The 256,060-nt window shown below is 39.3% G+C and overlaps 3 protein-coding genes, 4 long non-coding RNA genes and 277 other non-coding genes across 289 annotated transcripts; 4 read left to right on the top strand and 280 right to left on the bottom strand.

The window, feature by feature from the left end:
* Nucleotides 1-13,345: 13,345 nt before the first annotated feature.
* On the bottom strand, nt 13,346-24,833 carry LOC149616630 (uncharacterized). Of its 2 annotated transcripts, XM_089856659.1 has the most exons (5): nt 24,524-24,833; nt 19,049-20,217; nt 16,209-16,667; nt 14,175-14,716; nt 13,346-14,056 (listed from the first exon to the last, which is right to left on the bottom strand). In XM_089856659.1, the coding sequence occupies exons 2-5, from the start codon at nt 20,130-20,132 to the stop codon at nt 13,412-13,414; spliced, it is 2,730 nt and encodes a 909-aa protein (XP_089712785.1). In that variant the 5' UTR covers nt 20,133-20,217; nt 24,524-24,833; the 3' UTR covers nt 13,346-13,411. The 2 variants fall into 2 exon arrangements, with proteins under 2 accessions (XP_089712785.1, XP_089712784.1); XM_089856658.1 differs by lacking the exon at nt 24,524-24,833 and having other exon boundaries at nt 19,049-20,336.
* Nucleotides 24,834-25,771: 938 nt separating this feature from the next.
* On the bottom strand, nt 25,772-25,855 carry TRNAL-UAA (transfer RNA leucine (anticodon UAA)). Its single transcript has one exon. It is a non-coding gene; the product is annotated as a tRNA-Leu (tRNA).
* Nucleotides 25,856-28,393: 2,538 nt separating this feature from the next.
* Nucleotides 28,394-40,040, bottom strand: LOC149616628 (heterogeneous nuclear ribonucleoprotein A2 homolog 1-like). Of its 4 annotated transcripts, none has more exons than XR_016376011.1 (8): nt 39,858-40,040; nt 39,422-39,685; nt 37,501-37,711; nt 36,792-36,920; nt 36,448-36,696; nt 32,805-32,915; nt 28,590-28,666; nt 28,394-28,531 (listed from the first exon to the last, which is right to left on the bottom strand). XR_016376011.1 is itself a non-coding variant. In XM_089857105.1 (7 exons), the coding sequence occupies exons 1-6, from the start codon at nt 39,879-39,881 to the stop codon at nt 32,827-32,829; spliced, it is 966 nt and encodes a 321-aa protein (XP_089713231.1). In that variant the 5' UTR covers nt 39,882-40,040; the 3' UTR covers nt 30,015-30,737; nt 32,805-32,826. The 4 variants fall into 4 exon arrangements, 2 of the variants coding, with proteins under 2 accessions (XP_089713231.1, XP_089713230.1); XR_016376010.1 differs by having other exon boundaries at nt 28,394-28,528; XM_089857105.1 differs by lacking the exons at nt 28,394-28,531; nt 28,590-28,666 and adding an exon at nt 30,015-30,737.
* A 1,538-nt stretch (nt 40,041-41,578) lies between these two features.
* On the bottom strand, nt 41,579-43,543 carry LOC149616627 (uncharacterized). Its single transcript, XR_016376012.1, has 3 exons — nt 42,648-43,543; nt 42,417-42,570; nt 41,579-41,844 (listed from the first exon to the last, which is right to left on the bottom strand). It is a non-coding gene; the product is annotated as an uncharacterized LOC149616627 (long non-coding RNA).
* Nucleotides 43,544-43,870: 327 nt separating this feature from the next.
* Nucleotides 43,871-43,954, bottom strand: TRNAI-UAU (transfer RNA isoleucine (anticodon UAU)). The gene has a single exon. It is a non-coding gene; the product is annotated as a tRNA-Ile (tRNA).
* Nucleotides 43,955-44,106: 152 nt separating this feature from the next.
* Nucleotides 44,107-44,190, bottom strand: TRNAL-UAA (transfer RNA leucine (anticodon UAA)). Its single transcript has one exon. It is a non-coding gene; the product is annotated as a tRNA-Leu (tRNA).
* Nucleotides 44,191-44,816: 626 nt separating this feature from the next.
* Nucleotides 44,817-44,900, bottom strand: TRNAL-UAA (transfer RNA leucine (anticodon UAA)). Its single transcript has one exon. It is a non-coding gene; the product is annotated as a tRNA-Leu (tRNA).
* A 151-nt stretch (nt 44,901-45,051) lies between these two features.
* Nucleotides 45,052-45,135, bottom strand: TRNAL-UAA (transfer RNA leucine (anticodon UAA)). The gene has a single exon. It is a non-coding gene; the product is annotated as a tRNA-Leu (tRNA).
* A 595-nt stretch (nt 45,136-45,730) lies between these two features.
* Nucleotides 45,731-45,814, bottom strand: TRNAL-UAA (transfer RNA leucine (anticodon UAA)). Its single transcript has one exon. It is a non-coding gene; the product is annotated as a tRNA-Leu (tRNA).
* Nucleotides 45,815-46,202: 388 nt separating this feature from the next.
* On the bottom strand, nt 46,203-46,286 carry TRNAL-UAA (transfer RNA leucine (anticodon UAA)). Its single transcript has one exon. It is a non-coding gene; the product is annotated as a tRNA-Leu (tRNA).
* A 1,805-nt stretch (nt 46,287-48,091) lies between these two features.
* On the bottom strand, nt 48,092-48,175 carry TRNAL-UAA (transfer RNA leucine (anticodon UAA)). Its single transcript has one exon. It is a non-coding gene; the product is annotated as a tRNA-Leu (tRNA).
* Nucleotides 48,176-49,162: 987 nt separating this feature from the next.
* TRNAL-UAA (transfer RNA leucine (anticodon UAA)) lies at nt 49,163-49,246 on the bottom strand. Its single transcript has one exon. It is a non-coding gene; the product is annotated as a tRNA-Leu (tRNA).
* Nucleotides 49,247-49,395: 149 nt separating this feature from the next.
* On the bottom strand, nt 49,396-49,479 carry TRNAL-UAA (transfer RNA leucine (anticodon UAA)). The gene has a single exon. It is a non-coding gene; the product is annotated as a tRNA-Leu (tRNA).
* A 388-nt stretch (nt 49,480-49,867) lies between these two features.
* Nucleotides 49,868-49,951, bottom strand: TRNAL-UAA (transfer RNA leucine (anticodon UAA)). The gene has a single exon. It is a non-coding gene; the product is annotated as a tRNA-Leu (tRNA).
* A 380-nt stretch (nt 49,952-50,331) lies between these two features.
* TRNAL-UAA (transfer RNA leucine (anticodon UAA)) lies at nt 50,332-50,415 on the bottom strand. Its single transcript has one exon. It is a non-coding gene; the product is annotated as a tRNA-Leu (tRNA).
* A 153-nt stretch (nt 50,416-50,568) lies between these two features.
* On the bottom strand, nt 50,569-50,652 carry TRNAL-UAA (transfer RNA leucine (anticodon UAA)). Its single transcript has one exon. It is a non-coding gene; the product is annotated as a tRNA-Leu (tRNA).
* A 153-nt stretch (nt 50,653-50,805) lies between these two features.
* On the bottom strand, nt 50,806-50,889 carry TRNAL-UAA (transfer RNA leucine (anticodon UAA)). The gene has a single exon. It is a non-coding gene; the product is annotated as a tRNA-Leu (tRNA).
* Nucleotides 50,890-52,113: 1,224 nt separating this feature from the next.
* TRNAL-UAA (transfer RNA leucine (anticodon UAA)) lies at nt 52,114-52,197 on the bottom strand. The gene has a single exon. It is a non-coding gene; the product is annotated as a tRNA-Leu (tRNA).
* A 388-nt stretch (nt 52,198-52,585) lies between these two features.
* TRNAL-UAA (transfer RNA leucine (anticodon UAA)) lies at nt 52,586-52,669 on the bottom strand. The gene has a single exon. It is a non-coding gene; the product is annotated as a tRNA-Leu (tRNA).
* Nucleotides 52,670-53,049: 380 nt separating this feature from the next.
* On the bottom strand, nt 53,050-53,133 carry TRNAL-UAA (transfer RNA leucine (anticodon UAA)). Its single transcript has one exon. It is a non-coding gene; the product is annotated as a tRNA-Leu (tRNA).
* A 153-nt stretch (nt 53,134-53,286) lies between these two features.
* Nucleotides 53,287-53,370, bottom strand: TRNAL-UAA (transfer RNA leucine (anticodon UAA)). The gene has a single exon. It is a non-coding gene; the product is annotated as a tRNA-Leu (tRNA).
* Nucleotides 53,371-53,523: 153 nt separating this feature from the next.
* Nucleotides 53,524-53,607, bottom strand: TRNAL-UAA (transfer RNA leucine (anticodon UAA)). The gene has a single exon. It is a non-coding gene; the product is annotated as a tRNA-Leu (tRNA).
* Nucleotides 53,608-54,593: 986 nt separating this feature from the next.
* On the bottom strand, nt 54,594-54,677 carry TRNAL-UAA (transfer RNA leucine (anticodon UAA)). Its single transcript has one exon. It is a non-coding gene; the product is annotated as a tRNA-Leu (tRNA).
* Nucleotides 54,678-54,830: 153 nt separating this feature from the next.
* On the bottom strand, nt 54,831-54,914 carry TRNAL-UAA (transfer RNA leucine (anticodon UAA)). The gene has a single exon. It is a non-coding gene; the product is annotated as a tRNA-Leu (tRNA).
* A 388-nt stretch (nt 54,915-55,302) lies between these two features.
* Nucleotides 55,303-55,386, bottom strand: TRNAL-UAA (transfer RNA leucine (anticodon UAA)). The gene has a single exon. It is a non-coding gene; the product is annotated as a tRNA-Leu (tRNA).
* A 380-nt stretch (nt 55,387-55,766) lies between these two features.
* Nucleotides 55,767-55,850, bottom strand: TRNAL-UAA (transfer RNA leucine (anticodon UAA)). The gene has a single exon. It is a non-coding gene; the product is annotated as a tRNA-Leu (tRNA).
* Nucleotides 55,851-56,003: 153 nt separating this feature from the next.
* Nucleotides 56,004-56,087, bottom strand: TRNAL-UAA (transfer RNA leucine (anticodon UAA)). The gene has a single exon. It is a non-coding gene; the product is annotated as a tRNA-Leu (tRNA).
* A 153-nt stretch (nt 56,088-56,240) lies between these two features.
* TRNAL-UAA (transfer RNA leucine (anticodon UAA)) lies at nt 56,241-56,324 on the bottom strand. Its single transcript has one exon. It is a non-coding gene; the product is annotated as a tRNA-Leu (tRNA).
* Nucleotides 56,325-57,311: 987 nt separating this feature from the next.
* TRNAL-UAA (transfer RNA leucine (anticodon UAA)) lies at nt 57,312-57,395 on the bottom strand. The gene has a single exon. It is a non-coding gene; the product is annotated as a tRNA-Leu (tRNA).
* A 153-nt stretch (nt 57,396-57,548) lies between these two features.
* On the bottom strand, nt 57,549-57,632 carry TRNAL-UAA (transfer RNA leucine (anticodon UAA)). Its single transcript has one exon. It is a non-coding gene; the product is annotated as a tRNA-Leu (tRNA).
* A 1,664-nt stretch (nt 57,633-59,296) lies between these two features.
* Nucleotides 59,297-59,380, bottom strand: TRNAL-UAA (transfer RNA leucine (anticodon UAA)). The gene has a single exon. It is a non-coding gene; the product is annotated as a tRNA-Leu (tRNA).
* Nucleotides 59,381-59,523: 143 nt separating this feature from the next.
* TRNAL-UAA (transfer RNA leucine (anticodon UAA)) lies at nt 59,524-59,607 on the bottom strand. Its single transcript has one exon. It is a non-coding gene; the product is annotated as a tRNA-Leu (tRNA).
* A 150-nt stretch (nt 59,608-59,757) lies between these two features.
* TRNAF-AAA (transfer RNA phenylalanine (anticodon AAA)) lies at nt 59,758-59,841 on the bottom strand. The gene has a single exon. It is a non-coding gene; the product is annotated as a tRNA-Phe (tRNA).
* A 153-nt stretch (nt 59,842-59,994) lies between these two features.
* TRNAL-UAA (transfer RNA leucine (anticodon UAA)) lies at nt 59,995-60,078 on the bottom strand. Its single transcript has one exon. It is a non-coding gene; the product is annotated as a tRNA-Leu (tRNA).
* Nucleotides 60,079-60,230: 152 nt separating this feature from the next.
* TRNAL-UAA (transfer RNA leucine (anticodon UAA)) lies at nt 60,231-60,314 on the bottom strand. Its single transcript has one exon. It is a non-coding gene; the product is annotated as a tRNA-Leu (tRNA).
* An 852-nt stretch (nt 60,315-61,166) lies between these two features.
* On the bottom strand, nt 61,167-61,250 carry TRNAL-UAA (transfer RNA leucine (anticodon UAA)). The gene has a single exon. It is a non-coding gene; the product is annotated as a tRNA-Leu (tRNA).
* Nucleotides 61,251-61,403: 153 nt separating this feature from the next.
* On the bottom strand, nt 61,404-61,487 carry TRNAL-UAA (transfer RNA leucine (anticodon UAA)). Its single transcript has one exon. It is a non-coding gene; the product is annotated as a tRNA-Leu (tRNA).
* A 152-nt stretch (nt 61,488-61,639) lies between these two features.
* TRNAL-UAA (transfer RNA leucine (anticodon UAA)) lies at nt 61,640-61,723 on the bottom strand. The gene has a single exon. It is a non-coding gene; the product is annotated as a tRNA-Leu (tRNA).
* An 843-nt stretch (nt 61,724-62,566) lies between these two features.
* On the bottom strand, nt 62,567-62,650 carry TRNAL-UAA (transfer RNA leucine (anticodon UAA)). Its single transcript has one exon. It is a non-coding gene; the product is annotated as a tRNA-Leu (tRNA).
* Nucleotides 62,651-62,802: 152 nt separating this feature from the next.
* TRNAL-UAA (transfer RNA leucine (anticodon UAA)) lies at nt 62,803-62,886 on the bottom strand. The gene has a single exon. It is a non-coding gene; the product is annotated as a tRNA-Leu (tRNA).
* A 143-nt stretch (nt 62,887-63,029) lies between these two features.
* Nucleotides 63,030-63,113, bottom strand: TRNAL-UAA (transfer RNA leucine (anticodon UAA)). Its single transcript has one exon. It is a non-coding gene; the product is annotated as a tRNA-Leu (tRNA).
* Nucleotides 63,114-63,256: 143 nt separating this feature from the next.
* On the bottom strand, nt 63,257-63,340 carry TRNAL-UAA (transfer RNA leucine (anticodon UAA)). Its single transcript has one exon. It is a non-coding gene; the product is annotated as a tRNA-Leu (tRNA).
* A 153-nt stretch (nt 63,341-63,493) lies between these two features.
* Nucleotides 63,494-63,577, bottom strand: TRNAL-UAA (transfer RNA leucine (anticodon UAA)). The gene has a single exon. It is a non-coding gene; the product is annotated as a tRNA-Leu (tRNA).
* A 623-nt stretch (nt 63,578-64,200) lies between these two features.
* TRNAL-UAA (transfer RNA leucine (anticodon UAA)) lies at nt 64,201-64,284 on the bottom strand. Its single transcript has one exon. It is a non-coding gene; the product is annotated as a tRNA-Leu (tRNA).
* Nucleotides 64,285-64,437: 153 nt separating this feature from the next.
* On the bottom strand, nt 64,438-64,521 carry TRNAL-UAA (transfer RNA leucine (anticodon UAA)). Its single transcript has one exon. It is a non-coding gene; the product is annotated as a tRNA-Leu (tRNA).
* Nucleotides 64,522-64,901: 380 nt separating this feature from the next.
* On the bottom strand, nt 64,902-64,985 carry TRNAL-UAA (transfer RNA leucine (anticodon UAA)). Its single transcript has one exon. It is a non-coding gene; the product is annotated as a tRNA-Leu (tRNA).
* Nucleotides 64,986-65,138: 153 nt separating this feature from the next.
* On the bottom strand, nt 65,139-65,222 carry TRNAL-UAA (transfer RNA leucine (anticodon UAA)). The gene has a single exon. It is a non-coding gene; the product is annotated as a tRNA-Leu (tRNA).
* A 389-nt stretch (nt 65,223-65,611) lies between these two features.
* Nucleotides 65,612-65,695, bottom strand: TRNAL-UAA (transfer RNA leucine (anticodon UAA)). Its single transcript has one exon. It is a non-coding gene; the product is annotated as a tRNA-Leu (tRNA).
* Nucleotides 65,696-66,075: 380 nt separating this feature from the next.
* TRNAL-UAA (transfer RNA leucine (anticodon UAA)) lies at nt 66,076-66,159 on the bottom strand. The gene has a single exon. It is a non-coding gene; the product is annotated as a tRNA-Leu (tRNA).
* Nucleotides 66,160-66,747: 588 nt separating this feature from the next.
* TRNAV-CAC (transfer RNA valine (anticodon CAC)) lies at nt 66,748-66,820 on the top strand. The gene has a single exon. It is a non-coding gene; the product is annotated as a tRNA-Val (tRNA).
* Nucleotides 66,821-68,175: 1,355 nt separating this feature from the next.
* Nucleotides 68,176-68,259, bottom strand: TRNAL-UAA (transfer RNA leucine (anticodon UAA)). Its single transcript has one exon. It is a non-coding gene; the product is annotated as a tRNA-Leu (tRNA).
* Nucleotides 68,260-68,412: 153 nt separating this feature from the next.
* On the bottom strand, nt 68,413-68,496 carry TRNAL-UAA (transfer RNA leucine (anticodon UAA)). Its single transcript has one exon. It is a non-coding gene; the product is annotated as a tRNA-Leu (tRNA).
* A 143-nt stretch (nt 68,497-68,639) lies between these two features.
* On the bottom strand, nt 68,640-68,723 carry TRNAL-UAA (transfer RNA leucine (anticodon UAA)). The gene has a single exon. It is a non-coding gene; the product is annotated as a tRNA-Leu (tRNA).
* A 390-nt stretch (nt 68,724-69,113) lies between these two features.
* On the bottom strand, nt 69,114-69,197 carry TRNAL-UAA (transfer RNA leucine (anticodon UAA)). The gene has a single exon. It is a non-coding gene; the product is annotated as a tRNA-Leu (tRNA).
* A 380-nt stretch (nt 69,198-69,577) lies between these two features.
* TRNAL-UAA (transfer RNA leucine (anticodon UAA)) lies at nt 69,578-69,661 on the bottom strand. The gene has a single exon. It is a non-coding gene; the product is annotated as a tRNA-Leu (tRNA).
* Nucleotides 69,662-69,814: 153 nt separating this feature from the next.
* On the bottom strand, nt 69,815-69,898 carry TRNAL-UAA (transfer RNA leucine (anticodon UAA)). The gene has a single exon. It is a non-coding gene; the product is annotated as a tRNA-Leu (tRNA).
* Nucleotides 69,899-70,041: 143 nt separating this feature from the next.
* TRNAL-UAA (transfer RNA leucine (anticodon UAA)) lies at nt 70,042-70,125 on the bottom strand. Its single transcript has one exon. It is a non-coding gene; the product is annotated as a tRNA-Leu (tRNA).
* Nucleotides 70,126-70,515: 390 nt separating this feature from the next.
* TRNAL-UAA (transfer RNA leucine (anticodon UAA)) lies at nt 70,516-70,599 on the bottom strand. Its single transcript has one exon. It is a non-coding gene; the product is annotated as a tRNA-Leu (tRNA).
* A 380-nt stretch (nt 70,600-70,979) lies between these two features.
* TRNAL-UAA (transfer RNA leucine (anticodon UAA)) lies at nt 70,980-71,063 on the bottom strand. The gene has a single exon. It is a non-coding gene; the product is annotated as a tRNA-Leu (tRNA).
* A 153-nt stretch (nt 71,064-71,216) lies between these two features.
* On the bottom strand, nt 71,217-71,300 carry TRNAL-UAA (transfer RNA leucine (anticodon UAA)). The gene has a single exon. It is a non-coding gene; the product is annotated as a tRNA-Leu (tRNA).
* Nucleotides 71,301-71,443: 143 nt separating this feature from the next.
* On the bottom strand, nt 71,444-71,527 carry TRNAL-UAA (transfer RNA leucine (anticodon UAA)). Its single transcript has one exon. It is a non-coding gene; the product is annotated as a tRNA-Leu (tRNA).
* Nucleotides 71,528-71,917: 390 nt separating this feature from the next.
* TRNAL-UAA (transfer RNA leucine (anticodon UAA)) lies at nt 71,918-72,001 on the bottom strand. Its single transcript has one exon. It is a non-coding gene; the product is annotated as a tRNA-Leu (tRNA).
* Nucleotides 72,002-72,618: 617 nt separating this feature from the next.
* TRNAL-UAA (transfer RNA leucine (anticodon UAA)) lies at nt 72,619-72,702 on the bottom strand. The gene has a single exon. It is a non-coding gene; the product is annotated as a tRNA-Leu (tRNA).
* A 380-nt stretch (nt 72,703-73,082) lies between these two features.
* Nucleotides 73,083-73,166, bottom strand: TRNAL-UAA (transfer RNA leucine (anticodon UAA)). Its single transcript has one exon. It is a non-coding gene; the product is annotated as a tRNA-Leu (tRNA).
* A 153-nt stretch (nt 73,167-73,319) lies between these two features.
* TRNAL-UAA (transfer RNA leucine (anticodon UAA)) lies at nt 73,320-73,403 on the bottom strand. Its single transcript has one exon. It is a non-coding gene; the product is annotated as a tRNA-Leu (tRNA).
* Nucleotides 73,404-73,546: 143 nt separating this feature from the next.
* On the bottom strand, nt 73,547-73,630 carry TRNAL-UAA (transfer RNA leucine (anticodon UAA)). The gene has a single exon. It is a non-coding gene; the product is annotated as a tRNA-Leu (tRNA).
* A 390-nt stretch (nt 73,631-74,020) lies between these two features.
* On the bottom strand, nt 74,021-74,104 carry TRNAL-UAA (transfer RNA leucine (anticodon UAA)). Its single transcript has one exon. It is a non-coding gene; the product is annotated as a tRNA-Leu (tRNA).
* A 380-nt stretch (nt 74,105-74,484) lies between these two features.
* TRNAL-UAA (transfer RNA leucine (anticodon UAA)) lies at nt 74,485-74,568 on the bottom strand. The gene has a single exon. It is a non-coding gene; the product is annotated as a tRNA-Leu (tRNA).
* A 152-nt stretch (nt 74,569-74,720) lies between these two features.
* On the bottom strand, nt 74,721-74,804 carry TRNAL-UAA (transfer RNA leucine (anticodon UAA)). The gene has a single exon. It is a non-coding gene; the product is annotated as a tRNA-Leu (tRNA).
* Nucleotides 74,805-75,184: 380 nt separating this feature from the next.
* On the bottom strand, nt 75,185-75,268 carry TRNAL-UAA (transfer RNA leucine (anticodon UAA)). The gene has a single exon. It is a non-coding gene; the product is annotated as a tRNA-Leu (tRNA).
* A 153-nt stretch (nt 75,269-75,421) lies between these two features.
* TRNAL-UAA (transfer RNA leucine (anticodon UAA)) lies at nt 75,422-75,505 on the bottom strand. Its single transcript has one exon. It is a non-coding gene; the product is annotated as a tRNA-Leu (tRNA).
* A 152-nt stretch (nt 75,506-75,657) lies between these two features.
* On the bottom strand, nt 75,658-75,741 carry TRNAL-UAA (transfer RNA leucine (anticodon UAA)). The gene has a single exon. It is a non-coding gene; the product is annotated as a tRNA-Leu (tRNA).
* An 833-nt stretch (nt 75,742-76,574) lies between these two features.
* TRNAL-UAA (transfer RNA leucine (anticodon UAA)) lies at nt 76,575-76,658 on the bottom strand. The gene has a single exon. It is a non-coding gene; the product is annotated as a tRNA-Leu (tRNA).
* A 153-nt stretch (nt 76,659-76,811) lies between these two features.
* TRNAL-UAA (transfer RNA leucine (anticodon UAA)) lies at nt 76,812-76,895 on the bottom strand. Its single transcript has one exon. It is a non-coding gene; the product is annotated as a tRNA-Leu (tRNA).
* A 152-nt stretch (nt 76,896-77,047) lies between these two features.
* Nucleotides 77,048-77,131, bottom strand: TRNAL-UAA (transfer RNA leucine (anticodon UAA)). Its single transcript has one exon. It is a non-coding gene; the product is annotated as a tRNA-Leu (tRNA).
* A 617-nt stretch (nt 77,132-77,748) lies between these two features.
* TRNAL-UAA (transfer RNA leucine (anticodon UAA)) lies at nt 77,749-77,832 on the bottom strand. Its single transcript has one exon. It is a non-coding gene; the product is annotated as a tRNA-Leu (tRNA).
* A 152-nt stretch (nt 77,833-77,984) lies between these two features.
* On the bottom strand, nt 77,985-78,068 carry TRNAL-UAA (transfer RNA leucine (anticodon UAA)). The gene has a single exon. It is a non-coding gene; the product is annotated as a tRNA-Leu (tRNA).
* Nucleotides 78,069-78,211: 143 nt separating this feature from the next.
* On the bottom strand, nt 78,212-78,295 carry TRNAL-UAA (transfer RNA leucine (anticodon UAA)). Its single transcript has one exon. It is a non-coding gene; the product is annotated as a tRNA-Leu (tRNA).
* A 153-nt stretch (nt 78,296-78,448) lies between these two features.
* On the bottom strand, nt 78,449-78,532 carry TRNAL-UAA (transfer RNA leucine (anticodon UAA)). The gene has a single exon. It is a non-coding gene; the product is annotated as a tRNA-Leu (tRNA).
* Nucleotides 78,533-78,684: 152 nt separating this feature from the next.
* Nucleotides 78,685-78,768, bottom strand: TRNAL-UAA (transfer RNA leucine (anticodon UAA)). Its single transcript has one exon. It is a non-coding gene; the product is annotated as a tRNA-Leu (tRNA).
* Nucleotides 78,769-78,911: 143 nt separating this feature from the next.
* Nucleotides 78,912-78,995, bottom strand: TRNAL-UAA (transfer RNA leucine (anticodon UAA)). Its single transcript has one exon. It is a non-coding gene; the product is annotated as a tRNA-Leu (tRNA).
* Nucleotides 78,996-79,147: 152 nt separating this feature from the next.
* TRNAL-UAA (transfer RNA leucine (anticodon UAA)) lies at nt 79,148-79,231 on the bottom strand. The gene has a single exon. It is a non-coding gene; the product is annotated as a tRNA-Leu (tRNA).
* A 143-nt stretch (nt 79,232-79,374) lies between these two features.
* TRNAL-UAA (transfer RNA leucine (anticodon UAA)) lies at nt 79,375-79,458 on the bottom strand. The gene has a single exon. It is a non-coding gene; the product is annotated as a tRNA-Leu (tRNA).
* Nucleotides 79,459-79,611: 153 nt separating this feature from the next.
* Nucleotides 79,612-79,695, bottom strand: TRNAL-UAA (transfer RNA leucine (anticodon UAA)). The gene has a single exon. It is a non-coding gene; the product is annotated as a tRNA-Leu (tRNA).
* A 152-nt stretch (nt 79,696-79,847) lies between these two features.
* On the bottom strand, nt 79,848-79,931 carry TRNAL-UAA (transfer RNA leucine (anticodon UAA)). Its single transcript has one exon. It is a non-coding gene; the product is annotated as a tRNA-Leu (tRNA).
* Nucleotides 79,932-80,321: 390 nt separating this feature from the next.
* Nucleotides 80,322-80,405, bottom strand: TRNAL-UAA (transfer RNA leucine (anticodon UAA)). Its single transcript has one exon. It is a non-coding gene; the product is annotated as a tRNA-Leu (tRNA).
* A 614-nt stretch (nt 80,406-81,019) lies between these two features.
* Nucleotides 81,020-81,103, bottom strand: TRNAL-UAA (transfer RNA leucine (anticodon UAA)). Its single transcript has one exon. It is a non-coding gene; the product is annotated as a tRNA-Leu (tRNA).
* A 152-nt stretch (nt 81,104-81,255) lies between these two features.
* TRNAL-CAA (transfer RNA leucine (anticodon CAA)) lies at nt 81,256-81,339 on the bottom strand. The gene has a single exon. It is a non-coding gene; the product is annotated as a tRNA-Leu (tRNA).
* Nucleotides 81,340-81,963: 624 nt separating this feature from the next.
* On the bottom strand, nt 81,964-82,047 carry TRNAL-UAA (transfer RNA leucine (anticodon UAA)). The gene has a single exon. It is a non-coding gene; the product is annotated as a tRNA-Leu (tRNA).
* Nucleotides 82,048-82,425: 378 nt separating this feature from the next.
* Nucleotides 82,426-82,509, bottom strand: TRNAL-UAA (transfer RNA leucine (anticodon UAA)). The gene has a single exon. It is a non-coding gene; the product is annotated as a tRNA-Leu (tRNA).
* Nucleotides 82,510-82,652: 143 nt separating this feature from the next.
* TRNAL-UAA (transfer RNA leucine (anticodon UAA)) lies at nt 82,653-82,736 on the bottom strand. The gene has a single exon. It is a non-coding gene; the product is annotated as a tRNA-Leu (tRNA).
* A 389-nt stretch (nt 82,737-83,125) lies between these two features.
* Nucleotides 83,126-83,209, bottom strand: TRNAL-UAA (transfer RNA leucine (anticodon UAA)). The gene has a single exon. It is a non-coding gene; the product is annotated as a tRNA-Leu (tRNA).
* A 152-nt stretch (nt 83,210-83,361) lies between these two features.
* Nucleotides 83,362-83,445, bottom strand: TRNAL-CAA (transfer RNA leucine (anticodon CAA)). The gene has a single exon. It is a non-coding gene; the product is annotated as a tRNA-Leu (tRNA).
* A 2,803-nt stretch (nt 83,446-86,248) lies between these two features.
* Nucleotides 86,249-86,332, bottom strand: TRNAL-UAA (transfer RNA leucine (anticodon UAA)). The gene has a single exon. It is a non-coding gene; the product is annotated as a tRNA-Leu (tRNA).
* A 387-nt stretch (nt 86,333-86,719) lies between these two features.
* Nucleotides 86,720-86,803, bottom strand: TRNAL-UAA (transfer RNA leucine (anticodon UAA)). The gene has a single exon. It is a non-coding gene; the product is annotated as a tRNA-Leu (tRNA).
* Nucleotides 86,804-87,191: 388 nt separating this feature from the next.
* TRNAL-CAA (transfer RNA leucine (anticodon CAA)) lies at nt 87,192-87,275 on the bottom strand. The gene has a single exon. It is a non-coding gene; the product is annotated as a tRNA-Leu (tRNA).
* A 152-nt stretch (nt 87,276-87,427) lies between these two features.
* On the bottom strand, nt 87,428-87,511 carry TRNAL-UAA (transfer RNA leucine (anticodon UAA)). The gene has a single exon. It is a non-coding gene; the product is annotated as a tRNA-Leu (tRNA).
* A 153-nt stretch (nt 87,512-87,664) lies between these two features.
* On the bottom strand, nt 87,665-87,748 carry TRNAL-UAA (transfer RNA leucine (anticodon UAA)). Its single transcript has one exon. It is a non-coding gene; the product is annotated as a tRNA-Leu (tRNA).
* Nucleotides 87,749-88,135: 387 nt separating this feature from the next.
* TRNAL-UAA (transfer RNA leucine (anticodon UAA)) lies at nt 88,136-88,219 on the bottom strand. The gene has a single exon. It is a non-coding gene; the product is annotated as a tRNA-Leu (tRNA).
* Nucleotides 88,220-88,607: 388 nt separating this feature from the next.
* TRNAL-CAA (transfer RNA leucine (anticodon CAA)) lies at nt 88,608-88,691 on the bottom strand. The gene has a single exon. It is a non-coding gene; the product is annotated as a tRNA-Leu (tRNA).
* Nucleotides 88,692-88,844: 153 nt separating this feature from the next.
* On the bottom strand, nt 88,845-88,928 carry TRNAL-UAA (transfer RNA leucine (anticodon UAA)). The gene has a single exon. It is a non-coding gene; the product is annotated as a tRNA-Leu (tRNA).
* Nucleotides 88,929-89,081: 153 nt separating this feature from the next.
* Nucleotides 89,082-89,165, bottom strand: TRNAL-UAA (transfer RNA leucine (anticodon UAA)). The gene has a single exon. It is a non-coding gene; the product is annotated as a tRNA-Leu (tRNA).
* Nucleotides 89,166-89,545: 380 nt separating this feature from the next.
* Nucleotides 89,546-89,629, bottom strand: TRNAL-UAA (transfer RNA leucine (anticodon UAA)). Its single transcript has one exon. It is a non-coding gene; the product is annotated as a tRNA-Leu (tRNA).
* Nucleotides 89,630-90,017: 388 nt separating this feature from the next.
* TRNAL-CAA (transfer RNA leucine (anticodon CAA)) lies at nt 90,018-90,101 on the bottom strand. Its single transcript has one exon. It is a non-coding gene; the product is annotated as a tRNA-Leu (tRNA).
* A 153-nt stretch (nt 90,102-90,254) lies between these two features.
* On the bottom strand, nt 90,255-90,338 carry TRNAL-UAA (transfer RNA leucine (anticodon UAA)). The gene has a single exon. It is a non-coding gene; the product is annotated as a tRNA-Leu (tRNA).
* A 153-nt stretch (nt 90,339-90,491) lies between these two features.
* Nucleotides 90,492-90,575, bottom strand: TRNAL-UAA (transfer RNA leucine (anticodon UAA)). The gene has a single exon. It is a non-coding gene; the product is annotated as a tRNA-Leu (tRNA).
* Nucleotides 90,576-90,954: 379 nt separating this feature from the next.
* TRNAL-UAA (transfer RNA leucine (anticodon UAA)) lies at nt 90,955-91,038 on the bottom strand. Its single transcript has one exon. It is a non-coding gene; the product is annotated as a tRNA-Leu (tRNA).
* A 1,148-nt stretch (nt 91,039-92,186) lies between these two features.
* On the bottom strand, nt 92,187-92,270 carry TRNAL-UAA (transfer RNA leucine (anticodon UAA)). The gene has a single exon. It is a non-coding gene; the product is annotated as a tRNA-Leu (tRNA).
* A 379-nt stretch (nt 92,271-92,649) lies between these two features.
* TRNAL-UAA (transfer RNA leucine (anticodon UAA)) lies at nt 92,650-92,733 on the bottom strand. Its single transcript has one exon. It is a non-coding gene; the product is annotated as a tRNA-Leu (tRNA).
* A 142-nt stretch (nt 92,734-92,875) lies between these two features.
* On the bottom strand, nt 92,876-92,959 carry TRNAL-UAA (transfer RNA leucine (anticodon UAA)). Its single transcript has one exon. It is a non-coding gene; the product is annotated as a tRNA-Leu (tRNA).
* Nucleotides 92,960-93,111: 152 nt separating this feature from the next.
* Nucleotides 93,112-93,195, bottom strand: TRNAL-UAA (transfer RNA leucine (anticodon UAA)). Its single transcript has one exon. It is a non-coding gene; the product is annotated as a tRNA-Leu (tRNA).
* A 143-nt stretch (nt 93,196-93,338) lies between these two features.
* TRNAL-UAA (transfer RNA leucine (anticodon UAA)) lies at nt 93,339-93,422 on the bottom strand. The gene has a single exon. It is a non-coding gene; the product is annotated as a tRNA-Leu (tRNA).
* Nucleotides 93,423-93,575: 153 nt separating this feature from the next.
* Nucleotides 93,576-93,659, bottom strand: TRNAL-UAA (transfer RNA leucine (anticodon UAA)). Its single transcript has one exon. It is a non-coding gene; the product is annotated as a tRNA-Leu (tRNA).
* A 379-nt stretch (nt 93,660-94,038) lies between these two features.
* On the bottom strand, nt 94,039-94,122 carry TRNAL-UAA (transfer RNA leucine (anticodon UAA)). The gene has a single exon. It is a non-coding gene; the product is annotated as a tRNA-Leu (tRNA).
* A 142-nt stretch (nt 94,123-94,264) lies between these two features.
* TRNAL-UAA (transfer RNA leucine (anticodon UAA)) lies at nt 94,265-94,348 on the bottom strand. Its single transcript has one exon. It is a non-coding gene; the product is annotated as a tRNA-Leu (tRNA).
* Nucleotides 94,349-94,727: 379 nt separating this feature from the next.
* Nucleotides 94,728-94,811, bottom strand: TRNAL-UAA (transfer RNA leucine (anticodon UAA)). The gene has a single exon. It is a non-coding gene; the product is annotated as a tRNA-Leu (tRNA).
* A 153-nt stretch (nt 94,812-94,964) lies between these two features.
* Nucleotides 94,965-95,048, bottom strand: TRNAL-UAA (transfer RNA leucine (anticodon UAA)). Its single transcript has one exon. It is a non-coding gene; the product is annotated as a tRNA-Leu (tRNA).
* Nucleotides 95,049-95,889: 841 nt separating this feature from the next.
* TRNAL-UAA (transfer RNA leucine (anticodon UAA)) lies at nt 95,890-95,973 on the bottom strand. Its single transcript has one exon. It is a non-coding gene; the product is annotated as a tRNA-Leu (tRNA).
* A 1,077-nt stretch (nt 95,974-97,050) lies between these two features.
* Nucleotides 97,051-97,134, bottom strand: TRNAL-UAA (transfer RNA leucine (anticodon UAA)). Its single transcript has one exon. It is a non-coding gene; the product is annotated as a tRNA-Leu (tRNA).
* Nucleotides 97,135-97,513: 379 nt separating this feature from the next.
* Nucleotides 97,514-97,597, bottom strand: TRNAL-UAA (transfer RNA leucine (anticodon UAA)). Its single transcript has one exon. It is a non-coding gene; the product is annotated as a tRNA-Leu (tRNA).
* A 614-nt stretch (nt 97,598-98,211) lies between these two features.
* TRNAL-UAA (transfer RNA leucine (anticodon UAA)) lies at nt 98,212-98,295 on the bottom strand. The gene has a single exon. It is a non-coding gene; the product is annotated as a tRNA-Leu (tRNA).
* A 153-nt stretch (nt 98,296-98,448) lies between these two features.
* On the bottom strand, nt 98,449-98,532 carry TRNAL-UAA (transfer RNA leucine (anticodon UAA)). Its single transcript has one exon. It is a non-coding gene; the product is annotated as a tRNA-Leu (tRNA).
* A 1,089-nt stretch (nt 98,533-99,621) lies between these two features.
* TRNAL-UAA (transfer RNA leucine (anticodon UAA)) lies at nt 99,622-99,705 on the bottom strand. Its single transcript has one exon. It is a non-coding gene; the product is annotated as a tRNA-Leu (tRNA).
* A 1,089-nt stretch (nt 99,706-100,794) lies between these two features.
* TRNAL-UAA (transfer RNA leucine (anticodon UAA)) lies at nt 100,795-100,878 on the bottom strand. The gene has a single exon. It is a non-coding gene; the product is annotated as a tRNA-Leu (tRNA).
* A 143-nt stretch (nt 100,879-101,021) lies between these two features.
* TRNAL-CAA (transfer RNA leucine (anticodon CAA)) lies at nt 101,022-101,105 on the bottom strand. Its single transcript has one exon. It is a non-coding gene; the product is annotated as a tRNA-Leu (tRNA).
* A 1,089-nt stretch (nt 101,106-102,194) lies between these two features.
* TRNAL-UAA (transfer RNA leucine (anticodon UAA)) lies at nt 102,195-102,278 on the bottom strand. Its single transcript has one exon. It is a non-coding gene; the product is annotated as a tRNA-Leu (tRNA).
* Nucleotides 102,279-102,657: 379 nt separating this feature from the next.
* TRNAL-UAA (transfer RNA leucine (anticodon UAA)) lies at nt 102,658-102,741 on the bottom strand. The gene has a single exon. It is a non-coding gene; the product is annotated as a tRNA-Leu (tRNA).
* Nucleotides 102,742-103,367: 626 nt separating this feature from the next.
* On the bottom strand, nt 103,368-103,451 carry TRNAL-UAA (transfer RNA leucine (anticodon UAA)). Its single transcript has one exon. It is a non-coding gene; the product is annotated as a tRNA-Leu (tRNA).
* A 379-nt stretch (nt 103,452-103,830) lies between these two features.
* TRNAL-UAA (transfer RNA leucine (anticodon UAA)) lies at nt 103,831-103,914 on the bottom strand. The gene has a single exon. It is a non-coding gene; the product is annotated as a tRNA-Leu (tRNA).
* An 853-nt stretch (nt 103,915-104,767) lies between these two features.
* TRNAL-UAA (transfer RNA leucine (anticodon UAA)) lies at nt 104,768-104,851 on the bottom strand. The gene has a single exon. It is a non-coding gene; the product is annotated as a tRNA-Leu (tRNA).
* Nucleotides 104,852-105,003: 152 nt separating this feature from the next.
* On the bottom strand, nt 105,004-105,087 carry TRNAL-UAA (transfer RNA leucine (anticodon UAA)). Its single transcript has one exon. It is a non-coding gene; the product is annotated as a tRNA-Leu (tRNA).
* A 389-nt stretch (nt 105,088-105,476) lies between these two features.
* Nucleotides 105,477-105,560, bottom strand: TRNAL-CAA (transfer RNA leucine (anticodon CAA)). Its single transcript has one exon. It is a non-coding gene; the product is annotated as a tRNA-Leu (tRNA).
* Nucleotides 105,561-105,712: 152 nt separating this feature from the next.
* Nucleotides 105,713-105,796, bottom strand: TRNAL-UAA (transfer RNA leucine (anticodon UAA)). The gene has a single exon. It is a non-coding gene; the product is annotated as a tRNA-Leu (tRNA).
* A 143-nt stretch (nt 105,797-105,939) lies between these two features.
* Nucleotides 105,940-106,023, bottom strand: TRNAL-UAA (transfer RNA leucine (anticodon UAA)). The gene has a single exon. It is a non-coding gene; the product is annotated as a tRNA-Leu (tRNA).
* Nucleotides 106,024-106,166: 143 nt separating this feature from the next.
* TRNAL-UAA (transfer RNA leucine (anticodon UAA)) lies at nt 106,167-106,250 on the bottom strand. The gene has a single exon. It is a non-coding gene; the product is annotated as a tRNA-Leu (tRNA).
* A 607-nt stretch (nt 106,251-106,857) lies between these two features.
* TRNAL-UAA (transfer RNA leucine (anticodon UAA)) lies at nt 106,858-106,941 on the bottom strand. The gene has a single exon. It is a non-coding gene; the product is annotated as a tRNA-Leu (tRNA).
* Nucleotides 106,942-107,093: 152 nt separating this feature from the next.
* On the bottom strand, nt 107,094-107,177 carry TRNAL-UAA (transfer RNA leucine (anticodon UAA)). The gene has a single exon. It is a non-coding gene; the product is annotated as a tRNA-Leu (tRNA).
* Nucleotides 107,178-107,936: 759 nt separating this feature from the next.
* TRNAL-UAA (transfer RNA leucine (anticodon UAA)) lies at nt 107,937-108,020 on the bottom strand. The gene has a single exon. It is a non-coding gene; the product is annotated as a tRNA-Leu (tRNA).
* Nucleotides 108,021-108,409: 389 nt separating this feature from the next.
* On the bottom strand, nt 108,410-108,493 carry TRNAL-UAA (transfer RNA leucine (anticodon UAA)). Its single transcript has one exon. It is a non-coding gene; the product is annotated as a tRNA-Leu (tRNA).
* Nucleotides 108,494-109,262: 769 nt separating this feature from the next.
* Nucleotides 109,263-109,346, bottom strand: TRNAL-UAA (transfer RNA leucine (anticodon UAA)). The gene has a single exon. It is a non-coding gene; the product is annotated as a tRNA-Leu (tRNA).
* A 389-nt stretch (nt 109,347-109,735) lies between these two features.
* On the bottom strand, nt 109,736-109,819 carry TRNAL-UAA (transfer RNA leucine (anticodon UAA)). The gene has a single exon. It is a non-coding gene; the product is annotated as a tRNA-Leu (tRNA).
* Nucleotides 109,820-110,587: 768 nt separating this feature from the next.
* TRNAL-UAA (transfer RNA leucine (anticodon UAA)) lies at nt 110,588-110,671 on the bottom strand. Its single transcript has one exon. It is a non-coding gene; the product is annotated as a tRNA-Leu (tRNA).
* A 389-nt stretch (nt 110,672-111,060) lies between these two features.
* Nucleotides 111,061-111,144, bottom strand: TRNAL-CAA (transfer RNA leucine (anticodon CAA)). Its single transcript has one exon. It is a non-coding gene; the product is annotated as a tRNA-Leu (tRNA).
* A 152-nt stretch (nt 111,145-111,296) lies between these two features.
* TRNAL-UAA (transfer RNA leucine (anticodon UAA)) lies at nt 111,297-111,380 on the bottom strand. Its single transcript has one exon. It is a non-coding gene; the product is annotated as a tRNA-Leu (tRNA).
* A 389-nt stretch (nt 111,381-111,769) lies between these two features.
* TRNAL-UAA (transfer RNA leucine (anticodon UAA)) lies at nt 111,770-111,853 on the bottom strand. Its single transcript has one exon. It is a non-coding gene; the product is annotated as a tRNA-Leu (tRNA).
* Nucleotides 111,854-112,232: 379 nt separating this feature from the next.
* On the bottom strand, nt 112,233-112,316 carry TRNAL-UAA (transfer RNA leucine (anticodon UAA)). The gene has a single exon. It is a non-coding gene; the product is annotated as a tRNA-Leu (tRNA).
* Nucleotides 112,317-112,601: 285 nt separating this feature from the next.
* Nucleotides 112,602-112,685, bottom strand: TRNAL-UAA (transfer RNA leucine (anticodon UAA)). Its single transcript has one exon. It is a non-coding gene; the product is annotated as a tRNA-Leu (tRNA).
* Nucleotides 112,686-113,546: 861 nt separating this feature from the next.
* Nucleotides 113,547-113,630, bottom strand: TRNAL-UAA (transfer RNA leucine (anticodon UAA)). Its single transcript has one exon. It is a non-coding gene; the product is annotated as a tRNA-Leu (tRNA).
* A 143-nt stretch (nt 113,631-113,773) lies between these two features.
* On the bottom strand, nt 113,774-113,857 carry TRNAL-UAA (transfer RNA leucine (anticodon UAA)). Its single transcript has one exon. It is a non-coding gene; the product is annotated as a tRNA-Leu (tRNA).
* Nucleotides 113,858-114,246: 389 nt separating this feature from the next.
* Nucleotides 114,247-114,330, bottom strand: TRNAL-UAA (transfer RNA leucine (anticodon UAA)). Its single transcript has one exon. It is a non-coding gene; the product is annotated as a tRNA-Leu (tRNA).
* A 379-nt stretch (nt 114,331-114,709) lies between these two features.
* On the bottom strand, nt 114,710-114,793 carry TRNAL-UAA (transfer RNA leucine (anticodon UAA)). The gene has a single exon. It is a non-coding gene; the product is annotated as a tRNA-Leu (tRNA).
* A 143-nt stretch (nt 114,794-114,936) lies between these two features.
* Nucleotides 114,937-115,020, bottom strand: TRNAL-UAA (transfer RNA leucine (anticodon UAA)). Its single transcript has one exon. It is a non-coding gene; the product is annotated as a tRNA-Leu (tRNA).
* Nucleotides 115,021-115,862: 842 nt separating this feature from the next.
* On the bottom strand, nt 115,863-115,946 carry TRNAL-UAA (transfer RNA leucine (anticodon UAA)). The gene has a single exon. It is a non-coding gene; the product is annotated as a tRNA-Leu (tRNA).
* Nucleotides 115,947-116,099: 153 nt separating this feature from the next.
* Nucleotides 116,100-116,183, bottom strand: TRNAL-UAA (transfer RNA leucine (anticodon UAA)). The gene has a single exon. It is a non-coding gene; the product is annotated as a tRNA-Leu (tRNA).
* Nucleotides 116,184-116,336: 153 nt separating this feature from the next.
* TRNAL-UAA (transfer RNA leucine (anticodon UAA)) lies at nt 116,337-116,420 on the bottom strand. Its single transcript has one exon. It is a non-coding gene; the product is annotated as a tRNA-Leu (tRNA).
* A 378-nt stretch (nt 116,421-116,798) lies between these two features.
* Nucleotides 116,799-116,882, bottom strand: TRNAL-UAA (transfer RNA leucine (anticodon UAA)). The gene has a single exon. It is a non-coding gene; the product is annotated as a tRNA-Leu (tRNA).
* A 153-nt stretch (nt 116,883-117,035) lies between these two features.
* TRNAL-UAA (transfer RNA leucine (anticodon UAA)) lies at nt 117,036-117,119 on the bottom strand. Its single transcript has one exon. It is a non-coding gene; the product is annotated as a tRNA-Leu (tRNA).
* Nucleotides 117,120-117,499: 380 nt separating this feature from the next.
* TRNAL-UAA (transfer RNA leucine (anticodon UAA)) lies at nt 117,500-117,583 on the bottom strand. Its single transcript has one exon. It is a non-coding gene; the product is annotated as a tRNA-Leu (tRNA).
* Nucleotides 117,584-117,959: 376 nt separating this feature from the next.
* TRNAL-UAA (transfer RNA leucine (anticodon UAA)) lies at nt 117,960-118,043 on the bottom strand. The gene has a single exon. It is a non-coding gene; the product is annotated as a tRNA-Leu (tRNA).
* Nucleotides 118,044-118,196: 153 nt separating this feature from the next.
* TRNAL-UAA (transfer RNA leucine (anticodon UAA)) lies at nt 118,197-118,280 on the bottom strand. The gene has a single exon. It is a non-coding gene; the product is annotated as a tRNA-Leu (tRNA).
* Nucleotides 118,281-118,433: 153 nt separating this feature from the next.
* On the bottom strand, nt 118,434-118,517 carry TRNAL-UAA (transfer RNA leucine (anticodon UAA)). Its single transcript has one exon. It is a non-coding gene; the product is annotated as a tRNA-Leu (tRNA).
* A 379-nt stretch (nt 118,518-118,896) lies between these two features.
* TRNAL-UAA (transfer RNA leucine (anticodon UAA)) lies at nt 118,897-118,980 on the bottom strand. Its single transcript has one exon. It is a non-coding gene; the product is annotated as a tRNA-Leu (tRNA).
* Nucleotides 118,981-119,358: 378 nt separating this feature from the next.
* TRNAL-UAA (transfer RNA leucine (anticodon UAA)) lies at nt 119,359-119,442 on the bottom strand. The gene has a single exon. It is a non-coding gene; the product is annotated as a tRNA-Leu (tRNA).
* A 380-nt stretch (nt 119,443-119,822) lies between these two features.
* On the bottom strand, nt 119,823-119,906 carry TRNAL-UAA (transfer RNA leucine (anticodon UAA)). The gene has a single exon. It is a non-coding gene; the product is annotated as a tRNA-Leu (tRNA).
* Nucleotides 119,907-120,059: 153 nt separating this feature from the next.
* On the bottom strand, nt 120,060-120,143 carry TRNAL-UAA (transfer RNA leucine (anticodon UAA)). The gene has a single exon. It is a non-coding gene; the product is annotated as a tRNA-Leu (tRNA).
* Nucleotides 120,144-120,286: 143 nt separating this feature from the next.
* On the bottom strand, nt 120,287-120,370 carry TRNAL-UAA (transfer RNA leucine (anticodon UAA)). The gene has a single exon. It is a non-coding gene; the product is annotated as a tRNA-Leu (tRNA).
* A 143-nt stretch (nt 120,371-120,513) lies between these two features.
* Nucleotides 120,514-120,597, bottom strand: TRNAL-UAA (transfer RNA leucine (anticodon UAA)). Its single transcript has one exon. It is a non-coding gene; the product is annotated as a tRNA-Leu (tRNA).
* Nucleotides 120,598-120,750: 153 nt separating this feature from the next.
* Nucleotides 120,751-120,834, bottom strand: TRNAL-UAA (transfer RNA leucine (anticodon UAA)). The gene has a single exon. It is a non-coding gene; the product is annotated as a tRNA-Leu (tRNA).
* Nucleotides 120,835-120,977: 143 nt separating this feature from the next.
* On the bottom strand, nt 120,978-121,061 carry TRNAL-UAA (transfer RNA leucine (anticodon UAA)). The gene has a single exon. It is a non-coding gene; the product is annotated as a tRNA-Leu (tRNA).
* A 141-nt stretch (nt 121,062-121,202) lies between these two features.
* TRNAL-UAA (transfer RNA leucine (anticodon UAA)) lies at nt 121,203-121,286 on the bottom strand. The gene has a single exon. It is a non-coding gene; the product is annotated as a tRNA-Leu (tRNA).
* A 153-nt stretch (nt 121,287-121,439) lies between these two features.
* Nucleotides 121,440-121,523, bottom strand: TRNAL-UAA (transfer RNA leucine (anticodon UAA)). The gene has a single exon. It is a non-coding gene; the product is annotated as a tRNA-Leu (tRNA).
* Nucleotides 121,524-121,666: 143 nt separating this feature from the next.
* On the bottom strand, nt 121,667-121,750 carry TRNAL-UAA (transfer RNA leucine (anticodon UAA)). The gene has a single exon. It is a non-coding gene; the product is annotated as a tRNA-Leu (tRNA).
* A 153-nt stretch (nt 121,751-121,903) lies between these two features.
* Nucleotides 121,904-121,987, bottom strand: TRNAL-UAA (transfer RNA leucine (anticodon UAA)). The gene has a single exon. It is a non-coding gene; the product is annotated as a tRNA-Leu (tRNA).
* A 153-nt stretch (nt 121,988-122,140) lies between these two features.
* On the bottom strand, nt 122,141-122,224 carry TRNAL-UAA (transfer RNA leucine (anticodon UAA)). The gene has a single exon. It is a non-coding gene; the product is annotated as a tRNA-Leu (tRNA).
* Nucleotides 122,225-122,367: 143 nt separating this feature from the next.
* Nucleotides 122,368-122,451, bottom strand: TRNAL-UAA (transfer RNA leucine (anticodon UAA)). The gene has a single exon. It is a non-coding gene; the product is annotated as a tRNA-Leu (tRNA).
* A 141-nt stretch (nt 122,452-122,592) lies between these two features.
* TRNAL-UAA (transfer RNA leucine (anticodon UAA)) lies at nt 122,593-122,676 on the bottom strand. Its single transcript has one exon. It is a non-coding gene; the product is annotated as a tRNA-Leu (tRNA).
* Nucleotides 122,677-122,829: 153 nt separating this feature from the next.
* TRNAL-UAA (transfer RNA leucine (anticodon UAA)) lies at nt 122,830-122,913 on the bottom strand. The gene has a single exon. It is a non-coding gene; the product is annotated as a tRNA-Leu (tRNA).
* Nucleotides 122,914-123,293: 380 nt separating this feature from the next.
* TRNAL-UAA (transfer RNA leucine (anticodon UAA)) lies at nt 123,294-123,377 on the bottom strand. The gene has a single exon. It is a non-coding gene; the product is annotated as a tRNA-Leu (tRNA).
* Nucleotides 123,378-123,528: 151 nt separating this feature from the next.
* On the bottom strand, nt 123,529-123,612 carry TRNAL-UAA (transfer RNA leucine (anticodon UAA)). The gene has a single exon. It is a non-coding gene; the product is annotated as a tRNA-Leu (tRNA).
* A 153-nt stretch (nt 123,613-123,765) lies between these two features.
* On the bottom strand, nt 123,766-123,849 carry TRNAL-UAA (transfer RNA leucine (anticodon UAA)). Its single transcript has one exon. It is a non-coding gene; the product is annotated as a tRNA-Leu (tRNA).
* Nucleotides 123,850-124,239: 390 nt separating this feature from the next.
* Nucleotides 124,240-124,323, bottom strand: TRNAL-UAA (transfer RNA leucine (anticodon UAA)). Its single transcript has one exon. It is a non-coding gene; the product is annotated as a tRNA-Leu (tRNA).
* Nucleotides 124,324-124,466: 143 nt separating this feature from the next.
* TRNAL-UAA (transfer RNA leucine (anticodon UAA)) lies at nt 124,467-124,550 on the bottom strand. Its single transcript has one exon. It is a non-coding gene; the product is annotated as a tRNA-Leu (tRNA).
* A 390-nt stretch (nt 124,551-124,940) lies between these two features.
* TRNAL-UAA (transfer RNA leucine (anticodon UAA)) lies at nt 124,941-125,024 on the bottom strand. Its single transcript has one exon. It is a non-coding gene; the product is annotated as a tRNA-Leu (tRNA).
* A 153-nt stretch (nt 125,025-125,177) lies between these two features.
* Nucleotides 125,178-125,261, bottom strand: TRNAL-UAA (transfer RNA leucine (anticodon UAA)). The gene has a single exon. It is a non-coding gene; the product is annotated as a tRNA-Leu (tRNA).
* Nucleotides 125,262-125,651: 390 nt separating this feature from the next.
* TRNAL-UAA (transfer RNA leucine (anticodon UAA)) lies at nt 125,652-125,735 on the bottom strand. The gene has a single exon. It is a non-coding gene; the product is annotated as a tRNA-Leu (tRNA).
* Nucleotides 125,736-125,888: 153 nt separating this feature from the next.
* TRNAL-UAA (transfer RNA leucine (anticodon UAA)) lies at nt 125,889-125,972 on the bottom strand. The gene has a single exon. It is a non-coding gene; the product is annotated as a tRNA-Leu (tRNA).
* Nucleotides 125,973-126,351: 379 nt separating this feature from the next.
* On the bottom strand, nt 126,352-126,435 carry TRNAL-UAA (transfer RNA leucine (anticodon UAA)). Its single transcript has one exon. It is a non-coding gene; the product is annotated as a tRNA-Leu (tRNA).
* A 143-nt stretch (nt 126,436-126,578) lies between these two features.
* On the bottom strand, nt 126,579-126,662 carry TRNAL-UAA (transfer RNA leucine (anticodon UAA)). The gene has a single exon. It is a non-coding gene; the product is annotated as a tRNA-Leu (tRNA).
* A 151-nt stretch (nt 126,663-126,813) lies between these two features.
* TRNAL-UAA (transfer RNA leucine (anticodon UAA)) lies at nt 126,814-126,897 on the bottom strand. The gene has a single exon. It is a non-coding gene; the product is annotated as a tRNA-Leu (tRNA).
* A 153-nt stretch (nt 126,898-127,050) lies between these two features.
* Nucleotides 127,051-127,134, bottom strand: TRNAL-UAA (transfer RNA leucine (anticodon UAA)). The gene has a single exon. It is a non-coding gene; the product is annotated as a tRNA-Leu (tRNA).
* A 390-nt stretch (nt 127,135-127,524) lies between these two features.
* On the bottom strand, nt 127,525-127,608 carry TRNAL-UAA (transfer RNA leucine (anticodon UAA)). Its single transcript has one exon. It is a non-coding gene; the product is annotated as a tRNA-Leu (tRNA).
* Nucleotides 127,609-127,988: 380 nt separating this feature from the next.
* Nucleotides 127,989-128,072, bottom strand: TRNAL-UAA (transfer RNA leucine (anticodon UAA)). The gene has a single exon. It is a non-coding gene; the product is annotated as a tRNA-Leu (tRNA).
* A 153-nt stretch (nt 128,073-128,225) lies between these two features.
* On the bottom strand, nt 128,226-128,309 carry TRNAL-UAA (transfer RNA leucine (anticodon UAA)). The gene has a single exon. It is a non-coding gene; the product is annotated as a tRNA-Leu (tRNA).
* A 369-nt stretch (nt 128,310-128,678) lies between these two features.
* TRNAL-UAA (transfer RNA leucine (anticodon UAA)) lies at nt 128,679-128,762 on the bottom strand. The gene has a single exon. It is a non-coding gene; the product is annotated as a tRNA-Leu (tRNA).
* A 152-nt stretch (nt 128,763-128,914) lies between these two features.
* On the bottom strand, nt 128,915-128,998 carry TRNAL-UAA (transfer RNA leucine (anticodon UAA)). Its single transcript has one exon. It is a non-coding gene; the product is annotated as a tRNA-Leu (tRNA).
* Nucleotides 128,999-129,151: 153 nt separating this feature from the next.
* Nucleotides 129,152-129,235, bottom strand: TRNAL-UAA (transfer RNA leucine (anticodon UAA)). The gene has a single exon. It is a non-coding gene; the product is annotated as a tRNA-Leu (tRNA).
* A 142-nt stretch (nt 129,236-129,377) lies between these two features.
* On the bottom strand, nt 129,378-129,461 carry TRNAL-UAA (transfer RNA leucine (anticodon UAA)). Its single transcript has one exon. It is a non-coding gene; the product is annotated as a tRNA-Leu (tRNA).
* A 380-nt stretch (nt 129,462-129,841) lies between these two features.
* Nucleotides 129,842-129,925, bottom strand: TRNAL-UAA (transfer RNA leucine (anticodon UAA)). The gene has a single exon. It is a non-coding gene; the product is annotated as a tRNA-Leu (tRNA).
* A 389-nt stretch (nt 129,926-130,314) lies between these two features.
* TRNAL-UAA (transfer RNA leucine (anticodon UAA)) lies at nt 130,315-130,398 on the bottom strand. Its single transcript has one exon. It is a non-coding gene; the product is annotated as a tRNA-Leu (tRNA).
* Nucleotides 130,399-130,540: 142 nt separating this feature from the next.
* On the bottom strand, nt 130,541-130,624 carry TRNAL-UAA (transfer RNA leucine (anticodon UAA)). Its single transcript has one exon. It is a non-coding gene; the product is annotated as a tRNA-Leu (tRNA).
* A 153-nt stretch (nt 130,625-130,777) lies between these two features.
* TRNAL-UAA (transfer RNA leucine (anticodon UAA)) lies at nt 130,778-130,861 on the bottom strand. The gene has a single exon. It is a non-coding gene; the product is annotated as a tRNA-Leu (tRNA).
* Nucleotides 130,862-131,250: 389 nt separating this feature from the next.
* On the bottom strand, nt 131,251-131,334 carry TRNAL-UAA (transfer RNA leucine (anticodon UAA)). The gene has a single exon. It is a non-coding gene; the product is annotated as a tRNA-Leu (tRNA).
* Nucleotides 131,335-132,187: 853 nt separating this feature from the next.
* TRNAL-UAA (transfer RNA leucine (anticodon UAA)) lies at nt 132,188-132,271 on the bottom strand. The gene has a single exon. It is a non-coding gene; the product is annotated as a tRNA-Leu (tRNA).
* A 153-nt stretch (nt 132,272-132,424) lies between these two features.
* TRNAL-UAA (transfer RNA leucine (anticodon UAA)) lies at nt 132,425-132,508 on the bottom strand. Its single transcript has one exon. It is a non-coding gene; the product is annotated as a tRNA-Leu (tRNA).
* Nucleotides 132,509-134,305: 1,797 nt separating this feature from the next.
* Nucleotides 134,306-134,389, bottom strand: TRNAL-UAA (transfer RNA leucine (anticodon UAA)). The gene has a single exon. It is a non-coding gene; the product is annotated as a tRNA-Leu (tRNA).
* Nucleotides 134,390-134,542: 153 nt separating this feature from the next.
* Nucleotides 134,543-134,626, bottom strand: TRNAL-UAA (transfer RNA leucine (anticodon UAA)). The gene has a single exon. It is a non-coding gene; the product is annotated as a tRNA-Leu (tRNA).
* Nucleotides 134,627-135,243: 617 nt separating this feature from the next.
* TRNAL-UAA (transfer RNA leucine (anticodon UAA)) lies at nt 135,244-135,327 on the bottom strand. The gene has a single exon. It is a non-coding gene; the product is annotated as a tRNA-Leu (tRNA).
* A 152-nt stretch (nt 135,328-135,479) lies between these two features.
* Nucleotides 135,480-135,563, bottom strand: TRNAL-UAA (transfer RNA leucine (anticodon UAA)). Its single transcript has one exon. It is a non-coding gene; the product is annotated as a tRNA-Leu (tRNA).
* Nucleotides 135,564-135,716: 153 nt separating this feature from the next.
* On the bottom strand, nt 135,717-135,800 carry TRNAL-UAA (transfer RNA leucine (anticodon UAA)). The gene has a single exon. It is a non-coding gene; the product is annotated as a tRNA-Leu (tRNA).
* A 143-nt stretch (nt 135,801-135,943) lies between these two features.
* TRNAL-UAA (transfer RNA leucine (anticodon UAA)) lies at nt 135,944-136,027 on the bottom strand. Its single transcript has one exon. It is a non-coding gene; the product is annotated as a tRNA-Leu (tRNA).
* A 389-nt stretch (nt 136,028-136,416) lies between these two features.
* TRNAL-UAA (transfer RNA leucine (anticodon UAA)) lies at nt 136,417-136,500 on the bottom strand. The gene has a single exon. It is a non-coding gene; the product is annotated as a tRNA-Leu (tRNA).
* Nucleotides 136,501-136,642: 142 nt separating this feature from the next.
* On the bottom strand, nt 136,643-136,726 carry TRNAL-UAA (transfer RNA leucine (anticodon UAA)). Its single transcript has one exon. It is a non-coding gene; the product is annotated as a tRNA-Leu (tRNA).
* Nucleotides 136,727-141,749: 5,023 nt separating this feature from the next.
* TRNAL-UAA (transfer RNA leucine (anticodon UAA)) lies at nt 141,750-141,833 on the bottom strand. The gene has a single exon. It is a non-coding gene; the product is annotated as a tRNA-Leu (tRNA).
* A 152-nt stretch (nt 141,834-141,985) lies between these two features.
* Nucleotides 141,986-142,069, bottom strand: TRNAL-UAA (transfer RNA leucine (anticodon UAA)). Its single transcript has one exon. It is a non-coding gene; the product is annotated as a tRNA-Leu (tRNA).
* A 1,793-nt stretch (nt 142,070-143,862) lies between these two features.
* On the bottom strand, nt 143,863-143,946 carry TRNAL-UAA (transfer RNA leucine (anticodon UAA)). Its single transcript has one exon. It is a non-coding gene; the product is annotated as a tRNA-Leu (tRNA).
* Nucleotides 143,947-144,325: 379 nt separating this feature from the next.
* TRNAL-UAA (transfer RNA leucine (anticodon UAA)) lies at nt 144,326-144,409 on the bottom strand. Its single transcript has one exon. It is a non-coding gene; the product is annotated as a tRNA-Leu (tRNA).
* Nucleotides 144,410-144,552: 143 nt separating this feature from the next.
* TRNAL-UAA (transfer RNA leucine (anticodon UAA)) lies at nt 144,553-144,636 on the bottom strand. Its single transcript has one exon. It is a non-coding gene; the product is annotated as a tRNA-Leu (tRNA).
* A 153-nt stretch (nt 144,637-144,789) lies between these two features.
* Nucleotides 144,790-144,873, bottom strand: TRNAL-UAA (transfer RNA leucine (anticodon UAA)). The gene has a single exon. It is a non-coding gene; the product is annotated as a tRNA-Leu (tRNA).
* Nucleotides 144,874-145,026: 153 nt separating this feature from the next.
* On the bottom strand, nt 145,027-145,110 carry TRNAL-UAA (transfer RNA leucine (anticodon UAA)). Its single transcript has one exon. It is a non-coding gene; the product is annotated as a tRNA-Leu (tRNA).
* A 143-nt stretch (nt 145,111-145,253) lies between these two features.
* Nucleotides 145,254-145,337, bottom strand: TRNAL-UAA (transfer RNA leucine (anticodon UAA)). Its single transcript has one exon. It is a non-coding gene; the product is annotated as a tRNA-Leu (tRNA).
* A 390-nt stretch (nt 145,338-145,727) lies between these two features.
* TRNAL-UAA (transfer RNA leucine (anticodon UAA)) lies at nt 145,728-145,811 on the bottom strand. Its single transcript has one exon. It is a non-coding gene; the product is annotated as a tRNA-Leu (tRNA).
* Nucleotides 145,812-145,963: 152 nt separating this feature from the next.
* Nucleotides 145,964-146,047, bottom strand: TRNAL-UAA (transfer RNA leucine (anticodon UAA)). Its single transcript has one exon. It is a non-coding gene; the product is annotated as a tRNA-Leu (tRNA).
* Nucleotides 146,048-146,200: 153 nt separating this feature from the next.
* Nucleotides 146,201-146,284, bottom strand: TRNAL-UAA (transfer RNA leucine (anticodon UAA)). Its single transcript has one exon. It is a non-coding gene; the product is annotated as a tRNA-Leu (tRNA).
* Nucleotides 146,285-146,427: 143 nt separating this feature from the next.
* TRNAL-UAA (transfer RNA leucine (anticodon UAA)) lies at nt 146,428-146,511 on the bottom strand. The gene has a single exon. It is a non-coding gene; the product is annotated as a tRNA-Leu (tRNA).
* A 389-nt stretch (nt 146,512-146,900) lies between these two features.
* Nucleotides 146,901-146,984, bottom strand: TRNAL-UAA (transfer RNA leucine (anticodon UAA)). The gene has a single exon. It is a non-coding gene; the product is annotated as a tRNA-Leu (tRNA).
* A 142-nt stretch (nt 146,985-147,126) lies between these two features.
* On the bottom strand, nt 147,127-147,210 carry TRNAL-UAA (transfer RNA leucine (anticodon UAA)). Its single transcript has one exon. It is a non-coding gene; the product is annotated as a tRNA-Leu (tRNA).
* Nucleotides 147,211-147,362: 152 nt separating this feature from the next.
* TRNAL-UAA (transfer RNA leucine (anticodon UAA)) lies at nt 147,363-147,446 on the bottom strand. The gene has a single exon. It is a non-coding gene; the product is annotated as a tRNA-Leu (tRNA).
* A 390-nt stretch (nt 147,447-147,836) lies between these two features.
* On the bottom strand, nt 147,837-147,920 carry TRNAL-UAA (transfer RNA leucine (anticodon UAA)). Its single transcript has one exon. It is a non-coding gene; the product is annotated as a tRNA-Leu (tRNA).
* A 152-nt stretch (nt 147,921-148,072) lies between these two features.
* On the bottom strand, nt 148,073-148,156 carry TRNAL-UAA (transfer RNA leucine (anticodon UAA)). Its single transcript has one exon. It is a non-coding gene; the product is annotated as a tRNA-Leu (tRNA).
* Nucleotides 148,157-148,309: 153 nt separating this feature from the next.
* Nucleotides 148,310-148,393, bottom strand: TRNAL-UAA (transfer RNA leucine (anticodon UAA)). Its single transcript has one exon. It is a non-coding gene; the product is annotated as a tRNA-Leu (tRNA).
* Nucleotides 148,394-148,536: 143 nt separating this feature from the next.
* On the bottom strand, nt 148,537-148,620 carry TRNAL-UAA (transfer RNA leucine (anticodon UAA)). The gene has a single exon. It is a non-coding gene; the product is annotated as a tRNA-Leu (tRNA).
* Nucleotides 148,621-149,009: 389 nt separating this feature from the next.
* On the bottom strand, nt 149,010-149,093 carry TRNAL-UAA (transfer RNA leucine (anticodon UAA)). The gene has a single exon. It is a non-coding gene; the product is annotated as a tRNA-Leu (tRNA).
* Nucleotides 149,094-149,235: 142 nt separating this feature from the next.
* On the bottom strand, nt 149,236-149,319 carry TRNAL-UAA (transfer RNA leucine (anticodon UAA)). Its single transcript has one exon. It is a non-coding gene; the product is annotated as a tRNA-Leu (tRNA).
* A 389-nt stretch (nt 149,320-149,708) lies between these two features.
* On the bottom strand, nt 149,709-149,792 carry TRNAL-UAA (transfer RNA leucine (anticodon UAA)). Its single transcript has one exon. It is a non-coding gene; the product is annotated as a tRNA-Leu (tRNA).
* A 389-nt stretch (nt 149,793-150,181) lies between these two features.
* On the bottom strand, nt 150,182-150,265 carry TRNAL-UAA (transfer RNA leucine (anticodon UAA)). Its single transcript has one exon. It is a non-coding gene; the product is annotated as a tRNA-Leu (tRNA).
* Nucleotides 150,266-151,109: 844 nt separating this feature from the next.
* TRNAL-UAA (transfer RNA leucine (anticodon UAA)) lies at nt 151,110-151,193 on the bottom strand. The gene has a single exon. It is a non-coding gene; the product is annotated as a tRNA-Leu (tRNA).
* Nucleotides 151,194-151,346: 153 nt separating this feature from the next.
* On the bottom strand, nt 151,347-151,430 carry TRNAL-UAA (transfer RNA leucine (anticodon UAA)). The gene has a single exon. It is a non-coding gene; the product is annotated as a tRNA-Leu (tRNA).
* Nucleotides 151,431-151,572: 142 nt separating this feature from the next.
* Nucleotides 151,573-151,656, bottom strand: TRNAL-UAA (transfer RNA leucine (anticodon UAA)). The gene has a single exon. It is a non-coding gene; the product is annotated as a tRNA-Leu (tRNA).
* A 626-nt stretch (nt 151,657-152,282) lies between these two features.
* On the bottom strand, nt 152,283-152,366 carry TRNAL-UAA (transfer RNA leucine (anticodon UAA)). Its single transcript has one exon. It is a non-coding gene; the product is annotated as a tRNA-Leu (tRNA).
* An 844-nt stretch (nt 152,367-153,210) lies between these two features.
* On the bottom strand, nt 153,211-153,294 carry TRNAL-UAA (transfer RNA leucine (anticodon UAA)). The gene has a single exon. It is a non-coding gene; the product is annotated as a tRNA-Leu (tRNA).
* Nucleotides 153,295-153,447: 153 nt separating this feature from the next.
* Nucleotides 153,448-153,531, bottom strand: TRNAL-UAA (transfer RNA leucine (anticodon UAA)). The gene has a single exon. It is a non-coding gene; the product is annotated as a tRNA-Leu (tRNA).
* Nucleotides 153,532-153,673: 142 nt separating this feature from the next.
* Nucleotides 153,674-153,757, bottom strand: TRNAL-UAA (transfer RNA leucine (anticodon UAA)). Its single transcript has one exon. It is a non-coding gene; the product is annotated as a tRNA-Leu (tRNA).
* Nucleotides 153,758-153,910: 153 nt separating this feature from the next.
* On the bottom strand, nt 153,911-153,994 carry TRNAL-UAA (transfer RNA leucine (anticodon UAA)). Its single transcript has one exon. It is a non-coding gene; the product is annotated as a tRNA-Leu (tRNA).
* Nucleotides 153,995-154,383: 389 nt separating this feature from the next.
* Nucleotides 154,384-154,467, bottom strand: TRNAL-UAA (transfer RNA leucine (anticodon UAA)). Its single transcript has one exon. It is a non-coding gene; the product is annotated as a tRNA-Leu (tRNA).
* Nucleotides 154,468-155,311: 844 nt separating this feature from the next.
* Nucleotides 155,312-155,395, bottom strand: TRNAL-UAA (transfer RNA leucine (anticodon UAA)). The gene has a single exon. It is a non-coding gene; the product is annotated as a tRNA-Leu (tRNA).
* Nucleotides 155,396-155,548: 153 nt separating this feature from the next.
* Nucleotides 155,549-155,632, bottom strand: TRNAL-UAA (transfer RNA leucine (anticodon UAA)). Its single transcript has one exon. It is a non-coding gene; the product is annotated as a tRNA-Leu (tRNA).
* Nucleotides 155,633-155,774: 142 nt separating this feature from the next.
* On the bottom strand, nt 155,775-155,858 carry TRNAL-UAA (transfer RNA leucine (anticodon UAA)). Its single transcript has one exon. It is a non-coding gene; the product is annotated as a tRNA-Leu (tRNA).
* Nucleotides 155,859-156,011: 153 nt separating this feature from the next.
* Nucleotides 156,012-156,095, bottom strand: TRNAL-UAA (transfer RNA leucine (anticodon UAA)). Its single transcript has one exon. It is a non-coding gene; the product is annotated as a tRNA-Leu (tRNA).
* A 389-nt stretch (nt 156,096-156,484) lies between these two features.
* On the bottom strand, nt 156,485-156,568 carry TRNAL-UAA (transfer RNA leucine (anticodon UAA)). The gene has a single exon. It is a non-coding gene; the product is annotated as a tRNA-Leu (tRNA).
* Nucleotides 156,569-157,649: 1,081 nt separating this feature from the next.
* On the bottom strand, nt 157,650-157,733 carry TRNAL-UAA (transfer RNA leucine (anticodon UAA)). The gene has a single exon. It is a non-coding gene; the product is annotated as a tRNA-Leu (tRNA).
* Nucleotides 157,734-157,875: 142 nt separating this feature from the next.
* On the bottom strand, nt 157,876-157,959 carry TRNAL-UAA (transfer RNA leucine (anticodon UAA)). Its single transcript has one exon. It is a non-coding gene; the product is annotated as a tRNA-Leu (tRNA).
* Nucleotides 157,960-158,112: 153 nt separating this feature from the next.
* TRNAL-UAA (transfer RNA leucine (anticodon UAA)) lies at nt 158,113-158,196 on the bottom strand. The gene has a single exon. It is a non-coding gene; the product is annotated as a tRNA-Leu (tRNA).
* Nucleotides 158,197-158,585: 389 nt separating this feature from the next.
* On the bottom strand, nt 158,586-158,669 carry TRNAL-UAA (transfer RNA leucine (anticodon UAA)). The gene has a single exon. It is a non-coding gene; the product is annotated as a tRNA-Leu (tRNA).
* Nucleotides 158,670-159,513: 844 nt separating this feature from the next.
* Nucleotides 159,514-159,597, bottom strand: TRNAL-UAA (transfer RNA leucine (anticodon UAA)). The gene has a single exon. It is a non-coding gene; the product is annotated as a tRNA-Leu (tRNA).
* A 153-nt stretch (nt 159,598-159,750) lies between these two features.
* TRNAL-UAA (transfer RNA leucine (anticodon UAA)) lies at nt 159,751-159,834 on the bottom strand. Its single transcript has one exon. It is a non-coding gene; the product is annotated as a tRNA-Leu (tRNA).
* Nucleotides 159,835-159,976: 142 nt separating this feature from the next.
* TRNAL-UAA (transfer RNA leucine (anticodon UAA)) lies at nt 159,977-160,060 on the bottom strand. The gene has a single exon. It is a non-coding gene; the product is annotated as a tRNA-Leu (tRNA).
* Nucleotides 160,061-160,213: 153 nt separating this feature from the next.
* On the bottom strand, nt 160,214-160,297 carry TRNAL-UAA (transfer RNA leucine (anticodon UAA)). Its single transcript has one exon. It is a non-coding gene; the product is annotated as a tRNA-Leu (tRNA).
* A 143-nt stretch (nt 160,298-160,440) lies between these two features.
* TRNAL-UAA (transfer RNA leucine (anticodon UAA)) lies at nt 160,441-160,524 on the bottom strand. Its single transcript has one exon. It is a non-coding gene; the product is annotated as a tRNA-Leu (tRNA).
* A 390-nt stretch (nt 160,525-160,914) lies between these two features.
* Nucleotides 160,915-160,998, bottom strand: TRNAL-UAA (transfer RNA leucine (anticodon UAA)). The gene has a single exon. It is a non-coding gene; the product is annotated as a tRNA-Leu (tRNA).
* Nucleotides 160,999-161,150: 152 nt separating this feature from the next.
* Nucleotides 161,151-161,234, bottom strand: TRNAL-UAA (transfer RNA leucine (anticodon UAA)). The gene has a single exon. It is a non-coding gene; the product is annotated as a tRNA-Leu (tRNA).
* A 153-nt stretch (nt 161,235-161,387) lies between these two features.
* TRNAL-UAA (transfer RNA leucine (anticodon UAA)) lies at nt 161,388-161,471 on the bottom strand. Its single transcript has one exon. It is a non-coding gene; the product is annotated as a tRNA-Leu (tRNA).
* Nucleotides 161,472-161,614: 143 nt separating this feature from the next.
* On the bottom strand, nt 161,615-161,698 carry TRNAL-UAA (transfer RNA leucine (anticodon UAA)). The gene has a single exon. It is a non-coding gene; the product is annotated as a tRNA-Leu (tRNA).
* A 389-nt stretch (nt 161,699-162,087) lies between these two features.
* On the bottom strand, nt 162,088-162,171 carry TRNAL-UAA (transfer RNA leucine (anticodon UAA)). The gene has a single exon. It is a non-coding gene; the product is annotated as a tRNA-Leu (tRNA).
* Nucleotides 162,172-162,313: 142 nt separating this feature from the next.
* Nucleotides 162,314-162,397, bottom strand: TRNAL-UAA (transfer RNA leucine (anticodon UAA)). Its single transcript has one exon. It is a non-coding gene; the product is annotated as a tRNA-Leu (tRNA).
* Nucleotides 162,398-162,549: 152 nt separating this feature from the next.
* Nucleotides 162,550-162,633, bottom strand: TRNAL-UAA (transfer RNA leucine (anticodon UAA)). The gene has a single exon. It is a non-coding gene; the product is annotated as a tRNA-Leu (tRNA).
* A 153-nt stretch (nt 162,634-162,786) lies between these two features.
* TRNAL-UAA (transfer RNA leucine (anticodon UAA)) lies at nt 162,787-162,870 on the bottom strand. The gene has a single exon. It is a non-coding gene; the product is annotated as a tRNA-Leu (tRNA).
* A 389-nt stretch (nt 162,871-163,259) lies between these two features.
* On the bottom strand, nt 163,260-163,343 carry TRNAL-UAA (transfer RNA leucine (anticodon UAA)). The gene has a single exon. It is a non-coding gene; the product is annotated as a tRNA-Leu (tRNA).
* Nucleotides 163,344-164,187: 844 nt separating this feature from the next.
* On the bottom strand, nt 164,188-164,271 carry TRNAL-UAA (transfer RNA leucine (anticodon UAA)). The gene has a single exon. It is a non-coding gene; the product is annotated as a tRNA-Leu (tRNA).
* Nucleotides 164,272-164,424: 153 nt separating this feature from the next.
* On the bottom strand, nt 164,425-164,508 carry TRNAL-UAA (transfer RNA leucine (anticodon UAA)). The gene has a single exon. It is a non-coding gene; the product is annotated as a tRNA-Leu (tRNA).
* A 142-nt stretch (nt 164,509-164,650) lies between these two features.
* TRNAL-UAA (transfer RNA leucine (anticodon UAA)) lies at nt 164,651-164,734 on the bottom strand. The gene has a single exon. It is a non-coding gene; the product is annotated as a tRNA-Leu (tRNA).
* Nucleotides 164,735-164,887: 153 nt separating this feature from the next.
* On the bottom strand, nt 164,888-164,971 carry TRNAL-UAA (transfer RNA leucine (anticodon UAA)). The gene has a single exon. It is a non-coding gene; the product is annotated as a tRNA-Leu (tRNA).
* A 143-nt stretch (nt 164,972-165,114) lies between these two features.
* TRNAL-UAA (transfer RNA leucine (anticodon UAA)) lies at nt 165,115-165,198 on the bottom strand. Its single transcript has one exon. It is a non-coding gene; the product is annotated as a tRNA-Leu (tRNA).
* A 153-nt stretch (nt 165,199-165,351) lies between these two features.
* On the bottom strand, nt 165,352-165,435 carry TRNAL-UAA (transfer RNA leucine (anticodon UAA)). Its single transcript has one exon. It is a non-coding gene; the product is annotated as a tRNA-Leu (tRNA).
* Nucleotides 165,436-165,588: 153 nt separating this feature from the next.
* TRNAL-UAA (transfer RNA leucine (anticodon UAA)) lies at nt 165,589-165,672 on the bottom strand. The gene has a single exon. It is a non-coding gene; the product is annotated as a tRNA-Leu (tRNA).
* Nucleotides 165,673-166,288: 616 nt separating this feature from the next.
* TRNAL-UAA (transfer RNA leucine (anticodon UAA)) lies at nt 166,289-166,372 on the bottom strand. Its single transcript has one exon. It is a non-coding gene; the product is annotated as a tRNA-Leu (tRNA).
* Nucleotides 166,373-166,998: 626 nt separating this feature from the next.
* On the bottom strand, nt 166,999-167,082 carry TRNAL-UAA (transfer RNA leucine (anticodon UAA)). The gene has a single exon. It is a non-coding gene; the product is annotated as a tRNA-Leu (tRNA).
* A 143-nt stretch (nt 167,083-167,225) lies between these two features.
* On the bottom strand, nt 167,226-167,309 carry TRNAL-UAA (transfer RNA leucine (anticodon UAA)). Its single transcript has one exon. It is a non-coding gene; the product is annotated as a tRNA-Leu (tRNA).
* Nucleotides 167,310-168,171: 862 nt separating this feature from the next.
* TRNAL-UAA (transfer RNA leucine (anticodon UAA)) lies at nt 168,172-168,255 on the bottom strand. Its single transcript has one exon. It is a non-coding gene; the product is annotated as a tRNA-Leu (tRNA).
* A 626-nt stretch (nt 168,256-168,881) lies between these two features.
* Nucleotides 168,882-168,965, bottom strand: TRNAL-UAA (transfer RNA leucine (anticodon UAA)). The gene has a single exon. It is a non-coding gene; the product is annotated as a tRNA-Leu (tRNA).
* A 388-nt stretch (nt 168,966-169,353) lies between these two features.
* Nucleotides 169,354-169,437, bottom strand: TRNAL-CAA (transfer RNA leucine (anticodon CAA)). Its single transcript has one exon. It is a non-coding gene; the product is annotated as a tRNA-Leu (tRNA).
* Nucleotides 169,438-181,763: 12,326 nt separating this feature from the next.
* On the bottom strand, nt 181,764-205,132 carry LOC149616350 (uncharacterized). Its single transcript, XM_089856995.1, has 7 exons — nt 205,015-205,132; nt 199,722-200,762; nt 198,106-198,552; nt 195,612-196,114; nt 194,240-194,725; nt 183,386-183,592; nt 181,764-182,852 (listed from the first exon to the last, which is right to left on the bottom strand). Exons 2-6 carry the CDS (start codon nt 200,728-200,730, stop codon nt 183,581-183,583), a joined length of 2,457 nt encoding a protein of 818 aa, XP_089713121.1. The 5' UTR covers nt 200,731-200,762; nt 205,015-205,132; the 3' UTR covers nt 181,764-182,852; nt 183,386-183,580.
* A 12,854-nt stretch (nt 205,133-217,986) lies between these two features.
* On the top strand, nt 217,987-219,638 carry LOC149616349 (uncharacterized). 2 transcript variants are annotated; one of them, XR_016375893.1, is made up of 3 exons: nt 217,987-218,330; nt 218,395-218,815; nt 219,032-219,638. It is a non-coding gene; the product is annotated as an uncharacterized LOC149616349 (long non-coding RNA). The 2 variants fall into 2 exon arrangements; XR_016375894.1 differs by having other exon boundaries at nt 217,991-218,330; nt 218,395-218,634; nt 218,788-219,638.
* A 14,497-nt stretch (nt 219,639-234,135) lies between these two features.
* Nucleotides 234,136-238,574, top strand: LOC149616348 (uncharacterized). The gene is made up of 2 exons (XR_016375825.1): nt 234,136-234,242; nt 234,298-238,574. It is a non-coding gene; the product is annotated as an uncharacterized LOC149616348 (long non-coding RNA).
* Nucleotides 238,085-238,574, top strand: LOC149616347 (uncharacterized). The gene is made up of 2 exons (XR_016375824.1): nt 238,085-238,214; nt 238,306-238,574. It is a non-coding gene; the product is annotated as an uncharacterized LOC149616347 (long non-coding RNA).
* Nucleotides 238,575-256,060: the final 17,486 nt, after the last annotated feature.

Below are 256,060 nucleotides of genomic sequence, written 5' to 3'. Positions count from 1 at the left end.
TGTGTTCAGTGTTTTATTTAAATTAAGCTTAGTCATGTCATCGGGATTATTTTTAATTATATTAGGTTCATCGATGGCTTTAACACTATTTTCTTTTAAGTCAGATTGAGCTCCACTTCGAACAACTTCACCTTCCTTGATTGGCAATAATATCCTCGATTCTATGGCATCATGCAAATTCCAATAATTTTCAGTTGTTATATTGGTAAAGTTTTCAGAATCTTTCGAACAATCCTGGTAAGCCTTGGCACTGGCTTCTTCTACTTTCGACGTATAGTGACACAAAAGGGCTTCTAACGTTTTACTCGCAAGTGCACAGTTTTTTTCCTTGGACTTGTCCAGATACCTTAATCGGTGAAGTATTTTCTCCCCGGCATTTTTTCTTAATTGTAGAATCGAAATTTCCTTCTTGAGTTCTTCTTTTTCTTTGGAGTTCTTGGATTTACCTTTCTTTCGAGCCAGTAATGAATTCAATTTATCTTGAAGATTTTTAAGACGAAGATCAGTCTCGTTAATATTAGTTTCTAAAAATAACTCAATCGGATTATCGGAAGTCTCTTCAGATGTTCGTTCAATATCCATTGCAAAAGGGTTACTCATCGGTAGTTTACGCTTCTCCATGATTGATATCTTCTCTCGCATTTCAGGATTAATAATCTTTAGTGCTTCCAAAATTTTAGCTTGAAATCCTTTCGTGTTTGAAAGTTCTTTGTCGACACTCGAACTCGAAGCACTAATGTCCTGGGCTTCCCTCACCGCGTTGTTTTTGTTGGGGCTCGGCTGTTCTTCGGCCATAACGAATTTGGGTTAAGTTCTATTCCAAATTGAACTGCATAATCCAATGTCGAGTATCTATTAAGGATATAAACTAAAATCATTGATTGCCATTTTCAATAGATTTAATTTCTTTGTAAGTTGCGCAAAATAGAGTAAATAATTAACTAAATACTACGCCTGTTCGGGTAGTGATTTTTGTATTTCGGGTCGGGTACGGGTAGTTGAAAAACTTCCAATCAGGTAATGAGTGGGAAAATTTTAATATTCAAATACTTTCGGATATTAAGAAATTAAGTTTCGGGTTTCAGGTCGGAAACCCGACGCAATACCCGATTGGGTAATTGTCGGGTACCGAGTACTCACACAGGCCTACTAAATATCAGTTACTTGTGTAAAACCTATGTTTGGTCTTCAGAGGACGTGTCTTATAAATATTATCATTAAGCTCCTAAAATTATAATGAATTAACGACAAAATTCAATTTCTTTTTCATGAAATTTGAAGTACGTGGTTCGGACTAGGAGCTTACCAGCTTGTAGCGGTAAAGAGTTAGCGTAGTTCAAGAGAGGTCTTGTTAATTCACACCAAAAGTATGAGCATTGAAAGTCAGTATAGGGTAATGACTAAGCATGGGCGAAAACCAGTTTTTGACTGTCGAGACGAATATCGAATAGTGAAAAATTTTCTTATCGAATACCGAGACGAATAGTTGTTTGGGAACCGAATATCGAATAATTAGGCTTAACTTAAAATTGCCCTTATCGAATAGTTATCGAATAGTCCTAGAAATAGAAGGATTAAAATCAATTTAAATTATATTTAGAATTTAGATGCAATTAGAATTAGTACCGAGAGGACAAGTATTTCTAACTTTCGTTTATTAATGTTATTAATTATTTACTCCAAAAATGTCGAAGTGGCCAATAAAAAGCGTGGGAAAAAAGAAGAAAAGAAAAAACGATCCACAGACAAACTTTCACACGCTATAGAGTAGTAGCACTTCAGGCCTATTTTCCCATAGAAACTTATACATTAAAAAGTGTAACTGCCATTACTTTTATAAAACATTTTTAGGGTTAATATTTTTGTTTTCTCGAATAGTTAATCGAATATTTAACGAATAGTTAATCGAATATTTAACGAATAGTTAATCGAATATTTAACGAATAGTTAATCGAATATTTAACGAATAGTTAATCGAATATTTAACGAATAGTTAATCGAATATTTAACGAATAGTTAATCGAATATTTAACGAATAGTTAATCGAATATTTAACGAATAGTTAATCGAATATTTAACGAATAGTTAATCGAATATTTAACGAATAGTTAATCGAATATTTAACGAATAGTTAATCGAATATTTAACGAATAGTTAATCGAATATTTAACGAATAGTTAGTCGAATATTTGACGAATAGTTAGTCGAATATTTGACGAATAGTAGGCCCGAATAGTAAAATTCACTATTTGATATTCGTTCGAATACCCGAAATGGGGCTTATCGAATATCGAGAGGGTTATTCGTCTCGATATTCGATCGAGTTATTCGTGTTACTCGAGTATTCGCCCATGCTTAGTAATGACACTACATTTTGACACAAACAATAAACTTTAGCCAAAATCTCGTGAAGTTTGATTAGCACAAGTGACAAAACAAAACCATACAATATAAAAACTAGGCACATCTGGCGTGGACTTCAAAAAACTCTTTTTTTACTACTGAACATAGCGACTGACATAACCAAGGATTCTCAGATTTCAAGAGGACTAGTAAAATATTATTTTTCCACCAGTGTAATGTGAGCTTTGTTAAATAACTCTCATTCATTCACCCAAGCGCCTACCTTAAATCCTTGTTTTACCTTTGAAGAAAATATGCAGACTCCATTTATGCGCCCCGCCCGTGGGTTCTGTATCGTTAAAGCTCTAAGTAAATATTTCCATCTTATAATAGCTAGGCAACCAGGTGTTTTAGGGAAGTGGAAGCAAGGAAGGGTTTCCTAATAAGGTAGAGATTAAACGATGTTTAGTCTTAGCGCCCACTCAATTGAAGTATCTTCAAGATGATTTTTTTTAAAAAAAAAAACCTTTTTACGACTTTCGTATACAATGAAACAATAACTAATTACGGGTTAATCGTAAAGCTAAAATGTTACGGACCTAGACAAGGTTAAAAAAACCCGGCCTACCGGAATTTATTGAATTTTTTGGATTTAGATTGAAGTGCATTGTATAAATTGTCACTCAAAAGTCACTGCTTACTAATTTAGTCTTAGAATGATTCATAAAATATTATAAATATTATTTAGTAATACTAGAAGTAAGATAAGGGACAAGAAGTATCGAGGTAACCAAATTCTTCACTTGGCGAAAGTGAATATTTTTGATAACACTCCAACAGTTGGCCCTCTGGTAGCGGATTCTGAATTTTCCCTCCAAAACGTGAGACGCTCGCGGCAATAGACGGCCGAACTAGATTCAAGCACCCACGTCCGTGTATCGCGGCTTTAGGTTGAGGGGAAGGGGGTAGGAAAGGTTTTTGAAACTCAACCAATTTTTTTCTCTCTTGTGTAGGCGCGATGGAAGCGGCATAAAATCCTCGTATTTGTTCACTAGTCCCAGGATCTATTACCAATGCTAGAGCACTTTACTTCTAGTCCCTTATCTTACTTAGTCTGGTAAGTTCCGTAGTTAAAACATTAAATATCCAAAACTATCTTTAAAATGAAATTATTTTAGCATATGAATTAATCAAAATTGAAGATCTTAGATTTAGGTTTTACTAGGTTGGTTTATGGTGGGTTTATTCTGGTGGTCCTTGGTGGATAAAACCCGTGCTTTACCTCGCACAACTCAACCAACCACTTCTACTACCTTCTCCAAGAGTTACTGATATCAATTTTACTAATAAATTGTGACTACGTCTAAAGAACAAACACGAAAGAAAAATCTGAGATAAATATATGATTGGGTTTATATGTATGAAAAGAGAAATACCAAATAAAATTAAATTAATTATTCAGTTGCAGCGTCTGGCGCATTGGAAGTTAACTTTTAAATTTTCCACACTAAGTTTAAAAAACTGTCACCAGAATCGCGTTAAAAAAGAGATAATAGACCTTGGCCAGTTTTTGACAAAATCAAAAATTAAAAAAACTCAGTTACTCGTGGGGGGGGGGAGGGGATAACACGAATTGACTTGTTCACGTAGTTCAGTTAAATCAGAGTGGGTAAATTAATTAATGCCATCCTTGCCAAGCACCCTTATAGGGACCCAATTGCATTGAAAACGTTAATATCCGAGTATTTTTGTCTTGTTAAAATATTTTCATAAATAGTTCGAAAAAGATTGATTTTTATTCCTAATTAAAATAACATGCTATTAAAAAAGAATGAAGGATTTTGATTCTTACATAGACTAGGCTGAAGACGAAAAATATAAATTCAATACACGATTAGAGTTTTCCCCGTCAACTGATCTATTTATAATAGAGGTATGTCCGAGGGCCACTTTCTCAACGTAATTGTTGTATACTCTTTACCTTTCATTGTACTAAAGCGATAGGGCATTATCTTTAAACGACCCACCCCTTACAGGGCCATAATGTTTACACGCAATCATAAACAAATTTTTAGTGCGAAATTGATAACGTCAAATCCATAATTGGCCTACGGGGAACCTCACTAAGTGCAAATATTAAGTGTTTTAACACAATGGAGAGAATACGCTTTTAAGTCTTAAATATGGTTTAAGTGTCTCTCATACGATAATAAAAATTTCTAAACTTTAATTATCATACTCGAGATTACTTCATATTAACAAAACTATACCCAAATAAATTAACTAATCTATAAAAGATTTAATAACAAATTAACTATATCAGTTCTTACCTCAAATGTGCAATATTCAGAGGCGTTAAGATGAAAACAATGAAGACTTATGTTTAAAAATTATGCTTTCAGCCGAATCTGGATCCTGCGAAGAACTAATTGCATCCAACCAAAAAAATTCTAAATTTTATTTTAGGCTAACGAAAGTCAAAACAGTTGAATCCCTGGGCCAGAGTATATATTTACCGAGTCCGGAATTCAGTGGAGATGTGACATCACAACTATACTAGCGGTTTCTGGTGGCAAAAACCTACATTAGACTGAACTATTTTGTTTCCGTTATAAACGGGCTGTCAGTAATCTGCAACAGTGTAGCAATATTTAGAAGACTTATAGACCGTTTCATTAATTACTTAAAGAATCAACGCACAGGGGCGGGGACACCCTCTTAGGTTATTTCTCTCGCGTCAAGAGGTAAAACCTAACACAGCCCGAGTTCATTTAACACTTGAGGCTAGCCGACTCACGCTGCACCTAGCGGTGCTTCTTGGAGCAAGGAATACAACCTAATCCCTCTTACGGCGTTTGCTTCTCTTCAGGAATTAATGGAATGCTCTATACTTGTCATCAGCAAAGGGGTTAGGAATTTCTTTTTTCCGGTTCGGCTGCAAGACTTAATTGGAAATTGTTTTTTTTTACCTTTGGGATTAAAAATGGAGTAATTTTATTGGAGTGAGAAATAAAGCGACCTTAAAAGTGCATTAATTGCAAATAGCTCTACTTTAAATTTTCCCCATGGTGGCAGAATTTTAGCAACAAATGGAAAAATTATAAGTTTTTGACACGGAGGAGTGTGGCACATTCCTGTAAGCCAAAAATCTGTGCGACAAGGTTTGAGAGTAAAAGAGACTTTCTGCGAACCTACCTAAAAGCTTAGGATTCACTACCCCATGCAGGTGGTGACTCACCCCAAATTCACCATCAGGCTGATGAAACTTCATTTATTTCCCTGGGCACTTAATTTAATGCATATCTTTACATTCTCCTGTGAGAAACGCAGTATAAGCCAAAGTATGATGCAATAACGCCTACCTTAAGCGTCGTTTCGCGTTACCAACAATAATACTACTATTAACAATTAAAACACTCAAAGTTAGAATATCTATAGAGCAAGTAGCGTCAATACTCTAAAAATGACGTCAAAGCCCTATATTTTTGGGAAAAGGCATAGAAACGCGTCAGGTCACCGTTTATGTTTCTTCAATGAAGATTTGTGGGTAAACTGAAAATAATAAATTAATTATAAATATAAGGCCAAAAATCTTCATTAGGTATTCTTGACTAGAAAATTAAAAACTGCGTTAAAAATTCACTTTACCATAATATTATAACTATGATTGGATTAGCCAATAATCTTTAAAATAAACACATCAAAATTTCAAATATTTATTTCCTTTATTTTAAATAAAATACTTTTACGTACTGTACATCCATAGCACATTGCTATTTTAAGAGCTAAATCACTTGGAATGGTTTACATATTTATAAACTAAATATTTTACCGCTATTCTTAAAATTATAAGTATTTTTCATTGATTTTAATTAAATTTATTTTTAAATATTTGAAAAGTCTTTGTTTATCTACATATACTGTATGCTAAATTTCAATTTCTTCGAGCTATTCCCTTTAAGATACTTTGAATTTTATCACGATACAATAGTAAATGTACGACTATTTTATCTATCAATTGAGATCTACCTGGACTCTCAATTATGATCTGTGAGCAAAATGGACACGAAGGATCGCTTATCATCGAACGATGAAGACAAGCCATACAGAAAATGTGGCCGCACTGATTAACGACTGGGGTAACGACTATATCCTGACAAATACCGCATGAAATATCTGTTCTTATAGTCAATTCAATGAAGACTTCTAAGTCAATCAAGAGCCCTTTCATTTTTAGGAAATATATCGGATCTATTTCGGCAAGATCACGTGCTTCTTCATATTGTTTAGTTAATTCAGCTGTAGCCGAGTTGTGATGGTCTTGTAATTCCCGGATTCGATTATCGAATGTGGTCTTTTCATTATATAAGCTGAGTTTTTCCGCTTCGATCTTCTCAATATGTTCTTTCGTTAAACGTTGATAGTTCTTGTTATCTGCTTTTACACGATCCAACCCAGCAATGTAGCCACATTGTTTCGCAATTAAGTGTTGCGCCACCGTGTTACACTGATCGGAATAAAGTTGTGCTTGTTTTCTAAAGCTCATTTCATAAAAGTCTCTCTCATCGTCGAGTCGTAGATTCAGTTCGAGACAATTGCTGCAGTTGTTCTGTTCTCTTAAACAGGTTGACTTTAAGTCATCGTCCGTTTGTTCCTCGCACGCAACCATTGATTCTTCCATAGTGCCAGGATCTTTCGATGATAACTCTTCTTTCAAAGACTTTTTTGATTTAATATCTTGCAGCTTAACCATCACGGTCTTCTCATCGGTTTCATTTTGATTATGTTTCTCAATTTCAGCTTCCAAGGCTAGATTTCGGAGTTCTAGGTCTCTGTTGATATGGCATGATTTTTCAAATTTTTCAATCACTACTGAAAGTGTTTCACTTATTTCATTTGCATCTTCTTTCAATTTAAAATACTTGTTCAAGTTTACTTTATTTTCGTTTGATAATTTTTTATAATCATCCGCCAACTTTTTCCTTTCCTTACAATGTAAAACATATTCTTCATTTCTTGCATCTAACTGCTTTTTTAATTGGAAGATTTCACCTTTTAATCGTTTAATTTCTTCTTTTTCGCACGATCCCTCGTGGCTTGACATTGATGTTTGATTGGCAGTGTTCTCTACGAGAGTCTCGCCTGTTTTAATTTTATTCTCCCATTCGGTTTGAAGCTTTCGTGCCATCTGATCTCTTTCTTCTTTCAATTCACGCTTCTCAGCTTCGTAACGATTGCAAATCAGTAGAAGTAATTTTATTTCGTTCCTAATACCGTCGATCACTTGTTTATCCGCGTCATTAAAGTCCTTCAAGTTTGCAAAGCTATTCACCAATTTCTCGTATTTATTACCCAGGTATGAGTACCTTAGAAAAATTTTTTTGTTCAAGGCTTCTAGATCAAATTGCTTGGTATTACCGTCTCGTATATCTACATATCGTATAGTATTTATATTGGAACCCATAGTAAGAGTTTCGAGTAACGCGTACTCCAACTGTTCTGGCTGCAACACGTTCAGCACTTTTAGCGCGTTAGTGAACATTTCGAGGCAAATTTGGTCCATAATGGAGACTATTTTATCTTTCGTTCCGACTACAAGGCGATTCTTGTGATACTTGGCGAGTTCAACAAACGTAGACGATGGATGCAAATTTTCATTCAAAAATACATTTGATCTGGCTCCATCTTGGGTTTTCTCATCAGGACTTTGAGTGACATCAGGCTCAGAATTGGATCCACTTTCAGCCTTAAATGTGTTCAGTGTTTTATTTAAATTAAGCTTAGTCATGTCATCGGGATTATTTTTAATTATGTTATGTTCAGCCATGGCTTGAACACAATTTTCTTTTAAGTCAGATTCAGCCCCACTTCGAACACCTTCACCTTCCTTGACAGGCAATTCTATCGCATCATGCAAATTCCAATGATTTTCAGTCGTTATATTGGGAAATTTTTCAGAATCTTTTGAACAATCCTGGTAAGCCTTGGCGCAGGATTCATCAACTTTGGACGTATAGTGAGACAAAAGCGCTTCTAACACTTCACTCGTACGTATACAGTTTTCTTCCTTGGACTTGTCCAGATACCATAGTCGGTGAAGTAGTTTCTCCCAGGCATTTTTCTCTAATTTTGCGAACGAGATTTCCTCCTTTAGTTCTCTTACTTTAGAGTTCTTGGACTTGCCTTTCTTTCGAGCCTGTACTGAATTCAATTTATCTTGAAGATTTTTAATACGAAGATCAGTCTCGTTAAGTTTAGTTTTTAAATATGGCTCAATCGGATTTTCGCAAGTTTCTTTTGATGTTCGTTCAATTTCTATTACGTATGAGCTATTCGTCGGTAGTTTACAACTCTCCATGATTGGTATCTTCTCTCGCAACACCGGATTAATAAACTTAAGTGCTTCGAAAGTTTTACCTTGAAATGCTTTCGTGTTTGAGAGTACTTTGTCGACACTCGAAGTCGAAGCACTACTGTCTTGGGCGACTCTCACTGCGTTATTATTCTTGGTGCTCGGCTGTTTTTGCGGCGATAACGAATCCAAATTTAATCCAATGTCGAGTATCTATTAAAGAAATAAATCAAAATCATTAACTCAATAATCGCCATTTTCAATAGATTTATTTTTTTTAAATTTGCGCAAATTATAGTAAATAATAATAATAAACAAAATATTGAAAATTTGTTAACAGGAAGGCAGGGTGTTACGCGATTGGTCGGAGGTCCTTATTTGAAATTATCCATAAAATCCGAACCTAATTTGAATTTTAAAATCATTCGTAGATACTTCCTGAATGTTTCACTATGCAGAATCGATTAAAAATTCACTTGAATTTCCTCTTCACCCTCCCTTTAATCGTAATGCTAAAGTGTTACGGATCTACGGATCTAGACAGGGTTCCAAAAAAAAAACGCCCATTGGGGGTTTTTTAAACTTAGCATTGCGTGAATTGTAGGAATTGTTGTTCAAAAGTAACTGTTTTCTAAAAAATGTTTAACAAACAATACTAGAATTATTTAATAATACTGCGAAGCTAAAACCATAAATATCTTAAACTATCTTTTAAATGAAATTGTTTTATCATATAAATTCGTCAAAATTTTAGAAATGGATTTTATTAAGTGTGTTTTAGTTGGGTTTTTTGTGGTAAGTGAAATTCAATAAAACGAGTGCTCTATTTTGGGCTGGGTGTTTTTTAAAACACAGGTTCTACAATAGGACGTTGTTAACAGGCTTATTTGCTAGGGGTTCACAGATCCAACCTTGTGCAACTCAACCAAACCACTTCTACTACCTTCTCCAAGTGTTACTGATATCAATTTTACTAACGAATTGTGGCTACGCCTAAAGAACTAACATGAAAAATAATAATAATGGTAATAAAAATCTGAGATAAATGAAAGATTGGGTTTATTATATGCATGGTTTCGAAACATACTAGTTAAAAAAAAATAAACTACTGAATTGCAGTGTCTGGCGCTTTTGACTTTAAATTTTCAACAATAAGTATAAAAAAACTGTCACCAGAATCTCGTTAAAATGGAGACTAGAGGGCTATGCCAGTTCTTGACAATATCAAATTTTTAAAAAATTTAAAACTCTTCAAGGTGGTATATAACACGAATTGACTTGTCTACTTTGACGAGTTAAATTAATTACCGGTATCCTGGCCGAGGACCCTTAATGGGACCCAATTGCATTGAAAACGTTAATAATAAAGTATTTTTGCCTTGTTAAAATAAAATATGTTCAAAATAGTTCGAATAAGACTGATTTTTATTCCTAAATAAAATATCACGCTATTAAAAAATATTAAAGATAATTTAAATTCTTGAGATCTGTTAAATTATAGACTAACTGACTAAACTGAAGACGAAAAATATGAATACAATCCTTGATTAGTCTTTCCCGGTCAAATGATGTTTTTTTATAATCGAAGTGTAATTAATATAAACTCTGTATCTTTGTACTAAAGCGATAGGGCGATGTATTTAAAAGACCTACCCCTTACAGGGCCATAATGATCACATGCAATCATTAAAAAATTAATAGTGCGAAATTGATAACGTCAAATCCATAATTGGTCTACGGGGAACCTCACTAAGTGCAAATATTAAGTGTTTTTACACAATAGTATATGAAGAGAATCTGCTTTTAAGTCTTAAACATGGTTTTAATGGCTCTCACACCAAGGAATAAGAATTTAAAAAGTTGAATTATCTTACTAAAATTAACAAAAAAAAACTATACCCTAATAAATTAACAAATCCAGAAAAGATTTAATAAAAAAATAAATAATTTTAAGTTCTTACCTCAAATGCTTAATATTCAGAGGCGTTAAGATGAACACAATGAAGACGTAATGTTTAAAAATTATGCTTTCAGCCGCGTCTGGATCCTGCGAAGAACTAATTGCATCCGAACAAAATAATTCTAAATTTTATTGTAGACCAAAGAGAATATACCATGGTATATTCTCTTTGTGTAGACTAACGAAAGCCATAACAGTGAAATCCCTGGGCAAGAGTATATAACGAACGAGTAAGGAATTAAGTGGAGTTGTGACAGCACAACTATACTAGCGGTTTCTGGTGGCAAAAACCTGTATTATAGCGTTTTCCATTGCAGTGATTCAAGCACTCCCGAAGTGCTCCAAAAAAAAATCTTCTTTCACTGGGAAAAAACGAGCGACTCTGAGACGGAGGCGCGTCTTTCATATTACCAGGCACTCCTTGCCTGTTTGCTCCCAGTATGATCCCAACAGCTCCAACTCTAGAGACGGAGCGACCTAAATGGAGCACCTGATGCCGTCACAAAACCGCTCCTGCGATGTTTGCATATCTTCCGGAATTAATGGAATGGTCTAAACTTGTCATCAAGAAAGGGCTAGGAAATGTTTTCCGGTTCCGCTACGTGACTTAATTGGAAATCTCTTTTTTAACGGGATAGACTATAGACTAAAGAATAAGCTTAATAATGTGCTTTTTGATTGGCATTAAGCATGGAGTAATTTTATTGGAGTGAGAGTTAAAGCGACTTAAAAAATGGGTTAATTGCAAGTAGATTTACGGGAAATTTACTCCATGATGGGAGAATTTTAGCATAAAATGGAAAAATCATAAGTTTTTGACAAATCGGAGTGTGGAATACTACTGTAAGCCAAACATTTGTGCAACAAAGTTTGAGAGTAAAATAGAGTTGTCGGCGAATCTACGCAACAGTTCTCTTTGTGCTTACCCCAAATTCACCATCAGGGACCGCCTGATCAAACTTCAGCTATTTCCCTGGGTACTCACAACGATCTAGTCCGTACCAAGCTTCTTAAAGAAAAGAGTCGAGTTCGTACCACCTGATTTAATTTAGTGCATATCTTTACATTCTCCTGTGAGAAACACAGTATAAGCCTAAGAATGATGCGATAACGCCTACCTTAAGCGTCGTTTAGCTTTACCAACAATAACACTCTTATAAATAAGTAAAACACTAAAAGTTAGAGTATGTACTGAAGCTACTTCGTGCAGGGTTACAAAATCATGCCACACTTCAACAGCTGTATAAAATGTTCTTCTGATCATTTCAAGAGGTAATCACAGATGTTCACAACCTTTATTACTGGTTACAATAAAAACCACACTTTGCTTTTTAATCCAGAAAATCGGATTGGGAGTTCTTTCATTAAGATAAACTGATTTTCCTTTCACAACAGTTATGAAAAGTTTCAATGATATTTTGGCAAAGTTTGTAGCCACTCCAAGAACATAAAGACATAAAAAGGACAACCATTTTATAAATAATATTTGTCTAATCATAAAAACGGAACAAAAATAAAACGCAATGGTAATATTCTAATGGTTAAACAGCGAGAACTCGTTTAGCTGGATTTGAAATTTTTATTGGACGATGGTGAATCACTTCTGTTAATTGTCGAAATGAGTTCCACCGTTTTTCATGTACAAAACCACAAAATTTCTTTTGTCATAGGCGTTCTTTTCATAACTTTCGTAGCTTACATCCAGGATCAAAGCGTGGAAATTTAACAACTGATTTCTTCTCCATAAGATGCCGACTTCCTGGATACTCATTACATTTTACCTTTTCCAAGAAAATTTTAAGGAATCGAAATAATTTTAGTCTTATATCTAAAAGAATCACCATTTCGCACATACCACTGTAATTTATCGAATAATTGTCCTTGATTCTCCTAGAATTGTACAGATTTTCTGAAGCTTCCAATCTGTTTGTAAGGTAATTCCGTTCCTATTTCCAAAAAGAAGGAACATTTTTCTATAAAGGGTTTCACTGATAAGTCTTCCATATATTAAGCTGTGTTCTTAGGATCAAACTGAGTGGAAAGTATCAAAAGCATGGCGTTAACAAGATTCACGTACGGAGATATGTGCTACCAAATACTGACCCCATAAGATAAAGAAGTGGTCACACATGTGGAATAAGCCTTCAATAGTCCACAATCTATGAGCGTCATTGAACCTTTATCTAGTACAATTAAATGAGTAGACGCTGGTAAACTAAAGCTAATTACTGTACTACTTTGCATACATGTGTGATTATATCCTTGTTTTAGGGTTGTTGTAGACTATGTTCTTTAACACTTTCAGTTCAGTTAAACCAGTGATAGACTTAATTTTAGAAGTAGGAATGGAAAACAGAGTAATCTGGGAGCGCGTCAAAGTCACGGACCCCCTTCCTCGAGACGGGAGGGGGTATGAAAGAAGAGGCGGGTCATAGCGACAAAGGTAAAAAGGAATTAAGTCTATTTCACCGTACCCGTCAGCAACGTCATCAAAACGAAGTTTAAGGAGGGGCTAAATACTAACCGTTCTCCATTACTACTTCTCAAATTAAATCTATCCCTGGTTAGACCCAAAATGCACAAGCTTTAATTTATGACACACTTATCAAAACACAAAAATCATTCATAAATTCAAACTGAAACTTCTTATAAAATTATTTCTTTAATACTTTTCTTAACCTATTGTTAGGTTTGCGTTACAATTTCAAAGCAATAAATCGTTTAAAAAATTCGAGCAATAAAAGCTGAGCGATAAGTTAAAAGAATTTGGGCGAAAAGGCAAGAGAAGTCGCGGCAGCATTGGATGCAATTTGCGGATTGTGTGTTTCCGTGAAATGATTTAGTTTTGTTTCACACTCAGATAGTTCAAGGGTGATGCTGTCGATTATAGGAGTAGCTTTTGTTGCTAGAAACACCCTTAAGCCGCACTTTTTACATTTTATGAACCTCATCGAGCAGTTCTTGACGCATTCTTCACAAAAATAATCACCACAAGCCGCCCTTACTGCCGTATTAATTTTACAACAGCACACTGCGCATACCAGTTCATCAGTCAATATTTTTGAAATTTTACTTTCAATTTCCGAAAGTAGGTCTTTGGCTTCATTAAAATCTTTATCGTTAGTTTCCCTGATAGGTCGATACAATTGCTGATCGGGGTTTAAGGTGCTACGATTTCTTGATTTAACTTCAATTATCTCGGCTTCTACTTTCTCGAGTTGAGTTTTCAAGTTAAATACTTTACCATCGTATTCGTATTTTAAGTTTGAGTTTTCACGCTTGAGAGTTTCTATTTTATCTTCGTCGGTTTTTAACCGCAGCAGAAGTTCGTCAAAACGCTTAGAATCGTCTTCAATTTTTGTCCTTTCCTGCTGAATTTCAGACTCGCTTAATTCCAGTTTCTGAAAATATTAAATGATTTAAACAAAATATTAGATTAGAAATCGGTAGTGGTAACTGACGTTCTATTAAAAAAATATCAAAGTTAGAATGCACTTTCAAATTAATAAAGCTATTTACCTTTCGGAGCTGTTGATGGTCATCAAGTGATTTCTTCAGGTCATCCTCTTTGGACAATAGACCTTTGTTCTTATCTTCTAACGTGGAAATGTTTTTCAACAAGTCTCTTTTTTCTTCTTCTAAATTTTGAAGAGATTTCTTCAAGTTAATTTTCTCGTTGTCCGGCACAGTTTTCAATTGTTGCTTCTTGTTTTTGTCCAATTCTTTCTTCAATGTTTCAATTTCTTTATCGATATTTTTCTTTTCGTCCAGAGTTGATTTGAGTTCTTTCGTCAAGTTCACCTTTTCCGAGTCCTTGCTGTCCTTTAAATTTTGTATCTTTTTCTTCAATTCTTCAATTTCTCTAGCTTGTGTCTCTTCCGCCATTAACATATCCGCTGATGTATCCGCTAGCGATTTTCTCATTTCCCTGTAATCATTCGACATCTTAGTGAAAGATACATTAAAGACGTTTGGGTTGTCATCAGGGTTTTCATCTTTTTCTTCGGAGTTTTCATCCTTCTTATCGGGCTTTTCATCCTTTTTATCGAAGCCCTCCGCGCCTAATTGACAATAAGCGTAAGGATAGATTAGAATAACGCAACAGTGAATATTTTAAAAGTATTATTTGCAGAACACGTATAGCACCGAACATTAGTTGCTAATCGTGAAATAGTGAAAAAATTCCTTGTAGTAAATCATTCCTTTGTCAGGATGTGTTTGAACTCTTGGTATGAAGTACATAAGAATATGTACTACGCGTATAATTGGCATTTTAATCGAATTAGCGTTTTTAGACTCAAAAACCATACAAGTGGCATACTTTTGGAACAAATACCATAAAGTTAAAATTAATCCCATAAAACCCGTAGCTATAGTTAAATGCAAACACTACTTGAGAGCCACAAATCTTCATTCTCAAGGTGACGCATTTACTAAGTCATCAATCAGTCTAACAGAAAACTTTTCTACTTTATTTTTTTTTAAATTTGTAAAAATAGCAAATAATTATTAATAGGCTCTTTTCAGCCAGATCGTATATATACGAAGAGGCTATTAGTTTGTCCCGCGAGCCTGTGGTGGTGGCGGTGGTGGTGGTAGTGGTGGTCGTGGTAGTAGTTTTTCGCGATTTGGAATGTGGTCAGAGTTACCCAAAGAAATGGTTATGTCAGAGCTAACCGAAGAAATGGTTATTTTATGCCTTTGGCAGTATAAAATTTTTCGTTCGTCATTGAAGGGAGGGAGAGTGAACGTAAGAGAATTGTGGTAAGGTGATATTTTTCGTTCGTGTATTTTAAAAGGATGGGGATAATAATAGTATGTTTAAGCATTGCATTTAATTGTACAGGTAAGGTTAAGCTTTGTGAATTGTGGTTTACGTTTGCTCGATATATTTAAAGCGAGAGAGAGGACTATGGTATTGCCTTAATTTAAATGGACGGTTTAATACTCCCTTTAAAATTCCTGTCACCCGTCAACAATAAGGGTTTCACACTTTTTATCCCGCTCCCCTATTTCAAAATTCAAAGAAATGGAGGGGGATTTTTAAGAAGCAAAAGCAAGTAAATACCGACGTTATATATAGAATGGTGTTTATTATTAGAATTTACGTGTATTTCTCCTCAAATCGAGAAGAATTTTAAAAGAAAGTCCGAGCGGGCGAGAATTCTGGAAGCGCGCTTTGGATGGGTATCGATGGGACTAATAGTTTTACCTGAGTAGTAGTGGTGGTGGTAGTAGTAGTATTAGTAATTTAGTAACGGGCGTTGGCGATATTTGATTCTCTTTGCCAAGCAACCATTGAAAAATTATTCCCTCTGACCGGTATATTAGGGGATATTTCACTAGAAGTATATTTATTGTAGTAGGGGTGGCGAGAGTACGTAAACGATGTGGCTTAATTATGGGCTAGACCATCTTGTTTCACTATCTAGTCATCTCCTTGGACCTTATATGAAACTAACGTTACTTAACCATATAAGAGAAAATAACAACGAGCTTTTAACCTACTATAAAAACGCTTATTGTTCAGATGTGTATGTCATAAATAATTACCTGTCATTTCCTTGTACATCTCTTTTTCTTCAGCTATTTTCGGTGAACACTTTCTACGAAATATATCAAGAATCTCTTGATAACCATCGTCTTCTAAATTCCCGCCTTTCATTACTTTGGATTTGAATCGTATCATCTCCGAAGCGACATCTATGATCACTTTTCCGAGATCATTTTCGAGTTTTTGCCAGTCCTTTAGCATCTTGCCTATGTTTTTCTCATGATCATCAATTTCTCTCCTTCCTTTCGTAGCATTTATCAATTCGTTTAGTTTTTCAATGGAAGCCTTAATAAATTCTATTTGTCTCGAAAGTTGACTCTGTTTCGTTGGACTCTTCACTCTCCTGCTCGCCATTAATTTCACAGAGCTACTATACTTAGACAAATCGGCGTTCAACTTTTCCATTAGTTTATAGGCCCATTTGTTGCATTCCTGAAAGTTGGTGATTTTGGCAAATACTGAAAGAAAAAAAAAACCACTCCATTTGATAAAGGAAACTGGAAAAATAAGAAACATAACTAATTATAACCGTGCAGCTTGTATGTAATTATTACAGAGAACCCAAGGATATTTTATTGGCCAAGTGATTCTGAAGCAAATTAAGTTTATGACAGTGTTTTCTGAGTTTTTTCCCGTTGACTAGTTTTAACTTGTCATAAAGTAAGGCTCATTTTTAAGGTACTATTACGTGTCGGTACGTTAGGATTAATACTATGAAGTTCATTACAGTAGCGTCGCTAGGGTTTGAAATTTGGGGGAGGGGGCCGAGTCTGGGTAAACTATTTGAAAGTTATTATAAGAACTTAATATAGAAAATTGGATAATGGATTCAATTGGAAAATGAGTAGACCTTTAAAACTATCCGTAAATTTGTGTCAACGTGAAATTATTCTAATTTTAAAGATTTACAACCTTTTATTGATTAAGACTACTGAACCGATTATAAAGGATTTTCACTCGTCTTAGGTTTATTTTTAGTTTTGGTTAGCTTTTAGTCCACACTATTGGGACTCCATTCGAAAGAACATGAAACATTTTTCTTGTCTCCATCTGTTTTTAGCCACATCGTAAGATGTGAGCTATTAGTTTCACTGGGGATGGAAGTGGGAGTTGCCGTGCCTGTTGTGGTGGCCGTGGGTGTGTTCGTCCTCCCTCGTAATACATTATAGTTAATAATAAAAAAAAACTTTAATGATTCAAATAAAAAATATTAGATTTGCATTTAATTGAACAACATAAAACTAATTATGTAATAGAAAAATTTAAACATTGTAGTTTTATTTTTAATATTGTAGTTCAACTTGGTTTAAATAGATGTCGCTGTGTAAGTTGCCCTCACACTATCTCCCCGATTTCAAAATTTCAAAGAAATCGAGGGGAATTTTTAAGAAGCAAAAGCAAGTAAATACCGACGTTATATATGGAATGGTGTTTATTATAATATTATTAGAATTTACGTGCATTTTTCCTCAAATCGAGAAGAATTTTAAAAGAAAGTCCGAACGGGCGAGAATTCTACAAGCGCGCTTTGGAAGTTTTTTAGTTTCTTCACAGCTACAAGGTATCGATGGGATGGGACTAATAGTTTTACCTGAGTAGTAGTGGTAGTAGTAGTAGTATTAGTAATTTAGTAACGGGCGTTGGCGATATTTGATTCTCTTTGCCAAGCAGCCATTGAAAAATTATTCCCTCTGACCGGTATATTAATGGATATTTCACTAGAAGTATATTTATTGTAGTAGGGATAGCGAGAGTACGTAAACGATGTGGCTTAATTATGGGCTAGACCATCTTGTTTCTTCAAATTTTACTGTTTGATATTGAAATTTTTGTATATATTTCTACAGAATTTAAGTTGCTATCAGCAATTTTTTGGTAGGGTTTACGGATTATTTTGGAGGGTTAAGTTTGGAAATTGAGGGGGGGATATAGCCCCCCAAAAAAGGGCCTAGCCACTGGTTCATTAAAACAACTAGTGAAATCATCCTCGAAATAGACCTGTTTTTAAGTTACTATTTTTGAAGAAAACTTAAAGTTTCAAAACTAGGAACAATAAGATCATGTCTGACCGAAAAAGAACAGCTCAACTAAATAGATAAAGGGAAGCTCAATTCGAAGTTAAAAAACTTCATGTCTATGACCTAGGCTGTCTCGTTATCAAGTTTTCTTCTCTATGCATGCTGTTAGTTATCCCCAATTTGAAGCCTGTCGTTGCAATATGTCACAAAAGCGTTCCCTATCGCTTGATATGAATAATGATTCACATCCATAAAATAATAAGTGCCGAATTGGTGTTTTTAGTGTATGTTATAAAACTATTTATCGTATTGTACAGACCGTAATAAAAATATTTACCATTTCTAAATGTAGTATTAGAGCGCAGCGTTTACTAACACCTTTGTTCAACATATTTATTATAAATAGTAACTTCTACCATAAGTTTATAAAATATGTTCCAAAAGTATGACACTACCTTCACTTCGTAATGCTAGAGACTTCTGAGAGCTAGTTCGAAAACGACGCGAGAATTGACTACACTCGGTTTTCAGTCCATCTTATTATTTAGTCTGTAATAAGCCTTGGACAGCGCCTCATTAGGTGTCACTTTACGAAAAATCTATGATGTTTCACCTACTTCACTTCATGACAAGCTCCCAGTAACCAGTGACAAACTTATGGAACATATCTTATGAACGCTTCTACTTATTGTGTTATGAGTCAGTCCAAAGAAAGAGTAGTAAGAAGTCAATGCCAATTGCGCAGAATAGAATTATTGATATGTATATTTGGTTAGGCTACTTATGGTCTAATGAATCATGTAGAGCAAAATTTTTATTACCCTTTAATGCGCTCAACTTCTTTTTCATATCTTCGGTTTTGGGTGTTGTCTCTGCAATTTTCGAAAGCACATCTTCACCCACAGTACGAAATAAGATCATATAAGCATCCGCTTCCTCCTTTAGCCGTCTCTTCAGCTCGAGCCATTTATTAGTAATGTAGGCCAGCTGAATATCTTCTTCTCCTCGAATGTCAATTTCCACGACATCATCCTGCTCATTTGATTTGTCCTTAACCTCTGCAGCGTCGTATTTCTTTGGTCGTGCTCCGGTGGATTTAAGCATATCTTGTCGAATATAAATTTCCACGACATCACGTTCATTCGATTTGTCAGTGTCGTATTTCTTCGTGTTTGCTCCGGCTGCTATGAGGATATCATTTCTTATTTTTCCCACTTCGGCAATTTCTTCGCTTAAGCAAAATATAGTTATCGACGCCTTTCGCAGTTTGATAATATTCTCGAATACTCGTACGAATTCTTGGAGATCTTGACACTTTTCCGCGTATTTCTGACAGCCGTTAAATAAAATATCACGATCTAATTTTGCTACGTACATTGTATCTATATTGTTTTTTAAGTCCATCTTTGACGCGCTAAATTTAGCGACAGCATCACTTGAAAACATTTCGAACATATCTTTCAAAAGGATCTCAATTATTGAGAACATGTTAAGGAATTTTAGTCGGTTTTTGCGAGTGTTCTTTATATTTCTTTCCTTCAATAATTCTATGTATTGTTCGATTTTATCCTGTTCAGTTTTTTGTTCTCCCACTAAACTTTCCAAATCCGTTTGGAGCACGTTTAGACGCGCGATTTTTTCATTAAGCGCATCTTTTTCTGAATTAAAAGATTGCAATTGATCCATTAATGAGTTTTTCTCAGCACGATGACTAACTTCCAACTGTTCCATGTCTTTTTCGAGCTTGGATATCATATCTTGATACTTGGTTACATCAAAACCCTGGCACAATTGCTTTATTTTATTGTCTAGAGCTTGTTTTTCAGTTTTGATTATTTTGACTGAATCCTCAAAAACGTTACCGAGATGTTCGATAACAGATTCGAAATTATCACTTTCAGCCATCGTTTTGGTCGGTAAAGAGTAACTAACAAATTTTGCGTTTGAATGTCGTTTTATGGACGTAGGAACGTCGGTTTGGAATTAGAATCTGAAAATAGAAAAGAAACACACAGTTTGTAATTGACCTTGTCTAACTCGAAATACACAGAATTATTTGCCCAACGCGAAAATAACTGCCCATCAAAATCATAGCATAATGATTTTGGAGGAAAAATGTATGTATTATATCCCTACAAATTAAACTTTCCTGACGATTCGACGTTTATTTGCTTGTAAATAATTCGTGTGCAATTATAAAACAAAGGAACATGCTCTACGTGGGTGATTACGAATTTGAATAGCATAAATAAGCAGCATGCTGATAAATGATTGAAGGGGTGGTGACCTACTCAAGTGGAGTTACATCTCTGGTTAGTAGAGAAATTACATTTTTTACCTGCTTTAAATCCAGGACACAAATGAATCAAAATCATTTTTCACCAAACTTGCAAAACGTATGTGTGACCCATTGTATAACTAGCAACATTAAACATCGGTACGTTTTGTAGTAATTACCTTCTGAACATTTTGTGCCTTCTCTTTATTTCATTGCAAAATTTAATTTAATTTCGGCTTGTTTACAGCTTGGCAGGCCCGTAGCCAGAAATGTTACGCAGAGGGGGCAGTATCTTTCTGTGAAGGGGCATGATAAAAGGAATTTTTTATAGAATAACATAAATATAAATATAAATATAAATATAAAAGTTGTCATACAATAAATATTTCCGCATGTATTTCATTATTGACACTCACTTAACATTTGAAAATCAAACGGTTTTTTATATTGAAAAAAAAATGTTAACAAACAATTCTAAATGTTATTTCTAGTCAGATCCTTTTCGTAGGCTAGCGCAAAGTTTCACTTTCCTCCATGTGACATAGCTAGTCGTTAAAGTGAAAATACGCGAGCTGGGCAGGAAAAGCTTGCCTCGCAACTTCGCAAGTCGCGGTTGAGGCTCCAAATGTTAGTTTGCACCCCGACATTATAGTATTTTGGTCCTGGATGACAAATTAACCAGCGATAAATATCAAGGATAAAGACATAAAGCTAAAAATTCCAGTGTATCAGGGATACATATAAAAGTGAAGTTAAAACATACAAATGAATCTTAAGGATATATCAAGTAAAAAAAATCCAAATGTAACAGGGATATAGACAGGTGAAGACAATGAAGTCTAAAATATGGTACCATACATTCTAAATAGTTTAATATTTGTGTACCAAAATGAAAATATTCATTATAGGGGCAAGGTTAATTTGATAAGGGGGCATTGGAAAATTTTGAGGGGGCATTTAGGGGCAAACCGAAATCTTACTGGAGGGGCAGCATATATTTTTTGAGAGGGACTTGACCCCCGGTGTCCCCCGTGGCTACGGGCCTGACTATAATTTTAACAATTAAAGCCCCACATAAAAGCCTAGCAAAACTCTTAAGCGTATAAAATTTACCATCTCTACTATACAAACCATTATGTAGCTTTAATAAAATTAGCCCATTTCATTCGTATTTCCTTTGCCAACTAAATACTGATATTAAGAGGTATAAAGAGAGATCCAAGATTGTCAGTAAACGGTGGTGAATAACTAAAAATCTTAAAATGATTTACACTTTGTGCAATTAAGTTTTACTGCAACTGAACTACGCCTGTTTAAATCAAAGTTTATGCCAATTGTTATAAAACGTACTTTACTTCAGTCTACCCTATGCCGAATTCCTAGCTTTAATTGATTTACTTGTAGTGGAAACTGAAGTTACTTCAATTCATTCAGTTTACTTTATCCATTCCTTCACCTTAGCTTACAACATTCCACTTGACTTTACTTCAATTAATTAACATGTGGTGAAAATCAAATTCTGCACATAGTAGTGATAATAAAACTGTTTTTCCAGTTAGTCACGTTAAAGCAAATGAAAGGACAGTGAATTTACTTTAGGCGAAAACAATCGTTAATTCTTTCAGCTCGTTATCATTTATTCAGTTAAAGGGATACTCCGGGTTAGAATTTTTCCTTTTAAATCGAAAGAGCGTAAAGAATAATAAATATGTCAATATCCACAATATTAAAGGGTATGAAAAGCTTCGTTTGAAAAACCTCGGATTTTTATAACAAAAGATAGAAATTCTCCGATTTCTGGTTATTTGGCAATATGCATTTGAAAATGCTTCATTTGCAATTATATGAAATCCACTTTTTAAGAAAGGCTAAAAAGTTTCCCGTTGGGTGACGTCACATATATATTTTCACGCGAGATGGTGCCACTCTCTCCGCTATCAGACCCAGAGTTTAGACAGGGGAGAAGCATGGACAAAGCTCGAGACGCGTATACCTCGCGCGTATAGGACTCCCGCGCTTTTTTTCTTCACGTCATAGTGATGTCATCAAACAGGCGAACAAGCTCGACAAGACAACAATGTTGATATATCGAAACTGAGTTTTCATGATTTTCCAATGGATTTTAAAAATATAAACTTTGGTTCAATTATATTAAAACTTGATATTTTGAAAGTAGACTTTAAATTGTAATATAATACCACTTTCGTGCTAAAATATGATATGAAATTGTAAATTCGCATACCCCTTAAAGACGATATGAGCAGTTAAGTTTCTGCAATGGCGCGTAATGGACAGTATAGCACGTTAGACAATATCGCGCCACTACATAAAGTTCTGATCAATGCTGTAGAATTAAATTCGCCTATGTTTTTTGTTAGCTTTACCCGTTGTCAACGTTAATCACGTGATTACACAGCACTATTCCCAAAAAAAAATGAACTACATAACAATGTTTCGGAACTGGAGTTCTGCAACCATTCCTTCAGCTAACCTTACTACACATCAACCCATCATATTAAGTTCTTCACTAGTCCCCTTCACAATTATGAAATAATACTAACATCAGAGTCCTGCACGGGCTTTTACATTTGGAAGTTGTATCGGGCCGGCCGGGGTCGGGCTTTTTAAATTTTGGAAACTTTAGAGGCCGGGCCGGGCTTTTGTTCATGTTTCAAAATTCGGGCCGGGCCAAACTTGATTCACATTTAGTCCAAAAAACAATGAAAGATAGTTTAAATGAGTATAAGCTTCTAAGAAGAAATGTGACGAACAATTATAAAAAGAAATGAATAATACACGACGCTTAAGCAAATATGAATTCAATTCATTGGTTTATGTAAAAAAAAAAATAAATAAAAATTACAACTGCACTACGTGTAACGGGCCGGGCCTGTTCAATTCATGCAATGTGTTAGGGGCTATTTATTTTTTATTGAATCTTTTGGTTAAATTGTGTGGATAACAAAATTCTAACATTGTTGTTTTTTTAGTAAAACAAAAGTTCTTGAAGTTCCTAATTTACAGTTTTATTATACCATAAGAGGAATTTTTTACTCCTTCGTAACCTTTAATTTTTTAACCTTAGCTTTTTTATCCTTTACTTCTTTGGCACGATTGTTTAATAGAGGTCTTGGGAAGTTTTCTAAAACATTCTCTTACTATCCGCGATCACGGCTTCACCGCTATACGTCTATACCTTGCCCTAATATTGTAGCAGTCGACGGGGTCACGAGGCTGAACTTATTTTTATTTTACGATACTAAAAGCGCCCCCAAGCAAGATAACACGGCGAACTAAAATAGTTAAAAAAATATTCTGGCGATAGGCACGGGCCTAGATCATCTCGGAGGTTACGTTCTGATAAAATGTAAAGGCCTGTCCAGATTGACACATTTTGCGCGTTCGCATCTTCGCTTCGCTTGTTTGCAACATCGCGCTACTGTCCAAATTGGGTTTTCGCTACTTTGCGTCCTCATATCGCGAAGATGCAAATTTCTTGCGATTAGTCCAGGAATTTCGCGCCTTCGCGAGAAAAGCACCAATAACAGACAAGAGGAAGGGTGGGGTGTGGATGGTGTCGATTAGTTTCGTTTTTATCACTTTTTCACAATGGCTGAAGCAGCGTGCAGCTCAGTCGAGTCACTGTTAATAAATATGGTCAACGTAGACGGCGCAATGATTTCTCAAATTCCATTGGCTCTCAGAATAGGAAAAGCAAAATATTTGCGTGTATCTGAACAGTACTGTTACGAAGATGCGAATAAACGAAGGCGCGAACACGCCAGCACGAGCTCAATGAAGCAAATTACGCAATATTATGCCTGATCTCAGAGTGACGGTTTCTACAATTCTTAGTCTTAAATTCAAGCAGAAAGGCCTAGAAAATGTCCCCGTAATAATGATTAGAAATTAAAAAAATGTATATCTACTTTAAATGCAGAGATTTAAAACTACTAAATGAATTTAAGATCTAAAATTCAACTGTAAATCAAAGAATATGCTCAAATAAAATACTCACCGATATGTTTCGACCACGGTACTATATTTAAGATTCGAGTTTTGACAAGGACAAAGGAATATTGTCAAATTTTAAAACCGATCGAACTGCAACTGGTTTCCTCGATGAAATTATGTTGAATACCATCTCAGATTGAAATAAAGAACTATGCACATAAAAAGTTAGTTTTTTACATAAAAATAATTATAGGCCTTATCATGTTTGCAAGGTTTTTTAAGAATTTATAGTCGCTGATAACGTTTTAGGGGACGCATTTTACAAGAAATGAAATAAAGGAAATCAATTATAAATGATCCAGACATGAACGTAATCTCACTGAAAAAAAACCCCCGTAAAATAAAATACTAAAAAAATAAAAATAAAAGGGCCAATAGTATGAAAAAATGAAAAAACAAGTTGGAAAAACCAAAATTTTGCCTCTCCGAGTCAAGAAGAGGACTACTTACAAACTTATTTAAATAGATATGGAAATATTTCTTTTTTTTTTGAACAAATATTGAAGTTAAAATTTATGAAATATTAAACCAGTATACAAAATATAGCGAATATACTGTAAAGCAGACGACATTTTACAATCAATAAGGATATGTCTGGTACACGTTAAAATCATCCAATGGGAAAGAACCAGGAAATGAAAAGTGAAACATTTTGGAGGGATACTACCTTTATGTGTTTTTAATGGCCCAATTGTCTACACCTCAACTGTATAGCCTCTGGCTGCGTTCAGTAACGCTTAACGGAGGCTCCGTTAAACGCGCATTCGCCACTGAACGATTTTCGGAACATCCGGTTTGACGTCACGATTGTAAGCGAAGAGGCATCGAAGTCATCGGCTGTAAGTTAAATAGCTGACGTAGTGCAATATAGAAATTTCCAAATTTCTGTAAGCCGTGAATTCGGTAAAGAAATTGCAAACACATTTGCTCCGATTTGCAAACTGCGAACACGGTCACGGACATACGGACAGGGTCACGGCCAGACATACACACAGACACACTCATACACGTCCGGTTTAATACCTCTCCGTGACGTCATCGGCACTCGGAGAGGTAAAAACTGCAAAGCTATAACCGGAAGACCACTCGGGCATTCTGACACCCTTTTAAATGTTTTCCTTGAAAATGAAGCTAAATTAGAACCCCGAAATACCGCTCGGAGTCTGTACTCCTTAAAACCACTCCCTAGTTGCCATACTAGAGAATCCTCTCCTGAGCATGAGATATATGTTATTAAAATGATACAATTCGTTGTCAGAAGTGGGCTTCGAACCCACGCCCTCATACGAGGATCAGAGCTTAAATCTGACGCCTTAGACCACTCGGCCATCCTGACACGCTTTTAAAAGTTTTCCTTGAAAATGAAGCTATAGTACAAACCCAAAATACCTCTCGGAATTCTAAGCTCCATAAAGCTACTCACTTGTTGCCATACTAGAGAAGCCTTTCCTGAGAATGGGATACATGTTATTAAAATGAAACAATTCGTTGTCAGAAGTGGGGTTCGATCCCACGCCCTCATACGAGGATCAGAGCTTAAATCTGACGCCTTAGACCACTCGGCCATGCTGACATGCTCTTAAACGTTTTCCTTGAAAATGAAGCTATAGTACAACCCCGAAATACCTCTCGGAATTCCATGCTCCATAAAGCCACTCACTTGTTGCCATACCTGAGTATGAGATATATGTTATTAAAATGAAACAAGTTGGGAAACCAAAATAAACCTCTCCGAGCCGAGACAATTTTACTTTTTAAACACAGTTCCACCACCCAATTAAATACCGGAAATACATAGTACAAATTGACGAGATATTGCCAATGTCACTTGTAAAAGTTAAAGCGCTTAATAATGCACTGTGTATCCTCAGTAAATCTAATGAGGACCTAATATCTATCACTTAAAAGTGTATTTAACTTTCCGCTCACTGTTACGACCTCCTATAAGAAGACACGAAACAAGGGCAATTCTGGTTTAAATCTAGGGTATCTTATTTAATAAACCCAATCGTTTCAACACTTATTTAGAGATGAAGTATTAACATCCATATTATAGTATAAAGATAAAAGTTACGTTTACAGTATATAAAAAAGTAAAACTAAATTAAAAAATAAACAACAAATTTGAAATGTTAATATCAAAAGATGTTCTTGGAATATTGAGATGAAACAGAGCTTTATAGCTACACAACTACTAAAAGAATCGTAATGCCGAAAAATATTTAAAATATTTCCATTTAACAGTCTGCAAAAAGAAAACAATATCGATTTGTAAGTGATCTTTTCACCCTACTCGCTTTATATTAACTTTGATATGCGTGTAGTGTTTCGTTTCAGATGCAATCTTCATTACTCGTTCTATATAAACTCTCTTGTGTCATTACATAGAAAGAAGTTTATCTTAAATAATTAAATAAATATAACTGATATTAATTATTTTAATCGTTAGTATTTTACGTTAATTATAGTTAAGTTGGTTTAAGAAACTTAATTCCTAAAATAATTCTAAAGATAGGTATCTTTAACGTTATACTTCTAGGGAACACCTATATCAGAACTTTTGAAAATTTAAGAGTATATAAGGCGATTGATTCACACTAAGGGATCAGATAATGCGCAATTGCGTGAACCTTTGGTGGAAGCCCTGCCATTGGGAGGTTAGACGTTTCTCGTAACCCTAGCCGCGTACATCTTAAGCCTAACGACGATGATGGAGTAGAAGCCAATGTTACAGATTGGTGTCTATGTGATGTACACGAAAGACTAGTGCACGGTGTTGTTGTTAGAAGCCATTCATTGGCGGTTAGACAGCACATGAAGGTGTAACGGCTAGTTAATGATTGGCGTCAAATAAGATGGATATAGCAATGAAGTAAAATGTTCCGAATTTCTGTGTACCGCGAACGCGGTCCGGAAATTGCGAACACGTTTGCTCCGATTTGCCAACTGCGAAAGCGGTGACAGACACACACACAGACACGTCCAGTGTAAAACCTCTCCGTGACGTCATCGTCACTCGGAGAGGTAAAAAATAAAATAGAGGCGTATAACATTGTAGGCGCATCAATGTTTACACCCTTGAAAAACAAATCTTCGCGTTTCCAACTGGTTCTTGGGTACCAAACTCACCTTACGTGAAAATACTGTTTATTAAAAATATATATACCAACGAAAATTTCTCAAATCAGTCTTATCAAGTTCTTAGTACTCCAGTGCACTAAGATAATCACGACTAACTTCCCAATTAGGCAATCAGTCGGAGTGAGTCTATTACTTAGCCAAGTACCAAATTGGTATATTTATAAAAATAGTTCACGGACTGTTTGATAATCATGTTTACTTCAAAAAATCAAGTACCTAGTCATATGATAACAATAGGTTAAGTGATAAATCTAGAGTAAAAATCTATGGCTTCGTTCCTTTGACATCCTTGATCTCTTAATTAATATTTTTCTAAGTAAAAGCAGAAGTATATAATACTTCTCTTCGAGAGAAGTGTACCACAAGGCGGGGTGAGTGTAACGTCACTCTTCCCAACATCGGAACATTTAGAGCAAGGTTACTAAACCGAATCACATACGCGATAAAATAGTTCCCTCATCATTACTCTATTAGCGTTTAAATATTTGGCAAGACGCGCTTGTGCATCTTGTCGCACGTCAAGACGAGGTTTGTGGGATGATTGCTGGGGATTTAGTGCTAAACAACTATTGAATTCACCTTACGGTGCGATGCCCATTTGTAGTTTGATGCGCGGGTAAGCAAACTATAAGGGGGAGCCTGGGAAGAATGACGTTACATAACTAAAGCATTAAGAGGATACAGAGTGTCATCCTTCCTCTATTATCCCCTTCTGGTAAAAGTAAAAATAAAATTACACATTGTGTTTGTTTATTATTTATTTTTTTTTTTCACATTTCAATTTGTGATAAAACGTAACAGTGACTTAGCACCCAAATTTCAAGTTTCACGCGACTTGGTTCGGTTTGCAATCTCCAACAGCAAACAACTACTGAAAAAAACGCGTAATTATATGTTACGTCATATCAGGAACAAAAATCGCATCTTACACTTGTCTTGAAACTGTTTGGTTAACTCAGACATTAGTTGAATCTTCTCGTGGTTTCACCAGACAAGAATTATTTGTCTAAAATTAAATTGAAACGAAATGTTTTGAGTATGAAATGTTTCTGCAAACGTGTACAGAATGTGGTCATTTAAATGACGGCTTCTCTACCTTGATTCTATGAACCCTTAACAGCAGTTTTTTTAGCTCAGAATTTATTTCCTTAAAATGCAACGCGTACTGTTAACTTAAACTGAGCTTTTCAATATAAATTTAAACTGTAATGGTAGTTAAGAGAACATTTGTAGTGCCTGAAGATTGCCTTGACAATTAAATTTCCAAATATTAACCTAATATACTTAACTAGCTGTTACCCGCGGCGTCGCTCGCGTGTAATAAGAACTTCCATAAAAATGATACAAAGAATGGGTAAATTTTACTGATGACTAATATTTTTGTAGCACCCTAGGAGCGAAGGCACTCGGCGTTGCCCGTCAGCCCGTCGGGACATTTTTTATTATTTTTCACGCGGACATTATTCCATAAAGAAGGGTTTTTTAGTTTTTGGCCGCCATTTAAAAAGATGGCAACAAATCGAACCCACAAGACCGTTCAGTCCGTCTATAGGTTAAAGGAAACCAGTGTACTAAATATCTGTGAAATCGGTTGAAACGAGCGGACTTTGTTGCATAGAGAAGATTTTTTACGTTTCTGGACGCCATTTTTTAAGATGGCGGCGGATTGGAAAAATCCTTCTTAGTACGCGCCTACTACTTATGAGTAACGTCCCTGCAAATTTTCAGCCTTCTAGGGCAAGCGGTTTGGGCTTATAGATATAGATTGCAATGAAAATTTAATCGTCTTTATGATTGAACTATGAATATTTTTCACTGAGTAGAACGGGAACTTACAAACCTTTTGTACCCTGCTTAACCCAATGACGAAATAAGCTCTATTACCACGAATTTTGTAACAACGCTACCCACTTTATTAAAATATTCGTTCGCTATAAAGGCAAACTTAAAATTGGCATGTTTCGGAAAAAAAAAAATCTAGAATATAACTCGAGAGTTGCTTAAGGTTAATTAATGAACTCTTAACGTTACCTAGTCTTAGCAGCCTGTTCCTTTCACTTTTGACTCGCAAACGTATAATTTACCAGAACTAGATGAATGTGGGGAAACATCTTAAAAACCTTAATAGCTATTAATTCCTACAAAACAATGAAAGTAAAACTGTTTTTTTTGTCCCCTAAAATTTAAAAACCTTACCTCTTGCCCGCTTAGATCATATACGCACAATAACTTTTTTTTTAATCTTAGAAAAAAAAGCTCTTAAAATCCTGGCTTTTCGGACGAGAAATCACCTTCAACGCTTATTTTCCACCTTAAACTGAAAACTGAGAGACTTAATAAACTTATTTTGGTTATTTTTTTCTACAGTCTAACAAAAATGGGTCTTTAATTTTTAAAACTTCCAAAACGGGACCTTACAATTCCGTATGGTAATACAAAAAAAAAAAAAACAAAAAAAAAACGGGAAATTACAGTTAACTCAAAATGTAATTAGGATGAGTTTCTCCTTACTCAATATATATAAAAAAAAGAACCATATAGTGAAAAACATTAGAGGGGAATGTACCGGACGATATTGTTTTTTAAAGTTTTTTCTTTTTTTTTTTTTTTTTTTAAAAGTAGTTCACAAAATATTTAATTGTTTAAAAACTTTTTAGTCAATACGCAATTTAACAATACTGCGTTTCCACAATATTACTTAATAATATTTAGTCGTTATACAAAACTTAATAGCGATTAATTTTAATTGTGGGGGAGATGGGCGGTCATTTTTCTCAAGTCCTTGTACCGTAGAAGGAATGGTTAGAGTAGACAAATACAGGAATATATATACATACGTAAACGTCAAAAAGGGGTCGTTATTAAAACACTTACAGAGATTCCCAAAAAAAAAAAAAAATATAGAAAATTTTGATCAAATTAAATGAGAGTTTGTATTTTTTTTCTTTCGTTTCCCGACTATAGCGCGAAATAATAAAAAATTCTTCAAACTTAAGAGCTTCCTGCCTGCTGCTTCCGATCGAGAAAAAGGACCTTCAGATTTAAAACCCAGCGATATTGTGCGTGTTCAAGATTGACTAAAAAAATTACATTCCCTAAATTCACAAAAACACCAATTACTAAATGAGAGACTATTGCAAATTAAGGCAATTTGTTACGTTCCCCAGAAGCATTTTAACTTCCGGTTCCCAGTTTAAAGTCATTTTTGATTAAAGAAATTAAGGTACTTAAAGGGACTGCAAAGAAGGCATCAGAGGGTGGGTAAAAATTATTTGAAATACGTCACAGACATCACGTGATGCCAAGATACAAAGGCTCCTCATGGAGTGGAACTGGACATCTAGTCCTTATTTTTCGCGAGATTGCAGCGCATATTCCATGAAGTGGTAGTTTTCGAAATAAAACAAACTAAGCTTCTTTGGACCACGCCTCTCCTCGGTCACGTGCATCTGACGTATTTCAAATGATTTTTACCCACCCGCCGATGCCTTCTTTACAGTCCCTTTAAAGGGTATGAGAAGCTTCGTTTCAAAAACATTTTTATAACAAAAGATAGAATTCATTTCTGTGAATTCAAAAATATCAAGCTTTTAATTCTCCGATTTCTAATTATTATTTGGCCGCAATATGCATTTGAAAATGCTTCATTTGAAATTATTTGAAATCCACTTTTTATGAAAGGCTAAAACGTTTTCCTGTTTTTGACGTCACACACGCGAAATGGCGCCACTCTCTCCGCTGTCAGACCCAGAGTTTAGACAGGGGAGAAGCATGGACAAAGCTCGAGACGCGTATACCTCGCGCGTATAGGATTCCCGCGCTTTTTTCCCCTCACGTCATAGTGATGTCATAAAACAGACGAACAAGCTCGACAAGACAAAATTATTGATATATCGTAACTGAGTTTTCGTGATTTTCCAATGGATTTTAAAAATAGAAACTTTGGTTCAATACTTCAATTATATTAAAAACTTGATATTTTGAAAGTAGACTTGAAAGTGTAATATAATACCACTTTCATGCTAAAATATGATATGAAATTGTAAATTCCCATACCCTTTAATATAAAAACTTAATAAGGATTAGAGATAGAAAACTTCACTTTATATTTAGGCTAACCTCTTAAGACTAAGCTTTAACGGAAGCCAATATATTTTGATCTATAGAATGAGTAAGAAACCAACAACTTGAAAAGTTACAAAGCCCACAAACGTCGACTAAGTCAAAATATAGGATATTATAGGACCTTTCATGAAATTATAGCGTAATAATATAGGACAGGTTCAAAAAATATAGGATTTCATAGGAATTATTGGACTACTGGGCTCCCTGATACCACTAACTTGGGTCTATTAAAAGGGCACTAGAATGTCACACACATGCCCCTTTTAATAATGTCACAGTACCCTAGCAACTAACTAAACCTTACTACTTACTATTTTTTTCCCAAAAAATCTACCAAGTCCCCTATTAGTTTGTATTTTTAAATTCTTATAGTTAAATAAAATATCAACACCCACTTAACACTATCAGAATCACGACACGTAAGCGTGATAAGATGTTCAGGGTTCATACAGCTTTTGGAAAACGAATTTCCCTGAGATTTCCAGGTTTTTCCCCATATACTCCCCTGAATATTCCAGGTTGGTTTTTCCCCGTATATGGAGTGTCCTATGGAACTAATGTTAACGAAAGAGGGGGGGGGGAAATATGACTATAACATACTCAAAGGACATCCCCGTATCTCTAATATAACCAGAGTTATGAGCCTCCAAAGTTTTGTGTAATGTTAATCCTACGGAGGGAATGTTTATGAACATTTTGCCCCTGTTTGACGCAAATTTCCCTGATTTCCCTGAATTTCACTAAAAATTCGAAATTTCCCTGAGTTTTCCCTGAGGTTTTTGCCAACTATTTATTTCCCTGAGTTTTCCCCTGAGGTTTTTGTCAACTATTTATTTCCCTGAGTTTTCCCCTGAGGTTTTTGTCAACTATTTATTTCCCTGAGTTTTCCCTGAGGTTTTTGCCAATTATTTATTTTCCTGATTATTCCAGGTTTTCCCGGTTTTCCAGGTTTGTATGAACCCTGATATTTACGGAGAAATTAGGGAGGGGGGGGGGGGGAATGGAAAGGTTCAACTTACCCAAAAATTATTCCAGTATACTTTACTGATTCCTGCGGTATCCACCACCGTATCCAGTTCCTCCTGACATACCGCCGCCTCCTGAATTTCCTCCATAGTTTCCACCACCAACTGCAAACAAACAAAAAAAACCATTCAAAAACATTAACTTACATTAGGAACAAAACTTATCTTATCTTGATTCAATAACAAAAACCCAAAATTCATTAACAAAGTGTCTTTATGGGCTTAAAGGGAGGGTGAAGTAGAAACTCAAGTGATTTTTTATCGATTCTTCTACCAATTTTAAAACCGGTCTGCATAGTGAAACATTCAGGAAATACTTCCGAGTGATTTTAAAATTCAAATTGGGTTCAGATTTTAAGGATAATTTTAAACAAGGACTGCCGACCAATCGCGTAACGCCCTGCCTTTTTGTTAACAAAATTCTCGTGGCACGTTCCATGTCTCGCGCCACGATTATCACGTCGCGCGCAAATTTTATCAAACCTCGTGATAAATTTCATTCAACACGGAACGTGCCACGAAAATTTTATTAACAACAAGGCAGGGCGTTACGCGATTGGTCGGCAGTCCTTGTTTAAAATTATCCTTAAAATCTGAACCTAATTTGAATTCTAAAATCACTCGGAAATATTTCCTGAATGTATCACTATGCAGAATGATCTTATAATTAGTAGAAGAATCGATAAAAAATCACTTGATTTTCTACTTCACCCTCCCTTTAAATAGTTCCTGTCTATTCAGGCCTAAATAGTAAGACCTTTGGAGATTATAGTGCTTCTAGTTAGCTATTTTAGGCCAAATTTTGGGCCTATAAAGTCCAATATCTCTAATTACGGCCCAAAAATTGGGCATAAACAGACTTTGACTAATTTAGGTCCAAATTCTGGGCTAAAATAGTACTCATAAGGTAATAGAGAGCTTTCAGTTGGAAGAGGAGCCTAGTCTCATGACATAATCTACGCTGCCATATTGGTGGGTTTAAAGCAGGAATTAAGCTGAGACCACCCAATATGGCTACCAGAACAGCGGTAAGACTTGGGAGGGTGTGACGTACTACTATCCCATCTGAAAGTTCTCTATAGGCTATTTAGACCCAAAATTTAGGCTCAAATAGCTTAGCAAATCAAAAATTTGGGCCTAAATAGTGTCCCTGGCTATTTAAGTCCAAACTATGGGCCTAAATAGTGTCCCTGGCTATTTAAGTCCAAACTTTGGGCCTAAATAGTGTCCCTGGCTATCTAAGTCCAAACTTTGGGCCAAAATAGTGTCCCTGGCTATTTAAGTCCAAACTATGGGCCTAAATAGTGTCCCTGGCTATTTAAGTCCAAACTTTGGGCCTAAATAGTGTCCTTGGCTATTTACGTCCAAACTTTGGGCCTAAATAGTGTCCTTGGCTATTTAAGTCCAAACTTTGGGCCTAAATAGTGTCCCTGGCTATTTAAGTCCAAACTTTGGGCCTAAATAGTGTCCCTGGCTATTTAAGTCCAAACTTTGGGCCTAAATAGTGTCCCTGGCTATTTAAGTCCAAACTTTGGGCCTAAATAGTGTCCCTGGCTATTTAAGTCCAAACTTTGGGCCTAAATAGTGTCCCTGGCTATTTAAGTCCAAACTTTGGGCCTAAATAGTGTCCCTGGCTATCTAAGTCCAAACTTTGGGCCTAAATAGTGTCCCTGGCTATTTAAGTCCAAACTTTGGGCCTAAATAGTGTCCCTGGCTATCTAAGTCCAAACTTTGGGCCTAAATAGTGTCCCTGGCTATTTAAGTCCAAACTTTGGGCCTAAATAGTGTCCCTGGCTATTTAAGTCCAAACTATGGCATAAATAGTGTCCCTGGCTATTTAAGTCCAAACTTTGGGCCTAAATAGTGTCCCTGGCTATTTAAGTCCAAACTTTGGGCCTAAATAGTGTCCCTGGCTATTTAAGTCCAAACTTTGGGCCTAGTGTCCCTGGCTATTTAAGTCCAAACTTTGGGCCTAAATAGTGTCCCTGGCTATTTAAGTCCAAACTATGGCATAAATAGTGTCCCTGGCTATTTAAATCCAAACTTTGGGCCTAAATAGTGTCCCTGGCTATTTAAATCCAAACTTTGGGCCTAAATAGTGTCCCTGGCTATTTAAATCCAAACTTTGGGCCTAAATAGTGTCCCTGGCTATTTAAGTCCAAACTTTGGGCCTAAATAGTGTCCCTGGCTATTTAAGTCCAAACTTTGGGCCTAAATAGTGTCCCTGGCTATTTAAGTCCAAACTTTGGGCCTAAATAGAGTCCCTGGCTATTTAAATCCAAACTTTGGGCCTAAATAGTGTCCCTGGCTATTTAAGTCCAAACTTTGGGCCTAAATAGTGTCCCTGGCTATCTAAGTCCAAACTTTGGGCCTAAATAGTGTCCCTGGCTATTTAAGTCCAAACTTTGGGCCTAAATAGTGTCCCTGGCTATTTAAATCCAAACTTTGGGCCTAAATAGTGTCCCTGGCTATTTAAGTCCAAACTTTGGGCCTAAATAGTGTCCCTGGCTATCTAAGTCCAAACTTTGGGCCTAGTGTCCCTGGCTATTTAAGTCCAAACTTTGGGCCTAAATAGTGTCCCTGGCTATTTAAGTCCAAACTATGGCATAAATAGTGTCCCTGGCTATTTAAATCCAAACTTTGGGCCTAAATAGTGTCCCTGGCTATTTAAATCCAAACTTTGGGCCTAAATAGTGTCCCTGGCTATTTAAGTCCAAACTTTGGGCCTAAATAGTGTCCCTGGCTATTTAAGTCCAAACTTTGGGCCTAAATAGTGTCCCTGGCTATTTAAATCCAAACTTTGGGCCTAAATAGTGTCCCTGGCTATTTAAGTCCAAACTTTGGGCCTAAATAGTGTCCCTGGCTATCTAAGTCCAAACTATGGCATAAATAGTGTCCCTGGCTATTTAAGTCCAAACTATGGCATAAATAGTGTCCCTGGCTATTTAAGTCCAAACTTTGGGCCTAAATAGTGTCCCTGGCTATTTAAGTCCAAACTTTGGGCCTAAATAGTGTCCCTGGCTATTTAAGTCCAAACTTTGGGCCTAAATAGTGTCCCTGGCTATTTAAGTCCAAACTTTGGGCCTAAATAGTGTCCCTGGCTATTTAAGTCCAAACTTTGGGCCTAAATAGTGTCCCTGGCTATTTAAGTCCAAACTATGGCATAAATAGTGTCCCTGGCTATTTAAATCCAAACTTTGGGCCTAAATAGTGTCCCTGGCTATTTAAATCCAAACTTTGGGCCTAAATAGTGTCCCTGGCTATTTAAGTCCAAACTTTGGGCCTAAATAGTGTCCCTGGCTATTTAAGTCCAAACTTTGGGCCTAAATAGTGTCCCTGGCTATTTAAGTCCAAACTATGGCATAAATAGTGTCCCTGGCTATTTAAATCCAAACTTTGGGCCTAAATAGTGTCCCTGGCTATTTAAATCCAAACTTTGGGCCTAAATAGTGTCCCTGGCTATTTAAATCCAAAACTATGGCCTAAATAGTGTCCCTGGCTATTTAAGTCCAAACTATGGCATAAATAGTGTCCCTAGCTATTTAAGCCCAAACTATGGCATAAATAGTGTCCCTAGCTATTTAAGCCCAAACTATGGCCTAAATAGAAACAGGAGTAGATGAAAGAGACAACTTACAACCACCCTGTTGTCCACCGCCTCCATATGGTCCTTGGCCTCTGTTCATGAAGTTATTTCCACCTCTCATTGGTCCACCGCCGGAATTGCCACCATAGTTGGAACCAAATCCTCCATCATTGGACCATACTCCTCCGGAATAGCCACCCATTCCTCCTCCTCCACCATTGGAGTTGTAGTTGTTTCCATATCCACCACCATCTCCTCCATAATTGTTTCCACCTCCTCCTCCTCCGTAATTTCCACCACCTTCAAATTACAAAAGAAAGTAGGTAGTGAAAGTGAGAAAAGATATGACGTCATTAACATACACGATCTTCAATAGATAAAAATGTAATACTAACGGCCCGAGGACATACGATTGTCATAATTGGATTTCATATCCTTCTTCCTTTGTAAGTTGTCCATTTCTTGCTTAGAAAGGGCCTTCTTGACATCGGCTCTCTTTCCTTTGATGGTGTGTTGTTTCCTTACTATAAAAAACAATTGACTTTAGGAACTACACGTTAAACTAGCTTTTAGCCGCGGCGTCGCTCGCGTGTAATAAGAACTTCCACCAAAATGATTTAAAGAATGGGTAGATTCTTCTGATGACTAATATTTTTGAAGCACCTTAGGAGCGAAGGAACTCGGCGTTGCCCGTCAGCCCGTCGGGACATTTTTTATTACTTTTCACGCGGACATTATTCCATAAAGAAGGGTTTTAAGTTTTTGGCCGCCATTTAAAAAGATGGCAACAAATCGAACCCGAAAGACCAATCAGCCCGCCGATAGGTTAAAGGAAACCAGTGTACTAAATATTTGCGAAATCGGTTGAAACGCGCGGACTCTGTTGCATAGAGAAGATTTTTTACATTTCTCGGCGCCATTTATTAAGATGGGGGCGGATTGGAAAAATATCTTTCTTAGTACGCGCCTACTACTTATGAGTAACGTTCCCGCAAATTTTCAGCCTTCTAGGGCAAGCGGTTTGGGCTGGGCGTTGATTATCAGTCAGTCTGTCAGGACTATAGATATAGATTACAAGACGAGGTGATCTGCCACCAGACTTACAGACTATCTTGTCAACTGGATCATGGTCATCATATTCGACAAAAGCAAATCCGCGCTTTTTTCCAGTTTCCTTTTCAGTGACAACATTGACACTGATGATGTTTCCGTATTGTTCAAAGTACTGCCTCAAATCTTCCTCTTCAATGTCATCCTTCAATCCTCCAACGAAAACTTTCTTAACTGTGGCCTGAGACTCTGGTTTTCCAGATTCCTGCAAAAGGAAACGTGTTATCATTCACACAATTCAGGGCCAGACTTAGAAATAAGGATAATTTTTAAACTAGTCCTTGGAACCATTGACCCCCCCTAGTGTCCTAAATAATAAACTGGTCTCCGGAGTGGTCCCAGCCTTTGTTCTCCTATAGATTTCCAATTAATAAACTGGTCCCGAGGACCAGTAACCCCCACTTTTTGAATTAAAAAACTAGTCCAAGCAATTAATAAACTGGTTTTGGACCAGTGGACGTGTGCTATTTCCAAGTCTGATCAGGGCCCCCAGCCGAATTTCGAAAATATTTATAGGAATTATAGGACTTTTTCATGAAAATATAGGATTTTATAGGACGGTTTTCCAGAATTGTAGGATTATATAGGACACAAAAATATCAATTTTTCTTTTTTTAAAGAACCAGTACTGCAAACAGGGCCCGAGTAATTAAGCTAAATGTTGAAAAACATACCACCTTCCACAGGAAAAGCATTAGACCCACCCAACTTTGGAGGCTCATAACTCTGGTTCTACTAGAGATACGGGGATGCCCTTTGAGTATGTTATAGTCCTATTTGTCCCCCATCCAACCATACTAAAAACATACGGCTAGGACAAACAGGGCCGAGTAATTGAGCAAAATGTTCACACCCATACCCCCTCCACAGGAAAAAAATTAGAGACCCAACTTTGGAGGCTCATAACTCTGGTTCTACTAGAGATACGGGGATGTCCTTTGAGTATGTTATAGTCCTATTTGTCCCCCATCCAACCATACTAAAAACATACGGCTAGGACAAACAGGGGCCGAGTAATTGAGCAAAATGTTCACACCCATACCCCCTCCACAGGAAAAGCATTAGACCCAACTTTGGAGGCTCATAACTCTGGTTCTACTAGAGATACGGGAATGCCCTTTGAGTATCTTATAGTCCTATTTGTCCCCATTCAACCATACTAAAAAATTGGGGTCTAGGACAAACGGGGGTTTCCAGAATTATAGGATTATATAGGACAGTAAAATATTAATTTTTCTTTTCATAAAGAACACCATTATTGCCTTTTTTGATCTAGCAAATGACAACCAATAGAATCCCTATTAGCTGCCCACGCGAAAAACTCACCATGGTGGTACACACAGAACGTTCAGTTTTCAGAACCATAATATACCGAGCTATTTTTAACTAGATAAGCTAAAATATTAGGGAAAACATCCCCATTTTATGATATTTTTTAGACCTGACCTGAGTATTGGTTTAATCAATGGGTTGCTTAAAATTCGCCCAAATTTCAAAATTATAGGATTTTTGGCGATTTTAGCCAAAATTAAAGGATTTTATAGGATTTTTGGCGATTTTAGCCAAAATTATAGGATTTTATAAGATTTTTGGCGATTTTAGCCAAAATTATAGGATTTTATAGGATTTTTGGCGATTTTAGCCAAAATTATAGGACTTTATAGGATTTTTTGAGATTTTAGCCAAAATTATAGGATTTTTTGCGATTTTAGCCAAAATTATAGGATTTTTGGCGATTTTAGCCAAAATTACAGGATTTTATAGGATTTTTGGTGATTTTAGCCAAAATTTTAGGATTTTATAGGACAGTTTTAAAAATATAGGATTTTATAGGGAATTATAGGACCTCTGGGGGCCCTGACACATTCCCCCGCCCGATGTCTATTAAAAATTTCTCAGGAAACGGACTAATTACCTCTCTAGGAGACGCTCTCTTTGGTTCAACGACTCTGCCATCAACAGTATGAGGCCTAGCGTGTTGAGCTTCATCCACCATGCTACCAGTTTTGTAAGTGATGAATCCAAAACCTCTGGATCTTTTGGTGTTTGGATCTCTTATGACAACGCAATCCACAATATCTCCCCATTGTTGAAAGTGCTCGCTAAGGGTTTCTTCCGTAGTTTTATAATCAAGGCCTCCAATAAAAAGCTTACGAAATTGTTCCGGTTCAAGCTCATTCTAAATGCCGAAAAAAATTAAATTAAGCTAAATTAACTTCAGTTACGCGTATGATAAATTATTTTAGTTGGGGTGGACGCTTTCAAAAAATTCAAAGACGAGAATTGCGCCTTTTTCTTTAGTAACCAAGGCTTAAAAAATTTAACAAAAAGCTGAATAAATAACAACTTACATCGTAATTATCTTCGTCTCCCATTATTTCTGTTTAAAAATTAAGGAATGCGCAACTAAAAATAGATACCTACAGCTTGTTTAATTGAAAATTAAAATTTAACTTTCCGGCAAGAAATGAAATTGCGAGATAATGGAAAATAACTGACAACTCTCTTTCTTCACCTCTAACGCCAAAGACCGACGGGATGCCAGATTGAAAACCTTCAACCCGCCAAAATGAAATTGGAAACAAGCCCAAAAAACCGCCAATCGGTATTTCAAAAAGAAGCCCAAAAACTGGTTAAGATCTAAACAATCCAGCCCAAAAACAAGCCAAAAATTTATCGTGAAAATTTGAAATTAGTTTTTCTTTTAGAAATTTCAATGCATATTACATACTGACACCGTTTTTAAAACGCACAACAAAATGAAACCACTTTATTAACCATAAATTGACGAATTATAAGCTACAAATGGTTTGACAGTACCATTTGTCAGTTTTTGGGGCATTTTAATGATCTTCGCCAAAGATGAAAGCTAAAGAAAAACCCCGACAAGCCCAATTTCCAGCCAACAGCCAACCCTTTTATTTCCAGCCAATATTTTGGAGAAGAAGCCCAATTGGCGGCTTTCCAGCCCAATATGGCAACCCTGCAGATTTAAAATATTTGGAACGCATGGCAAATCAGAAATCACCAGTCCGGGACTGCCATTTTTTCTGTATATCACACCTAGTTTCACTTTCAACAGTTTTTATTCGTTCCTATGGGGCGTGTGATCGAGTACATTGAGTTGAGAAAATTACCACTAGAGTGGCCTTTCATCCGCAAGGATATAGACCAAATGAACTCTATCACGCGCTTGCAGCGCCATCCCGGTGCAAAAAAGGGAACTAAAAGAGAAGGCGGGAAATTTGACGAATTTCAAGAATACATGTAAATGGCCGAAATTCAAGTTCGTTTTCTAGATGGCGACACCATCGTTTGATAAACTTGGTGGCTGTGCGTCCGTCCCGTTGTTTTAAAAGTGTCCCGCGTTCCCCCAATAGGCAGGTTAACGCAAAGGCCACTCTAGTGGTAATTTTCTCAACTCAATGATCGAGTGGGCCCACCACAGAGTCCGGCCTTTTGTATAAATATTATGAATCCTCCTGTTCTGAAAGGCTTTAAATTAAAATCAAACTTTTGAAAGTTTGAAACTTATTCTTGCTAATACCGGTTTCCATTGACAATTTCCATGGAGAAATTTTCTCGGAATGAAAACGGAAGTTCCTTTAAATTTGCATTGAATTTGCCTATGTCTCCTGTAATATTGCTCCATGGTGGCAGATTAATGGCAGCCAATGGAAAACAGCATAAGCGTTTTTCCTTGTTGCTTAGTGATTGTGATGTCATATTTTTCGTAGCCAATAGGAGCGTCGAAATCTTTGGCGAGTGTTTTAAGTGCAGAGCGAGACTTGAAAGTCTACGTTTTAAGCCTAATTATTCAGAGTTTTAAAAGTGAATATAAAAATGGGTAAAAAATCCTTAATAATCGAAAATTTAAAACTAATTCGAGCTCAGAATAAAATAGTTTTATATGAATAGAAAGAAAAATTGATAGATTTAGTTAGAGAAAGAGACATTGGGGGTAATCCACCTTATTCCCTTTTGGCGGAAGTTAGGCGTAGCTCGGGATTCATGGGGGTGAGTAACGGGAAGAAATGGTCTGTCGTCCGCTACAGTACATATTTTCGGCCTTTGTGGCAGACGACAGACGAATTTCTTCCCGTTACCCACCCCCATGAATCCCAAGCTAAGCCTAACTTCCGGCGAAAGGGAATAAGGTGGATTCTCTAACTTTTTAAGCGAGTTCTCGTAAGTGATACTTATCATCTAAAGGGTTGAAGAAAACTGTGGCACGTCTCCAAACGGAACTCTCGGACTCAACCAAAAGCTGAAGGAAAATGAAGTGGCGTACTTGGTCGATTTCGATAAAATGGCCGCCATCATCTGCGACAAAGAAAGCTAATGGAGAAAATTAAAGATCTTGAGCTGAAACTCGGCGATAAATCCAAAATTTGTCAAGAATTGAAGAACGAGATGGCCGACTTGAAAAAGAATTTTTTTTGCTCCATTTAATTGACGAGCTAGGGCTATGAAGCCTTACAGCTCCAACCTAACGAACATAAATTAACTAAATATATAAACTGATAATAAAGTAAAAATGTTGCTAAAGAGATAGAGATTGGTGGCTGTGTTAGGAGTGATTTAAAATTCCCGGACTGTTTTGATCTGTATAAGCCTAACATGTAGCGACATCTATGTACGATATACGATATTTTGTATTGTTTGTAAAAAGAACATTCCTCAGTGTTCAGAAAATTTCATTGAACAAAAGAGTGAACATTTTCTCACTCGTACTTTAACCCTTGCGTTATGATTTACTAAGTTAATAATAACAGGCTGCCAGTAAGAACCAAGTCTCGACGCAAAGCGGCTACTATGTCAGAACATTTGATTAGGCGCTGCACCTAGCTAGGGGGCCTTATCAGCGCCCCCCCCCTCCCCATTGTCGTCCATCATATTCCCTTATGTACCTGCGGAACCGCCGTCAAGGCACACGGGTTCGGCCAGCGGGCCCGGCAACGCCCCTTGAGCAGGTCACTGAGGCGGGACAACGTCAGCGGCGAAGGAAAACCTCGCTGAAGCCGAGTCGGAACCATCCCTTGCCCTTCAGGCTTCGAGATCACCCTAATTATTGTTGGAACGTGGATATTTTAACATCTAATATCCCTGGTTGGGAGGGGACTATCTACCAACTTATTTACCTGAATGATGAAGGATACTTTACTTTAAATTACTCAAAATTTTAGTCATTCATAGATATGTATTTATAATGTTATAATTTAAGTTTTATTTGTCGTTTTCTGTGTATCTGCCCGGGTAACCACACTTTACAGGCCAGGCCTTGTGGTTGACTGTAACGTCTGTTAATGAATAAAGTATTATCAAATGTGGATGAGCTGGAAAGTAGGACAATGGCCATAGAGCCTGTGTTAAAAAACGCGGACATCAAAGTTTCGCCAATAACTATTTAGTTTAGATGGACTTGCAAACTCGCGACTGGAAGTAGTTCAGACATTTATGCTCCTTGGTTTAACCATAGCCCACTCGATCACGCGCATCACGACGCAAGCTGCTCGCGCTATAGCTAAATTTCCGAGATTTGTTTTAAACGTATACCTAGTTTTATGGGCTCATCTATTGCTTCGATAACCTTACTTAAATCCATATTATACCTTCAAATACCTTTTACAACATTACCAGCTACTCTGTCCTGACTACAAACACAAATCGAGGAAGTTCTAGCAGACGACGGTAACCGCGTAACCGCGAATTAACACAAGACCTATTTTAAGGGAGTGAACAGGCCCAGTATAGCTACGCCACTAAAACGGTCAACTACGGCGAAACTCTGATGACTCGCGACTTTTGGCCATTTTCATACTTTTCCCCTCATCCACTTTTGGTATTATTATTATATCTCTTTATTAATAAGCAACTGCAGTCGCAATGATAAATCAATTAAAAATTAGGAAGATTAATTGAAAATAATAAAGGGGTTAATTTGGATTGAAGATTTCTTTAATGGCAAATTTGGCACTGCATATTATCGTTAAAATTCAACGGATCTTACATAACTACGCATCCACACGGGATATACATTATTATGCTCCATAACGCTACTCACTCGTTGCCATACTAGAGAAGCCTTTCCTGAGTATGAGATATATGTTATTAAAATGAAACAATTCGTGGTCAGAAGTGGAGTTCGAACCCACGCCCTCATACGAGGATCGAAGCTTAAATCTGACGCCTTAGAACGCTCGGCCATCCTGACACGCTTTTATACGTTAAACTCGAAAATGACTAAAGTACAGCTCCGAAACACCTCTCGGAATTCTATGCTCCATAAAGCTACTCACTCGTTGCCATACTCGAGAAGCCTTTCCTGAGTTTGAGATATATGTTTTAAAATGAATCAATTCTTTGTCAGAAGTGGGGTTCGAACCCACGCCCTCATACGAGGATCAGAGCATAAATCTGACGCCTTAGACCGCTCGGCCATCCTGACTCCCCTTATATTGTTTTCTTTGAAAATGAAGCTATAGTACAACCCCGAAATACCCCTTGAATTCTACGCTCCATAAAACCACTCCCTAGTTGCCACACTAGAGAAGCCTTTCCTGAGTATGAGATCTATGTTATTAAAATGAGACAATTAGTTGTCAGAAGTGGGGTTCGAACCCACGCCCTCATACGAGGATCAGAGCTTAAATCTGACGCATTAGACCACTCGGCCATCCTGACACGCTTTTAAACGTTTAACTCGAAAATGAAGCTATAGTACAGCTCCGAAATACCTCTCGGAATTCTATGCTCCATAACGCTACTCACTCGTTGCCATACTAGAGAAGCCTTTCCTGAGTATAAGATATATGTTATTAAAATGAAACAATTCGTGGTCAGAAGTGGGGTTCGAACCCACGCCCTCATACGAGGATCGAAGCTTAAATCTGACGCCTTAGGACGCTCGGCCATCCTGACACGCTTTTAAACGTTAAACTCGAAAATGAAGCTAAAGTACAGCTCCGAAATACCTCTCGGAATTCTATGCTCCATAACGCTACTCACTCGTTGCCATACTAGAGAAGCCTTTCCTGAGTATAAGATATATGTTATTAAAATGAAACAATTCGTGGTCAGAAGTGGGGTTCGAACCCACGCCCACATACGAGGATCGAAGCTTAAATCTGACGCCTTAGAACGCTCGGCCATCCTGACACGCTTTTAAACGTTAAACTCGAAAAAGAAGCTAAAGTACAGCTCCGAAATACCTCTCGGAATTCTATGCTCCATAACGCTACTCACTCGTTGCCATACTCGAGAAGCCTTTCCTGAGTTTGAGATATATGTTTTAAAATGAAACAATTCTTTGTCAGAAGCGGGGTTCGAACCCACGCCCTCATACGAGGATCAGAGCTTAAATCTGACGCCTTAGACCGCTCGGCCATCCTGACACCCCTTATATTGTTTTCATTGAAACGAAGCTATAGTACAACCCCGAAATACCCCTTGAATTCTACGCTCCATAAAACCACTCCCTAGTTGCCACACTAGAGAAGCCTTTCCTGAGTATGAGATCTATGTTATTAAAATGAGACAATTAGTTGTCAGAAGTGGGGTTCGAACCCACGCCCTCATACGAGGATCAGAGCTTAAATCTGACGCATTAGACCACTCGGCCATCCTGACACGCTTTTAAACGTTTAACTCGAAAATGAAGCTATAGTACAGCTCCGAAATACCTCTCGGAATTCTATGCTCCATAACGCTACTCACTCGTTGCCATACTAGAGAAGCCTTTCCTGAGTATAAGATATATGTTATTAAAATGAAACAATTCGTGGTCAGAAGTGGGGTTCGAACCCACGCCCTCATACGAGGATCGAAGCTTAAATCTGACGCCTTAGAACGCTCGGCCATCCTGACACGCTTTTAAACGTTAAACTCGAAAATGAAGCTAAAGTACAGCTCCGAAATACCTCTCGGAATTCTATGCTCCATAACGCTACTCACTCGTTGCCATACTCGAGAAGCCTTTCCTGAGTTTGAGATATATGTTTTAAAATGAAACAATTCTTTGTCAGAAGTGGGGTTCGAACCCACGCCCTCATACGAGGATCAGAGCTTAAATCTGACGCCATATTGTTTTCTTTGAAAATGAAGCTATAGTACAACCCCGAAATACCCCTTGAATTCAACGCTCCATAAAACCACTCCCTAGTTGCCACACTAGAGAAGCCTTTCCTGAGTATGAGATCTATGTTATTAAAATGAGACAATTAGTTGTCAGAAGTGGGATTCGAACCCACGCCCTCATACGAGGATCAGAGCTTAAATCTGACGCATTAGACCACTCCGCTATCCTGACACGCTTTTAAACGTTAAACTCGAAAATGAAGCTAAAGTACAGCTCCGAAATACCTCTCGGAATTCTATGCTCCATAACGCTACTCACTCGTTGCCATACTCGAGAAGCCTTTCCTGACTTTGAGATATATGTTTTAAAATGAAACAATTCTTTGTCAGAAGTGGGTTTCGAACCCACGCCCTCATACGAGGATCAAAGCTTAAATCTGACGCCTTAGACCGCTCGGCCATCCTGACACCCCTTATATTGTTTTCTTTGAAAATGAAGCTATAGTACAACCCCGAAATACCCCTTGAATTCTACGCTCCATAAAACCACTCCCTAGTTGCCACACTAGAGAAGCCTTTCCTGAGTATGAGATCTATGTTATTAAAATGAGACAATTAGTTGTCAGAAGTGGGGTTCGAACCCACGCCCTCATACGAGGATCAGAGCTTAAATCTGACGCATTAGACCACTCGGCCATCCTGACACGCTTTTAAAAGTTAAACTCGAAAATGAAGCTAAAGTACAGCTCCGAAATACCTCTCGGAATTCTATGCTCCATAACGCTACTCACTCGTTGCCATACTCGAGAAGCCTTTCCTGACTTTGAGATATATGTTTTAAAATGAAACAATTCTTTGTCAGAAGTGGGTTTCGAACCCACGCCCTCATACGAGGATCAAAGCTTAAATCTGATGCCTTAGACCGCTCGGCCATCCTGACACCCCTTATATTGTTTTCTTTGAAAATGAAGCTATAGTACAACCCCGAAATACCCCTTGAATTCTACGCTCCATAAAACCACTCCCTAGTTGCCACACTAGAGAAGCCTTTCCTGAGTATGAGATCTATGTTATTAAAAAGAGTCAATTAGTTGTCAGAAGTGGGTTTCGAACCCACGCCCTCATACGAGGATCAGAGCTTAAATCTGACGCATTAGACCACTTGGCCATCCTGACACGCTTTTAAACGTTTAACTCGAAAATGAAGCTATAGTACAGCTCCGAAATACCTCTCGGAATTCTATGCTCCATAACGCTACTCACTCGTTGCCATACTAGAGAAGGTTTCCTGAGTATGAGATATATGTTATTAAAATGAAACAATTCGTGGTCAGAAGTGGGGTTCGAACCCACGCCCTCATACGAGGATCGAAGCTTAAATCTGACGCCTTAGAACGCTCGGCCATCCTGACACGCTTTTAAACGTTAAACTCGAAAATGAAGCTAAAGTACAGCTCCGAAATACCTCTCGGAATTCTATGCTCCATAACGCTACTCACTCGTTGCCATACTCGAGAAGCCTTTCCTGAGTTTCAGATATATGTTTTAAAATGAAACAATTCTTTGTAAGAAGTGGGGTTCGAACCCACGCCCTCATACGAGGATCAGAGCTTAAATCTGACGCCTTAGACCGCTCGGCCATCCTGACACCCCTTATATTGTTTTCTTTGAAAATGAAGCTATAGTACAACCCCGAAATACCCCTTGAATTCTACGCTCCATAAAACCACTCCCTAGTTGCCACACTAGAGAAGCCTTTCCTGTGTATGAGATCTATGTTATTAAAATGAGACAATTAGTTGTCAGAAGTGGGGTTCGAACCCACGCCCTCATACGAGGATCAGAGCTTATTTCTGACGCATTAGACCACTCGGCCATCCTGACACGCTTTTAAACGTTTAACTCGAAAATGAAGCTATAGTACAACCCCGGAATACCTCTCGGAATTCTATGCTCCATAAAGCTACTCACTCGTTGCCATATTAGAGAAGCCTTTCCTGAGCATGAGATACGTGTTATTAAAATGAAAAAAATCGCTGTCAGAAGTGGGGTTCAAACCCACGCCCTCATACGAGTTTCAGACCTTAAATCTGACGCCTTAGACCGCATGGCCATCCTGACACTCTTCATGTAGTTTCTTCGAAAATGAAGGTGTAGTACAACACCGAAATACCTTTCGAATTCTACGCTCCATAAAACCACTCCCTAGTTGCCACAATAGAGAAGCCTTTCCTGAGTATGAGATCTATGTTATTAAAATGAGACAATTAGTTGTCAGAAGTGGGGTTCGAACCCACGCCCTCATACGAGGATCAAAGCTTAAATCTGACGCATTAGACCACTCGGCCATCCTGACACGCTTTTAAACGTTTAACTCGAAAATGAAGCTATAGTACAGCTCCGAAACACTTCTCGGAATTCTAAGCTCCATAACGCTACTCACTCGTTGCCATACTCGAGAAGCCTTTCCTGAGTTTGAGATATATGTTATTAAAATGAAACAATTCGTTGTCAGAAGTGGGGTTCGAACCCACGCCCTCATACGAGGATCAGAGCTTAAATCTGACGCCATAGACCACTCGGCCATCCTGACACGCTTTCCAACGTTTTCCTTGAAAATGAATCTATAGTATAACCAGGAGCAGATGACAAAGGAGTCTCGGACGCTAGCTTCCACAATTTAGAGGGCAATGGGACCCGCGTACGTCACAGCTGTAGCGGCATCGTTTGCCATAGAGGCGCTATCAGACATTATAGCAGACGATGCTTTTGGTTTACTATATCTGGCACCAAAGTCTGCTGGGAATTTTTTTTTGTAATAACGGACTAACGGTGGATACTGAGGTTCTTCTTACCCGATCGCGACATAAATATACACAATATAATTACTTTATTCAAACAGCTGTAATCGTTGGTATTAAGATAAAAGATAAGACTACATTATGTGACCTTAAAGGTAGGAATTAATTGACTGCTACAAGAGGTTGGAAACGAAATCACTGTCTCTTACTTTTTGGGTTTTAAAAGATCGTGAGTGATTTCTTTCCCAACCTCTTGTAGCTACCATTTAATTGAAGAAGAAATTTAGAAAAATTTGGCACTGAAACACATTTTAGTTTATTAATAGTGTACATACGTTACTCGCTGTAATCAATTTTAGTCTAAAAAAATATTAAAAAGCCGTTGAAATCCATTTTTTAACTCTTAATACTCGTTAAGCCTAGGCTAATTATAAGCAGACAATACGTATTTTTAAAGAGAGGCTCCAGAGTCCAGACGCGATTTCCCTGATCTCCTTTCGAGACTTTGCAGCCACGCTATTGGTGGGAAAATAATGCTCAAATTTTCTACGAGAGGTGGCACTGGCGTAATGATTTTGGTTAATAACCGTGACGTTCGCGGATCCCATTGCCCTCTACATTATGGAAGCTAGCGTCCGAGACTACTTTGTCATCTGCTCCTGGTATAACACCAAAATACCTCTCAGAATTCTAAGCTCCATAAAGCCACTCCCTAATTGCCCTACTAGAGAAGCCTTTCCTGAGTATGTGATATATGTTTTTAAAATGAAACAATTCGTTGTCAGAAGTGGGGTTCGAACCCACGCCCTCATACGAGGATCAGAGATTAAATCTGACACCTTAGACCACTCGGCCATCCTGACACGCTTTCCAACGTTTTCCTTGAAAAGCTATAGTATAACCCCAAAATACCTCTCAGAATTCTAAGCTCCATAAAGCCACTCCCTAGTTGCCATACTAAAGAAGCCTTTCCTGAGTATGTGATATATGTTTTTAAAATGAAACAATTCGTTGTCAGAAGTGGGGTTCGAACCCACGCCCTCATACGAGGATCAGAGCTTAAATCAGACGCCTTAGACCACTCGGCCATCCTGACACGCTGTTAGCCGTTTTCCTTGAAATGAAGCGATAGTACAGCTCCGAAATACCTCTCCGAATTCTATGCTCCCTAAAGCTACTCACTCGTTGCCATACTAGAGAAGCCTTTCCTGAGTATGAGATATATGTTTTTAAAATGAAACAATTCGTTGTCAGAAGTGGGGTTCGAAACCACGCCCTCATACGAGGATCAGAGCTTAAATCTGACGCCTTAGACCACTCGGCCATCCTGACACGCTGTTAGCCGTTTTCCTTGAAATGAAGCGATAGTACAGCTCCGAAATACCTCTCCGAATTCTATGCTACATAAAGCTACTCACTCGTTGCCATACTAGAGAAGCCTTTCCTGAGTATGAGATATATGTTATTAAAATGAAAAAATTCGTTGTCAGAAGTGGGGTTCGAACCCACGCCCTCATACGAGGATCAGAGCTTAAATCTGACGCCTTAGACCTCTCGGCCATCCTGACACGCGTTCCAACGTTTTCCTTGAAAATGAATCTATAGTATAACCTCAAAATACCTCTCAGAATTCTAAGCTCCATAAAGCCACTCCCTAGTTGCCATACTAGAGAAGCCTTTCCTGAGTATGTGATATATGTTTTTAAAATGAAACAATTCGTTGTCAGAAGTGGGGTTCGAACCCACGCCCTCATACACGGATCAGAGCTTAAATCTGAATCCTTAGACCCCTCGGCCATCCTGACACGCTTTCCTTGAAAATGAATCTATACTATAACCCCAAAATACCTCTCGGAATTCTAAGCTCCATAAAGCTACTCACTCGTTGCCATACTAGAGAAGCCTTTCCTGAGTATGAGATATATGTTATTTAAATGAAAAATTTCGTTGTCAGAAGTGGGATTCGAACCCACGCCCTCATACGAGGATCAGAGCTTAAATCTGACGCCTTAGACCGCTCGGCCATCCTGACACGCTTTCCAACGTTTTCCTTGAAAATGAATCTATAGTATAACCTCAAAATACCTCTCAGAATTCTAAGCTCCATAAAGCCAATCCCTAGTTGCCATACTAGAGAAGCCTTTCCTGAGTATGTGATATATGTTTTTAAAATGAAACAATTCGTTGTCAGAAGTGGGGTTCGAACCCACGCCCTCATACGAGGATCAGAGCTTAAATCTGACGCCTTAGACAACTCGGCCATCCTGACACGCTCTTAAACGTTTTCCTTGAAAATGAAGCTATAGTACAGCTCCGAAATACCTCTCGGAATTCTATGCTCCATAACGCTACTCACTCTTTGCCATACTAGAGAAGCCTTTCCTGAGTATGAGATATATGTTGTTAAAATGAAAAAATTTGATGTCAGAAGTGGGATTCGAACCCACGCTCTCATACGAGGATCAGAGCTTAAATCTGACGCCTTATACCACTCGGCCATCCTGACACGCTTTCCAACGTTTTCCTTGAAAATGAATCTATAGTATAACCAGGAGCAGATGACAAAGGAGTCTCGGACGCTAGCTTCCACAATTTAGAGGGCAATGGGACCCGCGTACGTCACAGCTGTAGCGGCATCGTTTGCCATAGAGGCGCTATCAGACATTATAGCAGACGATGCTTTTGGTTTACTATATCTGGCACCAAAGTCTGCTGGGAATTTTTTTTTGTAATAACGGACTAACGGTGGATACTGAGGTTCTTCTTACCCGATCGCGACATAAATATACACAATATAATTACTTTATTCAAACAGCTGTAATCGTTGGTATTAAGATAAAAGATAAGACTACATTATGTGACCTTAAAGGTAGGAATTAATTGACTGCTACAAGAGGTTGGAAACGAAATCACTGTCTCTTACTTTTTGGGTTTTAAAAGATCGTGAGTGATTTCTTTCCCAACCTCTTGTAGCTACCATTTAATTGAAGAAGAAATTTAGAAAAATTTGGCACTGAAACACATTTTAGTTTATTAATAGTGTACATACGTTACTCGCTGTAATCAATTTTAGTCTAAAAAAATATTAAAAAGCCGTTGAAATCCATTTTTTAACTCTTAATACTCGTTAAGCCTAGGCTAATTATAAGCAGACAATACGTATTTTTAAAGAGAGGCTCCAGAGTCCAGACGCGATTTCCCTGATCTCCTTTCGAGACTTTGCAGCCACGCTATTGGTGGGAAAATAATGCTCAAATTTTCTACGAGAGGTGGCACTGGCGTAATGATTTTGGTTAATAACCGTGACGTTCGCGGATCCCATTGCCCTCTACATTATGGAAGCTAGCGTCCGAGACTACTTTGTCATCTGCTCCTGGTATAACACCAAAATACCTCTCAGAATTCTAAGCTCCATAAAGCCACTCCCTAATTGCCCTACTAGAGAAGCCTTTCCTGAGTATGTAATATATGTTTTTAAAATGAAACAATTCGTTGTCAGAAGTGGGGTTCGAACCCACGCCCTCATACGAGGATCAGAGATTAAATTTGACACCTTAGACCACTCGGCCATCCTGACACGCTTTCCAACGTTTTCCTTGAAAATGAATCTATAGTATAACCCCAAAATACCTCTCAGAATTCTAAGCTCCATAAAGCCACTCCCTAGTTGCCATACTAAAGAAGCCTTTCCTGAGTATGTGATATATGTTTTTAAAATGAAACAATTCGTTGTCAGAAGTGGGGTTCGAACCCACGCCCTCATACGAGGATCAGAGCTTAAATCAGACGCCTTAGACCACTCGGCCATCCTGACACGCTGTTAGCCGTTTTCCTTGAAATGAAGCGATAGTACAGCTCCGAAATACCTCTCCGAATTCTATGCTCCCTAAAGCTACTCACTCGTTGCCATACTAGAGAAGCCTTTCCTGAGTATGAGATATATGTTTTTAAAATGAAACAATTCGTTGTCAGAAGTGGGGTTCGAAACCACGCCCTCATACGAGGATCAGAGCTTAAATCTGACGCCTTAGACCACTCGGCCATCCTGACACGCTGTTAGCCGTTTTCCTTGAAATGAAGCGATAGTACAGCTCCGAAATACCTCTCCGAATTCTATGCTACATAAAGCTACTCACTCGTTGCCATACTAGAGAAGCCTTTCCTGAGTATGAGATATATGTTATTAAAATGAAAAAATTCGTTGTCAGAAGTGGGGTTCGAACCCACGCCCTCATACGAGGATCAGAGCTTAAATCTGACGCCTTAGACCTCTCGGCCATCCTGACACGCGTTCCAACGTTTTCCTTGAAAATGAATCTATAGTATAACCTCAAAATACCTCTCAGAATTCTAAGCTCCATAAAGCCACTCCCTAGTTGCCATACTAGAGAAGCCTTTCCTGAGTATGTGATATATGTTTTTAAAATGAAACAATTCGTTGTCAGAAGTGGGGTTCGAACCCACGCCCTCATACACGGATCAGAGCTTAAATCTGAATCCTTAGACCCCTCGGCCATCCTGACACGCTTTCCTTGAAAATGAATCTATACTATAACCCCAAAATACCTCTCGGAATTCTAAGCTCCATAAAGCTACTCACTCGTTGCCATACTAGAGAAGCCTTTCCTGAGTATGAGATATATGTTATTTAAATGAAAAATTTCGTTGTCAGAAGTGGGATTCGAACCCACGCCCTCATACGAGGATCAGAGCTTAAATCTGACGCCTTAGACCGCTCGGCCATCCTGACACGCTTTCCAACGTTTTCCTTGAAAATGAATCTATAGTATAACCTCAAAATACCTCTCAGAATTCTAAGCTCCATAAAGCCACTCCCTAGTTGCCATACTAGAGAAGCCTTTCCTGAGTATGTGATATATGTTTTTAAAATGAAACAATTCGTTGTCAGAAGTGGGGTTCGAACCCACGCCCTCATACGAGGATCAGAGCTTAAATCTGACGCCTTAGACAACTCGGCCATCCTGACACGCTCTTAAACGTTTTCCTTGAAAATGAAGCTATAGTACAGCTCCGAAATACCTCTCGGAATTCTATGCTCCATAACGCTACTCACTCTTTGCCATACTAGAGAAGCCTTTCCTGAGTATGAGATATATGTTGTTAAAATGAAAAAAATTGATGTCAGAAGTGGGATTCGAACCCACGCTCTCATACGAGGATCAGAGCTTAAATCTGACGCCTTATACCACTCGGCCATCCTGACACGCTTTCCAACGTTTTCCTTGAAAATGAATCTATAGTATAACCAGGAGCAGATGACAAAGGAGTCTCGGACGCTAGCTTCCACAATTTAGAGGGCAATGGGACCCGCGTACGTCACAGCTGTAGCGGCATCGTTTGCCATAGAGGCGCTATCAGACATTATAGCAGACGATGCTTTTGGTTTACTATATCTGGCACCAAAGTCTGCTGGGAATTTTTTTTTGTAATAACGGACTAACGGTGGATACTGAGGTTCTTCTTACCCGATCGCGACATAAATATACACAATATAATTACTTTATTCAAACAGCTGTAATCGTTGGTATTAAGATAAAAGATAAGACTACATTATGTGACCTTAAAGGTAGGAATTAATTGACTGCTACAAGAGGTTGGAAACGAAATCACTGTCTCTTACTTTTTGGGTTTTAAAAGATCGTGAGTGATTTCTTTCCCAACCTCTTGTAGCTACCATTTAATTGAAGAAGAAATTTAGAAAAATTTGGCACTGAAACACATTTAGTTTATTAATAGTGTACATACGTTACTCGCTGTAATCAATTTTAGTCTAAAAAAATATTAAAAAGCCGTTGAAATCCATTTTTTAACTCTTAATACTCGTTAAGCCTAGGCTAATTATAAGCAGACAATAGGTATTTTTAAAGAGAGGCTCCAGAGTCCAGACGCGATTTCCCTGATCTCCTTTCGAGACTTTGCAGCCACGCTATTGGTGGGAAAATAATGCTCAAATTTTCTACGAGAGGTGGCACTGGCGTAATGATTTTGGTTAATAACCGTGACGTTCGCGGATCCCATTGCCCTCTACATTATGGAAGCTAGCGTCCGAGACTACTTTGTCATCTGCTCCTGGTATAACACCAAAATACCTCTCAGAATTCTAAGCTCCATAAAGCCACTGCCTAATTGCCCTACTAGAGAAGCCTTTCCTGAGTATGTAATATATGTTTTTAAAATGAAACAATTCGTTGTCAGAAGTGGGGTTCGAACCCACGCCCTCATACGAGGATCAGAGATTAAATCTGACACCTTAGACCACTCGGCCATCCTGACACGCTTTCCAACGTTTTCCTTGAAAATGAATCTATAGTATAACCCCAAAATACCTCTCAGAATTCTAAGCTCCATAAAGCCACTCCCTAGTTGCCATACTAAAGAAGCCTTTCCTGAGTATGTGATATATGTTTTTAAAATGAAACAATTCGTTGTCAGAAGTGGGGTTCGAACCCACGCCCTCATACGAGGATCAGAGCTTAAATCAGACGCCTTAGACCACTCGGCCATCCTGACACGCTGTTAGCCGTTTTCCTTGAAATGAAGCGATAGTACAGCTCCGAAATACCTCTCCGAATTCTATGCTCCCTAAAGCTACTCACTCGTTGCCATACTAGAGAAGCCTTTCCTGAGTATGAGATATATGTTTTTAAAATGAAACAATTCGTTGTCAGAAGTGGGGTTCGAAACCACGCCCTCATACGAGGATCAGAGCTTAAATCTGACGCCTTAGACCACTCGGCCATCCTGACACGCTGTTAGCCGTTTTCCTTGAAATGAAGCGATAGTACAGCTCCGAAATACCTCTCCGAATTCTATGCTACATAAAGCTACTCACTCGTTGCCATACTAGAGAAGCCTTTCCTGAGTATGAGATATATGTTATTAAAATGAAAAAATTCGTTGTCAGAAGTGGGGTTCGAACCCACGCCCTCATACGAGGATCAGAGCTTAAATCTGACGCCTTAGACCTCTCGGCCATCCTGACACGCGTTCCAACGTTTTCCTTGAAAATGAATCTATAGTATAACCTCAAAATACCTCTCAGAATTCTAAGCTCCATAAAGCCACTCCCTAGTTGCCATACTAGAGAAGCCTTTCCTGAGTATGTGATATATGTTTTTAAAATGAAACAATTCGTTGTCAGAAGTGGGGTTCGAACCCACGCCCTCATACACGGATCAGAGCTTAAATCTGAATCCTTAGACCCCTCGGCCATCCTGACACGCTTTCCTTGAAAATGAATCTATACTATAACCCCAAAATACCTCTCGGAATTCTAAGCTCCATAAAGCTACTCACTCGTTGCCATACTAGAGAAGCCTTTCCTGAGTATGAGATATATGTTATTTAAATGAAAAATTTCGTTGTCAGAAGTGGGATTCGAACCCACGCCCTCATACGAGGATCAGAGCTTAAATCTGACGCCTTAGACCGCTCGGCCATCCTGACACGCTTTCCAACGTTTTCCTTGAAAATGAATCTATAGTATAACCTCAAAATACCTCTCAGAATTCTAAGCTCCATAAAGCCACTCCCTAGTTGCCATACTAGAGAAGCCTTTCCTGATTATGTGATATATGTTTTTAAAATGAAACAATTCGTTGTCAGAAGTGGGGTTCGAACCCACGCCCTCATACGAGGATCAGAGCTTAAATCTGACGCCTTAGACAACTCGGCCATCCTGACACGCTCTTAAACGTTTTCCTTGAAAATGAAGCTATAGTACAGCTCCGAAATACCTCTCGGAATTCTATGCTCCATAACGCTACTCACTCTTTGCCATACTAGAGAAGCCTTTCCTGAGTATGAGATATATGTTGTTAAAATGAAAAAAATTGATGTCAGAAGTGGGATTCGAACCCACGCTCTCATACGAGGATCAGAGCTTAAATCTGACGCCTTATACCACTCGGCCATCCTGACACGCTTTCCAACGTTTTCCTTGAAAATGAATCTATAGTATAACCAGGAGCAGATGACAAAGGAGTCTCGGACGCTAGCTTCCACAATTTAGAGGGCAATGGGACCCGCGTACGTCACAGCTGTAGCGGCATCGTTTGCCATAGAGGCGCTATCAGACATTATAGCAGACGATGCTTTTGGTTTACTATATCTGGCACCAAAGTCTGCTGGGAATTTTTTTTTGTAATAACGGACTAACGGTGGATACTGAGGTTCTTCTTACCCGATCGCGACATAAATATACACAATATAATTACTTTATTCAAACAGCTGTAATCGTTGGTATTAAGATAAAAGATAAGACTACATTATGTGACCTTAAAGGTAGGAATTAATTGACTGCTACAAGAGGTTGGAAACGAAATCACTGTCTCTTACTTTTTGGGTTTTAAAAGATCGTGAGTGATTTCTTTCCCAACCTCTTGTAGCTACCATTTAATTGAAGAAGAAATTTAGAAAAATTTGGCACTGAAACACATTTTAGTTTATTAATAGTGTACATACGTTACTCGCTGTAATCAATTTTAGTCTAAAAAAATATTAAAAAGCCGTTGAAATCCATTTTTTAACTCTTAATACTCGTTAAGCCTAGGCTAATTATAAGCAGACAATACGTATTTTTAAAGAGAGGCTCCAGAGTCCAGACGCGATTTCCCTGATCTCCTTTCGAGACTTTGCAGCCACGCTATTGGTGGGAAAATAATGCTCAAATTTTCTACGAGAGGTGGCACTGGCGTAATGATTTTGGTTAATAACCGTGACGTTCGCGGATCCCATTGCCCTCTACATTATGGAAGCTAGCGTCCGAGACTACTTTGTCATCTGCTCCTGGTATAACACCAAAATACCTCTCAGAATTCTAAGCTCCATAAAGCCACTCCCTAATTGCCCTACTAGAGAAGCCTTTCCTGAGTATGTGATATATGTTTTTAAAATGAAACAATTCGTTGTCAGAAGTGGGGTTCGAACCCACGCCCTCATACGAGGATCAGAGATTAAATCTGACACCTTAGACCACTCGGCCATCCTGACACGCTTTCCAACGTTTTCCTTGAAAATGAATCTATAGTATAACCCCAAAATACCTCTCAGAATTCTAAGCTCCATAAAGCCACTCCCTAGTTGCCATACTAAAGAAGCCTTTCCTGAGTATGTGATATATGTTTTTAAAATAAAACAATTCGTTGTCAGAAGTGGGGTTCGAACCCACGCCCTCATACGAGGATCAGAGCTTAAATCAGACGCCTTAGACCACTCGGCCATCCTGACACGCTGTTAGCCGTTTTCCTTGAAATGAAGCGATAGTACAGCTCCGAAGTACCTCTCCGAATTCTATGCTCCCTAAAGCTACTCACTCGTTGCCATACTAGAGAAGCCTTTCCTGAGTATGAGATATATGTTTTTAAAATGAAACAATTCGTTGTCAGAAGTGGGGTTCGAAACCACGCCCTCATACGAGGATCAGAGCTTAAATCTGACGCCTTAGACCACTCGGCCATCCTGACACGCTGTTAGCCGTTTTCCTTGAAATGAAGCGATAGTACAGCTCCGAAATACCTCTCCGAATTAGGACTGTTCACGAGCCGAGCTGAGCGAGCTTTTTAAAAGCTCGGCTCGGCTCGAGTCAAAAAAACGGCGGCTCGGCTCGAGTCGAGCCGAGCTGGGTCTTGGCTCGGCTCGAGCTCGGCTCGGCTCGAAAATGATCGAGCCGAGCCGAGCTGGCTCGATTAACATATACATGTTTTAAAAAAATTGCTACTACCAACGTCAAACTTGAGAATGACTATAAATGCCATCCCATGTTTAGGAATGTAGTGGTTCAGTAAAACCCGCTCTTTAAAATATGCTCAAGGTTAGAGACGAGAGATTTTTCCCACGCTTTATTTCCTGTAAAAATACAACGGAACGCTAATGGTGGAGAGAATAAAGACTAAAAGGAAAGCACTATATCAGTGACTAAGCTCGCGAGCCGGCTCGCGAGTCGGCTCGGCTCGATGCCTATTGGCTCGGCTCGGCTCGACCATAAAAAAGCTCGCTCGTTAATTAATCGAGCCGCAAAAGTGGCGGCTCGGCTCGGCTCGAACTCGGCTCGCTCGTCACGAGCCCGAGCTGGCTCGAGCTCGTGAACAGTCCTACTCCGAATTCTATGCTACATAAAGCTACTCACTCGTTGCCATACTAGAGAAGCCTTTCCTGAGTATGAGATATATGTTATTAAAATGAAAAAATTCGTTGTCAGAAGTGGGGTTCGAACCCACGCCCTCATACGAGGATCAGAGCTTAAATCTGACGCCTAAGACCTCTCGGCCATCCTGACACGCGTTCCAACGTTTTCCTTGAAAATGAATCTATAGTATAACCTCAAAATACCTCTCAGAATTCTAAGCTCCATAAAGCCACTCCCTAGTTGCCATACTAAAGAAGCCTTTCCTGAGTATGTGATATATGTTTTTAAAATGAAACAATTCGTTGTCAGAAGTGGGGTTCGAACCCACGCCCTCATACACGGATCAGAGCTTAAAACTGAATCCTTAGACCCCTCGGCCATCCTGACACGCTTTCCTTGAAAATGAATCTATACTATAACCCCAAAATACCTCTCGGAATTCTAAGCTCCATAAAGCTACTCACTCGTTGCCATACTAGAGAAGCCTTTCCTGAGTATGAGATATATGTTTTTAAAATGAAACAATTCGTTGTCAGAAGTGGGGTTCGAACCCACGTTCCATACGAGGATCAGAGCTTAAATCTGACGCCTTAGACCTCTCGGCCATCCTGACACGCGTTCCAACGTTTTCCTTGAAAATGAATCTATAGTATAACCTCAAAATACCTCTCAGAATTCTAAGCTCCATAAAGCCACTCCCTAGTTGCCATACTAAAGAAGCCTTTCCTGAGTATGTGATATATGTTTTTAAAATGAAAAAATTCGTTGTCAGAAGTGGGGTTCGAACCCACGCCCTCACACGAGGATCAGAGCTTAAATCTGACGCCTTAGACCACTCGGCCATCCTGACACGCTTTCCTTGAAAATGAATCTATACTATAACCCCAAAATACCTCTCGGAATTCTAAGCTCCATAAAGCTAATCACTCGTTGCCATACTAAAGAAGCCTTTCCTGAGTATGTGATATATGTTTTTAAAATGAAACAATTCGTTGACAGAAGTGGGGTTCGAACCCACGCCCTCATACGAGGATCAGAGCTTAAATCTGACGCCTTAGACCACTCGGCCATCCTGACACGCTGTTGGCCGTTTTCCTTGAAATGAAGCGATAGTACAGCTCCGAAATACCTCTCGGAATTCTAAGCTCCATAAAGCCACTCCCTAGTTGCCATACTAGAGAAGCCTTTCCTGAGTATGATATATGTTATTAAAATGAAAAAATTCGTTGTCAGAAGCGGGGTTCGAACCCACGCCCTCATATGCGGATCAGAGCTTTCATCTGACGCCTTAGAACACTCGGCCATCCTGACACGCTCTTAAACGTTTTCCTTGAAAATGAAGCTATAGTACAGCTCCGAAATACCACTCGGAATTCTATGCTCCATAACGCTAGTCACTCTTTGCCATACTAGAGAAGCCTTTCCTGAGTATGAGATATATGTTTTTAAAATGAAACAATTCGTTGTCAGAAGTGGGGTTCGAACCCACGCCCTCGTACGAAGATCAGAGCTTAAATCTGACGCCTTAGACCACTCGGCCATCCTGACACGCTGTTAGCCGTTTTCCTTGAAATGAAGCGATAGTACAGCTCCGAAATACCTCTCCGAATTCTATGCTCCATAAAGCTACTCACTCGTTGCCATACTAGAGAAGCCTTTCCTGAGTATGAGATATATGTTATTAAAATGAAAAAATTCGTTGTCAGAAGTGGGGTTCGAACCCACGCCCTCATACGAGGATCAGAAGTTAAATCTGACGCCTTAGACCACTCGGCCATCCTGACACGCTTTCCAACGTTTTCCTTGAAAATGAATCTATAGTATAACCTCAAAATACCTCTCAGAATTCTAAGCTCCATAAAGCCACTCCCTAGTTGCCATACTAGAGAAGCCTTTCCTGAGTATGTGATATATGTTTTTAAAATGAAACAATTCGTTGTCAGAAGTGGGGTTCGAACCCACGCCCTCATACGCGGATCAGAGCTTAAATCTGAATCCTTAGACCACTCGGCCATCCTGACACGCTTTACTTGAAAATGAATCTATACTATAACCCCAAAATACCTCTCGGAATTCTAAGCTCCATAAAGCTACTCACTCGTTGCCATACTAGAGAAGCCTTTCCTGAGTATGAGATATATGTTATATAAATGAAAAATTTCGTTGTCAGAAGTGGGATTCGAACCCACGCCCTCATACGAGGATCAGAGCTTAAATGTGACGCCTTAGACCACTCGGCCATCCTGACACGCTTTCCAACGTTTTCCTTGAAAATGAATCTATAGTATAACCCCAAAATACCTCTCAGAATTCTAAGCTCCATAAAGCCACTCCCTAGTTTCCATACTAGAGAAGCCTTTCCTCAGTATGTGATATATGTTTTTAAAATGAAACAATTCGTTGTCAGAAGTGGGGTTCGAACCCACGCCCTCATTCGAGGATCAGAGCTTAAATCTACGCCTTAGACAACTCGGCCATCCTGACACGCTCTTAAACGTTTTCCTTGAAAATGAAGCTATAGTACAGCTCCGAAATACCTCTCGGAATTCTATGCTCCATAACGCTACTCACTCTTTGCCATACTAGAGAAGCCTTTCCTGAGTATGAGATATATGTTGTTAAAATGAAAAAATCGATGTCAGAAGTGGGATTCGAACCCACGCTCTCATACGAGAATCAGAGCTTAAATCTGACGCCTTATACCACTCGGCCATCCTGACACGCTTTCCAACGTTTTCCTTGAAAATGAATCTATAGTATAACCTCAAAATACCTCTCAGAATTCTAAGCTCCATAAAGCCACTCCCTAGTTGCCATACTAGAGAAGCCTTTCCTGAGTATGTGATATATGTTTTTAAAATGAAACAATTCGTTGTCAGAAGTGGGGTTCGAACCCACGCCCTCATACGAGGATCAGAGCTTAAATCTGACGCCTTAGACCACTCGGCCATCCTGACACGCTTTTAGCCGTTTTCCTTGAAATGAAGCGATAGTACAGCTCCGAAATACCTCTCCGAATTCTATGCTCCATAAAGCTACTCACTCGTTGCCATACTAGAGAAGCCTTTCCTGAGTATGAGATATATGTTATTAAAATGAAAAAATTCGTTGTCAGAAGTGGGGTTCGAACCCACGCCCTCATACGAGGATCAGAGCTTAAATCTGACGCCTTAGACCAATCGGCCATCCTGACACGCTTTCCTTGAAAATGAATCTATACTATAACCCCAAAATACCTCTCGGAATTCTAAGCTCCATAAAGCTACTCACTCGTTGCCATACTAGAGAAGCCTTTCCTGAGTATGAGATATATGTTATATAAATGAAAAATTTCGTTGTCAGAAGTGGGATTCGAACCCACGCCCTCATACGAGGATCAGAGCTTAAATGTGACGCCTTAGACCACTCGGCCATCCTGACACGCTTTCCAACGTTTTCCTTGAAAATGAATCTATAGTATAACCCCAAAATACCTCTCAGAATTCTAAGCTCCATAAAGCCACTCCCTAGTTTCCATACTAGAGAAGCCTTTCCTGAGTATGTGATATATGTTTTTAAAATGAAACAATTCGTTGTCAGAAGTGGGATTCAAACCCACGCCCTCATACGAGGATCAGAGCTTAAATCTACGCCTTAGACAACTCGGCCATCCTGACACGCTCTTAAACGTTTTCCTTGAAAATGAAGCTATAGTACAGCTCCGAAATACCTCTCGGAATTCTATGCTCCATAACGCTACTCACTCTTTGCCATACTAGAGAAGCCTTTCCTGAGTATGAGATATATGTTGTTAAAATGAAAAAATCGATGTCAGAAGTGGGATTCGAACCCACGCTCTCATACGAGAATCAGAGCTTAAATCTGACGCCTTATACCACTCGGCCATCCTGCCACGCTTTCCTTGAAAATGAATCTATACTATAACCCCAAAATACCTCTCGGAATTCTAAGCTCCATAAAGCTACTCACTCGTTGCCATACTAGAGAAGCCTTTCCTGAGTTTTGAGATATATGTTTTTAAAATGAAACAATTCGTTGTCAGAAGTGGGGTTCGAACCCACGCCCTCATACGAGGATCAGAGCTTAAATCTGACGCCTTAGACCACTCGGCCATCCTGACAGGCTTTTAGCCGTTTTCCTTGAAATGAAGCGATAGTACAGCTCCGAAATACCTCTCCGAATTCTATGCTCCATAAAGCTACTCACTCGTTGCCATACTAGAGAAGCCTTTCCTGAGTATGAGATATATGTTATTAAAATGAAAAAATTCGTTGTCAGAAGTGGGGTTCGAACCCACGCCCTCATACGAGGATCAGAGCTTAAATCTGACGCCTTAGACCAATCGGCCATCCTGACACGCTTTCCTTTAAAATGAATCTATACTATAACCCCAAAATACCTCTCGGAATTCTAAGCTCCATAAAGCTAATCACTCGTTGCCATACTAGAGAAGCCTTTCCTGAGTATGAGATATATGTTATTAAAATGAAAAAATTCGTTGTCAGAAGTGGGGTTCGAACCCACGCCCTCATACGAGGATCAGAGCTTAAATCTGACGCCTTAGACCAATCGGCCATCCTGACACGCTTTCCTTGAAAATGAATCTATACTATAACCCCAAAATACCTCTCGGAATTCTAAGCTCCATAAAGCTAATCACTCGTTGCCATACTAGAGAAGCCTTTCCTGAGTATGAGATATATGTTATTAAAATGAAAAAATTCGTTGTCAGAAGTGGGGTTCGAACCCACGCCCTCATACGAGGATCAGAGCTTAAATCTGACGCCTTAGACCACTCGGCCATCCTGACACGCTTTCCAACGCTTTCCTTGAAAATGCATCTATAGTATAACCCCAAAATACCTCTCAGAATTCTAAGCTCCATAAAGCCACTCCCTAGTTGCCATACTAGAGAAGCCTTTCCTGAGTATGTGATATATGTTTTTAAAATGAAACAATTCGTTGTCAGAAGTGGGGTTCGAACCCACGCCCTCATACGAGGATCAGAGCTTAAATCTGACGCCTTAGACCACTCGGCCATCCTGACACGCTGTTAGCCGTTTTCCTTGAAATAAAGCGATAGTACAGCTCCGAAATACCTCTCGGAATTCTATGCTCCATAAAGCTACTCACTCGTTGCCATACTAGAGAAGCCTTTCCTGAGTATGATATATGTTATTAAAATGAAAAAATTCGTTGTCAGAAGTGGGGTTCGAACCCACGCCCTCATACGCGGATCAGAGCTTAAATCTGACGCCTTAGAACACTCGGCCATCCTGACACGCTCTTAAACGTTTTCCTTGAAAATGAAGCTATAGTACAGCTCCGAAATACCTCTCGGAATTCTATGCTCCATAACGCTAGTCACTCTTTGCCATACTAGAGAAGCCTTTCCTGAGTATGAGATATATGTTTTTAAAATGAAACAATTGGTTGTCAGAAGTGGGGTTCGAAACCACGCCCTCATACGAGGATCAGAGCTTAAATCTGACGCCTTAGACCACTCGGCCATCCTGACACGCTGTTAGCCGTTTTCCTTGAAATGAAGCGATAGTACAGCTCCGAAATACCTCTCCGAATTCTATGCTCCATAAAGCTACTCACTCGTTGCCATACTAGAGAAGCCTTTCCTGAGTATGAGATATATGTTATTAAAATGAAAAAATTCGTTGTCAGAAGTGGGGTTCGAACCCACGCCCTCATACGAGGATCAGAGCTTAAATCTGACGCCTTAGACCACTCGGCCATCCTGACACGCTTTCCAACGTTTTCCTTGAAAATGAATCTATAGTATAACCTCAAAATACCTCTCAGAATTCTAAGCTCCATAAAGCCACTCCCTAGTTGCCATACTAGAGAAGCCTTTCCTGAGTATGTGATATATGTTTTTAAAATGAAACAATTCGTTGTCAGAAGTGGGGTTCGAACCCACGCCCTCATACGAGGATCAGAGCTTAAATCTGACGCCTTAGACAACTCGGCCATCCTGACACGCTCTTAAACGTTTTCCTTGAAAATGAAGCTATAGTACAGCTCCGAAATACCTCTCGGAATTCTATGCTCCATAACGCTACTCACTCTTTGCCATACTAGAGAAGCCTTTCCTGAGTATGAGATATATGTTGTTAAAATGAAAAAATTCGATGTCAGAAGTGGGATTCGAACCCACGCTCTCATACGAGGATCAGGGCTTAAATCTGACGCCTTATACCACTCGGCCATCCTGACACGCTTTCCTTGAAAATGAATCTATACTATAACCCCAAAATACCTCTCGGAATTCTAAGCTCCATAAAGCTACTCACTCGTTGCCATATTAGAGAAGCCTTTCCTGAGTATGAGATATATGTTATTAAAATGAAAAATTTCGTTGTCAGAAGTGGGGTTCGAACCCACGCCCTCATACGAGGATCAGAGCTTAAATCTGACGCCTTAGACCACTCGGCCATCCTGACACGCTTTCCAACGTTTTCCTTGAAAATGCATCTATAGTATAACCTCAAAATACCTCTCAGAATTCTAAGCTCCATAAAGCCACTCCCTATTTGCCATACTAGAGTAGCCTTTCCTGAGTATGTGATATATGTTTTTAAAATGAAACAATTCGTTGTCAGAAGTGGGGTTCGAACCCACGCCCTCATACGAGGATCAGAGCTTAAATCTGACGCCTTAGACCACTCGGCGATCCTGACACGCTGTTAGCCGTTTTCCTTGAAAATGAAGCTATAGTACAGCTCCGAAATACCTCTCGGAATTCTATGCTCCATAACGCTAGTCACTCTTTGCCATACTAGAGAAGCCTTTCCTGAGTATGAGATATATGTTTTTAAAATGAAACAATTGGTTGTCAGAAGTGGGGTTCGAAACCACGCCCTCATACGAGGATCAGAGATTAAATCTGACGCCTTAGACCACTCGGCCATCCTGACACGCTGTTAGCCGTTTTCCTTGAAATGAAGCGATAGTACAGCTCCGAAATACCTCTCCGAATTCTATGCTCCATAAAGCTACTCACTCGTTGCCATACTAGAGAAGCCTTTCCTGAGTATGAGATATATGTTATTAAAATGAAAAATTTCGTTGTCAGAAGTGGGGTTCGAACCCACGCCCTCATACGAGGATCAGAGCTTAAATCTGACGCCTTAGACCACTCGGCCATCCTGACACGCTTTCCAACGTTTTCCTTGAAAATGAATCTATAGTATAACCTCAAAATACCTCTCAGAATTCTAAGCTCCATAAAGCCACTCCCTAGTTGCCATTCTAGAGAAGCCTTTCCTGAGTATGTGATATATGTTTTTAAAATGAAACAATTCGTTGTCAGAAGTGTGGTTCGAACCCACGCCCTCAAACGCGGATCAGAGCTTAAATCTGAATCCTTAGACCACTCGGCCATCCTGACACGCTTTCCTTGAAAATGAATCTATACTATAACCCCAAAATACCTCTCGGAATTCTAAGCTCCATAAAGCTACTCACTCGTTGCCATACTAGAGAAGCCTTTCCTGAGTATGAGATATATGTTATTTAAGTGAAAAATTTCGTTGTCAGAAGTGGGATTCGAACCCACGCCCTCATACGAGGATCAGAGCTTAAATCTGACGCCTTAGACCACTCGGCCATCCTGACACGCTTTCCAACGTTTTCCTTGAAAATGAATCTATAGTATAACCTCAAAATACCTCTCAGAATTCTAAGCTCCATAAAGCCACTCCCTAGTTGCCATACTAGAGAAGCCTTTCCTGAGTATTCTACAGGGCCGGTAGGCCCTTGTAGATATGACTTGATACCGTTTTGTAACGTTAAAGTAATATTCACCCGCTTTTGCTAATTTCCTATGGAGATTAACATGGGTTTTTCGTGATTTTTCCCCACCGATAACTTAAAAACCACAGCGAAGATACTTTTCGGAATTATCTTAAATTAACAATTAAGTATTCAGGGTGTGCTATCGGCCAGCTTGATCAAAACAATTAAGTCTAAGTATTTTAATTTTACTTAATTACAGAAGTACGGCTTTGACCATTGTGATTGGACATAATAATTAGCTAGATCTCTTGGAAAACTCAGTGTTATTACGTATATGTAGTGTGGTGGTTATCACGTCCGCTTCACACGCGGAAGGTCCCAGGTTCGAGCCCTGGAAGAAACATGTATTGACCATCGTGATTGGACATAAGAATTAGCTAGATCTCTTGGAAAACTCAGTGCTACCACGTGTCTATGGTGCAGTGGTTATCACGTCCGCTTCACACGCGGAAGGTCCCAGGTTCAAGCCCTGGTAGATACATGTTTTGACCATCTTGATTGGGTGCTTGAATTAGCTAGATCTCTTGGAAAACTCAGTATTACCACGTATTTATGGTGTAGTGGTTATCACGTCCGCTTCACACACGGAAAGTCCCAGGTTCGAGCCCATGTAGATACATGTTTTAACCATCGTGATTGGACATAATAATTAGTTAGATCTCTTGGAAAACTTAGACTTACCACGTGTCTGTGGTGTAGTGGTTATAATAAATATTTAACAATTATTTCACTTCACTTGGTTTAATAATGTGACATAGGTAGCATACTTTTTCCCTACTTTTAAAACCATTAAACTAAGTAATATTAGAAGTTCAACAGATTGTCAAAAAAAAGATGCTAAAAGCCACTGTAAATGGTGCTTAAATGCCTAATATTTCCTTAATACTTCCAAATAATATTAGTAAATGGCGTGAACTGATCATAGAAATTTGGTTAATGTACACCCTAAATGATGTCTTTTTTGGCACTGGAAAAAACAGCATATATGGTGTTTGAATGCACCATTATATTTTAGAGTGCAAATGTATGACGGTAAAGCAAACATAATTATTCAAAATTTAATTACATTAAGACTGAAGTGACAGATATTATATAAAAACGTCTTGGTTTGGACCAAGGCCGAAAAAACAAACGATATGTGTGAGGTTTATCAATTGACTGAAGTTCAGATATTGAAATTTTTTTCTAGTTATTTTTATCCACTCAATCCTTAATCAAAATTTAATTCAATCATCTGATTTTACTGTTAATCGATCTAGTCCCTCTAAATTAATTGAAAAAATTACATATCTACGCTTTTTCAAGAACAATTAATTTCATGATAAAATGTTTTCGGAAAATGTAATTGTTCTTGAAAAAGCGTAGATATGTAATTTTTCAATTAATTTAGAGGGACTAGATCGATTAACAGTAAAATCAGTTGATTGAATTAAATATTGATTAAGAATTGAGTGGATAAAAATAACTAGAAAAAAATTTCAATATCTGAACTTCAGTCAATTGATAAACCTCACACATATCGTTTGTTTTTTCGGCCTTGGTCCAAACCAAGACGTCTTTATATAATGTGATATATGTTTTTAAAATGAAACAATTCGTTGTCAGAAGTGGGGTTCGAACCCACGCCCTCATACGAGAATCAGAGCTTAAATCGGACGCCTTAGACCACTCGGCCATCCTGACACGCTTTCCAACGTTTTCCTTGAAAATGAATCTATAGTATAACCCCAAAATACCTCTCAGAATTCTAAGCTCCATAAAGCCACTCCCTAGTTGCCATACTAGAGAAGCCTTTCCTGAGTATGTGATATATGTTTTTAAAATGAAACAATTCGTTGTCAGAAGTGGGATTCGAACCCACGCCCTCATACGAGGATCAGAGCTTAAATCTGACGCCTTAGACAACTCGGCCATCCTGACACGCTCTTAAACGTTTTCCTTGAAAATGAAGCTATAGTACAGCTCCGAAATACCTCTCGGAATTCTATGCTCCATAACGCTACTCACTCTTTGCCATCCTAGAGAAGCCTTTCCTGAGTATGAGATATATGTTGTTAAAATGAAAAAATTCGATGTCAGAAGTGGGATTCGAACCCACGCTCTCATACGAGGATCAGAGCTTAAATCTGACGCCTTATACCACTCGGCCATCCTGACACGCTTTCCCTGAAAATGAATCTATACTATAACCCCAAAATACCTCTCGGAATTCTAAGCTCCATAAAGCTACTCACTCGTTGCCATATTAGAGAAGCCTTTCCTGAGTATGAGATATATGTTATTAAAATGAAAAATTTCGTTGTCAGAAGTGGGGTTCGAACCCACGCCCTCATACGAGGATCAGAGCTTAAATCTGACGCCTTAGACCGCTCGGCCATCCTGACACGCTTTCCAACGTTTTCCTTGAAAATGAATCTATAGTATAACCTCAAAATACCTCTCAGAATTCTAAGCTCCATAAAGCCACTCCCTAGTTGCCATACTAGAGAAGCCTTTCCTGATTATGTGATATATGTTTTTAAAATGAAACAATTCGTTGTCAGAAGTGGGGTTCGAACCCACGCCCTCATACGAGAATCAGAGCTTAAATCGGACGCCTTAGACCACTCGGCCATCCTGACACGCTTTCCAACGTTTTCCTTGAAAATGAATCTATAGTATAACCCCAAAATACCTCTCAGAATTCTAAGCTCCATAAAGCCACTCCCTAGTTGCCATACTAGAGAAGCCTTTCCTGAGTATGTGATATATGTTTTTAAAATGAAACAATTCGTTGTCAGAAGTGGGGTTCGAACCCACGCCCTCATACGAGGATCAGAGCTTAAATCTGACGCCTTAGACAACTCGGCCATCCTGACACGCTCTTAAACGTTTTCCTTGAAAATGAAGCTATAGTACAGCTCCGAAATACCTCTCGGAATTCTATGCTCCATAACGCTACTCACTCTTTGCCATACTAGAGAAGCCTTTCCTGAGTATGAGATATATGTTGTTAAAATGAAAAAAATCGATGTCAGAAGTGGGATTCGAACCAACGCTCTCATACGAGGAACAGAGCTTAAATCTGACGACTCATACCACTCGGCCATCCTGACACGCTTTCATTGAAAATGAATCTATACTATAACCCCAAAATACCTCTCAGAATTCTAAGCTCCATAAAGCCACTCCCTAGTTGCCATACTAGAGAAGCCTTTCCTGAGTATGTGATATATGTTTTTAAAATGAAACAATTCGTTGTCAGAAGTGGGATTCGAACCCACGCCCTCATACGAGGATCAGAGCTTAAATCTGACGCCTTAGACAACTCGGCCATCCTGACACGCTCTTAAACGTTTTCCTTGAAAATGAAGCTATAGTACAGCTCCGAAATACCTCTCGGAATTCTATGCTCCATAACGCTACTCACTCTTTGCCATCCTAGAGAAGCCTTTCCTGAGTATGAGATATATGTTGTTAAAATGAAAAAATTCGATGTCAGAAGTGGGATTCGAACCCACGCTCTCATACGAGGATCAGAGCTTAAATCTGACGCCTTATACCACTCGGCCATCCTGACACGCTTTCCCTGAAAATGAATCTATACTATAACCCCAAAATACCTCTCGGAATTCTAAGCTCCATAAAGCTACTCACTCGTTGCCATATTAGAGAAGCCTTTCCTGAGTATGAGATATATGTTATTAAAATGAAAAATTTCGTTGTCAGAAGTGGGGTTCGAACCCACGCCCTCATACGAGGATCAGAGCTTAAATCTGACGCCTTAGACCGCTCGGCCATCCTGACACGCTTTCCAACGTTTTCCTTGAAAATGAATCTATAGTATAACCTCAAAATACCTCTCAGAATTCTAAGCTCCATAAAGCCACTCCCTAGTTGCCATACTAGAGAAGCCTTTCCTGATTATGTGATATATGTTTTTAAAATGAAACAATTCGTTGTCAGAAGTGGGGTTCGAACCCACGCCCTCATACGAGAATCAGAGCTTAAATCGGACGCCTTAGACCACTCGGCCATCCTGACACGCTTTCCAACGTTTTCCTTGAAAATGAATCTATAGTATAACCCCAAAATACCTCTCAGAATTCTAAGCTCCATAAAGCCACTCCCTAGTTGCCATACTAGAGAAGCCTTTCCTGAGTATGTGATATATGTTTTTAAAATGAAACAATTCGTTGTCAGAAGTGGGGTTCGAACCCACGCCCTCATACGAGGATCAGAGCTTAAATCTGACGCCTTAGACAACTCGGCCATCCTGACACGCTCTTAAACGTTTTCCTTGAAAATGAAGCTATAGTACAGCTCCGAAATACCTCTCGGAATTCTATGCTCCATAACGCTACTCACTCTTTGCCATACTAGAGAAGCCTTTCCTGAGTATGAGATATATGTTGTTAAAATGAAAAAAATCGATGTCAGAAGTGGGATTCGAACCAACGCTCTCATACGAGGAACAGAGCTTAAATCTGACGACTCATACCACTCGGCCATCCTGACACGCTTTCATTGAAAATGAATCTATACTATAACCCCAAAATACCTCTCAGAATTCTAAGCTCCATAAAGCCACTCCCTAGTTGCCATACTAGAGAAGCCTTTCCTGAGTATGTGATATATGTTTTTAAAATGAAACAATTCGTTGTCAGAAGTGGGATTCGAACCCACGCCCTCATACGAGGATCAGAGCTTAAATCTGACGCCTTAGACAACTCGGCCATCCTGACACGCTCTTAAACGTTTTCCTTGAAAATGAAGCTATAGTACAGCTCCGAAATACCTCTCGGAATTCTATGCTCCATAACGCTACTCACTCTTTGCCATCCTAGAGAAGCCTTTCCTGAGTATGAGATATATGTTGTTAAAATGAAAAAATTCGATGTCAGAAGTGGGATTCGAACCCACGCTCTCATACGAGGATCAGAGCTTAAATCTGACGCCTTATACCACTCGGCCATCCTGACACGCTTTCCCTGAAAATGAATCTATACTATAACCCCAAAATACCTCTCGGAATTCTAAGCTCCATAAAGCTACTCACTCGTTGCCATATTAGAGAAGCCTTTCCTGAGTATGAGATATATTTTATTAAAATGAAAAATTTCGTTGTCAGAAGTGGGGTTCGAACCCACGCCCTCATACGAGGATCAGAGCTTAAATCTGACGCCTTAGACCGCTCGGCCATCCTGACACGCTTTCCAACGTTTTCCTTGAAAATGAATCTATAGTATAACCTCAAAATACCTCTCAGAATTCTAAGCTCCATAAAGCCACTCCCTAGTTGCCATACTAGAGAAGCCTTTCCTGATTATGTGATATATGTTTTTAAAATGAAACAATTCGTTGTCAGAAGTGGGGTTCGAACCCACGCCCTCATACGAGAATCAGAGCTTAAATCGGACGCCTTAGACCACTCGGCCATCCTGACACGCTTTCCAACGTTTTCCTTGAAAATGAATCTATAGTATAACCCCAAAATACCTCTCAGAATTCTAAGCTCCATAAAGCCACTCCCTAGTTGCCATACTAGAGAAGCCTTTCCTGAGTATGTGATATATGTTTTTAAAATGAAACAATTCGTTGTCAGAAGTGGGGTTCGAACCCACGCCCTCATACGAGGATCAGAGCTTAAATCTGACGCCTTAGACAACTCGGCCATCCTGACACGCTCTTAAACGTTTTCCTTGAAAATGAAGCTATAGTACAGCTCCGAAATACCTCTCGGAATTCTATGCTCCATAACGCTACTCACTCTTTGCCATACTAGAGAAGCCTTTCCTGAGTATGAGATATATGTTGTTAAAATGAAAAAAATCGATGTCAGAAGTGGGATTCGAACCAACGCTCTCATACGAGGAACAGAGCTTAAATCTGACGACTCATACCACTCGGCCATCCTGACACGCTTTCATTGAAAATGAATCTATACTATAACCCCAAAATACCTCTCAGAATTCTAAGCTCCATAAAGCCACTCCCTAGTTGCCATACTAGAGAAGCCTTTCCTGATTATGTGATATATGTTTTTAAAATGAAACAATTCGTTGTCAGAAGTGGGGTTCGAACCCACGCCCTCATACGAGAATCAGAGCTTAAATCGGACGCCTTAGACCACTCGGCCATCCTGACACGCTTTCCAACGTTTTCCTTGAAAATGAATCTATAGTATAACCCCAAAATACCTCTCAGAATTGTAAGCTCCATAAAGCCACTCCCTAGTTGCCATACTAGAGAAGCCTTTCCTGAGTATGTGATATATGTTTTTAAAATGAAACAATTCGTTGTCAGAAGTGGGGTTCGAACCCACGCCCTCATACGAGGATCAGAGCTTAAATCTGACGCCTTAGACAACTCGGCCATCCTGACACGCTCTTAAACGTTTTCCTTGAAAATGAAGCTATAGTACAGCTCCGAAATACCTCTCGGAATTCTATGCTCCATAACGCTACTCACTCTTTGCCATACTAGAGAAGCCTTTCCTGAGTATGAGATATATGTTGTTAAAATGAAAAAAATCGATGTCAGAAGTGGGATTCGAACCAACGCTCTCATACGAGGAACAGAGCTTAAATCTGACGACTCATACCACTCGGCCATCCTGACACGCTTTCATTGAAAATGAATCTATACTATAACCCCAAAATACCTCTCAGAATTCTAAGCTCCATAAAGCCACTCCCTAGTTGCCATACTAGAGAAGCCTTTCCTGAGTATGTGATATATGTTTTTAAAATGAAACAATTCGTTGTCAGAAGTGGGATTCGAACCCACGCCCTCATACGAGGATCAGAGCTTAAATCTGACGCCTTAGACAACTCGGCCATCCTGACACGCTCTTAAACGTTTTCCTTGAAAATGAAGCTATAGTACAGCTCCGAAATACCTCTCGGAATTCTATGCTCCATAACGCTACTCACTCTTTGCCATCCTAGAGAAGCCTTTCCTGAGTATGAGATATATGTTGTTAAAATGAAAAAATTCGATGTCAGAAGTGGGATTCGAACCCACGCTCTCATACGAGGATCAGAGCTTAAATCTGACGCCTTATACCACTCGGCCATCCTGACACGCTTTCCCTGAAAATGAATCTATACTATAACCCCAAAATACCTCTCGGAATTCTAAGCTCCATAAAGCTACTCACTCGTTGCCATATTAGAGAAGCCTTTCCTGAGTATGAGATATATGTTATTAAAATGAAAAATTTCGTTGTCAGAAGTGGGGTTCGAACCCACGCCCTCATACGAGGATCAGAGCTTAAATCTGACGCCTTAGACCGCTCGGCCATCCTGACACGCTTTCCAACGTTTTCCTTGAAAATGAATCTATAGTATAACCTCAAAATACCTCTCAGAATTCTAAGCTCCATAAAGCCACTCCCTAGTTGCCATACTAGAGAAGCCTTTCCTGATTATGTGATATATGTTTTTAAAATGAAACAATTCGTTGTCAGAAGTGGGGTTCGAACCCACGCCCTCATACGAGAATCAGAGCTTAAATCGGACGCCTTAGACCACTCGGCCATCCTGACACGCTTTCCAACGTTTTCCTTGAAAATGAATCTATAGTATAACCCCAAAATACCTCTCAGAATTCTAAGCTCCATAAAGCCACTCCCTAGTTGCCATACTAGAGAAGCCTTTCCTGAGTATGTGATATATGTTTTTAAAATGAAACAATTCGTTGTCAGAAGTGGGGTTCGAACCCACGCCCTCATACGAGGATCAGAGCTTAAATCTGACGCCTTAGACAACTCGGCCATCCTGACACGCTCTTAAACGTTTTCCTTGAAAATGAAGCTATAGTACAGCTCCGAAATACCTCTCGGAATTCTATGCTCCATAACGCTACTCACTCTTTGCCATACTAGAGAAGCCTTTCCTGAGTATGAGATATATGTTGTTAAAATGAAAAAAATCGATGTCAGAAGTGGGATTCGAACCAACGCTCTCATACGAGGAACAGAGCTTAAATCTGACGCCTCATACCACTCGGCCATCCTGACACGCTTTCATTGAAAATGAATCTATACTATAACCCCAAAATACCTCTCAGAATTCTAAGCTCCACAAAGCCACTCCCTAGTTGCCATACTAGAGAAGCCTTTCCTGAGTATGTGATATATGTTTTTAAAATGAAACAATTCGTTGTCAGAAGTGGGGTTCGAACCCACGCCCTCATACGAGGATCAGAGCTTAAATCTGACGCCTTAGACCACTCGGCCATCCTGACACGCTGTTAGCCGTTTTCCTTGAAATGAAGCGAGAGTACAGCTCCGAAATACCTCTCCGAATTCTATGCTCCATAAAGCTACTCACTCGTTGCCATACTAGAGAAGCCTTTCCTGAGTATGAGATATATGTTATTAAAATGAAAAAATTCGTTGTCAGAAGTGGGGTTCGAACCCACGCCCTCATACGAGGATCAGAGCTTAAATCTGACGCCTTAGACCACTCGGCCATCCTGACACGCTTTCCAACGTTTTCCTTGAAAATGCATCTATAGTACAGCTCCGAAATACCTCTCGGAATTCTATGCTCCATAAAGCTACTCACTCGTTGCCATACTAGAGAAGCCTTTCCTGAGTATGAGATATATGTTATTAAAATGAAAAAATTCGTTGTCAGTAGTGGGGATCGAACCCACGCCCTCATACGAGAATCAGAGCTTAAATCTGACGCCTTAGACCACTCGGCCATCCTGACACGCTTTCCTTGAAAATGAATCTATACTATAACCCCAAAATACCTCTCGGAATTCTATGCTCCATAAAGCTAATCACTCGTTGCCATACTAGAGAAGCCTTTCCTGAGTATGAGATATATGTTATTAAAATGAAAAAATTCGTTGTCAGAAGTGGGGTTCGAACCCACGCCCTCATACGAGGATCAGAGCTTAAATCTGACGCCTTAGACCACTCGGCCATACTGACACGCTTTCCAACGTTTTCCTTGAAAATGCATCTATAGTATAACCCCAAAATACCTCTCAGAATTCTAAGCTCCATAAAGCCACTCCCTAGTTGCCATACTAGAGAAGCCTTTCCTGAGTATGTGATATATGTTTTTAAAATGAAACAATTCGTTGTCAGAAGTGGGGTTCGAACCCACGCCCTCATACGAGGATCAGAGCTTAAATCTGACGCCTTACACCACTCGGCCATCCTGACACGCTGTTAGCCGTTTTCCTTGAAATGAAGCGATAGTACAGCTCCGAAATACCTCTCCGAATTCTATGCTCCATAAAGCTACTCACTCGTTGCCATACTAGAGAAGCCTTTCCTGAGTATGAGATATATGTTATTAAAATGAAAAAATTCGTTGTCAGAAGTGGGGTTCGAACCCACGCCCTCATACGAGGATCAGAGCTTAAATCTGACGCCTTAGACCACTCGGCCATCCTAACACGCTGTCCTTGAAAATGAATCTATACTATAACCCCAAAATACCTCTCGGAATTCTAAGCTCCATAAAGCCACTCCCTAGTTGCCATACTAGAGAAGCCTTTCCTGAGTATGTGATATATGTTTTTAAAATGAAAAAATTCGTTGACAGAAGTGGGGTTCGAACCCACGCCCTCATACGAGGATAAGAGCTTAAATCTGACGCCTTAGACCACTCGGCCATCCTGACACGCTGTTAGCCGTTTTCCTTGAAATGAAGCGATAGTACAGCTCCGAAATACCTCTCGGAATTCTATGCTCCAAAAAGCTACTCACTCGTTGCCATACTAGAGAAGCCTTTCCTGAGTATGAGATATATGTTATTAAAATGAAAAAATTCGTTGTCAGTAGTGGGGATCGAACCCACGCCCTCATACGAGAATCAGAGCTTAAATCTGACGCCTTAGACCACTCGGCCATCCTGACACGCTTTCCTTGAAAATGAATCTATACTATAACCCCAAAATACCTCTCGGAATTCTATGCTCCATAAAGCTAATCACTCGTTGCCATACTAGAGAAGCCTTTCCTGAGTATGAGATATATGTTATTAAAATGAAAAAATTCGTTGTCAGTAGTGGGGATCGAACCCACGCCCTCATACGAGAATCAGAGCTTAAATCTGACGCCTTAGACCACTCGGCCATCCTGACACGCTTTCCTTGAAAATGAATCTATACTATAACCCCAAAATACCTCTCGGAATTCTATGCTCCATAAAGCTAATCACTCGTTGCCATACTAGAGAAGCCTTTCCTGAGTATGAGATATATGTTATTAAAATGAAAAAATTCGTTGTCAGAAGTGGGGTTCGAACCCACGCCCTCATACGAGGATCAGAGCTTAAATCTGACGCCTTAGACCACTCGGCCATCCTGACACGCTTTCCAACGTTTTCCTTGAAAATGCATCTATAGTATAACCCCAAAATACCTCTCAGAATTCTAAGCTCCATAAAGCCACTCCCTAGTTGCCATACTAGAGAAGCCTTTCCTGAGTATGTGATATATGTTTTTAAAATGAAACAATTCGTTGTCAGGAGTGGGGTTCGAACCCACGCCCTCATACGAGGATCAGAGCTTAAATCTGACGCCTTAGACCACTCGGCCATCCTGACACGCTGTTAGCCGTTTTCCTTGAAATGAAGCGATAGTACAGCTCCGAAATACCTCTCCGAATTCTATGCTCCATAAAGCTACTCACTCGTTGCCATACTAGAGAAGCCTTTCCTGAGTATGAGATATATGTTATTAAAATGAAAAAATTCGTTGTCAGAAGTGGGGTTCGAACCCACGCCCTCATACGAGGATCAGAGCTTAAATCTGACGCCTTAGACCACTCGGCCATCCTAACACGCTGTCCTTGAAAATGAATCTATACTATAACCCCAAAATACCTCTCGGAATTCTAAGCTCCATAAAGCCACTCCCTAGTTGCCATACTAGAGAAGCCTTTCCTGAGTATGTGATATATGTTTTTAAAATGAAAAAATTCGTTGACAGAAGTGGGGTTCGAACCCACGCCCTCATACGAGGATAAGAGCTTAAATCTGACGCCTTAGACCACTCGGCCATCCTGACACGCTTTCCAACGTTTTCCTTGAAAATGCATCTATAGTATAACCCCAAAATACCTCTCAGAATTCTAAGCTCCATAAAGCCACTCCCTAGTTGCCATACTAGAGAAGCCTTTCCTGAGTATGTGATATATGTTTTTAAAATGAAAAAATTCGTTGACAGAAGTGGGGTTCGAACCCACGCCCTCATACGAGGATAAGAGCTTAAATCTGACGCCTTAGACCACTCGGCCATCCTGACACGCTTTCCAACGTTTTCCTTGAAAATGCATCTATAGTATAACCCCAAAATACCTCTCAGAATTCTAAGCTCCATAAAGCCACTCCCTAGTTGCCATACTAGAGAAGCCTTTCCTGAGTATGTGATATATGTTTTTAAAATGAAAAAATTCGTTGTCAGAAGTGGGGTTCGAACCCACGCCCTCATACGAGGATCTGAGCTTAAATCTGACGCCTTAGACCACTCGGCCATCCTGACACGCTGTTAGCTGTTTTCCTTGAAATGAAGCGATAGTACAGCTCCGAAATACCTCTCCGAATTCTATGCTCCATAAAGCTACTCACTCGTTGCCATACTAGAGAAGCCTTTCCTGAGTATGAGATATATGTTATTAAAATTAAACAATTCGTTGTCAGAAGTGGGGTTCGAACCCACGCCCTCATACGAGGATCAGAGCTTAAATCTGACGCCTTAGACCACTCGGCCATCCTGACACGCTGTCCTTGAAAATGAATCTATACTATAACCCCAAAATACCTCTCGGAATTCTAAGCTCCATAAAGCTAATCACTCGTTGCCATACTAGAGAAGCCTTTCCTGAGTATGAGATATATGTTATTAAAATGAAAAAATTCGTTGTCAGAAGTGGGGTTCGAACCCACGCCCTCATACGAGGATCAGAGCTTAAATCTGACGTCTTAGACCACTCGGCCATCCTGACACGCTTTCCAACGTTTTCCTTGAAAATGAATCTATACTATAACCCCAAAATACCTGTCAGAATTCTAAGCTCCATAAAGCTAATCACTCGTTGCCATACTAGAGAAGCCTTTCCTGAGTATGTGATATATGTTTTTAAAATGAAAAAATTCGTTGACAGAAGTGGGGTTCGAACCCACGCCCTCATACGAGGATCAGAGCTTAAATCTGACGCCTTAGACCACTCGGCCATCCTGACACGCTGTTAGCCGTTTTCCTTGAAATGAAGCGATAGTACAGCTCCGAAATACCTCTCCGAATTCTATGCTCCATAAAGCTACTCACTCGTTGCCATACTAGAGAAGCCTTTCCTGAGTATGAGATATATGTTATTAAAATGAAAAAATTCGTTGTCAGAAGTGGGGTTCGAACCCACGCCCTCATACGAGGATCAGAGCTTAAATCTGACGCCTTAGACCACTCGGCCATCCTAACACGCTGTCCTTGAAAATGAATCTATACTATAACCCCAAAATACCTCTCGGAATTCTAAGCTCCATAAAGCCACTCCCTAGTTGCCATACTAGAGAAGCCTTTCCTGAGTATGTGATATATGTTTTTAAAATGAAAAAATTCGTTGTCAGAAGTGGGGTTCGAACCCACGCCCTCATACGAGGATCTGAGCTTAAATCTGACGCCTTAGACCACTCGGCCATCCTGACACGCTGTTAGCTGTTTTCCTTGAAATGAAGCGATAGTACAGCTCCGAAATACCTCTCCGAATTCTATGCTCCATAAAGCTACTCACTCGTTGCCATACTAGAGAAGCCTTTCCTGAGTATGAGATATATGTTATTAAAATTAAACAATTCGTTGTCAGAAGTGGGGTTCGAACCCACGCCCTCATACGAGGATCAGAGCTTAAATCTGACGCCTTAGACCACTCGGCCATCCTGACACGCTGTCCTTGAAAATGAATCTATACTATAACCCCAAAATACCTCTCGGAATTCTAAGCTCCATAAAGCTAATCACTCGTTGCCATACTAGAGAAGCCTTTCCTGAGTATGAGATATATGTTATTAAAATGAAAAAATTCGTTGTCAGAAGTGGGGTTCGAACCCACGCCCTCATACGAGGATCAGAGCTTAAATCTGACGTCTTAGACCACTCGGCCATCCTGACACGCTTTCCAACGTTTTCCTTGAAAATGAATCTATACTATAACCCCAAAATACCTGTCAGAATTCTAAGCTCCATAAAGCTAATCACTCGTTGCCATACTAGAGAAGCCTTTCCTGAGTATGTGATATATGTTTTTAAAATGAAAAAATTCGTTGACAGAAGTGGGGTTCGAACCCACGCCCTCATACGAGGATCAGAGCTTAAATCTGACGCCTTAGACCACTCGGCCATCCTGACACGCTGTTAGCCGTTTTCCTTGAAATGAAGCGATAGTACAGCTCCGAAATACCTCTCGGAATTCTATGCTCCATAAAGCTACTCACTCGTTGCCATACTAGAGAAGCCTTTCCTGAGTATGAGATATATGTTATTAAAATGAAAAAATTCGTTGTCAGAAGTGGGATTCGAACCCACGCCCTCATACGAGGATCAGAGCTTAAATCTGACGCCTTAGACCACTCGGCCATCCTGACACGCTTTCCAACGTTTTCCTTGAAAATGCATCTATAGTATAACCCCAAAATACCTGTCAGAATTCTAAGCTCCATAAAGCCACTCCCTAGATGCCATACTAGAGAAGCCTTTCCTGAGTATGAGATATATGTTTTTAAAATGAAACAAATCGTTGTCAGAAGTGGTGTTCGAACCCACGCCCTCATACGAGGATCAGAGCTTAAATCTGACGCCTTAGACCACTCGGCCATCCTGACACGCTCGAAAACGTTTCCCTTGAAAGTCAAGCTATAGTACAGCTCCGAAATACCTCTCGGAATTCTATGCTCCATGAAGCTACTCATTCGTTGCCATACTAGAGAAGCCTTTCCTGAGTTTGAGATATGTGTCATTAAAATGAATCAATTCGTTGCCAGAAGTGGGGTTCGAACCCACGCCCTCATACGAGGATCAGAGCTTAAATCTGACGCCTTAGACCACTCGGCCATCCTGACACGCTTTCCTTGAAAATGAATCTATACTATAACCCCAAAATACCTGTCAGAATTCTAAGCTCCATAAATCCACTCCCTAGTTGCCATACTAGAGAAGCCTTTCCTGAGTATGTGATATATGTTTTTAAAATGAAAAAATTCGTTGACAGAAGTGGGGTTCGAACCCACGCCCTCATTCGAGGATAAGAGCTTAAATCTGACGCCTTAGACCACTCGGCCATCCTGACACGCTGATAGCCGTTTTCCTTGAAATGAAGCGATAGTACAGCTCCGAAATACCTCTCGGAATTCTATGCTCCATAAAGCTACTCACTTGTTGCCATACTAGAGAAGCCTTTCCTGAGTATGATATATGTTATTAAAATGAAAAAATTCGTTGTCAGAAGTGGGGTTCGAACCCACGCCCTCATACGCGGATCAGAGCTTAAATCTGACGCCTTAGAACACTCGGCCATCCTGACACGCTCTTAAACGTTTTCCTTGAAAAAGAAGCTATAGTACAGCTCCGAAATACCTCTCGGAATTCTAAGCTCCAAAAAGCTACTCACTCGTTGCCATACTAGAGAAGCCTTTCCTGAGTATGAGATATATGTTATTAAAATTAAACAATTCGTTGTCAGAAGTGGGGTTCGAACCCACGCCCTCATACGAGGATCAGAGCTTAAATCTGACGCCTTAGACCGCTCGGCCATCCTGACACTCTTAAATCGTTTTCCTTGAAAATGAAGCTATAGTACAGCTCCGAAATACCTCTCGGAATTCTATGCTCCATAAAGCTTCTCATTCGTTCCCATACTAGAGAAGCCTTTCCTGAGTTTGAGATATGTGTCATTAAAATGAAACAATTCGTTGTCAGAAGTGGAGTTCGAACCCACGCCCTCATACGAGGATCAGAGCTTGAATCTGACGCCTTAGACCACTCGGCGATCCTGACACGCTTTCCAACGTTTTCCTTGAAAATGATGCTATAGTATAACCCCAAAATACCTCTCGGAATTCTAAGCTCCATAAACCCACTCCCTAGTTGCCATACTAGAGAAGCCTTTCCTGAGTATGAGATATATGTTTTTAAAATGAAACAATTCGTTGTCAGAAGTGGTGTTCGAACCCACGCCCTCATACGAGGATCAGAGCTTAAATCTGAAGTTTTAGACCTCTCGGCCACCCTGACACGCTTTTAAACGTTGTACTTGAAAATGAAGCTATAGTACAGCTCCGAAATACCTCTCGAAATTCTATGCTCCATAAAGCTACTCACTCGTTGCCGCACTAGAGAAGCCTTTCCTGAGTATGAGATATATGTTTTTAAAATGAAACAATTCGTTGTCAGAAGTGGGGTTCGAACTCACGCCCTCATACGAGGATCAGAGCTTAAATCTGACGCCTTAGACCACTCGGCAGTCCTGACACGCTGTTAGCCGTTTTCCTTGAAATGAAGCGATAGTACAGCTCCGAAATACCTCTCGGAATTCTATGCTCCATAAAGCTACTCACTCGTTGCCATACTAGAGAAGCCTTTCCTGAGTATGATATATGTTATTAAAATGAAAAAATTCGTTGTCAGAAGTGGGATTCGAACCCACGCCCTCATACGAGGATCAGAGCTTAAATCTGACGCCTTAGACCACTCGGCCATCCTGACACGCTTTCCAACGTTTTCCTTGAAAATGCATCTATAGTATAACCCCAAAATACCTGTCAGAATTCTAAGCTCCATAAAGCCACTCCCTAGATGCCATACTAGAGAAGCCTTTCCTGAGTATGAGATATATGTTTTTAAAATGAAACAAATCGTTGTTCGAACCCACGCCCTCATACGAGGATCAGAGCTTAAATCTGACGCCTTAGACCACTCGGCCATCCTGACACGCTCGAAAACGTTTCCCTTGAAAGTCAAGCTATAGTACAGCTCCGAAATACCTCTCGGAATTCTATGCTCCATGAAGCTACTCATTCGTTGCCATACTAGAGAAGCCTTTCCTGAGTTTGAGATATGTGTCATTAAAATGAATCAATTCGTTGCCAGAAGTGGGGTTCGAACCCACGCCCTCATACGAGGATCAGAGCTTAAATCTGACGCCTTAGACCACTCGGCCATCCTGACACGCTTTCCTTGAAAATGAATCTATACTATAACCCCAAAATACCTGTCAGAATTCTAAGCTCCATAAATCCACTCCCTAGTTGCCATACTAGAGAAGCCTTTCCTGAGTATGTGATATATGTTTTTAAAATGAAAAAATTCGTTGACAGAAGTGGGGTTCGAACCCACGCCCTCATACGAGGATCAGAGCTTAAATCTGACGCCTTAGACCACTCGGCCATCCTGTCACGCTGTTAGCCGTTTTCCTTGAAATGAAGCGATAGTACAGCTCCGAAATACCTCTCGGAATTCTATGCTCCATAAAGCTACTCACTCGTTGCCATACTAGAGAAGCCTTTCCTGAGTATGAGATATATGTTATTAAAATGAAAAAATTCGTTGTCAGAAGTGGGGTTCGAACCCACGCCCTCATACGCGGATCAGAGCTTAAATCTGACGACTTAGAACACTCGGCCATCCTGACACGCTCTTAAACGTTTTCCTTGAAAAAGAAGCTATAGTACAGCTCCGAAATACCTCTCGGAATTCTAAGCTCCAAAAAGCTACTCACTCGTTGCCATACTAGAGAAGCCTTTCCTGAGTATGAGATATATGTTATTAAAATCAAACAATTCGTTGTCAGAAGTGGGGTTCGAACCCACGCCCTCATACGAGGATCAGATCTTAAATCTGACGCCTTAGACCGCTCGGCCATCCTGACACTCTTAAATCGTTTTCCTTGAAAATGAAGCTATAGTACAGCTCCGAAATACCTCTCGGAATTCTATGCTCCATAAAGCTTCTCATTCGTTCCCATACTAGAGAAGCCTTTCCTGAGTTTGAGATATGTGTCATTAAAATGAAACAATTCGTTGTCAGAAGTGGAGTTCGAACCCACGCCCTCATACGAGGATCAGAGCTTGAATCTGACGCCTTAGACCACTCGGCGATCCTGACACGCTTTCCAACGTTTTCCTTGAAAATGATGCTATAGTATAACCCCAAAATACCTCTCGGAATTCTAAGCTCCATAAACCCACTCCCTAGTTGCCATACTAGAGAAGCCTTTCCTGAGTATGAGATATATGTTTTTAAAATGAAACAATTCGTTGTCAGAAGTGGTGTTCAAACCCACGCCCTCATACGAGGATCAGAGCTTAAATCTGAAGTTTTAGACCTCTCGGCCACCCTGACACGCTTTTAAACGTTGTACTTGAAAATGAAGCTATAGTACAGCTCCGAAATACCTCTCGAAATTCTATGCTCCATAAAGCTACTCACTCGTTGCCGCACTAGAGAAGCCTTTCCTGAGTATGAGATATATGTTTTTAAAATGAAACAATTCGTTGTCAGAAGTGGGGTTCGAACTCACGCCCTCATACGAGGATCAGAGCTTAAATCTGACGCCTTAGACCACTCGGCAGTCCTGACACGCTGTTAGCCGTTTTCCTTGAAATGAAGCGATAGTACAGCTCCGAAATACCTCTCGGAATTCTATGCTCCATAAAGCCACTCCCTAGTTGCCATACTAGAGAAGCCTTTCCTGAGTATGTGATACATGTTTTTAAAATGAAACAAGTTGGGAAACCAAAATAAACCTCTCCGAGTCGAGACGAATTTACTTTCCAAACACAGGTCCACCATGGACGAACTAATACTTGAAGGACGGATGGCAGATGGAGAAAGTTGAAAAATACTTGTTGATTCGCCTTCTAGCGGCAGATAGTAGCAAACCGGATAGTGGGGGAATCAACGTTCTAACGACGGAAGCAGCTAACGTCTTATTTTGTCTAGATGGCGCTAGCGTTTTCCGGGATTTGACTCCGCATTTTCTTAACACCCTCCATTTTGGAGCTGTAAGCTTTACATTGGTTGTTTTGTCGCTTAGTAATGGGGGCAGTAATGGGCTGCCATTGGTTCTTCAGTATTACTTCGTCCACGGGTCCACCAGCCAATGAGAAAACCGGAAATACGTAGCTCAAATTGGCGGGATATCGCGAAGGCTATTTGTAAAGGTTTAATCGTTTAACATTTCCCTGTGTATTCTCATAAGTCTAATGAGGACCTAATATCTATCACTTAAGTGTGTATTTCACTTTCGGCTCACTCTGAACCGTTAACACCTCTTGTAAGAGGAAACGAAACAAGGTCAATTCTAGTTTAAATCTAGGGTATCTTGTTTCATCGACTCAATCGCTTCAACAGTTACAGAGAGACGAAGTATTGAAATCCATATTGTGTAGTGAAATTAAAAGTTGCATTTACACTATAAATAAATGTAGTAAAGCTGAATTAAAAAGTAAACACCAAATTTGAAATGTTAATATCAGAAGATGTTCTTGGAATATTGAGATGAAACAGAGCTTTATAGCTACAGAACTACTAAAAGAATCGTAATGCCGAAAATTATTTAAAATATTTCCATTTAATATTCTGCAAAAAGGAAATGTTATCGTTTTGTTAGAGATCTTATCATCCTACTCGCTTTATATTAACTTTGATATGCGTGTAGTGTTTCGATTCAGATGCAATCTTCATAACTCGTTCTATATAAACTCTCACTTGTGTTACTTCAAAGAAATAATTAATTAAATATAAATGATATTAATTATTTTAATCGCCAGTAAATAACTTTAAAAATAGTTAAATCGTTTAAAATAAAGTTGTTCCTATTATCTTTCGAAACTTTGCTAATATTGACGTTTAAAGTGAAGGGTACCCCTCTTGCCCGCTTTATTCAAATTTTGGGGTATATATACGATTCGTTTCCATTATAATAATAGATAAAAACGCATTCGCGTGAACCGATGGTGGAAGCCTTGCCATTGGGAGGCTAGACGTTTCTCGTAACCCTAGCCGCTCGCCGCGTATATCTTGAAACCAAACGATGACGGTGGAATAGAAGCCAGAATGTACTGACCGGCGTCCATGTGGAATGGACAAAAGATCTGAAGATGGTGGTGCATAGAAGCTGGTGTCAATGTGGAATTGACGAAGAACAGAAGATGGTGGTGCATAGAAGCTGGTGTCAATGTGAAATTGACGAAGAACAGAAGATGGTGGTGCTAGGAAGCCAGCAAGTACAGACTAGTGTCCATGTGGGATGGACAAAGAACAGAAGATGGTGGTGCATAGAAGCTGGAGTCAAGGTGAAATTGACGAAGAACAGAAGATGGTGGTGCATAGAAGCTGGAGTCAAGGTGAAATTGACGAAGAACAGAAGTTGGTGGTGCTTGGAAGCAAGCACGTACAGACTAGTGTCCATGTGCGATGGACAAAGACTAGCAGATTGTGGTCCTTAGAAGCCAGTTAGTAAAGACTGGTGTTGGTAGATCAATGACCAAATTTCCGTGAACCGCGAACGCGTTCCGGAAATCGGGTATTTGTTTGCTCCGATTTGTAAACTGCGAACGCGGTCACGTGGGGTCTGACAGACAGACACACAGACAGACACACACACAGACAGACACGGCCGGTGTAATACCTCTCCGTGACATACGTCACTCGGAGAGGTAACAATTCGTTATCAGAAGTGGGGTTCGAACCCACGCCCTCATACGAGGATCAGAGCTTAAATCGGACGCGTTAGACCACTCAGCCATCCTGACACGCTTTCCAACGTTTTCTTGAAAATGAATCTATAGTATAACCCCAAAATACCTCTCAGAATTCTAAGCTCCATAGAGCCACTCCCTAGTTGCCATACTAGAGAAACCTTTCCTGAGTATGTGATATATGTTTTTAAAATGAAACAATTCGTTGTCAGAAGTGGGGTTCGAACCCACGCCCTCATACGAGGATCAGAGCTTAAATCTGACGCCTTAGACCACTCGGCCATCCTGACACGCTGTTAGCCGTTTTCCTTGAAATGAAGCGATAGTACAGCTCTGAAATACCTCTCGGAATTCTATGCTCCATAAAGCTATTCACTCGTTGCCATACTAGAGAAGCCTTTCCTGAGTATGATATATGTTATTAAAATGAAAAAATTCGTTGTCAGAAGTGGGGTTCGAACCCACGCCCTCATACGCGGATCAGAGCTTAAATCTGACGCCTTAGAACACTCGGCCATCCTGACACGCTCTTAAACGTTTTCCTTGAAAATGAAGCTATAGTACAGCTCCGAAATACCTCTCGGAATTCTATGCTCCATAACGCTAGTCACTCTTTGCCATACTAGAGAAGCCTTTCCTGAGTATGAGATATATGTTTTTAAAATGAAACAATTCGTTGTCAGAAGTGGGGTTCGAACCCACGCCCTCATACGAGGATCAGAGCTTAAATCTGACGCCTTAGACCACTCGGCCATCCTGACACGGTGTTAGCCGTTTTCCTTGAAATGAAGCGATAGTACAGCTCCGAAATACCTCTCGGAATTCTAAGCTCCATAAAGCTACTCACTCGTTGCCATACTAGAGAAGCCTTTCCTGAGTATGAGATATATGTTATTAAAATGAAAAATTCGTTGTCAGAAGTGGGGTTCTAACCCACGCCCTCATACGAGGATCAGAGCTTAAATCTGACGCCTTAGACCACTCGGCCATCTTGACACGCCCTTAAACGTTTTCCTTGAAAATGAAGCTATAGTACAGCTCCGAAATACCTCTCGGAATTCTATGCTCCATAACGCTACTCACTCTTTGCCATACTAGAGAAGCCTTTCCTGAGTTTGAGATATGTGTCATTAAAATGAAACAATTCGTTGTCAGAAGTGGAGTTCGAACCCACGCCCTCATACGAGGATCAGAGCTTGAATCTGACGCCTTAGACCACTCAGCCATCCTGACACGCTTTCCAACGTTTTCTTGAAAATGAATCTATAGTATAACCCCAAAATACCTCTCAGAATTCTAAGCTCCATAGAGCCACTCCCTAGTTGCCATACTAGAGAAACCTTTCCTGAGTATGTGATATATGTTTTTAAAATGAAACAATTCGTTGTCAGAAGTGGGGTTCGAACCCACGCCCTAATACGAGGATCAGAGCTTAAATCTGACGCCTTAGACCACTCGGCCATCCTGACACGCTTTCCAACGTTTTCCTTGAAAATGCATCTATAGTATAACCCCAAAATACCTCTCAGAATTCTAAGCTCCATAAAGCCACTCCCTAGTTGCCATACTAGAGAAGCCTTTCCTGAGTATGTGATATATGTTTTTAAAATGAAAAAATTCGTTGACAGAAGTGGGGTTCGAACCCACGCCCTCATACGAGGATCAGAGCTTAAATCTGACGCCTTAGACCACTCGGCCATCCTGACACGCTGTTAGCCGTTTTCCTTGAAATGAAGCGATAGTACAGCTCTGAAATACCTCTCGGAATTCTATGCTCCATAAAGCTATTCACTCGTTGCCATACTAGAGAAGCCTTTCCTGAGTATGATATATGTTATTAAAATGAAAAAATTCGTTGTCAGAAGTGGGGTTCGAACCCACGCCCTCATACGCGGATCAGAGCTTAAATCTGACGCCTTAGAACACTCGGCCATCCTGACACGCTCTTAAACGTTTTCCTTGAAAATGAAGCTATAGTACAGCTCCGAAATACCTCTCGGAATTCTATGCTCCATAACGCTAGTCACTCTTTGCCATACTAGAGAAGCCTTTCCTGAGTATGAGATATATGTTTTTAAAATGAAACAATTCGTTGTCAGAAGTGGGGTTCGAACCCACGCCCTCATACGAGGATCAGAGCTTAAATCTGACGCCTTAGACCACTCGGCCATCCTGACACGGTGTTAGCCGTTTTCCTTGAAATGAAGCGATAGTACAGCTCCGAAATACCTCTCGGAATTCTAAGCTCCATAAAGCTACTCACTCGTTGCCATACTAGAGAAGCCTTTCCTGAGTATGAGATATATGTTATTAAAATGAAAAATTCGTTGTCAGAAGTGGGGTTCTAACCCACGCCCTCATACGAGGATCAGAGCTTAAATCTGACGCCTTAGACCACTCGGCCATCTTGACACGCCCTTAAACGTTTTCCTTGAAAATGAAGCTATAGTACAGCTCCGAAATACCTCTCGGAATTCTATGCTCCATAACGCTACTCACTCTTTGCCATACTAGAGAAGCCTTTCCTGAGTTTGAGATATGTGTCATTAAAATGAAACAATTCGTTGTCAGAAGTGGAGTTCGAACCCACGCCCTCATACGAGGATCAGAGCTTGAATCTGACGCCTTAGACCACTCGGCCATCCTGACACGCTTTCCAACGTTTTCCTTGAAAATGATGCTATAGTATAACCCCAAAATACCTCTCGGAATTCTAAGCTCCATAAACCCACTCCCTAGTTGCCATACTAGAGAAGCCTTTCCTGAGTATGAGATATATGTTATTAAAATGAAATATTTCGTTGTCAGAAGTGGGGTTCGAACCCACGCCCTCATACGAGGATCAGAGCTTAAATCGGACGCCTTAGACCACTCGGCCATCCTGACACAATTTCCAACGTTTTCCTTGAAAATGAATCTATAGTATAACCCCAAAATACCTCTCAGAATTCTAAGCTCCATAAAGCCACTCCCTAGTTGCCATACTAGAGAAGCCTTTCCTGAGTATGTGATATATGTTTTTAAAATGAAACAATTCGTTGTCAGAAGTGGGGCTCGAACCCACGCCCTCATACGAGGATCAGAGCTTAAATCTGATGCCTTAGACCACTCGGCCATCCTGACACACTCTTAAACGTTTTCCTTGAAAATGAAGCTATAGTACAGCTCCGAAATACCTCTCGGAATTCTATGCTCCATAACGCTACTCACTCTTTGCCATACTATAGAAGCCTTTCCTGAGTATGAGATATATGTTGTTAAAATGAAAAAATTCGATGTCAGAAGTAGGGTTCGAACCCACGCTCTCATACGAGGATCTGAGCTTAAATCTGACGCCTTATACCACTCGGCCATCCTGACACGCTTTCCTTGAAAATGAATCTATACTATAACCCCAAAATACCTCTCGGAATTCTAAGCTCCATAAAGCTACTCACTCGTTGCCATACTAGAGAAGCCTTTCCTGAGTATGAGATATATGTTATTAAAATGAAATATTTCGTTGTCAGAAGTGGGGTTCGAACCCACGCCCTCATACGAGGATCAGAGCTTAAATCTGACGCCTTAGACCACTCGGCCATCCTGACACGGTGTTAGCCGTTTTCCTTGAAATGAAGCGATAGTACAGCTCCGAAATACCTCTCGGAATTCTAAGCTCCATAAAGCTACTCACTCGTTGCCATACTAGAGAAGCCTTTCCTGAGTATGAGATATATGTTATTAAAATGAAAAATTCGTTGTCAGAAGTGGGGTTCTAACCCACGCCCTCATACGAGGATCAGAGCTTAAATCTGACGCCTTAGACCACTCGGCCATCTTGACACGCCCTTAAACGTTTTCCTTGAAAATGAAGCTATAGTACAGCTCCGAAATACCTCTCGGAATTCTATGCTCCATAACGCTACTCACTCTTTGCCATACTAGAGAAGCCTTTCCTGAGTTTGAGATATGTGTCATTAAAATGAAACAATTCGTTGTCAGAAGTGGAGTTCGAACCCACGCCCTCATACGAGGATCAGAGCTTGAATCTGACGCCTTAGACCACTCGGCCATCCTGACACGCTTTCCAACGTTTTCCTTGAAAATGATGCTATAGTATAACCCCAAAATACCTCTCGGAATTCTAAGCTCCATAAACCCACTCCCTAGTTGCCATACTAGAGAAGCCTTTCCTGAGTATGAGATATATGTTATTAAAATGAAATATTTCGTTGTCAGAAGTGGGGTTCGAACCCACGCCCTCATACGAGGATCAGAGCTTAAATCGGACGCCTTAGACCACTCGGCCATCCTGACACAATTTCCAACGTTTTCCTTGAAAATGAATCTATAGTATAACCCCAAAATACCTCTCAGAATTCTAAGCTCCATAAAGCCACTCCCTAGTTGCCATACTAGAGAAGCCTTTCCTGAGTATGTGATATATGTTTTTAAAATGAAACAATTCGTTGTCAGAAGTGGGGCTCGAACCCACGCCCTCATACGAGGATCAGAGCTTAAATCTGATGCCTTAGACCACTCGGCCATCCTGACACACTCTTAAACGTTTTCCTTGAAAATGAAGCTATAGTACAGCTCCGAAATACCTCTCGGAATTCTATGCTCCATAACGCTACTCACTCTTTGCCATACTATAGAAGCCTTTCCTGAGTATGAGATATATGTTGTTAAAATGAAAAATTCGATGTCAGAAGTAGGGTTCGAACCCACGCTCTCATACGAGGATCTGAGCTTAAATCTGACGCCTTATACCACTCGGCCATCCTGACACGCTTTCCTTGAAAATGAATCTATACTATAACCCCAAAATACCTCTCGGAATTCTAAGCTCCATAAAGCTACTCACTCGTTGCCATACTAGAGAAGCCTTTCCTGAGTATGAGATATATGTTATTAAAATGAAATATTTCGTTGTCAGAAGTGGGGTTCGAACCCACGCCCTCATACGAGGATCAGAGCTTAAACCTGACGCCTTAGACCACTCGGCCATCCTGACATGCTTTCCAACGTTTTCCTTGAAAATGAATCTATAGTATAACCTCAAAATATCTCTCAGAATTCTAAGCTCCATAAAGCCACTCCCTAGTTGCCATAATCAGGGAGTAAGGAACGTTAGAGGGAGTGTTGATCTAATGCTAAAAAAACCGTCATACAGTGGCAAATGGGAAAGAAAGTGGGGGTAGGAATTTTTATCTCCGTTCCACAATTGTACCTAACGCGCAGGCGCGAGTGACGTCGTTTACTACCGCCAGCAGAGAGAATTTAAAAATTCTCTCTCTACCGCCAGCTTCCGCTTCCATCGACTGCTGCCCCACTCACTCTGTTCAACCAACAATCAACGTCTGTTGGGAGGAAACCGAGGCTTAATAAAAATGCCAAATTGTTTTTGTAACGGTTGTAGGAATGATTCAAGGTATTCGCTTAAAAATATATGAAAGGAATATCCTTCCACGCGTTTCCAAAGCCAAAAACCCAGATAGAAAAATGTAAAAGATGGATATTAGCTTGTGGAAGACCGATTTCCACTAGCTTCTATTCACTTTCAATAAATTTCAAGCTTTGTTTTTGGTTTGGGAAATGGTTTGAAAACGATATCTACCATGTCGGGTCTTGTTAAATACTTAGGGTTACTTGAACAATTAAAAAACAACACTTCTTATAGTTAACCATGGCAGATATTCAAACACGACTTTCCCCTGCTAGTTCAAAGCCGGTTTTTAAATTTGGCGCATGCGCGCGGACACCGCGATGAGGCCCCGAGTCAGCGCCAGAGAGAGACGATTTTAGCCACGAAGCGAGCGAACGTGCCTATTCACTTTAACGCTCCCTCTCAAGTCTCTCCTCCCTGCCATAATAGAGAAGCCTTTCCTGAGTATGTGATATATGTTTTTAAAATGAAACAATTCGTTGTCAGTAGTGGGGTTCGAACCCACGCCCTCATACGAGGATCAGACGTAAATCGGATGCCTTAGACCACTCGGCCATCCTGACACGCTTTCCAACGTTTTCCTTGAAAATGAATCTATAGTATAACCCCAAAATACCTCTCAGAATTCTAAGCTCCATAAAGCCACTCCCTAGTTGCCATACTAGAGAAGCCTTTCCTGAGTATGTGATATATGTTTTTAAAATGAAACAATTCGTTGTCAGAAGTGGGGTTCGAACCCACGCCCTCATACGAGGATCAGAGCTTAAATCTGACGCCTTAGACCGCTCGGCCATCCTGACACGCTTTCTTTGAAAATGAATCTATACTATAACCCCAAAATACCTCTCGGAATTCTAAGCTCCATAAAGCTACTCACTCGTTGCCATACTAGAGAAGCCTTTCCTGAGTATGAGATATATGTTTTTAAAATGAAACAATTCGTTGTCAGAAGTGGGGTTCGAACCCACGCCCTCATACGAGGATCAGACGTAAATCGGATGCCTTAGACCACTCGGCCATCCTGACACGCTTTCCAACGTTTTCCTTGAAAATGAATCTATAGTATAACCCCAAAATACCTCTCAGAATTCTAAGCTCCATAAAGCCACTCCCTAGTTGCCATACTAGAGAAGCCTTTCCTGAGTATGTGATATATGTTTTTAAATTGAAACAATTCGTTGTCAGAAGTGGGGTTCGAACCCACGCCCTCATACGAGGATCAGAGCTTAAATCTGACGCCTTAGACCGCTCGGCCATCCTGACACGCTTTCTTTGAAAATGAATCTATACTATAACCCCAAAATACCTCTCGGAATTCTAAGCTCCATAAAGCTACTCACTCGTTGCCATACTAGAGAAGCCTTTCCTGAGTATGAGATATATGTTATTAAAATGAAAAATTCGTTGTCAGAAGTGGGGTTCGAACCCACGCCCTCATACGAGGATCAGAGCTTAAATCTGACGCCTTAGACCACTCGGCCATCTTGACACGCTCTTAAACGTTTTCCTTGAAAATGAAGCTATAGTACAGCTCCGAAATACCTCTCGGAATTCTATGCTCCATAACGCTACTCACTCGTTGCCATACTCTAAAAGCCTTTCCTGAGTTTGAGATATATGTTTTAAAATGAAACAATTCTTTGTCAGAAGTGGGGTTCGAACCCACGCCCTCATACGAGGATCAGAGCTTAAATCTGACGCCTTAGACCACTCGGCCATCCTGACACGCTTTCCTTGAAAATGAATCTATACTATAACCCCAAAATACCTCTCGGAATTCTAAGCTCCATAAAGCTACTCACTCGTCGCCATACTAGAGAAGACTTTCCTGAGTATGAGATATATGTTATTAAAATGAAAAAAATCGTTGTCAGAAGTGGGGTTCGAACCCACGCCCTCATACTAGGATCAGAGCTTAAATCTGACGCCTTAGACCACTCGGCCATCCTGACACGCTTTCCAATGTTTTCCTTGAAAATGAATCTATAGTATAACCTCAAAATACCTCTCAGAATTCTAAGCTCCATAAAGCCACTCCCTAGTTGCCATACTAGAGAAGCCTTTCCTGAGTATGTGATATATGTTTTTAAAATGAAACAATTCGTTGTCATAAGTGGGGTTCGAACCCACGCCCTCACACGAGGATCAGAGCTTAAATCTGATGCCTTAGACCACTCGGCCATCCTGACACACTCTTAAACGTTTTCCTTGAAATGAAGCTATAGTACAGCTCCGAAATACCTCTCAGAATTCTATGCTCCATAACGCTACTCACTCTTTGCCATACTATAGAAGCCTTTCCTGAGTATGAGATATATGTTGTTAAAATGAAAAAATTCGATGTCAGAAGTGGGGTTCGAACCCACGCTCTCATACGATGATCAGAGCTTAAATCTGACGCCTTATACCACTCGGCCATCCTGACACGCTTTCCTTGAAAATGAATCTATACTATAACCCCAAAATACCTCTCGGAATTCTAAGCTCCATAAAGCTACTCCCTAGTTGCCATAATAGAGAAGCCTTTCCTGAGTATGTGATATATGTTTTTAAAATGAAACAATTCGTTGTCAGAAGTGGGGTTCGAACCCACGCCCTCATACGAGGATCAGAGCTTAAATCTGACGCCTTAGACCGCTCGGCCATCCTGACACGCTTTCCTTGAAAATGAATCTATACTATAACCCCAAAATACCTCTCGGAATTCTAAGCTCCATAAAGCTACTCACTCGTTGCCATACTAGAGAAGCCTTTCCTGAGTATGAGATATATGTTATTAAAATGAAAAATTCGTTGTCAGAAGTGGGGTTCGAACCCACGCCCTCATACGAGGATCAGAGCTTAAATCTGACGCCTTAGACCACTCGGCCATCTTGACACGCTCTTAAACGTTTTCCTTGAAAATGAAGCTATAGTACAGCTCCGAAATACCTCTCGGAATTCTATGCTCCATAACGCTACTCACTCGTTGCCATACTCGAAAAGCCTTTCCTGAGTTTGAGATATATGTTTTAAAATGAAACAATTCTTTGTCAGAATTGGGGTTCGAATCCACGCCCTCATACGAGGATCAGAGCTTAAATCTGACGCCTTAGACCACTCAGCCATCCTGACACGCTTTCCTTGAAAATGAATCTATACTATAACCCCAAAATACCTCTCGGAATTCTAAGCTCCATAAAGCTACTCACTCGTCGCCATACTAGAGAAGACTTTCCTGAGTATGAGGTATATGTTATTAAAATGAAAAAAATCGTTGTCAGAAGTGGGGTTCGAACCCACGCCCTCATACTAGGATCAGAGCTTAAATCTGACGCCTTAGACCACTCGGCCATCCTGACACGCTTTCCAAGGTTTTCCTTGAAAATGAATCTATAGTATAACCTCAAAATACCTCGCAGAATTCTAAGCTCCATAAAGCCACTCCCTAGTTGCCATACTAGAGAAGCCTTTCCTGAGTATGTGATATATGTTTTTAAAATGAAACAATTCGTTGTCAGAAGTGGGGTTCGAACCCACGCCCTCATACGAGGATCAGAGCTTAAATCTGATGCCTTAGACCACTCGGCCATCCTGACACACTCTTAAACGTTTTCCTTGAAATGAAGCTATAGTACAGCTCCGAAATACCTCTCGGAATTCTATGCTCCATAACGCTACTCACTCTTTGCCATACTATAGAAGCCTTTCCTGAGTATGAGATATATGTTGTTAAAATGAAAAAATTCGATGTCAGAAGTGGGGTTCGAACCCACGCTCTCATACGAGGATCAGAGCTTAAATCTGGCGCCTTAGACCGCTCGGCCATCCTGACACACTTTCTTTGAAAATGAATCTATACTATAACCCCAAAATACCTCTCGGAATTCTAAGCTCCATAAAGCTACTCACTCGTTGCCATACTAGAGAAGCCTTTCCTGAGTATGAGATATATGTTATTAAAATGAAAAATTCGTTGTCAGAAGTGGGGTTCGAACCCACGCCCTCATACGAGGATCAGAGCTTAAATCTGACCCCTTAGACCGCTCGGCCATCCTGACACGCTTTCTTTGAAAATGAATCTATACTATAACCCCAAAATACCTCTCGGAATTCTAAGCTCCATAAAGCTACTCACTCGTTGCCATACTAGAGAAGCCTTTCCTGAGTATGAGATATATGTTATTAAAATGAAAAATTCGTTGTCAGAAGTGGGGTTCGAACCCACGCCCTCATACGAGAATCAGAGCTGAAATCTGACCCCTTAGACCACTCGGCCATCCTGACATGCTTTCCAACGTTTTCCTTGAAAATGAATCTATAGTATAACCTCAAAATACCTCTCAGAATTCTAAGCTCCATAAAGCCACTCCCTAGTTGCCATACTAGAGAAGCCTTTCCTGAGTATGTGATATATGTTTTTAAAATGAAACAATTCGTTGTCAGAAGTGGGGTTCGAACCCACGCCCTCATACGAGGATCAGAGCTTAAATCTGATGCCTTAGACCACTCGGCCATCCTGACACACTCTTAAACGTTTTCCTTGAAATGAAGCTATAGTACAGCTCCGAAATACCTCTCGGAATTCTATGCTCCATAACGCTACTCACTCTTTGCCATACTATAGAAGCCTTTCCTGAGTATGAGATATATGTTGTTAAAATGAAAAAATTCGATGTCAGAAGTGGGGTTCGAACCCACGCTCTCATACGAGGATCAGAGCTTAAATCTGGCGCCTTAGACCGCTCGGCCATCCTGACACGCTTTCTTTGAAAATGAATCTATACTATAACCCCAAAATACCTCTCGGAATTCTAAGCTCCATAAAGCTACTCACTCGTTGCCATACTAGAGAAGCCTTTCCTGAGTATGAGATATATGTTATTAAAATGAAAAATTCGTTGTCAGAAGTGGGGTTCGAACCCACGCCCTCATACGAGGGTCAGAGCTTAAATCTGACCCCTTAGACCGCTCGGCCATCCTGACACGCTTTCTTTGAAAATGAATCTATACTATAACCCCAAAATACCTCTCGGAATTCTAAGCTCCATAAAGCTACTCACTCGTTGCCATACTAGAGAAGCCTTTCCTGAGTATGAGATATATGTTATTAAAATGAAAAATTCGTTGTCAGAAGTGGGGTCCGAACCCACGCCCTCATACGAGGATCAGAGCTTAAATCTGACCCCTTAGACCACTCGGCCATCCTGACATGCTTTCCAACGTTTTCCTTGAAAATGAATCTATAGTATAACCTCAAAATACCTCTCAGAATTCTAAGCTCCATAAAGCCACTCCCTAGTTGCCATAATAGAGAAGCCTTTCCTGAGTATGTGATATATGTTTTTAAAATGAAACAATTCGTTGTCAGAAGTGGGGTTCGAACCCACGCCCTCATACGAGGATCAGACGTAAATCGGATGCCTTAGACCACTCGGCCATCCTGACACGCTTTCCAACGTTTTCCTTGAAAATAAATCTATAGTATAACCCCAAAATACCTCTCAGAATTCTAAGCTCCATAAAGCCACTCCCTAGTTGCCATACTAGAGAAGCCTTTCCTGAGTATGTGATATATGTTTTTAAAATGAAACAATTCGTTGTCAGAAGTGGGGTTCGAACCCACGCCCTCATACGAGGATCAGAGCTTAAATCTGACGCCTTAGACCGCTCGGCCATCCTGACACGCTTTCTTTGAAAATGAATCTATACTATAACCCCAAAATACCTCTCGGAATTCTAAGCTCCATAAAGCTACTCACTCGTTGCCATACTAGAGAAGCCTTTCCTGAGTATGAGATATATGTTATTAAAATGAAAAATTCGTTGTCAGAAGTGGGGTTCGAACCCACGCCCTCATACGAGGATCAGAGCTTAAATCTGACCCCTTAGACCACTCGGCCATCTTGACACGCTCTTAAACGTTTTCCTTGAAAATGAAGCTATAGTACAGCTCCGAAATACCTCTCGGAATTCTATGCTCCATAACGCTACTCACTCTTTGCCATACTAGAGAAGCCTTTCCTGAGTATCAGATATATGTTGTTAAAATGAAAAAATTCGATGTCAGAAGTGGGGTTCGAACCCACGCCCTCATACGAGGATCAGAGCTTAAATCTGACGCCTTAGACCGCTCGGCCATCCTGACACGCTTTCTTTGAAAATGAATCTATACTATAACCCCAAAATACCTCTCGGAATTCTAAGCTCCATAAAGCTACTCACTCGTTGCCATACTAGAGAAGCCTTTCCTGAGTATGAGATATATGTTATTAAAATGAAAAATTCGTTGTCAGAAGTGGGGTTCGAACCCACGCCCTCATACGAGGATCAGAGCTTAAATCTGACCCCTTAGACCACTCGGCCATCCTGACATGCTTTCCAACGTTTTCCTTGAAAATGAATCTATAGTATAACCTCAAAATACCTCTCAGAATTCTAAGCTCCATAAAGCCACTCCCTAGTTGCCATAATAGAGAAGCCTTTCCTGAGTATGTGATATATGTTTTTAAAATGAAACAATTCGTTGTCAGAAGTGGGGTTCGAACCCACGCCGTCATACGAGGATCAGACGTAAATCGGATGAATTAGACCACTCGGCCATCCTGACACGCTTTCCAACGTTTTCCTTGAAAATAAATCTATAGTATAACCCCAAAATACCTCTCAGAATTCTAAGCTCCATAAAGCCACTCCCTAGTTGCCATAATAGAGAAGCCTTTCCTGAGTATGAGATATATGTTATTTAAATGAAAAAATCGTTGTCAGAAGTGGGGTTCGAACCCACGCCTTCAAACTAGGATCAGAGCTTAAATCTGACGCCTTAGACCACTCGGCCATCCTGACACGCTTTCCAACGTTTTCCTTGAAAATGAATCTATAGTATAACCTCAAAATACCTCTCAGAATTCTAAGCTCCATAAAGCCACTCCCTAGTTGCCATACTAGAGAAGCCTTTCCTGAGTATGTGATATATGTTTTTAAAATGAAACAATTCGTTGTCAGAAGTGGGGTTCGAACCCACGCCCTCATACGAGGATCAGAGCTTAAATCTGATGCCTTAGACCACTCGGCCATCCTGACACACTCTTAAACGTTTTCCTTGAAATGAAGCTATAGTACAGCTCCGAAATACCTCTCGGAATTCTATGCTCCATAACGCTACTCACTCATTGCCATACTATAGAAGCCTTTCCTGAGTATGAGATATATGTTGTTAAAATGAAAAAATTCGATGTCAGAAGTGGGGTTCGAACCCACGCTCTCATACGAGGATCCGAGCTTAAATTTGACGCCTTAGACAGCTCGGCCATCCTGACACGCTTTCTTTGAAAATGAATCTATACTATAACCCCAAAATACCTCTCGGAATTCTAAGCTCCATAAAGCTACTCACTCGTTGCCATACTAGAGAAGCCTTTCCTGAGTATGAGATTTATGTTATTAAAATGAAAAATTCGTTGTCAGAAGTGGGGTTCGAACCCACGCCCTCATACGAGGATCAGAGCTTAAATCTGACCCCTTAGACCACTCGGCCATCCTGCCATGCTTTCCAACGTTTTCCTTGAAAATGAAGCTATAGTACAGCTCCGAAATACCTCTCGGAATTCTATGCTCCATAAAGCTTCTCATTCGTTCCCATACTAGAGAAGCCTTTCCTGAGTTTGAGATATGTGTCATTAAAATGAAACAATTCGTTGTCAGAAGTGGAGTTCAAACCTACGCCCTCATACGAGGATCAGTGCTAGAATCTGACGCCTTAGACCACTCGGCCATCCTGACACGCTTTCCAACGTTTTCCTTGAAAATGATGCTATAGTATAACCCCAAAATACCTCTCGGAATTCTAAGCTCCATAAACCCACTCCCTAGTTGCCATACTAGAGAAGCCTTTCCTGAGTATGAGATATATGTTTTTAAAATGAAACAATTCGTTGTCAGAAGTGGTGTTCGAACCCACGCCCTCATACGAGGATCAGAGCTTAAATCTGAAGTTTTAGACCTCTCGGCCACCCTGACACGCTTTTAAACGTTGTACTTGAAAATGAAGCTATAGTACAGCTCCGAAATACCTCTCGAAATTCTATGCTCCATAAAGCTACTCACTCGTTGCCGCACTAGAGAAGCCTTTCCTGAGTATGAGATATATGTTTTTAAAATGAAACAATTCGTTGTCAGAAGTGGGGTTCGAACCCACGCCCTCATACGAGGATCAGAGCTTAAATCTGACGCCTTAGACCACTCGGCCATCCTGACAAGCTTCCAACGGTTTCCTTGAAAATGAATCTATAGTATAACCCCAAAATACCTCTCAGAATTCTAAGCTCCATAAAGCCACTCCCTAGTTGCCATACTAGAGAAGCCTTTCCTGAGTATGTGATATATGTTTTTAAAATGAAACAATTCGTTGTCAGAAGTGGGGTTCGAACCCACGCCCTCATACGAGGATCAGAGCTTAAACCTGACGCCTTAGACCGCTCGGCCATCCTGCCACGCTTTCCTTCAAAATGAATCTATACTATAACCCCAAAATACCTCTCGGAATTCTAAGCTCCATAAAGCTACTCACTCGTTGCCATACTAGAGAAGCCTTTCCTGAGTATGAGATATATGTTATTAAAATTAAACAATTCGTTGTCAGAAGTGGGGTTCGAACCTACGCCCTCATACGAGGATCAGAGCTTAAATCTAACGCCTTAGACCGCTCGGCCATCCTGACACTCTTAAATCGTTTTCCTTGAAAATGAAGCTATAGTACAGCTCCGAAATACCTCTCGGAATTCTATGCTCCATAAAGCTTCTCATTCGTTCCCATACTAGAGAAGCCTTTCCTGAGTTTGAGATATGTGTCATTAAAATGAAACAATTCGTTGTCAGAAGCGGAGTTCAAACCTACGCCCTCATACGAGGATCAGTGCTAGAATCTGACGCCTTAGACCACTCGGCCATCCTGACACGCTTTCCAACGTTTTCCTTGAAAATGATGCTATAGTATAACCCCAAAATACCTCTCGGAATTCTAAGCTCCATAAACCCACTCCCTAGTTGCCATACTAGAGAAGCCTTTCCTGAGTATGAGATATATGTTTTTAAAATGAAACAATTCGTTGTCAGAAGTGGTGTTCGAACCCACGCCCTCATACGAGGATCAGAGCTTAAATCTGAAGTTTTAGACTTCTCGGCCACCCTGACACGCTTTTAAACGTTGTACTTGAAAATGAAGCTATAGTACAGCTCCGAAATACCTCTCGAAATTCTATGCTCCATAAAGCTACTCACTCGTTGCCGCACTAGAGAAGCCTTTCCTGAGTATGAGATATATGTTTTTAAAATGAAACAATTCGTTGTCAGAAGTGGGGTTCGAACCCACGCCCTCATACGAGGATCAGAGCTTAAATCTGACGCCTTAGACCGCTAGGCCATCCTGACACGGTTTCCTTGAAAATGAATCTATACTATAACCCCAAAATACCTCTCCGAATTCAATGCTCCATAAAGCTACTCACTCGTTGCCATACTAGAGAAGCCTTTCCTGAGTATGAGATATATGTTATTAAAATGAAAAAATTCGTTGTCAGAAGTGGGGTTCGAACCCACGCCCTCATACGAGGATCAGAGCTTGAATCTGACGCCTTAGACCACTCGGCCATCCTGACAAGCTTCCAACGGTTTCCTTGAAAATGAATCTATAGTATAACCCCAAAATACCTCTCAGAATTCTAAGCTCCATAAAGCCACTCCCTAGTTGCCATACTAGAGAAGCCTTTCCTGAGTATGTGATATATGTTTTTAAAATGAAACATTTCGTTGTCAGAAGTGGTGTTCGAACCCACGCCCTCATACGAGGATCAGAGCTTAAATCTGACGCCTTAGACCGCTCGGCCATCCTGCCACGCTTTCCTTCAAAATGAATCTATACTATAACCCCAAAATACCTCTCGGAATTCTAAGCTCCATAAAGCTACTCACTCGTTGCCATACTAGAGAAGCCTTTCCTGAGTATGAGATATATGTTATTAAAATGAAAAATTCGTTGTCAGAAGTGGGGTTCGAACCCACGCCCTCATACGAGGATCAGAGCTTAAATCTGACCCCTTAGACCACTCGGCCATCCTGACATGCTTTCCAACGTTTTCCTTGAAAATGAAGCTATAGTACAGCTCCGAATTACCTCTCGGAATTCTATGCTCCATAAAGCTTCTCATTCGTTCCCATACTAGAGAAGCCTTTCCTGAGTTTGAGATATGTGTCATTAAAATGAAACAATTCGTTGTCAGAAGTGGAGTTCAAACCTACGCCCTCATACGAGGATCAGTGCTAGAATCTGACGCCTTAGACCACTCGGCCATCCTGACACGCTTTCCAACGTTTTCCTTGAAAATGATGCTATAGTATAACCCCAAAATACCTCTCGGAATTCTAAGCTCCATAAACCCACTCCCTAGTTGCCATACTAGAGAAGCCTTTCCTGAGTATGAGATATATGTTTTTAAAATGAAACAATTCGTTGTCAGAAGTGGTGTTCGAACCCACGCCCTCATACGAGGATCAGAGCTTAAATCTGAAGTTTTAGACCTCTCGGCCACCCTGACACGCTTTTAAACGTTGTACTTGAAAATGAAGCTATAGTACAGCTCCGAAATACCTCTCGAAATTCTATGCTCCATAAAGCTACTCACTCGTTGCCGCACTAGAGAAGCCTTTCCTGAGTATGAGATATATGTTTTTAAAATGAAACAATTCGTTGTCAGAAGTGGGGTTCGAACCCACGCCCTCATACGAGGATCAGAGCTTAAATCTGACGCCTTAGGCCACTCGGCCATCCTGACAAGCTTCCAACGGTTTCCTTGAAAATGAATCTATAGTATAACCCCAAAATACCTCTCAGAATTCTAAGCTCCATAAAGCCACTCCCTAGTTGCCATACTAGAGAAGCCTTTCCTGAGTATGTGATATATGTTTTTAAAATGAAACATTTCGTTGTCAGAAGTGGTGTTCGAACCCACGCCCTCATACGAGGATCAGAGCTTAAATCTGACGCCTTAGACCGCTCGGCCATCCTGCCACGCTTTCCTTCAAAATGAATCTATACTATAACCCCAAAATACCTCTCGGAATTCTAAGCTCCATAAAGCTACTCACTCGTTGCCATACTAGAGAAGCCTTTCCTGAGTATGAGATATATGTTATTAAAATTAAACAATTCGTTGTCAGAAGTGGGGTTCGAACCCACGCCCTCATACGAGGATCAGAGCTTAAATCTGACGCCTTAGACCGCTCGGCCATCCTGACACTCTTAAATCGTTTTCCTTGAAAATGAAGCTATAGTACAGCTCCGAAATACCTCTCGGAATTCTATGCTCCATAAAGCTTCTCATTCGTTCCCATACTAGAGAAGCCTTTCCTGAGTTTGAGATATGTGTCATTAAAATGAAACAATTCGTTGTCAGAAGTGGAGTTCAAACCTACGCCCTCATACGAGGATCAGTGCTAGAATCTGACGCCTTAGACCACTCGGCCATCCTGACACGCTTTCCAACGTTTTCCTTGAAAATGATGCTATAGTATAACCCCAAAATACCTCTCGGAATTCTAAGCTCCATAAACCCACTCCCTAGTTGCCATACTAGAGAAGCCTTTCCTGAGTATGAGATATATGTTTTTAAAATGAAACAATTCGTTGTCAGAAGTGGTGTTCGAACCCACGCCCTCATACGAGGATCAGAGCTTAAATCTGAAGTTTTAGACCTATCGGCCACCCTGACACGCTTTTAAACGTTGTACTTGAAAATGAAGCTATAGTACAGCTCCGAAATACCTCTCGAAATTCTATGCTCCATAAAGCTACTCACTCGTTGCCGCACTAGAGAAGCCTTTCCTGAGTATGAGATATATGTTTTTAAAATGAAACAATTCGTTGTCAGAAGTGGGGTTCGAACCCACGCCCTCATACGAGGATCAGAGCTTAAATCTGACGCCTTAGACCACTCGGCCATCCTGACAAGCTTCCAACGGTTTCCTTGAAAATGAATCTATAGTATAACCCCAAAATACCTCTCAGAATTCTAAGCTCCATAAAGCCACTCCCTAGTTGCCATACTAGAGAAGCCTTTCCTGAGTATGTGATATATGTTTTTAAAATAAAACATTTCGTTGTCAGAAGTGGTGTTCGAACCCACGCCCTCATACGAGGATCAGAGCTTAAATCCGACGCCTTAGACCGCTCGGCCATCCTGCCACGCTTTCCTTCAAAATGAATCTATACTATAACCCCAAAATACCTCTCGGAATTCTAAGCTCCATAAAGCTACTCACTCGTTGCCATACTAGAGAAGCCTTTCCTGAGTATGAGATATATGTTATTAAAATTAAACAATTCGTTGTCAGAAGTGGGGTTCGAACCCACGCCCTCATACGAGGATCAGAGCTTAAATCTGACGCCTTAGACCGCTCGGCCATCCTGACACTCTTAAATCGTTTTCCTTGAAAATGAAGCTATAGTACAGCTCCGAAATACCTCTCGGAATTCTATGCTCCATAAAGCTTCTCATTCGTTCCCATACTAGAGAAGCCTTTCCTGAGTTTGAGATATGTGTCATTAAAATGAAACAATTCGTTGTCAGAAGTGGAGTTCAAACCTACGCCCTCATACGAGGATCAGTGCTAGAATCTGACGCCTTAGACCACTCGGCCATCCTGACACGCTTTCCAACGTTTTCCTTGAAAATGATGCTATAGTATAACCCCAAAATACCTCTCGGAATTCTAAGCTCCATAAACCCACTCCCTAGTTGCCATACTAGAGAAGCCTTTCCTAAGTATGAGATATATGTTTTTAAAATGAAACAATTCGTTGTCAGAAGTGGTGTTCGAACCCACGCCCTCATACGAGGATCAGAGCTTAAATCTGAAGTTTAAGACCTCTCGGCCACCCTGACACGCTTTTAAAAGTTGTACTTGAAAATGAAGCTATAGTACAGCTCCGAAATACCTCTCGAAATTCTATGCTCCATAAAGCTACTCACTCGTTGCCGCACTAGAGAAGCCTTTCCTGAGTATGAGATATATGTTTTTAAAATGAAACAAATCGTTGTCAGAAGAAGGGTTCGAACCCACGCCGTCATACGAGGATCAGAGCTTAAATCTGACGCCTTAGACCGCTCGGCCATCCTGACACGTTTTCCTTGAAAATGAATCTATACTATAACCCCAAAATACCTCTCGGAATTCTAAGCTCCATAAAGCTACTCCCTAGTTGCCATACTAGAGAAGCCTTTCCTGAGTATGTGATATATGTTTTTAAAATGAAACAATTCGTTGTCAGAAGTGGGGTTCGAACCCACGCCCTCATACGAGGATCAGAGCTTAAATCTGACGCCTTAGACCACTCGGCCATCCTGACACGCTGTTAGCCGTTTTCCTTGAAATGAAGCGATAGTACAGCTCCGAAATACCTCTCCGAATTCAATGCTCCATAAAGCTACTCACTCGTTACCATACTAGAGAAGCCTTTCCTGAGTATGAGATATATGTTATTAAAATGAAAAAATTCGTTGTCAGAAGTGGGGTTCGAACCCACGCCCTCATACGAGGATCAGAGCTTAAATCTGACGCCTTAGACCACTCGGCCATCCTGACACGCTGTTAGCCGTTTTCCTTGAAATGAAGCGATAGTACAGCTCCGAAATACCTCTCCGAATTCAATGCTCCATAAAGCTACTCACTCGTTACCATACTAGAGAAGCCTTTCCTGAGTATGAGATATATGTTATTAAAATGAAAAAATTCGTTGTCAGAAGTGGGGTTCGAACCCACGCCCTCATACGAGGATCAGAGCTTAAATCTGACGCCTTAGAACACTCGGCCATCCTAACACGCTCTTAAACGTTTTTCTTGAAAATGAAGCTATAGTACAGCTCCGAAATACCTCTCGGAATTCTGTGCTCCATAAAGCCACTCACTAGTTGCCATACTAGAGAAGCCGTTCCTGAGTATGTGATATATGTTTTTAAAATGAAACAATTCGTTGTCAGAAGTGGGGTTCGAACCCACGCCCTCATACGAGGATCAGAGCTTGAATCTGACGCCTTAGACCACTCGGCCATCCTGACAAGCTTCCAACGGTTTCCTTGAAAATGAATCTATAGTATAACCCCAAAATACCTCTCAGAATTCTAAGCTCCATAAAGCCACTCCCTAGTTGCCATACTAGAGAAGCCTTTCCTGAGTATGTGATATATGTTTTTAAAATGAAACATTTCGTTGTCAGAAGTGGGGTTCGAACCCACGCCCTCATACGAGGATCAGAGCTTAAGTCTGACGCCTTAGACCGCTCGGCCATCCTGCCACGCTTTCCTTGAAAATGAATCTATACTATAACCCCAAAATACCTCTCGGAATTCTAAGCTCCATAAAGCTACTCACTCGTTGCCATACTAGAGAAGCCTTTCCTGAGTATGAGATATATGTTATTAAAATGAAAAAATTCGTTGTCAGAAGTGGGGTTCGAACCCACGCCCTCATACGAGGATCAGAGCTTAAATCTGACGCCTTAGACCGCTCGGCCATCCTGACACGCTTTCCTTGAAAATGAATCTATACTATAACCCCAAAATACCTCTCGGAATTCTAAGCTCCATAAAGCCACTCCCTAGTTGCCATACTAGAGAAGCCTTTCCTGAGTATGTGATATATGTTTTTAAAATGAAACATTTCGTTGTCAGAAGTGGGGTTCGAACCCACGCCCTCATACGAGGATCAGAGCTTAAATCTGACGCCTTAGACCGCTCGGCCATCCTGACACGCTTTCCTTGAAAATGAATCTATACTATAACCCCAAAATACCTCTCGGAATTCTAAGCTCCATAAAGCTACGCACTCGTTGCCATACTAGAGAAGGCTTTCCTGAGTATGAGATATATGTTATTAAAATGAAAAAATTCGTTGTCAGAAGTGGGGTTCGAACCCACGCCCTCATACGAGGATCAGAGCTTAAATATGACGCCTTAGACCACTCGGCCATCCTGACACACTCGTAAACGTTTTCCTTGAAAATGAAGCTATAGTACAGGTCCGAAATACCTCTCGGAATTCTATGCTGCATAACGCTACTCACTCTTTGCCATACTAGAGAAGCCTTTCCTGAGTATGAGATATATGTTGTTAAAATGAAAAAATTCGAGGTCAGAAGTGGGGCTCGAACCCACGCCCACATACGAGGATCAGAGCTTAAATCTGACGCCTTAGACCACTCGGCCATCCTGACACGATTTTCTTGAAAATGAATCTATACTATAACCCCAAAATACCTCTCGGAATTCTAAGCTCCATAAAGCTACTCACTCGTTGCCATACTAGTGAAGCCTTTCCTGAGTATGAGATATATTTTATTAAAATTAAACAATTCGTTGTCAGAAGTGGGGTTCGAACCCACGCCCTCATACGAGGATAAGAGCTTAAATCTGACGCCTTAGACCGCTCGGCCATCCTGACACTCTTAAATCGTTTTCCTTGAAAATGAAGCTATAGTACAGCTCCGAAATACCTCTCGGAATTCTAAGCTCCATAAAGCTAGTCACTCTTTGCCATACTAGAGAAGCCTTTCCTGAGTATGAGATATATGTTGTTAAAATGAAAAAATTCGATGTCAGAAGTGGGGTTCGAACCCACGCCCTCATACGAGGATCAGAGCTTAAATCTGACACCTTAGACCACTCGGCCATCCTGACACGCTTTCCAACGTTTTCCTTGAAAATGAATCTATAGTATAACCCCAAAATACCTCTCAGAATTCTAAGCTCCATGAAGCCACTCCCTAGTTGTCATACTAGAGAAGCCTTTCCTGAGTATGTGATATATGTTTTTAAAATGAAACAATTCGTTGAGAGAAGTGGGGTTCGAACCCACGCCCTCATACGAGGATCAGAGCTTAAATCTGACGCCTTAGACCACTCGGCCATCCTAACACGCTCTCCTTGAAAATGAATCTATACTATAACCCCAAAATACCTCTCGGAATTCTAAGCTCCATAAAGCTACTCACTCGTTGCCATACTAGAGAAGCCTTTCCTCAGTATGAGATATGTGTCATTAAAATGAAACAATTCGTTGTCAGAAGTGGAGTTCGAACCTACGCCCTCATACGAGGATCAGAGCTTGAATCTGACGCCTTAGACCACTCGACCATCCTGACACGCTTTCCAACGTTTTCCTTGAAAATGATGCTATAGTATAACCCCAAAATACCTCTCGGAATTCTAAGCTCCATAAAGCCACTCCCTAGTTGCCATACTAGAGAAGCCTTTCCTGAGTATGAGATATATGTTTTTAAAATGAAACAATTCGTTGTCAGAAGTGGTGTTGAATCTATACTATAACCCCAAAATACCTCTCGGAATTCTAAGCTCCTTAAAGCTACTCACTCGTTGCCATACTAGAGAAGCCTTTCCTGAGTATGAGATATATGTTATTAAAATTATACAATTCGTTGTCAGAAGTGGGGTTCGAACCCACGCCCTCATACGAGGATCAGAGCTTAAATCTGACGCCTTAGACCACTCGGCCATCCTGACACGCTGTTAGCCGTTTTCCTTGAAATGAAGCGATAGTACAGCTCCGAAATAGCTCTCCGAATTCTATGCTCCATAAAGCTACTCACTCGTTGCCATACTAGAGAAGCCTTTCCTGAGTATGAGATATATGTTATTAAAATGAAAAAATTCGTTGTCAGAAGTGGGGTTCGAACCCACGCCCTCATCCGAGGATCAGAGCTTAAATCTTACGCTTTAGAACACTCGGCCATCCTGACACGCTCTTAAACTTTTTCCTTGAAAATGAAGCTATAGTACAGCTCCGAAATCCCTCTCGGAATTCTATGCTCCATAACGCTAGTCACTCTTTGCCATACTAGAGAAGCCTTTCCAGAGTATGAGATATATGTTGTTAAAATGAAAAAATTCCATGTCAGAAGTGGGGTTCGAACCCACGCCCTCATACGAGGATCAGAGCTTAAATCTGACGCCTTAGACCACTCGGCCATCCTGACACGCTTTACAACGTTTTCCTTGAAAATGAATCTATAGTATAACCCCAAAATACCTCTCAGAATTCTAAGCTCCATGAAGCCACTCCCTAGTTGCCATACTAGAGAAGCCTTTCCTGAGTATGTGATATATGTTATTAAAATGAAAAAATTCGTTGTCAGAAGTGGCATTCGAACCCACGCCCTCATACGAAGATCAGAGCTTAAATCTGACGCCTTAGACCACTCGGCCATCCTGACACGCTGTTAGCCGTTTTCCTTGAAAATGAATCTATACTATAACCCCAAAATACCTCTCGGAATTCTAAGCTCCATAAAGCTACTCACTCGTTGCCATACTAGAGAAGCCTTTCCTCAGTATGAGATATGTGTCATTAAAATGAAACAATTCGTTGTCAGAAGTGGAGTTCGAACCTACGCCCTCATACGAGGATCAGAGCTTGAATCTGACGCCTTAGACCACTCGGCCATCCTGACACGCTTTCCAAAGTTTTCCTTGAAAATGATGCTATAGTATAACCCCAAAATACCTCTCGGAATTCTAAGCTCCATAAAGCCACGCCCTAGTTGCCATACTAGAGAAGCCTTTCCTGAGTATGAGATATATGTTTTTAAAATGAAACAATTCGTTGTCAGAAGTGGTGTTGAATCTATACTATAACCCCAAAATACCTCTCGGAATTCTAAGCTCCTTAAAGCTACTCACTCGTTGCCATACTAGAGAAGCCTTTCCTGAGTATGAGATATATGTTATTAAAATTAAACAATTCGTTGTCAGAAGTGGGGTTCGAACCCACGCCCTCATACGAGGATCAGAGCTTAAATCTGACGCCTTAGACCACTCGGCCATCCTGACACGCTGTTAGCCGTTTTCCTTGAAATGAAGCGATAGTACAGCTCCGAAATAGCTCTCCGAATTCTATGCTCCATAAAGCTACTCACTCGTTGCCATACTAGAGAAGCCTTTCCTGAGTATGAGATATATGTTATTAAAATGAAAAAATTCGTTGTCAGAAGTGGGGTTCGAACCCACGCCCTCATCCGAGGATCAGAGCTTAAATCTTACGCTTTAGAACACTCGGCCATCCTGACACGCTCTTAAACTTTTTCCTTGAAAATGAAGCTATAGTACAGCTCCGAAATCCCTCTCGGAATTCTATGCTCCATAACGCTAGTCACTCTTTGCCATACTAGAGAAGCCTTTCCTGAGTATGAGATATATGTTGTTAAAATGAAAAAATTCCATGTCAGAAGTGGGGTTCGAACCCACGCCCTCATACGAGGATCAGAGCTTAAATCTGACGCCTTAGACCACTCGGCCATCCTGACACGCTTTACAACGTTTTCCTTGAAAATGAATCTATAGTATAACCCCAAAATACCTCTCAGAATTCTAAGCTCCATGAAGCCACTCCCTAGTTGCCATACTAGAGAAGCCTTTCCTGAGTATGTGATATATGTTATTAAAATGAAAAAATTCGTTGTCAGAAGTGGCATTCGAACCCACGCCCTCATACGAAGATCAGAGCTTAAATCTGACGCCTTAGACCACTCGGCCATCCTGACACGCTGTTAGCCGTTTTCCTTGAAAATGAATCTATACTATAACCCCAAAATACCTCTCGGAATTCTAAGCTCCATAAAGCTACTCACTCGTTGCCATACTAGAGAAGCCTTTCCTCAGTATGAGATATGTGTCATTAAATGAAACAATTCGTTGTCAGAAGTGGAGTTCGAACCTACGCCCTCATACGAGGATCAGAGCTTGAATCTGACGCCTTAGACCACTCGGCCATCCTGACACGCTTTCCAAAGTTTTCCTTGAAAATGATGCTATAGTATAACCCCAAAATACCTCTCGGAATTCTAAGCTCCATAAAGCCACTCCCTAGTTGCCATACTAGAGAAGCCTTTCCTGAGTATGAGATATATGTTTTTAAAATGAAACAATTCGTTGTCAGAAGTGGTGTTGAATCTATACTATAACCCCAAAATACCTCTCGGAATTCTAAGCTCCTTAAAGCTACTCACTCGTTGCCATACTAGAGAAGCCTTTCCTGAGTATGAGATATATGTTATTAAAATTAAACAATTCGTTGTCAGAAGTGGGGTTCGAACCCACGCCCTCATACGAGGATCAGAGCTTAAATCTGACGCCTTAGACCACTCGGCCATCCTGACACGCTGTTAGCCGTTTTCCTTGAAAATGAATCTATACTATAACCCCAAAATACCTCTCGGAATTCTAAGCTCCATAAAGCTACTCACTCGTTGCCATACTAGAGAAGCCTTTCCTCAGTATGAGATATATGTTGTTAAAATGAAAAAATTCGATGTCAGAAGTGGGGTTCGAACCCACGCCCTCATACGAGGATCAGAGCTTAAATCTGACGCCTTAGACCACTCGGCCTTCCTGACACGCTTTCCAACGTTTTCCTTGAAAATGAATCTATAGTATAACCCCAAAATACCTCTCAGAATTCTAAGCTCCATAAAGCCACTCCCTAGTTGCCATACTAGAGAAGCCTTTCCTGAGTATGTGATATATGTTTTTAAAATAAACAATTCGTTGTCAGAAGTGGGGTTCGAACCCACGCCCTAATACGAGGATCAGAGCTTGAATCTGACGCCTTAGACCACTCGGCCATCCTGACAGGCTTCCAACGTTTTCCTTGAAAATGAATCTATAGTATAACCCCAAAATACCTCTCAGAATTCTAAGCTCCATAAAGCCACTCCCTAGTTGCCATACTAGAGAAGCCTTTCCTGAGTATGTGATATATGTTTTTAAAATGAAGCAATTCGTTGTCAGAAGTGGGGTTCGAACCCACGCCCTCATACGAGGATCAGAGCTTAAATCTGACGCCTTAGACCACTCGGCCATCCTGACACGCTGTTAGCCGTTTTCCTTGAAAATGAATCTATACTATAACCCCAAAATACCTCTCGGAATTCTAAGCTCCATAAAGCTACTCACTCGTTGCCATACTAGAGAAGCCTTTCCTAAGTATGAGATATATGTTATTAAAATGAAAAATTCGTTGTCAGAAGTGGGGTTCGAACCCTCGCCCTCATACGAGGATCAGAGCTTAAATCTGACGCCTTAGACCACTCGGCCATCCTGACACGCTTTCCAACGTTTTCCTTGAAAGTGAAGCTATAGTACAGCTCCGAAATACCTCTCGGAATTCTATGCTCCATGAAGCTACTCATTCGTTGCCATACTAGAGAAGCCTTTCCTGAGTTTGAGATATGTGTCATTAAAATGAAACAATTCGTTGCCAGAAGTGGGGTTCGAACCCACGCCCTCATACGAGGACCAGAGCTTAAATCTGACGCCTTAGACCACTCGGCCATCCTGACACGCTTTCCTTGAAAATGAATCTATACTATAACCCCAAAATACCTCTCGGAATTCTAAGCTCCATAAAGCTACTCACTCGTTGCCATACTAGAGAAGCCTTTCCTGAGTATGAGATATATGTTATTAAAATGAAATATTTCGTTGCCAGAAGTGGGGTTCGAACCCACGCCCTCATACGAGGATCAGAGCTTAAATCTGACGCCTTATGACACTCGGCCATCCTGACACGCTTTCCAACCTTTTCCTTGAAAATGAATCTATAGTATAACCTCAAAATACCTCTCAGAATTCTAAGCTCCATAAAGCTACTCACTCGTTGCCATACTAGAGAAGCCTTTCCTAAGTATGAAATATATGTTATTAAAATGAAAAATTCGATGTCAGAAGTGGGGTTCGAACCCACGCTCTCATACGAGGATCAGAGCTTAAATCTGACGCCATATACCACTCGGCCATCCTGACACGCATTCCTTGAAAATGAATCTATACTATAACCCCAAAATACCTCTCAGAATTCTAAGCTCCATAAAGCCACTCCCTAGTTGCCATACTAGAGAAGCCTTTCCTGAGTATGAGATATATGTTTTTAAAATGAAACAATTCGTTGTCAGAAGTGGTGTTGAATCTATACTATAACCCCAAAATACCTCTCGGAATTCTAAGCTCCTTAAAGCTACTCACTCGTTGCCATACTAGAGAAGTCTTTCCTGAGTATAAGATATATGTTATTAAAATTAAACAATTCGTTGTCAGAAGTGGGGTTCGAACCCACGCCCTCATACGAGCATCAGAGCTTAAATCTGACGCCTTAGACCGCTCGGCCATCCTGACAAGCTCTTAAACGTTTTCCTTGCAAATGAAGCTATAGTACAGCTCCAAAATACCTCTCGGAATTCTATGCTCCATAACGCTACTCACTCTTTGCCATACTAGAGAAGCCTTTCCTGAGTATGAGATATATGTTATTAAAATGAAACAATTCGTTGTCGGAAGTGGGGTTCGAACCCACGCCCTCACACGAGGATCAGAGCTTAAATCTGACGCTTTAGACCACTCGGACATCCTGACACTCTTAAATCGTGTTCCTTGAAAATGAACTTATAGTACAGCTCCGAAATACCTCTTGGAATTCTATGCTCCATAAAGCTTCTCATTCGTTGCCATACTAGAGGATCCTTTCCTGAGTTTGAGATATGTGTCATTAAAATGAAACAATTCGTTGTCAGAAGTGGAGTTCGAACCCACGCCCTCATACGAGGATCAGAGCTGAATCTGACGCCTTAGACCACTCGGCCATCCTGACACGCTTTCCAACGTTTTCCTTGAAAATGATGCTATAGTATAACCCCAAAATACCTCTCGGAATTCAAAGCTCCATAAAGCCACTCCCTAGTTGCCATACTAGAGAAGCCTTTCCTGAGTATGAGATATATGTTTTTAAAATGAAACAAATCGTTGTCAGAAGTGGTGTTCGAACCCACGCCCTCATACGAGGATCAGAGCTTAAATCTGACGCCTTAGACCACTCGGCCATCCTGACACGCTCGAAAACGTTTTCCTTGAAAGTGAAGCTATAGTACAGCTCCGAAATACCTCTCGGAATTCTATGCTCCATGAAGCTACTCATTCGTTGCCATACTAGAGAAGCCTTTCCTGAGTTTGAGATATGTGTCATTAAATTAAACAATTCGTTGCCAGAAGTGGGGTTCGAACCCACGACCTCATACGAGGATCAGAGCTTAAATCTGACGCCTTAGACCACTCGGCCATCCTGACACGCTTTCCTTGAAAATGAATCTATACTATAACCCCAAAATACCTCTCGGAATTCTAAGCTCCATAAAGCTACTCACACGTTGCCATACTAGAGAAGCCTTTCCTGAGTATGAGATATATGTTATTAAAATGAAATATTTCGTTGCCAGAAGTGGGGTTCGAACCCACGCCCTCATACGAGGATCAGAGCTTAAATCTGACGCCTTACACCACTCGGCCATCCTGACACGCTTTCCAACGTTTTCCTTGAAAATGAATCTATAGTATAACCTCAAAATACCTCTCAGAATTCTAAGCTCCATAAAGCTACTCACTCGTTGCCATACTAGAGAAGCCTTTCCTAAGTATGAGATATATGTTATTAAAATGAAAAATTCGTTGTCAGAAGTGGGGTTCGAACCCTCGCCCTCATACGAGGATCAGAGCTTAAATCTGACGCCTTAGACCACTCGGCCATCCTGACACGCTTTCCAACGTTTTCCTTGAAAGTGAAGCTATAGTACAGCTCCGAAATACCTCTCGGAATTCTATGCTCCATGAAGCTACTCATTCGTTGCCATACTAGAGAAGCCTTTCCTGAGTTTGAGATATGTGTCATTAAAATGAAACAATTCGTTGCCAGAAGTGGGGTTCGAACCCACGCCCTCATACGAGGACCAGAGCTTAAATCTGACGCCTTAGACCACTCGGCCATCCTGACACGCTTTCCTTGAAAATGAATCTATACTATAACCCCAAAATACCTCTCGGAATTCTAAGCTCCATAAAGCTACTCACTCGTTGCCATACTAGAGAAGCCTTTCCTGAGTATGAGATATATGTTATTAAAATGAAATATTTCGTTGCCAGAAGTGGGGTTCGAACCCACGCCCTCATACGAGGATCAGAGCTTAAATCTGACGCCTTAGGACACTCGGCCATCCTGACACGCTTTCCAACCTTTTCCTTGAAAATGAATCTATAGTATAACCTCAAAATACCTCTCAGAATTCTAAGCTCCATAAAGCTACTCACTCGTTGCCATACTAGAGAAGCCTTTCCTAAGTATGAAATATATGTTATTAAAATGAAAAATTCGATGTCAGAAGTGGGGTTCGAACCCACGCTCTCATACGAGGATCAGAGCTTAAATCTGACGCCATATACCACTCGGCCATCCTGACACGCATTCCTTGAAAATGAATCTATACTATAACCCCAAAATACCTCTCAGAATTCTAAGCTCCATAAAGCCACTCCCTAGTTGCCATACTAGAGAAGCCTTTCCTGAGTATGAGATATATGTTTTTAAAATGAAACAATTCGTTGTCAGAAGTGGGGTTCGAACCCACGCCCTCATACGAGGATCAGAGCTTAAATCTGACGCCTTAGACCACTCGGCCATCCTGACACGCTTTCTTTGAAAATGAATCTATACTATAACCCCAAAATACCTCTCGGAATTCTAAGCTCCATAAAGCTACTCACTCGTTGCCATACTAGAGAAGCCTTTCCTGAGTATGAGATATATGTTATTAAATGAAAAATTCGTTGTCAGAAGTGGGGTTCGAACCTACGCCCTCATACGAGGATCAGAGCTTAAATCTGACGCCTTAGACCACTCGGCCATCTTGACACGCTCTTAAACGTTTTCCTTGAAAATGAAGCTATAGTACAGCTCCGAAATACCTCTCGGAATTCTATGCTCCATAACGCTACTCACTCTTTGCCATACCAGAGAAGCCTTTCCTGAGTATCAGATATATGTTGTTAAAATGAAAAAATTCGATGTGAGAAGTGGGGCTCGAACCCACGCCCACATACGAGGATCAGAGCTTAAATCTGACGCCTTAGACCACTCGGCCATCCTGACACGCTTTCCTTGAAAATGAATCTATACTATAACCCCAAAATACCTCTCGGAATTCTAAGCTCCATAAAGCTACTCACTCGTTGCCATACTAGAGAAGCTTTTCCTGAGTATGAGATATATGTTTTTAAAATGAAACAATTCGTTGTCAGAAGGGGGGTTCGAACCCACGCCCTCATACGAGGATCAGAGCTTAAATCGGACGCCTTAGACCACTCGGCCATCCTGACACGCTTTCCAACGCTTTCCTTGAAAACGAATCTATAGTATAACCCCAAAATACCTCTCAGAATTCTAAGCTCCATAAAGCCACTCCCTAGTTGCCATACTAGAGAAGCCTTTCCTTAGTATGTGATATATGTTTTTAAATTGAAACAATTCGTTGTCAGAAGTGGGGTTCGAACCCACGCCCTCATACGAGGATCAGAGCTTAAATCGGACGCCTTAGACCACTCGGCCATCCTGACACGCTTTCCAACGTTTTCCTTGAAAATGAATCTATAGTATAACCCCAAAATACCTCTCAGAATTCTAAGCTCCATAAAGCCACTCCCTAGTTGCCATACTAGAGAAGCCTTTCCTGAGTATGTGATATATGTTTTTAAAATGAAACAATTCGTTGTCAGAAGTGGGGTTCGAACCCACGCTCTCATACGAGGATCAGAGGTTAAATCTGACGCCTTAGACCACTCGGCCATCCTGACACGCTTTCCAACGTTTTCCTTGAAAGTGAAGCTATAGTACAGCTCCGAAATACCTCTCGGAATTCTATGCTCCATGAAGCTACTCATTCGTTGCCATACTAGAGAAGCCTTTCCTGAGTTTGAGATATGTGTCATTAAAATGAAACAATTCGTTGCCAGAAGTGGGGTTCGAACCCACGCCCTCATACGAGGACCAGAGCTTAAATCTGACGCCTTAGACCACTCGGCCATCCTGACACGCTTTCCTTGAAAATGAATCTATACTATAACCCCAAAATACCTCTCGGAATTCTAAGCTCCATAAAGCTACTCACTCGTTGCCATACTAGAGAAGCCTTTCCTGAGTATGAGATATATGTTATTAAAATGAAAAATTCGTTGCCAGAAGCGGGGTTCGAACCCACGCCCTCATACGAGGATCAGAGCTTAAATCTGACGCCTTATGACACTCGGCCATCCTGACACGCTTTCCAACTTTTTCCTTGAAAATGAATCTATAGTATAACCTCAAAATACCTCTCAGAATTCTAAGCTCCATAAAGCTACTCACTCGTTGCCATACTAGAGAAGCCTTTCCTAAGTATGAAATATATGTTATTAAAATGAAAAATTCGTTGTCAGAAGTGGGGTTCGAACCCACGCCCTCATACGAGGATCAGAGCTTAAATCTGACGCCTTAGACCACTCGGCCATCTTGACACGCTCTTAAACGTTTTCCTTGAAAATTAAGCTATAGTACAGCTCCGAAATACCTCTCGGAATTCTATGCTCCATAACGCTACTCACTCTTTGCCATACTAGAGAAGCCTTTCCTGAGTATGAGATATATGTTGTTAAAATGAAAAAATTCGATGTCAGAAGTGGGGTTCGAACCCACGCTCTCATACGAGGATCAGAGCTTAAATCTGACGCCATATACCACTCGGCCATCCTGACACGCATTCCTTGAAAATGAATCTATACTATAACCCCAAAATACCTCTCGGAATTCTAAGCTCCATAAAGCTACTCACTCGTTGCCATACTAGAGAAGCCTTTCCTGAGTATGTGATATATGTTTTTAAAATGAAACAATTCGTTGTCAGAAGTGGGGTTCGAACCACCGCCCTCATACGAGGATCAGAGCTTAAATCGGACGCCTTAGACCACTCGGCCATCCTGACACGCTTTCCAATGTTTTCCTTGAAAATGAATCTATAGTATAACCCCAAAATACCTCTCAGAAATCTAAGCTCCATAAAGCCACTCCCTAGTTGCCATACTAGAGAAGCCTTTCCTGAGTTTGAGATATGGGTCATTAAAATGAAACAATTCGTTGTCAGAAGTGGGGTTCGAACCCACGCCCTCATACGAGGATCAGAGCTTAAATCTGACGCCTTAGACCGCTCGGCCATCCTGACACGCTTTCTTTGAAAATGAATCTATACTATAACCCCAAAATACCTCTCGGAATTCTAAGCTCCATAATGCTACTCACTCGTTGCCATACTAGAGAAGCCTTTCCTGAGTATGAGATATATGTTATTAAAATGAAAAATTCGTTGTCAGAAGTGGGGTTCGAACCCACGCCCTCATACGAGGATCAGAGTTTAAATCTGACGCCTCAGACCACTCGGCCATCTTGACACGCTCTTAAACGTTTTCCTTGAAAATGAAGCTATAGTACAGCTCCGAAATACTCGGAATTCTATGCTCCATAACGCTACTCACTCTTTGCCATACTAGAGAAGCCTTTCCTGAGTATGAGATATATGTTGTTAAAATGAAAAAATTCGATGTCAGAAGTGGGGTTCGAACCCACGCTCTCAAACGAGGATCAGAGCTTAAATCTGACGCCTTAGACCACTCGGCCATCCAGACACGCTTTCCAACGTTTTCCTTGAAAATGATGCTATAGTATAACCCCAAAATACCTCTCGGAATTCAAAGCTCCATAAAGCCACTCCCTAGTTGCCATACTAGAGAAGCCTTTCCTGAGTATGAGATATATGTTTTTAAAATGAAACAATTCGTTGTCAGAAGTGGGGTTCGAACCCACGCCCTCATACGAGGATCAGAGCTTAAATCTGACGCCTTAGACCGCTCGGCCATCCTGACACGCTTTCCAATGTTTTCCTTGAAAATGAATCTATAGTAAAACCCCAAAATACCTCTCAGAATTCTAAGCTCCATAAAGCCACTCCCTAGTTGCCATACTAGAGAAGCCTTTCCTGAGGATGTGATATATGTTTTTAAAATGAAACAATTCGTTGTCAGAAGTGGGGTTCGAACCCACGCCCTCATACGAGGATCAGAGCTTAAATCTGACGCCTTAGACCGCTCGGCCATCCTGACACGCTTTTTTGAAAATGAATCTATACTATAACCCCAAAATACCTCTCGGAATTCTAAGCTTCATAAAGCTACTCACTCGTTGCCATACTAGAGAAGCCTTTCCTGAGTATGTGATATATGTTTTTAAAATGAAACAATTCGTTGTCAGAAGTGGGGTTCGAACCCACGCCCTCGTACGAGGATCAGAGCTTAAATCGGACGCCTTAGACCACTCGGCCATCCTCACACGCTTTCCAATGTTTTCCTTGAAAATGAATCTATAGTAAAACCCCAAAATACCTCTCAGAATTCTAAGCTCCATAAAGCCACTCCCTAGTTGCCATACTAGAGAAGCCTTTCCTGAGGATGTGATATATGTTTTTAAAATGAAACAATTCGTTGTCAGAAGTGGGGTTCGAACCCACGCCCTCATACGAGGATCAGAGCTTAAATCTGACGCCTTAGACCGCTCGGCCATCCTGACACGCTTTTTTGAAAATGAATCTATACTATAACCCCAAAATACCTCTCGGAATTCTAAGCTCCATAAAGCTACTCACTCGTTGCCATACTAGAGAAGCCTTTCCTGAGTATGAGATATATGTTATTAAAATGAAAAATTCGTTGTCAGAAGTGGGGTTCGAACCCACGCCCTCATACGAGGATCAGAGCTTAAATCTCACGCCTTAGACCACTCGGCCATCTTGACACGCTCTTAAACGTTTTCCTTGAAAATGAAGCTATAGTACAGCTCCGAAATACCTCTCGGAATTCTATGCTCCATAACGCTACTCACTCTTTGCCATACTAGAGAAGCCTTTCCTGAGTATCAGATATATGTTGTTAAAATGAAAAAATTCGATGTCAGAAGTGGGGCTCGAACCCACGCCCTCATACGAGGATCAGAGCTTAAATCTGACGCCTTAGACCACTCGGCCATCCTGACACGCTTTCCTTGAAAATGAATCTATACTATAACCCCAAAATACCTCTCGGAATTCTAAACTCCATAAAGCTACTCACTCGTTGCCATACTAGAGAAGCCTTTCCTGAGTATGAGATATATGTTATTAAAATGAAACAATTCGTTGTCAGAAGTGGGGTTCGAACCCACGCCCGCATACGAGGATCAGAGCTTAAATCGGACGCCTTAGACCACTCGGCCATCCTGACACGCTTTCCAATGTTTTCCTTGAAAATGAATCTATAGTATAACCCCAAAATACCTCTCAGAATTCTAAGCTCCATAAAGCCACTCCCTAGTTGCCATACTAGAGAAGCCTTTCCTGAGTATGTGATATATGTTTTTAAAATGAAACAATTCGTTGTCAGAAGTGGGGTTCGAACCCACGCCCTCATACGAGGATCAGAGCTTAAATCTGATGCCTTAGACCACTCGGCCATCCTGACACACTCTTAAACGTTTTCCTTGAAAGTGAAGCTATAGTACAGCTCCGAAATACCTCTGGGAATTCTATGCTCCATGAAGCTACTCATTCGTTGCCATACTAGAGAAGCCTTTCCTGAGTTTGAGATATGGGTCATTAAAATGAAACAATTCGTTGCCAGAAGTGGGGTTCGAACCCACGCCCTCATACGAGGATCAGAGCTTAAATCTGACGCCTTAGACCACTCGGCCATCCTGACACGCTTTCCTTGAAAATGAATCTATACTATTACCCCAAAATACCTCTCAGAATTCTAAGCTCCATAAAGCCACTCCCTAGTTGTCATACTAGAGAAGCCTTTCCTGAGTATGTGATATATGTTTTTAAAATGAAACAATTCGTTGTCAGAAGTGGGGCTCGAACCCACGCCCTCATACGAGGATCAGAGCTTAAATCTGACGCCTTAGACCACTCGGCCATCCTGACACGCTTTCCTTGAAAATGAATCTATACTATAACCCCAAAATACCTCTCGGAATTCTAAACTCCATAAAGCTACTCACTCGTTGCCATACTAGAGAAGCCTTTCCTGAGTATGAGATATATGTTATTAAAATGAAACAATTCGTTGTCAGAAGTGGGGTTCGAACCCACGCCCTCATACGAGGATCAGAGCTTAAATCGGACGCCTTAGACCACTCGGCCATCCTGACACACTCTTAAACGTTTTCCTTGAAAGTGAAGCTATAGTACAGCTCCGAAATACCTCTGGGAATTCTATGCTCCATGAAGCTACTCATTCGTTGCCATACTAGAGAAGCCTTTCCTGAGTTTGAGATATGGGTCATTAAAATGAAACAATTCGTTGCCAGAAGTGGGGTTCGAACCCACGCCCTCATACGAGGATCAGAGCTTAAATCTGACGCCTTAGGCCACTCGGCCATCCTGACACGCTTTCCTTGAAAATGAATCTATACTATTACCCCAAAATACCTCTCAGAATTCTAAGCTCCATAAAGCCACTCCCTAGTTGCCATACTAGAGAAGCCTTTCCTGAGTATGTGATATATGTTTTTAAAATGAAACAATTCGTTGTCAGAAGTGGGGTTCGAACCCACGCCCTCATACGAGGATCAAAGCTTAAATCTGACGCCTTAGACCGCTCGGCCATCCTGACACGCTTTTTTGAAAATGAATCTATACTATAACCCCAAAATACCTCTCGGAATTCTAAGCTCCATAAAGCTACTCACTCGTTGCCATACTAGAGAAGCCTTTCCTGAGTATGAGATATATGTTATTAAAATGAAAAATTCGTTGTCAGAAGTGGGGTTCGAACCCACGCCCTCATACGAGGATCAGAGCTTAAATCTGACGCCTTAGACCACTCGGCCATCTTGACACGCTCTTAAACGTTTTCCTTGAAAATGAAGCTATAGTACAGCTCCGAAATACCTCTCGGAATTCTATGCTCCATAACGCTACTCACTCTTTGCCATACTAGAGAAGCCTTTCCTGAGTATCAGATATATGTTGTTAAAATGAAAAAATTCGATGTCAGAAGTGGGGCTCGAACCCACGCCCTCATACGAGGATCAGAGCTTAAATCTGACGCCTTAGACCACTCGGCCATCCTGACACGCTTTCCTTGAAAATGAATCTATACTATAACCCCAAAATACCTCTCGGAATTCTAAACTCCATAAAGCTACTCACTCGTTGCCATACTAGAGAAGCCTTTCCTGAGTATGAGATATATGTTATTAAAATGAAACAATTCGTTGTCAGAAGTGGGGTTCGAACCCACGCCCTCATACGAGGATCAGAGCTTAAATCGGACGCCTTAGACCACTCGGCCATCCTGACACGCTTTCCAATGTTTTCCTTGAAAATGAATCTATAGTATAACCCCAAAATACCTCTCAGAATTCTAAGCTCCATAAAGCCACTCCCTAGTTGCCATACTAGAGAAGCCTTTCCTGAGTATGTGATATATGTTTTTAAAATGAAACAATTCGTTGTCAGAAGTGGGGTTCGAACCCACGCCCTCATACGAGGATCAGAGCTTAAATCTGATGCCTTAGACCACTCGGCCATCCTGACACACTCTTAAACGTTTTCCTTGAAAGTGAAGCTATAGTACAGCTCCGAAATACCTCTGGGAATTCTATGCTCCATGAAGCTACTCATTCGTTGCCATACTAGAGAAGCCTTTCCTGAGTTTGAGATATGGGTCATTAAAATGAAACAATTCGTTGCCAGAAGTGGGGTTCGAACCCACGCCCTCATACGAGGATCAGAGCTTAAATCTGACGCCTTAGACCACTCGGCCATCCTGACACGCTTTCCTTGAAAATGAATCTATACTATTACCCCAAAATACCTCTCAGAATTCTAAGCTCCATAAAGCCACTCCCTAGTTGCCATACTAGAGAAGCCTTTCCTGAGTATGTGATATATGTTTTTAAAATGAAACAATTCGTTGTCAGAAGTGGGGTTCGAACCCACGCCCTCATACGAGGATCAAAGCTTAAATCTGACGCCTTAGACCGCTCGGCCATCCTGACACGCTTTTTTGAAAATGAATCTATACTATAACCCCAAAATACCTCTCGGAATTCTAAGCTCCATAAAGCTACTCACTCGTTGCCATACTAGAGAAGCCTTTCCTGAGTATGAGATATATGTTATTAAAATGAAAAATTCGTTGTCAGAAGTGGGGTTCGAACCCACGCCCTCATACGAGGATCAGAGCTTAAATCTGACGCCTTAGACCACTCGGCCATCTTGACACGCTCTTAAACGTTTTCCTTGAAAATGAAGCTATAGTACAGCTCCGAAATACCTCTCGGAATTCTATGCTCCATAACGCTACTCACTCTTTGCCATACTAGAGAAGCCTTTCCTGAGTATCAGATATATGTTGTTAAAATGAAAAAATTCGATGTCAGAAGTGGGGCTCGAACCCACGCCCTCATACGAGGATCAGAGCTTAAATCTGACGCCTTAGACCACTCGGCCATCCTGACACGCTTTCCTTGAAAATGAATCTATACTATAACCCCAAAATACCTCTCGGAATTCTAAACTCCATAAAGCTACTCACTCGTTGCCATACTAGAGAAGCCTTTCCTGAGTATGAGATATATGTTATTAAAATGAAACAATTCGTTGTCAGGAGTGGGGTTCGAACCCACGCCCTCATACGAGGATCAGAGCTTAAATCGGACGCCTTAGACCACCCGGCCATCCTGACACGCTTTCCAACGTTTTCCTTGAAAATGAATCTATACTATAACCCCAAAATACCTCTCGGAATTCTAAACTCCATAAAGCTACTCACTCGTTGCCATACTAGAGAAGCCTTTCCTGAGTATGAGATATATGTTTTTAAAATGAAACAATTCTTTGTCAGAAGTGGGGTTCGAACCCACGCCCTCATACGAGGATCAGAGCTTAAATCGGACGCCTTAGACCACTCGGCCATCCTGACACGCTTTCCAACGTTTTCCTTGAAAATGAATCTATAGTATAACCCCAAAATACCTCTCAGAATTCTAAGCTCCGTAAAGCCACTCCCTAGTTGCCATACTAGAGAAGCCTTTCCTGAGTATGTTATATTTTTTTAAAATGAAACAATTCGTTGTCAGAAGTGGGGTTCGAACCCACGCCCTCATACGAGGATCAGAGCTTAAATCTGATGCCTTAGACCACTCGGCCATCCTGACACACTCTTAAAGGTTTTCCTTGAAAATGAAGCTATAGTACAGCTCCGAAATACCTCTCGGAATTCTATGCTCCATAACGCTACTCACTCTTTGCCATATTATAGAAGCCTTTCCTGAGTATGAGATATATGTTGTTAAATTGAAAAAATTCGATGTCAGAAGTGGGGTTCGAACCCACGCTCTCATACGAGGATCAGAGCTTAAATCTGACGCCTTAGACCACTCGGCCATCCTGACACGCTTTCCAACGTTTGCCTTGAAAATGATGCTATAGTATAACCCCAAAATACCTCTCGGAATTCAAAGCTCCATAAAGCCACTCCCTAGTTGCCATACTAGAGAAGCCTTTCCTGAGTATGAGATATATGTTTTTAAAATGAAACAAATCGTTGTCAGAAGTGGTGTTCGAACACACGCCCTCATACGAGGATCAGAGCTTAAATCTGACGCCTTAGACCACTCGGCCATCCTGACACGCTCGAAAACGTTTTCCTTGAAAGTGAAGCTATAGTACAGCTCCGAAATACCTCTCGGAATTCTATGCTCCATGAAGCTACTCATTCGTTGCCATACTAGAGAAGCCTTTCCTGAGTATGAGATATATGTTGTTAAAATGAAAAAATTCGATGTCAGAAGTGGGGTTCGAACCCACGCTCTCATACGAGGATCAGAGCTTAAATCTGACGCCTTATACCACTCGGCCATCCTGACACGCATTCCTTGAAAATGAATCTATACTATAACCCCAAAATACCTCTCGGAATTCTAAGCTCCATAAAGCTACTCACTCGTTGCCATACTAGAGAAGCCTTTCCTGAGTATGTGATATATGTTTTTAAAATGAAACAATTCGTTGTCAGAAGTGGGGTTCGAACCCACGCCCTCATACGAGGATCAGAGCTTAAATCGGACGCCTTAGACCACTCGGCCATCCTGACACGCTTTCCAATGTTTTCCTTGAAAATGAATCTATGGTATAACCCCAAAATACCTCTCAGAATTCTAAGCTCCATAAAGCCACTCCCTAGTTGCCATACTAGAGAAGCCTTTCCTGAGTATGTGATATATGTTTTTAAAATGAAACAATTCGTTGTCAGAAGTGGGGTTCGAACCCACGCCATCATACGAGGATCAGAGCTTAAATCTGATGCCTCAGACCACTCGGCCATCCTGACACACTCTTAAACGTTCTCCTTGAAAATGAAGCTATAGTACAGCTCCGAAATACCTCTCGGAATTCTATGCTCCATAACGCTACTCACTCTTTGCCATACTATAGAAGCCTTTCCTGAGTATGAGATATATGTTGTTAAAATGAAAAAATTCGATGTCAGAAGTGGGGTTCGAACCCACGCTCTCATACGAGGATCAGAGCTTAAATCAGACGCCTTAGACCACTCGGCCATCCTGACACGCTTTCCAACGTTTTCCTTGAAAATGATGCTATAGTATAACCCCAAAATACCTCTCGGAATTCAAAGCTCCATAAAGCCACTCCCTAGTTGCCATACTAGAGAAGCCTTTCCTGAGTATGAGATATATGTTTTTAAAATGAAACAATTCGTTGTCAGAAGTGGGGTTCGAACCCACGCCCTCATACGAGGATCAGAGCTTAAATCGGACGCCTTAGACCACTCGGCCATCCTGACACGCTTTCCAATGTTTTCCTTGAAAATGAATCTATGGTATAACCCCAAAATACCTCTCAGAATTCTAAGCTCCATAAAGCCACTCCCTAGTTGCCATACTAGAGAAGCCTTTCCTGAGTATGTGATATATGTTTTTAAAATGAAACAATTCGTTGTCAGAAGTGGGGTTCGAACCCACGCCATCATACGAGGATCAGAGCTTAAATCTGATGCCTCAGACCACTCGGCCATCCTGACACACTCTTAAACGTTCTCCTTGAAAATGAAGCTATAGTACAGCTCCGAAATACCTCTCGGAATTCTATGCTCCATAACGCTACTCACTCTTTGCCATACTATAGAAGCCTTTCCTGAGTATGAGATATATGTTGTTAAAATGAAAAAATTCGATGTCAGAAGTGGGGTTCGAACCCACGCTCTCATACGAGGATCAGAGCTTAAATCAGACGCCTTAGACCACTCGGCCATCCTGACACGCTTTCCAACGTTTTCCTTGAAAATGATGCTATAGTATAACCCCAAAATACCTCTCGGAATTCAAAGCTCCATAAAGCCACTCCCTAGTTGCCATACTAGAGAAGCCTTTCCTGAGTATGAGATATATGTTTTTAAAATGAAACAATTCGTTGTCAGAAGTGGGGTTCGAACCCACGCCCTCATACGAGGATCAGAGCTTAAATCTGACGCCTTAGACCGCTCGGCCATCCTGACACGCTTTCTTTGAAAATGAATCTATACTATAACCCCAAAATACCTCTCGGAATTCTAAGCTCCATAAAGCTACTCACTCGTTGCCATACTAGAGAAGCCTTTCCTGAGTATGAGATATATGTTATTAAAATGAAAAATTCGTTGTCAGAAGTGGGGTTCGAACCCACGCCCTCATACGAGGATCAGAGCTTAAATCTGACGCCTTAGACCACTCGGCCTTCTTGACACGCTCTTAAACGTTTTCCTTGAAAATGAAGCTATAGTACAGCTCCGAAATACCTCTCGGAATTCTATGCTCCATAACGCTACTCACTCTTTGCCATACTAGAGAAGCCTTTCCTGAGTATCAGATATATGTTGTTAAAATGAAAAAATTCGATGTCAGAAGTGGGGCTCGAACCCACGCCCTCATACGAGGATCAGAGCTTAAATCTGACGCCTTAGACCACTCGGCCATCCTGACACGCTTTCCTTGAAAATGAATCTATACTATAACCCCAAAATACCTCTCGGAATTCTAAACTCCATAAAGCTACTCACTCGTTGCCATACTAGAGAAGCCTTTCCTGAGTATGAGATATATGTTTTTAAAATGAAACAATTCTTTGTCAGAAGTGGGGTTCGAACCCACGCCCTCATACGAGGATCAGAGCTTAAATCGGACGCCTTAGACCACTCGGCCATCCTGACACGCTTTCCAACGTTTTCCTTGAAAATGAATCTATAGTATAACCCCAAAATACCTCTCAGAATTCTAAGCTCCATAAAGCCACTCCCTAGTTGCCATACTAGAGAAGCCTTTCCTGAGTATGTTATATTTTTTTAAAATGAAACAATTCGTTGTCAGAAGTGGGGTTCGAACCCACGCCCTCATACGAGGATCAGAGCTTAAATCTGATGCCTTAGACCACTCGGCCATCCTGACACACTCTTAAAGGTTTTCCTTGAAAATGAAGCTATAGTACAGCTCCGAAATACCTCTCGGAATTCTATGCTCCATAACGCTACTCACTCTTTGCCATATTATAGAAGCCTTTCCTGAGTATGAGATATATGTTGTTAAATTGAAAAAATTCGATGTCAGAAGTGGGGTTCGAACCCACGCTCTCATACGAGGATCAGAGCTTAAATCTGACGCCTTAGACCACTCGGCCATCCTGACACGCTTTCCAACGTTTTCCTTGAAAATGATGCTATAGTATAACCCCAAAATACCTCTCGGAATTCAAAGCTCCATAAAGCCACTCCCTAGTTGCCATACTAGAGAAGCCTTTCCTGAGTATGAGATATATGTTTTTAAAATGAAACAAATCGTTGTCAGAAGTGGTGTTCGAACCCACGCCCTCATACGAGGATCAGAGCTTAAATCTGACGCCTTAGACCACTCGGCCATCCTGACACGCTCGAAAACGTTTTCCTTGAAAGTGAAGCTATAGTACAGCTCCGAAATACCTCTCGGAATTCTATGCTCCATGAAGCTACTCATTCGTTGCCATACTAGAGAAGCCTTTCCTGAGTTTGAGATATGTGTCATTAAAATGAAACAATACGTTGCCAGAAGTGGGGTTCGAACCCACGCCCACATACGAGGATCAGAGCTTAAATCTGACGCCTTAGACCACTCGGCCATCCTGACACGCTTTCCTTGAAAATGAATCTATACTATAACCCTAAAATACCTCTCGGAATTCTAAGCTCCATAAAGCTACTCACTCGTTGCCATACTAGAGAAGCCTTTCCTGAGTATGAGATATATGTTATTAAAATGAAATATTTCGTTGCCAGAAGTGGGGTTCGAACCCACGCCCTCATACGAGAATCAGAGCTTAAATCGGACGCCTTAGACCACTCGGCCATCCTGACACGCTTTCCAACGTTTTCCTTGAAAATGAATCTATAGTATAACCCCAAAATACCTCTCAGAATTCTAAGCTCCATAAAGCCACTCCCTAGTTGCCATACTAGAGAAGCCTTTCCTGAATATGTGATATATGTTTTTAAAATGAAACAATTCGTTGTCAGAAGTGGGGTTCGAACCCACGCCCTCAAACGAGGATCAGAGCTTAAATCTGATGCCTTAGACCACTCGGCCATCCTGACACACTCTTAAACGTTTTCCTTGAAAATGAAGCTATAGTACAGCTCCAAAATACCTCTCGGAATTCTATGCTCCATAACGCTACTCACTCTTTGCCATACTATAGAAGCCTTTCCTGAGTATGAGATATATGTTGTTAAAATGAAAAAATTCGATGTCAGAAGTGGGGTTCGAACCCACGCTCTCATACGAGGATCAGAGCTTAAATCTGACGCCTTATACCACTCGGCCATCCTGACACGATTTCCTTGAAAATGAATCTATACTATAACCCCAAAATACCTCTCGGAATTCTAAGCTCCATAAAGCTACTCACTCGTTGCCATACTAGAGAAGCCTTTCCTGAGTATGCAATATATGTTATTAAAATGAAATATTTCGTTGTCAGAAGTGGGGTTCGAACCCACGCCCTCATACGAGGATCAGAGCTTAAATCTGACGAATTAGACCACTCGGCCATCCTGACACGCTTTCTTTGAAAATGAATCTATACTATAACCCCAAAATACCTCTCGGAATTCTAAGCTCCATAAAGCTACTCACTCGTTGCCATACTAGAGAAGCCTTTCCTGAGTATGAGATATATGTTATTAAAATGAAAAATTCGTTGTCAGAAGTGGGGTTCGAACCCACGCCCTCATACGAGGATCAGAGCTTAAATCGGACGCCTTAGACCACTCGGCCATCCTGACACGCTTTCCAACGTTTTCCTTGAAACGAATCTATAGTATAACCCCAAAATACCTCTCAGAATTCTAAGCTCCATAAAGCCACTCCCTAGTTGCCATAATAGAGAAGCCTTTCCTGAGTATGAGATATATGATATAAAAATGAAATATTTCGTTGCCAGAAGTGGGGTTCGAACCCACGCCCTCATACGAGGATCAGAGCTTAAATCTGACGCCTTAGACCACTCGGCCATCCTGACACGCTTTCCAACGTTTTCCTTGAAAATGAATCTATAGTATAACCTCAAAATACCTCTCAGAATTCTAAGCTCCATAAAGCTACTCACTCGTTGCCATACTAGAGAAGCCTTTCCTGAGTATGCAATATATGTTATTAAAATGAAATATTTCGTTGTCAGAAGTGGGGTTCGAACCCACGCCCTCATACGAGGATCAGAGCTTAAATCTGACGCCTTAGACCGCTCGACCATCCTGACACGCTTTCTTTGAAAATGAATCTATACTATAACCCCAAAATACCTCTCGGAATTCTAAGCTCCATAAAGCTACTCACTCGTTGCCATACTAGAGAAGCCTTTCCTGAGTATGAGATATATGTTATTAAAATGAAAAATTCGTTGTCAGAAGTGGGGTTCGAACCCACGCCCTCATACGAGGATCAGAGCTTAAATCTGACGCCTTAGACCACTCGGCCATCTTGACACGCTCTTAAACGTTTTCCTTGAAAATGAAGCTATAGTACAGCTCCGAAATACCTCTCGGAATTCTATGCTCCATAACGCTACTCACTCTTTGCCATACTAGAGAAGCCTTTCCTGAGTATGAGATATATGTTGTTAAAATGAAAAAATTCGATGTCAGAAGTGGGGTTCGAACCCACGCTCTCATACGAGGATCAGAGCTTAAATCTGACGCCTTATACAACTCGGCCATCCTGACACGCTTTCCTTGAAAATGAATCTATACTATAACCCCAAAATACCTCTCGGAATTCTAAGCTCCATAAAGCTACTCACTCGTTGCCATACTAGAGAAGCCTTTCCTGAGTATGCAATATATGTTATTAAAATGAAATATTTCGTTGTCAGAAGTGGGGTTCGAACCCACGCCCTCATACGAGGATCAGAGCTTAAATCTGACGCCTTAGACCACTCGGCCATCCTGACATGCTTTCCAACGTTTTCCTTGAAAATGAATCTATAGTATAACCTCAAAATACCTCTCAGAATTCTAAGCTCCATAAAGCCACTCCCTAGTTGCCATAATAGAGAAGCCTTTCCTGAGTATGTGATATATGTTTTTAAAATGAAACAATTCGTTGTCAGAAGTGGGGTTCGAACCCACGCCCTCATACGAGGATCAGACGTAAATCGGATGCCTTAGACCACTCGGCCATCCTGACACGCTTTCCAACGTTTTCCTTGAAAATGAATCTATAGTATAACCCCAAAATACCTCTCAGAATTCTAAGCTCCATAAAGCCACTCCCTAGTTGCCATACTAGAGAAGCCTTTCCTGAGTATGTGATATATGTTTTTAAAATGAAATAATTCGTTGTCAGAAGTGGGGTTCGAACCCACGGCCTCATACGAGGATCAGAGCTTAAATCTGACGCCTTAAACCGCTCGACCATCCTGACACGCTTTCTTTGAAAATGAATCTATACTATAACCCCAAAATACCTCTCGGAATTCTAAGCTCCATAAAGCTACTCACTCGTTGCCATACTAGAGAAGCCTTTCCTGAGTATGAGATATATGTTATTAAAATGAAAAATTCGTTGTCAGAAGTGGGGTTCGAACCCACGCCCTCATACGAGGATCAGAGCTTAAATCGGACGCCTTAGACCACTCGGCCATCCTGACACGCTTTCCAACGTTTTCCTTGAAAATGAATCTATAGTATAACCCCAAAATACCTCTCAGAATTCTAAGCTCCATAAAGCCACTCCCTAGTTGCCATACTAGAGAAGCCTTTCCTGAGTATGAGATATATGTTATTAAAATGAAATATTTCGTTGCCAGAAGTGGGGTTCGAACCCACGCCCTCATACGAGGATCAGAGCTTAAATCTGACGCCTTAGACCACTCGGCCATCCTGACACGCTTTCCAACGTTTTCCTTGAAAATGAATCTATAGTATAACCTCAAAATACCTCTCAGAATTCTAAGCTCCATAAAGCTACTCACTCGTTGCCATACTAGAGAAGCCCTTCCTAAGTATGAGATATATGTTATTAAAATGAAAAATTCGTTGTCAGAAGTGGGGTTCGAACTCACGCCCTCATACGAGGATCAGAGCTTAAATCTGACGCCTTAGACCACTCGGCCATCTTGACACGCTCTTAAACGTTTTCCTTGAAAATGAAGCTATAGTACAGCTCCGAAATACCTCTCGGAATTCTATGCTCCATAACGCTACTCACTCTTTGCCATGCTAGAGAAGCCTTTCCTGAGTATGAGATATATGTTGTTAAAATGAAAAAATTCGTTGTCAGAAGTGGGGTTCGAACCCACGCTCTCATACGAGGATCAGAGCTTAAATCTGACGCCTTATACCACTCGGCCATCCTGACACGCATTTCTTGAAAATGAATCTATACTATAACCCCAAAATACCTCTCGGAATTCTAAGCTCCATAAAGCTACTCACTCGTTGCCATACTAGAGAAGCCTTTCCTGAGTATGAGATATATGTTGTTAAAATGAAAAAATTCGATGTCAGAAGTGGGGTTCGAACCCACGCTCTCATACGAGGATCAGAGCTTAAATCTGACGCCTTAGACCTCGCGGCCATCCTGGCACGCTTTCCAAATTTTTCCATGAAAATGATGCTATAGTATAACCCTAAAATACCTCTCGGAATTCAAAGCTCCATAAAGCCACTCCCTATTTGCCATACTAGAGAAGCCTTTCCTGAGTATGAGATATATGTTTTTAAAATGAAGCAAATCGTTGTCAGAACTGGTGTTCGAACCCACGCCCTCATACGAGGATCAGAGCTTAAATCTGACGCCTTAGACCACTCGGCCATCCTGACACGCTCGAAAACGTTTTCCTTGAAAGTGAAGCTATAGTACAGCTCCGAAATACCTCTCGGAATTCTATGCTCCATGAAGCTACTCATTCGTTGCCATACTAGAGAAGCCTTTCCTGAGTTTGAGATATGTGTCATTAAAATGAATCAATTCGTTGCCAGAAGTGTGGTTCGAACCCACGCCCTCATACGAGGATCAGAGCTTAAATCTGACGCCTTAGACCACTCGGCCATCCTGACACGCTTTCCAACGTTTTCCTTGAAAATGAATCTATAGTATAACCTCAAAATACCTCTCAGAATTCTAAGCTCCATAAAGCTACTCACTCGTTGCCATACTAGAGAAGCCTTTCCTAAGTATGAGATATATGTTATTAAAATGAAAAATTCGTTGTCAGAAGTGGGGTTCGAACCCACGCCCTCATACGAGGATCAGAGCTTAAATCTGACGCCTTAGACCACTCGGCCATCTTGACACGCTCTTAAACGTTTTCCTTGAAAATGAAGCTATAGTACAGCTCCGAAATACCTCTCGGAATTCTTTGCTCCATAACGCTACTCACTCTTTGCCATACTAGAGAAGCCTTTCCTGAGTATGAGATATATGTTGTTAAAATGAAAAAATTCGATGTCAGAAGTGGGGTTCGAACCCACGCTCTCATACGAGGATCAGAGCTTAAATCTGACGCCTTATACCACTCGGCCATCCTGACACGCTTTCCTTGAAAATGAATCTATACTATAACCCCAAAATACCTCTCGGAATTCTAAGCTCCATAAAGCTACTCACTCGTTGCCATACTAGAGAAGCCTTTCCTAAGTATGAGATATATCAGAAGAAAATAGGGGAAGTGGGTAGCTTGGGCAACTTCGCGAGGCGTCCCGTTTACGGATTTTTCGCGCCATTTCCCTCCCCGTGGGGGTGAAGAGAGATAGGATTTTTACGCGCATTAACACACGAGTGACGTGATTCTGTGGACAGTACGGTCCTACGCCTTCCAACTGACTAGAGGCGTCTGCTAGAGGCAGTGAGGCACTCAGGCAGAATGGCAGAGGCTGGAATCGAGTGGTAAGTACTAAATTCATAACCAGGAGCAGATGACAAAGGAGTCTCGGACGCTAGCTTCCACAATATAGAGGGCAATGGGACCCGCATACGTCACAGCTGTAGCGGTATCGTTTGCCATAGAGGTGCTATCAGACATTATAGCAGACGATGCTTTTGGTGGATTATATCTGGCATCAAAGTCTGCTGGGAATTTTTTTTGTAATAACGGACTAACGGTGGCTACTGAGGTTCGTCTTACCCGATCGCGACATAAATATACACAATATAATTACTTTTTTCAAACAGCTGTAATCGTTGGTATTAAGATAAAAGATAAGACTACATTTTGTGACCTTAAAGGTAGGAATTAATTGTCTGCTACAAGAGGTTGGAAACGAAATCACTGTCTCTTACTTTTTGGGTTTTAAAAGATCGTGAGTGATTTCTTTTCCCAACCTCTTGTAGCTATCATTTAATTCAAGAAGAAATTTAGAAAAAATTTGCACTTAAACACATTTTAGTTTTTTAATAGTGTACATACGTTACTCGCTGGGCTTTTCATTATCAATTTTAGTCTAAAAAAAAGATTAAAAAGTCGTTGAAATCCATTTTTTAACTCTAATACTCGTTAAGCCTAGGCTAATTATAAGCAGACGATACATATTTTTAAAGAGAGGCTCCAGACGCGATTTCCCAGATCTCCTTTCGAGACTTTGCAGCCACGCTATTGGTTGGAAAATAAAGCTCAAATTTCCTACGAGAGGTGGCACTGGCGTAATGATTTTGGTTAATAACCGTGACGTTCGCGGATCCCATTGCCCTCGACATTATGGAAGCTAGCGTCCGAGACTCCTTTGTCATCTGCTCCTGTCATAACTTATTTTAAAATATGTCTTTATTTTTAAATACAATGTTATTTCTAAGTTCCAGGGAAAAAATTAACTTGTCCGAAGTTTTAAACTGTGATAGGGAAGAGTTCAAAGTAATAAAGTTGTATCCAAGTTGTTGTAGTTTGATTTTTAACATTGGGATTGTTTTGGGTAGATCTTACTTTTCCTTTCAACACAGCCTGAGTTTTCTTATCGGTAGTTTCCTTTACGTTAAATCACACTGCGTACTCTTAACGACATTCATTTTATTAAATAACCGACTTTTCGTCCTTAATTAAACCAATATCCGCATTAACCCGTTGCCTGACGTAACCCTAACTCAAACTGAAGCACAGCAGAAATATAAGCAGACTACACAAGTTAGTTCCACAGTTCGCTACATGGTGGCGTTCGCAATGAAATCTGGTACTATTTTATGCTTCGCGCCGATTGGCCAGATTCAAATTTTAAGGGTGGTAGGGGAATCGACCATTGTAAGTGAGAATCACTGGACGACTTGTATGGCTCAAGGCTACGGCTACCCACTTCCCCTATTTTCTTCTGGATATATGTTATTAAAATGAAAAATTCGTTGTCAGAAGTGGGGTTCGAACCCACGCCCTCATACGAGGATCAGAGCTTAAATCTGACGCCTTAGACCACTCGGCCATCTTGACACGCTCTTAAACGTTTTCCTTGAAAATGAAGCTATAGTACAGCTCCGAAATACCTCTCGGAATTCTATGCTCCATAACGCTACTCACTCTTTGCCATGCTAGAGAAGCCTTTCCTGAGTATGAGATATATGTTGTTAAAATGAAAAAATTCGATGTCAGAAGTGGGGTTCGAACCCACGCTCTCATACGAGGATCAGAGCTTAAATCTGACGCCTTATACCACTCGGCCATCCTGACACGCATTTCTTGAAAATGAATCTATACTATAAACCCAAAATACCTCTCGGAATTCTAAGCTCCATAAAGCTACTCACTCGTTGCCATACTAGAGAAGCCTTTCCTGAGTATGAGATATATGTTGTTAAAATGAAAAAATTCGATGTCAGAAGTGGGGTTCGAACCCACGCTCTCATACGAGGATCAGAGCTTAAATCTGACGCCTTAGACCTCTCGGCCATCCTGGCACGCTTTCCAAATTTTTCCATGAAAATGATGCTATAGTATAACCCTAAAATACCTCTCGGAATTCAAAGCTCCATAAAGCCACTCCCTATTTCCCATACTAGAGAAGCCTTTCCTGAGTATGAGATATATGTTTTTAAAATGAAACAAATCGTTGTCAGAAGTGGTGCTCGAACCCACGCCCTCATTCGAGGATCAGAGCTTAAATCTGACGCCTTAGACCACTCGGCCATCCTGACACGCTCGAAAACGTTTTCCTTGAAAGTGAAGCTATAGTACAGCTCCGAAATACCTCTCGGAATTCTATGCTCCATGAAGCTACTCATTCGTTGCCATACTAGAGAAGCCTTTCCTGAGTTTGAGATATGTGTCATTAAAATGAATCAATTCGTTGCCAGAAGTGGGGTTCGAACCCACGCCCTCATACGAGGATCAGAGCTTAAATCTGACGCCTTAGACCACTCGGCCATCCTGACACGCTTTCCAACGTTTTCCTTGAAAATGAATCTATAGTATAACCTCAAAATACCTCTCAGAATTCTAAGCTCCATAAAGCTACTCACTCGTTGCCATACTAGAGAAGCCTTTCCTAAGTATGAGATATATGTTATTAAAATGAAAAATTCGTTGTCAGAAGTGGGGTTCGAACCCACGCCCTCATACGAGGATCAGAGCTTAAATCTGACGCCTTAGACCACTCGGCCATTTTGACACGCTCTTAAACGTTTTCCTTGAAAATGAAGCTATAGTACAGCTCCGAAATACCTCTCGGAATTCTTTGCTCCATAACGCTACTCACTCTTTGCCATACTAGAGAAGCCTTTCCTGAGTATGAGATATATGTTGTTAAAATGAAAAAATTCGATGTCAGAAGTGGGGTTCGAACCCACGCTCTCATACGAGGATCAGAGCTTAAATCTGACGCCTTATACCACTCGGCCATCCTGACACGCTTTCCTTGAAAATGAATCTATACTATAACCCCAAAATACCTCTCGGAATTCTAAGCTCCATAAAGCTACTCACTCGTTGCCATACTAGAGAAGCCTTTCCTGAGTATGCAATATATGTTATTAAAATGAAATATTTCGTTGTCAGAAGTGGGGTTCGAACCCACGCCCTCATACGAGGATCAGAGCTTAAATCTGACGCCTTAGACCACTCGGCCATCCTGACATGCTTTCCAACGTTTTCTTTGAAAATGAATCTATAGTATAACCTCAAAATACCTCTCAGAATTGTAAGCTCCATAAAGCCACTCCCTAGTTGCCATAATAGAGAAGCCTTTCCTGAGTATGTGATATATGTTTTTAAAATGAAACAATTCGTTGTCAGAAGTGGGGTTCGAACCCACGCCCTCATACGAGGATCAGACGTAAATCGGATGCCTTAGACCACTCGGCCATCCTGACACGCTTTCCAACGTTTTCTTTGAAAATAAATCTATAGTATAACCCCAAAATACCTCACAGAATTCTAAGCTCCATAAAGCCACTCCCTAGTTGCCATACTAGAGAAGCCTTTCCTGAGTATGTGATATATGTTTTTAAAATGAAATAATTCGTTGTCAGAAGTGGGGTTCGAACCCACGCCCTCATACGAGGATCAGAGCTTAAATCTGACGCCTTAGACCGCTCGACCATCCTGACACGCTTTCTTTGAAAATGAATCTATACTATAACCCCAAAATACCTCTCGGAATTCTAAGCTCCATAAAGCTACTCACTCGTTGCCATACTAGAGAAGCCTTTCCTGAGTATGAGATATATGTTATTAAAATGAAAAATTCGTTGTCAGAAGTGGGGTTCGAACCCACGCCCTCATACGAGGATCAGAGCTTAAATCTGACGCCTTAGACCACTCGGCCATCTTGACACGCTCTTAAATGTTTTCCTTGAAAATGAAGCTATAGTACAGCTCCGAAATACCTCTCGGAATTAATAATAATAATAATAATAATAATAAGGCTTTATTACGGATATTCCTATCAGTTGACACTGATTTACATAGGAGTCCTCTTAACTTAATCATAATTTAAATTATATAGGTTTAATTTTAAGACTAGCTTTCCGTCATTGCATTGGTATTTGTCATAAGTGTTCAAGGTTCATAGAAATGTAACCACAGACATTTTACTTTAGGTTATTGAGGTGGTTGTGTTAAAATAAATTTCTTTAGTTCTAGTTTAAAATTTTCCAACGTTTCTTGGTTTTTAAGCGCTCTGTCGATTGAGTTCCATAGCTTGGCACCGTTCACTCTGATGCTTTTCCCGCTGAAGGAATTGATTCTCACTTGGGTATTTAAGTTGATGTGTCGATTACGCGTACTGTGCTCGTGAACCGGGGTCAATGAATCCCGGAAAATATCCGAAATATAACTCGGACAGTCGTTATGATGTATTTTAAACATTAAAATTAGAGTGTGGAACATAGCGCGTTGGGCCAGGCTCAGCCAACCCAGTTCGTTCCTCGCTGCCGTTGCCGAAAAACGCCTTGGCTTGCTCAAGATTGATCTTGCACAATTATTTTGAAGAATTTGTAATTTGTTTAATGCGGATTTACTGGAGTTGTGGAAGAATATATCGGCATAGTCGAAAGTTGGCTGAACAAGTGCATTATATAGGATTATAAGTGCCTTCTGTTTCAGATTGGTTAACAGAGGCCTGATGAGCCAAATTTTTTGCTTTGCTTTATTAGTTGTTTGTTCTATGTGATGTGCCCATTTTAGTTGATCGTCGATGTGCAGTCCTAAATATTTGAAGTTTTCAACCCTTACGATTTTTGTTAAGGGTAATTCTGTAACCCTTGCAGCCTTTAGTCTTTTGGATTTGGTTGGGGCGAAAATCATGAAAGCTGATTTTTTTTCATTAAGGATTAGCCCTTTTAATAGCAAGGTCTCCTTTAATGATAATAAGTCCGATTCCAGCTCGTTTATAGTAACGTCTAGATCTACGTTGGCGCTGATGATTGCATCATCATCGGCGTATTCTATTAATTTTGTAGTCTTGAGGCACTTGTGGTTGTCACTTGTATAAAGGTTGAAGAGGAGTGGTCCTAAGACGCTTCCCTGAGGGACGCCGGCTCTTAGAGGTGCTGGGGTGGCCGTAGCACCGTTGACTGATACCATTTGGTATCTGTTAACCAGATAAGATTGGAACCAGCTCACAGTCTTAGTGTCCAGGCCTTTTTGGCCTAAAATTTCTAGAAGAGTGCCGTACTCTACACTATCAAAGGCCTTGGTCATATCGAGAAAACCCACTGCTACAAATTTGTTCGCTTCTAGGTTACTAATGATTGATTCATGTAAGTGTAATATGCAGGTTACCGTGGAATGCCCCGGCAGAAAACCGGCTTGCATTTTGTAAAAGGCTTCGGTAGAGAGACAGTAACTTAGGAGTTGCTCATGAACGCATTTTTCCGGGACTTTTGATAAGGACGGTAGGATAGAGATTCCCCTATAATTGGATGGATCAGTTGGGCTGCCGGACTTGTGTAATGGTATTATCTTTGCTTCCTTCCACCTACTTGGGAACGTGGCCGATTGGAAGGATGTGTTGATTATGTCGGTAAGAGGTTTGGCTATCAGTATCGCTAGACCCTTTATCAGTGAAACGGTTAAGCCATCGCTCCCGGCGGCTCTACTATTCGGTAAGGCTTTTAGATGCTTAAATACCGTCATTTCGTCAACGTTTTGGAAGGTACAGTGCGTCAGGTGGTTAGAGTCCTGCATCGTTAACTGTTTTGTGGATCTCACGGCTCTGTTGGCAGTGGTATTGGCGAAATGGTGGTTTAGAATTCCTGCAATGTCCGCTGGATCCTGGTAAATCTTGTCAGCTACTCGCATGGAGGTTATTGGTTGTTTCTTGGGTTTTAAGTGAGGTTTCAGGACCTTCCATATAGCGTTAATAGATCCAGGTTTACCCAAAAATTTATTGAAATAGTTGGACTTGGCTTCGGTGACCGCCTTGTTAACATCATTACGAAGCCTCCGGTATAATTGTAACAATTCCGGGTTTTTGTTACACCTTTTCTTTGTTATATCTCGGGTGTGCATAAGATGTTTCACGCTGTTGGTTAACCACGGCGGACGAGAGACGGCCATCCGTTTTCGAATGAATGGGGCGAATTTGTCTAAGTGCGTGGTTATTGCTAGTTCAAGATCTCTTACCCCTTGATCTACGTCATGGATTTTGAGGTTGTTTAGTGCCCGAGCTAGTTCTTCTATAAATTGCTCGAGATTCATGTTCCGATAGTCCCTGACATTAGTGATTGTTTTCACTGTCCTAGGGCATTTCTTTTTCCTTGTGCAGAAGATTAGATCATGGTCTGGGTTCCCGTATGGTATTACACCACTGTCAATGATCCGGTGCGGGCACGTGGTGTATATATGGTCGAGTAATGTGGAGCTAGTTGTTGTCGTTCTCGTTGGTTGTGTTATTAGTTGCTTAAAGTAGGATAGTGAATTTAGAATTGCTTTGGTCTTGGGTTCGAGGGGTTTCTTCATCAGGTCACAGTTGAAGTCGCCTGTTAGGATGATTTCCGAGTTATGCCTAGGGTCGATATGTGAAAGGAGATTCTTGAAGACACGCGCCAGTGTCTCAGAGTTCTGTAGATCAGGTGGGTAGTAGCAGACGACGATTTCCAACGGCTTTGACTTCGGTTCGTTCAGTGTACACCATATGTACTCTGATGGCAGGTCATTTTGGGGGTCCGGAATGACATTTCCACAAAGTGGTAAATTGGATTTATAGTAAACGCATACACCTCCGCCTCGTTGGTTTACTCTGTCCTTTCGGAGGAGACTGTAATTAGCGATGTTGATCACTGCGTCAGGGATATTTTGGTTGAGCCAGGTTTCTGTGACCCCAATGATGTCAAAGTTATGGGTAATGATGATGTTAATCAAGTCCGGAAGGTGTGGGATTAGGCTTTGTATATTGATATGTCCCACGCGAAGACCCTTGTGTCCCGTAGAGCCATGGTTTGGTGACTGTCAGTTCTTAAATTGGTTTTGCTTATCGGAACGTTGATCCTGTGTTTTTTTAACATGGTGATCTCTGTAGCGGCTTATTGTAATAGGATTTGGCCAGTTTTCTAGGTTCAGAATTACTGATTCGTGCTCTTCAGTACATTCCACTATGAACGCTTTATGCCATGTGTGTTTTTGGGAGATTTCTTTCACTACCACTTCATCTATGCCTAGATCGGAAAGGTGTCCCATGATGTCTGACTCACATATGTCCTTGTCGCAGTTCGATAATCGATAGGTACGCTTTGGGATGTATGCAAGCGTACAGTCCTGCGCATCTTCATTTGTCCCGAAAATCCTTTTCGTTTCCCGAGCGTTTGATTCGGACAAGCATATGCAGAAAATGCCCTTAGGCCACTTCTCGGGTAGTAAGAAATCGTCCTTATCAGAGCCCGATCGAACTACGAAACATCTGTATCGGCTCCTGGAGCTTAGGGATTTTACTGTTAGTCGTATATCAGATATTGATAGATTATTACTTTCGATGTAAGCTTGAATATCGCTTTCTGAAGCTTCGTTAGAGCAATGGCCGATAAAGTAGTCATTGAACTTCCCAGTTGTTTTGATTTTACACGCGGCGGCTCGCTCGTACGACATGGAGCCCTTCGATAATTTCACTTTCTGGTGCGTGCTTAATTTACTCGTGTACTCTGGTTTCTTACCCACAAGTTGCCCATTGCGAACCAGCAATGGTGGCTGATTCGTGGAGTATGGTCGCAAAGGTACATTGTTTATTGTTCGATTCTGTTGGCTCATGTCGACGTAGGATTTAGCAAGTGAGCCTTCTGGGCCAATTGGCGTGACGGTGGCTTCTACGACTCTCGGGACTTCTTTTCCCTCTGTATATGACTTAAGTATAGTTTCGAGTGCTTGAATGCTTTCACTGTGTACTGTCTGCATTATCTGTAGCCTTGCTGACGTCTCATCATTGATCTCAGTCCTGGTTTTATTGATTTCAGCTTGTAGTTCTTTAAAATGTTTAGTTAGAGTTAATTTTAAGCTGGCGAGTTGTTTCTTCATCTCGACTAATTCAGTTTTATCTGCTTTATGTGTAGCAGTGTTCCCACATACGCACGGCCTCGTAAGTCGGTCTCTACAGTTCTTGCAGCAATAGAATCTTTTAGCTTCCGTTGATTTTATGTTTATACATGATAGATGGTAAAATACTTGGCAAATATCGCAGGCTACCGTTAAGGCTTTACTATCCTTACGGTTATACTTGCAACCCTGATCAAGGCAGTGTCTAGGTTCACATGCGATTTCCACGTCGGTTTCTTTATCTTCGTCTGACATTTTTTAATGATAAGCAGACTATGTTAATACTATTTTTTTTTTAAATATTAGCAGTTCAAAACTTTGTTAAAATTAAAAAATCTTTAAAATTTTTAAGTATTAAAGTATTAAAATACTAAAATACTAAAATACTAATCGATCAAGGCTATTCTCGTTCCTAAGCCTTGGCAGTTACGGAGCTCGAGTATCGGTTTAGTATCATTCCATGTGATATGAGTCAAGTCGTTAACCATGGGTCGGCGGATTTTTTTTCTATGCTCCATAACGCTACTCACTCGTTGCCATACTCGAAAAGCCTTTCCTGAGTTTGAGATATATGTTTTAAAATGAAACAATTCTTTGTCAGAAGTGGGGTTCGAACCCACGCCCTCATACGAGGATCAGAGCTTAGATCGGACGCCTTAGACCACTCGGCCATCCTGACACGCTTTCCAACGTTTTCCTTGAAAATGAATCTATAATATAACCCCAAAATACCTCTCAGAATTCTAAGCTCCATAAAGCCACTCCCTAGTTGCCATACTAGAGAAGCCTTTCCTGAGTATGAGATATATGTTATTAAAATGAAATATTTCGTTGCCAGAAGTGGGGTTCGAACCCACGCCCTCATACGAGGATCAGAGCTTAAATCTGACGCCTTAGACCACTCGGCCATCCTGACACGCTTTCCAACGTTTTCCTTGAAAATGAATCTATAGTATAACCTCAAAATACCTCTCAGAATTCTAAGCTCCATAAAGCTACTCACTCGTTGCCATACTAGAGAAGCCCTTCCTAAGTATGAGATATATGTTATTAAAATGAAAAATTCGTTGTCAGAAGTGGGGTTCGAACCCACGCCCTCATACGAGGATCAGAGCTTAAATCTGACGCCTTAGACCACTCGGCCATCTTGACACGCTCTTAAAAGGTTTCCTTGAAAATGAAGCTATAGTAAACTCCGAAATACCTCTCGGAATTCTATGCTCCATAACGCTACTCACTCTTTGCCATGCTAGAGAAGCCTTTCCTGAGTATGAGATATATGTTGTTAAAATGAAAAAATTCGATGTCAGAAGTGGGGTTCGAACCCACGCTCTCATACGAGGATCAGAGCTTAAATCTGACGCCTTAGACCTCTCGGCCATCCTGGCACGCTTTCCAAATTTTTCCATGAAAATGATGCTATAGTATAACCCTAAAATACCTCTCGGAATTCAAAGCTCCATAAAGCCACTCCCTAGTTGCCATACTAGAGAAGCCTTTCCTGAGTATGAGATATATGTTTTTAAAATGAAACAAATCGTTGTCAGAAGTGGTGTTCGAACCCACGCCCTCATACGAGGATCAGAGCTTAAATCTGACGCCTTAGACCACTCGGCCATCCTGACACGCTCGAAAACGTTTTCCTTGAAAGTGAAGCTATAGTACAGCTCCGAAATACCTCTCGGAATTCTATGCTCCATGAAGCTACTCATTCGTTGCCATTCTAGAGAAGCCTTTCCTGAGTTTGAGATATGTGTCATTAAAATGAATCAATTCGTTGCCAGAACTGGGGTTCGAACCCACGCCCTCATACGAGGATCAGAGCTTAAATCTGACGCCTTAGACCACTCGGCCATCCTGACACGCTTTCCTTGAAAATGAATCTATACTATAACCCCAAAATACCTCTCGGAATTCTAAGCTCCATAAAGCTACTCACTCGTTGCCATACTAGAGAAGCCTTTCCTGAGTATGTGATATATGTTTTTAAAATGAAACAATTCGTTGTCAGAAGTGGGGTTCGAACCCACGCTCTCATACGAGGATCAGAGCTTAAATCTGACGCCTTAGACCTCTCGGCCATCCTGGCACGCTTTCCAAATTTTTCCATGAAAATGATGCTATAGTATAACCCTAAAATACCTCTCGGAATTCAAAGCTCCATAAAGCCACTCCCTAGTTGCCATACTAGAGAAGCCTTTCCTGAGTATGAGATATATGTTTTTAAAATGAAACAAATCGTTGTCAGAAGTGGTGTTCGAACCCACGCCCTCATACGAGGATCAGAGCTTAAATCTGACGCCTTAGACCACTCGGCCATCCTGACACGCTCGAAAACGTTTTCCTTGAAAGTGAAGCTATAGTACAGCTCCGAAATACCTCTCGGAATTCTATGCTCCATGAAGCTACTCATTCGTTGCCATACTAGAGAAGCCTTTCCTGAGTTTGAGATATGTGTCATTAAAATGAATCAATTCGTTGCCAGAACTGGGGTTCGAACCCACGCCCTCATACGAGGATCAGAGCTTAAATCTGACGCCTTAGACCACTCGGCCATCCTGACACGCTTTCCTTGAAAATGAATCTATACTATAACCCCAAAATACCTCTCGGAATTCTAAGCTCCATAAAGCTACTCACTCGTTGCCATACTAGAGAAGCCTTTCCTGATTATATGTGATATATGTTTTTAAAATGAAACAATTCGTTGTCAGAAGTGGGGTTCGAACCCACGCCCTCATACGAGGATCAGAGCTTAAATCGGACTCCTTAGACCACTCGGCCATCCTGACACGCTTTCCAAGGTTTTCCTTGAAAATGAATCTATAGTATAACCCCAAAATACCTCTCAGAATTCTAAGCTCCATAAAGCCACTCCCTAGTTGCCATACTAGAGAAGCCTTTCCTGAGTATGTGATATATGTTTTTAAAATGAAACAATTCGTTGTCAGAAGTGGGGTTCGAACCCACGCCCTCATACGAGGATCAGAGCTTAAATCTGACGCCTTAGACCGCTCGGCCATCCTGACACGCTTTCTTTGAAAATGAATCTATACTATAACCCCAAAATACCTCTCGGAATTCTAAGCTCCATAAAGCTACTCACTCGTTGCCATACTAGAGAAGCCTTTCCTGAGTATGAGATATATGTTATTAAAATGAAAAATTCGTTGTCAGGAGTGGGGTTCGAACCCACGCCCTCATACGAGGATCAGAGCTTAAATCTGACGACTTAGACCACTCGGCCATCTTGACACGCTCTTAAACGTTTTCCTTGAAAATGAAGCTATAGTACAGCTCCGAAATACCTCTCGGAATTCTATGCTCCATAACGCTACTCACTCTTTGCCATACTAGAGAAGCCTTTCCTGAGTATCAGATATATGTTGTTAAAATGAAAAAATTCGATGTCAGAAGTGGGGCTCGAACCCACGCCCTCATACGAGGATCAGAACTTAAATCTGACGCCTTAGACCACTCGGCCATCCTGACACGCTTTTCTTGAAAATGAATCTATACTATAACCCCAAAATACCTCTCGGAATTCTAAGCTCCATAAAGCTACTCACTCGTTGCCATACTAGAGAAGCCTTTCCTGAGTATGAGATATATGTTTTTAAAATGAAAAAATTCGTTGTCAGAAGTGGGGTTCGAACCCACGCCCTCATACGAGGATCAGAGCTTAAATCGGACGCCTTAGACCACTCGGCCATCCTGACACGCTTTCCAACGTTTTTCTTGAAAATGAATCTATAGTATAACCCCAAAATACCTCTCAGAATTCTAAGCTCCATAAAGCCACTCCCTAGTTGCCATACTAGAGAAGCCTTTCCTGAGTATGTGATATATGTTTTTAAAATGAAACAATTCGTTGTCAGAAGTGGGGTTCGAACCCACGCCCTCATATGAGGATTAGAGCTTAAATCTGATGCCTTAGACCACTCGGCCATCCTGACACACTCTTAAACGTTTTCCTTGAAAATGAAGCTATAGTACAGCTCCGAAATACCTCTCGGAATTCTATGCTCCATAACGCTACTCACTCTTTGCCATACTATAGAAGCCTTTCCTGAGTATGAGATATATGTTGTTAAAATGAAAAAATTCGATGTCAGAAGTGGGGTTCGAACCCACGCTCTCATACGAGGATCAGAGCTTAAATCTGACGCCTTATACCACTCGGCCATCCTGACACGCTTTCTTTGAAAATGAATCTATACTATAACCCCAAAATACCTCTCGGAATTCTAAGCTCCATAAAGCTACTCACTCGTTGCCATACTAGAGAAGCCTTTCCTGAGTATGCAATATATGTTATTAAAATGAAATATTTCGTTGTCAGAAGTGGGGTTCGAACCCACGCCCTCATACGAGGATCAGAGCTTAAATCTGACGCCTTAGACCACTCGGCCATCCTGACATGCTTTCCAACGTTTTCCTTGAAAATGAATCTATAGTATAACCTCAAAATACCTCTCAGAATTCTAAGCTCCATAAAGCCACTCCCTAGTTGCCATACTAGAGAAGCCTTTCCTGAGTATGAGATATATTTTTTTAAAATGAAACAAATCGTTGTCAGAAGTGGTGTTCGAACCCACGCCCTCATTCGAGGATCAGAGCTTAAATCTGACGCCTTAGACCACTCGGCCATCCTGACACGCTCGAAAACGTTTTCCTTGAAAGTGAAGCTATAGTACAGCTCCGAAATACCTCTCGGAATTCTATGCTCCATGAAGCTACTCATTCGTTGCCATACTAGAGAAGCCTTTCCTGAGTTTGAGATATGTGTCATTAAAATGAATCAATTCGTTGCCAGAAGTGGGGTTCGAACCCACGCCCTCATACGAGGATCAGAGCTTAAATCTGACGCCTTAGACCACTCGGCCATCCTGACACGCTTTCCAACGTTTTCCTTGAAAATGAATCTATAGTATAACCTCAAAATACCTCTCAGAATTCTAAGCTCCATAAAGCTACTCACTCGTTGCCATACTAGAGAAGCCTTTCCTAAGTATGAGATATATGTTATTAAAATGAAAAATTCGTTGTCAGAAGTGGGGTTCGAACCCACGCCCTCATACGAGGATCAGAGCTTAAATCTGACGCCTTAGACCACTCGGCCATCTTGACACGCTCTTAAACGTTTTCCTTGAAAATGAAGCTATAGTACAGCTCCGAAATACCTCTCGGAATTCTTTGCTCCATAACGCTACTCACTCTTTGCCATACTAGAGAAGCCTTTCCTGAGTATGAGATATATGTTGTTAAAATGAAAAAATTCGATGTCAGAAGTGGGGTTCGAACCCACGCTCTCATACGAGGATCAGAGCTTAAATCTGACGCCTTATACCACTCGGCCATCCTGACACGCTTTCCTTGAAAATGAATCTATACTATAACCCCAAAATACCTCTCGGAATTCTAAGCTCCATAAAGCTACTCACTCGTTGCCAAACTAGAGAAGCCTTTCCTGAGTATGCAATATATGTTATTAAAATGAAATATTTCGTTGTCAGAAGTGGGGTTCGAACCCACGCCCTCATACGAGGATCAGAGCTTAAATCTGACGCCTTAGACCACTCGGCCATCCTGACATGCTTTCCAACGTTTTCCTTGAAAATGAATCTATAGTATAACCTCAAAATACCTCTCAGAATTCTAAGCTCCATAAAGCCACTCCCTAGTTGCCATAATAGAGAAGCCTTTCCTGAGTATGTGATATATGTTTTTAAAATGAAACAATTCGTTGTCAGAAGTGGGGTTCGAACCCACGCCCTCATACGAGGATCAGACGTAAATCGGATGCCTTAGACCACTCGGCCATCCTGACACGCTTTCCAACGTTTTCCTTGAAAATGAATCTATAGTATAACCCCAAAATACCTCTTAGAATTCTAAGCTCCATAAAGCCACTCCCTAGTTGCCATACTAGAGAAGCCTTTCCTGAGTATGTGATATATGTTTTTAAAATGAAATAATTCGTTGTCAGAAGTGGGGTTCGAACCCACGCCCTCATACGAGGATCAGAGCTTAAATCTGACGCCTTAGACCGCTCGACCATCCTGACACGCTTTCTTTGAAAATGAATCTATACTATAACCCCAAAATACCTCTCGGAATTCTAAGCTCCATAAAGCTACTCACTCGTTGCCATACTAGAGAAGCCTTTCCTGAGTATGAGATATATGTTATTAAAATGAAAAATTCGTTGTCAGAAGTGGGGTTCGAACCCACGCCCTCATACGAGGATCAGAGCTTAAATCTGACGCCTTAGACCACTCGGCCATCTTGACACGCTCTTAAATGTTTTCCTTGAAAATGAAGCTATAGTACAGCTCCGAAATACCTCTCGGAATTCTATGCTCCATAACGCTACTCACTCGTTGCCATACTCGAAAAGCCTTTCCTGAGTTTGAGATATATGTTTTAAAATGAAACATTTCTTTGTCAGAAGTGGGGTTCGAACCCACGCCCTCATACGAGGATCAGAGCTTAAATCGGACGCCTTAGACCACTCGGCCATCCTGACACGCTTTCCAACGTTTTCCTTGAAAATGAATCTATAGTATAACCTCAAAATACCTCTCAGAATTCTAAGCTCCATAAAGCCACTCCCTAGTTGCCATACTAGAGAAGCCTTTCCTGAGTATGAGATATATTTTTTTAAAATGAAACAAATCGTTGTCAGAAGTGGTGTTCGAACCCACGCCCTCATTCGAGGATCAGAGCTTAAATCTGACGCCTTAGACCACTCGGCCATCCTGACACGCTCGAAAACGTTTTCCTTGAAAGTGAAGCTATAGTACAGCTCCGAAATACCTCTCGGAATTCTATGCTCCATGAAGCTACTCATTCGTTGCCATACTAGAGAAGCCTTTCCTGAGTTTGAGATATGTGTCATTAAAATGAATCAATTCGTTGCCAGAAGTGGGGTTCGAACCCACGCCCTCATACGAGGATCAGAGCTTAAATCTGACGCCTTAGACCACTCGGCCATCCTGACACGCTTTCCAACGTTTTCCTTGAAAATGAATCTATAGTATAACCTCAAAATACCTCTCAGAATTCTAAGCTCCATAAAGCTACTCACTCGTTGCCATACTAGAGAAGCCTTTCCTAAGTATGAGATATATGTTATTAAAATGAAAAATTCGTTGTCAGAAGTGGGGTTCGAACCCACGCCCTCATACGAGGATCAGAGCTTAAATCTGACGCCTTAGACCACTCGGCCATCTTGACACGCTCTTAAACGTTTTCCTTGAAAATGAAGCTATAGTACAGCTCCGAAATACCTCTCGGAATTCTTTGCTCCATAACGCTACTCACTCTTTGCCATACTAGAGAAGCCTTTCCTGAGTATGAGATATATGTTGTTAAAATGAAAAAATTCGATGTCAGAAGTGGGGTTCGAACCCACGCTCTCATACGAGGATCAGAGCTTAAATCTGACGCCTTATACCACTCGGCCATCCTGACACGCTTTCCTTGAAAATGAATCTATACTATAACCCCAAAATACCTCTCGGAATTCTAAGCTCCATAAAGCTACTCACTCGTTGCCAAACTAGAGAAGCCTTTCCTGAGTATGCAATATATGTTATTAAAATGAAATATTTCGTTGTCAGAAGTGGGGTTCGAACCCACGCCCTCATACGAGGATCAGAGCTTAAATCTGACGCCTTAGACCACTCGGCCATCCTGACATGCTTTCCAACGTTTTCCTTGAAAATGAATCTATAGTATAACCTCAAAATACCTCTCAGAATTCTAAGCTCCATAAAGCCACTCCCTAGTTGCCATAATAGAGAAGCCTTTCCTGAGTATGTGATATATGTTTTTAAAATGAAACAATTCGTTGTCAGAAGTGGGGTTCGAACCCACGCCCTCATACGAGGATCAGACGTAAATCGGATGCCTTAGACCACTCGGCCATCCTGACACGCTTTCCAACGTTTTCCTTGAAAATGAATCTATAGTATAACCCCAAAATACCTCTTAGAATTCTAAGCTCCATAAAGCCACTCCCTAGTTGCCATACTAGAGAAGCCTTTCCTGAGTATGTGATATATGTTTTTAAAATGAAATAATTCGTTGTCAGAAGTGGGGTTCGAACCCACGCCCTCATACGAGGATCAGAGCTTAAATCTGACGCCTTAGACCGCTCGACCATCCTGACACGCTTTCTTTGAAAATGAATCTATACTATAACCCCAAAATACCTCTCGGAATTCTAAGCTCCATAAAGCTACTCACTCGTTGCCATACTAGAGAAGCCTTTCCTGAGTATGAGATATATGTTATTAAAATGAAAAATTCGTTGTCAGAAGTGGGGTTCGAACCCACGCCCTCATACGAGGATCAGAGCTTAAATCTGACGCCTTAGACCACTCGGCCATCTTGACACGCTCTTAAATGTTTTCCTTGAAAATGAAGCTATAGTACAGCTCCGAAATACCTCTCGGAATTCTATGCTCCATAACGCTACTCACTCGTTGCCATACTCGAAAAGCCTTTCCTGAGTTTGAGATATATGTTTTAAAATGAAACATTTCTTTGTCAGAAGTGGGGTTCGAACCCACGCCCTCATACGAGGATCAGAGCTTAAATCGGACGCCTTAGACCACTCGGCCATCCTTACACGCTTTCCAACGTTTTCCTTGAAAATGAATCTATAATATAACCCCAAAATACCTCTCAGAATTCTAAGCTCCATAAAGCCACTCCCTAGTTGCCATACTAGAGAAGCCTTTCCTGAGTATGAGATATATGTTATTAAAATGAAATATTTCGTTGCCAGAAGTGGGGTTCGAACCCACGCCCTCATACGAGGATCAGAGCTTAAATCTGACGCCTTAGACCACTCGGCCATCCTGACACGCTTTCCAACGTTTTCCTTGAAAATGAATCTATAGTATAACCTCAAAATACCTCTCAGAATTCTAAGCTCCATAAAGCTACTCACTCGTTGCCATACTAGAGAAGCCCTTCCTAAGTATGAGATATATGTTATTAAAATGAAAAATTCGTTGTCAGAAGTGGGGTTCGAACCCACGCCCTCATACGATGATCAGAGCTTAAATCTGACGCCTTAGACCACTCGGCCATCTTGACACGCTCTTAAAAGGTTTCCTTGAAAATGAAGCTATAGTACAGCTCCGAAATACCTCTCGGAATTCTATGCTCCATAACGCTACTCACTCTTTGCCATGCTAGAGAAGCCTTTCCTGAGTATGAGATATATGTTGTTAAAATGAAAAAATTCGATGTCAGAAGTGGGGTTCGAACCCACGCTCTCATACGAGGATCAGAGCTTAAATCTGACGCCTTATACCACTCGGCCATCCTGACACGCATTTCTCGAAAATGAATCTATACTATAACCCCAAAATACCTCTCGGAATTCTAAGCTCCATAAAGCTACTCACTCGTTGCCATACTAGAGAAGCCTTTCCTGAGTATGAGATATATGTTGTTAAAATGAAAAAATTCGATGTCAGAAGTGGGGTTCGAACCCACGCTCTCATACGAGGATCAGAGCTTAAATCTGACGCCTTAGACCTCTCGGCCATCCTGGCGCGCTTTCCAAATTTTTCCATGAAAATGATGCTATAGTATAACCCTAAAATACCTCTCGGAATTCAAAGCTCCATAAAGCCACTCCCTAGTTGCCATACTAGAGAAGCCTTTCCTGAGTATGAGATATATGTTTTTAAAATGAAACAAATCGTTGTCAGAAGTGGTGTTCGAACCCACGCCCTCATACGAGGATCAGAGCTTAAATCTGACGCCTTAGACCACTCGGCCATCCTGACACGCTCGAAAACGTTTTCCTTGAAAGTGAAGCTATAGTACAGCTCCGAAATACCTCTCGGAATTCTATGCTCCATGAAGCTACTCATTCGTTGCCATACTAGAGAAGCCTTTCCTGAGTTTGAGATATGTGTCATTAAAATGAATCAATTCGTTGCCAGAACTGGGGTTCGAACCCACGCCCTCATACGAGGATCAGAGCTTAAATCTGACGCCTTAGACCACTCGGCCATCCTGACACGCTTTCCTTGAAAATGAATCTATACTATAACCCCAAAATACCTCTCGGAATTCTAAGCTCCATAAAGCTACTCACTCGTTGCCATACTAGAGAAGCCTTTCCTGAGTATGTGATATATGTTTTTAAAATGAAACAATTCGTTGTCAGAAGTGGGGTTCGAACCCACGCCCTCATACGAGGATCAGAGCTTAAATCGGACGCCTTAGACCACTCGGCCATCCTGACACGCTTTCCAAGGTTTTCCTTGAAAATGAATCTATAGTATAACCCCAAAATACCTCTCAGAATTCTAAGCTCCATAAAGCCACTCCCTAGTTGCCATACTAGAGAAGCCTTTCCTGAGTATGTGATATATGTTTTTAAAATGAAACAATTCGTTGTCAGAAGTGGGGTTCGAACCCACGCCCTCATACGAGGATCAGAGCTTAAATCTGACGCCTTAGACCGCTCAGCCATCCTGACACGCTTTCTTTGAAAATGAATCTATACTATTACCCCAAAATACCTCTCGGAATTCTAAGCTCCATAAAGCTACTCACTCGTTGCCATACTAGAGAAGCCTTTCCTGAGTATGAGATATATGTTATTAAAATGAAAAATTCGTTGTCAGGAGTGGGGTTCGAACCCACGCCCTCATACGAGGATCAGAGCTTAAATCTGACGCCTTAGACCACTCGGCCATCTTGACACGCTCTTAAACGTTTTCCTTGAAAATGAAGCTATAGTACAGCTCCGAAATACCTCTCGGAATTCTTTGCTCCATAACGCTACTCACTCTTTGCCATACTATAGAAGCCTTTCCTGAGTATGAGATATATGTTGTTAAAATGAAAAAATTCGATGTCAGAGGTGGGGTTCGAACCCACGCTCTCATACGAGGATCAGAGCTTAAATCTGACGCCTTAGACCACTCGGCCATCCTGACACGCTTTCCAACGTTTTCCTTGAAAATGAATCTATAGTATAACCTCAAAATACCTCTCAGAATTCTAAGCTCCATAAAGCTACTCACTCGTTGCCATACTAGAGAAGCCCTTCCTAAGTATGAGATATATGTTATTAAAATGAAAAATTCGTTGTCAGAAGTGGGGTTCGAACCCACGCCCTCATACGATGATCAGAGCTTAAATCTGACGCCTTAGACCACTCGGCCATCTTGACACGCTCTTAAAAGGTTTCCTTGAAAATGAAGCTATAGTACAGCTCCGAAATACCTCTCGGAATTCTATGCTCCATAACGCTACTCACTCTTTGCCATGCTAGAGAAGCCTTTCCTGAGTATGAGATATATGTTGTTAAAATGAAAAAATTCGATGTCAGAAGTGGGGTTCGAACCCACGCTCTCATACGAGGATCAGAGCTTAAATCTGACGCCTTATACCACTCGGCCATCCTGACACGCATTTCTCGAAAATGAATCTATACTATAACCCCAAAATACCTCTCGGAATTCTAAGCTCCATAAAGCTACTCACTCGTTGCCATACTAGAGAAGCCTTTCCTGAGTATGAGATATATGTTGTTAAAATGAAAAAATTCGATGTCAGAAGTGGGGTTCGAACCCACGCTCTCATACGAGGATCAGAGCTTAAATCTGACGCCTTAGACCTCTCGGCCATCCTGGCGCGCTTTCCAAATTTTTCCATGAAAATGATGCTATAGTATAACCCTAAAATACCTCTCGGAATTCAAAGCTCCATAAAGCCACTCCCTAGTTGCCATACTAGAGAAGCCTTTCCTGAGTATGAGATATATGTTTTTAAAATGAAACAAATCGTTGTCAGAAGTGGTGTTCGAACCCACGTCCTCATACGAGGATCAGAGCTTAAATCTGACGCCTTAGACCACTCGGCCATCCTGACACGCTCGAAAACGTTTTCCTTGAAAGTGAAGCTATAGTACAGCTCCGAAATACCTCTCGGAATTCTATGCTCCATGAAGCTACTCATTCGTTGCCATACTAGAGAAGCCTTTCCTGAGTTTGAGATATGTGTCATTAAAATGAATCAATTCGTTGCCAGAACTGGGGTTCGAACCCACGCCCTCATACGAGGATCAGAGCTTAAATCTGACGCCTTAGACCACTCGGCCATCCTGACACGCTTTCCTTGAAAATGAATCTATACTATAACCCCAAAATACCTCTCGGAATTCTAAGCTCCATAAAGCTACTCACTCGTTGCCATACTAGAGAAGCCTTTCCTGAGTATGTGATATATGTTTTTAAAATGAAACAATTCGTTGTCAGAAGTGGGGTTCGAACCCACGCCCTCATACGAGGATCAGAGCTTAAATCGGACGCCTTAGACCACTCGGCCATCCTGACACGCTTTCCAAGGTTTTCCTTGAAAATGAATCTATAGTATAACCCCAAAATACCTCTCAGAATTCTAAGCTCCATAAAGCCACTCCCTAGTTGCCATACTAGAGAAGCCTTTCCTGAGTATGTGATATATGTTTTTAAAATGAAACAATTCGTTGTCAGAAGTGGGGTTCGAACCCACGCCCTCATACGAGGATCAGAGCTTAAATCTGACGCCTTAGACCGCTCAGCCATCCTGACACGCTTTCTTTGAAAATGAATCTATACTATTACCCCAAAATACCTCTCGGAATTCTAAGCTCCATAAAGCTACTCACTCGTTGCCATACTAGAGAAGCCTTTCCTGAGTATGAGATATATGTTATTAAAATGAAAAATTCGTTGTCAGGAGTGGGGTTCGAACCCACGCCCTCATACGAGGATCAGAGCTTAAATCTGACGCCTTAGACCACTCGGCCATCTTGACACGCTCTTAAACGTTTTCCTTGAAAATGAAGCTATAGTACAGCTCCGAAATACCTCTCGGAATTCTTTGCTCCATAACGCTACTCACTCTTTGCCATACTATAGAAGCCTTTCCTGAGTATGAGATATATGTTGTTAAAATGAAAAAATTCGATGTCAGAAGTGGGGTTCGAACCCACGCTCTCATACGAGGATCAGAGCTTAAATCTGACGCCTTAGACCACTCGGCCATCCTGACACGCTTTCCAACGTTTTCCTTGAAAATGAATCTATAGTATAACCTCAAAATACCTCTCAGAATTCTAAGCTCCATAAAGCTACTCACTCGTTGCCATACTAGAGAAGCCCTTCCTAAGTATGAGATATATGTTATTAAAATGAAAAATTCGTTGTCAGAAGTGGGGTTCGAACCCACGCCCTCATACGATGATCAGAGCTTAAATCTGACGCCTTAGACCACTCGGCCATCTTGACACGCTCTTAAAAGGTTTCCTTGAAAATGAAGCTATAGTACAGCTCCGAAATACCTCTCGGAATTCTATGCTCCATAACGCTACTCACTCTTTGCCATGCTAGAGAAGCCTTTCCTGAGTATGAGATATATGTTGTTAAAATGAAAAAATTCGATGTCAGAAGTGGGGTTCGAACCCACGCTCTCATACGAGGATCAGAGCTTAAATCTGACGCCTTATACCACTCGGCCATCCTGACACGCATTTCTCGAAAATGAATCTATACTATAACCCCAAAATACCTCTCGGAATTCTAAGCTCCATAAAGCTACTCACTCGTTGCCATACTAGAGAAGCCTTTCCTGAGTATGAGATATATGTTGTTAAAATGAAAAAATTCGATGTCAGAAGTGGGGTTCGAACCCACGCTCTCATACGAGGATCAGAGCTTAAATCTGACGCCTTAGACCTCTCGGCCATCCTGGCGCGCTTTCCAAATTTTTCCATGAAAATGATGCTATAGTATAACCCTAAAATACCTCTCGGAATTCAAAGCTCCATAAAGCCACTCCCTAGTTGCCATACTAGAGAAGCCTTTCCTGAGTATGAGATATATGTTTTTAAAATGAAACAAATCGTTGTCAGAAGTGGTGTTCGAACCCACGCCCTCATACGAGGATCAGAGCTTAAATCTGACGCCTTAGACCACTCGGCCATCCTGACACGCTCGAAAACGTTTTCCTTGAAAGTGAAGCTATAGTACAGCTCCGAAATACCTCTCGGAATTCTATGCTCCATGAAGCTACTCATTCGTTGCCATACTACAGAAGCCTTTCCTGAGTTTGAGATATGTGTCATTAAAATGAATCAATTCGTTGCCAGAACTGGGGTTCGAACCCACGCCCTCATACGAGGATCAGAGCTTAAATCTGACGCCTTAGACCACTCGGCCATCCTGACACGCTTTCCTTGAAAATGAATCTATACTATAACCCCAAAATACCTCTCGGAATTCTAAGCTCCATAAAGCTACTCACTCGTTGCCATACTAGAGAAGCCTTTCCTGAGTATGTGATATATGTTTTTAAAATGAAACAATTCGTTGTCAGAAGTGGGGTTCGAACCCACGCCCTCATACGAGGATCAGAGCTTAAATCGGACGCCTTAGACCACTCGGCCATCCTGACACGCTTTCCAAGGTTTTCCTTGAAAATGAATCTATAGTATAACCCCAAAATACCTCTCAGAATTCTAAGCTCCATAAAGCCACTCCCTAGTTGCCATACTAGAGAAGCCTTTCCTGAGTATGTGATATATGTTTTTAAAATGAAACAATTCGTTGTCAGAAGTGGGGTTCGAACCCACGCCCTCATACGAGGATCAGAGCTTAAATCTGACGCCTTAGACCGCTCAGCCATCCTGACACGCTTTCTTTGAAAATGAATCTATACTATTACCCCAAAATACCTCTCGGAATTCTAAGCTCCATAAAGCTACTCACTCGTTGCCATACTAGAGAAGCCTTTCCTGAGTATGAGATATATGTTATTAAAATGAAAAATTCGTTGTCAGGAGTGGGGTTCGAACCCACGCCCTCATACGAGGATCAGAGCTTAAATCTGACGCCTTAGACCACTCGGCCATCTTGACACGCTCTTAAACGTTTTCCTTGAAAATGAAGCTATAGTACAGCTCCGAAATACCTCTCGGAATTCTTTGCTCCATAACGCTACTCACTCTTTGCCATACTATAGAAGCCTTTCCTGAGTATGAGATATATGTTGTTAAAATGAAAAAATTCGATGTCAGAAGTGGGGTTCGAACCCACGCTCTCATACGAGGATCAGAGCTTAAATCTGACGCCTTAGACCACTCGGCCATCCTGACACGCTTTCCAACGTTTTCCTTGAAAATGAATCTATAGTATAACCTCAAAATACCTCTCAGAATTCTAAGCTCCATAAAGCTACTCACTCGTTGCCATACTAGAGAAGCCCTTCCTAAGTATGAGATATATGTTATTAAAATGAAAAATTCGTTGTCAGAAGTGGGGTTCGAACCCACGCCCTCATACGATGATCAGAGCTTAAATCTGACGCCTTAGACCACTCGGCCATCTTGACACGCTCTTAAAAGGTTTCCTTGAAAATGAAGCTATAGTACAGCTCCGAAATACCTCTCGGAATTCTATGCTCCATAACGCTACTCACTCTTTGCCATGCTAGAGAAGCCTTTCCTGAGTATGAGATATATGTTGTTAAAATGAAAAAATTCGATGTCAGAAGTGGGGTTCGAACCCACGCTCTCATACGAGGATCAGAGCTTAAATCTGACGCCTTATACCACTCGGCCATCCTGACACGCATTTCTCGAAAATGAATCTATACTATAACCCCAAAATACCTCTCGGAATTCTAAGCTCCATAAAGCTACTCACTCGTTGCCATACTAGAGAAGCCTTTCCTGAGTATGAGATATATGTTGTTAAAATGAAAAAATTCGATGTCAGAAGTGGGGTTCGAACCCACGCTCTCATACGAGGATCAGAGCTTAAATCTGACGCCTTAGACCTCTCGGCCATCCTGGCGCGCTTTCCAAATTTTTCCATGAAAATGATGCTATAGTATAACCCTAAAATACCTCTCGGAATTCAAAGCTCCATAAAGCCACTCCCTAGTTGCCATACTAGAGAAGCCTTTCCTGAGTATGAGATATATGTTTTTAAAATGAAACAAATCGTTGTCAGAAGTGGTGTTCGAACCCACGCCCTCATACGAGGATCAGAGCTTAAATCTGACGCCTTAGACCACTCGGCCATCCTGACACGCTCGAAAACGTTTTCCTTGAAAGTGAAGCTATAGTACAGCTCCGAAATACCTCTCGGAATTCTATGCTCCATGAAGCTACTCATTCGTTGCCATACTACAGAAGCCTTTCCTGAGTTTGAGATATGTGTCATTAAAATGAATCAATTCGTTGCCAGAACTGGGGTTCGAACCCACGCCCTCATACGAGGATCAGAGCTTAAATCTGACGCCTTAGACCACTCGGCCATCCTGACACGCTTTCCTTGAAAATGAATCTATACTATAACCCCAAAATACCTCTCGGAATTCTAAGCTCCATAAAGCTACTCACTCGTTGCCATACTAGAGAAGCCTTTCCTGAGTATGTGATATATGTTTTTAAAATGAAACAATTCGTTGTCAGAAGTGGAGTTCGAACCCACGCCCTCATACGAGGATCAGAGCTTAAATCGGACGCCTTAGACCACTCGGCCATCCTGACACGCTTTCCAAGGTTTTCCTTGAAAATGAATCTATAGTATAACCCCAAAATACCTCTCAGAATTCTAAGCTCCATAAAGCCACTCCCTAGTTGCCATACTAGAGAAGCCTTTCCTGAGTATGTGATATATGTTTTTAAAATGAAACAATTCGTTGTCAGAAGTGGGGTTCGAACCCACGCCCTCATACGAGGATCAGAGCTTAAATCTGACGCCTTAGACCGCTCAGCCATCCTGACACGCTTTCTTTGAAAATGAATCTATACTATTACCCCAAAATACCTCTCGGAATTCTAAGCTCCATAAAGCTACTCACTCGTTGCCATACTAGAGAAGCCTTTCCTGAGTATGAGATATATGTTATTAAAATGAAAAATTCGTTGTCAGGAGTGGGGTTCGAACCCACGCCCTCATACGAGGATCAGAGCTTAAATCTGACGCCTTAGACCACTCGGCCATCTTGACACGCTCTTAAACGTTTTCCTTGAAAATGAAGCTATAGTACAGCTCCGAAATACCTCTCGGAATTCTTTGCTCCATAACGCTACTCACTCTTTGCCATACTATAGAAGCCTTTCCTGAGTATGAGATATATGTTGTTAAAATGAAAAAATTCGATGTCAGAAGTGGGGTTCGAACCCACGCTCTCATACGAGGATCAGAGCTTAAATCTGACGCCTTAGACCACTCGGCCATCCTGACACGCTTTCCAACGTTTTCCTTGAAAATGAATCTATAGTATAACCTCAAAATACCTCTCAGAATTCTAAGCTCCATAAAGCTACTCACTCGTTGCCATACTAGAGAAGCCCTTCCTAAGTATGAGATATATGTTATTAAAATGAAAAATTCGTTGTCAGAAGTGGGGTTCGAACCCACGCCCTCATACGATGATCAGAGCTTAAATCTGACGCCTTAGACCACTCGGCCATCTTGACACGCTCTTAAAAGGTTTCCTTGAAAATGAAGCTATAGTACAGCTCCGAAATACCTCTCGGAATTCTATGCTCCATAACGCTACTCACTCTTTGCCATGCTAGAGAAGCCTTTCCTGAGTATGAGATATATGTTGTTAAAATGAAAAAATTCGATGTCAGAAGTGGGGTTCGAACCCACGCTCTCATACGAGGATCAGAGCTTAAATCTGACGCCTTATACCACTCGGCCATCCTGACACGCATTTCTCGAAAATGAATCTATACTATAACCCCAAAATACCTCTCGGAATTCTAAGCTCCATAAAGCTACTCACTCGTTGCCATACTAGAGAAGCCTTTCCTGAGTATGAGATATATGTTGTTAAAATGAAAAAATTCGATGTCAGAAGTGGGGTTCGAACCCACGCTCTCATACGAGGATCAGAGCTTAAATCTGACGCCTTAGACCTCTCGGCCATCCTGGCGCGCTTTCCAAATTTTTCCATGAAAATGATGCTATAGTATAACCCTAAAATACCTCTCGGAATTCAAAGCTCCATAAAGCCACTCCCTAGTTGCCATACTAGAGAAGCCTTTCCTGAGTATGAGATATATGTTTTTAAAATGAAACAAATCGTTGTCAGAAGTGGTGTTCGAACCCACGCCCTCATACGAGGATCAGAGCTTAAATCTGACGCCTTAGACCACTCGGCCATCCTGACACGCTCGAAAACGTTTTCCTTGAAAGTGAAGCTATAGTACAGCTCCGAAATACCTCTCGGAATTCTATGCTCCATGAAGCTACTCATTCGTTGCCATACTACAGAAGCCTTTCCTGAGTTTGAGATATGTGTCATTAAAATGAATCAATTCGTTGCCAGAACTGGGGTTCGAACCCACGCCCTCATACGAGGATCAGAGCTTAAATCTGACGCCTTATACCACTCGGCCATCCTGACACGCATTTCTCGAAAATGAATCTATACTATAACCCCAAAATACCTCTCGGAATTCTAAGCTCCATAAAGCTACTCACTCGTTGCCATACTAGAGAAGCCTTTCCTGAGTATGTGATATATGTTTTTAAAATGAAACAATTCGTTGTCAGAAGTGGGGTTCGAACCCACGCCCTCATACGAGGATCAGAGCTTAAATCGGACGCCTTAGACCACTCGGCCATCCTGACACGCTTTCCAAGGTTTTCCTTGAAAATGAATCTATAGTATAACCCCAAAATACCTCTCAGAATTCTAAGCTCCATAAAGCCACTCCCTAGTTGCCATACTAGAGAAGCCTTTCCTGAGTATGTGATATATGTTTTTAAAATGAAACAATTCGTTGTCAGAAGTGGGGTTCGAACCCACGCCCTCATACGAGGATCAGAGCTTAAATCTGACGCCTTAGACCGCTCAGCCATCCTGACACGCTTTCTTTGAAAATGAATCTATACTATTACCCCAAAATACCTCTCGGAATTCTAAGCTCCATAAAGCTACTCACTCGTTGCCATACTAGAGAAGCCTTTCCTGAGTATGAGATATATGTTATTAAAATGAAAAATTCGTTGTCAGGAGTGGGGTTCGAACCCACGCCCTCATACGAGGATCAGAGCTTAAATCTGACGCCTTAGACCACTCGGCCATCTTGACACGCTCTTAAACGTTTTCCTTGAAAATGAAGCTATAGTACAGCTCCGAAATACCTCTCGGAATTCTTTGCTCCATAACGCTACTCACTCTTTGCCATACTATAGAAGCCTTTCCTGAGTATGAGATATATGTTGTTAAAATGAAAAAATTCGATGTCAGAAGTGGGGTTCGAACCCACGCTCTCATACGAGGATCAGAGCTTAAATCTGACGCCTTATACCACTCGGCCATCCTGACACGCTTTCCTTGAAAATGAATCTATACTATAACCCCAAAATACCTCTCGGAATTCTAAGCTCCATAAAGCTACTCACTCGTTGCCATACTAGAGAAGCCTTTCCTGAGTATGCAATATATGTTATTAAAATGAAATATTTCGTTGTCAGAAGTGGGGTTCGAACCCACGCCCTCATACGAGGATCAGAGCTTAAATCTGACGCATTAGACCACTCGGCCATCCTGACATGCTTTCCAACGTTTTCCTTGAAAATGAATCTATAGTATAACCTCAAAATACCTCTCAGAATTCTAAGCTCCATAAAGCCACTCCCTAGTTGCCATACTAGAGAAGCCTTTCCTGAGTATGAGATATATGTTTTTAAAATGAAACAAATCGTTGTCAGAAGTGGTGTTCGAACCCACGCCCTCATTCGAGGATCAGAGCTTAAATCTGACGCCTTAGACCACTCGGCCATCCTGACACGCTCGAAAACGTTTTCCTTGAAAGTGAAGCTATAGTACAGCTCCGAAATACCTCTCGGAATTCTATGCTCCATGAAGCTACTCATTCGTTGCCATACTAGAGAAGCCTTTCCTGAGTTTGAGATATGTGTCATTAAAATGAATCAATTCGTTGCCAGAAGTGGGGTTCGAACCCACGCCCTCATACGAGGATCAGAGCTTAAATCTGACGCCTTAGACCACTCGGCCATCCTGACACGCTTTCCAACGTTTTCCTTGAAAATGAATCTATAGTATAACCTCAAAATACCTCTCAGAATTCTAAGCTCCATAAAGCTACTCACTCGTTGCCATACTAGAGAAGCCTTTCCTAAGTATGAGATATATGTTATTAAAATGAAAAATTCGTTGTCAGAAGTGGGGTTCGAACCCACGCCCTCATACGAGGATCAGAGCTTAAATCTGACGCCTTAGACCACTCGGCCATCTTGACACGCTCTTAAACGTTTTCCTTGAAAATGAAGCTATAGTACAGCTCCGAAATACCTCTCGGAATTCTTTGCTCCATAACGCTACTCACTCTTTGCCATACTAGAGAAGCCTTTCCTGAGTATGAGATATATGTTGTTAAAATGAAAAAATTCGATGTCAGAAGTGGGGTTCGAACCCACGCTCTCATACGAGGATCAGAGCTTAAATCTGACGCCTTATACCACTCGGCCATCCTGACACGCTTTCCTTGAAAATGAATCTATACTATAACCCCAAAATACCTCTCGGAATTCTAAGCTCCATAAAGCTACTCACTCGTTGCCAAACTAGAGAAGCCTTTCCTGAGTATGCAATATATGTTATTAAAATGAAATATTTCGTTGTCAGAAGTGGGGTTCGAACCCACGCCCTCATACGAGGATCAGAGCTTAAATCTGACGCCTTAGACCACTCGGCCATCCTGACATGCTTTCCAACGTTTTCCTTGAAAATGAATCTATAGTATAACCTCAAAATACCTCTCAGAATTCTAAGCTCCATAAAGCCACTCCCTAGTTGCCATAATAGAGAAGCCTTTCCTGAGTATGTGATATATGTTTTTAAAATGAAACAATTCGTTGTCAGAAGTGGGGTTCGAACCCACGCCCTCATACGAGGATCAGACGTAAATCGGATGCCTTAGACCACTCGGCCATCCTGACACGCTTTCCAATGTTTTCCTTGAAAATGAATCTATAGTATAACCCCAAAATACCTCTCAGAATTCTAAGCTCCATAAAGCCACTCCCTAGTTGCCATACTAGAGAAGCCTTTCCTGAGTATGTGATATATGTTTTTAAAATGAAATAATTCGTTGTCAGAAGTGGGGTTCGAACCCACGCCCTCATACGAGGATCAGAGCTTAAATCTGACGCCTTAGACCGCTCGACCATCCTGACACGCTTTCTTTGAAAATGAATCTATACTATAACCCCAAAATACCTCTCGGAATTCTAAGCTCCATAAAGCTACTCACTCGTTGCCATACTAGAGAAGCCTTTCCTGAGTATGAGATATATGTTATTAAAATGAAAAATTCGTTGTCAGAAGTGGGGTTCGAACCCACGCCCTCATACGAGGATCAGAGCTTAAATCTGACGCCTTAGACCACTCGGCCATCTTGACACGCTCTTAATTGTTTTCCTTGAAAATGAAGCTATAGTACAGCTCCGAAATACCTCTCGGAATTCTATGCTCCATAACGCTACTCACTCGTTGCCATACTCGAAAAGCCTTTCCTGAGTTTGAGATATATGTTTTAAAATGAAACAATTCTTTGTCAGAAGTGGGGTTCGAACCCACGCCCTCATACGAGGATCAGAGCTTAAATCGGACGCCTTAGACCACTCGGCCATCCTGACACGCTTTCCAACGTTTTCCTTGAAAATGAATCTATAATATAACCCCAAAATACCTCTCAGAATTCTAAGCTCCATAAAGCCACTCCCTAGTTGCCATACTAGAGAAGCCTTTCCTGAGTATGAGATATATGTTATTAAAATGAAATATTTCGTTGCCAGAAGTGGGGTTCGAACCCACGCCCTCATACGAGGATCAGAGCTTAAATCTGACGCCTTAGACCACTCGGCCATCCTGACACGCTTTCCAACGTTTTCCTTGAAAATGAATCTATAGTATAACCTCAAAATACCTCTCAGAATTCTAAGCTCCATAAAGCTACTCACTCGTTGCCATACTAGAGAAGCCCTTCCTAAGTATGAGATATATGTTATTAAAATGAAAAATTCGTTGTCAGAAGTGGGGTTCGAACCCACGCCCTCATACGATGATCAGAGCTTAAATCTGACGCCTTAGACCACTCGGCCATCTTGACACGCTCTTAACAGGTTTCCTTGAAAATGAAGCTATAGTACAGCTCCGAAATACCTCTCGGAATTCTATGCTCCATAACGCTACTCACTCTTTGCCATGCTAGAGAAGCCTTTCCTGAGTATGAGATATATGTTGTTAAAATGAAAAAATTCGATGTCAGAAGTGGGGTTCGAACCCACGCTCTCATACGAGGATCAGAGCTTAAATCTGACGCCTTATACCACTCGGCCATCCTGACACGCATTTCTTGAAAATGAATCTATACTATAACCCCAAAATACCTCTCGGAATTCTAAGCTCCATAAAGCTACTCACTCGTTGCCATACTAGAGAAGCCTTTCCTGAGTATGAGATATATGTTGTTAAAATGAAAAAATTCGATGTCAGAAGTGGGGTTCGAACCCACGCTCTCATACGAGGATCAGAGCTTAAATCTGACGCCTTAGACCTCTCGGCCATCCTGGCACGCTTTCCAAATTTTTCCATGAAAATGATGCTATAGTATAACCCTAAAATACCTCTCGGAATTCAAAGCTCCATAAAGCCACTCCCTAGTTGCCATACTAGAGAAGCCTTTCCTGAGTATGAGATATATGTTTTTAAAATGAAACAAATCGTTGTCAGAAGTGGTGTTCGAACCCACGCCCTCATACGAGGATCAGAGCTTAAATCTGACGCCTTAGACCACTCGGCCATCCTGACACGCTCGAAAACGTTTTCCTTGAAAGTGAAGCTATAGTACAGCTCCGAAATACCTCTCGGAATTCTATGCTCCATGAAGCTACTCATTCGTTGCCATACTAGAGAAGCCTTTCCTGAGTTTGAGATATGTGTCATTAAAATGAATCAATTCGTTGCCAGAACTGGGGTTCGAACCCACGCCCTCATACGAGGATCAGAGCTTAAATCTGACGCCTTAGACCACTCGGCCATCCTGACACGCTTTCCTTGAAAATGAATCTATACTATAACCCCAAAATACCTCTCGGAATTCTAAGCTCCATAAAGCTACTCACTCGTTGCCATACTAGAGAAGCCTTTCCTGAGTATGTGATATATGTTTTTAAAATGAAACAATTCGTTGTCAGAAGTGGGGTTCGAACCCACGCCCTCATACGAGGATCAGAGCTTAAATCTGACGCCTTAGACCACTCGGCCATCCTGACACGCTTTCCAAGGTTTTCCTTGAAAATGAATCTATAGTATAACCCCAAAATACCTCTCAGAATTCTAAGCTCCATAAAGCCACTCCCTAGTTGCCATACTAGAGAAGCCTTTCCTGAGTATGTGATATATGTTTTTAAAATGAAACAATTCGTTGTCAGAAGTGGGGTTCGAACCCACGCCCTCATACGAGGATCAGAGCTTAAATCTGACGCCTTAGACCGCTCGGCCATCCTGACACGCTTTCTTTGAAAATGAATCTATACTATAACCCCAAAATACCTCTCGGAATTCTAAGCTCCATAAAGCTACTCACTCGTTGCCATACTAGAGAAGCCTTTCCTGAGTATGAGATATATGTTATTAAAATGAAAAATTCGTTGTCAGGAGTGGGGTTCGAACCCACGCCCTCATACGAGGATCAGAGCTTAAATCTGACGCCTTAGACCACTCGGCCATCTTGACACGCTCTTAAACGTTTTCCTTGAAAATGAAGCTATAGTACAGCTCCGAAATACCTCTCGGAATTCTATGCTCCATAACGCTACTCACTCTTTGCCATACTAGAGAAGCCTTTCCTGAGTATCAGATATATGTTGTTAAAATGAAAAAATTCGATGTCAGAAGTGGGGCTCGAACCCACGCCCTCATACGAGGATCAGAACTTAAATCTGACGCCTTAGACCACTCGGCCATCCTGACACGCTTTTCTTGAAAATGAATCTATACTTTAACCCCAAAATACCTCTCGGAATTCTAAGCTCCATAAAGCTACTCACTCGTTGCCATACTAGAGAAGCCTTTCCTGAGTATGAGATATATGTTTTTAAAATGAAAAAATTCGTTGTCAGAAGTGGGGTTCGAACCCACGCCCTCATACGAGGATCAGAGCTTAAATCGGACGCCTTAGACCACTCGGCCATCCTGACACGCTTTCCAACGTTTTTCTTGAAAATGAATCTATAGTATAACCCCAAAATACCTCTCAGAATTCTAAGCTCCATAAAGCCACTCCCTAGTTGCCATACTAGAGAAGCCTTTCCTGAGTATGTGATATATGTTTTTAAAATGAAACAATTCGTTGTCAGAAGTGGGGTTCGAACCCACGCCCTCATACGAGGATCAGAGCTTAAATCGGACGCCTTAGACCACTCGGCCATCCTGACACGCTTTCCAAGGTTTTCCTTGAAAATGAATCTATAGTATAACCCCAAAATACCTCTCAGAATTCTAAGCTCCATAAAGCCACTCCCTAGTTGCCATACTAGAGAAGCCTTTCCTGAGTATGTGATATATGTTTTTAAAATGAAAAAATTCGATGTCAGAAGTGGGGTTCGAACCCACGCTCTCATACGAGGATCAGAGCTTAAATCTGACGCCTTATACCACTCGGCCATCCTGACACGCTTTCCTTGAAAATGAATCTATACTATAACCCCAAAATACCTCTCGGAATTCTAAGCTCCATAAAGCTACTCACTCGTTGCCATACTAGAGAAGCCTTTCCTGAGTATGCAATATATGTTATTAAAATGAAATATTTCGTTGTCAGAAGTGGGGTTCGAACCCACGCCCTCAAACAAGAATCAGAGCTTAAATCGGACGCCTTAGACCACTCGGCCATCCTGACACGCTTTCCAACGTTTTCCTTGAAAATTAATCTATAGTATAACCCCAAAATACCTCTCAGAATTCTAAGCTCCATAAAGCCACTCCCTAGTTGCCATACTAGAGAAGCCTTTCTTGAGTATGTGATATATGTTTTTAAAATGAAATAATTCGTTGTCAGAAGTGGGGTTCGAACCCACGCCCTCATACGAGGATCAGAGCTTAAACCTGACGCTTTAGACCACTCGGACATCCTGACACTCTTAAATCGTTTTCCTTGAAAATGAAGCTATAGTACAGCTCCGAAATACCTCTCGGAATTCTATGCTCCATAGCGCTTCTCATTCGTGTCCATACTAGAGGAGCCTTTCCTGAGTTTGAGATATGTGTCATTAAAATGAAACAATTCGTTGTCAGAAGTGGAGTTCGAACCCACGCCCTCATACGAGGATCAGAGCTTAAATCTGACGCCTTAGACCACTCGGCCATCCTGACACGCTCGAAAACGTTTTCCTTGAAAGTGAAGCTATAGTACAGCTCCGAAATACCTCTCGGAATTCTATGCTCCATAAAGCTACTCATTCGTTGCCATACTAGAGAAGCCTTTCCTGAGTTTGAGATATGTGTCATTAAAATGAAACAATTCGTTATCAGAAGTGGGGTTCGAACCCACGCCCTCATACGAGGATCAGAGCTTAAATCTGACGTCTTAGACCACTCGGCCATCCGGACACGGTTTCCATTGTTTTCCTTGAAAATGAAGCTATAGTATAACCCCAAAATACCTCTCGGAATTCTAAGCTCCATAAAGCCACTCCCTAGTTGCCATACTAGAGAAGCCTTTCCTGAGTATGAGATATATGTTTTTAAAATGAAAAAATTCGTTGTCAGAAGTGGGATTCGAACCCACGCCCTCATACGAAGATCAGAGCTTAATTCTGACGCCATAGACCGCTCGGCTATCCTGACACTCTTAAATCGTTTTCCTTGAAAATGAAGCTATTGTACAGCTCCGAAATACCTCTCGGAGTTCTATGCTCCATAAAGCTACTCATTCGTTGCCATACTCTAGAAGCCTTTCCTGAGTTTTAGATATGTGTCATTAAAATGAAATAATTCGTTGTCAGAAGTGGGGTTCGAACCCACGCCCTCATACGAGGATCAGAGCTTAAATCTGACGCCTTATACCACTCGGCCATCCTGACACGCTTTCCTTGAAAATGAATCTATACTATAACCCCAAAATACCTCTCGGAATTCTAAGCTCCATAAAGCTACTCACTCGTTGCCATACTAGAGAAGCCTTTCCTGAGTATGCAATATATGTTATTAAAATGAAATATTTCGTTGTCAGAAGTGGGGTTCGAACCCACGCCCTCATACGAGGATCAGAGCTTAAATCTGACGCCTTAGACCACTCGGCCATCCTGACATGCTTTCCAACGTTTTCCTTGAAAATGAATCTATAGTATAACCTCAAAATACCTCTCAGAATTCTAAGCTCCATAAAGCCACTCCCTAGTTGCCATAATAGAGAAGCCTTTCCTGAGTATGTGATATATGTTTTTAAAATGAAACAATTCGTTGTCAGAAGTGGGGTTCGAACCCACGCCCTCATACGAGGATCAGACGTAAATCGGATGCCTTAGACCACTCGGCCATCCTGACACGCTTTCCAACGTTTTCCTTGAAAATGAATCTATAGTATAACCCCAAAATACCTCTCAGAATTCTAAGCTCCATAAAGCCACTCCCTAGTTGCCATACTAGAGAAGCCTTTCCTGAGTATGTGATATATGTTTTTAAAATGAAATAATTCGTTGTCAGAAGTGGGGTTCGAACCCACGCCCTCAAACAAGAATCAGAGCTTAAATCGGACGCCTTAGACCACTCGGCCATCCTCACACGCTTTCCAACGTTTTCCTTGAAAATTAATCTATAGTATAACCCCAAAATACCTCTCAGAATTCTAAGCTCCATAAAGCCACTCCCTAGTTGCCATACTAGAGAAGCCTTTCTTGAGTATGTGATATATGTTTTTAAAATGAAATAATTCGTTGTCAGAAGTGGGGTTCGAACCCACGCCCTCATACGAGGATCAGAGCTTAAACCTGACGCTTTAGACCACTCGGACATCCTGACACTCTTAAATCGTTTTCCTTGAAAATGAAGCTATAGTACAGCTCCGAAATACCTCTCGGAATTCTATGCTCCATAGCGCTTCTCATTCGTGTCCATACTAGAGGAGCCTTTCCTGAGTTTGAGATATGTGTCATTAAAATGAAACAATTCGTTGTCAGAAGTGGAGTTCGAACCCACGCCCTCATACGAGGATCAGAGCTTAAATCTGACGCCTTAGACCACTCGGCCATCCTGACACGCTCGAAAACGTTTTCCTTGAAAGTGAAGCTATAGTACAGCTCCGAAATACCTCTCGGAATTCTATGCTCCATAAAGCTACTCATTCGTTGCCATACTAGAGAAGCCTTTCCTGAGTTTGAGATATGTGTCATTAAAATGAAACAATTCGTTATCAGAAGTGGGGTTCGAACCCACGCCCTCATACGAGGATCAGAGCTTAAATCTGACGTCTTAGACCACTCGGCCATCCGGACACGCTTTCCAATGTTTTCCTTGAAAATGAAGCTATAGTATAACCCCAAAATACCTCTCGGAATTCTAAGCTCCATAAAGCCACTTCCTAGTTGCCATACTAGTGAAGCCTTTCCTGAGTATGAGATATATGTTTTTAAAATGAAAAAATTCGTTGTCAGAAGTGGGATTCGAACCCACGCCCTCATACGAAGATCAGAGCTTAATTCTGACGCCATAGACCGCTCGGCTATCCTGACACTCTTAAATCGTTTTCCTTGAAAATGAAGCTATTGTACAGCTCCGAAATACCTCTCGGAGTTCTATGCTCCATAAAGCTACTCATTCGTTGCCATACTCTAGAAGCCTTTCCTGAGTTTTAGATATGTGTCATTAAAATGAAATAATTCGTTGTCAGAAGTGGGGTTCGAACCCACGCCCTCATACGAGGATCAGACCTTAAATCTGACGCCTTAGACCACTCGGCCATCCTGACACGCTCTTAAACGTTTTCTTTGAAAATGAAGCTATAGTATAACCCCAAATACCTCTCGGAATTCTAAGCTCCATAAAGCCACTCCCTAGTTGCCATACTAGAGAAGCCTTTCCTGAGTATGAGATATAAGTTATTAAAATGAAACAATTCGTTGTCAGAAGTTGGGTTAGATCCCACGCCCTCATACGAGGATCAGAGCTTAAATCTGACGCTTTAGACCACTCGGACATCCTGACACTCTTAAATCGTTTTCCTTGAAAATGAAGCTATAGTACAGCTCCGAAATACCTCTCGGAATTCTATGCTCCATAGCGCTTCTCATTCGTGTCCATAGTAGAGGAGCCTTTCCTGAGTTTGAGATATGTGTCATTAAAATGAAACAATTCGTTGTCAGAAGTGGAGATCGAACCCACGCCCTCATACGAGGATCAGAGCTTGAATCTGACGCCTTAGACCACTCGGCCATCCTGACACGCTTCCCAACGTTTTCCTTGAAAATGATGCTATAGTATAACCCCAAAATACCTATCGGAATTCAAAGCTCCATAAAGCCACTCCCTAGTTGCCATACTAGAGAAGCCTTTCCTGAGTATAAGATATATGTTTTTAAAATGAAACAAATCGTTGTCAGAAGTGGTGTTCGAACCCACGCCCTCATACGAGGATCAGAGCTTAAATCTGACGCCTTAGACCACTCGGCCATCCTGACACGCTCGAAAACGTTTTCCTTGAAAGTGAAGCTATAATACAGCTCCGAAATACCTCTCGGAATTCTATGCTCCATAAAGCTACTCATTCGTTGCCATACTAGAGAAGCCTTTCCTGAGTTTGAGATATGTGTCATTAAAATGAAACAATTCGTTATCAGAAGTGGGGTTCGAACCCACGCCCTCATACGAGGATCAGAGCTTAACTCTGACGCCTTAGACCACTCGGCCATACTGACACGCTTTTAAACGTTTTCTTTGAAAATGAAGCTATAGTATAACCCCAAAATACCTCTCGGAATTCTAAGCTCTATTAAGCCACTCCCTAGTTGCCATACTAGAGAAGCCTTTCCTGAGTATGAGATATATGTTATTAAAATGAAACAAATTGGGAAAACCAAAATATTACCTCTCCGAGTCAAGAGGTCTATTACTACAAAGTTATTTACCTAGATATGGAATTATTTCTCTTTTTTGAAGTAAAAATTTACGAAATATTGAAGCAGTATTCCAAGCATAGCGAATATACAGTAAAGCAGACGACATTTTACATCCAATAAGGATAAATCTTGGTCACATGGAAATCAGTTAATGGCAAAAAGAACAGGAAATGAAGTCTATGCTTCAGCTGTTTACCCTATATTCTGATAGCTACATTCACAACTGGTTAGCAGTGTAAACACTATCGTCTCGTCTCACCTCAACAATATTCTTACTTTGCCAACATGAGTTTTAACGTTAAATAATACCAAAGCTAAATTGTAGCTAGACGCACTGATAGCCAATGCGCACCATAAAGAGAATAAAAACTCTGTAGCTTAGCGCTACTAATCTAACTGCCACCATGATCTTTTCTTCTATTATAAAATCTTAACCTGATTATTTAAGAGTGTATTTAACTTTCGGCTCACTCTGAACCGTTGATGTCTCTTCATTTCAGACACGAAAATCAAAACCCAAAGTTTACTTCACCTCAGGTCTCAATTATTTACTCTATATTTCACTAATATTATTGCAAGTAATACTAGATATACCCGCCGGAGTCTACATCTTAGCTTTCTTCATGAAATTACTAAACCAAGGATTATTCTATATACAGATGTAGTATAGCTTAAGTAATATATAAACAGACATTTCAAATAATAATATTAAAAAAAATCTTTGGAATATCAAAATGAAACAGAGCTTTAAAGCTACAAAAGCACTAAATGCATCATAATTACGAAAAATATTTCATCATATTCACTTTATATTAAGGATAAAGGGAATATTATGGTTCTGTAGGATTTCTTTACACATCAAAACAAAACGAACTTCTAACGCAGAGCACTGCGGCACTATAATAACATGGACTGCTTTTTATCTCTTTCCGTATTAATTTTGAATTGAGAAACAAGATTATCTTAAATATTAAAATAAATATAATAAATATTTAATATTTTCTTCGTTAGTTATTCGCCTTATTGAACGTTACATCGTTTTAAAAAAGAACAATTAAACATTCTTGAGAGACTTGACTAATATTGGCGTTTGAAATGAAGCATACGCCGGTTGCTTCGCCTTACTAAAATAGGTAGTATATAAGGGTTTCGAATCGCAGCTATGGGTAAGAACAGCGCAATTGCGTGAACCTTTGGTGGAAGCCCCACCTTAGGGAGGCCGGACGTTTCTCTTAACCCTGGCCGATCGCCGCGTATGTCTTAACCTTAAGGATGATGATGGAGTAGAAGCCAGGTGTGCAGACTGGTGTCCATGTGGGATGGACAAAAACAATGACCAGAAGATGGTGGTGTGTAGAAACCAGTGTGTACAGACTGGTGTCCATGTGGGATGGTCAAAGACTTGAAGATGTTGGGGATTTGAAGCCAGTGTTTACAGACTGGTGTTCCATGTGGGATGGACAAAGACCAGAAGATGGTGGTGTGTAGAAGCTTGTGTGTACAAACTGGTGTCCAAGTGGGATGGATAAAGACCAGAAAATGGTGGTGTGTAGAAGCCAGTGTGTACAGACTGGTGTCCATGTGGGATGGACAAAGAGCAGATGAAGGTGGATTATAGAAGTCAGTATGATGGACAAATGGCCTGAGGATAGTGGTGTTAGATAGGCAATGGATAATAGCCATTGTAAGTGGAATTCAATTTTCCAAATTTGCGGGAACTGTAAATGCGGTCCGGAATTTGGGAAAACGTTTGCTCCGATTTGAAAACTGCGAACGCGGTCCCCTGGGGTGTAAGTCAATAACAACAGACTGACACACACAAGACAGACAGACAGACAGACACGTCGAAATTAGAACCTCTCCGTGACATACGTCACTCGGAGAGGTAAAAATTCGTTGTCACAAATGGGGTTCGAACCCACGCTCTCATACGAGGATCAGAGCTTAAATCTGACGCCTTAGACCACTCAGCCATCCCGACATTTTCGGATTCCTTGGGGTCGATTCATATTTGAAAAGTGTTCACCAAATTCAATTCCGATGAATAGGTCACGAGTAATCAGCCTTTATTCAAAATCTGGCAAACTTGGTTAGAGTGGCGATAATTCATCATAGAGTATCGAATCTTTGTCGTAATAATGCTTGTTAGATGTTATGGCACCTAATGCGTATATATATGATTGGTCTTGTGGCGCAATACTTTGAAACAAATCAGACGTTCATTAAAGGGATGGTGAAGTGGAAAATAAAGTAATTTTTTATTGATTCTTCTATAAGACCGATCTGCATAGTGAAGCCTCTAGGAAATAACACCGATCGATTTTTAAACTACGATTAGTTTGAAATTTCATGAATAATTTTAAATAAGGACCTCCGACCAATCGCGTAGCGCCCTGCCTTTTTATCAACAATTTTCTCTTGGCACGCTCCGTGTTGAATAAATTTATCGCGAGACTTGAAAAAATTTGCGCGATGTGACAATTGTGGCGCGAGACATGGAGCGTGCCACGAAAATTTTGTTAACAAAAAGGCACGGCGTTACGGGATTGGTCGGAGTTCCTTTTTTGAAATTATTCTTAAAATCTTAACCTAATTTGAATATTTAAATCAATGGGAGGTATTTCCTGAATTTTTCATTATGCATACTGGTCTCATGAGTAGTAGAAGAATCAATAAAAAAATCACTTTATTTTACTCTTCCCACTCCCTTTAAGAGAAAACTCGCGTCTTTTGAAGAGGAGAAGCGGTTTGAAAATATTGTTATTTGGACCATGATATCATAATATTTAGAACTAACATTAATTACGTTTGTGTCTTCAGCCCAGTCAAAATCTCATTCATGATGGCATATGCACTGCACGAGATCCCTTCAAACAGAAAAATTCGACTATTCCATACATGAAACAACTTCAGAGAAGAGGGCTTCTATGCTAGGAATGTTCGCTACGCGATTGAGCTTCTTTAAACGGAGCCTGAGGCTGGCTATAGCCTCCCGTGTTTATCGCAAATGTGAGGCCAGGGATAGATTTAATTTTAGAAGTGGGAATAGAGAATAGAGTAATCTAGGAGCGCGTCAAATTCCCGGACCCTCTTTCACGGAAAGGAGGGGTATGAAAAAAGAGGCGTGTCATAGCGACAAAGGTAAAAAGGAATAACGTCATAAAAAACTAGTTTAAGTGAGCCAATCTGAAATTTTAAACTTTTTATTACCTGTTGGAGGGAGGGGCTCTATACTGGGCTCTGAGTCGGACTGAATTAAACGCTAACCGTTCTCTATTCCTACCTCTAAAATTAAATCTATCTCTGTTGAGGCTTAATAATAAAGCCGACCGCAACCAAAAATGGGCAAAGGCGTATTTCACAACTGACGTTCAAAGCTACCGATGGCAAAACCTAAAAATTAAATGAAAAAAAAAAAATGAATGCCGGTAACAATGATCACAACTGAAAATAACAGCTAACAGCTAAAATGAACCCGAACGGTAAACACTTGAAGTTGGTCTCTCTGCGCTGCTGGTCTGCTACTCCTTTCGTTTATTTTCTATGGCAAAAATACTAACTTTGGGAGGCATTTGGATGTTAGGCCATTTTGTGTTTTAGACTTTTATTGTGTAGGAAAGAAAACGACCCTGTTTAACGAAACTTTGGATAATTTTTAATATTTAGTTAAAAGTTGAAATTTATTTTTAATATTTGGACGAAAATTGTTAAATAACAAGACTTCCTTTGAGTTTCAAATTTAAGTATGTTCGTGTGCTTTATTGAACTATTTTTTACAAAAAAGACAGTCACTTTCAGTTTCAATTGTTGCTTGATACTTTATTGGACATCCCCTAGCCGTTAAAGGAAGGATGAAGAGGACAATAAAGTGATTTTTTTATCGATTCTTCTTCTAATTATAAGACCATTTTGCATAGTGAAACGTCCAGGAAATACCGTCTTCGTTCTTGAACTATTTATTACAAACAAGACTGTCAGTGTCAGTTTCAATTGTAGCTTAATATTTTACTTAACCTCCCTTAGCCCTTAAACACATTTTTAATCTTTTATTAAATGACAGACTTAAACGCTAAATCGGGTTCAAGTCGGGCCAATCCAAAGCGTCAATTCCTTCGTTCTCCAGAAATCTTGCAACGAGTCTGGACGTATGGGCTGGGCAATTGTCCTGCTGAGCCTGAAACCATACACTAAAACAATGTTTTAATTTAGTTATTAATATTAATACCGGTCACGACGTGGGCTGGTTACTCATACGGAGAAAAAAATACCAGCGAACAGGGCGGATCTCTATTTTTAATATTACAATGCTTTACCTCCTAATTTCATTCGAGTTTATGTCTGTCTTTTAGAATACGATTAAGAATGTGTTTAATGGGAGGGTGAAATGAAAAATCAAATAATTTTTTATCGATTCTTCTACTAATTATAAGACCGTTCTGCACAGTGAAACATCCAGGAAATATATCCGAATGATTCAAATTATGTTCAGATTTTACGGAAAATTTGAAATAATGACCTCCGACCCATCGCGTAACGCCCTGCCTTCCTATTGAAAAAATTCTCGTGGCACGCTCCACGCCGAATGAAATTTATCGCGAGATTTAATAAAAGTTGCTTGCGATGTGACTATCGTGGCGCGAGAGCGTGCAACGGAAATTTAAAAATTTTGTTAACAAGAAGGCAGGGCGTTAAGCTATTAGTCAGTGGTGCTTATTTCAAATTATCTTTAAAATCTGAACCTAATTTGAATTTTAAAATCATTCGGAGACTGTATTTCCTGGATGTTTCACTGTGCATATAATGGTCTTATTATAAGAAAAATCGATCAAAAAATCACTCTATTTTCCTCTGCATCCTTCCTTCAACGGCTAGGGGATGTCCAATAAAAGCAACAATTGAAACTGAAAGTGACTGTCTATTTTGTAAAAAATTGTTCAATAAAGCACACGAACATTCTTCGATTTGAAACTCAAAGGAAGTCTTGTTATTTAAAAATTTTCGTCCAAATTTTATAAATAAATTTCAACTTTTAACTAAATATTAAAAATTATCCAAAGTTTCTTTAAACAGGGTCGTTTTCTTTCCTACACAAAAGTCTTAAAACACAAAATGGCCTAATATCCCCAATACCTCCCAAAGTTAGTATTTTTGCCATAGAAAATAAACGAAAGGAGTAGCAGACCAGCAGCACAGAGAGACCAACTTCAAGTTCGGGTTCGTTTTAGCTGTTACCTGTTATTTTCGGTTGTGATCATTCTTACCGGCATTAATTTTTTGTTTCATTTAATTTTTAGACTTTTCTATTTGAACGTCAGTTGTGAAATACGCCCATGCTTTGGTTGCGGTCGGCTTTATTATTAAGCCTCAACAGAGATAGCTTTAATTTTAGAGGTAGGAATAGAGAACGGTTAGCGTTTAATTCAGTCCGACTCATAGCCCAGTATAGAGCACCTCCCTCCAACAGGTAATAAAAAGTTTAAAATTTCAGATTGGCTCACTTAAACTAGTTTTTTATGACGTTATTCCTTTTTACCTTTGTCGCTATGACACGCCTCTTTTTTCATACCCCTCCTTTCCGTGAAAGAGGGTCCGGGAATTTGACGCGCTCCTAGATTACTCTATTCTCTATTCCCACTTCTAAAATTAAATCTATCCCTGGCCTCACATTTGCGATAAACACGGGAGGCTATAGCCAGCCTCAGGCTCCGTTTAAAGAAGCTCAATCGCGTAGCGAACATTCCTAGCATAGAAGCCCTCTTCTCTGAAGTTGTTTCATGTATGGAATAGTCGAATTTTTCTGTTTGAAGGGATCTCGTGCAGTGCATATGCCATCATGAATGAGATTTTGACTGGGCTGAAGACACAAACGTAATTAATGTTAGTTCTAAATATTATGATATCATGGTCCAAATAACAATATTTTCAAACCGCTTCTCCTCTTCAAAAGACGCGAGTTTTCTCTTAAAGGGAGTGGGAAGAGTAAAATAAAGTGATTTTTTTATTGATTCTTCTACTAATCATGAGACCAGTATGCATAATGAAAAATTCAGGAAATACCTCCCATTGATTTAAATATTCAAATTAGGTTAAGATTTTAAGAATAATTTCAAAAAAGGAACTCCGACCAATCCCGTAACGCCGTGCCTTTTTGTTAACAAAATTTTCGTGGCACGCTCCATGTCTCGCGCCACAATTGTCACATCGCGCAAATTTTTTCAAGTCTCGCGATAAATTTATTCAACACGGAGCGTGCCAAGAGAAAATTGTTGATAAAAAGGCAGGGCGCTACGCGATTGGTCGGAGGTCCTTATTTAAAATTATTCATGAAATTTCAAACTAATCGTAGTTTAAAAATCGATCGGTGTTATTTCCTGGAGGCTTCACTATGCAGATCGGTCTTATAGAAGAATCAATAAAAAATTACTTTATTTTCCACTTCACCATCCCTTTAATGAACGTCTGATTTGTTTCAAAGTATTGCGCCACAGGACCAATCATATATATACGCATAAGGTGCCATAACATCTAACAAGCATTATTACGACAAAGATTCGATACTCGATGATGAATTATCGCCACTCTAACCAAGTTTGCCAGATTTTGAATAAAGGCTGATTACTCGTGACCTATTCATCGGAATTCAATTTGGTGAACACTTTTCAAATGTGAATAGACCCCAAGGAATCCGAAAATCGCATTTATATCCTCGAGAAATCAATATTTTCAAAGTTGATAATTTTGACATTTCCGGTTTCCGGTATAAGTATGCAAAGGACAACTTTGGAACGGGTAAAATATGAAAGAGAAATGCAAAACTTTTATAACGCACTTTATTCCAGAGCGCTAGCTTGAATGGTTTTTGAAATATAGTAAAATATGTGCGAAAAACGCAACGCGCAAAGACTTTTTTAACAGTCTGTACATATCATGTGGAATATAATCAATATACTCAATACAATTTTACCGTTATTTCAATATTGAGCATTCAACAATATGATGGAATTTGATTTGCACAATTAGTGAAGTCTTTGGGATAATTTTAAAGGTTATGAATTTTATGGAAGTCCCCCACTGGATATGTGCAAAACAAGGAGCACATAACGTTGAAAGATATGAAGTAGCGAATTTAAAAACAATATCGATCACAAACTTAAACAAGTGACTCATCTCTACAAGTAGGTTGCTTGATATTAAAGAGTAAGTAAAGACATTTTGACTACTCCTTAAATTTCTATAGAAATCATACATTTCTATAGATTTCAACGTCCTCATTCAGAATAAAACAAATTTTCACCAAAAATCCACCTCTAAATATTTAAAAATTAACTTCAAATATTGATAAAAAAGGAGGTGCTAAAATTGCCGCCAAATAGAATTGAATTTGTCTCTGCTGTCTGACGTCATAGCTTAGGGATTTAGACCGCTCTGATAGTAGTAAAATTGGTACTTTTCTTTCCATATTTTCCCACCAGTTAGTTTCTCGACTCCTACTGGCTCCAGTGCAGCCAGTCTCCTTTTAAAAATACACGGTTGGCGTATAAAGTATAAAGTATAAATTGAATTTCCAAGGTGAAATTTTATCGAATTCAATTGATAGACGTAAAATTGGGGTAGTTTATAATATTCTACAGACCAAATTGGGCGCCAAGGCTTACGAGCGTGTTATACGCGGGGACGGCGGGGTAACGCGGGCTTTCGGCCCGGCATCGATGAAGCGATGATCCCAATCCCATACGGTCGCCTTTAGTAGGAAACCGAAGCGGTCTGGGAGTTTTTCACTAGCCGCGGTAGTATTTGGTAGTATCCAGTCAGAGATATTATCTTAGAGGGACTGAATTAGACACGCCTTCCCATAACAAACTAATGCATTATACCAGCCAATAACGGAGCCACCTCTCTTGACGTCAGATCTATATTGCACGTGTTCAATGTTTACAAAAGTTGCCTTTTCTAAATCTCGTTTTGTTTTCATTATAATTCAATAACCGCTCGTCAGATTTTTATAAAACTTTAGAAATGAACATTTTTCACTTCATATTTACTAAAAATGAAGGAATTAACCTTTCCAGGAAAATGTCTTTACTTACTCTTTAAAATCATAATTATGATCATAAAACCAAAAGCGGATTATGCTTCACACATAAAGTACGTAAGTCCCATTTTTCCAAAGCTTTGGCCATGGATTTCATGATATTCCCGAAGTAAAAACTAAGCAGACGAACAAAAAAGCTTTTAACCAATCATGAGCCCCCTAATCATAGATAACCTCTTTAATGCCAGACCAATCGGCGACGGCTATTACTATTTTCTTGAATGGGAACTCGACTCGAGTCCAGGCTGGGAAATAAGCATAATTTTTAAACTAGTCCTTGGGACCAGTGACCCCCTAGTTTCCGAAATAATAAACTGGTCTCCAGACTGGTCCCCACCCTTGTTCTCCTATAGATTTGCAATTAATAAACTAGTCATTGGGACCAGTGACCCTCACGTTTTGAATAAAAAAAGTGGTCCAAGCTATTAATAAACTGGTTTTTGACCTGTAAACCTGTCTTATTTCCTAGCCTGGACTCGACCTCGCCGTCGACATAACCGGGAAGCCCGGAAGGCGAATTTCGGTAGTCGTTATAAAATATTTAACGTTTTAAAGCTAAAGTTTCGAAATTTTTCGAGACATTTAATAAGTCTTCAACTAAATATTATAAGATTTTCATTAAATTTCAACAGAAAAATAGATCTGCGAATAAAATTAGACACGAAAACTACACTAAGCCTTGGCTAGATATCAGCGGCTGAGGCCGAGCGGCGCATCTCGAGCCGCCGGCGGCCGGGCTTGCCGTAACGGCGAGAACAGAAAAATACCTCGTTAAAAAACAGATACACGGCGTCTTAAATAGTCCAAGCAAAAGCTACCCAGATTTATAAGATTTTCTTTAAATTTCAACCGAAAAATAGCTCTGCAAATAAAATTAAGCACGAAAACTACACTAAGCCTTGGCTAGATATCAGCGGCTGAGGCCGAGCGGCGCATCTCGAGCCGCCGGCGGCCGGACTTGCCGTAACGGCGAGAACAGAAAAATACCTCGTTAAAAAACAGATACACGGCGTCTTAAATATTCCAAGCAAAAGCTACCCAGATTAAAAGATTTTCGTGCTTTAGTCCCAAATAATCTTTCGTATTGGGAATAGTTTTAACTAAAGAATATTTCAGACACTCTACTCAATATTTATACTAGTTCCCTAATTTCAACAGAAAAATAGCTATGCGAATAATAATAGACTCTAAAACTACACTAGGCCTTGTCTAGGTAACAGCGGTATGGTGCCGGTATCCCGATTCCCGAGCCGCCGGCGGCTGAGCTCGCCGTAACCGCGAGAACAGAAAACATTCATCGTAAAAAACAGATGCATGGCGTCTTAAATAGTCCAAGCAAAAGCTACCCAGATTGATAACATTTTAACGCCTTACTCCGAAATAATCTTTGGTATTGTGAATAGTTTTATCTAAAGAATATTTTAGACACCCTACTCAGTCGTTTTAGTAGTTCCCCAATTTATGTACCTGGTAAATCGGTTCTTAAGGCGGAAGGATCGGATGGATCCGAAAGAGCCGCGTTACTGAACTATTTCCCTCCGCGTAAGGGGAGGTTCTTTCCTAGGAGCTTAGAGAATATCGTGTAGCTCCCCCAGGCACATGTTACGTACTTCATGTGTAAAGCCTAATCGGCTTCTGATAAAACTAGATAAAATATCCAGTACCCATAAGATTCATATTTTTAAAGAATATTTTGGAAAGTTTGTTATTTCATCACTAAGTAAACAACTTATTTCCTTGCCTTGAAGGCCTTCTTCCATCGAAAAGAGTTCTAACGATCTGAAAACCGAGCATCGACACTAAGAATGGAGCGACCGTTCCCATTTTCGAATCCCCGCTGGGGCAAAAGTTGGGGAAGGGATCTAACTAACTGAAAACCGTGCAATGTGGTTCTAGCGAACTGAAGATACACAATAGAGAATTTCCTTCAGGGGAAAGCAAATTTTCGAGAGGAAATAAATTTAAAAGGATTTCTATTGTGTATCTTCAGTTCGCTAGAAACACATTGCACGGCTTTCAGTTAGCTAGAACACTTCCAACTTCTGACTAGTGATGCCACGAATATTCGGTTACTATTCGGTATTCGGCCTATTCGGCCATTTTTTTCGTATTCGGTATTCGGCCGAATATTTCGTAATATTCGGCCGAATACCGAATCTCCAATCATGAAGGAAAAAAACGGAAAAATTACTCAAAAATTATTTATTTCAATAACAATTTTTACTTTAATATTTATAATCTACCAGTGGTAAGTTGTGATGAATAAAAAAAGCATATAGTGACACGATCTACTCGCAAATGAACCAAAAACCTAAAGACGCTATAGACGGATCCTATAGTGTTAAAGAGAGCGCATTGAAAAATCGTAACTTCCCCCTTTTCATTCCCTCCTTCCCGAGTTTATCACCAACGTTGAAAGCTTCCGCGCAGGCGCGCTGTAGCAGAGGCGGTAGAGAGCGGATCTAAACAGTGTATCCCTCTCTCTGCTTGCGCGCCAATATTGCGCAGAGCAGTAATCGCGTTACAGCTAGTGCCGAGAGGAGAGGAGAGTTTTCCCACGTGACCCTACATCAGGGAGCACATTATCCAAAGGAGAGTCAGAGATAGAAGGGGGAAGGTACTTGGTTCACGGGTAGTTGAGCGGTTTTCAAAAGAGCGTTTTGGAATAAAGCGGTTCCTAAAACAGCGGTTTGTAAAAGCGCGTGGAAGCAAAACCGCGGTTGCTGTTTCCGCCCAAACTGTGATTGATAGGAAGGGAAATATCTATTATATTAAGTAAATAGGACAAAGAACAATATTATGCAAAAAGGAATAATGTTATATCGGAAGTAAATATAAAATTTAATTTTTTGGAAAAGGCATATTATTTTGGGAAGTTAATGAAGATAAACAACAATATTTCGGAAAAGGCGTACTTTCGTACGCTCAAGATATAAACGCTGTAATCAAAATGCGCTAAAACGAGAAATGGCTATAATGGCAAACGCGTTTATGAAAATGCCGTTTTGGACAATGCTGTTTTGATAACACGCCCAATCGATAACATACCAGGTACTTTATAACGGCCGGGCACCATGGCTCTAAATCAAGTAGTCCACTTAGCCTTGCGAAACCGTATCGTTACCGTTTTAAGTTCGTAAATCATCCGAAAGCGTCGTTTAAGAAACGTTATCAGATGGCGTTCTGTTCGTATTTGGATACGTGACGTTACGTTAACGATACGGTTTCACAAGGCTTAGTGGACTACTTGCGTTATACGCGCATCTACCTCGGCGCACCGCCGAGGAGTAAGACGTCACGTGGTCCTTTGAGAGGGAAATTCAAAAAGGGTAAACCCGAAAATGCGGTTAGAGAGAGGCAAGGAGAGAGGCTAACATTACACACTAGAGATCAGCATTCAGCGTGGTTACTGTAGCTTTGTCTACGGTTAATTTACAATTTTTAATAATTTGTAAGCCTAATAATGGTTTCCTATAAGAAATGTTGTTACAAAAACTGTAGCCCCGATATTAAATTCATTTCATTCCGGCATTCCCCAAACATGATTTGACCTATGTAAAGATGGATTATTTACTTTATTATAACCATATTTATTATTTTTCTTTGAATATTGAGAGGTTAAAAAATAAAACACTGGAAAGGGTCAGTAAATTATAAACAAGAAACAAATTTGATAATTACCGTCGCCGAAGCACTGTAGGCACGCACGCGGCACGCACGATTCGCGAAGCGGCTCGAGTATCGGAGTATCACCGAGACACCGACACCGTAAAACTCAAGCCTCGGCCGTAATAATGTAAACAAACTTCTCTGACTTTTTTCTCTCTCGGTTGCGCCGATTGCGCATGTGCACCACGCTCCTAGAGAGCCACTGGCACTGGTAACGTTTTTGAAAGGGGGGCTGACGGAGAATTTGGCCACTCCGACTCTCCTCAATTTTTGTGCTCACTGCCTACATTTCGCGTAGCCGTCTGCATATTCACCTCACCATTCCATACCCTTCTTCTTCCGTGATGAGACCTGTCCCATTGCGGTCCGTGCGGGGGATGTACGTATTTCGCGGAACGGGTTACAGCTCATAACCGGTTTCGCGCGAGTTCCACATATCTCACGCCCGAATATTCGGTGCTTCGGCCGAGAGGGCCGAATATTCGGTATTCGGCAAAATCAATATTCGCGGCATCACTACAAGTTCTGACCCAGCGGGGCTTCGAAAATCGGCACGGTCGCTTTATTCTTAGTCTCGATGCTCGGTTTTCAGTTTGTTAGAACCCTTTTCGCTGGAAGTCGGCCTTTAAGAGAAGGCTTAACTAAATACTCGATTACTAGTACAATTATTGGTTAAATATATTTTTATTGATATAGTCTTAATTATATAAATTCAATTTCTAAAATCGTACATTGCGTTGCAGTTAAAAAAACACATGCATTTCATTACAATAAAATTCAATCATCGTTTTCGGACCGTTTTCCGTCATATTTGAGAACGGCCTTGGTACCAGCAGCCACAGCGAAGCTAGAAATTTCTCCAGTGAAAATTAATTTGCAGGCCGATTGGATATCAGCACTTGACAGGGTCCTGCCATTTCGTACTTTGGTCAAGTTGACCGCCTCGACAACCAATCTTTGCATAATATCAAACAAGAACCTGCAAATTTCAATAAGAATTTAGATAAGGAATGGTTCAAAATACAGAACAATATATATGACACGTCATGAATTAAGTATGTGCTTCCTAGAACAAGGTAATTTCGCGATAAGTTCAATTAATTTTTATCCGCCTCCTACGAAATTGAAATACACCATCATACGTTTATAAGATATGTTCCATTAGTACGACACTACCTTTACTCTGTAATGCTAGAGACTTACTGAGAGCTAGAACTAGAACCACGCGAGAACTACCCAAACTATGTTTTCCATCCCATCTGCCACTGTAATCTGTACTGTGCCTTTGGTAGCGCCTTACCAGGAGTCGTGTTGCGAGAATTTACGACAACTCACCAACGTCCCTTCATGAAAAGCTGTCATTAACCAGTGACAAACTTATGGAACATATCTTATGAACTTATGCCTACATTTGTTAAGAAAATTGTCATTCCTTCAAGTATCATACTTAAGGTAACCGTTACTACCACTAATGATCAATTTAAGGCAATATAAGAGAATAAAGATACTTACTCGTCCATAATTCGCACGGTCTTGTTTGAAAGACTTAAATCCGGGTGCAATATAATCAGCATCTTCAACAAGTATCGACCGTACGAGAACGGCACTGACTTCTTGGACTGTGCTCTTGATTTCTTCTTTTTCGAGACATTCACCACGGATTGCCCTCCAAATGAGAGGCGGGTTCGAGGAGTATAAATCTCAACTTTAACTGGCATTCTAACACGGATTAAAATCAAATGGGTGTTTAATGTCAATCAATTAAAAGTGCTCTTTGAACTGAAAACCGCATGTTAATTGTATTCCCTTTTATACGATTAGAAATATTACTTTTTAATTTTTTAATTATTTATTTTATAATTATTTTTTATGGATTTCAAAAAGTGTCGTTTTAAATTGGAATTTTACAAAGAATAATACATTGCAGTGAGAATGAGTGAAATGTGCATTATATTGCAGCTACGTCTCCTTTAATACTGCTCCTTGCTTGCAGATTGAGCATACTTCCGTTGGCTGCTAGCTGTAGTTATATTTAAAGAGACTATGCTGTCAGTCAATGCATTAATAATGCAATTTTCATTCTCACTCCGATAAAATTACTCCATGGAAACGCCAATACTGAAATACTTTTTAATCGGGATTCATAGAACGTTGAAAATTAAGAACAAGTTGGAAAACCAAAATAAACCTCTCCGAGTCGAGACGAGAGCTATCTACCCACTTAAGAGGTTTTTCTTAAATGATTAAATATATATAATTGATAAAAATTATTTTAATGGTCAGTAATTTACCTTAATTCTATTAAAGTCGTTTTAAGAAACGTTATTCCTAAAATAATTTCAAACATAACTATTGTTGACGTTTGAATTCTAGCGTATGCCTCTTTAACAATTTAGTAACCCCAGCCGATCCCCGCGTACATCTTAACCCTAACCATAATTAATCAAAAATGTCTTGATTAGAATCAAGACCTAAAAAGTATCGATAAGACTGAGGTTATCACTTGTCTGAAGGATCAGATATTAATTTTTCTTTTTAATTGAAACTTAAATGCATGCTTAAGAAAAAACAACGTTCCATTACCGTTTTCCGTTGAAATAAATTATTATTGTGGGTGCTTGTGGGTTCTTGTGGGTGCTTATGGGTGCTTGTAGGTGCTTGTAGGTGCTTGTGGGTGCTTGAAGGTACTTGTGGGTGTTTGTAGGTGCTTGTGGGTGCTTGTGTGTGCTTGTGGGTGCTTGTAGGTACTTGCCCCGGGTGCTTGTAGGTACTTGCTCCGGGTGCTTGTAGGTACTTGCTCTGGGTGCTTGTAGGTACTTTTGCTACATAAAAGTTTGAAATTGACAATCTCGGGTCGTCTTTGTGAAGTTTTAAGGATATCCGAATTTCATATTGGCCTTATGACAATTTTGAGCTAAATTTTAAACGGACATAAATCAGCATTTTTAAAAATTTTGTAAAATTTTCCAATTGGTCCTATTTCTGGGGTAAAAAAATGTATTATGTTAATTACAATAAGAATACTAACTTTTATTGATTTACGTTTTTTTTAAGTATCATTAAAATAAATGTCTGATTGAGCTAAATTTATGGTCCCCTTTATATATGTTTCTGCTTAGTGCAGATTTTGAAAATGTAAAACAGTTTCTTAACATTCTTAATTAAAATGAAGACTGAAGGAACAGATATTAATCAAAAATGTCTTGATTAGAATCAAGACCTAAAAAGTATCGATAAGACTGAGGTTATCACTTGTCTGAAGGATCAGATATTAATTTTTCTTTTTAATTGAAACTTAAATGCATGCTTAAGAAAAAACAACGTTCCATTACCGTTTTCCGTTGAAATAAATTATTTTACTGCTAATCAATTTCAAAAATTTACTTATCTCGGCTTTTCGACCACAATTCCATTCCCCGAAAACATTTTATCATTACATTAATTACTTTTGGGAGAGTACGTGTATGGTTTTGCATTTTAAAAGGTTCCTAAAGACGTTACATCCCCATTTGTGACCGGGACGCTTCGCAGTGGAACATTTTAATTATTCTAAAACAAATGGCGCCAAATTCAATAGGGACAGTAAGATTTTTACTCGCGGTTTTGCAAAATGATGTAATGTCAAGTGTACTTTAGTCAACCGTCGTATTGTTCTTTTTCATAGTTCAGGGCATGATCAGTGTTACTGCCCAATTTCTCTCTCTAGTTTCTAGCAATGGTTAGAGACTATTTGATATGGCACGGACAACGTTATATACATTTGTAAATTCTAAGTAGCACAAAAGGAAAAAAATCCAATTTTTTTATATTTTGGTTTGAATTAAATAAACTCATGATTGTAGTTATAACGCACAGAAAGTCAAGGGAATGGCACCAGTAATGAGCAGCAAAAAGAGAGGAAAGTTTGCTTCAAGTTAGCAGAGGGACATGGTAGTGAAAATGGTAATCTAGAATTTTGTTCGTTCAAACCTTAATATATCATGAAAAATTCAAGTGAGGAGGCGGCACTACCAAGAAAGATTGGTTTTGGCAGATAACAGCGAAAAAATTATGTTCTACACACACTGGGACTATGGGAGAGTTTCAAGGCCGAGGTCGCACATGATGAAATTTCAACTCCAGTTTACATCAATTCTCCCTGGTCGTACTAGTAGCAGGTTAAGCTATAGTTTGCTCAGGTCCTGTTAGTCTCGAAAGGGTTATATAGTGCTTGAAACTTTTAAAAGGTTCTTGTCATGGCTAAACAGACCGCTATTACAGTTTTTTATTGTTTTATAGGTTATTTTGACACGTTATCTCCCAAAAGTAATTAATGTAATGATAAAATGTTTTCGGGGAATGGAATTGTGGTCGAAAAGCCGAGATAAGTAAATTTTTGAAATTGATTAGCAGTAAAATAATTTATTTCAACGGAAAACGGTAATGGAACGTTGTTTTTTCTTAAGCATGCATTTAAGTTTCAATTAAAAAGAAAAATTAATATCTGATCCTTCAGACAAGTGATAACCTCAGTCTTATCGATACTTTTTAGGTCTTGATTCTAATCAAGACATTTTTGATTAATATCTGTTCCTTCAGTCTTCATTTTAATTAAGAATGTTAAGAAACTGTTTTACATTTTCAAAATCTGCACTAAGCAGAAACATATATAAAGGGGACCATAAATTTAGCTCAATCAGACATTTATTTTAATGATACTTAAAAAAAACGTAAATCAATAAAAGTTAGTATTCTTATTGTAATTAACATAATACATTTTTTTACCCCAGAAATAGGACCAATTGGAAAATTTTACAAAATTTTTAAAAATGCTGATTTATGTCCGTTTAAAATTTAGCTCAAAATTGTCATAAGGCCAATATGAAATTCGGATATCCTTAAAACTTTAAAAAGACGACCCGAGATTGTCAATTTCAAACTTTTATGTAGCAAAAGTACCTACAAGCACCCAGAGCAAGTACCTACAAGCACCCGGAGCAAGTACCTACAAGCACCCGGGGCAAGTACCTACAAGCACCCGGGGCAAGTACCTACAAGCACCCACAAGCACACACAAGCACCCACAAGCACCTACAAACACCCACAAGTACCTTCAAGCACCCACAAGCACCTACAAGCACCCATAAGCACCCACAAGTACCTACAAGCACCCACAAGTACCTACAAGCACCCACAAGTACCTACAAGCACCCACAAGTACCTACAAGCACCCACAAGTACCTCTAATAATAATAATAATAATCTAGCACGCACAATTACCTACAAGCAGGCACAATTACCTACAAGCAGGCACAAGTACCTACAAGCACGCACAAGTACCTACAAGCACCCACAAGTACCTACAAGCACGCACAAGTATCTACAAGCACCCACAAGTACCTACAAGCACCCACAAGTACCTACAAGCACCCACAAGTACCTACAAGCACCCACAAGTACCTACAAGCACCCACAAGTACCTACAAGCACCCACAAGTACCTACAAGCACCCACAAGTACCTACAAGCACCCACAAGTACCTACAAGCACCCACAAGTACCTACAAGCACCCACAAGTACCTCTAATAATAATAATAATAATCTAGGCTTTGTCTAAGAAGGGATGTCCACACTAAGCCTATGGCTTGTTTACAGGTGGGTCCCTTTACATTGCATTGCATAGAGGGGTGGTGGCTAGCCCCTATGCCACAGCTAACCTACAGCGCCCTATACTAACTATTACCGTTAACCTCAGCAAGTTTTGATGGAAAGGAGAAACCGGGTTAGACCGCGGAGGAAAACTCCTTTTAACAAGCGGGGAGAGAACTTGCAAACTCGACGCAGAAGGATTTGTTCCCAGATTTTCACCCGGTGCCACAGTCCGGGATCGAACCCGGGATCCTCTTGCTGCGAGGCGAAAGCGCTAACCGCTACGCCACCCCACTGTACAAGCACCCACAAGCACCCTTAAGTACCTACAAGCACCCACAAGTACCTACAACACCCACAAGTACCTACAAGCACCCACAAGTACCTACAAGCACCCACAAGTACCTACAAGCACGCACAAGTACCTACAAGCACCCACAAGTACCTACAAGCACCCACAAGTACCTACAAGCACCCACAAGTACCTACAAGCACCCACAAGTACCTACAAGCACCCACAAGTACCTACAAGCACCCACAAGTACCTACAAGCACCCACAAGTACCTACAAGCACCCACAAGTACCTTCAAGCACCCACAAGTACCTACAAGCACCCACAAGTACCTACAAGCACCCACAAGCACCCTTAAGTACCTACAAGCACCCACAAGTACCTACAAGCACCCACAAGTACCCACAAGCACCCACAAGTGCCCACAAGCACCCACAAGGGCTCACAAGCACCCACAAGTACCCACAAGCACCCACAAGTACCCACAAGCACCCACAAGTACCTACAAGCACCCACAAGTACCCACAAGCACCCACAAGTACCCACAAGCACCCACAAGTACCTACAAGCACCCACTAGTACCTACAAGCACCCACTAGTACCTACAAGCACCCACTAGTACCTACAAGCACCCACTAGTACCTACAAGCACCTACAAGCACCCACAAGTACCTACTAGCACCCACAAGTACCTACAAGCACCCACAAGTACCTACAAGCACCCACAAGTACCTACAAGCACCCACAAGTACCTACAAGCACCCACAAGTACCTACAAGCACCCACAAGTACCTACAAGCACCCACAAGTACCTACAAGCACCCACAAGTACCTACAAGCACCCACAAGTACCTACAAGCACCCACAAGTACCTTCAAGCACCCACAAGCACCCACAAGCACCCACAAGCACCCACAAGTACCTACAAGCACCCACAAGTACCTACAAGCACCCACAAGCACCCACAAGTACCTACAAGCACCCACAAGAACCTACAAGCACCCACAAGTACCTACAAGCACCCACAAGTACCTACAAGCACCCACAAGTACCTATAAGCACCCACAAGTACCTATAAGCACCCACAAGTACCTACAAGTACCCACAAGTACCAAAGGCAGTTGGTTACATAATTTATTAGTGTGGGGGACCTTTTCCAACTTAACTTGTTAGCTCACACAAAGCTAGGTCCCCTTGTTTTTCAACCACCACGAAATATCAACCAAATAGCTTTAAAAGTGCTAACATCATAAACTGACTCTTTACACTGCTTAAATATCGCAAATTGGAATGGTTTTGAAAATTTAAATTTAAACATACTTAGACTTAATTATAGTCAATGAAAATTGCTTAGCGGAATGTTAGGTGTTGTACCTTCCATTTAAAACCGTTTTCAAGTCTAACAAACGTATAGTTTTTCTAAAATCGAATTAACCGGAATGTTTTTTTTTCTTAAAATTTCCCATGTTATTTCTATGGGAAAAATTCCTGTTTTTCATCGAAAGGTGTGATTAATTTTATGGAAATGAAAACCACCCTTAGCAACTTTATTTTTTATAAAATTAACTAGCCTAATTAATGGATCTCTTTGAAATTTTAACCACATATTGTGGGCCAGTACCTACAAGTACCTACAAGCACCCACTAGTACCTACAAGCACCCACTAGTACCTACAAGCACCCACTAGTACCTACAAGCACCCACAAGTACCAAAGGCAGTTGGTTACATAATTTATTAGTGTGGGGGACCTTTTCCAACTTAACTTGTTAGCTCACACAAAGCTAGGTCCCCTTGTTTTTCAACCACCACGAAATATCAACCAAATAGCTTTAAAAGTGCTAACATCATAAACTGACTCTTTACACTGCTTAAATATCGCAAATTGGAATGGTTTTGAAAATTTAAATTTAAACATACTTAGACTTAATTATAGTCAATGAAAATTGCTTAGCGGAATGTTAGGTGTTGTACCTTCCATTTAAAACCGTTTTCAAGTCTAACAAACGTATAGTTTTTCTAAAATCGAATTAACCGGAATGTTTTTTTTTTCTTAAAATTTCCCATGTTATTTCTATGGGAAAAATTCCTGTTTTTCATCGAAAGGTGTGATTAATTTTATGGAAATGAAAACCACCCTTAGCAACTTTATTTTTTATAAAATTAACTAGCCTAATTAATGGATCTCTTTGAAATTTTAACCACATATTGTGGGCCAGAATTGTAGTTCTGTGGAATTTTTTCAAAACAGTTAATGCAATACAAAAAAATCTACATCCAAACAAAAAACCCTCCTTATACATTAAGAGCAGTATGAAGTCATATCTAAGAGAGCTACCGCTCTCTCAGAATAATGGAATAGAAGACGGCTTTCTGTGAACGGGGCCCCGATATTGCGAACACATTTGCTCCGATTTGCAACTGCACACGCGGTCCCCTGGGGTGTTAGAACAGACGCACAGACGAACGTGTCCAGGACGTAACCTCTCAGGGATATTCGTCACTCGGAGAAGTGATGAAATGTCAATGCTAAAACCAAGTTTTAAATTGTGAAGTGTGCTCAAGCTATTACTATTAGTAAAATGACAACAATTAGTATGGCACACAAAGATATAAGTTAACTTATTTGCTTTTACCAGTGTTATTTCTGCCAAGCAACGTCTAACTTGTCATTAATTCTTTGACCGTGGCTGTACCAGATAGGAAAGAGCCAATGAAATAGAATGATTTTTATAGTTTAGAAGAACTTGCCCACTCAATTTCACGCAAATTACCCATCTATAACATGGGATCAAATATTCCTAAATAAATGTAAAGTTACTGCTATGGGTTGTGTCATACATATTGTTATTATTTTATTTCTGACAAACGCAGTTGTTTTCGTTCATTTATAATAGTATGATGGGTTTTATGGATCAATAATTTCTTTATTTTTACCCTCAGGCAGGGCTTTTCGATTTTTATTAAAAGAAAGTATGTCTTTTTTGAAAGGTTAACATCTGACCTACGCCTTTTTCATATTTTAACTTAACCCAACAACAAAACGATGGTTTTAAACAATGAATAGGAAGATTGTTTAAACTTAAAATCTGTTAGAATTCGTTCTTTTCCTTCTCCCTTAACTACCGTGTGGGACGCTATTTATGGTCAATTGTTTATAACCTAATTTTTAAACCAATTCTTCACGCTCAATAATTTGCGCAAAAAACGTGGAACAAAGTATAACTAAACGCTATCCAGACTAACATTTGTGTAAAGTTCAAATATAATTCCGCAATATTTCTTAGGGAAATGCAACGTCATTTGCGGTAAATTCGTCATCGGAGAGGTAAGGACCGACTCTTTTAAAAAAAGAAACAACACAATTTAGAGTAGAAAATAGTTTTTATAGCGCGGCGCACGATTAATGTTAGTCGTGATTTGTTTATTCATCCACAACACTTTAAATGCAAGCACAAGTTATATAATCAGGGAGTGTGTACTGAGAAATTTAAGCTCTACCCTTATTACGAAATATAAAATGTTATCGCTTATGTTTTGCATCTCAACAATAAATTTTAAGTGTGTCGCACTGTAGCTTTGGTGGTTTTATGAAAACATTCTACTCTACCCTAATTGAGTCAAACGACAAACTTCATTCGCCACTTTTCCTAAATCGACTCTTTTTTAGGCACAGCGTAGTATAAGATAGGCTATTAATTTGACCTGAGCCGTAGTAGTTGTAGTAGTAGCAGTAGTAGCAGTAGTAACAGTAGTAGTAGTTGTGGCCGGGGTTGTCGCTTTCGTTATCATTAGATTTACCTTAAAAGGAACTCGATAGTACGTCAACCCACCCACAGGGGTAACTGAGCTCGGTTAGAGATTTTATTTTAATTAAAATACTCCTTGATCGCAGCCGGGTTTCGAACCCGGGTCGCTCGCGCAGCAGCAAGACACTCTACCACTGCACCATCAAAACTTGAGATAGTGAGTTTTCTTCCTTTAATTTGAAGGGTCGGGAATGAGGGAGGGCCCTATCTATTATCAGTAGAGATGGCCGATACCAGGCTTAACCCGATACCGATCGATACCGGTACAAACATGAACTGATACCGATCGATACCGATATTTACTCACTATGATCCAAAACCCGATAATTCAACCGATACCGATATGGTATCGGTTCATCCCTAGAGTAGTGGGCGCGTACTAAGAAAGATTTTCGCTTATTAGTTGTTAGATAAACTGAATTCAGGTACTTTTTATATAAATGAGAACTCGTCACGATTGAAATTCATAGAAATGAGACATTATCACCATCATTACGTTACTAAAAGACCTAAAAATGTCATGTAGCGCCATATAACGCATTTCAAACGAGTATCGGTTTAGTATCGGTATCGAACCAACCGATATGGTATCGGTACCGGTACCGGTTCATCCCTAAAGAAATTTCTCTATTTTTGGGGTCGGATACTTCTGAATTTGTGTCTTTGGTCATTATATTTCTTTTCTTTTTATGTATGTGCTAATTAAATAGATAACGATGTGGCTACTAACTAAGGCCCAGCTTTTGGGCCATCTTGTTCCTATGTCGTTCCCTCTTTAGATTAAATCAGGGAGAAGAGACTTGAGAGGGAGTGTTAAAGTGAATAGGCGCGTTCCTTCGCTTCGTGGCTAAACTCGTCTCTCTCTGGCGCTGACTCGGGGACTCATCGCGGTGTCCGCGAGCATGCGTCAAATTTAAAAACCGCCTTTGAACTAGAAGGGGAAGGTCGTGTTTGAATTTCTGCCACGGTTAACTATATGAAGTGTTGTTTTTTAATTGTTCAAGTAACCCTAAGTATTTAACAAGATACCCGACATGGTAAATTTCGTTTTCAAACCATTTCCCAAACCAAAAACAAAGCTTGAAATTAATTGAAAGTGAATAGAAGCTAGTGGAAATCGGTCTTCCACAAGCTAATATCCATCTTTTACATTTTTCTATCTGGGTTTTTGGCTTTGGAAACGCGTGGAAGATTATTCCTTTCATATATTTTTAAGCGAATTCCTTGAATCATTCCTACAACCGTTACAAAAACAATTTGGCATTTTTATTAAGCATCGGTTTCCTCCCAACGGACGTTGATTGTTGGTTGAACAGAGTGAGTGGGGCAGCAGTCGATGGAAGCGGAAGCTGGCGGCAGAGAGAATTTTTAAATTCTATACTCTCTCCGTATCATTTATCACATCAACTTCAATACAAAATTGTACCGCCTAGCCTAGCGTTTCTTTTATCGCTTTTAGAATGTTTTAGGACTGAAACCGCCTCTATCTCACGAGAGAGAGGGATTTTGGGGTTGCTTATGTAAAATTCGTACCCCCCCCCCCCTCCCAATGCCTGCCTATATGAAACGTAAAAATCTCCTTTATTCCATTGGATGATTTTTTTTCATGAGACCAATTTAGTAATCGTCTCGACCGCTTGGTGGCTGCACCGCGACAAAAATTTCAAAATTTTCTCTCTTCGGATCTTATAGTCTGTCAAACGAAAGAAGAGCCCTGAGAAATTTGTCCAAATTGGTGTCGCCACCATCGACCCCATAGTACTTTATCAACTTGTTTTGTTTTGTCAATAGTCGTCTGTAATGTAGTCTGCTATATACAGATACGTTAACATATGTCATTAAAATATATTGCAATGCTAGTTCAACAAAGATAAAACTGGTGTCTTGTCGTTAATTTTGTTTTATATTCTTTAATACTCGATGATCGTAAAAAACCATGAAACATAAACGTATTAAATATATATTGCAAAAGGTATTGGTTCTATTGCGATTAAGCCTATCTGTATATAGCAGACTATATTACAGACGACTATTGACAAAACAAAACAAGTTGATAAAGTACTATGGGGTCGATGGTGGTGACACCAATTTGGACAAATTTCTCAGGGCTCTTCTTTCGTTTGACAGACTATAGTGCTATACGAGTTCTGACGTCACAGTAGCCTGCAGAAGATGCCCAGTTGTAACCCATATTAGTGTACTTAGAGGCATGATAAACTTGTAATATAATATAAAACTTGTAATATAATATAAAGACTCCATTTTTTAGTTATATATTTTATTTCATCATTTTTATGGTTATATATTTTATTTCATCATTTTTATAGTTATATAGTTTATTTCATCTAAAAGTATTTTTATATTCAAATTCGAATATAAGCTTTAATTTTAATTGGCAAAAAAATAGTTTAAAATACTTTTTTACCTAAAGCTAGGTTCGCTTGACAAAGCAAATAATTTACTTTAAAATTTAGGCATTAAAAGCTGCGCGATAAATTAAATGCCAATGATGAGGTGAAAACTGGTTAAAATTTATAGATTATATTTGCCTGTGAAAGATCTTAGTTTCGTTGCACAGTCATTTAAAATAAGCAAGGTATTGTCAATTATAGGAGCACTTTTTCTTACGTTACTTACCCTCACGTCGCACTTATGGCATTTGATGGCTCTAATGAACCAGAAGTTAACGCATTTTTCACAAAAAATATGACCACACTCTCCTGTTACTGCCGAATTAACTTTTAAACGGCATATTGCGCAAACTAGATCATTTCTCAAAATAATCTCAATTTTTCTTTGAATCCACAAAATTAGTTGTTTGGCCTCGTTAAATGGTTTTTCATTATTTTCACTCGTATCACGATAGAATTGCTCGTAGATATTGAAGTAGCTAGGAGCTCTAAGTTTAAGTGCCGTTAACTCGCCTTGTCGATCCCGTAGTTGAGTTTCCATGGAACACAGTTGTTCCCCGAATTCTTTCTTCATTTTCAGCTTTTCTTGAGTCAGATTAATAATCTTATCTTCGCCTTGTTTTAACTGTAGCATCTTTTCTTCGAGACGTTTCGAGATGTCTTGAATCTTTTCCTTTTCTTGTTGAAGTTGAGCCTCACTTAATTCCACTTTCTGAAAATATGAAATACGTTTCGTTTAATCATAGTAATACAGTGAAGCAACCATATTCGAGAGGCAATGAAATTCCGATCCATATAGGTTAAGGCAGAAGTAAGATGAGACTAGAAGTACTGAGCTAACCAAATTCTTTACTTGGCGATAGTGAATATTCTTGATAACGCACCAACGGTTGGCCCTCTGGTAGCGGTTTCTGAATTTTCCCTCCAAAACGTGAGACGCTCGCGGCGGTAGACGGCCGAACTAGATTCAAGCACCCGCGTCAGTGTTCCGCGGCTCTAGGTTGAGGGGAAGGGGGTAGGAAAGTTTTTTGGAACTCGACCAATTTTTTTCTCTTTAGTGCAGGCGCGATGGAAGTGGAATAAAATCCTCAAATTTGTTCACTAGTGCCAGGATCTATTTCCAATGCTAGAGCTCTTTACTTCTAGTCTCATCTTACTTCTGGTTAAGGGTAGCTACGTCGATATAAAGTGTCGAAAAAATATAGCTACAATGATACAGCGTTTAATGCACGTATCGTAACATTGTCATAAGAAAGAAAACTCCCTGTTACAATCTCACCAAAGAAAACCAAAATTTTCCTTTTTCCTGACAAACTATCGTCAAACCCTAACTTAAGTTACATAAAATGCCTATGGTCACACTACACTATTAGATATACATGAACAACAATAGTTGTAAACTACACTTTTTATTATGATAAATCGAAGTCAAATTAGACCCTTTTCTATAGTCGGGGATAAAAATAGAGTCTGGTAGTTAAGTACCTTTTTCTCTTAAGACTGAGTTTTCGGTATGGGGATCAAAAGAAGGACTTCGCTTGAGCCCCCCCCCTTTTGGAAAACGGGATATACACCTATAGACTAATTAAATTTATTACCTTAAGGAGCAGATTATTTTCATCAAGTGACATCTTCAGGTCATCTTCTTTGGACAAGAGTGTTTCATTCCTCTCCTTCAACGTAGAAATATTTTCCAGCAAGATGCTTTTCTCTTCTTCTAAGCGTTGAATGGAATTTTTCAAGTTTATTTTATCATTATTGTCTGATATAATTTTCAATTGCTGTTTCTTGAAATTTTCGATTTCTTCTTTCAATGTTTCAACTTCTTTAACGCCATCTTCCTTCTCGCTCCGCGTTGATTCTAGCGTTTTCGTTAGGTTCATCTTTTCAGAGTCTTTGCTGTCCTTTAACCTTTGTAACCTTTTCTTCAGCGCATCAACTTCTTTCAGATGAGTCTCCTTCAACATTAACGTTTCAGCTGATTTTTCTTTCAACGTCCGCTTGATATCCTCTTGTTCGTTCGATATCTTAGCGCAAGCTTCCTCCAAGATGGTCCGCTGGCTATAAACTTTAACAATTCTTTGATCGATGCTCTCAGCGCCTAAGTGACAGTAAAATAACATTTCAGTCTTAAAACGAAACGATTGAAATGCTTGTATCTAGTGCACATGTCTGCAAAAACCCTTAGAAAAACGTCATAAATTCTGGTTCATCAGAGTCTGGCTCCTTTTAAGCGGTCGTATGGAGTAAATTAGTAACTAACTACAAATATATGAAGTACCGTACGTATTTGATACATGCTTTACGGTTATAACTAATACTATAAAATATACAGATGTATAAATCTGTCGTTTAATTTTCGAAGGACAGTTTTTCTACCTTGCAGAATATAAGTAGTGTTTCACACACGCATGATTGTGTTTTGAGAAATGTATATCTTATATTCGTCGCGAACTAAAAATCTTTACCATTAAAATTTCAGAATCGCAATGTTAGTCGCGAACTAAAAATCTTTACCATTAAAATTTCAATATCGCAATGTTAGTCGCGAACTAACAATCTTTACCATTAAAATTTCAATATCGCAATGTTAGTCGCGAACTAACAATCTTTACCATTAAAATTTCAATATCGCAATGTTAGTCGCGAACTAACAATCTTTACCATTAAAATTTCAATATCGCAATGTTAGTCGCGAACTAACAATCTTTACCATTAAAATTTCAATATCGCAATGTTAGTCGCGAACTAACAATCTTTACCATTAAAATTTCAATATCGCAATGTTAGTCGCGAACTAACAATCTTTACCATTAAAATTTCAATATCGCAATGTTAGTCGCGAACTAACAATCTTTACCATTAAAATTTCAATATCGCAATGTTAGTCGCGAACTAACAATCTTTACCATTAAAATTTCAATATCGCAATGTTAGTCGCGAACTAACAATCTTTACCATTAAAATTTCAATATCGCAATGTTAGTCGCGAACTAACAATCTTTACCATTAAAATTTCAATATCGCAATGTTAGTCGCGAACTAACAATCTTTACCATTAAAATTTCAATATCGCAATGTTAGTCGCGAACTAACAATCTTTACCATTAAAATTTCAATATCGCAATGTTAGTCGCGAACTAACAATCTTTACCATTAAAATTTCAATATCGCAATGTTAGTCGCGAACTAACAATCTTTACCATTAAAATTTCAATATCGCAATGTTAGTCGCGAACTAACAATCTTTACCATTAAAATTTCAATATCGCAATGTTAGTCGCGAACTAACAATCTTTACCATTAAAATTTCAATATCGCAATGTTAGTCGCGAACTAACAATCTTTACCATTAAAATTTCAATATCGCAATGTTAGTCGCGAACTAACAATCTTTACCATTAAAATTTCAATATCGCAATGTTAGTCGCGAACTAACAATCTTTACCATTAAAATTTCAATATCGCAATGTTAGTCGCGAACTAACAATCTTTACCATTAAAATTTCAATATCGCAATGTTAGTCGCAAACTAACAATCTTTGCCATTAAAATTTCAAAATCTCAATGTTAGTCGCGAACTAAAAACTTTTACCATTAAAATTTCAAAATCTCAATGTTAGTCGCGAACTAAAAACTTTTACCATTAAAATTTCAAAATCTCAATGTTAGTTGTGAACTAAAAATTTTTACCGTTAAAATTTCAAAATATCAATCTAAATCGTGAACTAAAAATCAAATTCATTAAAATTTCAAAATCTCAATGTTAGTCGCGAACTCAAAATGTTTACCATAAAATTTCAAAATATCAATCTAAATCATGAACTAAAAATCAAATCCAATAAAATTTCATAATTTCAGGCCTTCTAAAAACGGAACATCCGGTTTGTGAATCCATAAGTGTTCGATATGGCTTCAATTAAACGGACTTCCGTTGACTGCTAACTTTGAAGCCCTATCAAAAGTCCTTGGATCGACATTCCGAATATGTTCCTACAAAAGACACTGTGGGTCCCCTTTTGAAAAGGATCTGAAGTTGTTCCTTCTTTTCGCATAAAGAAATGGTTTCTAGATGTTGTCATTAATAAATACCTCTTGACTTAGAAGTCTCTCTTCCCTCAGCATCAGTCGGAGAACATTGATCACTAAATGCTTCACAAATCTCTCCGTAACTCGGCCCTTTCATATTTCCGCCTTTCAGTACACTGCATTTGTATCTCATCATATCGGCCGCAACATTTGTAATGACCAATCTGAAATCTTTTTCGAGTTGTCTCCAGTATTTAATCAACTCTACAGTGTCTCTGTCAGGGTCATCAATTTCCGCCGTTTCCCTCAATGTACTTAGAAATTGAGTGACTTTTTGACTAGAAGCCATAATGAAATCTATTAGTTCCGAATGCTGACTGTCTTTCACTGGACTCTTCGTCTTGTTACTCTCTCTTTGTTTACTAAACCAAAACAAATCAACGTTTAATTTCTCCATTAGTGTGGTGGCCCATTTCATATGATCTTGAAACATGATGAATTTGGCAAATCCTGAAAAACAGGAAAACGTTATTGATAAGATTGGAGAAATAACTGATGACCGCGCAACTTCATGACACTTTAATGTAATTGGTTTCGCTATGATTACAAAATTATATATACGGAAATTCATTTCACAAAAAAGGTTTCTTACTTCAGATATCATTTTCCATTCAAGAACAAACAGATTTTTTTGGCCATATCAAAAAGCAAGACCTCCAGCAAAAATTATTAAGTTCCTCTTCATAACTCACGTGTTATCTTTACTGTATAACCGAAGTTCACTAGATATGTTGCATAAGTTTGTAACTGGTTACTGAGAGCTTATCATGAAGTGACGTAGGTGAAACGCCATAGATTTTCGTAAAGCGACGCCTGGTAAGGCGCAGGCAATGGCTTAGTACAGACTAAAGAGAGAGGACTGCAAAACTGGGTGTAGTCAATCCTCGCGTAGTTCTCTATCTAGCTCTCAGTCTCTAGGATTACGAAGTATACGTAGTGTCATACTTATAGAACATATCTAAGAATTGTATGGTACTATACATACACATTCTATTTTTATTACGCTATTCATGGTCATTTTGTCGTAAGAGACATCGTTTACAAATGATGACGTTATTAATTACAGTTAACTCCTTAATTTAAATAGCCTCTATTTCAACTTCTGAATTTAATTCTAACCATAAATTGTAAACAGTGTCTATTAGGACAAAAGGTCAGAGAACATTTTCGACAAAGAAACACCCACTAAATTTCGCTTCTATATGGAACACCCTGGGTAAAATCAGAAGTCCATTAAATTAGCCTAGGAAGTAAACCAATTACAATAGCTGGTAAGAACTCCTAACTCCAGGGATAGGGGGTTAAATTTTTCCCCTTTCCTAACACTGTTAGAAATCACGAGCTCCTCTCTACGAAGTCTTTCTTGACGTGAGCGGGGCGTGACTTCTTCAGCCCATGAACGCTGGATCTCTAAAGGGTAGGTTGTTTGCCACGGTCGTAATAGTTTTTAAATAGTTAATAGCCGCGCCTAAACCGGAGATCTGAGAAAATTATCGCGAATGAGTCGTCCTTCTTCAGTATTGCTACACAAGAGAGGGGAGTCCCAAACCCCGCTTTTGGTTACTTCCTATGCTAATTTAATGGACTTCTGGTAATTTGTTATTGAAAACAAACATTACCCTTTACGTCGGCTAATTTCTTTTTCAACATTTCAATCTTAAACGTGGTTGCCCCGTCCATATTCAGAACATCATCAACCATAGTGTAAACCAAAGACCTATAAATGTCGGTTTCCTTCTGAATCTCTTCCCTAAGAGCCTGACATTTCATTATCACATGGGCCAGCTGAACGCCGCCTTGTTGTTCTTCTTGTTGAGTGTCAATTTCCACATCATTATGCTTGGCATCTGATTTGCCCTTAGTTGTTTCCGAGTCGTATTTCTTCGCTTTTGCTTTGGCTTCTTCGAGCATATTTTTCTTTAGTTTTTCCAACTCGTTAATTTCGTCGCTAATGCAAAATATATATATAGAAGTGTTTCGAAGTTTAATAATACTGTCGAAGACATGCAAGAATTCTATAAAGTCATGACCCTTTTCTTCCGCGTGGCGGTTATAAGCATCGCATAAAATTTCCCGGTCTAAGTTTGCCACGTACGATGTATCTATGTCTTTCTCCGAGTCAACATATAATCCAACTCCGATCGAGTCACCGTCAATTTCAAACATTTCGTGCAAATCTTCCAAATTGTTCTCAATAAGTGTGAATATATTCATGAGGTAATCGCGTCTACTAATTTCAACGTTCGATGCATCATTCCGCTTCAATAACTCGATGCGTTCTTCTAATTTTTTCTTCTCCTTTTTATGTTTCGCCAGTAACTCTCGCAAGTCTATTTCCATCTTGGTTAGACGCGTAACAGAGTCAGTAAGTGCACTTTTTTCCGAACTAAAGTGTTGGATTTTATCCATTAACGCAGTTTTCTGGGCGTGGTGATTTGCTTTCATTTGTTCCAGGCCTTTTTCAAGTTTGGAAATTATATCATGATACTTGGAAAACTCTTCATCTTTAGGCCAATTCTTTATTTTATCATCTAAAGCTTCTTTTTCACTTTTGATTTTTTTCATGGATTCCATAAACACTTCTTCGAGATTTTCTACAGCCGCTTGAAAATTGTTCTTTTCAGCCATTTTTTTGATCTGGTAAGGTACAATGTGGCTTACTGAAAACAAAAAAAAAAGAAAAAGAAAAAGAGCTTCAGAACTTCAAATATCCATTTCAAAGTTTGCCTATAAAGAGAATTCAGCCATTATTTAATAACTATATCATTTTGAACGTTTTAGCTTTGTGATTAACACCGAAATTATCAATTTTTTTAATTTTAAAAGCTGTTAAATTTCATTTTGTTAAAAAAAAACATTTTCTACGGGTGGTACAAAGACTCTTTAGTGTTAGTAGCTACATGGACAGGCAATTCCTGGTTTTCACCCCCTTAGCTTGGCTTCTACTATGTAAACATTCTAATTTATCGTAAAGGCAAAATAATTACTGCATATTCCTAGCAACGTGAAATTGACCGAAAAGTAAGTAGGCCTAGTAGGATCATGTGAATAGTTAAGAAGACTAGGTTGGAACTGCATAATCTTAATTCTGTATTTTCAGGCAAGGCGAGTCGTAACAGTTAGAACTGGGCGTGTTAAATATTCTGAGAATTGGTTTTTATCAGTTCAATTGTCAAGTTAATAATGAAAAATATCTATGAATATTTTAATCATTTCATGGTTTCAAATAAATGCACTGCCAATATGTTATATAACCATTTTAGATTTAGAGCAAAAACCGTTCATTAAATTAAGAGAAATAACTGGTCATTAACCATTTTTAATTTAGAGAAAAAATTTATTTTATAACGGAATATCTTGGTACGTTAGGAACTAGTTACGTGAATTGGAATCACCTTTAAACGGACATTATTGGCAGAAATTAAGTATTTTTATTCTGATTCCTTATGTTAAAATATGTTGCCAGAAGATGTTGCTTTGCATTTTATCAGATTTTTTGAAGAGCTATTTATAGTAATAAACAATAATTGAAGTTTTGTATCCAAAACATGCGTTTGAATTTTGGTAAAGCGACCTACCGGCCAATCAGCGCCCGCGATTTATAAGAGGCAAATCCCCAAAGATTTTCTCAGTAGAGTCATTTTCGTCGTCTGCATTAGGTTCGGAAATATTTGTTCTACTTCTTAGAACTCAAAAGAAAGGCCCGGGTTTGATCATTTAACGAACAGCGGATATGAAACATTAATAATTAGCAGGTTTATGCTTTTACGTTTTACTTACACTCAAATTTTTCTCTTAAACTTACTATATTAAAATGCGTCGTGTCGTAATTTTGTTGTATATCTGATAATCTGAGTGTCTAGTTATTAGTCTTAGGAATGGGAAGATCCGTGTTCTTTGTGACGTTCGGGATTGAAAAAAATAAAAACCCGATCTTTTAAAACTCAGCAGTCAAACAGAAACACAATTACTATCGGCCTCAAACTTTAGCAGACGACGGGCCCCGGGGAGGCCACTCTAAAAAAATACTTATTTCCCGCCCTTGGAAACTCAGCTTTTCCTATTTGGAGCAGACAGCAATCACCATACGACTAAATATTCTCTAAACTTCACGGGATTGGTTGATTTGTCTCTATCCCTAAAGAGGTTTTTATTGGAAAGTGTGCTAAAATCGAAACCCATTGCTAAGCCTAACAAATTTTAAAAAAATTAATTTTTATTGAAAAAAATGTTTGAAAAATCAGAAAAAAATTTAGAGACTTCATATTTAATTAAAACAAACGAGGAAAAAATAAAACACGGCACTAAAATTTTCAGCTGATAGTATCCCTTTAATATAACCGTTTTTAGATTGTAACGTTCGAAGGTTTAGCCGAAATAGCATTTGAATAAGTGTTCTCAGACTATACAAAAAAATTATTTCATTTTTAATTAAAATGTTATAATGAACATTTTTCAAATCAAGAAACTCATAGGGTCTGTTTATCTTACTGCAAAGAGGGTAGAAAGAGGTTGAGTTGAAGGCTTGGCTGGAGCGTCCTCGCTTTGAAAGTTTACCTCTAAGCTTTCTGTGTGCGTGCGCACCTTTCTCTGCCTGTTATTGGTTAAAATACGGTGAACCGGATATTAGGAGGAAAATATAACAAACTAATAAATTAGAAAAGCGAGAACTAAAAAATGCCTTGCTAGCTTCAACTCCCCCTCTTTATACCCTCTTTGCTTACTGTGACTATTATCTACTTAAAGCACAGTTTCTAAGATTGAGCACCTAAAGCAAATTAAAATTTTTTAACCGTTTTATGTTCAAAAAAATTTGACGTAAAAATATTATGTGCGACTAGCACCTTACAGTAAAAACCGTGCTTCTAACCCTTCAATTTCGCTACTCTAGGTTTCTGGATGGGTGTGGTTCTAGTCGGACAATTGTCATAATGCTCTATCGTCACCTAACGTGATCAGGTTTTTATCATCGCGAACTCGTCAACTGTCAACATCTCACGCTATAACATTACGATTCATTGTCATCGTGTATCTTGAAAGCCACGCCGTACCGTGTTCGGAACTTAGGACTGATGGAACCCCTTGAATCCGAAGCGTGGCCCAGGCTATGAAACACTTGCCCTCTCTCTATCTCTACCATGCACTCTCGACACCTTAACTAATGGACCGCTGCCGATGAACCGCAGCCACTCTTCCACGATGCAGCATTGTGCACGTACGGTATAAGAAGAAGAAGAATCAAAGGGGATGTCAAAGGGGATGGTAACTATAACGGAACATATGCTCATATATGGTCATGTTATCGCTCGCAATGGTAAAAATCCGTGCACGTTCTAAGATGACGAAGGAAGGCTATGCCCATTGTTCGACTCAGAGAGAATTTATAATAGGGAGTTGAAACTGAGGAATATTATGTAGCTCAAAAATCACGTGATTAACAAAACTGGCCAGGTCTATTTCCGGTACTATTTTTTGTGGCCCCTCCCTCTAGGGTGGGTCTAGAATGTTGTGGGAGGGTCTTGGGGAGATGGACACTTCCTTTTTAAGGAAAGGGAAACATCAGACTTAAAATAAATCCTCATGGCGCCAGTCGCACTCGAAATCCCGAACCCTTATTCTGCAATTGTACAACCAACACTGATTGAGGGCAAACTTTAGAATTAAAGTAGAATCATGTGACCGGAAATTTACCTGGCCAGTTTTAGCGTCGCAGCCTACTTGTTTGAGCTACATTGTGTTTAGCACTGTCAAGAGCAAGAGCTTCTACTCCCTATTATAAATTCTCTCTGGACCCATCCAAAAACCATGCTTGGGTAAATTAAAGGGCTAGTAGCACAATATTTTTACTTTATAGGGCTGCTTGCACAAATATTTTTTATATCGAAGTGGTAGTAACATAAATCTGATAGTATTGGCCTTTTCTTACGGCTCTTCCATAGAGGACTATTGCAAAAATTAAACAATTAAGGGATGAAAGGAAAACCAGATTCCGAAACAGGGGTGTCAAATATTATATTTCCTATATGGAGGCTCAAGTGGAAAAACCTTTCATTTTTTTTTTTTATTTTACATTTTTAAAACGGGAATCAATTTGGTTAAAAGAAGCAGAAATGGTTAACAACTGCCTACATTAACTAACGCTTCCACGGTGAAAGGGGAATAAAAAAAATTGGTCTTATTTTAACCACAAAAACTAAATGCTAACGCGCTTTTCACCGTCACCATCTGCTAAAGTCATTTAACAGAGTAAATAACATATTTAAACAAGAACACGCAGAAATCATTTAGTTTTAGCTAGTAGTGGGAAAGGCATACTGGTTTCATACGTGCTAGCCTAGTACAAAACCCATTTTTTGTAACTAATATAGATAATACAAGAAATGGTCCAAAGGTTTTAGTACATTAAGTTCTTATACGTAGCGCAATTGAGGGACGACCTAAAAATCAAAAACCGAATTTATCTTTTCCTAAAGCGAGGAAGCTAATTGTGGAGCTTTACATTAGCCAGTTTTTAGTCATATTTTACCATTGTTTATGTCGAGCACACATACAAATATAAAACTTACCAACAGAACAAAAGCGCAATGCGCTAGGTTACAACTAGCTAAATATTTAATTCGCGATAAAAGGAAGAACTTTTAATTGGATTATGAGTCGGTCTGAAGTAAGGACAATAATTTCATCTTCATTGAAGTAAATAATTCCCTGGTTAAACATAGACTGCTAAAATTACTTACTAAATTACATAGACTTAAAGCCGCGTTGTAATAAAAAAAAGTCAATCAGAATTACGATATCCCCAATTAAGATAAAACATACAAGAAGTTATACGTAAATTTAATGCATTACAATAATTCACACCCTGAAATTACAATTCTAAGCAAAACGAATAAACTGGAAATAGAAACTCACCGACAGTTACGACGCTCTGAATTCACAGTACTAGAGGGAATATTCTTCTATCATTAAGGCAGTCGATCGAAGTTCAGCCAGATACCTTGAGGTAAGGTTGTAAACTGTCTAACTAAATTAAAAATATTGAATAAAATAATATTAACGAAATTGACATAGAAGTAGTTTTTTACAATAAATATATTTATATGCCTTATCATTCGGTTTTTTTTTTCAATGTTTTACAGTCGTTGAAAAATCTATCATGGCAGACCCGAGTAGATTTATCGCAATGACGTAATGAGCACAATAAAAAAATTTAATTTACAGCACATTTTTAAAAAAATGTGAAGATCGAGTATTAAAATTAGAACATCATTGACGGCAACTATTTAAAAAAATTGAGAAAATATGAAAAAAAGTAAGAACTCTATTGGACTAGTAAAATTTCTACGGGGTTCTGACCATTGAGTTGAGAAAATTACCACTAGAGTGGCCTTTGCGTTAAGCTGCCTATTGGGGAAACGGGGGACAACTTTTAAAGCAATGGGACGGACGGACAGGCACCAAGTTTATCAAACGATGGTGTCGCCATCTCGAAACTTTAAATTTCCGCCTTTTACATGTATTCTTGAAATTAGTCAAATTTCCTGCCTTTTCTGTTAGTTGCCTTTTTTGCACCGGGATAGCCCCACAAGCGCGTGATAGAGTTCATTTTGGTCTACATCCTTGCGGATGAAAGGCCACTCTAGTGGTAATTTTCTCAACTCAATGGTTCTGACCATAGTTTCCCTATCAGGGGGCCTGAAAAAGTGAAGCAAGAAGACTCAACATATACTGCGTTTGTTTGTAATATGGTGATGCCAATTGCCAGAGCCCACTTGATCACTCAATTTGCTTCACTCGACTTCCTGTTTTCCATCTTCGCAAAAAAGCGGCGATGACGCATGCTGATTCGCTGAACTGTGGTTGGCTCCAATACCATTGTTTGGTTTAAAATCTGTCGGGAGTCAGCTAGGCTTCGAAATAAGGATTTTATCCAAACTGGTCCGGACTAGAGACCCCCTGGTATCTTGAATGGTTAAACTAGTTCCAAGGCCCAGTGCTCCTTACCGTATCTATTTCAATTTTATTTATTAAAATAGTCCAAAGGACCAGTGAGGTTAGGGGTTTGAATTAAAAAAGTGGTCCAACGAATTAATAAAGGCTTTTTTTTAACTTCAAGCCTGGAGCCAGAACTGGCAAGCAAGACTTCTGAACACGCGTCATCGCCGCTTTTTTGCGAAGATGGAAAACAGGAAGTCGAGTGAAGCAAATTGAGTGATCAAGTGGGCTCTGGCAATTGGCATCACCATATTACAAACAAACGCAGTATATGTTGAGTCTTCTTGCTTCACTTTTTCAGGCCCCCTGATAGGGAAACTATGGTCAGAACCATTGAGTTGAGAAAATTACCACCACGCCTCTTGGCACAAGAACGATATCGTCCCGTTGTGGGGTTCTTTCAAGAGGGTAGGAAAATTTCGTTTGTGGGAAAGAGATTTTTTGTCCACCTTTCAAAGAACGTTTTAATAACAGGGAGACTTAGATGAAGGCTGGGATGCTGTTATTTTTATAGTTGTCGTTGAAAACGTCTCCTGACCGGGAGTGTGGCGCACTCCTGTAAGCCAAGCTTCTGGGCGGCTAAGTTTGAGGGAATAAGACACATGTCGGCGATCCTACCCTATAGGTGCCGACTGCCCCGTGTCCGCCGGAGGTGACGTGACCCTACACCCCTTCCGTCATCTCCCAAGTAAACCTCATTTCCTTCCCTGCTTAGACACATACTGCAATCTGATTAATCGCATCCTTGCCGCGGTCCTCTGACCCAATTTGCATTGAAACCTCAAAAAAAACCTCTCCTGACCCGTCAATGTGTATATGTATAGTTAGCTACGAGCTCGATGATGTTCTGTGAGTGTGTATGTTTGTGGATTCTATGTGGATGTTGGATAGACGAAAAGACCTTTTTACCTAGGCGTGGTAAGAACTTAATGTACCCCAACTGTTGGGCCGTCTTGAATATTACATAAGCGAGTTAGAAAACATGAATACTGTAGTACATTAGCACATACGAAACTATATAACACGCCCTCCCCACCCCAACCTCACCTAGCTAATACGTAAATTTTATTTACATGACTTGTTAGTTTATGTTTTCACCCCTAGAGGCTTAATTCAAGCTCTCTAAAATACTCGAAAATTTGTTTTCAGTGTAAGCTTAAACCATTGGCAAAGCCTGCCCTAAGTGAAGTTTCCGCAAATATTTACAATATTTTGTATGTCACAGTTACTACGAATTAATTGGCTTAACGTTTTTTTATTAAAACCAATCTGTTAATTACGATTAAAATGAATTAATAAATTTTCTTTACGTTGACTTAAACCGCGTCTTCGTTTTAATGGACGACGATGATTCTCTTTACTCACGTGGCGTTTGTTTCGACTTTTAAGGCAATTTAACAATTCAGTTCCTTTCTCAAAACCGACGAATACCGGCGCTGTAATTCCGAGACCAACTTCTAAGACGTATATGCTAACGATCAGCAAGCTCGTACTCGAAGGTTAGACCGTGTCATCTTCTGGATTTAATTTTGACACTATAATAAATACGGTGTCATGAATTCATTTTGCCGAAATGTCAAAATACTGAGTAGAAATATATTTAAAGGAATACATACAGCGGCTAGGAATAATTGTGCCCCATATCTTCAGTATTAATTTATATGGGGGTTGTTTGTATTACCAGCCACGCCTCTTTATTCTGACGTCTTTCTAACTTTTACTTCATTTGTTGGGCGTCTGCTTATTTTCCTGGCGCATGGGCAGTAAAGTCACGATCCCACATGACTGACCCATAGCAGACTATTATGTTGATGGGTGGATGACATCACAATTTGCGGGGGGGGGGGGTTTCATACAAAAAAGGGATTTGTACCCCCTTTTGGCTTCCAATTTTGTTTAAATTTAGGTACGAGGTGTTGAATTGTTTAGAACTTTGAAATTGAGGCTAGAGCAAGGAGGTTTGAACGCATACTCGAGAACGTACGCTCTTGCCATGAGGGGCAGAGGTAATCATGGTAACCAGAGACGGCACAGTACCGTTTAATGAACGAGGGAATACGTGCATATTATCTGGCTCCGAATGTCTCCTCTTATACACCTCCTTGGTTTTCATAGCATACATTTCATCGACCCATAATTCTGGAGAGTTTGTTAGGCTTATGATAATATATATGTAAATTTAAAAAACCATTGATTGATAATACATATTTATTAACTTAAACTTCCATTAAGCGGAGAATGTAGCCATTACTTAATAACGTACAGAAAGGTTCCAAATTTATCTATTTTACATAATCTAGTCCTTTGAGCTAAAACAGGTTCTTAATTTACATTTTCAAACGTACTCAACCTTTAATAGGTCGCAAATCCACGCCAATTTTAGGTACATGATATTTATCGCAGACAAACTTTAACTTTGTACAGACGTAAAAAGAAAGCTAATGCTTGAAAGGTACGTGAAACATTTCATCCAGGTCTTCCCCTACACCATTTCAGCCGCCTTGACTGCCATATCTTTCTTTGCCCGAATGGGAACACTACGTGAAGGGTTGATAGGCAAGTACAAGTAAACAACACAATAAGACCCAGTCTCCGAGCAATCTTCCAGAGTTTAACTTGGAATTTTCAGTTACTTGAACTCCACTCTCCCTTACCCTCAAAACCGAAATTTTGCTTAAAACGTTGAAGTTTTGTAGAGTGTATGTATGCCTTATGGAAATTATCATAATTATGTATACGTTAGGATAATGCTATGTCAATCCAAAGATAACAACGAAAATGAACAACAAAAAGGTGGTTTCGTAATAATGCAGGCAGCTGCGGATTCCCTTAGATTTGAATAATTTAAAGCACGGTCTTTTCAAGCCTATAATTGACTCACGATGAATATAAACTAACTGAAATAATAGACCTATATCAAATTGTACTTTCCCTAAATGAAAACGATCAGAAGTGAGATGAGACTAGAAGTACTGAGCTAACCAAATTCTTCACTCGGCATTAGTGAATATTCTTGATAACACACCAACGGTTGGCCCTCTAGTGGCGGTTTCAGAATTTCCCCTCCAAAACGTGAGACGCTCGCGGTGGTAGACGGCCGAACTAGAATCAAGTAGCCGCGTCCGTGTTCCCCCGCTTTAGGTTGAGGGGAAGGGGGTAAGAAATGTTTTTGGAACTCGACCAATTTTTTTCTCTCTATTGTAGGCGCGATGGAAGCGGCATAATATCCTCAAATTTGTTCACTAGTGCCAGGATCTATTACCAATGCTAGAGCCCTTCACTTCTAGTCTCATCTCACTTCTGAAACGATTAAAAAGTAGTAAGCATGGGCGAATACCAGTTTTTGACTGTCGAGACGAATATCGAATAGTGAAAAATTTTCTTATCGAATACCGAGACGAATAGTTGTTTGGGAACCGAATATCGAATAATTAGGCTCAACTTAAAATTGCCCTTATCGAATAGTTATCGAATAGTCAGAAATAGAAGGATTATTTAAAATCAATTTAAATTATATTTAGAATTTAGATGCGCTATAGAGTAGTAGCACTTCAGGCCTATTTTCCATAGAAACTTATACATTAAAAAGTGTAACTGCCATTACTTTTTAAAGCATTTTTAGGGTTAATATTTTTGTTTTCTCGAATAGTTAATCGAATATTTAACGAATAGTTAATCGAATATTTAACGAATAGTTAGTCGAATATTTAACGAATAGTAGGCCCGAATAATAAAATTCACTATTCGATATTCGTTCGAATACCCGAAAAGGGGCTTATCGAATATCGAGACGGTTATTCGTCTCGATATTCGATCGAGTTATTCGTGTTACTCGAGTATTCGCCCATGCTTAAAAAGTAGTAACAGATGAATGTATGAAAAACTATTCTTTCGTGATATTTTAAAACTGCATTAAACTTTCCAAATCAGTTTTGCTTTTGATATGGTCTTTGTAGGTTCTTGACAATAAAACACATGCGATTTCTAAAACTTAATTCTCTCTTTGATTCCAAATTTAACAGTTAAGAAAATTAAAACCATTTGGAATTAACTAAATAATAGCAGAAGTCCATTAAATTAGCCTAGGAAGTAACCAAAAGCGGGGTTTGGGACTCCCCTCTCTTGTGCAGCAATACTGAAGAAGGGCGACACATTCGCCACCTCGCGATAATTTTTCTCAGATCTCCGGTTTAGGTGCGACTCTTACGCCAAAATTTGCCCTATCGAGAGAGAAAAAACTATTGGCTGAAAATGAACGCTGGATCTCTAAAGGCTTCGAAAAACGCCCCCTTCCACTGTAAAACCGAGCCCTCTTTAGCAGAGAATCAGGAGAAGGGATGGGGATGTGAATTTTTAGAACAGTCAGGGTCATTCAGTTTTTTATGATTCTTCATAAACCTAATGAAAAAAATATTTAAAGGAATAGCGACCTCATTTAAAAATTGTCTCAAATCTAAACAAAACCTTACTTTTTGAAAGTTTAAACTCTTCTGATTCCAAAAACATGCTTGATAAATATATAAATATGAGGGAAAACACAGAAAAACACTTCGAAAACTTGAAATTTGGGGGCAAAAGCAATTTGTGGAAAAGATTTTTGGCGGGTTTTTCTCCTTGCTGCGTCACTCACGTGGCCGTTTTTTTATAAAGCAAACAGTCTACCCTTTAGAGATATAGCATTCATGGGCTGAAGAAGTCACGCCCCCTCACGTCAAGAAAGACTTCCTAGAGGGGAGCTCGAGATTTCTAACAGTGTTAGGAAAGGGGAAAAAATTTAACCCCCCATCCATGGAGCTAGAAGGAGTTCTTACCCCAGCAGAGACGTACGCTATACCAGCTATTGTAATTGTTTACTTCCTCGGCTAATTTAATGGACTTCTGATAATAGAGAAAACACAGCAACCTAATCACAATAGTAATTAATTTAAACTACAAATAAATAAATTTAAACGTATCTGAAAAAAGTAAAAAAAAAATCCAATTTTGTTCTCTTTTCGCATTCGAGATAAACAAGACTAAAAATGTTGCCGCAATTTGTTACTGACAATTCAGTTTTGTTTTTTGTATTTCGTTCAATGATGTTATTGGGTCTTATTGGAAATAAAGTGAAACAAAAGATTAACATACGATTATGTTTCACAGCATTTATTGTAAACGGATACTTTTCTGGGCTAAATTGAAGAATAGCATGGTGTTCGTTACATAAAATATATGGGCTAAATATAAATATAGCTTCAAACATCGGTAGTTTCACCGGTGATCAAAGAATCGCATTTTTAAAAGTACAAACCGCACTTAACCAAACCAAACCTAACCTAACCTAAAATAACGTGTAAATTATGCAAAAATAAAATAATTTACACGGAATGAATTTTGTCAAAATTACCTTAAATCATACATTTTGGTATATGATTTATTAAGTTTGGAAGAGTAGGTGCTATTCTTCAAAATTGCCATTTTCTGCTTTATGCTGCAAGTAACTTTCTGCTAACCGGGCTCAGCCTTTCATGTCAAATAGTTTTCCCAATTCAAGTGGCGATTTTTGCTTATTTATCTAACGGATAACTTGTTTGAAACCTGTTTGTCTTCTATAAAGCTTTTAAAGCTTAAACTCAACACTAACGAGTTAAACTACATGGAAATAGTGGTATTGATACAAAAAGGAATATATAGATACTACTTGGAATCTTTAAGAGGCCATAGACCCCATACAAATATCTGATTGACTGTGAGGAGAGCGCCAAAAACTATTAAACCGTAGGCTCCTCCTTCCTCGCGTCTCATTGGTTATGCGAATGTGTAGGACAGAGTCGAGATCATGACCTTTTGAGCTGTCGTCTGCATCAGTTTCGACTAGAAAATGGGCGGGAAGTGCGAGAACTTGGAACAGTTTGACGTTATTCACGTTAACGACGTTTTTGCCATTTTAGAAGCGGAAATTTATCGAACTGTTAAACAAGTCGACGATTTAGGAGTTAGTGTAGCTCGCAATTCAGTATTGAAAACGAATGGTATAACAATTTCGAGAAAAGATGACGTTTACTTCCCGGCTCTTAAACCCTAAGTCTTTGCATAGGGATACGCACGAGCAATATTGCTCATGTGGCTAGTGGGAATTTTTGTGTATTACACTATTAACATATTCTGATGTTTTGTTTTTGTATAGCTCAGGTTTAGAGCGGAAGGAATTAAATTGTTACTCCACCCTGTAAGAATGGTAATATCGAGTTCTAAACTTAAAGCAAGTCTCTAAGTATTTTCGCCTCTTTTTTTTGGAACTTAACCCTAGGTCTACTCGTTCAGACAACGCATCTTGTTTACATTCGAGTTCAGCGCGCATAGGTCGCGGGAGTCGCAGCGCAGGTCGCAAAATACGTCGATGTCACGTGGTTTTTAAGATAAAATAAATTATGCATGACGTCAACGGTGACGGTTTCTACACTTACTCCCCTTTCAGTCAAGCGCACAGGCAATTAAAATGGATCTTAATGATTAAAAGTAGTAAATCTATGTATTCCTGTTACAAAATGGAGCGCAGTTAATATTTGGAATAGGTTCTGTCAGAAGTTAATGACTTCTTATCCTGGGAAGTATTGGACACTAAGGCTTTACATAGTATCCATCCCTGCTAGTCAAAATTGCCTATGGCAATCGTAAAAGAGGGTCGAAAGTTTCCTCCCCACAAGAAAAACGATCTAGTCTACTGAAAAAATATCCCACACCGAGAGGCTGTGGCTCTCAAACTGTGGGGCGTGTTCAAAACTTCTTCACTGCCAATCGTTGAAAAGCCGCCTGTCTAGAACTCTCTGAAAATCCATTATAATCGATTATAATCCCTTGGGCCTAGGACCCCACGCTAGTTTGAACGGAATTTCTAGCAAACAGCTGTTCTTATCACCGTTTCTGATTCGTTACCTCAAACCACAGGACACACCTTAAATTTTGTTACTTGCCCGCTGCTGGCGCGCATATCAGCCTGCCAGCTCAAAATGAGAGAAGCGCCGTAGGCGGCGCGGTGATCGGACCTAATAAGAAGTTGACTAACAGAGATGGTTCCGGATATGGTTAGAGTCCAATACTTCCCAGGATAAGAAAGTCATAAACTTTTGGTTCTGTATTTTTAGTGAGCAAGAACGATTTCAATTGCATTTCCCAAAATATGGGATTACACGTTTTAGCTGGCCAACCACATCTAGTCTTATCATACTTTAAATTAGATGTTGTATTTTATACTTTAGTGTTGAGCCCAAAGTATATGTATCAATTTATTATATCATTTGCAGCAGCTTGTGTTCAAAGTCACGCCAAAAATTTGGGCTCTGCCCCATTGGACCGAATCGCATTCGGCCGAAAACAGTCCCAATCAACCGAAAACCCCGCACTTTTGGCGGATACGGTCCAATGGGACAGTCCCATTGGAGCGAAAACCCGCACTTCTCCGGGTTTCGGATTCGGTCCATTGGGACAAGAATGCATGCGCATATGCACCCGATGGAACTAAAATGAATTTAATTCCCGGGAGCGCAAAGATTGCATCTTTGCAAGCAAACAATTTCTTTGACTTATAATAAAATAATGGTCAAAGAAATTGAGCACCATACGCGAACATTCTGTAAAATATTAACCACCTATTTTAGTTTAGAAGAACCAAATACTTTCAGATCCCCGAAAATTTACTTTTTAAAGGGAATTGTAGTTTTTTTTTATTATTTTAAGTCATTTATCACGTTATCAGCTAATTAATAGGAGAATATTTTGGAAAAGGTGGCAGCTAACTATTAGGAGAATATTTTGGAAAAGGTGGCAACTAATTAGTAGGAGAATATTTTGGAAAAGGTGGCAGCTAACTAGTAGGAGAATATTTTGGTAAAGATGGCAGCTAATTAATAGGAGAATATTTTGGAAAAGGTGGCAGCTAACTATTAGAGAATATTTTGGAAAAGGTGGCAACTAATTAGTAGGAGAATATTTTGGAAAAGGTGGCAGCTAACTAGTAGGAGAATATTTTGGTAAAGATGGCAGCTAATTAATAGGAGAATATTTTGGAAAAGGTGGCAGCTAATTAGTAGGAGAATATTTTGGAAAAGGTGGCAGCTAATTAGTAGGAGAATATTTTGGAGAAGGTGGCAGCTAATTAATAGCAGAATATTTTGGAAAAGGTGGCAGCTAATTAATAGGAAAATATTTAGGAAAAGGTGGCAACTAATTAATAGGAGAATATTTTGGAAAAGGTGGCAACGAATTATTGGAACCATTGTTTTGGAAAAGGTGGCAGCTAACTATTAGGAGAATATTTTGGAAAACGTGGTAGCTAATTAGTAGGAGAATGTTTTGGAAAAGGTGGTAGCTAATTAATAGGAAAATATCCTAACCGAACCGAACCTAACCTACCCGAAACCAAAATATTAAAATTTTAATTTAAAACTTAAAAATTGATGGAACTACCATTAAGATTATACTTCATTTTAAGCACAATTTGTCTATTAATTCTAAATATCTCTTGCCTTGAAAGGAATGAAAGTGAGCGTTTTAATTAGTATCACGAAACATTTAATTTATATATTTTAAAACTACACCACCGAATCGCTGACGGCTACAGTGTTTCAAGCAATATTGATGTATTTTTAGGGCATATTTGGACGATTGGGATTTCGGTCCATCGGGAATATAGCCATTGGGCTAGATTTTGAAATTCTAGCCAAACATTTTCTGTCGAATGCGATTCTGTCCATTGAGATTCGGTTGAATGGGAACCCCCCAAAATTTGAGCTACGTTTTAAAATATCCTGATAGCGATTTAGACAAGTTTAAAGGGAACACACCAACTTCATTGCAATAGTAATTTATTTAAACTCTAAATTTAAATGGCTAATTATCATCTGGTTGGTTCAAAGTATTGCTCACTTTTGCATTAATTTCAAAATACTCATTGATGTACATGAATCTTTCAATTTTAGTTTTAGCGCATTTCACTGGACGTATATGTGTGTGTGTCTGTCGAGCTAAAAAATTAGGCTGACAATAATGAGTCTTTAAAACTATCCATTTAGATAAGACTTCATACTGGCTTTAATGGTTTAATGATTGGAAGTCAATTTTTTTATTGTGTTTACTGTTTTAAAAATAAAGACACAGAACCAAATTCCGGGCTCTTAATGCGTGGTTAAAATTTCAAAAAGATCCTTCAAATAGTGTTTCTTATAAAAATGAAAGTTCTTAAGGTTGGAATTTATTTGCAAAAAAATAATCATAGATTTTGTCGAAAAACAAGATATTTTCCTGTAGAAATAACATGGGATAGTTTGCTGTGATAACGAAACTTTCTTGTCGATTTTTATGAAGACTTTACGTTGGCAAGGTCTGAAAACCATTTTAAATGAAAGGTCCAATATTAGACTAGTGCCTTTTGAAGGTTTCATTAAAACAGTTTTAATTACTACTTTTTGCATCTTTTTGTGCACAGGTCTGTGACATCTGTTTATGCGCAGGTCTATGCAATTTGTCTGTGCACAGTAATATAAAAATACTTGATTTGAACGGTTATGATACCACACACATAAGAGTTAATATTTCAAGTTTCATAACAAGGCTAGAGCTTCCACTCCTCAATTGATACTCCCTGATTATTCCATTGTTTGGGAAAATCTTAGATAATTACATATGCATACTCCTTGCTCCCGTTTCTAGAGATAATTCAGCTGTAGTATGAACATAAATAATTCTGGAACAGTGGAAGTATTGATAACTTTATTTATAAAGTGTGATTAGTTTATGTATGTATTTTTAGCGGCAGAAGCTTGTCATTAAATACCAAAAAGGTGCATATTCTATGAAAATAAATGTGGAGATACTATTCAACGTGACTCGGAGAGGTAATAATTTGGTTTTCCAAACTTGTTATAATACAGCATAACCTCACTGATACAGTAGATTACCTCTCGAAATTGCGCGCCCCGAGCGACAGATCTGCTATATTGGGAAAATTTGGGTTTCGACTGGGGTATTCATATTCAAAGAAATTGCATTAGATATATAACCATGATTTAACTATCTTTTCACACGCCAATATAAGTAAACAAATGTCCTTAAAATGTTGCTTTGTAACGCTGGATTTTTCCAGAGGAGTTAATTGAAAGCTAGGAGGATATAGGGGTGAAGGAGTCTTCGACTGCCCGATTTCCCATTGAAACGCGCTTACAGATTATCGGCCTTGGTTTCCCCCCCGTTCACTCTCGTTCTGGGAGATTCATAGCCGCGCAACTAGTTCCGCGCACATCGTCATCGGGCGTCGTCTTTTCTTCTGATTTCATTTTTGGTAAAGGCTCCATTTTTTAGTGCTTTAACGGAGCATTTATCATTATTTCATTTTTTATTAATTGTAAACTATTTGTTCTTTGATAAAACTGCTGTAGAGGGTACGCTTTTTTACTCTATCCCTAAACCAAAAATTTAAGTAAAAAAGTGTTTAAGATGGATTAAAGCCTGTGGGAGAGTAGAGTTAACACCCGATTACATTAAAAAATGTCATTCTTTCCCCAAATCTCTTACTTTTTTCAACGCCGCCTACATATAGGCGGTGTCGCTTCTAAGGCCTAAGCTAGCATGAAAAACCCGCTCTTGTTTGAATTGGGACTTGCGTGGTCACGCGATGCGCGTAACCAAGGTCACTAGGTGCGCGTGAACGAATCTCCCATGGGAGAGGCCGAAACCTGAACTCTAAGAACGGGCAGTCGAAGACTCCTTCACCCCTATATCCTCCTAGTTGAAAGTATGCAAAATTTCTGCTAGTTGGAATGGTTCCGGCTCATGAAGTGAATATTCGATATTAGTATACACAGAAGTCCATTAAATTAGCCTAGGAAGTAACCAAAAGCGGGGTTTGGGACTCCCCTCTCTTGTGCAGCAATACTGAAGAAGGGCGACACATTCGCCACCTCGCGATAATTTTTCTCAGATCTCCGGTTTAGGTGCGACTCTTACGCCAAAATTTGCCCTATCGAGAGAGAAAAAACTATTGGCTGAAAATGAACGCTGGATCTCTAAAGGCTTCGAAAAACGCCCCCTTCCACTGTAAAAACCGAGCCCTCTTTAGCATAGAATCAGGAGAAGGGATGGGGATGTGAATTTTTGGAACAGTCAAGGTCATTCAGTTTTTTATGATTCTTCATAAACCTAATGAAAAAACTATTTAAAGGAATAGCGACCTCATTTAAAAATTGTCTCAAATCTAAAGAAAACCTCACTTTTTGAAAGTTTAAACTCTTCTGATTCCAAAAACATGCTTGATAAATATTTAAATATGAGGGAAAACACAGAAAAACACTTCGAAAACTTGAAATTTGGGGGCAAAAGCAAATTTGTGGAAAATATTTTTGGCGGGTTTTTCTCCTTGCTGCGTCACTCACCTGGCCGTTTTTACTTTTCGCGCTCTTTAGAGCTGAAAAGTATTGTTCCGACCTCTGCTGGTCGGCTGGCTGGAAATGTTGTGACCTGATGAATTTTGTCATAAATGAACATTTCGAATTTCAAATTTCCCGCGAATTTTCGATTCGAAATTTACCCGTAGTTCATGTTTCACCTCATAGGTGGCGTAACGTATTTAATTTCAATTGAAATTATTTTTCTGTCGGTGCTGGGCCTCGAACCCGCAATGTCCCAATCCATACGAGACGTCAGTGAAGACGCCCGGCCGCGCGCTCTACCACGAAGCCACGCTTGCTTGTAACATAGAGCGAGATAAATTATAGTCAAGAGAAGAGCAAGGTAGAACGATATGGACCCCCCCCCCCCGACCTCCCCGACGCCCGCCACGAGACGAGAGAGAGAGAGAGCTGTCTACCCCCCCCCCCCACCCCCCCGACTCGCGCCACTGGATGCTGTCGAATATATATTGTATCGCGCTAGAGGAGGAGAGACAGTTGCTTGCAATTTTTTTTGCAATTTATAATTATTATATATCTTTTTAATCCTAGGCAAGATTAGATTTCTACTTGGGAACTTAAACATTACAATTAATATTATTATATTAATCAAAAATGAAATTAAAGTTCTCCCCGACAGAAGGCGCGCTAAGCAGAGAGAGTTTTCTAATTTTTTTGAAGACTCGTCTGCTTAAAAGTTAGGGAGGTTGATTTACTAATAAAATTAAATGTATTAACAAAATGAAACTCGAGTCAGCGTTTTAAAACTATAACTAGTTTGGGACGGAGGTACCATTGCTCACTATTTGTTTGGCAAGTTTAAAATTAAATGATCACTTAACGGAACTGACATAAAATAATAGGTAGATTTTTGCAGAATTAAATTGCAGATTCTTTGCAAAATTAACTAATCATTTTGGCAGTTTCCGCTCTCGCTGGGTTCATCTACTAATAATAGTTACGTAAGTGATAATTATAAAAATAAAATCAACAACTCAAAGATATAAAATGAAATTTATGATCAAATTGAAACTAATTTCAATCAACGACAAACGGAATCAACTAATCATTTTGGCAGTTTCCACTCTCGCTGGGTTCATCTACTAATAACAGTTACGTAAGTGATAATTATAGAAATAAAATCAACAACTCAAAATATAAAATGATATTTATGATCAAAATGAATCTAATTTCAATCAACGACAAACGGAATCAACGTGTTCATCTCTCCATCCACGGAAATATGAAATTTCTACATGAAACATGAAAGTGCTATCAACCTAACAATTTTTAGAAATGTAATTTTAATCAATGAAACATACTCATTTAAAGTTGACTAATTATAAGTCGCTAATTTGATTATTATATTTAAAAAATTATATTATTTAAGTAATAAATTTAACGATGGTGTTGATAGTACCAATAGAGTATTCAAGGATTGATTACGTTAATATCAACGTATCAAACAAAAAGTATTTAATTATAATCTGGAATTTCAATTTAAATTTATACAGTTTTTTAAATGCCCATTGAGATTCAGAGTCTGTCACTGAATGTTGAAGATCTCCAGTCTCTGCCAAGTGATTTAAATTTTCAGACCCTCTCTTTGGGAAAGGGGGAATTAAATTAACGAGACTTACAAACTGACATCATCCTTAAATTAAATAAGGATTATAAATGATAAGTTAATCAAGGTATTGAAGGTTTAATTAACGTTACTTTGAAAGTATCAAATTAAAAATTTACAATTTAAGCTCATTAATAAAAAGAACATTAAGATAATTATTAATAGGCCTTTCCTATTATGGGGGTAGTAAAACTGTACCAGTCCAGAAAGAACATATAATTTTGTTTAAGAATGGAGTCTAGCAATAATTTCCTATTTTGTCTTCCTTAAACTTTGTATTTTGGCAGCTCTGTTGCCAAGAGTTTTTTGTTAGTTTGGCAACCTAGGCCATCGTCACCAAAGCAATGTTTTTTCCTAACCTCAGGCTCATACTCCGAAGTGTGTACCTTATTCTAATGTTAGGAAAGGATTTTAAAATATCCATGCGGTGGCATATCTAGTTAAATATCAGCAACAGTTGAAAAACCTTGGCCTAACTTTTAGGGTGGTCTGCTACTCGGTTACATAATAATAAAAATATAAATTTAAATAAGATTTGCAAACGCTTCAGAAACTCCCGTTTCTCGGACCCCGAGTACCGCCGTCAATCTAGCAGAATGGTATGCCAGCAGAATGAAAAAACCGAGTCAAAAATTCTCCCAGACTCGCGACGGAAAAATTGCTTCAGACCTATGAAATAACTGTTTCTGGCAGAATACCAATTCGCCCTAACCCCCCCCCCCCGACACCTAACTCTTGTAAATTCTACTCTTTTGCTCTTCGTACTCTTAATTGATACTGTAAAATGTTTCATTCGCACTCTAATTAATTAAATAATTAACTTTAAGTAAAAAGGGGGAATAACTCGGCCCCCCAACGGTGAATTTCCTTGAAACTTTCATCAATTAATCTACTCAAGCTTACAAATCGAATGAGCCATGCCTCATTACTGTAAAATGTTTCATTCGTGCGCTAATTAATTAATTAACTTTAAGTAAAAAGGGGGAATAACTCGGCCCCCCAACGGTGAATTTCCTTGAAACTTTCACCAATTAATCTACTCAAGCTTACAAATCGAATGAGCCATGCCTCATTACTGTAAAATGTTTCATTCGTGCGCTAATTAATTAATTAACTTTAAGTAAAAAGGGGGAATAACTCGGCCCCCCAACGGTGAATTTCCTTGAAACTTTCACCAATTAATCTACTCAAGCTTACAAATCGAATGAGCTATGCTTCATTACTGTAAAATGATTCATTCGTGCGCTAATTAATTAATTAACTTTAAGTAAAAAGGGGGAATAACTCGGCCCCCCAACGGTGAATTTCCTTGAAACTTTCACCAATTAATCTACTCAAGCTTACAAATCGAATGAGCCATGCCTCATTACTGTAAAATGTTTCATTCGTGCGCTAATTAATTAATTAAATTTAAACAAAGGGGGGAAATAACTCGGCCCCCTAACGGTGAATTTCCTTGAAACTTTCACCAATTAATCTACTCAAGCTTACAAATCGAATGAGCTATGCTTCATTACTGTAAAATGATTCATTCGTGCGCTAATTAATTAATTAAATTTAAACAAAGGGGGGAAATAACTCGGCCCCCTAACGGTGAATTTCCTTGAAACTTTCATCAATTAATCTACTCAAGCTTACAAATCGAATGAACCATGCCTCATTACTGTAAAATGTTTCATTCGTGCGCTAATTAATTAATTAAATTTAAACAAAGGGGGGAAATAACTCGGCCCCCTAACGGTGAATTTCCTTGAAACTTTCACCAATTAATCTACTCAAGCTTACAAATCGAATGAGCCATGCCTCATTACTGTAAAATGTTTCATTCGTGCGCTAATTAATTAATTAACTTTAAGTAAAAAGGGGGAATAACTCGGCCCCCCAACGGTGAATTTCCTTGAAACTTTCACCAATTAATCTACTCAAGCTTACAAATCGAATGAGCCATGCCTCATTACTGTAAAATGTTTCATTCGTGCGCTAATTAATTAATTAAATTTAAACAAAGGGGGGAAATAACTCGGCCCCCTAACGGTGAATTTCCTTGAAACTTTCACCAATTAATCTACTCAAGCTTACAAATCGAATGAGCCATGCCTCATTACTGTAAAATGTTTCATTCGTGCGCTAATTAATTAATTAAATTTAAACAAAGGGGGGAAATAACTCGGCCCCCTAACGGTGAATTTCCTTGAAACTTTCACCAATTAATCTACTCAAGCTTAAAAATCGAATGAGCCATGCCTCATTACTGTAAAATGTTTCATTCGTGCGCTAATTAATTAATTAACTTTAAGTAAAAAGGGGGAATAACTCGGCCCCCCAACGGTGAATTTCCTTGAAACTTTCACCAATTAATCTACTCAAGCTTACAAATCGAATGAGCCATGCCTCATTACTGTAAAATGTTTCATTCGTGCGCTAATTAATTAATTAACTTTAAGTAAAAAGGGGGAATAACTCGGCCCCCCAACGGTGAATTTCCTTGAAACTTTCACCAATTAATCTACTCAAGCTTACAAATCGAATGAGCTATGCTTCATTACTGTAAAATGATTCATTCGTGCGCTAATTAATTAATTAACTTTAAGTAAAAAGGGGGAATAACTCGGCCCCCCAACGGTGAATTTCCTTGAAACTTTCACCAATTAATCTACTCAAGCTTACAAATCGAATGAGCCATGCCTCATTACTGTAAAATGTTTCATTCGTGCGCTAATTAATTAATTAAATTTAAACAAAGGGGGGAAATAACTCGGCCCCCTAACGGTGAATTTCCTTGAAACTTTCACCAATTAATCTACTCAAGCTTACAAATCGAATGAGCCATGCCTCATTACTGTAAAATGTTTCATTCGTGCGCTAATTAATTAATTAACTTTAAGTAAAAAGGGGGAATAACTCGGCCCCCCAACGGTGAATTTCCTTGAAACTTTCACCAATTAATCTACTCAAGCTTACAAATCGAATGAGCCATGCCTCATTACTGTAAAATGTTTCATTCGTGCGCTAATTAATTAATTAAATTTAAACAAAGGGGGGAAATAACTCGGCCCCCTAACGGTGAATTTCCTTGAAACTTTCACCAATTAATCTACTCAAGCTTACAAATCGAATGAGCCATGCCTCATTACTGTAAAATGTTTCATTCGTGCGCTAATTAATTAATTAAATTTAAACAAAGGGGGGAAATAACTCGGCCCCCTAACGGTGAATTTCCTTGAAACTTTCACCAATTAATCTACTCAAGCTTACAAATCGAATGAGCCATGCCTCATTACTGTAAAATGTTTCATTCGTGCGCTAATTAATTAATTAACTTTAAGTAAAAAGGGGGAATAACTCGGCCCCCCAACGGTGAATTTCCTTGAAACTTTCACCAATTAATCTACTCAAGCTTACAAATCGAATGAGCCATGCCTCATTACTGTAAAATGTTTCATTCGTGCGCTAATTAATTAATTAACTTTAAGTAAAAAGGGGGAATAACTCGGCCCCCCAACGGTGAATTTCCTTGAAACTTTCACCAATTAATCTACTCAAGCTTACAAATCGAATGAGCTATGCTTCATTACTGTAAAATGATTCATTCGTGCGCTAATTAATTAATTAACTTTAAGTAAAAAGGGGGAATAACTCGGCCCCCCAACGGTGAATTTCCTTGAAACTTTCACCAATTAATCTACTCAAGCTTACAAATCGAATGAGCCATGCCTCATTACTGTAAAATGTTTCATTCGTGCGCTAATTAATTAATTAAATTTAAACAAAGGGGGGAAATAACTCGGCCCCCTAACGGTGAATTTCCTTGAAACTTTCACCAATTAATCTACTCAAGCTTACAAATCGAATGAGCTATGCTTCATTACTGTAAAATGATTCATTCGTGCGCTAATTAATTAATTAAATTTAAACAAAGGGGGGAAATAACTCGGCCCCCTAACGGTGAATTTCCTTGAAACTTTCATCAATTAATCTACTCAAGCTTACAAATCGAATGAGCCATGCCTCATTACTGTAAAATGTTTCATTCGTGCGCTAATTAATTAATTAAATTTAAACAAAGGGGGGAAATAACTCGGCCCCCTAACGGTGAATTTCCTTGAAACTTTCACCAATTAATCTACTCAAGCTTACAAATCGAATGAGCCATGCCTCATTACTGTAAAATGTTTCATTCGTGCGCTAATTAATTAATTAAATTTAAACAAAGGGGGGAAATAACTCGGCCCCCTAACGGTGAATTTCCTTGAAACTTTCACCAATTAATCTACTCAAGCTTACAAATCGAATGAGCTATGCTTCATTACTGTAAAATGATTCATTCGTGCGCTAATTAATTAATTAACTTTAAGTAAAAAGGGGGAATAACTCGGCCCCCCAACGGTGAATTTCCTTGAAACTTTCACCAATTAATCTACTCAAGCTTACAAATCGAATGAGCCATGCCTCATTACTGTAAAATGTTTCATTCGTGCGCTAATTAATTAATTAAATTTAAACAAAGGGGGGAAATAACTCGGCCCCCTAACGGTGAATTTCCTTGAAATTTTCACCAATTAATCTACTCAAGCTTACAAATCGAATGAGCCATGCCTCATTACTGTAAAATGTTTCATTCGTGCGCTAATTAATTAATTAACTTTAAGTAAAAAGGGGGAATAACTCGGCCCCCCAACGGTGAATTTCCTTGAAACTTTCACCAATTAATCTACTCAAGCTTACAAATCGAATGAGCCATGCCTCATTACTGTAAAATGTTTCATTCGTGCGCTAATTAATTAATTAACTTTAAGTAAAAAGGGGGAATAACTCGGCCCCCCAACGGTGAATTTCCTTGAAACTTTCACCAATTAATCTACTCAAGCTTACAAATCGAATGAGCTATGCTTCATTACTGTAAAATGATTCATTCGTGCGCTAATTAATTAATTAACTTTAAGTAAAAAGGGGGAATAACTCGGCCCCCCAACGGTGAATTTCCTTGAAACTTTCATCAATTAATCTACTCAAGCTTACAAATCGAATGAGCCATGCCTCATTACTGTAAAATGTTTCATTCGTGCGCTAATTAATTAATTAAATTTAAACAAAGGGGGGAAATAACTCGGCCCCCTAACGGTGAATTTCCTTGAAACTTTCACCAATTAATCTACTCAAGCTTACAAATCGAATGAGCCATGCCTCATTACTGTAAAATGTTTCATTCGTGCGCTAATTAATTAATTAAATTTAAACAAAGGGGGGAAATAACTCGGCCCCCTAACGGTGAATTTCCTTGAAACTTTCACCAATTAATCTACTCAAGCTTACAAATCGAATGAGCTATGCTTCATTACTGTAAAATGATTCATTCGTGCGCTAATTAATTAATTAACTTTAAGTAAAAAGGGGGAATAACTCGGCCCCCCAACGGTGAATTTCCTTGAAACTTTCACCAATTAATCTACTCAAGCTTACAAATCGAATGAGCCATGCCTCATTACTGTAAAATGTTTCATTCGTGCGCTAATTAATTAATTAAATTTAAACAAAGGGGGGAAATAACTCGGCCCCCTAACGGTGAATTTCCTTGAAACTTTCACCAATTAATCTACTCAAGCTTACAAATCGAATGAGCTATGCTTCATTACTGTAAAATGATTCATTCGTGCGCTAATTAATTAATTAACTTTAAGTAAAAAGGGGGAATAACTCGGCCCCCCAACGGTGAATTTCCTTGAAACTTTCATCAATTAATCTACTCAAGCTTACAAATCGAATGAGCCATGCCTCATTACTGTAAAATGTTTCATTCGTGCGCTAATTAATTAATTAAATTTAAACAAAGGGGGGAAATAACTCGGCCCCCTAACGGTGAATTTCCTTGAAACTTTCACCAATTAATCTACTCAAGCTTACAAATCGAATGAGCCATGCCTCATTACTGTAAAATGTTTCATTCGTGCGCTAATTAATTAATTAAATTTAAACAAAGGGGGGAAATAACTCGGCCCCCTAACGGTGAATTTCCTTGAAACTTTCACCAATTAATCTACTCAAGCTTACAAATCGAATGAGCTATGCTTCATTACTGTAAAATGATTCATTCGTGCGCTAATTAATTAATTAACTTTAAGTAAAAAGGGGGAATAACTCGGCCCCCCAACGGTGAATTTCCTTGAAACTTTCACCAATTAATCTACTCAAGCTTACAAATCGAATGAGCCATGCCTCATTACTGTAAAATGTTTCATTCGTGCGCTAATTAATTAATTAAATTTAAACAAAGGGGGGAAATAACTCGGCCCCCTAACGGTGAATTTCCTTGAAATTTTCACCAATTAATCTACTCAAGCTTACAAATCGAATGAGCCATGCCTCATTACTGTAAAATGTTTCATTCGTGCGCTAATTAATTAATTAACTTTAAGTAAAAAGGGGGAATAACTCGGCCCCCCAACGGTGAATTTCCTTGAAACTTTCACCAATTAATCTACTCAAGCTTACAAATCGAATGAGCCATGCCTCATTACTGTAAAATGTTTTATTCGTGCGCTAATTAATTAATTAACTTTAAGTAAAAAGGGGGAATAACTCGGCCCCCCAACGGTGAATTTCCTTGAAACTTTCACCAATTAATCTACTCAAGCTTACAAATCGAATGAGCTATGCTTCATTACTGTAAAATGATTCATTCGTGCGCTAATTAATTAATTAACTTTAAGTAAAAAGGGGGAATAACTCGGCCCCCCAACGGTGAATTTCCTTGAAACTTTCATCAATTAATCTACTCAAGCTTACAAATCGAATGAGCCATGCCTCATTACTGTAAAATGTTTCATTCGTGCGCTAATTAATTAATTAAATTTAAACAAAGGGGGGAAATAACTCGGCCCCCTAACGGTGAATTTCCTTGAAACTTTCACCAATTAATCTACTCAAGCTTACAAATCGAATGAGCCATGCCTCATTACTGTAAAATGTTTCATTCGTGCGCTAATTAATTAATTAAATTTAAACAAAGGGGGGAAATAACTCGGCCCCCTAACGGTGAATTTCCTTGAAACTTTCACCAATTAATCTACTCAAGCTTACAAATCGAATGAGCTATGCTTCATTACTGTAAAATGATTCATTCGTGCGCTAATTAATTAATTAACTTTAAGTAAAAAGGGGGAATAACTCGGCCCCCCAACGGTGAATTTCCTTGAAACTTTCACCAATTAATCTACTCAAGCTTACAAATCGAATGAGCCATGCCTCATTACTGTAAAATGTTTCATTCGTGCGCTAATTAATTAATTAAATTTAAACAAAGGGGGGAAATAACTCGGCCCCCTAACGGTGAATTTCCTTGAAACGTTCACCAATTAATCTACTCAAGCTTACAAATCGAATGAGCTATGCTTCATTACTGTAAAATGATTCATTCGTGCGCTAATTAATTAATTAACTTTAAGTAAAAAGGGGGAATAACTCGGCCCCCCAACGGTGAATTTCCTTGAAACTTTCATCAATTAATCTACTCAAGCTTACAAATCGAATGAGCCATGCCTCATTACTGTAAAATGTTTCATTCGTGCGCTAATTAATTAATTAAATTTAAACAAAGGGGGGAAATAACTCGGCCCCCTAACGGTGAATTTCCTTGAAACTTTCACCAATTAATCTACTCAAGCTTACAAATCGAATGAGCCATGCCTCATTACTGTAAAATGTTTCATTCGTGCGCTAATTAATTAATTAAATTTAAACAAAGGGGGGAAATAACTCGGCCCCCTAACGGTGAATTTCCTTGAAACTTTCACCAATTAATCTACTCAAGCTTACAAATCGAATGAGCTATGCTTCATTACTGTAAAATGATTCATTCGTGCGCTAATTAATTAATTAACTTTAAGTAAAAAGGGGGAATAACTCGGCCCCCCAACGGTGAATTTCCTTGAAACTTTCACCAATTAATCTACTCAAGCTTACAAATCGAATGAGCCATGCCTCATTACTGTAAAATGTTTCATTCGTGCGCTAATTAATTAATTAAATTTAAACAAAGGGGGGAAATAACTCGGCCCCCTAACGGTGAATTTCCTTGAAATTTTCACCAATTAATCTACTCAAGCTTACAAATCGAATGAGCCATGCCTCATTACTGTAAAATGTTTCATTCGTGCGCTAATTAATTAATTAACTTTAAGTAAAAAGGGGGAATAACTCGGCCCCCCAACGGTGAATTTCCTTGAAACTTTCACCAATTAATCTACTCAAGCTTACAAATCGAATGAGCCATGCCTCATTACTGTAAAATGTTTCATTCGTGCGCTAATTAATTAATTAACTTTAAGTAAAAAGGGGGAATAACTCGGCCCCCCAACGGTGAATTTCCTTGAAACTTTCACCAATTAATCTACTCAAGCTTACAAATCGAATGAGCTATGCTTCATTACTGTAAAATGATTCATTCGTGCGCTAATTAATTAATTAACTTTAAGTAAAAAGGGGGAATAACTCGGCCCCCCAACGGTGAATTTCCTTGAAACTTTCATCAATTAATCTACTCAAGCTTACAAATCGAATGAGCCATGCCTCATTACTGTAAAATGTTTCATTCGTGCGCTAATTAATTAATTAAATTTAAACAAAGGGGGGAAATAACTCGGCCCCCTAACGGTGAATTTCCTTGAAACTTTCACCAATTAATCTACTCAAGCTTACAAATCGAATGAGCCATGCCTCATTACTGTAAAATGTTTCATTCGTGCGCTAATTAATTAATTAAATTTAAACAAAGGGGGGAAATAACTCGGCCCCCTAACGGTGAATTTCCTTGAAACTTTCACCAATTAATCTACTCAAGCTTACAAATCGAATGAGCTATGCTTCATTACTGTAAAATGATTCATTCGTGCGCTAATTAATTAATTAACTTTAAGTAAAAAGGGGGAATAACTCGGCCCCCCAACGGTGAATTTCCTTGAAACTTTCACCAATTAATCTACTCAAGCTTACAAATCGAATGAGCCATGCCTCATTACTGTAAAATGTTTCATTCGTGCGCTAATTAATTAATTAAATTTAAACAAAGGGGGGAAATAACTCGGCCCCCTAACGGTGAATTTCCTTGAAATTTTCACCAATTAATCTACTCAAGCTTACAAATCGAATGAGCCATGCCTCATTACTGTAAAATGTTTCATTCGTGCGCTAATTAATTAATTAACTTTAAGTAAAAAGGGGGAATAACTCGGCCCCCCAACGGTGAATTTCCTTGAAACTTTCACCAATTAATCTACTCAAGCTTACAAATCGAATGAGCCATGCCTCATTACTGTAAAATGTTTTATTCGTGCGCTAATTAATTAATTAACTTTAAGTAAAAAGGGGGAATAACTCGGCCCCCCAACGGTGAATTTCCTTGAAACTTTCACCAATTAATCTACTCAAGCTTACAAATCGAATGAGCTATGCTTCATTACTGTAAAATGATTCATTCGTGCGCTAATTAATTAATTAACTTTAAGTAAAAAGGGGGAATAACTCGGCCCCCCAACGGTGAATTTCCTTGAAACTTTCATCAATTAATCTACTCAAGCTTACAAATCGAATGAGCCATGCCTCATTACTGTAAAATGTTTCATTCGTGCGCTAATTAATTAATTAAATTTAAACAAAGGGGGGAAATAACTCGGCCCCCTAACGGTGAATTTCCTTGAAACTTTCACCAATTAATCTACTCAAGCTTACAAATCGAATGAGCCATGCCTCATTACTGTAAAATGTTTCATTCGTGCGCTAATTAATTAATTAAATTTAAACAAAGGGGGGAAATAACTCGGCCCCCTAACGGTGAATTTCCTTGAAACTTTCACCAATTAATCTACTCAAGCTTACAAATCGAATGAGCTATGCTTCATTACTGTAAAATGATTCATTCGTGCGCTAATTAATTAATTAACTTTAAGTAAAAAGGGGGAATAACTCGGCCCCCCAACGGTGAATTTCCTTGAAACTTTCACCAATTAATCTACTCAAGCTTACAAATCGAATGAGCCATGCCTCATTACTGTAAAATGTTTCATTCGTGCGCTAATTAATTAATTAAATTTAAACAAAGGGGGGAAATAACTCGGCCCCCTAACGGTGAATTTCCTTGAAACGTTCACCAATTAATCTACTCAAGCTTACAAATCGAATGAGCTATGCTTCATTACTGTAAAATGATTCATTCGTGCGCTAATTAATTAATTAACTTTAAGTAAAAAGGGGGAATAACTCGGCCCCCCAACGGTGAATTTCCTTGAAACTTTCATCAATTAATCTACTCAAGCTTACAAATCGAATGAGCCATGCCTCATTACTGTAAAATGTTTCATTCGTGCGCTAATTAATTAATTAAATTTAAACAAAGGGGGGAAATAACTCGGCCCCCTAACGGTGAATTTCCTTGAAACTTTCACCAATTAATCTACTCAAGCTTACAAATCGAATGAGCCATGCCTCATTACTGTAAAATGTTTCATTCGTGCGCTAATTAATTAATTAAATTTAAACAAAGGGGGGAAATAACTCGGCCCCCTAACGGTGAATTTCCTTGAAACTTTCACCAATTAATCTACTCAAGCTTACAAATCGAATGAGCTATGCTTCATTACTGTAAAATGATTCATTCGTGCGCTAATTAATTAATTAACTTTAAGTAAAAAGGGGGAATAACTCGGCCCCCCAACGGTGAATTTCCTTGAAACTTTCACCAATTAATCTACTCAAGCTTACAAATCGAATGAGCCATGCCTCATTACTGTAAAATGTTTCATTCGTGCGCTAATTAATTAATTAAATTTAAACAAAGGGGGGAAATAACTCGGCCCCCTAACGGTGAATTTCCTTGAAATTTTCACCAATTAATCTACTCAAGCTTACAAATCGAATGAGCCATGCCTCATTACTGTAAAATGTTTCATTCGTGCGCTAATTAATTAATTAACTTTAAGTAAAAAGGGGGAATAACTCGGCCCCCCAACGGTGAATTTCCTTGAAACTTTCACCAATTAATCTACTCAAGCTTACAAATCGAATGAGCCATGCCTCATTACTGTAAAATGTTTCATTCGTGCGCTAATTAATTAATTAACTTTAAGTAAAAAGGGGGAATAACTCGGCCCCCCAACGGTGAATTTCCTTGAAACTTTCACCAATTAATCTACTCAAGCTTACAAATCGAATGAGCTATGCTTCATTACTGTAAAATGATTCATTCGTGCGCTAATTAATTAATTAACTTTAAGTAAAAAGGGGGAATAACTCGGCCCCCCAACGGTGAATTTCCTTGAAACTTTCATCAATTAATCTACTCAAGCTTACAAATCGAATGAGCCATGCCTCATTACTGTAAAATGTTTCATTCGTGCGCTAATTAATTAATTAAATTTAAACAAAGGGGGGAAATAACTCGGCCCCCTAACGGTGAATTTCCTTGAAACTTTCACCAATTAATCTACTCAAGCTTACAAATCGAATGAGCCATGCCTCATTACTGTAAAATGTTTCATTCGTGCGCTAATTAATTAATTAAATTTAAACAAAGGGGGGAAATAACTCGGCCCCCTAACGGTGAATTTCCTTGAAACTTTCACCAATTAATCTACTCAAGCTTACAAATCGAATGAGCTATGCTTCATTACTGTAAAATGATTCATTCGTGCGCTAATTAATTAATTAACTTTAAGTAAAAAGGGGGAATAACTCGGCCCCCCAACGGTGAATTTCCTTGAACCTTTCACCAATTAATCTACTCAAGCTTACAAATCGAATGAGCCATGCCTCATTACTGTAAAATGTTTCATTCGTGCGCTAATTAATTAATTAAATTTAAACAAAGGGGGGAAATAACTCGGCCCCCTAACGGTGAATTTCCTTGAAACTTTCACCAATTAATCTACTCAAGCTTACAAATCGAATGAGCTATGCTTCATTACTGTAAAATGATTCATTCGTGCGCTAATTAATTAATTAACTTTAAGTAAAAAGGGGGAATAACTCGGCCCCCCAACGGTGAATTTCCTTGAAACTTTCATCAATTAATCTACTCAAGCTTACAAATCGAATGAGCCATGCCTCATTACTGTAAAATGTTTCATTCGTGCGCTAATTAATTAATTAAATTTAAACAAAGGGGGGAAATAACTCGGCCCCCTAACGGTGAATTTCCTTGAAACTTTCACCAATTAATCTACTCAAGCTTACAAATCGAATGAGCCATGCCTCATTACTGTAAAATGTTTCATTCGTGCGCTAATTAATTAATTAACTTTAAGTAAAAAGGGGGAATAACTCGGCCCCCCAACGGTGAATTTCCTTGAAACTTTCACCAATTAATCTACTCAAGCTTACAAATCGAATGAGCCATGCCTCATTACTGTAAAATGTTTCATTCGTGCGCTAATTAATTAATTAAATTTAAACAAAGGGGGGGAAATAACTCGGCCCCCTAACGGTGAATTTCCTTGAAACTTTCACCAATTAATCTACTCAAGCTTACAAATCGAATGAGCCATGCCTCATTACTGTAAAATGATTCATTCGTGCGCTAATTAATTAATTAACTTTAAGTAAAAAGGGGGAATAACTCGGCCCCCCAACGGTGAATTTCCTTGAAACTTTCACCAATTAATCTACTCAAGCTTACAAATCGAATGAGCCATGCCTCATTACTGTAAAATGTTTTATTCGTGCGCTAATTAATTAATTAAATTTAAACAAAGGGGGGAAATAACTCGGCCCCCTAACGGTGAATTTCCTTGAAACTTTCACCAATTAATCTACTCAAGCTTACAAATCGAATGAGCTATGCTTCATTACTGTAAAATGATTCATTCGTGCGCTAATTAATTAATTAACTTTAAGTAAAAAGGGGGAATAACTCGGCCCCCCAACGGTGAATTTCCTTGAAACTTTCACCAATTAATCTACTCAAGCTTACAAATCGAATGAGCCATGCCTCATTACTGTAAAATGTTTCATTCGTGCGCTAATTAATTAATTAAATTTAAACAAAGGGGGGAAATAACTCGGCCCCCTAACGGTGAATTTCCTTGAAATTTTCACCAATTAATCTACTCAAGCTTACAAATCGAATGAGCCATGCCTCATTACTGTAAAATGTTTCATTCGTGCGCTAATTAATTAATTAACTTTAAGTAAAAAGGGGGAATAACTCGGCCCCCCAACGGTGAATTTCCTTGAAACTTTCACCAATTAATCTACTCAAGCTTACAAATCGAATGAGCCATGCCTCATTACTGTAAAATGTTTCATTCGTGCGCTAATTAATTAATTAACTTTAAGTAAAAAGGGGGAATAACTCGGCCCCCCAACGGTGAATTTCCTTGAAACTTTCACCAATTAATCTACTCAAGCTTACAAATCGAATGAGCTATGCTTCATTACTGTAAAATGATTCATTCGTGCGCTAATTAATTAATTAACTTTAAGTAAAAAGGGGGAATAACTCGGCCCCCCAACGGTGAATTTCCTTGAAACTTTCATCAATTAATCTACTCAAGCTTACAAATCGAATGAGCCATGCCTCATTACTGTAAAATGTTTCATTCGTGCGCTAATTAATTAATTAAATTTAAACAAAGGGGGGAAATAACTCGGCCCCCTAACGGTGAATTTCCTTGAAACTTTCACCAATTAATCTACTCAAGCTTACAAATCGAATGAGCCATGCCTCATTACTGTAAAATGTTTCATTCGTGCGCTAATTAATTAATTAAATTTAAACAAAGGGGGGAAATAACTCGGCCCCCTAACGGTGAATTTCCTTGAAACTTTCACCAATTAATCTACTCAAGCTTACAAATCGAATGAGCTATGCTTCATTACTGTAAAATGATTCATTCGTGCGCTAATTAATTAATTAACTTTAAGTAAAAAGGGGGAATAACTCGGCCCCCCAACGGTGAATTTCCTTGAAACTTTCATCAATTAATCTACTCAAGCTTACAAATCGAATGAGCCATGCCTCATTACTGTAAAATGTTTCATTCGTGCGCTAATTAATTAATTAAATTTAAACAAAGGGGGGAAATAACTCGGCCCCCTAACGGTGAATTTCCTTGAAACTTTCACCAATTAATCTACTCAAGCTTACAAATCGAATGAGCCATGCCTCATTACTGTAAAATGTTTCATTCGTGCGCTAATTAATTAATTAACTTTAAGTAAAAAGGGGGAATAACTCGGCCCCCCAACGGTGAATTTCCTTGAAACTTTCACCAATTAATCTACTCAAGCTTACAAATCGAATGAGCCATGCCTCATTACTGTAAAATGTTTCATTCGTGCGCTAATTAATTAATTAAATTTAAACAAAGGGGGGGAAATAACTCGGCCCCCTAACGGTGAATTTCCTTGAAACTTTCACCAATTAATCTACTCAAGCTTACAAATCGAATGAGCCATGCCTCATTACTGTAAAATGATTCATTCGTGCGCTAATTAATTAATTAACTTTAAGTAAAAAGGGGGAATAACTCGGCCCCCCAACGGTGAATTTCCTTGAAACTTTCACCAATTAATCTACTCAAGCTTACAAATCGAATGAGCCATGCCTCATTACTGTAAAATGTTTCATTCGTGCGCTAATTAATTAATTAACTTTAAGTAAAAAGGGGGAATAACTCGGCCCCCCAACGGTGAATTTCCTTGAAACTTTCACCAATTAATCTACTTAAGCTTACAAATCGAATGAGCTATGCTTCATTACTGTAAAATGTTTCATTCGTGCGCTAATTAATTAATTGACTTTAAACAAACTATTATTTGTTGTGAAAATACATGAGACAAAATACATGTATGTTTGATAGGGGTTGAAGTTACTAATTATGAACCGTTTTTGTTATAAAATTGAAGCCAATCACATAAAAGATTTATAAATGTTTTAGCAAATATTACAGACATGTTAAGCTATTTAGATATTTGCTGTTTTACATCAACGAGGGAACCCATTTTCGATGTTGTGAAGCATGCATACTCATCACTCATCATTACAATTCCAAGCTCGTACTCAAGCTATGAGCTGCACGGTACCAAATCTCCAAGATATTAATGCTGTGGTAATTTAGGTCGTCGTAATATTCGCAATACTTATGTGGACACTCATTTAAACAGAGCTGTGATGGAAAAGCAAAGGCCAGAAGAAAGATAGTCAAGCTCCAGCAATGTTTTATTTCATTTACACTAACATTTGAAAGATTGAAAAGAAAACATCTAGCATAAAATTTACCTTATTAATTAGTAAATTCATGGTTGAGCTTATAAACTTGGTTCATTGCTGGGAAGGAACTTTGAACAAATTCATTCTTGCCAACCATTAGGATGTTTTCATCAAAACTATTATAATTATAGCGTAAGTAAATTTATTCAAGTACAGAAACTTTCACTATTTTTCTCTTTAAGGTAATCAAACGGCTTAACCTAAAAAGTGATAACTACGCAAAAAAACGGAACACTAGTCTCTTTTGAAAACATGTTTACTGTTGGTTACATGCGCGTTCTTCGCAAAATACCGAGGTTTTCAGGCTCTCCAGTTTTGGGGAACTTATCTTGTTTACAAGTGATGAACCACCATCATAACACGTTGTTTACACAAATAAACCTCAACGGTAGAAAAATACGGGACGTATGTTTCTTCCGGGAAAACTGCTTTTCACGGTTTTCATGGCTAATTGGAGAAGTAAAGGAAGTAGCTCTGGTGGTTGTTACCTTGACGTCACATGAACGTCATGTCTTTTCATAACACGAAATTAGCTCAGCCAGGCTTGAGAAATAACAATTAACTATAAAAAAACGAGTTTTGCTTCGCAGTCCTTAAAAACTGCATATATACACAATCCTTTGCGAAACAAGGTCACTTTTTCAAACCCACAAAGGGCCAGGAATTAGAAATTATTATATGTATTGCAGTTTAATCAATATGGGAAATTTGGTTTTAATTGCGTAGTTCAAAAATTTGTTATGATTAGAAATTTTACAACAAAAACTGGTATAAATGTGGAGTTTCGGAACAAACGGCTAAAATCAAGGACAATGATGAGTCGAGTTCAAATTGAAGTTTAAAACTCATACAGGCTGTAACAACACGCATATAAGAACCCCTATTCTGATTCCTGAATGTATGATAACGACACTGCTTTTAAAGCCACAAATAAGAATGATGGATCTCATTTTAGGAGTAGCAAAGCGACATTTTAGTCGAAATAAATGTTCTTCTTATCTGTTCCACCCTGAATAATTAAAATGCTAAAAGCTCATTTTGAATTTGTTCACCTTAATTATTTGACATGGATACGTTTCTACGAGAACAGATTCTATACGATTTCATACATGAAAATCTGAGCTCCCTTTATCTTGGGATTTTCTTAATGGAGGGATAGTGCAAAATTTAAAGCATTTCTGGACTTTTTTACTCAGTATATGAGAGGTTTTCATCTCCCCCCACCCCCCGCTGGATAGAAGAAATCGAAAATCACCTTCCATGACATAGCTATTAGAAAACTATACGAGTTTAATAAAAAAGTCTTTAGTCGAGGGTTAGTTATGGCACACGAATTGATTCCTAATAGAAACAATAGGTTTAGAGCGGTTAAGGAAAAGTGGGAAAAAACTCCTGAAAAGGTTAGGGAAGAAGCATGCGATAGGTCCAAAGGGGTATACCAACAGCCTCCACGTAAAAAGCCCAATTTGAAACGTGCCAAATCAAACACCACAACTAATAGTGGGGAATTTCTATTAGTAAGCTCTGAACCGAAACAAAAGATATTTAGAAAGACTGCTCTCTATAGCTTAGGAAAAAGGGAGTTGGAAATTTTGCGAGGGACATCTTTTTTCTTTGACAGTATGCTAATAGGTTATCTAGATCTTCTAAAAATTAAATATCCAGGGTTCATACGAAATTTCCAAACCCAATTTCCCTGATATTTCCAGGTTTTCCAGAGTACTTCTTATAAATTTCCAGGTGCATTTTTTGCATTGGAGGAGTGTTATAATTTCAAATAGGGTAACCAGACTATACCTACAACCACATTATATAGGCTCATGCCTCTGTGGTTGCCAGTAGCTTTGGTTACGAAATAAATATTATATGTTTACCATTCTTTGTTAGGTTATAATAGACAGTACCAAAATACAGAATTCCAGACACCAGGGCTGATACTCACTCATACGCTCAATTTTAGTTGAATAAGTGACTAATTAATTTAGAAATAGTAAGCAAAAAGTGACTAAATAGGGGCAAATTAAGCCGAATTAAGCTATAAAAAAAAGGCCACTTGAAATTAAATGTTTTCAGAGATGACCGATTTAAAAGATATTTTGAAGGTTAGTGTCGTAATTTAGCCCAATATATGGTCTTAGATATTTCCAGTCAAAGGAAAGATCACCTTATAAAAGGTCTACGGCGAAATTCAATTACAGAATTCAAAGCAATTGATGCCGTTTTAAATCAAAAACAAAACATTCATTTGAACTGGATTCATTTTAAATAATAAGTTAAACATTTGCTGAGCGAGCGAAGCGAGCTCCACGATTTTGGGGTTTGATCAACTTTGATCTCGCTATTTTTGCGTTTAAACCGTCATAAGACTATTTTTTCGTGCACCAAATTAGATTATGGGTCCCACTGAAGTATATTTGTTTCACTTTATTTAATTTCCCTGATTTTTTGGAAAAAAAATTAATTTTCCCTAATTTTTCGAAGAAATTTTCGTTTTCCCTGATATTTCCCTGATTTTTTTCCTCTACACCAATTTCCCTGATATTTCCAGGTTTTCCCTGTTTTCCATGTTCGTATGAACCCTGAATATCCTACATTCGAATTTGAATCACATGATTTCTACAGCCACATAAAACGAGTGCTATCAGTAAGTCCCGCGCGGAGCACGGTCTGGCTAGAGAGGGCTTTTGAAAAGTTGCAGTGCAAGAAGCTATATCAGAAGAAAATATTTTCTTCTGGCTATATTTAATACTAATTCAAGAAAGCGCTCACTTCTTTATGATAGGTTTTAAGGTCTTAGAAACTGATTATCTAACCATTGAACTGAGTGTTTATTATCTTTAGGGGATTTCAATCCAACTCCAAAAACTCTTAAAAAAACAGTTTCGGGTAATTATAGGGGGAAACATTCCGAAGAAATAGAAAACATTACAGACGCTTTCAATCTAGCTACAGGGAACATTAAACCAGTTTGGTTAGTAAATTCGGCAGATAATAATTTTCCAAAACAAAGTAACGGTTATGACTGCGGGCCAATAACATGTTTGTACGCAAAATGGTTAGTTGCAGGTTACCCTGGGAAAGAAAAGGCAACAAATGACATATTAATCTGTAGGGAAATTTATAAAATAGATATAGAAAGCTGTAAAAGATTACATAATTAACCCATAAACCGGTACAGCGTCTAAGATATAAGACACCCATATTAGGCTTGGGATCCAAGACTTAAGAAACCCAAATTAGGCTTGGGATCCTAGACTAAAGAAACCCACCCCTGGCTAGCCTTGCATGGCTATCGGGCGTGGCCCCTAGGCGATGGGGTTGCCAATTCTTCACAGAACTGGTAGTGGCACAGCCACCATGGACCAAGGCAAGGACTATATTTAAAGGGTTCCACATCCATAAGTCACTTTGTCAGGGTGTAATCGTGTTACCTACTTAACCTGTACTAGGTGAAACTAATTGGTTAATATAAATAAAATAGTTGTTTTAATCATCTGTACAACATCTGTACCAAAGTATAACTAAAAAAGCAGGATAAACACTTTTACAGGGGCTACGGGTTTCAATGTAGGTTTCCCTCACCCTATAGGCTGTCTTGTCCCGACAGAAAATATTTATTTTGTATTCCGCAACCATAAGGGTAACAAATTGAAAAGGGGAAATTTATAAGAAATAATTCATTGCGTATTAAAAGAGACCGGGTAATAATTTCTATGTGGTCTTTGAGGTGTACCACTGTTTTCATTCGTAAACAAACTAGTTTTAAGTTTCCATTGCAACAGTTACTTAGTCGAACGCCGGAAATAAAAATGTGAGAATTCAACATATTATTTTCAAAAAGTAATTATGTTTAAACAGTTCAGATAAAGAAACTAAATTTATACTAAATTTCTTTCCTTAAGGTTCAGCGACTTATTAGTTACAGCCAAAGTTTCTTCTACGAGGCGAGTAGGGAAATCTTACAAAGAAGAAAGTTCCAGTTACGAAGTGATGGAAAGCGCCAAAAAATGGGAGATGTTAAAATCAACTATTCTTAAACTAACTGCTTATAAAACAAATTTCTGTAATGAGTAAAAATCAATTCATAGTTTGTATGAAAAGGAATACACAGCATTGCCGCATAAACTAAAAATATGCCGATAATTTAAAATAAATATATTCGAGATATTCAGCCTTTTGCCCCTTTGATTAACATTCATTAATCAGAGTACGAATGAAACATTTTACAGTAATGAGGCATAGCTCCTTCGATTTGTATGCTTGAGTGGAATAAATGACGTAAGTTTCAAGGAAATTCACCGTTAGGGGGCCGAGTTATTCCCCCTTTTTACTTAAAATTAATTAATTAATTAGCGCACGAATGAAACATTTTACAGTAATGAAGCATAGCTCATTCGATTTGTAAGCTTGAGTAGGTTAATTGGTGAAATTTTCAAGGAAATTCACCGTTGGGGGGCCGAGTTATTCCCCCTTTTTACTTAAAGTTAATTAATTAATTAGCGCACGAATGAATCATTTTACAGTAATGAAGCATAGCTCATTCGATTTGTAAGCTTGAGTAGATTAATTGGTGAAAGTTTCAAGGAAATTCACCGTTAGGGGGCCGAGTTATTTCCCCCCTTTGTTTAAATTTAATTAATTAATTAGCGCACGAATGAAACATTTTACAGTAATGAGGCATGGCTCATTCGATTTGTAAGCTTGAGTAGATTAATTGGTGAAAGTTTCAAGGAAATTCACCGTTGGGGGGCCGAGTTATTCCCCCTTTTTACTTAAAGTTAATTAATTAATTAGCGCACGAATGAAACATTTTACAGTAATGAGGCATGGCTCATTCGATTTGTAAGCTTGAGTAGGTTAATTGGTGAAATTTTCAAGGAAATTCACCGTTGGGGGGCCGAGTTATTCCCCCTTTTTACTTAAAGTTAATTAATTAATTAGCGCACGAATGAATCATTTTACAGTAATGAAGCATAGCTCATTCGATTTGTAAGCTTGAGTAGATTAATTGGTGAAAGTTTCAAGGAAATTCACCGTTAGGGGGCCGAGTTATTTCCCCCCTTTGTTTAAATTTAATTAATTAATTAGCGCACGAATGAAACATTTTACAGTAATGAGGCATGGCTCATTCGATTTGTAAGCTTGAGTAGATTAATTGGTGAAAGTTTCAAGGAAATTCACCGTTGGGGGGCCGAGTTATTCCCCCTTTTTACTTAAAGTTAATTAATTAATTAGCGCACGAATGAAACATTTTACAGTAATGAGGCATGGCTCATTCGATTTGTAAGCTTGAGTAGATTAATTGGTGAAAGTTTCAAGGAAATTCACCGTTAGGGGGCCGAGTTATTTCCCCCCTTTGTTTAAATTTAATTAATTAATTAGCGCACGAATGAAACATTTTACAGTAATGAGGCATGGCTCATTCGATTTGTAAGCTTGAGTAGATTAATTGATGAAAGTTTCAAGGAAATTCACCGTTGGGGGGCCGAGTTATTCCCCCTTTTTACTTAAAGTTAATTATTTAATTAATTAGAGTGCGAATGAAACATTTTACAGTATCAATTAAGAGTACGAAGAGCAAAAGAGTAGAATTTACATTAGTTAGGTGTCGGGGGGGGGGGGGGTTAGGGCGAATTGGTATTCTGCCAGAAACAGTTATTTCATAGGTCTGAAGCAATTTTTCCGTCGCGAGTCTGGGAGAATTTTTGACTCGGTTTTTTCATTCTGCTGGCATACCATTCTGCTAGATTGACGGCGGTACCCCGAGTCCCCGTCTCCCCGATACACTAAAGACCGAGGCTTAAACCTCGTAGCTCGCGGCCATCTTTATTGTTTACATCATGGGCTCGTCACTACAGGGTAGGAAATAAGACAGGTTTACAAGTCCCAAACCAGTTTATTAATTGCTCGGACCAGTTTATTTATTCCAAAAGTTGGGGTCAGTGGTATGAGGGAGCACTTTATTAATTATGGTTTTTGGAAAAAATAGACGGTGGGACCAGTTTATAAATTCGGGGTTCCTTATTAGAATTTTTCTAGCTCAACACATTTTCTACCAATTCTACTCATAGGTAGTTAGTACTCCTTGGCTACAACTTCCCTACAAAAGTTTTGTATTCTATTGACTATTGATCTTGTCTAGCGTCTATACTCTAGAATGAGTCTCTTGTAGTCGACAGTCTAGACCATAGCCAGTACTAGTTGTCAGTAGTCGTATTTCTCAGTAGTGTATGGTCACATTAGAAGATTTTGATCTGGCTTACTGATAGCGAGAGAAGATATTGCCACCGAATTTATGTAAAATGCAATAAGGAATAAGGATAGTTCAGAAAAGGATTAAGAACTTCAAATATCATTAGACATGTTGATTGATATTTAGTGGCAACTAGTTGAAAAATTGTGATAAGAAATAAAAGTTAACTGTTATGGATGGTTATATGCTACTTTTTCCTACAGTAAAAAATTCAAATTCAATTACAATTTTCAGCTTCTTTACTTTTGTGTCTTTACGTGCTTTTTATTCTCACCATTTTAGAAATTTAATTTATAGTGGGACCGGTAAAATAATAATTAATGCGAGGGTCACTGGTCCCAAGGACCACCACCACATCCGCGACACCAATTCGCCGCCGCCATGGATTAAATATACCTTACAGGGATAGTTATGTCCCCCAACATTTTAGTATATCACGAGTTGAACACGTTTGTTTCAAACAAGGCAGCCAGATATTTCCGCCGTTCCCCAAATTTACTGATTCATCCGGAAGTAGATTCTTGATATGTCGCCATCTCGCGTCGACCGCGTGAGATGATAAAACCGTTAAATCGCGTGTTTTCGAAAAAATCGGGCGTTTTCAAACATGTTGCAAAGAATTTGTCAATTAGATGATTTAATTCATGTTAATTTTAGGGATTGTAGCATTACTACTTGAACTAAATACAGTAAGTAACCTTTTCACATATTTGTATTATATAACCCCGTGCATCAGTATTTTTGAAACTTCCGGTCTTTGACAATAGTGACCGACAGGGGCGCCTGGAACAAATATTTTACCCCTGTAAGGTATATTTAATCCATGCCGCCGCCCACTCCGAAACAGACGAGCGCCTGAAAGGCTCAACCGATGAGACAGCAGCTAAACCAAGTTTTCACCATAATAACAATAACCTCATGAAGGACAGTATAAATAATAAGTTTAAACAAACTTTTCACCATAATAACAATAACCTCATAAAGGACAGTATAAATAATGACTTTAAACAAACTTTTCACCACAATAACAATAACCTCATAAAGGACAGTATAAAATAGTGAGTTAAACGAAGTTAAATCTGAATTACAATCTATCTCATTAAGCTCAACCAAACTGTTACAAATGCATAGCGCAATATTACAAGTTGCCAATGATCTTCGAATTTTATTGTTAAACCCTCACATTATCTTAAGACTCATACAGTCACTGGGTTTTAATCTCACGGGAGAGTATTGCTATATTCGTAATTCCCGCCTATTCCAACACAACCTAGATGGCGCCCCATCCTCAGATATCGATTGATTGTAACCCCCATTTTCTAAGCATGAGATATAGAGATAGAGAGAACATTCCTCACTTCTTTATCCGCACTCAAGCGGCATCCTTGCCACTGAATGAAACGAATGACCATAATCATATGGTAGAATAAATCTTGGATACTGATTAGTATATCTCGCCTAATTAATCCGCCAAGACTTGAACACTACAGTTTATTACTTATTTAATTAAACTGTAAACAAAATTCTTACTAGATTGGTTTTATTCATAATCGGAATGCTATTTTATAAACAATGGAAAAAAACCTGAAAATTTTAAATTTGTCGGGGTCAATGAATTTAGTAATACTAATTCTAGTCACTAGAGGGCGCGAAAAGTGTAATCTGGCCGGGGCCATCTTGTTTTATAAAGCAAACAGTCTACCCTTTAGAGATATAGCATTCATGGACTGAAGAAGTCACACTCCCCTCACGTCAAGAAAGACTTCCTAGAGGGGAGCTCGAGATTTCTAACAGTGTTAGGAAAGGGGAAAAAATTTAACCCCCCATCCATGGAGCTAGAAGGAGTTCTTACCCCAGCAGAGACGTACGCTATACCAGCTATTGTAATTGTTTACTTCCTCGGCTAATTTAATGGACTTCTGGTATACAGTACGAAGTTAACGTTCAACTGCACATGAAAGCCTTAAATTTCACGCAACATAAACCTTGCATACTATTTTAGAAGGCAATTAGAGACCTCAAGCGTATAAAGAAGGTCAAGCCTTAGTTTTACAGGGAGTTTCAGTTATGTTATAAAGAACGACTAAATTTCCTTACTTTATACAAACTTGGTAAATGAATCAGCCTTTACGAGATAAGCAAGCGTTGTCAGCTCATGTTTCGGTACAATACATGAAGGATGACATTTCGAACATTTGACATACTTTAGCATTACTTATAAATTAACACATGGATCACTTTGAACGGAATCGCCAAAAAACAGGTAAAAAGGTTGACTAGTTTACGCCGGAATAATTCGAGACTCAGAGAAGCTCATTTAAAGTATGCGAAAAAATTGCTACATTCGAGTGGTGCGAATTCGCAGTTTTCTGACCCTTTACAGTAAGCACTTGAGTGCCTTGAACTTCCCCTAACTGTAACACAAAATTAGTAGGGGAAATGCAATTGCGAAACTGAAGCGTGAAAGTAGAACCAGCTCTATTTTTCATAGCGTGGCTCAATTAAGAGAAACAAAATTGGTTTTTTTCGTGATTGCGCGAACTGTTTGACCTGTCGTTAAAACACTCCTGGACACCACGGAAAAATGTTACAAAAAGTTCGTCATTGAATAGCAATAAAAATGCATATTCGGTGAAAATAAATTTGGAGAAATTATTCCACTTGACTCAGAGAGGTAAAGTTTTAGTTATACCATCTTTTGTAAGTCAATGAGATAGATAGAGTTACAATTCAAATCGGCTTACCGCGAAACACATTGCTTTTATTAAGCACGTTTATCAAAACATGACAGCACCATCTGTGAGCCTCTAGCGGAACTAATTACAACTTTTACTTGTTTATTTGCAATCAGAAACATCGTTATGATTTTTATATCATCTATTTATTAGATTAAAAAGGACTAAAGTTTTTATTATTTAACTCGCGTATTTTATTTAACACGTTTAAAAACTATCTTGACAGCTTGTTACACAGATTATAGCAGCAGACGGTAATAAAAAGTTCTTAGGGTGGCGCTACCCGTATTTGATAAAGATTCATGCTCGAAAAAAGGTGTATCGCGAAACGTCAATCTCGAGATTTCACGTTGTGACTCTAGGTTTAATATATATATTCTATCTCATTGGTGTAAGTAGCTTTACACTGGCAACGAAAAGATTCTTGAAACCACTACTTCTTCATACAAACGCGGTATTAAACAAGTTGCGAAAACTAATATATTACCTGTCCTAGTCGAGTGGAGGGCTACTTACAAACTTATACTATATGCAATTATTGCTTTTTTTATAAGCAACGCATAAGTGAAAAATAATAAACTATTGAAGCATTCATTATTCAAAGCTATGGTCCCAACTAGGTTGGCATGAAAACACCGTCCTCTCGTTATACTTCAACGATATGTTCATAGCTGCAGCATAACTGATGATGCCTGTCAATTCCAAAGCTGATTCATCTCTACTAAGAGCAACGAGAACAGTAAGAATGGACGCTTCTAACCCGATTACGGTCGGATCTTAAAGTGTTAGAGTCACCAAAAATCGCTATTTTTAAAACTAAAATGTTTTATTTTCATCTGAAAGATCAAATGTTTCTGATTCAGAATATCTATTTATATAATGCATTATAATTTTTCAAATATTATTAAAACCCCGGCTTTCGGAACCTACTCGCAGAATTTTTTCAAACTATTTTGACAGTTAAATTTCGCGGTACTCCATATACCCCTGGTGACGTCACGATTCGAGCGCGCGTGAGGACGCGGCACGCGCGACTCCGCAAGTACTTTTTTTTATTGATTGGTGGTGATCGAATTTGACGCGCGCGCAATGTTTAAAAACTAGGCTTAGCTCTCGTAATGAAATCTGTCTCGCGCTGGTCAACCTCTTATGACGTCACCAGGGGTTTATTTATAATTTATTCCGTCTTAATGAGGTATGTGAAATATCAATTTTCTTTTCCATATTACAAAATGAATAAATTTCTATAAGACTTTTTACCTTGGATCTACTGTTATTATAACCCAATTGATGTTTTAAAACGAAAATTAGCCACTTTTCAAAAAACGTGGCACTAACACTTTAACAAACCCCGATTTACTTGCCATAATGGCATTTGGCTCTATTATAAAACCTAAAACTCTTTCTTTTAATGTGTATTTAACTTTAATAATAATATCTCTTCACAGTGGAAACCAAAAACATACCACAACACTCAATTCACCTCATCTGGGCCTCTAGTGTTTACTTTCCGGTCCAATGCGAAGAGATACAACGTCATGGAAATAATGAAACTAAGTATTACCTTCATTTATGTTATTTGAAGTCACTATGTAAAGATTGGAGCCTATGTGGTATTAATAAAAACTTTCTTTGTAGACAAAGTCGGGAAAAAGTAAGAGATAAGTGTAGAATATTAAATGCCTGAAGTAACAGATATTAAATTTTCACTTTTGAACACATGATTATAAAACATCAATTATTTGAAAAAATTCTTATCTTAGTTTTTTTCACCAAAATTACATTAGTAAAAATATTTTAATATGACACTTATATATCATTTTAAAAATAATACGCGTTTTCCATTTTTTCTCTCAAATATTCCAATCAGGTTGAGCCCTATAAGGAGAATAAAATGGACAGAAAAACGTTAATAGCTGATGAAGTAAAAACCGTATCAAAACAAGAAGTGTTCGTTAATTTCAAAGTTTTCGAAGTTTCAAAAATTGAAGTAATGTATAGCTCTCTAAAGATCACGATCAATCTACAGATCTTTTCGACACCAATATCAACATCACAATAAAACTGCCTATGTTACTTTCCGCTTCGCAATATTTCTCATTTAAAAATATAAAAATTAAACTAGTAAATCTCAATTTTTTCAGATATGCAAGTATTTGAACCTTCATAAAGACCATGTCAGTCTCTCCTCCCTGGTAAAACGTAGTATCAAGCTAGTATCATTTAAAAAATTCTTGAAGAAGCCTTTTTCTAGAGCTAATATTGGGGGCAAAATACTAGAGTAAATAATGTTAAAAAAAAATTTCCGCATATGAAATTTTGGTGAAAAAAACTAAGATAAGAATTTTTTCAAATAATTGATGTTTTATAATCATGTGTTCAAAAGTGAAAATTTAATATCTGTTATTTCAGGCATTTAATATTCTACACTTATCTCTTACTTTTTCCCGACTTTGTCTACAAAGACAGTTTTTATTAATATCTGTTACTTCAGTCTTAATATTAATTAAAATAGTTTAGAAACCTTAGGAGAGAAATCGTTTTAGGGCGTTGCACTTTCATTAGTAAAAGCTTTTGAACTGACCAAGCATCTATTACATAACTTCAAACCTCACTGCTTGACTTGACAATCAACGTCCAGTCAAACTAAAATTGCTTTCCCGTCATTTTCACATGCAAATCACAGAGCAAGCGGTAGTTATACCACAAAAAGATTAAGTAGACCTGAGCATTCCATAGATCTGAGCACCAACAGATGTCAAAAAATTGTCCACCAACACAAGTCATATGCTTATCGGCAGTCTAGCTTAATTACCCGCCATCGGTAATCTAGCTTAATTACCCGCCATCGGTAGTCTAGCCTAATTACCCGCCATCGGTAATCTAGCTTAATTACCCGCCATCGGTAATCTAGCTTAATTACCCGCCATCGGTAATCTAGCTAAATTACCCGCCATCGGTAATCTAGCTTAATTACCCGCCATCGGTAATCCAGCTTAATTACCCGCCATCGGTAATCCAGCTTAATTACCCGCCATCGGTAATCCAGCTTAATTACCCGCCATCGGTAATCCAGCTTAATTACCCGCCATGGGTAATCTAGCTTAATTACCCGCCATCGGTAATCTAGCTTAATTACCCGCCATCGGTAATCTAGCTTAACTACCCGCCACCGGTAATCTAGCTTAATTACCCGCCACCGGTAATCTAGCTTAATTACCCGCCACCGGTAATCTAGCTTAATTACCCGCCATCGGTAATCTAGCTTAATTACCTGCCATCGGTAATCTAGCTCAATTACCCGCCACCGGTAATCTAGCTTAACTACCCGCCACCGGTAATCTAGATTAATTACCCGCCACCGGTAATCTAGCTTAATTACCCGCCACGAGTAATCTAGCTTAATTATCTGTATTCGTTAATCTAGCTTAATTACCCACCACGGGTAATCTAGCTTAATTATCTGTATTCGTTAATCTAGCTTAATTATCTGTAATCCTTAATCTAGCTTAGTTAACTGTAATCGTTAATCTAGCTTAATTACCTGTAATCGTTACTCTAGCTTAATTACCTGTAATCGTTAATCTAGCTTAATTACCTGTAATCGTTACTCTAGCTTAATTACCTGTAATCGTTAATCTAGCTTAATTACCTGTAATCGTTAATCTAGCTTAATTACCTGTAATCCTTAATCTAGCTTAGTTAACTGTAATCGTTAATCTAGCTTAATTACCTGTAATCGTTACTCTAGCTTAATTACCTGTAATCGTTACTCTAGCTTAATTACCTGTAATCGTTACTCTAGCTTAATTACCTGTAATCGTTAATCTAGCTTAATTACCTGTAATCGTTAATCTAGCTTAATTACCTGTAATCGTTAGTCTAGCTTAATTACCTGTAATCGTTAGTCTAGCTTAATTACCTAAAATCGTTTAGAGAGAGTAAAATCAGATAAAAGTCCGCGGTAAAACAGCGTATGTGCAATAGTGGCTTTCTCCTCGGCTTTATCCACGGTAAAACGCCGTAAGTCCAACAGTATGACATATACACTCTAAGAAATGGAAGTGTTAAAAAAGTGTTAAAACGGTGTAAACACCGTAAAAACACCCAAAAGAGAGTTTTATTACCTTGAGTTTTTAGGGGCCAATTTAAAGTGTAAATTCGGTGTAAAATAACACTTTTAAAACACCGTTTTGAAATTAAACATGTAAAATTATAGTATACTGCGGGTTTCTTGAAAAAGGTCTTTCTTTTTCATTAATGTTTTAATATTAAAGTCAATCCGAACAGTAAAACATTATTGAAAACCTTAATTTTTAAACATTTTTTAAAGATGATATTCATGAAAGAATATATTTTTATCCTTTAAATAAAATTAACAAGGAAATTGGTAATCCGACGGTATTGTACATTCATAAAGCACTGCTAAACGTGTTAGGTGGCACTCTGAAAAGCGTTATGCGACACTCTTAAAAGTGTTATGCGACACTCTCGCAGTGGCGTCGCTAGGCCTTTTATGGGGGCTATAGCGCCCCCAAATTTCAAAGTTAGCCCCCTCAAAAGAATCTGTAAACTATACCAAAAAATTGCTCGTAGCCCCTAAAATTCTTTACAATGTAGTGTATAAAAATTATAATGAAAAGTTCGTTAAGTTTCATCTTTGTAGAGATGAATTTCAATATCAAACAGTAGTGGGGACTAAAAGCAAACGAAAACTAAACTTAAAAAAGACGAGTGAAATTCTTTCATCCACAATTGTCTCATAGTCAATAACTCGGTTCCGTTCTCTTTATCAATAAAAGTTTGTATATCTTTTATATACGAATCATAAGATTAAGCCCCCCCCCCCCAAATTTCAAGCCCTAGCAACGCTATTGCACTCTTGAAAGTGTTACGCGATACTTTTTAAAGTATTGTGTGACACTAAAAAAACGAGACTAGGTTAGGTACTGACCTCACAGTAGGGCGACTATTATTATTATTGTTACTATTGGGGAGAGGGGGCTCACATCCTTGCACCGATGCCTGAGGCATATTGTGCACCCTCATATTCAGGCCTTGAAGAGACCTGTGACCGCGGTGTAGCGTAGAACTCGTTCCACCGTTATGGACTATAAACGCCAGCTTGAGAGGCCAACATGTAGGGCACATGCTTTTGTGACATGTCTTATCTTTATTTTGAGAAAAATTAGAGTAGAAAATGGTTTTTTTTTTTGAAATATTTTACAGTAGATTAGGTCAAAGGCGTTTCTGGTGTTCGAAAAACTCTTCGTGAAAAGAGATTGTTAAATTTAACAAGTTCGTGTGCATCTACTGCTGGGATATTATAGCCTCCAAAACCGATTTAACACCCGATGCATTTATACTAATTTAAAACTTTCTGCCTTTTCAGAAGTTATTAAGTCGGTGAAAACGATCAACTGATCATGCAGATTCACGCTGGATTTTATGCAGTTTCACATTGCATGAGAGAACTACCCTTGCATAAAGGGGTATAGCTCTGCATGTTAGAACTGTCCTCTTAAGTTCTCTCAAGGTGGAACCTTGCTATTAATATAGCGCTATTCGCGAATAAATCAAACACTCTGAAAGGTGTCACGCGACACTCTTAAAGGTGTTATACGACGACCTGAAAGGTGTTATGCGTCACTTAGAAACGTGTTATGCTACACTCTTAAAAACGTTATTTAAACTCGGAAATGTGCTATTCTACACCTTTAAAGGAGTTGCACAACACTCATATGAGAGTAAAAAATTAACTTTTAGTTCGATATAAGAGTTAAAAAGGTGTTAAAATACACCTCTATTGCACCATTTTATTCTTATCTTTAACACCAATTTCTCAAATAAGTGTTATTAAACCCTTTCAGGGGTGTAAATGAACACCTGTAACGGTGTCAAATTTGGACCCATATAAACTACTTTTAAAGGTGTTAAAGCACACCCCAATTTCTTAGAGTGTACTACTATCCTACCAAATAATCTACCACTCTTAAAAGGTGTTAAACTGCACCTCTGTTGCACAATTTTATACTTATCTTTGCCACCAATTGCTCAAATAAGTGTTATTAAACCCTTTCAGGGGTGTAAATGAACACCTGTAACGGTGTCAAATTTGGACCCATATAAACTACTTTTAAAGGTGTTAAAGCACACCCCATTTTTTTGAGTGTAAGTGTGATTATATCCCTTCAGGGGAGTAAATGTACACCTGTAACGGTGTCAAATTTGGACCCATATAAAGTACTTATAAAGGTGTTAAATCACACTCCAATTTCTTAGAGTGTAGGGTGCAACAACGTAAGTCAAAGCATGATTAAAAAACATGAAATTTAGCACTTAAACTTAATTTTTCTCAAAAACCTTAAAAATGGTCCTAGAAAAAGGTTTATATTTTGATATAAAACCGTTCCCAAACGTAACAAACGAATATTTCATTTCAAAACGGTTGCGACAAAATGGGTAAAATGGAGAAAAACTCCCATGTTATTTCTATGGGAAAATTTGAACGTTTTCACAAAAAACACTGACAAATTTTATTGAAATGAAAACCACCCTTAGCAACTTTATTTTTTATAAAATTAACTAATGGGTGGATCTTTTTGAAATTTTAAACACAGATTGAGGGTCCGAATTGTAGTTCTGTGGAATATTTTCAAAACAGTTGAAACAATACAAAAAAAGTTACATCCAAACAAAAAACCCTCCTATACATTAAAGTCAGTATGAAGTCTTATCTAAGAGAGCTATCGCTCTCCTAGAATAAACTAATTAATAATCGATTTAACGAGTTGGGAATCCAAAATAAACCTCTCGGAGTTGAAACTAGTTTAGAGGGTTTATTAAATTATAAAACAAATATAATTGATATTAATTAATTTAATCGTCGATAATTTGCCTTAACTCTAGTTAAGTTAAGTCGTTTTGAGAAACGTTATTCCTAAAATCATTTTAAACATAGATATTGTTAACATTTGACTTCTAGCGTACACCTTTTTCACAATTTTTGGAAATTTACAGTATATCGAGATCAGAGCTATCAACCCAGTTTACAGGGTTAATTAAATTATCAAACAAATATAATTGATATTAATTATTTTAATCGTCATTAATTTGCCTTAATTCCAGTTAAGTCGTCTTGAGAAACGTTATTCCTAAAATCATTTGAAACATAGCTATTGTTAACGTTTGACTTCTAGCGTACACCTTTTTCACAATTTTTGGAAGTTTACAGTATATAAGGCGATTAGTTTACAGCAGTTTATAAGAAAACCCACAATTGCGTGAAACTTTGGTTGGAAAAACTGCCATTGGGAGGCTAGACGTTTCTCGTAACCCTAGACGATCGCAGTGTATATTTTAACTCTAACGATGATAAAGGAGTAGAAGCCAATATTGCTTTTTGAGAACACGTTTGATCTAATTTACCAACAGACCCAATAAACAAAATGGCTTGGTCTCGTCGCCATCAAAGGGATAGGATCACGTGACTAATGAAGTTGACTGTAGTACCATCTGTCGTTGAGCGACGAAAATAAATCTCTTATTTTTCTGATTGGATTAGAGTCTGACTCTTGGGGTAAAACAGGTTTTGCACATGTCAAAATCAAGCCAATCGGGTTATCCCTTTCTCGCCTCAACCCCCGCGAAGGAGGTCTGAGCCGTTATAGAAATTCAACAGATTTGTTGATTGGGTCTACTGCCAACGCCATGACAGACACACACACAGTCACGTCCAGTGACGTCTCCGTGACGTCGTCGTCACTCGGAGAGGTAAAAATAATACGTTTCGATTATTATGAGACTTGTAACGCAGTGAAGTTGCTCGATAATATTTCTTCAACGCCCATTGAAGTATTATTAATGCTTCTTAAACTATAATTTAATATGTTTTCTTAAAATTATACGATAGTTTTACGAGAATCTTCTTCATAAAAATGAATGTGCATGGCAAAATGCTTTTTAATTTTAGTAATTACATTTCTTCTTTGCGCACCTTATAATTTTCTTTTCCCTGAAGTAAAATCTTTCAAAAAGTAATTTAGTTAATAACAGACTAAGCGGCAGCCAACAGCTTATCGAAAAGCTTATTTGGGCAATACAACTAATAACTAGGCTTAGTTATGGCAAGCAAATACTACTTGGATTTTCAGAATAAACGGAAATAAGCACGAATCTTTCTATTCGTCTTCTATCTATTGACGAGTTAGGCCTAGCTGTCCAATGTTTCCATTTATAGTGGTCCTTCATCCTTGAGGTCCTTGTTATAAAATAGGTTGGAAGGTATGTATTTACTGACTTTAATCGGTAGATTACCTACAGTAAATAAAAGAATGGATTTGGTTAATGTTAGCGACTCCAAAAGACTGGTGGTACTTGTAAAACGTTATCACTTTCGTTTTTGAGATCCTCGCGTTTTAGGTTCTTCTTGGCGATAAGTGAAACGAAAATTTTAAAAATATATACCTATAAAAATATTTGGACTTATTATGATTTGAAATCTCATGGTACCAATAAATAAATTGAAAAAATTCAAATAATAATAAAAAATTGATGGAAATAAATCGTTTACGACGCACGCAATTCGGAACAATTTGAAAAATATCTAATTAATATGAAAAATAATAAAACAATTAACTGAGCTAAGTTTAATTTCTCTAATTTGTTATTGAAGAACGAATTCTGTAATTTGACCATAAACTTGAACTGGTAATGAGTATTTAAGATATTATTTGTAATTTTTACTCCGCGTCGTTATGTAATAACCAAACGGAGTTAGAAACGTGTTGTTTTGCGTGTCTGTGTTGTCGTCTAAGGACTGCGGATAAACGATAAGCAAGTGTGTAAAGAAACTTGATATGAAAAGATCGTCAGTCAGCTTCCAACTCGTTAAGAAAGAAAATGTTATAATGAGTGTTCAAGTACTTCGCTTCTAGATTCCGAATTCATACCGCCGCTTCTTGTGATTCTAAATGAATGTCCCTTCTTAATGGAAGGCAATTAGTCGCACCATGAGTTAATAATATGTTAGCTCCCTATAAGTTACTCGTGCAATTCATTTTTATACTCCAGCGTTTTGTCCCGCACCGCCCGCTTCCCAATTAAATGCGACGCTCTGCGGCCGCCATGTGAACGAAAATCTTATCTACCCTTCTTTCCGGTTTTTCCTCGGGAAGCGCGTGTAGTGGAAGCTAGCCAATGATAGCGGAGCTATTTAAGTAGCCGAATATTTCGCTCAGTAGCCTCGGTTAAGAAAACAGTTAAGAGATCAGTGCATTGGATTTAGCTCGGTTGTATAATTTTCAGGTTTCAAGTCACAATAGCAACTCTTATCTTTAGCATTCTTGATCAATATCGGCAAATTGCATTGAGTTCCTGCATTTTTGGTCTCAGTGCTGACACAAACACCATGCTTTAATGTTAAATTGTTAAAACATAAACACACCCATGGTGAAAAAGCAGCCGACGACTTTTTCGACAAGAGAGAGCCCAACATTCGCATTTTTTTCCCGCGCGGTCGAAATGAGAAGAAATCGCTGGATACATTACGCCTATGGACCCTAAGTAACTTATAGGGAGCTAACATGTTATTAACTCATGGTCCCACTAAGGTTGCTTTTGAAATCATACACTAATCTGGAACCCCTTCAAGAATTTCCTTTTTTAGAAAACTAAATTGTGAAATTTGTTAGTGACGAGGGTTTATTTACACTTTCTGCGAGTGTATTTATTTTCTGCGAGCCATTGAACCTTAGCTCGTTGTGATGTACAAACTTAACACCCTGAAAACAACACAGAGAATTGCGAAAGATTTTTGTAGTTTCATAATTTAGAGTAATAAAACCGATTCACAGTTCAGGGAATAATTATTGAAACATTATCCTTATTATTTATATTCGTTTGTTTGTGCACAGAACAAAAGAAAATGTTTTCTCTTCGCATTCGAAAAAAACAAGACGGCAGAGTGCGACTACGATATGATACTGACAATCCAGTTTTAAACTTCTTACTTCGTTATATGACTTTCTTGGGTCTCATTAGAAACAAATTGAAACAAAGCATAAACGTACGATTATGTATCACAGCATTTATTGTAAACGCATACATTGGCTGCGATGATATTTTACGCTACAAATAACTTTCTGCTAGCCGGATTCAACCTTTCATATCAAGTAGTGTTCCCAATTCAAATGGCTTTTGTCGCTTATTTAGTTAACTCAACATTTTTTACGGATAATTTGGTTGAAACTTGTTTGTCAGCGATAAAACATTTAAAACTAAAACACAATACTAAAGAGTTAAACTACATAGAAATAGTGATATACATGCTAAACATTGCGCAGCTAATATTTGGAATAAGTTCTATGTTTTTGTTGAGCACAGACGAAATGAATTACATGACCAAATACACAGGAATAAACCTAATAGTTCCCAAACAGAATCTAGCCGTATTTTACTTGGGCTTAGATTGTGCAGTTTTTAGTTTAGTGTTGAGCCTAAAACATTTGTATCAATCTATTATATCATTTACATTATCTTGCGTTCGTAGCCACGTAAAATCTTTGAGCTACGATTTAATGCTTTCAAACTGCAATTTAGAGATTTTTCAAAAGAAACACACCAATTTAATTGCAATTGTAATTAATTTAAACTCTAAATTTAAATGGACAATTGCCATCTGGCTGGTTCAAAGTGTTGTAGATTTTTGCGTTAATTTTAAGGTATTCATTGATGAATACGAAACTTTCAATTTTGGCTTTAGCGCATTATGGGTAATTCAAATACTTTTATCATTACTGAGCACCGCGGTTATGATTGTGAGTTTAAGCCAAGTTTACAACTGCCATATGTTGCTGGTTGATGTTTGTTACAAACGAGATTTGGGTAAAACTAGAACGGTTCAAATTATGGAATTATTTTTGAGACAAAAAGTAAGATCCGGCCATTTAAAGTTCATGCTTTTAGATTCTATTCCAATAAAAACCGATTTTCTTCAAGCAATTTGTAGCGCTACTATTTCCTATTTAACTTTTGTTGTTGGTATTCTTGGTAAAAGTAAGGGAGTTTTTGTTGATAATAATAGTTGAAATTTGAAGATAATTCGTGAACATCTTTATCAAGATTATGTATCATTACTCAAAGCGTTTTGTATTTGACCCTCTTTTTCTAGTTCATGGGTCCTTTAAGCGAATATTACTAATTTTGTATCCATAGTTGGAATTATTTCCAGAATAGTGTGTTATACAAACTTTTAGCTTTAAATCGAAATAGATTAATTTTTCTTTTTAATTGAAACTCAAATGCATGCTTAAGAAAAAACAACGTTCCATTACCGTTTTCCGTTGAAATAAATTATTTTACTGGTAATCAATTTCAAAAATTTACTTATCTCGGCTTTTCGACCACAATTCCATTCCCCGAAAACATTTTATCATTACATTAATTACTTTTGGGAGAGTACGTGTATGGTTTAGCGCTTTAAAAGGTTCCTAAAGACGTTACATCCCCATTTGTGACCGGCACGCTTCGCAGTGGAACATTTTAATTATTCTAAAACCAATGGCGCCAAATTCAATAGGGACAGTAAGATTTTTACTCGCGGTTTTGCAAAATTATGTAATATCAATTGTACTTTAGTGAACCGTCGTATTGTTCTTTCTCATAGTTCAGGGCATGATCAGTGTTACTGCCCAATTTCTCTCTCTAGTTTCTTACAATGGTTAGAGACTATTTGATAAGGCGCGGCACAACGTTATATTCTAAGTAGCACAAAAGGAAAAAGAATCCATTTTTTTATATTTTGGTTTGAAATTAATAAACTCATGAGAGTAGTTATAACGAACAGAAAGTCAAGGGAATGGCACCGGTAATGAGCAGCAAAAAGAGAGGAAATTTTGCTTCAAGGTAGCAGAGGGACATGGTAGTGAAAATAGTAATCTAGAATTTTGTTCGTTCAAACCTTAACATATCATGAAATATTCAAGTGAGGAGGCGGCACTACCTAGAAAGGGTTATATAGTCCTTGTAACCAGTGGCGTCGCTAGGCCTTTTTTTCGGGGGCTATAGCCCCCCCCAAAAAATAATCCGTAAACCCTACCAAAAAATTGCCGTTAGCATAGAAAATAAATTAATTTATTTTCTATGCTGTTAGCAACCTAAAATTCTGTAGCAATATATAAAAAATTTTCAATATCAAACAGTAAAATTTTGAAGAAAAAAACAGATGGAAACAAGTAAAATGTTTCATGTTCTTTCGAAGGGAGTCCCAATAGTGTGGACTAAAAGCTAACCAAAACTAAAAATAAACCTAAGACGAGTGAAAATCCTTCATAATCGGTTCCGTAGTCTTTATCAATAAAAGGTTGTATATCTTCAAAATACGAATAATTTCACGTTGACACAAATTTACGGATAGTTTTAAAGGTCTACACATTTTCCAAAGAACCCATTATGCAATTTAGCCACATCGTAGTATACGATAGGCTCTTAGTTTGACCCGAGCCGTAGTAGTACTGGCCGGGGTTTTCGCTTTCGTTATCGTCAGATTTTAGCTTAAATGGAACCAATAGTGGTAGCTGAGCTCAGTTCGAGATTTTATTTTAATTAATAATTTTTCACACCGCACCCGGGAATTGAACCCGGCTGGCTGGCGCAGCAGTAAGACACGCT

Source organism: Phalangium opilio, unplaced genomic scaffold (genome assembly GCF_054372755.1).
Source record: "Phalangium opilio isolate 3A_F unplaced genomic scaffold, DU_Popi_V2 ptg000217l_1, whole genome shotgun sequence".
NCBI classification, from domain to species: domain Eukaryota; kingdom Metazoa; phylum Arthropoda; class Arachnida; order Opiliones; family Phalangiidae; genus Phalangium; species Phalangium opilio.
The sequence above is the reverse complement of the archived record's forward strand: the minus strand, read 5'-3'. Positions and strand labels throughout refer to the sequence as shown.

Coding starts and splice junctions, on each gene's coding strand:
- LOC149616630 (XM_089856659.1), bottom strand. CDS start 20,132: ATGGCTGAAAGTGATAATTTCGAATCTGTTATCGAACATCTCGGTAAC. Junction 16,668..19,048: donor GAAGTTGAGCGCATTAAAGG/GTAATAAAAATT, acceptor TTTTTCTTTCAG/TATTTGCCAAAATCACCAAC. Junction 14,717..16,208: donor GATGTACAAGGAAATGACAG/GTAATTATTTAT, acceptor ATTGTCAATTAG/GCGCGGAGGGCTTCGATAAA.
- LOC149616628 (XM_089857105.1), bottom strand. CDS start 39,881: ATGGGAGACGAAGATAATTACGAT. Junction 39,686..39,857: donor GAGACGAAGATAATTACGAT/GTAAGTTGTTAT, acceptor TTCGGCATTTAG/AATGAGCTTGAACCGGAACA. Junction 36,697..36,791: donor CAATCGTATGTCCTCGGGCC/GTTAGTATTACA, acceptor TGTAATTTGAAG/GTGGTGGAAATTACGGAGGA.
- LOC149616350 (XM_089856995.1), bottom strand. CDS start 200,730: ATGGCTGAAAAGAACAATTTTCAAGCGGCTGTAGAAAATCTCGAAGAA. Junction 198,553..199,721: donor GAAATTAGCCGACGTAAAGG/GTAATGTTTGTT, acceptor CCTGTTTTTCAG/GATTTGCCAAATTCATCATG. Junction 196,115..198,105: donor AGAGACTTCTAAGTCAAGAG/GTATTTATTAAT, acceptor ACTGTCACTTAG/GCGCTGAGAGCATCGATCAA.